Genomic DNA, 259608 nt, shown 5'->3' with positions numbered 1-259608 from the left:
CTCTCACATACATATACTCCCCTGGCCCCACGCAAAACACATGGAATATATTTAATGATATACACTGACAACTCTTGCACAATAACTTGTTTGAGCAACCACACAATTCACTATGTCTTACTATGTCTCTGTTCATGGCAAATCTTTGTATCCTTCTATATACACATAATATTTATCATGTTTTACAGGATCCTACACTTCTGCAGTCCAAACCTGATCCAGAACAGTTCTGCCATGATGGGGGGTTTGGATGTCCCTGCTGCAGTTTCACCACTGAAGAGAAGTTCTCTTTTACACTTCACCTAGAGAACCACATAAGTCATGCAGTGGAGCATGGAGGTATGGTGAGAGCATGTCTTTAGAAATTGATTGGTTTTTGTGTTTTTAAATCATATATGCATGTATATGTATGTTGTATAATCTAAATATGTATGTGAATCTCAAAGAACAACAAGGTGAACTGTAGTTTTTTGGGAACCACTAAAGTGATGAGAATATTGTTGTTATTTATCTATGTGTGTTTTGTAACTTGCTGTGTACACTTTACACTTTTGTTAATTTTTTTTTCTACAATCCTACAGGTTAAGTCATCTTAAAATGAATGGCCCATGGAAGATCATTAAAACCAAGGTACGAGAATGCAATCATCAGTTTTTTTTTTTTCAGTCCTTGTTCTGTAGTATATGTATAAAAAAAAAAATTAATTATACATTTTAAATATTTGATAGAATATTCCAACCCAGAGAGAGGGACTGGATTGTGGTCTGTTCATGCTGATGGTAAGCTGTGAATTACAGATTCTGAGCAGTTATGGTGATGGCAGAAGTTTAGTTTAGTTTACATGCAGTATTTAGATGAATATGGTCGTGTTATCTGTACGTTACAGTAAATTGGTGTCAGTTAATCTCAATATTTGAATTTTCTCAATGGTATTTGTTGTCTGTTTCAGGATGCACTCTATATAGCCCTGGACTGGACATTTGACTTTAGCCAGGTGATGACCTCAAATTTTCTTTTGGAAGGTTTTTATTTTTTATTTTTTCCAGAAGTTTTTTCAAATGCATTCTCAGTTTTTTATTTTGTGTTTTATCTGTTAAGATAACATCCCTCAGCTCCGAAGGTGGTGGTGTAGTGCAAAACATGTCACATCCAAGGTACACACAACTGGTTAATGAAATGAAATTGATTCTTCTGCATTCAAACTACCCAGACACACTAAATGTTTCCTCCTAGAATGTTAAGCAGTATCAAAACTTTGGAGAGGCCACAATGTTGAATGTTTAGAAATGTGTTGAATGCTTTGAGTGGTTGGAAATACTAAAAAGATGCTCTACAAATGGTCACTTACCTAACCTTTGAGTCTGTCTTTAGGTTGTCAGAGTCAACCATCACCAAACAGCCAGCCAGTACGGAAACTGTGATGGGTCAAGATGACAGTGATGAGGTAAAAACTTTTTTTTTTTTTTTTTGTAAAAATAATTATAGTAATTTTAGATTTACCCCACAAACACAGTTTATTTTGTACTTTCAACAGAAGATCAAAGAGGAACTGAAGAGGAAGTTCATAAGGGACATTGGTGTAGCATGGTGCTGGGTTCAGAGCCACTATGAGCTGTTCCATGGAGAGGTGACAGAGCCTTAATTTCTTCAGATGGACGAAGAAAAACGGTCTAATATAATCAAAGACTACCTGAAAAGAGAGACTGAGAAAGCAAGGGATGCCTGTGTGTTTGTCTTTGACAATCGCGAGGATATGGAAACATTCTTATTAAATGTGTTGATGAACAGGGGCTGAAAGTCAATACCATGTTTCTGGGAGTTATTTAATTTATAATAATTTATTTACTCTACATTGTTGAATATTATTGTTTTGTGAAATAAATATAACAATACCCAGTGAAACAAGGGATGTCTTTTTATTGATCTTTATGCATCCGTAGGACTTGGACACATTTTATTATATATTTGTGTTGATGGAAAAAGGCCCAAAAGTCAATGCCATGTTACTTACATAATCTATCAAAGCAACCAATGACTTAAGCCTATGTATGTGTAGCTTAGTCTATATAGAGAACCGTCAATCCTATCATGCAAATGTAGTTGCTCTTTTTTGCGAGGTGATAAAAAAATTTTCCATGCACATAAAAATATTAGTGTGTAGATCATAATTGTTCTTGTATATAAATAAAAGGAAAATAAAAATACTTAAAACCAAATGAAGTATATAAATTTGCCAATTTCATGAACATTTTTTTATTTAAAGTGAAAGAAATATGAAAAATAAACACATGTAAAAAAAAAAAATAAAGAGGGGAGGATTCCAGTTATTGCATAACACCCATATTTATCCTTAAAATAGTGATATGATCACTAACATTCCTACCTTATAAGTGAAACATATTTTAAGAGAATTAGATAAATAAAAATGCCTTAAACCAAATTGTCTACTTAACTTTGATATTGTCTAAGGTATGTTACAATCGATCATAAAATATGTGAATTTGTCATTACATAATCGAACAGCGGAAGGTATAAAAATTTTATTAATTTACCTAAGTATAATCAACCAATGCAGGCGTTTTACCGGCTGTTTGGATGAATTTACTTCCATACATTAGAGATGTGGCCTAGGTTTAATTTGTACTATTTAAATTTATTTAATACAAGTTATTTAACCTGTATTAGTAAAACGAAAGATAACATTATTTAATTTGATCCCCGAAACAATATACTTCCGCCATATTCATTCAATTTTGTTTACGTCTTAAAATTGTACTTTGACAAAATGTTAATAATAAAAAAAAAAAAAAAAAACATACTTCCGCCATTTTTGCACATGCGCACAACACATGGGTGTTCACCTGGCAGCATCACCCGATGACGTATTTATACGAATGGCATAGGCGTGGCGTCTGACGTCACACTTGGATGTGGGCGGGGTTGGATGTCCACCGCAAGCTGCAGCGAGACGCTCCTCCGCGGTTAGACTAAAAATGACACAGCAGCTTCTTTCAGCCTACAGCTACACGGTATACGTTATTTCAATCTGTTTCGAGTGGTAAACCTCACATGCAAATGCAACATTTGAGTCAATGCAGAAAAATTATACTATAACTGTTAATAACTGTTAATAACTCTGCGCAAAGTGGAAAGGCCGCGCTTGTACGGTGCCCCTAAAGAGTCATTGAGGTGGGAAAAAAATCAGAGTGAGTAAAAAAAATTGGGGTGGAAGAAAAAAAATATTTTTTGGATTTTTTGCGTTCTCTCGCAAAGATATTTGCGTTCTCTCGCAAAACTTTTGCGTTCCCTTGCAAAGATATTTGCGTTCCCTCGCAAAGATATTTGCGTTCTCTCGCAAAAATATTTGCGTTCTCTCGCAAAACCAGTTGAGTTTGGACAAACACTTCCTGTTTACGCTTCCAGTGGTTCAGACCGCTCCGTACATTCATAATGGAGCAGTTCATTGAGTTTTATTTTGAACTTGGACTGAAGTATAAAGAAATACGGTCAGTGCTTTGTTCAAGGCACGGTTTTGACGTCAGTGAAAGACACATGAAAAGGATATTACGCGAAAAAGGACTGTTTCGACGGAAACGTTACTCGACTTTAGTGGACCTTGTTGAATTCATCGGCCATCAGCTGCAGTATTCTGGGCAACTTCATGGGTATCGATGGATGTACACGAAATGCAGAGAGAAGGGTCTGCATGTGAGAAAAGAAGATGTGCGCTTGGTGCTGAAGGAATTGGATCCTGAAGGAGTTTCAATGAGGAGACGTCTCAGACGGCGCAACTACTTTGCCAAGGGACCAAACTTTATTTGGCATTTGGACTCGTACGATAAATTTAAACCATATGGCCTTTGTATTAATGGCTGCGTTGATGGCTTTTCGCGTAAGATTATTTGGCTTAATGCATACACAACCAGTAGCGATCCAAAACTAATCGGTGGTTACTATACTGAAGCAGTGCAGCGTTTGGGAGGATGCTCTAGAGTTGTTAGGGGGGATCTTGAAGATTAAATCCTTGACAGCTATTTGGAAGGTCCAAGTACTGCCAACCAAAGGATCGAGTACTGGTGGGGGTTTCTGCGCAAAGAGTGCATGGAATTCTGGATTTCCCTGTTTGCTGACCTCAATGACAATGGATTCTTCGATGGAGGATTCTTGGACAAAAGTTTGATCCAGTTCTGCTGCATGGGACTCATCCAAGTGAGTTTATCTGAAATTATGTTTTGATGCTTCCCTGTGTGTGTGTGTATGTGAAAGAGAGGGAGAGAACGTAGAGGACGGGGATGGGATAGAAGATGGAGGAGGGGGTGAAGAGGAGGAAGAGAATGGAAATGTTGTCATTACCCCATTGTTACAAATGGTTTGTTTTGTGGGTGGGGCACAACAGGAGACATTCAGAGCAGTATCCATCATCCTTTTGTTTTCACAAATGTCTGGATGTTTGAAACAATAAGGCACTTAGAATTTAGTTTTGAGTACTCCACTTCTAAGTTTTGCCCAATTTTATTTTTCTTGTTTTACAGGATGAGCTGGATGACACTGCACAGATTTGCACGAATGCACTTTCCGACGCCCCATACCATGTGATTCAGATGTAAATGAACTATGTAACGTTATAATCTCTGAGTCTCAGCTGAACATTCGAAGAGACCCGTATCAAGCTGTGAACTTATACATGCATTTAAGGAATGTATCAGGGCATTACTCTAAGTAAGAAGGCAAGGTAATTTTTATCTGAAATGTTTAAATAATCGCTAGACAATACTGTTCCCAGGGGAAACCTGCAAAATTGTTGGAAAGTTTTTTTAAAGAATTACAATTTACCAGACTACAGTCTTGACACATAGAAGTCATTAAAAATGAAAACACTTTTGCAAAATTGTTTATTTTGTTTTCAAAGTTCTTTAAAACTTGAAAGAAATGCTATAGAGGAAATGTGCATTTCCAAATTTGAACCTGAATCAACATGTAAACTGTGTTAAAACATGAAATAAAAAAATACAATTTCTGAAAACTTATAATATAAGAATGAATTAACAAAAAAATCATATAATAATTTTGCAATATTAATGGCTGAAGGATATATTTTAAAACAAAACAAACCTGACCACATATTATGTGGTTACATTTTATGTAATTAAAAAAAAAAGTTTGGTTCAGTGCACTTTTCATACTAACAACAAAAGTAATGTTGCATACTATGAAGACTGTTTCAATACTTTGCAGATGCAAAAATATTTCAAAATATATTGAAATTTCCTTTGTGCAACCAAAACACAATAAGAACAAACTTGACTACTTGCTGGAAAACTTTGAATAATAAAATGAATGTTATGACAGTTAAATGTAAATCAAAGTAATAATATAGGGGCTATTTAAATGAATAGTTATCCAAAAAAAAGCTGCTGTTTGTAATGTGCTGTTCTTTTTGAAAAGGTACATAAAAATACCTTCATACAGATTGTTACCAACAAGTTTATAACTACAGACAATCAAGTTCCATAAGTGACTTGGATGACTTTTAACTATTCCTAAGCAGCATCAAATTCACAGGATGTCCATTTCAAAGTAATCACTAGAGAGAATGTTGCCAAACTCTGTGCGGAGGTCTGGGTAAGAACTGTAATTATAAGATAAATCAAGAGTAGCTCCACAGGTATGAGCTACTGGTCTTCTGCTGAGGCCAGATTCTGCATTGAAGCTTACCTTGATTTGATCAACACATATAACAGAAGAACCAGTGCAGAACCGTATAAATTTTTCCGCTTTGCTTTGGTCAGCACTTCTGATATAACGTTGCAGATGATTGAATACCATCTGTTCTTTCTGAGAGCAAATCACCTGTGTTGTTTGAAGTAGCTGTGCCACTTTTTTGCCAGTGGCCTTCTTGGTGTCATACAGAGACACTAGACTTTCCTGGTCTGGTACTTTCAGCAGTGCAAATGGCATGGCTCTGGAGAAACAATCCATTACATATTTGGGCTCTTGAAGAATTGCTCTGTGAGCTACTGTTTGGATAGCAACTTTCATGGTGTTTTTTTGAGGGATGCAATGGGAGCCCATTCTTGTGAAGAGGTCAAGCAAATCATCTTCATCACTTTCCTCCAGTGTGCCTTGGCAAGCCTTTGCAACGGCAGCTCGTTCAGTCAAAGAGAGGTAGTTGTGGAAAGATGACATCAGGAAATCATCATTGACTGAGTCAATTCCATGCATACATGCTAAAATGAAAGCACTGGAAAGCCTTACTGGGAGTACACCAAGGTCAAGTAATCCTTTTACCCAGATCCTTCCTACTGCCTCCCATTCAGCTTCAGAGAAGTCTGGTCTCAGTCTAGGAACCCGCTCATCTTCCCCTTCACACTGTTCAAGGAACTGATCCCAGAATGCAGTGTAAACTTCTCTGGACACTCCAGCATCATCTACAGCGTTCTCATTTACAAATTCCATCCTCAGAGTAGATTGAATTATGCTGCTATCCATGAACACAGCCAAAAGATCTTCTACAACCTTAACTCTGTGTATTAAAGCATGCACAACTTTTGCATTCTCTGAGTTTCCATATGAAGTTATAAGAGAAAGATGGTTTCCTGTATGGGATGGCGAATCTTCTGGTGGTGAAGGCATTTCACTACCCATCTAGAAAAGGCAAGGTAAAAACATTTCATACAATTATTCTGAGATTTCTTTACAATGTGTATTCTTTTTCCTCTAGTCAATTTTTCAAAAATAGTTTTCCCACCCTTATATTGTTCTAAACAGGCTTTTCTTTAGTGTCACTGTAAAACTGCACTGTGCAATTAAGGAAAATCGAAAGCAACAATAATAATAATGTATAATATAATATATATATATATATATATATATATATATATATATATATATATATATATATATATATATATATAATGTAGTTCTGATAAAATTGATTTAAGAAATAATTTACTGAAAAAAATATTTGACAAGCTCGCCATTTGTATTCCACAGAAGAAGAGTGTAATACAGCTTTGGAATGACATGAGCAACAGAATTTTCATGTAGAACTAACGTTATTCCTATAAAACTTGGTACTTCCTACATGGAACTCCAGTCTTGTGTAATGTGAGTGTGATCTTGTTCACTAATATCATAAATGCCTACTTATAGGTATTAGAAGCGGCTTGATTCTCTGATCACTTAATCTTCTCTGATCTTAATCTCTGATTAATTTAGGACCTCAGTGAAGAACTTTTTTAATTATAAATTCATGTTTCAAGTTTCAAAGGTTTGTTCTTATGTATTATGTATATGATCAAAACAGACTTTGTCCCTTCCTTAATCTTCTTTGTATACAAACAAAGCCAAGTCTAGCACAAGATTATTTTAAATTGACTGTGCAGGTAGGACTGATCATCTTTGATCTAAACTCTAAAAGACTTCCACATGCAAAACATATTTTGTCTCTCTTACCAGCAGTGCAGGATTGCTATTAATTGAGGGTGGTGATGGCACCCCATGTTCAGCTTCATTGAACTCTGCATTCTGGAGGATCAATAAATATACAGAAAATTAGAGTGAGTAAGAAGCACAAATGGGACATTGGATGTTTTCTGACCTTTAAAGCCTCCTGAAGATAATTTCTATTGTAATTAGTTAGTAAATTGTAGTTTTAAGGTGATTTTTAATTTCCATTTAATGCTTGTAGTTTGAATATTTATTTTTCAAATCTATACTGTGGCATTCGGTCCATTAGGACCACATTACCTGTATGATGTTCTCATTCCATGTTATTTTAACATCTTGGTCCTCATCTGTTTGTTCAAGTTCTTCGCCTTCATTCCATTCAACTGTGTCTTCTTTATCATCATCATCTCCAAGATTTTGAACTATGCTGTTGGGTACCGGAGGAATCTGATTGGGCAAGTCAATGATTTCATAGCTTATCTGAAAATCAAAGAGCTCATGTGTATGCTGTGGTCTTTTCGATAGCTGTGCACACTGTCTCCCCAATTCATCAGTCTCCTCATCACTTGAGCTGCTTGCAAGTCTTTGGATGGTGTGTGTTCTCTGGATATCTCTGGGTGTTGAAAGAGAGTCGTGAGATGTGCTGGGTGTCTCTAAGGTATAACCACTCTGTGGAACATCCTCCATTCCTGTTGTACTCTGGGCTTCTGTCCTTACTTTTCTCTGAAAAACATTCAATATAACATTAAATGATTAACATTTAATTCCAAATAAATGATGTCAGGGCTGCAACAAACAATTATTTAGACAATCGATTAATCAACAGTTGTTTTACAGATTAATCAGTAGGCTTTGATCGATTATTCAGTTATCCATAATATATACATTTTCATATACATATAGAGCTACTTGATAGCAAAAAATCAAGTTGTAATTCTAACTGAAAGTGGCAGTTTTTTCATGATTAATACTGTAAAGCTGCTTGCTTTAAAGCAATGTATTGCACAAAGTATCATAAAAATAAACAAGACTTATGAACATGGCTTAACTGGATTGCAGAGCTGGTGAAACATAAAAATCGCTATGATCAGTTTGTTTTTGTCATTTTTGTAGTTTATTATTGAAACCAAAGCAATTTGGGAAGTTTGATAACAGTAAACCATAACACAATCATTTATTATGTGGCTAATGGTGACTAATCGTTTTAGCCCTAAATGATAATGAACAACTCTGTGATTGTATTTACAAATGAAGCCCAAAATATATTCAAATAAATTAAAATCCGAGACTTCATGATTCAACTTACCTTCCTCTTGGTGTCTTTGTTATATGAAAGTCTGTCATCCAATAAATGTGTGCTTGTATCATCAAGATCACTTTCATGTCCATGCCAAGACACTTTTGCAGTAGGTCTCTCAGTATCACTGTCTAATCCATCCTGTAGTAATGATTTTTCATTACATTCTTCTTTATCACCATCAGATAAAGATTCTACATCTGAGAGGCACACCTCTTGTTTAGTGCAAATGTAAAATCTCAACAATTTCAGTTTGGTTAGTTCATACAGATCTCCAACAGTGCTGTCCATGGGAATGTGGTTTCTTTTAAAAAATCACAAACATGAAAGGTGAAGTCTGTTTCTGGACCTTTTGGTGACTCTCCATTTGGGAAAAAAAAGGTTCTTTCCCATTTCCATTATTTGTAAAACAGTTGTCTTTTTTTGAACTGTCAAATGCCTAGTGCCACCACCATTATTGGTCCTCACTTGTTGATATCCATTACGGCCGAAGTGAAGCCATTCAATTTCAATTCTCCTGGATGTTCTTTCTGCAGATACATTTTTGTGTCTTGCCATTAAATTATTTTCCTTAGGGAGGAGACATGCTTTTCCATGCAAAGCTTTAGCGGACTTTGATCCCAGTTTCCTTGCTTCAGTTTTAGCTCTCAAATTTTGTGACAGAGATTCTTTATCAGAGCAGGCAGCTGTTTGTTGACAGAAGGAGATGACAGCAAGTCGGTCACCATATGAACTTATATACTTTGCCATTTGCTCATCAGTCATGACAGAGAGCACAGACTTGTCAATCTGAAAATGCAGTGAACATTTAAATTTATAGATTAGTTTTTGAAACAACAAAAATGCACCCATTAATTCATAATACATTAACAGGCTGTATTAATTCAAATGTGGTTTTTTTATTATTATTATTTCTTTGTACCAATTTCATATTTACATAGAACATAGAACAGTGGAAGTCACATCTATTCATTTACATGCCATGCAGGTTTTACAGTGGAGTTCAGTATATGAACTTTGAAAGTATAGATAATCTAACAAGCTTAGTAGCTACTAGTAATTACAGTTGAGTGAAAATGTTGAAGCCCTGATGAAGCTCTTTCACGTAGAATATATTTACATCTATTCCACATGCAGGTTTGATCTGTTGCCTGCTTGATGATGACTAATAACTGTTTGTATGTTCTGTGATAGTTGCACGTCACACCCCTACTTGTGCTTGTCTACGGGTTACCTTCAGCTGCTTGCAAATGCACTTATTTTCAATTTAGAAACCCTCTTGTTCCTTCTCATTTTTAATTATGCGCCGCTATATATAATCATTTATCTGATAATCAAACTTGTAGTTGTGAAATTCAAATATTGATACATCTCTTATGACAATATACTTGAATGTGTCTCATTTTGTAAGTTTTGTAAGTTTTTGTAAGTACATTTACGGAGTCTTCCATACAGTGATTTGAATCCAGCTTTTCACAATTTAATTTAAAGGACTCAAGGACCCAGTGATGCTCACGAAGACAACAAACTTTATTAAACTATAGTAAACCTTTCCTCAGTATATGATCTGTGTAATTTATATTAGATTAAATGTTTTATTCTTTATTTTTACACATCATTCATTACAGTTTACACAGGTCATAACTTGATCAAAAGAATACATAATTGCGGCTCTAGTGTGTTGAATTCTTGATTATCAATGAATGTGTGTATTTTTTGTTTATAGTTTTCTATGAGTCCCTTAAACTGCCCTTAGTGAAAAAGCAGGTTCTCAGGATCATATAGGCAATGTAAGACACAACTAAAATGTGCATAAAATGCAGGGAAACCAAACAATGTGCAGTAGTTCAAGGATTTTGCTCAACAACAGTGAGCACTTTTATGTCTCAGGACAAAGCAGGAACTCATGAACAGCGCACAAAAAATACAGTCAATGATCATCCAGGAAGCCAAGCATTATAAAAACAACCAGGGGAATGCACATTTTGTTCAGTTTTCATTTTTGTTATTGTGAAATAGATGCAAGTATCTTCTGTTAAGTAAAATAGCTATATTATGCTATTTTACATTTCTAAAACTGTTCCATGTAAATGATCTCTTATTTTTGCACACTTATATACTCCTAGCCACTAAAATAAATTGGAGAACTGTCATGTGGTTATATACTGACAGCTACTGATTGCCCTGGCTAGCAATAATTAAAACAGTCTAGGCCTGTGACTCTTTTTTATAGATAGGGTATTAAATGTTAAACGTTATACGGGGTTCTCTTTCATCATCTCGTGTTCGAGATCCACCTGTTTCACTCGATGTTTCAGAGAACCGGGGTTACGACAGTAACCTATTGATGCACGTCAACACCTTTGGTTGAATAATTAAAAGTAGCTATCATTTACATATTAGCTAAATATAGGTCAATTGGCCATTACATTACACAAACATTACACACCTTGTCCCTTTTCATGAAGATGATGTCCTCTTCTGGAACATCTCGTGACCTTAAAAACTCCTGCAGATCGTCCTCCATCGCAGATCTTCAACAATTATTTTTAAAGAAAGGTGGTGAGTGTAATGGAGGTTTGGTTTAGTCTTCTTTATAAATAATAAAAAGCGACTTATATGATAACTTACCGCTAAAGACAGACAACTTTTCCCAAACGCAGCTGCGTACATCCAAGATCACTCAAGTGATGCTGCAGAACCAACAAAAGCGGGAAGCACCACGTAGAGGCCTCTCGCGAGAACACACGTTTACGCGAGAGAACGCAACAGGTTTTGCGAGAGAACTTATCTAATATATCTTTATATATTAGATATCTTTGCGAGGGAACGCAAACGTTTTGCGAGGGAACGCAAATATCTTTGCGAGAGAACGCAAATGTTTTGCGAGGGAACGCAAAGTTTCTCGAGGGAACGCAAAAGTTTTGCCAGAGAACGCAAAATAATAAAAAAAATATTGTTCCTTCCCACCCCAAATTTTTTCACTCACTCTGATTTTTTCCCACCACAATGACACTTAAGGGGCTCCGTTTTATACTTCAGTCCAAGTTCAAAATAAAACTCAATGAACTGCTCCATTATGAATGTACGGAGCGGTCTGAACCACTGGAAGCGTAAACAGGAAGTGTTTGTCCAAACTCAACTGGTTTTGCGAGAGAATGCAAACGTTTTGCGAGAGAACGCAAATATCTTTGCGAGGGAACGCAAAAGTTTTGCGAGAAAACGCAAAAAATCAAAAAAAAATAAATTTTTCCTCCCACCCCAAATTTTTTTACTCACTCTGATTTTTTTCCCACCTCAATGACCCTTTAGGGGCTCCGTACTTATCCAATAGATAAGTGGTCATAATCATATCCAGCTCTCACCGGCACAAATTAAATGTTCTGGCGACCAACCGGTGAATAAAGAAGATGTTTAGTGAATTGATAGTGCCATGGAGAAATATGATAAAAGTCCTGACTCTTGGCAGAGGAGGAGCAGGTGTTGTGATGTAAATGAAACATGTCGATACAAAGAAATGATGTGCGGTCAAGAGAATACACGTGGATAGTTCCCGAAATACAAAGAGCAAAGATGTTGTGTTTCAAGAGGCAGATATTCTCAGGAGCTTGAAGCATCATCATATTATAACATGGATTGGCACTTTCTTTGACACGCCTAATGAGCATATTTACATTGTTATGGATTATTGTGATGGTGGAACGCTGGATGACCACATTAAAGAGCAGAAGAGTGGGAAATACTTTGCAGAATGCAAAATAATGGACTGGTTTGTGCAAGTAGTCATGGCCGTCAGTTATATCCACTCTGAAAAGATCCTTCAGAGATATCAAGCCTTCCAATGTGCTGTTAACCAAGAGAGGTGTGATAAAGCTGGGAGATTTTGGAATATCAAAGATTATAAGTGAGTGAAGTGACATTCAGCCAAGTATGGTGACCCATACTCAGAATTTGTGCTCTGCATTTAACCCATCCGAAATGCACACACACAGAGCAGTGAACACACACACACACACTGTGAGCACACACCCGGAGCAGTGGGCAGCCATTTATGCTGCGGCGCCCGGGGAGCAGTTGGGGGTTCGATGCCTTGCTCAAGGGCACCTAAGTCGTGGTATTGAAGGTGGAGAGAGAACTGTACATGCACTCCCCCCACCCACAATTCCTGCCGGCCCGGGACTCGAACTCACAACCTTTCGATTGGGAGTCCGACTCTCTAACCATTAGGCCACAACTAAACCACACGCTCGATATGGCCTCCACCTGTGTGGGAACCCCCAGATATCTGAGTCCTGAACTTTGCCAGGACGTCCCGTACAGCACCAAATCTGACATGTGGGCTGTTGGCTGCCTGCTGTATAAGCTCTGTGCCCTCAAACCAGCTTTTGAAGCTAAAAATCTCCTGAGTCTGTTTTACAAGACCATAAAAGGAGACTATATTCAGAAGACATCCATACATCAAGAAAATGCTGTCCTTGGTTCCTGAGAATAGACAGAGTGCAAACAGCATACTTAGTCTGACCTATATGCAAGAACGTCTGGGAAACCTTAAAAAGGTGAATGCTGAACCTCAAACAAAAAAAAAGATTTTAATGTAGAAATGGCATCAATGGAAAGCAGAACAGATAGCGACAAGACACTGCAAGCAGAGACATCATGCAGTGTTGAGGAGGAAGTGGCCCTGAAGGAACAGAGTCTGATTATTCAGAGGACTTTGACGAACATGATAGCTATGCCTCCTCAGACGATGTCTCGAGGGAAGACGTGTCCTCCAGCCACGCCAATGTGGCTGAAGAGGCGTTTGAGGAATCTAGTGGTAAGGGTGTGATGTAATCATATTAATATTTTCCATAGTTTTATTATTATTTTGAGTTATATCTCTAAGGCAACAGGCGTAGGCTGAGGGTGATCTAAGAATGATTTAATATGTTTCCTGGCGTTTCCAAGACCTTTGAGAATTCTCTACATGTATTTTTCTTCCCTTTTAACAGTTGTGTCTGAAGATGAAGACATCTCTGACTATCCAGATGACTTTGAAGAAGCTGATGATGATGATGACCTGGCTGAGGTGGTCAGCTACACCAGAGATGCCATGAACTGTGTTTCAGAGAATGATGTGTTTGATGTGGCACTGGAGCTCAAAGAAGCAGGCGGTTTCTCTGTGATGATAAAAGTGTGAAAAGAGAAATCCATGGGTAAACATGCACGTTTTTACATTTTAACTAGATTCTCTTTTCTTCATTCTCTTGATTTTGTTAAGTTTTTTTTTCCCCATCTTGTGTCTTAATTGTATTTCACTTCTATGATAATTTAATGAACAGTCAAATGAGATTTTTATAATTACATCAAGATTGCAGTGGTACATGTAATGAATGATTACTGTTATCTATGTCACATAGACTTTGTCTTGCGTCATATAAATCTAGTACATCTGCAGATATTAGAACAATTCTGGGTATACTGTTTGCCAACACATCTGGTTCTCAGAGTGTCTCTGCATACTCAAGTAAATGCTTTTCTGCTTTCTGGCTTTATAGAAGATGCTGGCACCTCGGTCTATGAGGAAATCAGTGGGCACTTTCTAAATGGCCTCACGCCAGAAGACCTGCAGCCACTATTCCAGCACATGATTGGGACAGACCATGGAGACCTGCTACCTCATTTTCAACCTTGACCAAGAGACCACATGCTGAATCATGTCTATTCAATTAAGAGAATGTCCTTTTCTAGCCTTTTCTAATGAGTCATTCTCTAATCCTAAACCTCAGCAAATGCTGGAATTAGCTTGCGTTTTGTAATATATGTAATCATACATGAATTATAATTAATATTTTGAAATAGTGAGGTCTTGTAGATATTTGACATCAAGAAAATGGGACGTTTGCATTAAGAATTCAGTACTACTTTGAAAGTGTCACCTTGTATAACCAGTAGGTGGCAATGTATAGTAAGGAATTGTATAGTCTTGCTTTAAAACCAATCCAGAAAATAAGCATATATTCTCTCATCTCGACACTATTAGTCACATCACAGTGACTGAAGTATAAAACTGCTGCATTTTAAATTTACTATATAGTGAAAAGAGAAATGCATTATTTTGGTGGCAGCCAGTAGACTACTTTTTCTACTGTGATTTAACCCATTCTTCGGCCCAGGTCTGAGAAATGATTTCTTAACATATTCGTTAAACAAAGCTTTTAAATGTAAAAAGTAGTGGAGAATATCATGTGAACATTTCCTGCTGTGATTTCACTGCACTATTGCAATGTTCAACAGAAGACGTTTACTGAATATGTAAATTTATGGGCCACAGCTGCAGTTGTTTTCCACATAAGGCGTTTCCCTTAAACTTTTCCAGATTATTCCAATAGGGAATTAGTCAGTGTGATCGAGAAACTGCCATGTGTTAGTATGACAGACCCTGTTTTGTATTTCATTTAGGAATGTTCGCAATCTGCCTCTAGAGGAAAGTGTGTTATCAAGCCAGCGTTAGCATGGGAAAGCTGCATCAGGGTTTTTTTTTTTTGCTGGTATAAGATGACATAGATTTCCTCACATTATGAGGTTTTGGCTGTAGATGGTCTTCAGATTTTGTTTTAATATCTTTGTTTTTATATTGTATCAATGGTGTATTTAAATACACTTTCACAAGTATGAAAAAGGCCTTTTGGTAAAGACATGCGAATACTTGTTCATCAAAAATCAAGGCCATGTTGATGTCAAAACGAGTGTGTTTTTTAAGATTGAGTGGAACAGATGTAGAATCCCTCTAGCCACCAACTTACAAACTTAAAAAAAACTTAGGTTAACTGCTGTACAGAAAAACAACTCAGAACATTAAATATGTAAAGTCATTCCCACAAAATACATTTATTTTTCATGTTCTGTCCTGAAAAGAGTAAAACACAGATTGAGGAGTTATCAGGAGAGCTTTAAAATTTTTTCCATAAACCTGATGGATTGCAGTGTGTTGCTTTATTTATCCATCTATGCATTTGTATGAGTGGATGAGAGACCAGAATAGATGCAGACAGGCCTGAGACCGCTTCTGAGAGCAATCACCTCTGTGCCTCGTCACTTTAAAACCTGTCAATATTTCATCCATAGTAAAACTAGGGACTGGAAGAGCTTGTCACTTGTGACTTCAGGGCTTTGTACTAAGTTTGATGCATTATTGATTGATTGAGTGCTCCACCCTTCAGCTCAAATGCTTTCTTCTTGCTTTTTTGTTTGCATGTTATTAAAAAATGAGGCTAGGGTCCTAATTAAGAGTCTTTCTTTGTTTTTGAGTTGGAGTTTGTGACACGCATCATTAGAAAGAAAGTAATGAAAAAAAGTTTTCTGGAAAATGACAAGCTGATCTTTTCTTTATTCATTCGTCGTGTTGTTGTTTTCCTTGGTGTGTCCTAATTATATTTTTACTTGATGAATTTAACAACCTGGCTGAATTCAAATGTAGTGTTGGTAGTCAAATTAGATTAACGTTGCTATCAAGGTTGCAGTGGTCTAAATTAATATTTGGAGAGCATATAAAAACTACAGTTTTTATAGTTTTAAATCATTCAAAATAATTATTAGAATAAAAATGTAAATAGCAATTTATTTTGCTTTTTTTTCTAAATTTTATTAATTAAGTTTGTAGGCTGCACATCCATGATGCGAATCTCCCATTCCACCACATCCCAAAGGTGCTCTTTTAGATTGAGATCTGGTGACTGTGGAGGCCATTTGAGTAAAGTGAACTCATTGTAATGTTCAAGAAACCAGTCTGAGATGATTTGAGCTTTGTGACATGGTGCATTATGCACCCGAGGTGGTCTTCTGCTGCTGTAGCCCATCTGCTTCAGGGTTCGACGTGTTGTGCATTCATAGATGGTATTCTGCATACCTTGGTTGTAATGAGTGGTTATTTGAGTTACTGTTGCCTTTCTATCATCTCTAACCAGTCTGCCCATTCTTCTCTGACATCAACAAGGCATTTTTGTCCACACAACTGCCGCTCACTGGATATTTTCTCTTTTTCTGACCATTCTGTGTAAACCCTAGAGATGAATGTGTGTGAAAATCCCAGTAGATCAGCAGTTTTTGAAATACTCAGACCAGCCTGTCTGGCACCAACAACCATTCAAGTCACTTGAATCTACTTTCTTACCCATTCTGATGCTCAGTATGAACTTCAGCAAGTCCTCTTCACCACATCTATATCCCTAAATGCATTGAGTTGCTGCCATTTGATAGGCTGATTTAGCAATTTGTGTAACCAAGCAATTGAACAGGTATAAATTGGCCAGTGAGTGTAATACCAGTATCAAAATATTATATACACAAAAAATATTTTTAAAAATCATCAATAAGTTTTCAAATGCAATGAGCATTGTCTAGTATTGCTGTTCTACAAAATGTAATTTTTTCTTATAGGCCTTGTTTTTTTTTTTTTTTTTTTTGTCTGGCAAACAGCCACTTTGTAAAACGTTCAGGAAAATCATCTTTAACAGTCATGATATTCCAAAGAGAAAGGAAGCTCCAGAGAGAATGGGAGGAAACTCAACCATGCAAACCTGTTTCCTCTGACCTTTAATAGACAGCACATGTCTGGCCTACATCGGTGTGAGATTTCTCTGCTAGATAGACTAGATTAGCATACTGCTTCTCACACATGTGTTCCATTGAACACTGGATATTTCAATTCCTAATTTTCTTATCAGAAAATATTTGTATGGAAAATATTAGTTCCAGCAGTACTGTAAATCCAACCCACTTGGCTAGATTCATTAAAGACCATGGAAGGAAATAAAGAAAAAGCATGCATGAAAGTGAAGCTCACAGCATAAAAGATTTGTTCCTCTTGCAAGCAGCAGAATACTACAAACAATAATAACCTCCAGGGTGACTGTTTTTGTGAGAGCTTTAAAATATTGATGTGCCATTGTTTCCAGTGACACAGGCTCACTGGAGACCAGTGAGTATTAGAGAAGTGAGGTGGAAGACGGTGACAGTAGCCTGCACTCTAACCTGCTCCAGATGCGACTCTAGGGACGGCACAGATCACAAACCCCATCTCACAGTGAACAGCAGCCCAAGACCAGAGGGACTAAAAGCAGCACCGAAAATTACAGACAACTCATCAACTACGCCTGTGTCTGAAAGCAAATTGCTTTATCCAGTGTTAGAGTAAAAGCCACATGTACAGGAAAGGTTGATGGCACTTTACCTGATCTCACCATCTTGAGCTGACGCTAGGATAAAAATAACTATGACAACAGCTGCCTGAATGGCTTATGTCAGGATTGTACAACATGAATCTAACCATGAACCTGTACAGCAGAGATTTATACTACAGTTTAACTGTTAAATATATAGCGAAGAGGAATGCCTAAAACCCCCTTAGCTGTTATAAATGCACTGTAAACCACGGCTCCATGGGGCTTATTGCTTTTATAAAACGGTTATTCCATACGTATTAAGGTTTCACAGAATAAGACAGATCAAATAAAGTGTAACGCTGTGTCTACACCGGATGCAAGAGTTGTCGCACCACGCCGAACAGCTAAAGTCTGTCTACACTGAACACAACAAAGTGACTGTTAAAAATCATTTGAACTTTGTGTCAGTAAGTCATAAATACAACGCAGCAGTAGTTTACGTGTTTGTTATGTTGTGTCGTGTCGCGCTGCCCGCGTCCGATGTAGACATTGTGTTATGATATAAATAAAAACAGTATTCTTCCACCGAACAATGTAGTTCCTCAGAAACAGCTGTGGTCAAACAAAGTTTGCCGAGCAACACACAGAAGTAAACAAAGGTGTATGTTTGTATTATAAATCGGATAGTTCTGGTCCTTGATTCTGATTGGTTGAGCCCATAGACTGTATAAAAACATGGACATAGTGTCTGTGACGTCACCCGATTGCAGTGGCAATCCACCTGTCACTCAATTCAATTGTCCACAAGGTTTCCCCATAACGCTATTGAATTAAAACAGATTCAAGTGCCTTTAGCATTGTTTGGGCCTCGTCATGTACCGTAGCGTTGATATAGGAGTATTGCGTCATCTTTTCCTCAGTTCATGTTGTCAACGCTATAGGTAAGCCATGTTAATGGTAGTGGGGAAAATCAATGTAAAATATAGTTGTTGTTTTCGCACTAAAGATCAGTTAATTAAGATATTTTGTGTTTTAAACTGTATAAGACCTAAATGCATATTAATAGAGAGTTGAAATGGTTTGTTTTTTTTCCTTTAAAATGTGATTAATGCATGGTGGATAATGTATGATAAAATAAGCAGCACAAGCTTACTGTTGAATTGCATATGCATTGAAATATGTTATACTTTGCTGGTTTAAAACTTAAGTTGAGTTCATGTTGTCAATGTCAATGTCACCTTTATTTATATAGCGCTTTAAACAAAATACATTGCGTCAAAGCAACTGAACAACATTCATTAGGAAAACAGTGTCAATAATGCAAAAAATGAGAGTTAAAGGCAGTTCATCATTGGATTCAGTTATGTCATCTCTGTTCAGTTAAATAGTGTCTGTGCATTTATTTGCAATCAAGTCAACGATATCGCTGTAGATGAAGTGACCCCAACTAAGCAAGCCAGAGGCGACAGCGGCAAGGAACCGAAACTCCATCGGTGACAGAATGGAGAAAAAAACCTTGGGAGAAACCAGGCTCAGTTGGGGGGCCAGTTCTCCTCTGACCAGACGAAACCAGTAGTTCAATTCCAGGCTGCAGCAAAGTCAGATTGTGCAGAAGAATCATCTGTTTCCTGTGGTCTTGTCCTGGTGCTCCTCTGAGACAAGGTCTTTACAGGGGATCTGTATCTGGGGCTCTAGTTGTCCTGGTCTCCGCTGTCTTTCAGGGATGTAGAGGTCCTTTCTAGGTGCTGATCCACCATCTGGTCTGGATACGTACTGGATCCGGGTGACTGCAGTGACCCTCTGATCTGGACACAGACTGGATCTGGGGGCCACGGTGACCTCGGAACAAGAGAGAAACAGACAAATATTAGCGTAGATGCCATTCTTCTAATGATGTAGCAAGTACATAGGTTGTTATGGGAAGTGTTTCCGGTTCCGGTTTACCTAATTAATGCAGCCTAAAAATCCTTAAACGGATTTGGATAATAAAAGCATATTAGTATGTTATGTGTATGCCAGGTTAAAGAGATGGGTCTTTAATCTAGATTTAAACTGCAAGAGTGTGTCTGCCTCCCGAACAATGTTAGGTAGGTTATTCCAGAGTTTGGGCGCCAAATAGGAAAAGGATCTGCCGCCTGCAGTTGATTTTGATATTCTAGGTATTATCAAATTGCCTGAGTTTTGAGAACGTAGCGGACGTAGAGGATTATAATGTAAAAGGAGCTCATTCAAATACTGAGGTGCTAAACCATTCAGGGCTTTATAAGTAATAAGCAATATTTTAAAATCTATGCGATGCTTGATAGGGAGCCAGTGCAGTGTTGAAAGGACCGGGCTAATATGGTCATACTTCCTGGTTCTAGTAAGAACTCTTGCTGCTGCATTTTGGACTAGCTGTAGTTTGTTTACTAAGCGTGCAGAACAACCACCCAATAAAGCATTACAATAATCTAACCTTGAGGTCATAAATGCATGGATTAACATTTCTGCATTTGACATTGAGAGCATAGGCCGTAATTTAGATATATTTTTGAGATGGAAAAATGCAGTTTTACAAATGCTAGAAACGTGGCTTTCTAAGGAAAGATTGCGATCAAGTAGCACACCTAGGTTCCTAACTGATGATGAAGAATTGACAGAGCAACCATCAAGTCTTAGACAGTGTTCTAGGTTATTACAAGCAGAGTTTTTAGGTCCTATAATTAACACCTCTGTTTTTTCAGAATTTAGCAGTAAGAAATTACTCGTCATCCAGTTTTTTATATCGACTATGCAATCCATTAGTTTTTCAAATTGGTGTGTTTCACCGGGCTGCGAAGAAATATAGAGCTGAGTATCATCAGCATAACAGTGAAAGCTAACACCATGTTTCCTGATGATATCTCCCAAGGGTAACATATAAAGCGTATAGAGTAGCGGCCCTAGTACTGAGCCTTGAGGTACTCCATACTGCACTTGTGATCGATAGGATACATCTTCATTCACTGCTACGAACTGATGGCGGTCATATAAGTACGATTTAAACCATGCTAATGCACTTCCACTGATGCCAACAAAGTATTCAAGTCTATGCAAAAGAATGTTGTGGTCAATTGTGTCAAACGCAGCACTAAGATCCAATAAAACTAATAGAGAGATACACCCACGATCAGATGATAAGAGCAGATCATTTGTAACTCTAAGGAGAACAGTCTCAGTACTATGATACGGTCTAAATCCTGACTGGAAATCCTCACATATACCATTTTTCTCTAAGAAGGAATATAATTGTGAGGATACCACCTTTTCTAGTATCTTGGACAGAAAAGGGAGATTCGAGATTGGTCTATAATTAACTAGTTCTTTGGGGTCAAGTTGTGGTTTATTGATGAGAGGCTTAATAACAGCCCGTTTGAAGGTTTTGGGGACATGTCCTAATGACAATGAGGAATTAATAATAGTCAGAAGAGGATCTATGACTTCTGGAAGCACCTCTTTCAGGAGCTTAGATGGTATAGGGTCTTACATACATGTTGTTGGTTTAGATGATTTAACAAGTTTATACAATTCTTCCTCTCCTATGGTAGAGAATGAGTGGAACTGTTCATCAGGGGGTCTATAGTGCACTGTCTGATGTGATATTGTAGCTGACGGCTGAATGGTTGCAATTTTATCTCTAATAGTATCGATTTTAGAAGTAAAGTAGTTCATAAAGTCATTACTGCTGTGGTGTTGGGAAATGTCAACACTTGTTGAGGCTTTATTTTTCGTTAATTTAGCCACTGTATTGAATAAATACCTGGGGTTATGTTTGTTTTCTTCTAAAAGAGAAGAAAAGTAATCGGATCTAGCAGTTTTTAATGCTTTTCTGTAGGATATGTTACTTTCCCGCCAAGCAATACGAAATACCTCTAGTTTTATTTTCCTCCAGCTGCGCTCCATTTTTCGGGCTGCTCTCTTTAGGGTGCGAGTATGCTCATTATACCATGGTGTCAAACTGTTTTCCTTAACCTTCCTTAAGCGTAAAGGAGCAACTTTATTTAAAGTGCTAGAAAAGAGAGAGTCCATAGTTTCTGTTACATCATCAAGTTGTTCTGAGGTTTTGTATATGCTAAGGAATTTGGATACATCAGGAAGATAACTTAAAAAGCAGTCTTTTGTGTTAGAAGTGATGGTTCTTCCATACTTGTAACAAGAAGTAGAATTTACAATTTTGGCTATATGAATTTTGCAAAGAACTAAATAATGATCTGAGATATCATCACTTGGCTGAATAATTTCAACACCATCAACATCAATTCCATGTGACAGTATTAAATCTAGAGTATGATTTCGACAATGAGTAGGTCCTGAAACGTGTTGTCTAACACCAATAGAGTTCAGAATGTCTATAAATGCTGATCCCAATGCATCGTTTTCATTATCAACATGGATATTAAAATCACCAACTATTAAAACTTTATCTGCAGCCAGAACTAACTCGGATGTAAAATCACCAAACTCTTTAATAAAGTCTGTATGGTGCCCTGGTGGCCTGTATACAGTAGCCAGTACAAACATAACAGGGGATTTATCATTAACATTTGTTTCTTTGGATAATGTTATATGAAGTACCATTACTTCAAATGAGTTATACTTGAAGCCTGCCCTCTGAGAAATCCTGAAAACATTGTTATAAATTGAAGCAACACCTCCACCTTTGCCTTTTAGACGTGGCTCATGTTTATAACAGTAATCTTGGGGGGTGGACTCATTTAAAATAATGTAATCATCATGTTTTAGCCAGGTTTCTGTCAAACAGAGTACATCTATATTATGATCAGTGATCATATTATTTACAAAAAGTGTTTTCGTAGAAAGGGATCTGATATTCAATAAGCCAAGCTTTATCATTTGTTTATCCATATTGCTTCTGTTTTTTTATTTGTTGAACCTCAATTAAATTGTTAATCTTAACTTGGTTTGGACGTTTTTTGTATTTTCTAGTTCGGGGAACAGACACAGTCTCTATAGTGTGATATCTAGGTGAAAAAGTCTCTATGTGCTGAGAATTAACTGACCTCTGTGACGGGAGGCAGCTAGCAGACGGTCGGTTTAGCCAGTCTGTCTGCTTCCTGACCTGGGCCCCAGTTAGTCAAGTATAAACACTAAGACTATTTGCCATATTTCTAGAGAGAAGAGTGGCGCCACCCCAGGAGGGATGAAGACCATCTCTTTTAAACAGGTCAGGTCTGCCCCAAAAGCTCGTCCAATTGTCTATGAAACCAATGTTATTCTGTGGGCACCACTTAGACATCCAGCCATTGAGTGATGACAATCTACTATGCATCTCATCACCACGGTAAGCAGGGAGGGGACCAGAGCATATTACAGTGTCTGACATCGTGCTTGCAAGTTCACACACCTCTTTAATGTTATTTTTAGTGATCTCCGACTGGCGAAGTCGAACATCATTAGCGCCGGCATGAATAACAATCTTACTGTATTTACGTTTAGCATTAGCCAGCACTTTTAAATTTGCCAAGATGTCAGGCGCTCTGGCTCCCGGTAAACATTTGACTATGGTGGCTGGTGTCTCTATATTCACGTTCCGTACAATAGAATCACCAATAACTAGAGCACTTTCATCAGGTTTCTCAGTGGGTGCATCACTGAGTGGGGAGAACCTGTTTAATGTTTTGATCGGAACAGAAGAGCGGTGTTTTGACCCACGACTACGCTGCCTCACCGTCACCCAGTTGCCCTGCTGCTGGGGCTCTGTTTCCGGAACCGAACAATGTACAGGACTCCCTGAGCTAGACGCATCCAAAGCCGTATCTAGAGCCCTAACATTTTTACTGTCCTCAATTAAAGTTTGGATGCGTGTCTCTAATTCTGAAATCTTCTCTGTCAGCCTAACTATTTCCCTGCATTTATCACATGTGAATCCCTCATCAGCGACAGAGATAGATAAACTGTACATGTGGCAAGAGGTGCAAGAAACAATGATAGGAGAAGCCATTACTCACCGTGCTTGATGAAAATTCTTACTGCGGTTGTTTGATGAACTTGTGAAAAACTGGAGCGAGGGAGAGGAGAAAAGAAAACAGCGATAGGTTCGAATGAAAACGCTAATGACAAGCTAACGAGTGCTAACGCTTTGCAGGTGTACTGCACTCACGGAAATAAAATAAAAGTGAACGATCAAAGTTAATCTGATAAGATTGATCGATAATATCAGAAATATGGTGTGAATTAAGTTATATTTTACCACTTTAAAAAACAGAGAGTAATAGTAAGATAAAGATTCTAGAGAAAAAAATAAAAACAGCTACACGGAGCTACAATTTGCTACAGAAGGCCAACAGGAAGTAGAGAAAACACTGTCCAAAAGCGACACCCATGTTGTCAACGCTATAGATGCCGTGCTGTGGAATAAACGGTCAAGCAACAATCCTGAACCACTCTGTGTCTGAGTCTCCGCTTTCTACCACCACCCATGAACATATAACACAACGCAGAGCAACGGAGGTGCTAGAGTCCAGTGAGCGTGTGGAGAGAGAGAAAGAGGGTTACATCTTTGGTGCCGTGACCCGGATTGTGGCACTTCTAGACCGAAGAGGAAGAGAATTCTACAGCCAGTGGTTTGAATACTGAACTATATTAACAAACTGAAATTCATAACAGGACTGGTGATTTTGGGGTTACATATCTGCCATCACAGCTATATCCTTTACAGTCTGCTGGGTAACTTAACTGTTATTTAACTGTTTTAAATATTTGCTGTGATGTAAAACTTATTTGATAGTTTTATTGAAAAGTGATTTTTTTTTTTTTTTTCTATTGAGATTTGGGAAACTATTTACTGAAAAAGGTTACTGTGCATCTGCTTAATACTCAGTGAGACTTTAGTTTAAACCATTTAAGTTTAAACTTTTAATTTTAGTTTAGGAGCAGTTAACTTTATTGGATAAGCTGGTTACATTTTCATTGTGCTCACCTCACTGAAATATATAGCTTACTTTAGAACAAATTTATTTATATGGGTTTGCATTATTTTACATAGAATCAACATCTCTTAGAACCTAATTACATTGCATTACATTACATAACCTGCTCGCACATAGTAAACACATTGTGATCTATGCAAACTCCCCACAAGACATACAGTGCTCCTCCACTAGTGCATCTAGTCTCCCGACGCCAGTGGGGCATGTCACCATTGGCCCACCAGCCCCTATGAACGCGCCCTATGCTGACCAGTATGTGACGCCAGCCCATGCACGAAGGTTGACAGGCCCTGGGGCTTCAGGGCAGGTACCGCCACTTTGTTTCGACAACAGCCCAGATGCAAGACCAGGTGGCAAGATAGATATGACGATTGATGCCTCTGTTCGCAAACGCAGTAGACATGGGCCCTCAGAAGCTGCCTTGGCAAGATTCCCTACATCATGTCATTGTTGAGAGGCCAGTTGTGCAGCAGTCGCTCCAACCCTACCCAGTTGCTGTGCCACATCCAGCCCAGCCTATTAGGCCTGGCCCCCAGGTTTACCAAAGTTATTCATATCCCCCATATGTGCCCGCGCAGAGTCTTCCGAGCCCACTAGTGATGAATACTACGGTTAAACACGTAGCTGCTGAGCAGGCCTTTCAAGTGCATTCCCCTGAGGCCACATTTCTCACAACTCCAGTTCCAGGCTATAGTGGAGCCACCCCACTAGCCCCATTTGCAAATGCATGGGCTCCCAACATAACTCAACACAGCCCTCGGGTAGCGTTAGACCAGGCAGCCACTGATGCTACTCCTGAGCTATCTCCTCAACGGACACTGATTCCAGCTTCCCACCTCAACATGCATGTTGACGCTCATTCTCCATACCACCCTTCTCCAGCCCCCCCGTGCCTGCATCTGCCAGCCAGTATGCCCATCCCCACACGTGACACAATTCATGCCTCCTGCTCGAGCAGTCGCCAACCAGTGCCTTCCTATGACAGCCTATGGAGGTTTCATGCAAACTCATCAGGTGAAAAATGTTCAAGTCTTCATAGGAAATCCAGACTGTAAGATACTGGTGGAAGACTGGATTCGCGACATGCAATATCTCTTGGAGGCAATAGAGCTCCCAATGCACCTCCGCTTCTCCACTGTTGTGCGACACCTGGGGGGTGAAGCCCGAAATCTCATCCTTAACTTACCTCCACATGATCAGACCCCTGAAAAAGCGCTGGAGGAACTGCGGGCCGAATACAGTGACACTCGAGGATCCCTAGATCCTCTGGCTGACTTCTACCAGCGGAGCAAGAATTCAGGGGAGTCTGCCTGTTCTTATGCTATAGCACTGGAGGCAAAGTTGAGAACAGTAGAGGAGAAGCAAAGAGGAGGTAAGCCCTTCCTGGATCGAGATAGCAAACTAACACAGCAGTTCATGAGAGGCCTTTCCGACGAGGAGGTGTAAACCAGAATTGCACCAATGGCACCCAGGCTCTTCAGCTTCCGAGAGCTGCAGGCAGAGCTCCGAAGTCTAACTAGAGAAACTAAGAAGTTTCAGATGCGTAGTGCAGCAAAGAAAACATATGCTCAGGTGCATGTAGCATCAGGAGGGGGTGGAAACACCAAGATAGATAGGCCAAAACACACATCTGAATTATCAGAGCTGACAGAAATGGTTAAGAAGTTAGCTCTCATTCAGGTAGAACAAATGGCTAAGCTGTCACAACTAGAGTCGAGAATGACCTCTTCTCCCCTTTCCTCCCCATTATCTGTCCAACCAGCAAAGGGAAAAGTAAGCCAGAGTACAAGTTTTGTCTGTTACCGGTGTGGAGAGCCGGGCCACACAGCCAGAGTGTGTCGAGCAGTGCTTCCAGATCAGAGCCCAGCTGAAGCTCAGCAGCCTAAGGTTCCTGCTGACGGACACATGCACTCTGCTCAACATTTAAACACTTAGTACCCATGGCAGCGGGGGCATCCATGGGTACACAGCAAGGGCCCCACCCACCTGTCAAGAGGATTTGCACTGAAGGAGGGGAAACACCACTAGTGGGACCCAGGAACGAAGGGGAAGTAGAAGTCAATGGAAAGGCATGCAGGGCTCTAATTGACTCTGGCGCACAGATCACCAGTATTACACACAACTACTGGCAGAGCCACCCAGCTCTAAAAATGAAGCAGCTACAGCCTTCTAAAATACAAATAGAGGGTGCAGCAGGTCAGACCGTGCCGTATCAGGGCGTCTTACACATCGACCTTAAAGTGGTGGGGAAAGAGCTCAAGGCTGTACCTACCTTCGTCGTTCCGGAATCCGACTATCGATCGTCAGTCCCTCTGTTGGTGGGAAGCAATGTCATTCGAGCCTCCCGAACCCATCTTCAAGCAGCTTATGGCCCGCAGTTTCTGTACCAGGTCAAAGAGAAGCATCGAGAGTGGTACACAGCCTTACTGAGGGTGGGAAGCGCCGAGCAAAGTGAAATGCATGACGTTGTAGGCCCTGCTGTTTACACTGGCCGTACAATAAACATCCCTGGTGGAAAAGAGATGGATTTAATGTGTAGGATTAAAACTGGTCCCCAAAGGAAGATTTATACAGCCCTGGGTCTGTTTGAGGCCAATAGAATGCCTTTTGGGCTGCAAAACGCACCCTCCCCCTTTCAAAGGCTGATGACATCCTGTTTTGGGGACTTAAATTTCACCCATCTACTTATCTACCTTGACAATATTATAATTTTCTCGAAGTCCTTTAATGAGCATCTAGAGAGGCTCCAGCTGGCGTTTGATAGACTTAGGGAGCATGGTTTAAAATTGAAACCCTCCAAGTGCCAGCTTGTAAGGAAGGAAGTGCAGTACTTGGGTCACTGGGTGTCAGCAGAGGGCATCAAGACAGACCCAGAGAAGATCAGTAAGGTCAAGGAATGGGTGAGGCCTACTAATCGTATGGAAGTGCTCCGGTTTTTGGGGTTTGTGGGGTACTATAGGAGGTATGTTAAGGGATACTCTAACCTGGCTGCTCCATTATACCGCCTTACCTCCGGTGACCCTAGAAAGAAGAAAAGAGGGATCCAGAAAAGCCCAGGTCCTGACCTGCCATTTCTGTGGACTGCCGACTGTGAGGAGGCCTTTCAGTCTTTAAAAGATAAGCTGATAAATGCACCAGTGCTTGGCTATCCAGACTACAGTCAACCCTTTCTGCTGCAGACTGATGCCTCAGGAATGGGGCTTGGTGCTGTGCTAGCGCAGGTACATGATGGAGTGGAAAGGGTCATTGCGTATGCGAACAGAGGCCTAAGCCCACCTCAGACGAGGTATCCAGCACACAAGCTTGAGTTCCTCGCGCTCAAGTGGGCCGTGACAGATAAGTTCCATGACCACCTCTACGGGCGCAAGTTCTCTGTTCTGGCCGACAATAACCCTCTGAAATATGTAATGACCTCGGCCAAGCTCGACGCCACAGGTCAGCGATGGGTTTCTCATCTGTCCATATTTGACTTTGACATCCAGTATCGGAGGGGACAGGACAACTCTAACACTGACGCCCTCTCACGTATGTCCAATCAGGAAGTGGCGGAGACCCTGCAGTCATGCCCGCAACAGGTGAGGGCGGGTGAACAGAGACATGAGGAGGCACAGACCTCCCAGGAGCCTGGGGAGCGCTCAGGAAAGTTCATAGCAGCAGTCACAGAGGAGCCTGAAAGCGGTCAGTCACTGGAGGCCAGTGAGGCGTATGTGGATGTGGGGATGGAGGCTCTACCTGCTATGACCACACAGGAGCTTCGAGTGTGACAGAAGGAAGACACAGTTATCGGTCCCATCCTCCACTTTAAGAGCAAGAACCACAAACCAAGCCACAGCGAGAGGATGAAAGTGGGCACCACTGGGGGCCTCCTCCTAAAAGAGTGGAGGAGGTTAGTGGTAAAAAAGGGATCCTGTACCGCAGCATCAGAGACTGCCATAAAGGGGTGGTGGAGCAACTAATACTGCCAGAGAGGCTGCGTGAAACTGTCAAAACAGCCCTTCACAATGACTCAGGGCATCTGGGATTTGAGAGGACACTACAGATGATAAGGGAAAGATTTTACTGGCCAAGAATGTTTCATGAAATCAAGGCTTGGTGCGACCAGTGTGAGAGATCCTGTCTTAGGAAAACTCCCACGGTCAATGTCAGGGCTCCCCTTGTCAGTATCCATACCAGTGCCCCATGGAACTGGTTTGTGTTGACTTCTTAAAGCTGGAGAAGTCCATGGGTGGTATGGAGAATGTGCTCATTGTTACGGATCACTTTTCTCGTTACGCACAGGCCTACCCCACCAGGGACCAAAAGGCAGTCACAGTGGCCAGGGTCTTGTGGAGGAATTTCTTCTGCCGTTTCGGTTTCCCTGCTAAATCACACACAGATCAAGGCCGTAACTTTGAAAGTGCAATAGTGAAGGAGCTATGCAAGTGTATTGGGACCACTAAAACCCACACCACACCCTACCACCCCCAGGGCAACGGGACCACCGAAAGATTCAACCGTACCCTAATGAACATGCTGGGAACACTGGATCTGCATCTAAAGCCCCGGTGGCATGAGTATGTAGATTCAATGATACATGCATATAACTGCTCGCAACATGACTCCACTGGATATAGCCCATACTACCTTATGTTTGGTAGACACCCCAGGCTCCCAGTGGACCTCATCTTCGGGTGCACCACAACAACCCCGCCATATGAATACAGCGAGTATGTCCAGGCCCTGCATGACACCCTGTCGCAGGCCTATGCCCTGGCTAATCAGACCTCTCTGCTGGCAAAAAGACAGCAGAAAAAGTATTATGACAAAAAGGCCAAGAGTGAAGACTTTAGTTCTGGGGATAGGGTCTTAGTCAAGGTCTGTCATGTGGAGGGGATGCAGAAGCTGGGAGATCGATGGGAGAGACAGCCATATGTTGTGGTAAAGAAGCAACCTGGTTTGCCTGTGTACGTGGTGTGACGAGAGGATGGGGGAGCGGAGAGAGTGGTTCATAGGAACCTTTTGACGCAGTGTATGTTTCTCCCAGTGGAACGAGAGGAAGGAGTGATCATAGAAGGGAGCGAGTCAGATGGTGAGGCCTGTGGGGCAGGCATTGAATCAGAGGGTGAAGAGGAAACAAGGAGTGACGATTCAGAGGAGATGCTGGACAGAGCCCTAATTGGAACCCAAGATAAAGAGGAAAAGCAAATGGGCAAAGAGGAGGCTGACTTGTGGACAGAGGAATCAAGTAATGGAGAAGGAGTGCTTGTGACTGGTAGTGATGCCGCCCCCACTCAAGGGTCCAACCCCCCAAGAAGAATCCCGAGAAGGAACCGGCATCCCCGACTAAACTCTCACTGGAGACCCAAATGGTGAAATTGGAGAGTGACCACCAAAAGATAGAAAGAGGGAGAAAGTTGTGGTTGAAGGCCAGAAGTAAGAAGAGTAGCAGAGAACACGTAGAACCATACTGCACGCACACTGATAACAGTTAGCTACCCACGCCTATCACACACATCAGGTGCTATTCATTCATTCACATGTTTTTTTATTATAGTTGTCATAGATTACACCACACTGGAGTTTTGGTTAATTAGATGGCTGGGACGCCATCAATTAAAGAAAGGGTGGATGTAAGGCGGTATATATATCTGGGTTGTCCACAAGGTGTCCCCATAACGCTATTGAATTAAAACAGATTCAAGTAACTTTAGCGTTGTTTGGGCCTCGTCATGTACCGTATCGTTGATATAGGAGTATTGCGTCATCTTTTCCTCAGTTCAAGTTGTCAACGCTATAGGTAAGCCATGTTAATGGTAGTGGGGAAAATCAATGTAAAATATAGTTGTTGTTTTCGCACTAAAGATCAGTTAATTAAGATACTTTGTGTTTTAAACAAAGTCTCCGCTTTCTACCACCACCCATGAACATATAACACAACGCAGAGCAACGGAGGTGCTAGAGTCCAGTGAGCGTGTGGAGAGAGAGAAAGAGGGTTACAGCTATATATATATATATATATATATATATATATATATATATATATATATATATATATATATATTGTACCAGGCTGTAAACGTTTTTTTTTTCCTGCTGTAAAATTTCTGATGTAAAGGGCATTTTAACTTCTTTTACTGTCTATGATTTTAACATGAGAAGTCTATGGGACTGACTCCCTTTTGGAGCCAGCCTCTGGCGGCCAGTCGATGAACTGCAGTTTAGTCACTTCAGTGCTGGCTTCACCAGAGAGAGCGGGAGGTTGCCGATTGGTTGAGCCGCGTTCAAAGCTGTTGTAAATTACGCTTCAAACATCTACCTTTGTTTAATTCTGCGTGTTGCTCGCCAACCACTTTGCTGAAACAGTTGTTTCTGAGGAGCTAATTTTTTTGGTGTAAGAATACTGTTTTCATTTATATTATTACACTTTATTTGCTCTGGAGTTTTTTTTCTGTAAAACCTTACTACAATTATGGAATAACCGTTTTATAAAAGCAATAAACCCTGTAAAATTTGCAGTATTTATTCTCATAATTGTGATTTTATAACTCACAGATGTGACTTTACATGTCACAATATTAAATTTAATTAAATTTTATAGGTTTTTATCCAAAGCGACTTAGAGTGCATTCAGGCTAACATTTTTTTCCTAACAATAACAGTATTACTTTATATCATAATATATGCCATAATATGACTGTAAATCTAATCTGATATTCATAACTGAGATTTAATACCTGATATTGTGAACTTATATCTATCAATTATGATTTTATCTTAAATCTTGCAGTTGTAATGTTTTTTCCTCATAATTGCAAAACTCACATAGTGACAATCTAATGCAGTATGACTTTATATAACCACAGTGTGACCTGACATCTCACAGCTGCGACAGTTTCTCATATCAGCGCTTTTTTTGAACTCACAATGTAATTTTATATCTCTAGATCTTTGATTTGATCTCAAAGTTTCTTTCTCATAATTGAGTTTTTATAACTCATAATGTGACTTTAAATGTCACAATATGATTTTGTATCTACAGAATGTAACTTAAAATCTTGCAATTGTGACATTGTTTCTTATAACTGAGTTTTTATAACTCATAATGTGACTTTACATGTTGCAATATGATTTAATATCTCCCAGTTGTGACATTATATCTTCACAATGTCTTTAAAAATTTAAGAAATGCGGCATTATGACTCACAGTGTAACTTTATAACTTAACATTTGCTTGCAATGCCATTAGGACTAAATATTGTGACTTTAAATTTCACAACTGTGACGGTTTCTCAAAATTTTGATTTTATAACTAATTTATCTTATTTTACACTTTACCTTATAGTAGGTTAACCTTTGTTTTTCTCTGACACACAAACAGGCTTTCATAGAAAACACCACAACACACATTGTTTCACATTAACAGAGAGACTGTAAAGTAGGAAGTTTACTAAGTACTGTACAGAGTGACTGGAGAATAGCGCTCCCGTTTCCTCTCACCCTGCATGATACGTTAATCACAAATGATGAGACCAGGTCGAAAGCAATTACATGTTAGAAAGCGGTGTCATGGCACATAATTTCACTTTATTACCTGACATGAAGGAGACCTTGAGGTGTGAGTCTCGGTTCGATCTCCTCCCAGTCTTAGGGCTGCGGTGGGGCACTTTAATAAGAGCTACTATAGATGTCCTTGTAAATGATCAGTGTCAGCAGAGTGCACTTTATAGAGTTTGTAGTGTGCTCCTGAGCAGATTATCCAGTGACGAGAGGTGAATGGGGTCTTTACGTCCTTCAGACGCAAGCTAAAACTTGCAGAATGTAATTTCCAACTTTATAAAATTGATTTGAGAGTGCAAAACTCTGACAGTGACACGCTTGCCACACAAGGAATTCTGTGGATATTATCACTGAAATTTGGTATTTTAAGTCATGCATGGACAGATGTTCTCTGGTCTCAAGGATAGTATTTTGTCCTTCAGTGACAGTTATCTCACAAGAGAAAGTCTTTAAAGGCCCCCAAGGTTAGATTACGGGATGCCAGATCAATTTCCCGCCTCAGATCCTTAAATCCAGTTTACTGGAGGTCCAGTAACACCCAGCACAATAATGTGATATTAAAGGGTATTGGTCCCAGTTTGCTATTGTGGTTGCTGGTCCGTAATCTTCCTGTGAAGGTGTCTCACAGGAGCTGGATCCATATCTCACAATAAATGGTACAGAACAATTTGGACCGCTCAAAAGTGTAGTGTTTGATGTACTGGAACAGTAATAGGCCTAAAGCAGTTTTGTTGTCCCTCAGGCGTCTCTTCAACATTAGGATCTCCTTGGCGTTTGTTTTTGATTCACTCGTAATTCACAGTGAAGCTCTCTGACATTTGAAAACTTAGAAGCTTATGCCCGCAGAGGAACATGGTAGCACTTTTCTACTTGAGATGGCATTTGTATGCGATTATGGATGAAAAAAAACTTTGTAAAGCCAGTAGGTGATGGCGATTTTTTTGTCATACTACACACATCCATACAGAACATACATACAGTGAGTGAGTCATTGAGTCATTAACTGAAATGGTTTGTCTAAAAACACCACTATTTTGTATTGCTCGAAGATACAACACTGCTTGAAGCTATGCTCATCAGCAGCACAAAAACCACAGTCAATCAGTATTGTGTCTAAAACGTACATTTCTCAGCAATAACTTCTTGTCTGTTGAACTGTGTAAAAGCAAACATCACTCTTGAATTTGTAAACTCCTCCTAACTTGATTTAGATCCAGCATACGTAAGGCCGTGAGAGCTCACAATCTCTATAAATCAATAAGATTAAGTTGGGAGAATGGAGGAGCTTTCTTTGAACTGAAGCTTAAATCAAAGTGCTTTTTTATTTTAATATTGGACAAAGACAAGCAGATCTGACCTCCGCAGTGACCGAACACAGTTTTCGTCCTTCCAATGGTTATTTCTCTTGTTCTAAAGCATATTCTCCACAGGCCACTTCATATTTCATTTTACAGTGGTACAAAACCCCGCTTTTTTCTCAGTGGGTGGTAGAGTATTTGTAAGGGCTTTGGAAGCCTTCTCACTGAGGGAATCCTGGCCGCGTGGAAACAGCAGAGATTTTGAAGATAAGTCTTGTCTAAATGGAAGATCTGTAGAAGGAACTTTGATAGACAACTGCGCTTTATGTTCCAAGATCTCTATCTAGGAATATGCTGTGCTTTCACCTACCACAGCAATGTGAGCAGTTACTTTGTTTAACATTTATTGACAGTGGGGAAGTCGTGGCCTAATGGTTAGAGTGTTGGTCTTGCAATCTAAGGGTTGTGAGTTTGAGTCTTGTGCTGGCAGGAATTGTAGATGGGGGTGAATGTACAGTGCTCTCTCCACCTTCAATACCACAACTGAAGTGCCCTTGAGCAAGGCACCGAACCCCCAACTGCTCCCCGGGCGCCGCAACATAAATGGCTGCCCCATGCTATGGGTGTGTGTTCAAAGTCTGTGTGTGTTCACTGCTGTGTGTGTGCACTTTGGATGGGTTAAAGGCAGAGCACGAATTCAGAGTATGGGTCACCATACTTGGCTGTATGTAACTTTACTTTTTCACTTTGACTGTGCGCTCTCCTGCCCCCTTGTTGAGAGAAATGTAAAGTGCAAAGGCATTGTGAGCACGGTGTGAATATGACACTTACTGTAGTTCTATACTAAATGTGAACATGCATTTATTTACTCATCTCATTTGCAAAAAAACGATCCCATAAAAACCTTCCACAAAATTAACAAAAACAGTGAAATGCTAATTCCTAGTATCACTCAAACCTGCAATAATTATGTTAACAAAAAAATTCACTAGTGACTTTGTTTTTGAGAAGAAAGTGCTGAAGTTTTCTTCATGCAATCCAGAATGGCAGTACAGTTTAAATGTTTGTTTGAGCTGCGAACCTCTACTGTACAGATGTAAATTTACATTTACTTCAGCCTGAGGCTTATTCATTTCACTTTTGGTGAACAGGCTTTTTTTTATAGCCTATTAACTCAAACAAGCAACCCTAATGCCTGATGTAATGCAAAAGTAATGCAAGAAACGCAAAAGTAATGTAACATTACTTTCCATAAAAAGTAACCAAGCAATTAGTTACTTTTTAGAGAGTAACGCAATATTGTAAAGCATTATTTTTAAAAGTAACTTCCCCCAACACTGCGCATGTCCAACTAAGGGGGTGTTTACGCTTTTAAACTAAAAATGGGTTTTTACTTTGTCCAACTAAAAACAGGATTAAAAGTTCATGGTTTTGAAAAAGATACTGTTATCGTCTCTGTGTAAACTATGAAAACGCAGACTTGTGGAAACAGTGATGTTTCGTGCAGATGTAGTATATTAGTACCGGCATATAAGTGCCAGCATAGTGTTTCTTTACAAAGTGACATCGCCAACTACTGGCCTGGCATGCATAATACAGCATATTTAGTCATTTTTAGTACATTTTCGGGGATCGTTCTGATAATGTTGTCATCTGTACACAAGATTCAAAAACTCGAAGGAAAAAAACTGTTGTGTTTTTAGTATGTTGCTGTCATGTAAATGTTTCAGAGAAATTGGGCCAAGATTAGATAACCGTTCTGAGAATGTTGACTGTTAGTTGGGGTTTATAAGTGCTTATAACATTTCAGTGTAGTAAAAATCCAAATAAATGCCTAAAAGGCAAATAAAGTTCATTACTTCAACTTTAATTTGTCATTATCGAAAATAAGAGAGTGATGATGGCAGACATCTTCAATGTGCCAGAGAGCGAATGCTCATAACCTTTTCAGCCCTCTCTTGCATAATTATGCCCGAGGGGAAAGCATACACTTTTAACAAATAACCTGTCACCCATGCAAGCATCTTTATACTTTTTAATCTCAACATCCTTAATCCAAACTCCTTTAAAAGTAATTTCAGCTGAAGCAAAAGATGCTTCAGATGCTTTCTCAGTATGACTGATATGTCTGTGATTTACCCAGCCTGCAATAGTGTGATGTGATCTGTGGTGCAAATGATCTAATTAGTCAAATATCTTGACTACTCAGAACCGATAAGTCTGCATGTCTTGCTCCTTATGGTGGAAGCTTGTCAATTAGAAAGTTGTTTGCTTCAGCTAATTGTGAATGCGTGAAGGGTTCTTGTCCTTTTCGGGAGAGCAGAGGCCAACAGCAGGAGGCTGGGAAATAAGCTCAGCTGCCCTCTTTTGGTAGAAAGAACAACTCACCTCCAGGGCTTGAGGTCAGGTCAACCTCTTTTTCACCACTCTTTCTCCTTCAAACGCTCTTTTATTTTTTCATTGCTAGAGGAAGGAGATGAATCACAATTGGTGAGGATTTTTCAGATGGGGTTAAGGAAGGATGATGGCTTGGTATAACCACATGCTACTAAAGGAGGCACAATATTGAGAGGAAATATATGGTATGTACATCATGGAATTAATTGATATGAAATTGATTAAACTGATACAAACAAATTGCAATAAATCAGAGATTAGAGCCGATTTAAGATCTATGTGCAGATGATTTAATGAAGATAATCCAGATTGAAAAGCAAGAGACCAGAAACAAACAGCAGGTGTTGAGTAGTTTTCAAAAGGAACATGTAGAAACACGTGCGTATAGTTTTTAATTTATGCATTTTATTCATTCATGTTAATAACAAATAACAATCGTATAATGTATTTTATAAGTCCTGTGGTGCAAAGCTGAATTTTCAGCAGTCATTACTTGATTCTTCAGTGTCACATGATTCTTCAGAAAATTATTTTAAGATGTTGTTTTGGTGCTCAAGACACATTTCTTATCATCAATGTTAAAAACAGTTGTGCTGGATAATAGTTTTGTGGAAACTGTGATATTTTATTAAGGATTCTTCAAAATGTTTTGATATTTTTAGTACATTCTTCCAAAAAAAGAAGAAAAAAGATCTTACTGACCAAACATGATAGTGCATGTTAAAAACAATAAATTAAACTAATAAAAGCATGCACGATCTACATTACCATCTATGGGTTTGAAACATGATGTCCATACTACACATGAACCTAAGGTGCACTGAGAAGAATAAAATGAGTTAAGACATGTGTTACAGTCAATGTATCATATGTGGATTATTCCCAGGTCACTAGGCATTTTTAGTCCCAGCCCGATTTATTTATATTTCATATATATATATATATATATATATATATATATATATATATATATATATATATATATATATATATACACACACATACACACACACACACACACACAAATAACGGCACATTCAACATGACATATTTCTTCAGGAATACTTGAAAAGGAGCCAAAGGAAAACTTCATGAGCTATTTGCCTTAAAAAAAAAAAAAAAAAAAAAAAAAAAAAAAAAAAAAAGATCTTGCATCTATGAAAACTAAAATAAATGCATTTATCACAGGATAAATCAGAAAAATTGTTTCAAGAGTTGCTCGAAATTGGTATCAGTCTCTCAAAGCATCTGAGTCGTAATCTCCTTTATGAGTAGTGGTGTATCTACACAAATCTGATACATTTCAAACCAAAGTATATGAAAGCTCAGCTTGAGTCAGACTCACGTTACATCAGAGAGTTCTGAACCACGCAAACGCCTGAGCCAATTTAGATCTTTGTTTCTGAACTATTCTCTTTGTCTGCGGTCGCCTACATGGTTTTCAATATTTTTCTGAAATGCAACTGAAAATGTAACAATACAGCAGGGGTCTTCAATGGGGGTCCACAGCAGTACTGCAGGGGGCCTAGTAATTATTGTTTGAGCTCAATTTTTTTGAAATCTGTTTTAAGCAAAAATACAATATTAAGTAAACTTTAAATCTCAGATAAGACGACACCAATTAATTAAAATTACACAAGAATAAGGTTCTGCATCAATAATGATTATTTGAATGGATTTTCAATGCGAGTATATAACACAATACACATGACTATATAGAGAGCAAAAACCTTACACACAAAAAAGATAATCGTCAATACCTATTTATGTTTCATCTGGCTCAGGAAAAATGGCCCATCACTCAGTGTAATGTGCCATTCTAAGAGCTGTCAGTCATAAAAACTGCAGAAATAAATGCAATGTAATACTGATCCACAGGACAAGTGCTAGTTATGAAGGGCTGTTAGGTGCAAAATGTTGAGGCATGTACACGACTACATTTATAATGCTAACTGTGTCTGAGGATAGTGTGATGCTGTTTAACTCATGCAACAAATGAGCATGAGGCCAAGTAAGACTGTAAAATATACAGGGAGACAAATAAGTTTAAGCCTTTAACCAATGACTTCAAAGTAGTGCAACATTGTGAAGCAGACTTGACACCCATTAAAAAAAAAAAGGAATGCCCTCGAGGAGCTTGTCTTTTCTCTTAAAAGCAGCATATGTAAAGTGATGCATGTATTAAAAGTAAAGGCTCACCCAAAATAAAAATTTGCTGAAATGTACTCACCCCTAGGCCATCCAAGTTAGTTACTTCATTGGAACCAATTTTGACAACTTGCATCACTCATCAGTGGATCCTCTGCAGTGAATGGGTGCCGTCAGTCCAAACAGTTGCTAAAAACAATAATCAACAAATAATCCACACCACTCCAGTCCATCAATTAATGTCTTGTGGGGTGAAAAACTGAATGTTTGTAAGCAACAATTCCAACAATAAGATGCTTTAACTTTAAACCATTGCTTCTGACCACAAATAGCCTAGAAGCCATAATAATGCTTCCTCCAGTGAAAAAGTCAACCCCTTGTTGCCCCATCAAAATCTACCAACATATTAGTTTAGAACCGTTTTTTGCTTGTAAACTGAGCTTGATCTTTGTGTATTTCTCTCCTGATTCAGATAAGATTACTTTTTCACTGGAGAATGCAGTATTATGGATAGACGACTTGTATTTTAGATGAAGCAGTAAATGGAAAATAAAAATATTTGAATTTTGAATTCTTACAAACACACAGCTTTTCACTTCACAAAATGTTAACTGATGTACTGATGTATTGGACTCTCATTCTGACTGATGTAATGCTTCATTTCTCCAAATTGGTTTTGATGAATAAACAAACTCAACTATATTGCAAAACAGCAGATTTTGAACCATGCCTTCAACAACAAAAAAACTTCAAGATATATACTGATATTGATTATATTGATTACAAATATGATTACACCTCAGTATTTGAGTGAATGCATTTATAAATCTATATAAACTACTTGTTTTGGTCAAAATTTTAAATGATCTCCTCATGAAAGGGTTACGTTTTTAGATGAATCCCACTGAGGCATGTCATGTGCAGTACTTGAGAAGAAATGGCAAGCTCACTGTAGGGCATCAAAATACCACAAATGTTCCCCTATTGAGTCTTTTGTAAACTCTTACCCAGAATGATGTAAAGCTCCTCAGAGACAATGGTCACGGTTGATTCCAGAGAGAGCGATGGCGCAGCACATCGACACAACAGACTGATGCAGAGCCACTGAAGCCTGTGGAAGACAACAACATCCTGCTCATCTGTGTCCTTTGAGGAGAGGACACGTGCACTGGAGTCTCACAGGAAGGACAGCAGCAGCCTCCAGCTGCGTGCAGGCATTAGCACACTCAACATGTACCTAGGCTTGATCAATGACTCAATGTTACACAACTCTTCTATAGTACTCAGGGATAATGTGGCTAGACAAGCACAAGGGGTTGACACAGAGGACAAACACACCTGCCAGAATTCAAAGCTGATTGCTTCCGTAGTAAATTGTGTTTACAGAGCACTCAACAGGAACGCATTTACACATTTAGAAGAAGGCTGTTTACTTTTTGAGCACACAATCAATATTTTGTGCTCTTAATTAGCAAGCACTGCTAATTGCCTTGGGAATAGATTGAATTAGGAAATGTGGGCGTTACATGTGAGAATGGTGCCAGGTGGATGGAGGCAGCTTTATGATATCAGCTGAAAAGAAAGTTGTTTCAGAATTATTAAATTTCATATATCAAAACAAGATCAAGATCAAAACCTTTCATCAAAGTTGTCCTAAAACCTAAAACAAAATGTGTTCTTTGGTTAACTTTTTTGATCCACTTCAAATGTTGACTACTTGACTACAAAAGTTAATCTGAGGGAAAAAAATGTCCATGTAAAAATAATAGTCAGAACATTTTTAAGCTTGGGAGTACAGACGTGGCTAATTATTGCTGTAAAAAAAGTTGTGGTTTATGAAAGTTATTTGAGCATTTTTTCATATAAAATATATGTTATAAAACATGTTGAACTCAAAAAGTTAATTTTTCAACACAAAAGAAAATCAAAGCCATAAGTCTAAACAAGTTGTGCTCCAAATTTGAGGTTGATAACTTAAAAATGAGCTTTTTAGTAAGATTCAGTTTGGGTGCAGTTCCAAACATTTCCCATTAGATTAAATTAAAATTAAATTAAACTTATGCATTTGCTTTTTTTATCCAAAGCAACTTACAGTGTATTCAGGCTATCAATTTTTACATATCATGTGTTCCCGGGGAATCGAACCCCCAACCTTGTGCTTCATAATGCAGTGCTCTACCAATTGAGCTACAGGAACACTTTATTTTGCTTGTATACACAGCGATGAGATTTGTGATTTGCAGTACAGTATAATTTCTCTCTCAAACATTACAGGTGTATGGACCCAAATGGTGAATGTGATTTCCCCAAGTACATGTTCCTGGATCAACGTCCCAATCATCCAATGAGGATTGAGGGATACATTTACAGGAAATGTTGGTTTTAGGCTTACAACAAAGTGTTAGGTGCTTCTGCACCCTTGGTATTCAATTCCATCTGATTTTTTAGATAAATTATGGGTAAGGTCAGTTTAGGGGTAAGGTTAGGCCTATGTTTTTAGACAGTAATGCTGTTCCAGTATCAGCAAAACATGTTAACACGTGTGATTTGGTAAAATCACAGCGACCGTAAAAAATTTTTGGATCCTGAGGTTCTGAGTGTAACTATTTTGTGTACTTAGTGTAAAATAGATTTATTATAGGAAATGAGAGAGAAATATTAAAATTCTGATAAAAATACAAAGATTACATGACAAAGATTATGCTGTTGGAACTAACACAGGCAAAAGTATAAAAAAACGAAACTGAAAAAGATGGAAAAATAAAAATCCATAAGGAGGCACAAGGGTTAAACTTCAAATATGCAGTTTTCAAGCAATGTTGCAATTTTTTAATTAAAACAATTCTCAGAACACCTTTACAACTGCATAGCAAAGACACCTGCATGGCCAACACACACACACACACACACAAAACTAGTTTAATGCAAATTTAATTCGATTTTTTTTCTGTCAGAAGCTTGGGCACATTCAGGATGGTCTTACTTAACCAAAGCTCTTACTCAAATGAAACAGGCACTAATCATCAGTGAACAACTGTAAACACTCATGTCTAAATGGCCTGGAAAATGGGGCATAGTAATAAGCTTCAAGCCTTTCAAGCTGCTTTCTCCAGAATCCTGTGACAGCTTTCAAAGCGGAAGTCTAGAAGCATACGAGTCAAGGTTGTTCATCACGTTTATTATGAGCGCCTGAACTAATTAGGTAAACACTGTGCCCTGAATAAATCTGTAGTTAATCTTTCTTTATCCACATGAAAGACTGATTCGATTAAATATCAAAGGGTTAGACAAAACTAGAGAGGACACAGGAAAATCATTCCCAGATGGACGAAGAGGTATTTTTGGAGAGGTGTTTACGCAGAACATGTGCTACTAGATCAAAGAGCTCAGGTGCTCGATTTCATTTATTAATCGACTGACATTCAAATTACCATCACTCTTTCCCAAGAGATCTCATCTCAAAGGCTAATGCTATCTGCATGTACTTCCTCCCACTGCTTTCAAGAATTGTTTTTTGGATAATTCAGTTAAATAGTGATGTCTGCATTAACATTATAATCATGATAACTGATATTATCACAGAAGGATATAGCAGTCTGCTTTCAGCTTTCTTTCATTTACAATTATTGTTATGTCTGGTTCTGGTATAACTAGATGGCTAGATAGGAAAATAAATAAAAAGAAATACAGTTTGAAACTTAAGACTTGCACTATTTTCCAGTCTAAAAAAATCGAATACTGTAACTTACTTCTGCCATACTGCTTTTCCCATGAGTGATTTTATTTATGCACTGCTGTGCAGCAAATCTCAACTGTCAGTAATTTTGTTTTAAAATCAGTCTGGTGCCAATACAGTGCCATCATTTCAATGTCTAAGCTGAAGAAATGTGAAACAGCCAAATCAACTGACAATACCTCTTTAACAACGATATCCAGGGAATCAAGAGGAAACAGGATCTAAATGCAGCAGTTTAATCAACAAAAACAAAGACTACACACTGGCACAGGAAACAGTAAAATCAAAGACAAGAATTACAACATAAAAGTCCAAGACACAAGACAAATCTGGAAACATGTCACAATCGATATATGTGAAATTTTACTGCATGCCTTAATATACTTTTATTTTTTATTTTTCCTTAATCCTCAAGTTTTGTTCAGTGTCTAAGAATCCCAAAGGCCATTTTCATAAAAAAAAACGAAAAACAAAAAAAACTGCATAACGTTGAAGAATCCAGATAATACTCAAAGTCTTTTCTTTGTCTTAAGAGAAATTAAATATATAAATTTTAACTTGATATCATGTTTCAAATGTTCTCAGTGCGAAATGTTATATTATGTTACAAATGTATTTGTTTTATTTATAAATATATTTTGTTCTACGTTTTTTTTTCTACAATATGTTTTGTTGGGGTCAAAAAATATACTCCAAGCAATATTGTATTAATAACATTTCCAAAAAGTGCATACTTAGTTTATGATATGACAGACAGATGGTTAAAGCTTCAGTAATATCTTACCTGGTTTTAGTTAATTTAGAGGAATATTGTTTATAGAAATTACATAATAGAATTCATTTAATCACATTTTAAAAAATATTATTATTTTTTAAATATACTCTTTAACCAGTTTCAACCAATTTTTTTTATATACTATTATATTATTTATTACTATTTTAAATTAGTTTATATATTTTATATTACTGTTTTGTTAATTTTTCTATTTGTGTTTTAAAAATATTTCCATTTAGCTTTAATTTTTATTTTAGTTTAAGTAATTTTAGTTCTTTGCTTTAACTTATTTTCAGATAGTTGTTTTAGTATTTTTAGTTAGTTTATCTTTTAATAATTTTACTTTTTTAAGTTAAGGTTTTTCAGCTTATATGTTTTATTTTACTTTTATTTAATGGAGTGACAATGTTTTAGTTAGCAATAACACTGAATATATGAGCAATGTGAAAATTGTCTCAACAGTGACTACGTTTACATGCTGTTAAAATTCGGGTTATGGTCGGGTTAAGGTCACATTAATCCATTAATGGATGCATGGACTCCTGTATCCAAAGACAACAACAACAACAGCAGCAGCAGGTGGATAATGAATAGTTTGGGGCAGATAGCGATAGTCTTTGTTTGCGCTTTGGCGCTGGTACTGATCCACCAGCAGCACTTGACACTACTGTGCCTCTATACTGCACGCGGGGTTTTTTTATGCGCCTTCTCTACTCAAAAGACCAAGATTCCTTGCGATTAGAACGTGCGCAGAACACACATTTTGATGGGGATATGGGGATATTACAAGACCAAATATTCGGGTTAGAAAAGGGGTACCCCAGGTATAATATCCCGGTTTTTAAAATCCAGGATATGAGCATATCCGGGTTTTTGCCGGTGTTTACATGGCAGTGCATGACCGGGTTATTGCTAATATCCCGGTTTTGAACGTGTTATTGGCTGCATGTAAATGTAGTCATTGACTCACCCTCATGTCATTTCAAAATTTGTATGACCTGCTTTCTTCTTAAATGGAGGTATTTTTGGGGTATGTTGCAATAAAACTGTTTTGTTTCCCCTGACTTCCAATGTATTTTTGTCTAAACAAGAAATTATATTCCATTATATTATATTCCACAGGAAAAAAGAATGTCATGCAAATTTGATGTCATTATTTAGATTTTTGGGTGGACTATACTATAGGCTCTGTCGCTACACCTTCTTGTGATGGACATCCTGCAGTTAGAAGACAAGACCCCAGAATTACTTCAAACACAGATCACAAAATAACAGAATGCACAGAATCCCCACAGGACTAGAATTTAGAACACGACCGTTACAATCAGTTTTTTGTTTTGAGTGAAAGTCGATGTCTTGGGTCTGAATAACAACACAGGAAGCAACGTTTCTTCTCAGCTGGATCTAACTGATCGATATAAACAGAACATTTCACAGAGGAAAAAGTCACATACTAGTACAGTGGAGGCTTTCAAACTGAATGGTCACCTAGGGTCTCACACAGAGAGAGGACCAGACAAAGCAATCACTCACCCTTAGCTGATATCAACAGTAATCCAATTCCAGCATCAATCAGCTGGAGATCTATGACCACACACTTGAGCTGGTGACCAGTCCCTTGTGCCTGTCAGAGGTACTGTAGCTCCAGAGGTGTGCTGAGATCTTGCAGAAAAGATTTCAGAATTAGAGACACGCATCCAAACTTTAATTGAGGACAGTAAGAATGTTAGGGCTCTAGATACGGCTTTGGATGCGTCTAGCTCAGGGTTTCCCTTTACATTGTTCGGTTCCGGCAACAGAGCCCCTGCAGCAGGGCAACTGGTTGACAGTGAGGCAGCATAGTCGTGGGTCAAAACACCGCTCTTCTGTTCCGATCAAATCATTATCATCGAAATCGAAATCATCAGGTTCTCCCCACTCTGTGATGCACCCACTGAGAAACCTGATGGAAGTGCTCTAGTTATTGGAGATTCTATTGTACGGAACGTGAATATAGAGACACCAGCCACCATAGTCAAATGTTTACCGGGAGCCAGAGCGCCTGACATCTTTGCAAATTTAAAAGTGCTGGCTAATGCTAAACGTAAATACAGTAAGATTGTTATTCATGCCGGCGCTAATGATGTTCGACTTCGCCAGTCGGAGATCACTAAAAATAACATTAAAGAGGTGTGTGAACTTGCAAGCACGATGTCAGACACTGTAATATGCTCTGGTCCCCTCCCTGCTTACCGTGGTGACGAGATGCATAGTAGATTGTCATCACTCAATGGCTGGATGTCTAAGTGGTGCCCACAGAATAACATAGGTTTCATAGACAATTGGACGAGCTTTTGGGGCAGACCTGACCTGTTGAAAAGAGATGGTCTTCATCCCTCCTGGGGTGGCACCACTCTTCTCTCTAGAAATATGGCAAATAGTCTTAGTGTTTATACTTGACTAACTGGGGCCCAGGTCAGGAAGCAGACAGACTGGCTAAACCTACCGTCTGCTAGCTGCACATAGATTCTCAGCACATAGAGACTCTTTCACCTAGATATCACACTATAGAGACTGTGTCTGTTCACCGAACTAGAAAATACAAAACATGTCCAAACCAAGTTAAGATTAACAATTTAATTGAGGTTCAACAAATAAAAAACAGATGCAATATGGATAAACAAATGATAAAGCTTGGCTTATTGAATATCAGATCCCTTTCTACAAAAACACTTTTTGTAAATAATATGATCACTGATCATAATATAGATGTGCTCTGTTTGACAGAAACCTGGCTAAAACCTGATGATTACATTATTTTAAATGAGTCCACCCCCCAATATTACTGTTATAAACATGAGCCGCGTCTAAAAGGCAAAGGGGGAGGTGTTGCTTCAATTTATAACAAAGTTTTTAGGATTTCTCAGAGGACAGGCTTCAAGTATAACTCGTTTGAAGTAATGGTGCTTCATATAACATTATCCAGAGAAACAAATGTTAATGATAAATCCCCTGTTATGTTTGTACTGGCTACTGTATACAGGCCACCAGGGCACCATACAGACTTTATTAAACAGTTTGTTGATTTTACATCCGAGTTAGTTCTGGCTGCAGATAAAGTTTTAATAGTTGGTGATTTTAATATCCATGTTCATAATGAAAAAGATGCATTGGGATCAGCATTTATAGACATTCTGAACCCTATTGGGGTTAGACAACACGTTTCAGGACCTACTCATTGTCGAAATCATACTCTAGATTTAATACTGTCACATGGAATTGATGTTGATAGTGTTGAAATTATGCAGCCAAGTGATGATATCTCAAATCACCATGGTATAATGAGCATACTCGTACCCTAAAGAGAGCAGCCCGAAAAATGGAGCGCAGCTGGAGGAAAACAAAACTAGAGGTATTTCGTATTGCTTGGCGCAAAAGTAATGTATCCTACAGAAAAGCATTAAAAACTGCTAGATCCGATTACTTTTCTTCTCTTTTAGAAGAAAACAAACATAACCCCAGGTATTTATTCAATACAGTGACTAAATTAACGAAAAATAAAGCCTCAACAAGTGTTGACATTTCCCAACATCACAGCAGTAATGACTTTATGAACTACTTTAATTCTAAAATCGATACTATTAGAGATAAAATTGTAACCATTCAGCCGTCAGCTACAGTATCGCATCAGACAGTGCACTATAGACCCCCTGAGGAACACTTCCACTTATTCTCTACTATAGGAGAGGAAGAATTGTATAAACTTGGTAAATCATCTAAACCAACAACATGTATGTTAGACCCTATACCATCTAAGCTCCTAAAAGAGGTGCTTCCAGAAGTCATAGATCCTCTTCTGACTATTATTAATTCCTCATTGTCATTAGGATATGTCCCCAAAACCTTCAAACTGGCTGTTATTAAGCCTCTCATCAAAAAACCACAACTTGACCCCAAAGAACTAGTTAATTATAGACCAATCTCGAATCTCCCTTTTCTGTCCAAGATACTAGAAAAGGTGGTATCCTCACAGTTATATTCCTTCTAAGAGAAAAATGGTATATATGAGGATTTCCAGTCAGGATTTAGACCGTATCATAGTACTGAGACTGCTCTCCTTAGAGTTACAAATGATCTGCTCTTATCATCTGATCGTGGGTGTATCTTTCTATTAGTTTTATTGTATCTTAGTGCTGCGTTTGACACAATTGACCAGAACATTCTTTTGCACAGACTTGAACACTTTGTTGGCATTAATGGAAGTGCATTAGCATGGTTTAAATCATACTTATATGACCGCCATCAGTTCGTAGCAGTGAATGAAGATGTATTATATCGATCACAAGTGCAGTATGGAGTACCTCAAGGCTCAGTACTAGGGCCGCTACTCTTCACGCTTTATATGTTACCTTTGGGAGATATCATCAGGAAACATGGTGTTAGCTTTCACTGTTATGCTGATGATACTCAGCTCTATATTTCTTCGCGGCCCGGTGAAACACACCAATTTGAAAAACTAATGGAATGCATAATTGATATAAAAAAACTGGATGACGATTAATTTCTTACTGCTAAATTCTGAAAAAACAGAGGTGTTAATTATAGGACCTACAAACTCTGCTTGTAATAACCTAGAACACTGTCTAAGACGTGATGGTTGCTCTGTCAATTCTTCGTCATCAGTTAGGAACCTAGGTGTGCTATTTGATCGCAATATTTCCTTAGAAAGCCACGTTTCTAGAATTTGTAAAACTGCATTTTCTATCTCAAAAATATATCTAAATTACGGCCTATGCTCTCAATGTCAAATGCAGAAATGTTAATCCATGCATTTATGACCTCAAGGTTAGATTATTGTAATGCTTTATTGGGTGGTTGTTCTGCACGTTTAGTAAACAAACTACAGCTAGTCCAAAATGCAGCAGCAAGAGTTCTTACTAGAACCAGGAAGTATGACCATATTAGCCCGGTCCTGTCAACACTGCACTGGCTCCCTATCAAACATCGTATAGATTTTAAAATATTGCTTATTACTTATAAAGCCCTGAATGGTTTAGCACCTCAGTATTTGAATGAGCTCCTTTTACATTATAATCCTCTACGTCCGCTACGTTCTCAAAACTCAGGCAATTTGATAATACCTAGAATATCAAAATCAACTGCGGGTGGCAGATCCTTTTCCTATTTGGCGCCCAAACTCTGGAATAACCTACCTAACATTGTTCGGGAGGCAGACACACTCTTGCAGTTTAAATCTAGATTAAAGACCCATCTCTTTAACCTGGCTTACACATAACATACTAATATGCTTTTAATATCCAAATCCGTTAAAGGATTTTTAGGCTGCATTAATTAGGTAAACCGGAACCGGGAACACTTACCATAACACCCTATGTACTTGCTACATCATTAGAAGAATGGCATCTACGCTAATATTTGTCTGTTTCTCTCTTATTCCGAGGTCACCGTAGCCACCAGATCCAGTCTGTATCCAGATCAGAAGGTCACTGCAGTCACCTGGATCCAGTACGTATCCAGACCAGATGGTGGATCAGCACCTAGAAAGGACCTCTACATCCCTGAAAGACAGCGGAGACCAGGACAACTAGAGCCCCAGATACAGATCCCCTGTAAAGACCTTGTCTCAGAGGAGCACCAGGACAAGACCACAGGAAACAGATGATTCTTCTGCACAATCTGACTTTGCTGCAGCCTGGAATTGAACTACTGGTTTCGTCTGGTCAGAGGAGAACTGGCCCCCCAACTGAGCCTGGTTTCTCCCAAGGTTTTTTTCTCCATTCTGTCACCGATGGAGTTTCGGTTCCTTGCCGCTGTCGCCTCTGGCTTGCTTAGTTGGGGTCACTTCATCTACAGCGATATCATTGACTTAATTGCAAATAAATGCACAGACACTATTTAACTGAACCGAGATGACATCACTGAATTCAATGATGAACTGCCTTTAACTATCATTTTGCATTATTGACACACTGTTTTCCTAATAAATGTTGTTCAGTTGCTTTGACGCAATGTATTTTGTTTAAAGCACTATATAAATAAAGGTGACTTGACTTGACTTGACACTGGGCCATCACTCTCTTTCAGACGCTACCATAAAGCCTAGAGGCTCGGGGATACATGGACGGCAGTGTGATTGATGGCTCCTTGTGAGATTAATCTCGATTGAGGCCAGGAAAGTAATGATCTACTGCCTGTTAGATCCTCATTGGGCAGGACTTAGAGCACTGCTTCATCAGTCAGTTGGCTGGATGCCATGCCTCTGGCCCAGTGTGCTATTTCTAAAAGACAGGTGGTACTCCTCCGCTGCTCCTCCTCACCTCCAAGTATGATGCATTTTCTTGTGCAGGCCAATTGAAAAATATAGCATTAACATATTGTGAAGAAGTGTGATCAATAATGAATGAATTTAAAAAATAGGCCATCCGGCAACTGTATTAAATAAGGGAGTCCAATTTTTACATTCACTGCAGTGAAGCTGGAATGTGCAAGCAAGAAATGGCTTTGTCTTGATTTAATGTGAACGGTGAGCCATGCTAATGCTAATGACTATTTAATAGGGTGACCAGTTGTCCCTGTTTTACAGAGATGGTCCACATTTTCAGTGGTCTGTCCCTGGCTGGAGCTGTTCATGGTAATGTCCCTTATGGAAATGTCCCCCTTTTTTTTTTTTACTGTGTATTCAAAACATCCTTCCGTATACTATTGATAAAAAGAACATTATATCATTGCATATGTTGCAGGCCCCGCCTCCGGAGACCTAGCAGACAAATTACTGAAAATACAGGAAAGAAAGAAGAGAGTCGGGAATCGCGTCTGTTCTCTGCCAGCTCCTCTGTATCGTGTCTTTATTGACAACAAATCAATCTTCAACATCCACCAGTTTCTTAAACCACAAAAATAAACTCATATAATCTCTTTTCATTGTTTGTCTTTTTCTCATTTAACCTGTTTGAACATATAACAATACTCTTTCCATACTTTCTCATGGGTCAACAGTCAAATCTAGCAAATTATTACTTTGATTATTCACCTAAGTGCATATTTTAAGTCTGTTTCAACTCTTAAAACATTTGTGACATTTGTTTCACCGTTAGTTTGTCAAAAATCAACATTTCAAAGCATTAACAGCTATTTAGGCTGCCGTTACACACTTCTGCATGAGCTGGTCACGTGACCATCAAGCGCGCCAAGCGCGAGTTCAGAGTGAGCTTTGCACATAACATATAACATAAACAATTAACTTTTACACATAACTCAATGGAACATTTAGATCTGAGACACTGAATAAACATGTTAGACTCAAATATTGCATTACACAGGAGTATTTACAGTAGTTTTACCTCAGTATGAACACTTTTAGAAATCACAGATGTAAGTTATCAAACTCTCACAACCAGCCCTCACTGTACATTGTAATTAAATGGATGTTACCCTATTTAGTCAAGTTTTCCCCGAACATTTGTACTATATACCTGAAAATACAGGAAAGAAAGAAGAGAGTCGGGAATCGCGTCTGTTCTCTGCCAGCTCCTCTGTATCGTGTGAGCGGAAGCTGCAGAGATAGCCCGAAAGCGCGATCCCGTGTCAAAATAAAAGTCTCTGTTTCAAGTGTCCGTGCAAAGTAAAAAAAATAAAGTACTTCATGAATGTCCATATGAAAGGCATAGAAGGAAGATATTATTATTCACACAACCATATTGTGTACTCATTTTTCATGGGTACCACACATACAGTGTGCAATTTCAATCTCATCTTTAATCACATAAACAATCAACTTTACCACCATGCATTCAATGATATAATAAAGTATATACTCAGCAATAGATGGATGGATGGATGGATAGATAGATAGATAGATAGATAGATAGATAGATAGATAGATAGATAGATAGATAGATAGATAGATAGATAGATAGATAGATAGATAGATAGATAGATAGATAGATAGATAGATAGATAGATAGACAAATAGATGGATGAACGGACAGATTTGACCAATTTCGGTTCTACTTTATTGCATTAGATCCATGCAATAGTGATTAATTACATTCATTACAAAAAAATATTAATGCCAGATCATAATGCAAAACCAGTTTAACCATTTCAAACTAGAATTACATTATTTTCTAGATTTTTACTTTGTCTATTAATGATGCCATGAAGGATAATAATGGTGTTGCTGTATGATTCTGCTGTTTTATCTTTCATCATTCTGAAATTAATAAATGATGACAGACATTTCATTCTTAGGTGAATTTCTTTCTTTAAGCCCATTTTTTGCACATCTACAGTACATTTGAATTCTTTCCATAAATTTCTCTCATATTGAGTAGCATCTGGTAATATGGAGGGTGGGGGAGCGGTTATCAGTGGAGCAGATGGGACTAAAGTGGGCTGTTTTGGGAATGTTATGAAGGTGTCAGAGTGTCATCAGGTAGATGCAGCTGCCGCAGGCGCTCAGGAGACATCAGCCCGAGCCTGATGGATTTTTACTGCTCATTACATTCAGTCTGTAAAGTCCACTACACCTCCGAATAATGCTACCAGCATAAAACCTTTATGTAATGAATAATGCTCCTGGATTTCAATAGTACTTAGTGAATTTAGAGATTTTAGAGATTGTGGAACATGCTATCGCTACTGGAGTGCTTTTCTTTATCTGCACCATTTAAATGTCATTTCAGGGTCACCGAGAGACCTTTCAACCCTGTTTGTGTAATTAGAATGCTTCAGTCTGATATTCATTTATCCTGACAAAGTGCCACTGTGACATATATAAGAGCGATGCTAAAACACACTTTCAGGCAGATCTAATTAATTTGTTGTTCTACATCACATTAAGAGACAAGGTGACAAATGATATAACAAGTCGTTCTGGATCCTCTAATTACTTGTGTAATTAAGATGGTAATTAGAGGGTGTTTAACTGCAGACTAGGTGATGAAGCTGAGTGGGAATTAATGTTATATTTAGCTATTGGGCAATCTGGTACATATAGGACTCACTGTGGAGCTTGATTGACAAGACTTGCTGAGACATTGATGTAGGAGCAGCCTCAGAGTTAAAACGCTCATGAAATTCTTATCTGGTTCGAAGTGCTCACTGCAGTTTCCATCAGTTAATGTCTGCGTCTACATGTCGATATACAGAGTCTAAGTAACAGAACATACGCTTAGGGGTGTGAAGCGGCATTTTCAAACTTTTTGATTCAAAAGATACTCAGTTATGCTCCTTTTACAAGGGATACCGTAAAATATAGGAAGATTTATATTTTCATGGATTAAAGGTCCATTTGTACTGTGTGAGAGACATAATAAGAAATTTACTTTTAGAGTTGTTTATACTTTACTAAAGCCAAACCCATTATTTAAATATTCAATTATTATAATATTTGGAAAATTATTAAAATATCTAGAAGTTATCAACATTTTTACTATAATGATGTGTTTGGACAAATGTATAATAAACACTGCAATATTACAACAAAAAAAGTTAAATGAATTTAAATAAATGTGACTAATTTAAGATAAAAAAAAAAGATACATTTTATCATTCATTTTTAATTTTTCTTAAAAGCGAAATAAAATCATAATCTGTACATGTGTTAAATATTTAAAATTATGTTTAATTTATTTTGTAAGCTAATGTCAGGTTACCTGTAACGTGAATTAAACAAACATAATTTCCAAACACTAAAGTGTTTTAATATTGTAAAAATGTACTGGCATATATTCTTACAGCAGTTTAAAAATTCTTTCAAATTGGTAATTTGAAACTCATGATATCCAGCAGAAATTATACTTTTACTCAATTACATTTCCAAGGCAGAAGTTTCTTTTAATTTCATGTACAAAGCATTTTTGCAATTCATCATGACAAATCTTTCTTTATTGTACTTATCAATCAAAATAGCCTCCAAGCTGGACTTTTATAATCAATAGCATCTATTTCCAGAGTAAACTGCATTTGGACACAATGGTCATTTGTCCTTTTGAAGAGATGTCTCATCAGTCAACACAAAAAGCAATGCATTTTATTTATAGCCATTCTGAAGATCATTTCTCAGCCATTTTTACACCTCTGCATACTGTATGCTGCAAGGGTTTGCATTTCTCAGAAAATATAACTTTACTTGCAGACTAAACAGGACATCTCTCAGTGTTCAAGGAAAAAGAATAAAGCGTTCACAAAAAATAATGCCTCACTGAACACAGTGCAAGATTAACCTGAGATCCATTCCTCGATCAATGTGAAGCTAAGCCTGCGCTGCTTACAGCCAGCTTAACAAATCACACATTCAACACAACAATCTGGCACATGCCACAAGCTTTCATTCCCACATTTGAATCTTTTCTGCTGACACACTGACGCACTCACTGTCACTGATACTGAATATTTCAATCTGGAGTCTTTGCAGCCGTAGTGGCAAAGCAATTAAAGGTCTTGTTTTGTGGTGAAGAGCAGGAAGTGGGGTGAGCTCTTCAAGTTGGGCCTGATTTCCATGCTCACACATGGAGTCTGTGATAAGAGTCATTACCGCAGAGAGCCATAATCACTGCCTCCGCTGTGCAGGTCTGAACCGAGAGCAGCGATGAGATATTGAGGCACTGTCACATGAACTCTGTGTTCAGTTACAGACAGAAGCAGCAGCTTTAGTTAAAAGGTAAATTTCACTTACCTTACAATTTCACCAATGTAATCTGTTCTTATTATAAAATCATTCGTATAAACATACTGCCTGATGTTGTTCTGCTTTAATGGCCACATCCTATGACAATATAGTAGCTCCAAAAAGTATTTGTGTATACTGAAGTCACACTTACTGCATGGATTACATTGGATTAGATTACAATGTATCAAAAAGCACAAACAAATTATGCTAGAACGCCTAACTTCAAAATATTTTTTTAGCTTGGTATCTAGCATTATTTTAAGAGATACCCTCCCGGACCGAAGTTGTACAGCCCTGACTATCATGTATTTCCTGTATTTCAGTGGTTTTAAATCCTGGTCCTGGGGTACCACTGCTCTGCACATCTGCACAAGCAGTGGCTTTTTTTTGAACACATGACTTTCTTAACATGTTTAATGATGGGGTACACTTAGCCTCAAATACTGCTCATAAGCAGTAGAGATAGTAGCCTATACACTATTACACTGTAGAAGTCAGTTTTACACTATTTCCTGTTGCACGCACGCACTCTCAAGTCTACAAGACTGAAAACATGTGGGTATTGGGACAGATCCTCATCCTTTGATTTGTAGTCTCACTCTTGCCTTCTGTGGTTAAAACATAAGACTGCAATTTAATTTACTTGCGTAGATAAATCTAATGTTTGGAGGAATTTCCATGGTTATTAGTCACCACCACATCAAAGCGGGTCTGACGGTAGAACGAAAGTCTGGAAGTCAGTAAAAATGCATATATTCGAAAATATATTTTCTGAGCAAGTAGCCAGAACCTTTCCACTCTTTACAGATAAGAATTAAACATGCGATGATGAATGGCAGAAATCTGCAAATTCCTGCCATATCTGTTCCATATCTGTCTCTCTCAAAATAAAACTAAATATTGCAGGCTTATTATTCTCATCCAGAGTAAGGCAAGAACGGTTATATATATATATATATATATATATATATATATATATATATATATATATATATATATATACAATTTAGAAACTTGAAATATGGAATACCTATGAAATACCTATTGCAATGGTATTTAAACAACCTTTCAATTTGACTGCATATGATTAAGGCTTATAACTGTAAAAGCTTGTTACAGTGACCTTTGTGTCAGGCATTGTGAGTGTGCAACCCTCCCTTGTGCCAGATATAGCAGCTGAGCAACATAAGCAATGGCCTCTTACATGACTGTGGGCACTGAGTGCCCTGCCAGTGCAGCAGGGCTCCTCCTATCCACTTTTGCTCATAACCTTATGGGCATATTCATTTGGCACTACTAACCTCCCCCTACAACACATTGTTTTGGAAAACAGAACAATGATGGAAAAAAACACACATTTTTGGGATCAGACTTTTATTTGGACTCACATAAATAACAATAGTTCATATATATATACTTTTTTGTATATTATACAATTTTTATATAATATATATTTCCTCCTATGATTTACATTCTTTTTTTGCTAAGTTATATCTATTGAAACAGGAGCATTATGTTGATGAACACATAGCTGCTTGAGCACATAATAAAGACGGTAATATCAAAGAAGAGGAATTGGTTCTTTCATTTCTTTTGTTCAGAAAAGTAAAAACAATCACTTGAAAACAGAAATTAATGTTATCAGTTCATCAGTCTTAAATTCAAAGAAAAGCACGGCTAACTTGAAACCTGATATGCCATAATATCTCTCCTGGACATTTCTCATAAAAAAGGTTATATAAAACAGCAGAGAATCTCACAGGAAATGCTTCGAGTCAGGCCAGATCGTCATGCAGTGACCGAGTGAATCGCACTTGAACAAACAGATCAAACTAGATCAGAGATTGACTCGTGAGTTCTGCTTTCAAGCTCCTCAACGTTTACCTTTCAGCTTCAGAAAAACCTGCAAATGAGTTTTCACATGAAAAGCGACCTGAAATAATATGGATAATATGGATATCACTAATGATCAATGGAAATGTTGAAGACTTTCTGCAGTACATGTCATCTTGCTCTTTTTAGCATGCAGGGTTGCACTCAAGACTGTCAGAATGTGAGACCAAGACACATGACAGCAGCTGCTGCATTGACAGCAAGAACAGAACTGAATGAACTGAGACGGAGGGACAGCGCAGTAGTGGACATCTCAGAGTTACGTTCATACAGCAAACACACTGACGATGATTTGACGTTGCTGTGTCACACGTCACCCATACTTGAACTTTCAGCAGTGTAGAACTCACTAAATAAGGTCCATCAATCTGAAAAATGTCTCATTATGGCATTCAGATATACATTTACTGCCTGAGACCAGGACAAATTGGACCAATGCTGAAGTGGAAATAGTTTTGAGACTCAAGAACTTCATGCAATTCGACAGAAATCATTATATATGCTCACAAATTAAGTTCATTATTGCTCTACTACACCATTAATGTATCATTCAGTCACAGATTAAACTTTAAAACAACGAGTTCACGTTCATGAAAAAAAGTCTATCATTTAGGGGCTCTTCCATGTGACTTGACACTTGCTTCAAGTATATAGACCAGGGATAGGCAACTCCGGTCCTGGAGGCCCACTGTCCAGCAGAGTTTAGCTTCAGCCCTCATAAAAACTCATCTGCCTGTATCTATGTAGTAATCCCGAAAACACTGATTGCCTTGTTCAGGTGTGTTTAATTAGGGTTGGAGCTAAACTCTGCAGGATAGTGGCCCTCCAGGACCGGAGTTGCCTATTCCTGATATAGACCGATGCTGAGATGAAGGATGCTGGGAAAACTGTATGAAGTGAGGTAAACGCAACCTGATCTCATGAGAAACTATTTTACGAAGTGGTGAGTCTGTAAGACTAAAGGTCCTAACCTACCCACCAACGGGGAGTAAGCAGATTGCAAGAAAACATACACAAGAGATTGTACAAATTCATATGAATTCGCCACCAATTCGCCAAAATGTAAAATAGCTACGAATTGCAACAGGAGTGCGTTGGATAAATGTCATTTCACGTCCTTATCCAATGCAAATAACAATGCTATCAGTGCATCCTTTTTCTATATTTATAAGGATGTTTAGCTCTCAAGATGTAACAGGAGGATTCACATACTTGCTGTGCTTGCAAAGAAGATGTAATGGTAAAATGCTCTGTGCTTTCATTCAGAAAGATATAAAAAGAACCAAAGCAATCACGTACATTCAGCAGAGCAAAGAGGAAACCCACCGACACAAAGCAAAACCTGCAGCAGGACAGTGGCGTCAGCAGTACGAATACTTCCCAATCTGGATATTTACACTGAACTGTTTGGATACAAACCACTTTTTTGGGGAAGTACAGTATCTCAAGCTATTGCAAAGATTAATTGCTACACACTTGATTTTTTTGCCTGCATTAGCACAAGTGATTGTCTTTATCCCAAGACTGGGAATCCTTGTTACAGCCCTGAACGTCACACTGCGGAAGATCATGTAATATTCAGAACAGCCATTAAGAAAATAAATCTACACACATTTGAATGTTAAACTAAATATTTGCTTCCAATCTTTCAAATATTTTCGAATAGATGGATCTGATAAATATGGACTATAGTCTTGAAATTCAGTTCTTGGCGGCGTTTGAATGCGACAATGTCAATGGACAAACACCTCCACAGATGGGATTTTGCGACACATTGTATATCAATTATTAAAGATACATGTTAAAAACACCTGGAGAACTTGTGCCTCATGCTGTTCACAAAAACAAAACCAGAAACTGAGATAGTGAGAACAAATCACAGAGGAAATACATATCATGCCATCATCTTCAGACACATTTTAAACCAAAGCATCATCTTTTCTCCCTGAATATGAAAAGTGTGTTATAGACCCATCAGATAATTAATGTAACCCTTATTAGGAATACCAAATTGTCATCCTAACATAATCCACTATATTCGGTCCAAAAGGAAGTCCAACCCTGTCTCAAGTTAGCAAGACTTTTTTACACGCAGGGGCGACAAATTCAACTCTAAAAAGTGCTTTTAGGAATACATCAAAACTGACAAAAAAAGCAAACCGATGTTTAGTTATAAATAATTTACAATTTCCCCCAGCTGTTTAAATCTGAGAGCTCATAACCCACTTGCTTAACGCTCATTAATGTGAACAGAACAATCAGGAACAACTAAAGATCCAACTTCAACCTAGTTATGAAAACCAGGAAAAGAAGAAGGGTGAGGGAACCTTCTGGAATAACTCCTATGATGCCTCAGTGGCAGCTCTTCACTCCGGACACGTAGGGGGAATCCGGTTGGCGGCAGATGCCTTCTTGCTGCTCACTGCAGTCCACAAAGTCAGGCACGGGCAGCCCTGACATGATCATCAATGACTTGTTCCAGATCATGAAGGTGGGAGCCACTGGAAGCAGGAAGGAAACGTCAAAAGTGTATATGTGCTGTGAGTTCATGGCGTCGTAGAAGGACAGGGCGTTGTTGTCGTAGTCCAGCAGCACCCCGACCCTGCGCAGCTGTAGCGACGCCTCCACGATCGACTCCTTGTTGTTGTGCCGCACCAGGAAGTTGTTGTTGCAGCGTGTGAAAACCCAAGACGATGAGTTTTTGCCGCTCCATTCGTTTTTGGGTGCTGACTTGTAAGCCACTCCAAGAGCGTACCTGAAACGGAAACCGATTTGAAATTTGGCCATTGGAAAGCAGGATTTTAACAGCTGGTTAGTTAATTATAGAAGATATTTTAGTTGAGTAATGTAATTTATATTTAGCATCTAGAGCCTGGGTTCCCAAATCTTGATCTTTATTAAAACATTTTATGCAACATGTGAAAATTTAACCTTAACTGGAATGTGCCAGAGCCTAATACCTTATTCAGAAAGTCATTATTACAAAATAACAGAAAAAACTGTTAGATTTATAATAAAATAATAATAATATTCTAAAAACATAAGGACAAGTAACAACATTTTGTAAATATGATCTATAGATGCTATTAATATGCTATTATAACTTTGTTATATAGTTATAATAGCATAATAAAAAAAATTACCAATAATGTTAATTCAGTACAGTAAATAATGTTTTATGTACTATATATATAGAAGGGAATCTATAAGGCATATATATATATATATATATATATATATATATATATATATATATATATATATATATATATATACACACACACACACACACATATATATATATATATATATATAAATAAACAAATAAATACAAAAATACAAAAAACAGAACGAACATTAAACACTTTCAAACCGTGCCCACTGGTACAACGTTCAGGTTGTACCAGTGGGCACGGTTTGAAAGTGTTTAATGTTCGTTCTGTTTATTTGTTTGTGCTATTTACACAGTGTTTACGTTTTTTCAAGTTTTTAAGTGTCCAGGTACAGAAACCGAATAATTAAATTTAAAATAGCACTGTGAAAATTAAACATACAGTCAAACCAAAATTTATTCAGACACCTTCAACATTTCTCACATTATCAGTTTATTTGCTATAGTTTAGAAAATGGTAATAAAATATGACAAGAACTCAAGAGTTAAACTGTCCGAACAAGTTCATCTTGATCATTTCAGATAACTTTGATTGTAATCCATTACATCCATCTTTCTATCAAACAAAACTTCAGACAACAGTCAATACTTTGTTGGCCAATTACCAAGCAATGACTAATTGTGTTCAGTCTGTGGTGTGAAAAGGTTGCATTAGCAATTCCACAAAGGAGAGCTCAGTTCAGTGTTACTGTGAGACGCAGCTCTCTCTCCGCGTGCGCACCGAGCACAGCGCGCGAGTAACCAGCTGCTCAGTTCAGCTTTTCCGTGTCTTGTGTTTGACTGCTTTAAAGTTTTTTGAATGGTTAAATTGGCAAGTGGCAAGGCTTAATAACACGTGAAAATGATACGCTTTCTGTCAACTGTCCTGAGCGTCTTTTTAGACTGGCCTCAGCCAGACAGTTGAGATCGACTAGTAATGGTGGAAAAAATATTTTTTTTCAATAGGAAAAAAATATTTTTTCCTATTGAAAGCGCAATCTGACATCATAGCTCACTATCAGCAGTTATTTTTTTCTATGTTCGTAACATTTCTTATAGATTATTTCTCGGTATAAGAGATAAAGATCAGATAAAGATAAATTGGCACAAGTACCAGTACGAGTGATTGCGTGTGTGAATTAGTCATACTGTCTCTATATTATTGTGAAGCTGTGGGTTGTAAATTGCCTAGTTTATTCAAAATTAGAAAAATATACTATAATAAGTTTTGAGATTATAAGCTACTTTAGTAATAAATCACAGAACAGCGCCGACAACTAGTTTCTGCGTTCCTCCGTGCCCGCGATCTTCACAGCTAACGTTACTGTTTATATGAGTGTTCATGCCACAATGTAGCTGCACGAACATGGGAGCTCGAAATAATAATACACATCCGATCGTCTAATCGCTTGAATGTCCAAACTATAAGACAAAGTTTAGTGAAGACGCATGGCTCACCGCTCGCGCGCCATCACTATGTGTTGAACCGGCGTTCACGTCCGTGTTTTGCTTTTATGCCACTGACTGGACGGGGCCGAGTCATGTATCTACACACGCGGTAGTATGCTTTTAAGGGGGAAGTATTAACAGGATTAAAAAAACGAAATAACCGACATGGGAAAATTAAGTCGGTTAGAGGTTCTGAATTTCGGTTTCGATTACTTTTCGATTAATCATCCAGCCCTAATTATAATTATAAATTATGGTATGGCATATTTGCTAAATGGACTAGAGTTAATGTACATGCATGCCAAGATGATAACTAAAACTAAAATATTTCATTTCAATTTTACAGTAACAAATTTCAAGCAACATCAGGTAGCAGGTAAAGACATAATTTTCTGTTTTAAGCAAATTATCCATGGTGAGTGTGACTCAATTGCCTATTACACTTATGACAACTTCCTATTAACAAGCCTGTATATCTGAAATCACTTACCATGTGGAGGCGCCCAGTAAAACCTCCCAATAATGGCAGCCACTGTCGATGAAGACGTTGCCAGCGGCACCGTAGGACCCGGTTCCGCTAAAGCGCTCCGGAGTGTGACTCTTCTTCAGGGAGCTTTCATCCTTCTCCATGGTCAGACAGTCATTGGAGAGGCGCAGCTTCTTATGGGCCGTTTTGGGGTCCAGTTTGAAAGGCTGACCTGAGGAGCGGAGGACAGAGATGGGTGAGATACATCTGGGACATGTAATGAGATGAGTTTGGTGACCTGAGAAGAAACTCTCAATGTTCTGCTGGAATCCGTGCAATTTGTTAAATGTCAGATCGAGCTCTTCTGGTTAATTAGGAGATGAGCGGCTGTGATAAAAGGCACAGTGTGTGTCTGAGAGTTAAAGACAGAGAGAACCAAATGCTAAATGAAGTCTGCTACGTATATGATTTGAGCTTTATATTTCTTGAAAAGCAGAGGTGACCCCACAGACCCGACATTTAACTGTGGCGCGTCTAAATCTCCCCATCCCTGGTGTAATGACTGACAATGCAGGAAAACAATCAGCTGCGCTCCATCCCTGCCCACAAATGTTCTCAACCCAGAGTGAGGTTTACTGCACCCAGAATTGAAAGGTTCTGGCAATGTGCTGCTGAAAGCCAATTACATTAACACGCTCTTGTCTTTGAACTGCTTATCGCTGCGAGCGCAGCCATTCCAGTCAAGCCATTTTACAGCAGGAGTGTTTGAGGGCACTGGGAAAAGCGATGCAGATGCATACACACACACAAGGCTACAATCAAGAATCCCATGAAATGCTTATTGCCCCCTACTATAAAACTGATAAACCGTTCAAGACAAAAAGGTGTAAAATGGCATAATTGTGCCATGCAGGTGTCAGAATAAAGGTCTTTATTGTAAATATAATAATGTTGAATATTATGATTGTTTTCTGCAGAATATTTCTGTCAATGAAAGCATGTAGTATGCACAGTAGTTAGAAATATAAAAACATAGCAATTCAAATAATCAGGGTACATCAAAGTTAAAAATGAAAATGATAAGACCTGAAAAATATATAGATCTATTGTGGAGAAATATATACTTTAAATATTGGAGCTGAACGAGCAAAAATGAGCAGTGATGAGTGAGAGAACAACTAGATTTATTACAGCTGCTGTAGACCTGTCACATATATTCAAAGGTTTATTTGTAAAGCACTAAAATGTGCATTTCACAGTGACAAGAACATAATGTGTAGTGCAAGCTGTGACCATAACATCACTTCAGTGTCTTTCAGCAAATAAGATGATTTTCAGTTCAGAAGGGAATATAGTGAAATATAAAATATTATGCAACTTATATGAGAGACTTTTAATTGTTGGTGATTTTAACATTCACGTACTGTATGCTGTGGATGCTCACCACTAGCCAAAATCTTTGTGAATCTTATGGAAGCATGTGACTTTGTTCAATGGGTAAATGAGCCAACTCCTGTACACGGCCATATACTTGATCTGGTTTTATCTCATGGCTTCCATATCTCAGATGTTTAAATTGGTAATCCAAGTTTCTCAGACCACAGACTTGTTGTTTTTAGTTTTGATCTTTTATGTCATATCACTGCACCTGTTAGACCTGTAAAATGGTCATAGGTTTATCCTGTCCGGCCTGTGCTGAAGTCTTTTCTGCTGCATTTTTTGAAGCTTGTTAGATTTTTCCAATTTAACATCTAGCAAATACAGTAGACATTGATAAACTACTAAATGTATTTAATTATCTGTGTACCAACGTGCTTGATACTGTTGCTCCATCTGAGACTTACAACATCAGAAAAATACATTTTAATCATGGCTTATCAATAACACTCGCCATCTAAGACAAGCTTGCAGAAGAGCAGATGGAAAAAGTATACCTACTACAGGTGTCCTATGAAATACTACGGGAGTCTTTTATATCATACCATAAAGCTGTTAAGTCTTGCTATTTCTTTTTTTAGCTATATAATTGCTAAAAATTCAAATAATCCTAGGACCTTGTTTAATATTTAAAATTGTTTTGAACCCCATAGGAAACAATTATCTAACTGAATCTTCCTCTCTGTATGAAAATTTCTGATGTTTTTTTGTTGACAAAATAGTAGTGATTAGAAGGTCTATATTACCCTCATCTGTTGATTCAGCAAGTCCTGTTATAGCCACCAGGTTTTTAAACTCTTTTGAACCAATTACCATTTCTTGTCTAACAGATATAGTCACCAATTTGAAGCCTATTATCTCTTCCCATGACATTGTTCCTACTCGTTTTTTAAACAGATATTCGACAGTGTTGGGGAATGGATCCTGTCAATTATCAACAAAAGCCTTCTCTCAGACTCAGTTCCTTGCTATCTGTAAACATGCCATGGTGAGACCAATATTCAAAAGATCTCATTTGGACACTGATTTATCAAATTTTAGACTGATTTCTAATTGACCATTTATAGCTAAGATTCCTGAGAAAACAGTGCTACTGCAGTTACAGAGCTTCCTTGATGCAAATATTTTCCTTGATATATTTCAGTCCGGTTTTAGGATGAACCACAGTACTGAAACTGCACTATTAAGAGTATTGAATGACATTCTTCTATCTGTTGACTCCGGAGACTCAGTCGTTTTAATGCTCTTAGACTTGAGTGCAGCATTTGATACTGTTGATCATGCTGTTCTATTGGCACGTCTTGAACATTATGTGGGCATCTGTGGAAATGCTTAGTTGAGTATATATATAAAAATATTTTTTTACTGACAGGAACTTTTCAGCTGGCATTGAAGGCTCTGTCTCATCCGTAGCTCATCTTACATGTGGTGCTCCTCAAGGATCCAGTTTGTCCCCAATTCTGTTTTCATTATATATGTTACTTCTAGGTTCGATTCTTAGAAGGAATGGAGTTTCTTTTCACTTTTATGTAGATGACACTTAAAATGTGCCTTTTACGCACACTGACAAAAAGGCCTAGAAATCTTGCTTGCTTGTCTAAATGACATAAGATCCCGGATGTCCTCATATTTTCTACACTTTAATGCGAGTAAAACTGAAGCAATTGTGTTTGGGAAAGAAAAAAAAACATATTGTTAATGTTGGAAATCTGCACTCTTATATCAAACCAACTGTGAAAAGTCTGGGAATTACTCTGGACTCGTCCTTCAAGTTTGATCAACACAAAAACACAGAAGTTAATTCAAGCTTTTTTCATCTGAAACTTCTGTCTAGAGTAAAGCCTTTTCTGTCCCCCAAAGATCTTGAAAGAGTCAAACTTGCTTTCGATTTATCTCGTTTGGACTATTGTAATTCTTTATATGCTGGAGTTTTCCAGTCCTCTATTACATGGCTCCAATAGTTCAAATCAAAAAAGTTAAATAAAAGTTAAAGTCTTATCTTCCGGCCCTAGCATTTAGCAACTCTTAATTATGTTTTATTTTATTACGTCTTATTGCTTTCTTTTTTATTTATCTTGTATCTCGGTTTTATACTCTGTAAAGCACAGTGCTCAACACCTGTTGTGATTATTTGCGCTACATAAATGAAATGAAAATGAATTAATTAAATTATGATACAACTAGCAGAACATACTACTTCAGCTACTACTACTTATATAAACACACAATAATATATTAGATTTTATAATATATATATATATATATATATATATAGATAGATAGATAGATAGATAGATAGATAGATAGATAGATAAATAGATAGATAGTACAAAAAACATTATTTACTGTATTGAATTAATATTATTGGTTATATATGTTTTTTTTGTTAATTATACTATTATAATGTTAATATTAGGGTACGTAAACTTTGAATGGAGTCATTTTTATGAACACACACACACAGGCCAGTCCCCACAATGTCAAAAAAATTCAGGTTTTACCATCCTTGTGGGGACAATTGGCCGCCACAATATAGCATAAACAAGTACACACACACAGATCTAGTCTATGTTTTCCTTTAAGATGATAGTGAGGTGAGGTCACATGGTTGGCTTGGCTCCTGTTCTTGTGTTTTTTGCAGGGGAGGGCCGACCGCTGACAGCTTGAGCGATGTCTTCGCTGTTCAGGATGAGTAAATATTATTTTGAGATCTTTTAACAACAAGTAAACATGGCTGCCCTTGGGGCTGCTTGTCATGTGATATTTCTCATATTGGCTTTATGTACGGTCACAAGCCACGGCAGTGCTGATTAAACAGGAGAGATCTAGGAACACACTGTGACTCTACACACACACACACACACACACACACACACACACACACACACACACACACACACACACACACACACACACACACACACACACACACACACACACACACAGACAAGCTTATTTAGTGCTGCTGTCATACAAAATACAAAAAAAGAGTAAATATGACATTAAGGCTAGTCTCCCAGAAAAAGAAAACTTAAGCTGTCACTTGATATTTCTCATAATGAAGAAAGTAATTATCAAAATGTTATATTTTGCTTAAAATATCCTGCATTTCTCAAAGGTCATATGAAAATGTTTTACTGTCTGTGTTAGTCTTTACTGGATAATACAGAAGAGAAGAACGGATGGATGAATGGAAGAAGGATTTTAGGAGGTCTAGGGAATGACACAGGTGAGACTCAAACTTACATCATATTACTTCAGCTTAAATTTGTTTCATACACATTTAATTCTTAAGTTTATAAGACATCTTGGATCTCTAGAGTGAGCTGAGGTCAGATTTGCAAAATTTTGGTAAAATTTACAGGCAAAAAGTAGTATATTGTCAGTATACTATGAAATCTGTTTGGGGAAATATTTTGCCCTCACACAAAATTACCATTTACATGGATTCCTACTGAAAAGACCAGATTTTTCCAACAAAATTTGCCAAAAAATGGTAAATGTGGCCATATCTTACATCTTTACCTTTTTTAAGGTTTATCTGGACATTTCAACAATACAAATGGAAGAATGGCACTGAATTCCTACATTTACATTTATTTAATTTTGTTCTCTGGTCGTTAAATCGGAGTAACCAGGTGCAGTTCATCACATTAACTGTGAACATGCTGCACTAAGGTTTGACAAACCGGAAAGTCTTCAATTTGAAAACTGAATATATTTATGTTGTAGAATCTAACAAAATGTGCTATGCTGTTCATCTTATTTAAAATAAATTATGAAACTGTATCTGAAGTGTCCAAATACTTTTTTGGCCCACTTTATAATCAATAAACATATTTATTGTGCTAAAGCTGGATGATAACATATCAAAAGACAAACATCATTAAAAATCTTCAAAATGAATTGAAACCAAAGAAGGGACTAGCTCAAATAAAGAACAATCAGTCTGGATTAATGATATATACTATGATGATATATACTATGATTAACCATGCAACCAAAGCAGAAGAGAGAAAACAAGAAGAAAGTGGATCCATTTGAGGAATAAAAGATAGATCAGTGGGAATGATTTGGCAGTGATTTGGTATGTGTATACGGCTGAGTGTCTAGACTTGAGTTTGTGCTCAGACTCCTGCTACTGCCTCTATTATGGATCTCAGCAATGCCTTTTGAACATATTTTCTCATCCAAAATTTCAGCTGGAGAAACCAAACTTTGATTTTAGCACAACCTGCAAAGAGCCATTTGATGTCTTCCCGTTCTTGCTCTGTAAGCCTGGCTGCGCTTCAGGCACACAGTCACGTAAAGCCTGACGATGGACTGGGGGATGGAGAAGCAGGAGCAGGGATGGAAAATAAAGAGGAAGGGTGGCCACGGTGGACAAACTGCACACTAACACATGGTTTGGTTTTCTTTTTGTGAACATCAATACATTTCCAAAATATATAAGGGAATAAAATTATATTTCTAAAAAACTAAAAGATTTGGTAATACTTTATTTTAAGGTTTCCTTGTTGCACACGTTAAATGTACTTGCTGTTATAATAACAATAAATTATGCATTATTACATGCAAGTAACCCTAAGCCAAACCATAACCATATAGTAAGTACATGTAGTTAATTAATATAACTCAGTACTTAAATGTATAAATACACTGTAACAAGGACACCTTAAAATATGGTGTAACCAAAAAATGTATATACTGTGTAGTCCATGATATGTACTGTAACTGTGATATATATTGTATAGTAAATCTTAATTGCATCATTTTTATTTTTATCACAAAAAGTAACTAAATGTGACCCTGGAGCACAAAACTAGTCATAAGTAGCACGGGTCTATTTGTAGCAATAGTCAAGAATACATTGTATGGGTCAAAATTATTGATTTTTCCTTTATTCCAAAAATCATTATGATGTTCAATAAAGATCATGCTCCTTCAATATATTTAGTAAAATTCCTACTATAAATATATAAAAACTTAATTTTTGATTAGTAATATGCATTTCTAGGAACTTCATTTGGACTACTTTAAATGCAATTTTCTCATTATTTAGATTTATTTTGTATGAAGGTATGAAGATATTATAAACATTAACATCATGGTTTTCTGTAAAGGTACTTTGAAGAAATGTGTATTGTCATATAAATTTAACTTGACATTAATATAAAATTAACTTGACTTGCCATACCACATACCACACAGCTCATTTGCTTATTTAATATAAAATTAATGAAATAAAACATTACAAATGTGGCACTGAGGCTAAAGAATCCTGCTTTTTGTCCCCTGTACATTTCACTATTGAGTGGCCCTGTGATACGATCGCTTCTACATCTTCTCTGCCTTTGCAAATTACTGTCAGCAATCAAATGCTGCTGAGAAATGAACTGTAGATTATAAAGCGTGAGCTCTAGGATTCGACTGGGGGTTGAACACGCTCTCACTCTGGATTCCTGAATCAAAAAGGAACTGATTATATAAATGTCTTTAAATAGCATTTCTCTTGAGATGGGGGGAAGTGTCTGGACTTTCATGGTTGAGTAGGCACGGTGAGTATGTGTGTGCTGGAGAAAACATAAATCAGAGAATTGTCCCAAAATCAGTTTCTGTTTTATATGGTCACATGGGCACAAGCCACAGCTGTGGCAAATGACAGTGGATTCTTTGACTATGCAAGGGTTAAAATGTCTTCTCTGCTGAAAACTACATACATAAAGCAGCCTTAAACGTCCTATTTTAAATGCTAATGTTACTGTAGTACAAAGAGAGAAAGTTATCCCTTGAATAATTTCCCAAAAGCACTTTCTCAAGAATAACAGTAGTGCTTCATCTCTACAGCATCTTTTCCAATAGCAGCGTTATCAAAGCAGCACATGCACTACTGTTCAAAAGTTTTTTGGTTGTTTTTTTTTAAAGAAAAAATTACAAGAAATGAATACTTTTATTCAGCAAGGGCACATTAAATTAATCAGAAGTGACATTAAAGACATTTATAATGTCACAAAAGATTTTTGAATAGACATTTCTATTCAAAGAAAACACTGATAATAATAAAAAATGTTTCTTTAGCAGCAAATCAGATATTAGTTGTTTAAATAATCTAACGATCTTATATGCATCATTACAGATAATTAATAGTTCTTCTCTCTGGGCGTCCCAAAAACAAGTCAAAAAAATTTGAAAGGGCTTGCATTTTGAGTCTAAATATCGGCAAACCTCCAGCAACATACTGTATATGCGCTCCCCTACATTTTTGCAGGACAGGCTTTTACAACACAACACAGCTAAAACACTGCAGCTCTGTGTGTGTCTGGGAGAAAATGGCATTTAATGGCACTGCTGTCTAAAAACAGCATTATTACAGTAACAAGGTGGGGGTGAGTGATGGAAAGCGAGAGAGATACTCCTGCCGCATTCTCACCGAAGTTCGAGGAACCATTAGAAAGCACAGGACTGAGAGGTAGAAACACACAATGAAAATGAGTGCTTGCCGTTTCCTCCAGACATTCCTGGGTTTCTCTCTCAAACTCCTCCACAAGGCCGCGGAGAGACTCTGATGCAATAACCCATTTGAATGCTGTCAGCTGGTGCACTTCATCTTGATTGAGTTCGTTGCTGTGAGAAGGCTGGGTAACGTCTGATAGCTGTGGTGAGGGACCCGGGCTTTCCCAGACCTCTCTTTCTCTCTCTCACACACACATATCAAACCAACTGATGGTTCTCATTATTTGCATGCTCGGGTGCCTGTCACAGACTGAAAGCTGATAAAGGTATTGTTTGGTTGAGTATGACAGAGCCGCTGCATTTACACTGATGTACAACCACCATATCTATAGGACTCAGGCTATAAAACCTAAGAAGAGTAGAGTGGTGCGTTTGGCCTGATTTATCATTCAGATTATCTGATGATAATTTGAGATTATTTACATTGGTCCCTAACGAGTGAACTCGTTAAACAAATCATACAGAGTGCTGCTGTCAGAAACAAGTGCTTAAAACTGGAAACAGTTAGCATTTTTGTACTTCCAATTCCATTGTCCTGAAGTCAGTCTATATTTGTTTTAGAAAGGATTTTTCGGTTAAATGCCTGAAATAATGTATTTAAAACAAGCTTAAGTTTTAAAACATGAATATTACCACAATTGTTTTTTTTAGCTTTCACATGTCTTGAAAAACATGCAAGTGACTATATACAGGAAAACTCAATTTGTGTATGTGCATGCAAAATTGTATTATGCTTATGATGATCATGAGTTATTTTGACCCTCAAATTTATGGTCAGTGGCAAATGCAATGATCTAAATATATTTCCATTTACACATTTGGCATTTTAAAAATAATTGCTCCTATGCTGCTTATAATAATGTTCATATTAAAAAAAAAAAACTTGTAATGTGTGAATAGCATTAGGATAAAGGTTTACTATTTTTGATAGTTTTCATATAGTGTGATTTTTGGTAAATTGTATTGAATCAAGAAAGTATCAATTTGAGCTGCAACATACTAGAAGTCTTACCCATTATTCAAATATAATACGAGTTCATTCTGGCAATTTTGATTTTAGGCTTCAAAATTCCTAACAGCTGTGTTCATTTGTGAGGATTAACTTGATGAACAAAATGTGTATGAAAAAAAAATTCAAAGGTTTACTTGAGGGAGCCAGGGTGATGCAAACTTCTGGGCTGAACTACAATATATATCATCCCTGCAGCACTCCGTATTTTTTTTAAGTGAATGTTGATTGAGTAAATATCGTGTAAAATAAATGTTCATTTTGGGAATATACTGCATACTGTTGTCAAGATACTGGCATCCGATTTGGAAAAAGCCATATCGATTGACGACTACCATGAGGTTTACAGATACATAAGACAGCTCATGAGGCCTGGACTTACTGTTGGTTTTGAGTCGAGCAGGTTCGCTGTTTCTGCTGCCTGCCTGGTTGATAGCCTTGACGAAAAAGATGTAACGGGTGCCGCTCTGCAGGCCGTGGACTGTGTAGTGATTCTGCTTGATATTGGGCACAATCATCCAACTATCTACAGAGTTATACAGACCTGCAAAGTAAGGGAGATAGAGCATAACATCAATCACAGATTCTGCATATTTTAGACAATCACTCTTAGTCAGGACTGTGCTAGCACTTATTATTAACATAGAAGAACAGTGCAATAATAACCACTTATCAATACATTTTTGAACAGTGTGATTCTAAAAAGAGAATGGTACATATGAAGTTCATTATTCAAGGCATGCCTATTTCTGTTTGATGTGAAAACACATATAGCACACGTTCGTAGAGAGACTCGGGATGTTTGCCTCAGGCAAACAGATGCCCCTCAATCCAGTTTCTCATGATGAACCAGAATGTCCTCAGGAAACATCAGCAATGCCATTAAAACCACTGGTATTGCCACTGAAGGTTTGTCAAACGTGGGCCATACAAAAGGCAAAAGCATAAGTACTTAAAATGTAATGTAGTAATTTTGAGTGCATTTGATGTATTATCAATTATAATAATATATCAACAACTGGCCATCCTGCTCTCCAGATATATTCAATGCAATTAGAATAGCAAATTCCAAAATATTTGATGTAGTAAAATACTGAATAATGATGATGACGAGGATGTCATCAATAATGCAAAATTGACTAAAAATGAAATTTGAATATTTACATTATTCATATTGTTTATATCAGTTATATTGATATATTAACATTGTCTCACCTACTGGCTATTCTTCAAAACAAAGCAAAGCAAAAAAAAAAAAAAAACATTGTCCAAATTGTTTATTCTTCTATATATGGTTGTAGATATGCTGGAGCTTATAGTAGTAGTAGTAATAATAATAATAATAATAAAAATAATATGTACAAAATGTACAAAAAAGTAATTTGGAGTAAATATGGTTTATGTCAGTTATATTAATACCATCATTATATTAACCACTTGCTATCTTGCTTTCTAGATCAGTATCAGCCATTTCTTGAAAATCCCTCTCATTCAACCACTTACAGTCTGAACAAAATGTCCTTTTCACAAGGACATCTACTGCATCAATCAGCCGAGCAGAAACCACATGTCTAAGGAATAAAGATGCCTTCTTATAAATGTAATTGCATAAACTAAGTATTCAAGTAAATAAAAAAGTATAACATCTGATGACTGGATGAAAAAGAAAGCAAAGCTGATAAAGTATTGACCATTTGCATCCACCAACTGCATGTCTGTAATATTTATTCATGAGCAAAGAAGTCATTTGATCCATGTCCATATCAAAAAGGCATTTGATGTTGTTGTTTGATGAATGGAATTAGCATAGCAGTACAATACAATATGCCGCTTACATTGTAAATTCTCTGCTGTTGCTTGACATTCAGAGAGAGAAAGACTTCAAAGAGGGGCAGATGAAGGTATGTGTCACTGGCTAAAAAGAAGGCAGGGTGAATAGGGATCCTAGACTCTGCATAAGTGTGTGTGTGTGTGTGTGTGTTTGCAGATGAAAGGGAGCTAAAACACAAAAACTGGAATGGGGCTGCTCCCAATACTGTTGACAAATCCAAACTAGCCTTTGATGCTTCTATTGTGTGTGTGTGTGTATTTTTCCATGACTGTGCATGTGTTTAGATGTCATCAGTGCCAATAGGAAATGTACTGTCATAAAAATAATTAATCCTGGTATGTTAAGAGCATGGACAGTATGTGCATGTGTTATGATCCCACATGAACATATTTTCTTAGAGATGTAAAAACATATGGTCACATTCATCACAGAAATAATGTCTCACTTCTGATCAGTAGCCACTGTGGACTGTGTCTTCATTTCACATTCACATTCTTGGGCAGCTCTCCAAAGCCCAGCTTATGAATATCTTAAGATACAAAGACCTTGGCTTTGGCAGAAACCACTAAAAAGGAACAGAAACCTAGCATCATGATGCACCGTCTTACGACCACCAACAGCATCATGCAAAAATAATATGACACTTAATCAATGCCTGGCTGATCATCTGCTCAATGATGGTACTTTGAGATTCACTTCAGATACAGGATGAGAAGCATCCACCATCAAGGCTGAGGAATATTGACACGCAAGCATGTCGCAGATGTATGTGAAAGTGTACATCGACCACTAAGATGTGCTCACCTTTAGGCAACTTATCTAAGCTATATGAAATGAAAGGCTAAGCTAGACTGTATATACAGTACACTGTTGCTCAAAAGTTTAGTGTCTATACGATTTTTTAAATGTTTTTGAAGGAATATCTTTTGCACACCAAGTTGACATTTATTTAATCAACTAACACAGTAATGCTATGAAATATTATTTCAAATTAAATTAACCATTAGATTTTGTAAAGTTTTAAAGCTGAAATTCAGCATCATTACTCCAGTCTTCAGCATCACATGATCCTTCAGAAATCATTCTGATATGCTGATCAAGAAATATATACTCTTATGATAATTTTTTTTTTCTTTTCTAGAATTCTTTTATGAATGGAAACTTGAAAATAGCAGGATTTTTTTTCTCTAGTTGCTAGTATAGGCAATCAATCCATCATTTAGAGAGGATTATTATCAGGGTCAAAATATGTATATTTTTATTAGAGGCCTTTTTAATATGTGTCTGAGCTAACTGCACTTCATCAATTCATATGAGCTTTAAAATCAACATTTTATGTAGCAAAACACACTACAACATTTCTCAGAACTTCTTCTTTTGTGTTCCACAGAGAAAAGAAAACATCAATTCCTGACTTACTGATATTAAATACAATAGCTGACTAACAGCTCTGTCAACACACTCTCACCGTTCTCTGCGTGGGTTTGTCTATATATAAAATTTGTTGGCATTTTCAAGGCTGCACATCACATCAAGCTAGTGTTTTGTGAGGACAAATATTATCAAATGAGCAAGAGTTTTAATGGAAAACAGACGCACAGAGTCAGATGACCATAATAGGATCTTTTGTTAGGTCTGGTCTGACCTCATTCATGTTTGTAGTCAGCTTTACAGTTGTGTTTCCACCACGTGTTTGCTGGCCCTCGTAACATCCACGTCTCTCTCGTTTTCCATAAACTGCCCATGATTCACAATACACGTCCCTGAGCATGAGGTGCGCACGTCAGATTAGGTGATGTGGCCCGGTTCCACTGCAAAGACAGCGGCATTTGCATACTGTTTGCTGCAGGTTAGCATGCCAGTCCGGCGGCTTGTATCACTATCAATCAATGTCACAATGAGAGCGGAGCAAAGAGCATTAGCTCATGTCAGATCAAATCAGGGCTGATGCCAGGCCAGTGCCCTCACTTTCACAGAGCTGACGTTAAAGTCTGCAGACAAACCGGAGCTGCTCTTTCAGCAGAACTTGGAACGACTCTGTCTGCGAACAATGCTTTTCTGCTTTAAAGTCCATTTTACAGCTAATTTATTCTATTAGCTTGAGTTTCGGCTGATGTATATGAATTTTGTTCATGTTTAATTGATCGCAAAAGGTAGATTTTCCAGTCATGGCAGCTCTGCAATTACACGTATTGGACTTGAGTGCACTGCAGGGGGAATGTATAGATTTTTACATAACACATGACACTTATTTTATATGTCTTATGCATGCTATAGGCATGCAAACTGACAGATCACAATAAATGAAAAAGATCCTGCATGTTATCCAGACTGAGCCCTTGAATATTATGCATTTCCTACGAGAGGCTTGCAAAACATAATACACTTTTGCTAAAGGGAACATAAAACAAACCATCAATTTCACCGGCCTGCAAATATGATAAACGATAAAACGCAAGATAAAAAAACAAAAACAATATACAGACATTATTCCATTAAAAATGCCTTGAAACTAAATGTGATTGAACTTCTTCATAGAAGGACATCCATCTACAGCTGATAGATCCTGACTGGGGGCCGGAGTATTTTTTGTAGCCACTTTGCCTGACTTGGCCAACGGCTGAGAAAATGCACCAGCAAAGACTCACATTTCATCTCAAGGGAGTGAAGCATACGCATCTAAGAATTGCAGCGTTTAGGCATCCGCATTCACAGAGCAATGCTGTAAAAAGGTCTGGGAAGAAAGCATTGCTTCCATTTCTGTGTCTGTTTGTTTGTATCCTCTAAGGAGCCTGCGGTAGCTCTGTAGATGTTTCAGGGCTTCTAAACTATCAGCAGTTGAAATGAATATACTGTGTTTGTTACCGAAGCAGGCTGAATGGAAACTGAGAAGCAGGTCTGTGAGTGAGAGAGTGCTCTCTCTGTACTGTCCAAGCCCAAACAAGTTATGTATGTCCTGGCCTTTAAGCAATTAAGCCTTATCAGCTCTTTCACTCCATTTGGTAATGGCTAGACTTAGGGCTTTTATTTGCAGGTGTACCAACAAAACAAAAGGTATAGGGGACAGGTAGGTTTTCAAAAACATTATGAATCCTTTGGAAAATGTTTATGGGTATACAGGAGTAATCAAAATTTTGCTAAATGTAAATAATAAAATGATATACACTACTGTTCAAAAATTTGTGGTCAGTAAAAATTTTCTTTAAATAGAAATTAATACTTTTATGTGGCAAGAACGCATTCAGTTGATCAAAAGTGACCGTAAAGACGATGTAAAAAAATCCATAATTTTTCACAAAAATATTAAGCAGAACAGCTGTTTTCAACAGTGCTAATGGTAATGGCTGCTAAAAATACAGCTATGTCATCACAGGAAAAAATACATTTAAATATGATTTCGTTTTTATTTTAAATAATATTTCACAATATTACTGTTATTCTTTTTCTGATTAAATAAACGCAGCCTTGGTGAACATATAAGTGTTTATATTATACAAAAAGGTTTTATATTATATTATAAAAAAATAAATAAAATAGGAATAATTAAAAATCTATTAAAGTAAATAAAAGATAAATAAATAAATTAATTAATTAATACAAACTGAAATGGATTAAATTGTAATGAATTGAAAAATTACACAGTCACCTCCATGAGTCCTATTTGTTTTATTCCTTTATAAAGCCTATGATGATTTTTTTTTATTTGACAGGCTTGTGCAGACCTTATATATAATACATGTATAATATTAATACTATAATAATTCTTTGTTTAGATTTCTATGGCAACAATTTTGGTACTGTGTAGGGTAACAACTTGTTGTCTAATGGAAATTGTGACCAGAAGCAAAACCAGTTGAGAAGTATTTGTGTATATACATGTATTAGATATAAATGTATGAGTCAGATTGAAAGCTGTGAGAGTGGTGTGTTTAGACTCACTGATGAAGTTGGTCTGGCCAGTGTAGATGGTGTACTGAAGCTCATAGGAGGTGACGCTGAATTCATCTTCAGAGGTCCAGTGCACTGTTATGGTGTCATGCGAGGCCGTGCAGAGCTCCTCACGTATAGATGGAGGGTTGGGCGCTGGAAAAAAGGGCAACCGCCAAGAAGGGATATTGATCGACTTCTGCAGATGTAATTCTGGCCATATCCCGGATACAGCATGTATTCATTAACTTTGCACTACATACACAGAAGGCACTTGTAGAAGGTGGTTTCAGTTTTCTCACTGGCTTTACCTGTCAAATAATCCAGTCCTTCCAGAATTTTCTTTTCTCTGGAGAAATCAAGGGCAAAATTGTCAAAAGCCTGGTTCAGATTGACGTCTGGGATGAGGACCTGGGAGGAGGCGGTGGCCATGGCAACTCTGAGAGGAAAGAGAGGCGCTGGCAATTAATTTATAAATGTTTCTATTTACAACGGTCTATTTACAGGCTATAAGGCTGTATGTGATTTCACCCACAGTGACAGAAATTACAAACAGCATCTGGCAGCGCTCAAACCCAGAGAAATGTGTGTGGCACATGAAATTCAAATAATACACAAGACTGTACAGTCAGGAAGGATGCCATGAGAGCAGAACTACAGCAGTTTCTACCAAAACCACTGAAATTTAACGGTTCTTGAGAACAATTCTGATTCTGTATAAAAGATATTAAAATAATGATATTGTAAAATAATGGTATGTATCCTTTAACTATGTATTGATATATTATTCAATATTATATTTATTAAAATCTAATATATATATATATAATAATTGTTAGTTAATTGAGAAAAGACATTTAAGGCACAAGTCTTTAGTAGACAGTCAGTAGTGAGGAATAAAAAACATTAAGATTATTGAGCAGTTTACTCTTTTTCCTAAAAAATCTAATATATATATTTTAATAACAAAAAACAACAAAAATATTAATTTAACATTAACAGTGAATAGTTTTATTTTTATTAAAAGAAATTAATACATATAATTACTCAGTTTTTGTTTCATTAAGTATCATTGTTTTTGAGTTTTCAAGTAAACTGCCAGTGATAAAGAACAAAAAATACACATTAGGATCAGTGAGTTTCTCATCAAAAGTGTTGTATGATTAATATAACTGCACAATATTATTTAGCCAGCATCATAGACTGCATTTACACAGCTTACTGCACAGATATGATAACACAACACAGACCTCTCCTGTTTCTGTACCTGTTTACATTTCCACAAAACAAACCGTCTGTGTTTACAAAAATTGCTCGTCAAAAACGCATGACAACACAAAGTCTCTCTCCACACCCAAAGCTGCACAAATACTGTTAAATATGAAGGCATATTTTCTATTATTTTGAATACAAGCCACAAGCAGCAGAACTGAAAGGAGGAGGCAGCACCAGGAAATATGCAGAGTAGCTGAAAGTTGTATTCACGCTGGCAGAGGCAGTGTCAGGGTGTGTGTGTGTGTGTGGTCTCACCTCTCTGCCACATTCCTGGCCGTCTGGAGGAAGCGGGCGTGGTCGTTCTCCTTCAGACTGTGCTCAGCCTGTGTGATGAGGGCACTCGAGCGCTCCAGACACTGTCTGCAGTTCGCAATCTGCTGGGCTAGCTTCCTCAACTTCATCACCTAAACCCACACACATGCTTTTTTACTATATATCCACATTCTTATGAGAGATAATGCTTGGAGCTGTTATTACAACTTTCTAAGCTATCAATATGATAAATGTTTACGTTCCTCGAGATGTTATGAAAAATAATGGACCCTAATGGAACATTTTATCAAAAACTCATTATCGCCCCTTGGCTCATCATCACAGCCAAATGAGCCCTTCGTTTTGTTTGCTTTTTGTGTAATTATAGCAGAGAAGCAACAAATTGACGGATTCTGATTTTCAGTAAAAAGAAAAAAAAAAAAAAAAAAAAAAAAAGAAGACTTTTAAGGAATCATATAAATGCTGAATTAGCATGAACTGTTAAAGACTTTGCCTGAATGGAAAAAACAAATGCATATTTCATTCTGTATTAGATGTCTATAAAAAAAAAAGAAAAAAAAAAGATAAAGTGAGCCAAATCAATTACACAGTCTCAGAGACTTTAACAAGAAAAGAGTTTGGCCCAATCCAGACGGCTGAGCTAAGAATCTCATTTAAAGCTGGAATAGCTATAATTGTTTCATATCTCTCTTATTTCTTATGTCTGGCTGGATAGCTTTTCAGATTTCCTCCTTGCATAAAAATCAACTTTCTGCATTCATATAGAATTTAACTGATGTGTGGTCACAGGTGAGCTTCTTTCAGTTACTTTACAACATCTCAAAATATGACTTATCCAGTCAGAATTTACTAGTTTAACTGTGTTGACTAAGTCTTATACGTTTATACTAATGTTCAAAAGTTTGGGGTCAGTAAGATTTTTTTAATGTTTTTCTCTTTTGTTCACCAATTATTCATTTATTTGAAATGGTTTGCTGCTCAAGAAACATTTCTTTTTATTCTCAATGTTGAAAACATAACACTGATGCATTTATTTTTTATTTTTTTAGGATTCTTTGATGAATAGAAAGTTCAAAAGATCAGCATTTATTTGAAATCTATTTTCTATTAACATTCTAGTAATGTTAAATATTAATTAATATTGAAGTAATACTTTCTTGCTAATTAAAATAATATATATATTTTTTTTAAAAAGGCCAACCTTTTTTAATGGCAGTGTATATTTGGTTTGTGTCCATTGGGATTAATCACAAAAATGAATTATTCTAATGAGATGATATACATTTGATTAGCAAAGTATATTATAATTCTATAGATTACACAAAAATAGGCATTACTACATTCCATGCTTAAATATAAAACATACTGATCTGAATTTACATAAAAAATAAAAGAATTTCCAGCAATATCCAGCAATCTTATATATACCGTTACCATAATATAATGCACTCATTGCATGAAATAAGATTTTTTTAAATACCTGACCACAGATTTACTATGAATTGAGCTTTCCTTCAAATAACCCCATGTTTCATGTGCGTATACATTATTTTTCTTTCGTGAGGGAATGAGAGACATTAGCTATGCTTCCTCAATAAGCCAGTAAGTCGGTTAAGCAGGATCTAGCCTATGCCACAGTGTAATTCAATAGAGGAATGGAACGTCTGCCTGGAAGGAATGATTGGAAACATTCAGATAAATCAAGAAACAAGGAGAGAAAAATGTTGCTCGGTGCCGAAGTGGATTGCATTAGATCAAATCCCAATCTGACCCCATTTCTTAAAGACAGCTTCAAATGATTTGCTTTGATCAGACGCTGCACTGCCAAAAAGTTTCAGAATTTCAGGACGGCATTAAAGAAATTGGACTGCATCAGAAAAAACTAGAAAATCATTTAAAAACAATCCAGTAACAAACCAGCCTGAACAGCCTAAGCCTCAGATCAAATCTTGCAGATACTTTGCATCTGGGTTTATGATTCCAAAAGCCTCCTTAATGCTAGAGATACAGGCACTTTGTGCTGGAGCTGCATTACTGATGTTTGCAAAAGGCCAGACATAATCTCATGTTGCAGGCTGTGCATGTCGACTCGGGGCTGCCGTGTGAGAGTACATCACCGAAGACACTTCTGATGGAGATTACTGCATTTGTCCGGATCTCTCACATCACATTACCCAAAAACAGAGAAGCACAGTCCTGTCTCGCGGCTCAAATCCCCACTTGATAAGAGTGTGAGTTCAGGCTGTCAAGTTAAAGTGCCTGTGCACTGCACACTCACTGTCAAACACAAAACACTACACACACTGCACAGATGAGCAGAAAATCCGACTCTTTAGTTCTGGCAATGTTTGAAGAGTGTCAAAATATTAAATATGGAACAATATATGATTGTTCTGCGTAAAATCAGCTCTGATTCTACAGTCTGATCGGATTATCAGTTTTCAAAACTGTTGCAAAAAGCTGCCTTGCTTGGTAGCACTGAAAATGGTTACTTTTATTACTCAATCTTAAAAATTAACCACAATTAATAATTTAAAAAAATTGCTGACATTTGAAAAGTTTTCCTATGCTCACTCAAGTCAGACTACATTGATTTGAATAAAAGTATAGTAATTATTTAATATATTTAAAGTAATCTATTTCTGTGATGCAAAGCTGAATTTTCAACATCATTACTCCAGTCTTTAGATGATTTGCTGCTCAAGAAACATTTATTATCGTACGTTGAAAACAGTAGTGCCGCTTCATATTTTTGTGGAAACTGTAATACAATGTTCAGTATTCTTTGATAAAAATGTAAAGTTTAGATTTAAATAGTTTATAAAATCGTAAATGTCTTCACTGTCACATTAGATCAACTGAATGCTTCCTTGTTGAATACAAATATTTCTTTAAAATGTATTCTTTAAAGGAGCATTGCGTAGGTTCTGAAATTTCGTTACTGACAGCAGTGGCCGTTAGAGGAACTGCAGCCAGTCTCATGCTCGTTCTCAGTGCGCACACTCTTTTTTTAACTTAACGAGGAGTGTCCGTGGGTGTCTGAATTGTGCTGGAGGCTGATTGCTTCTTTCCATCCGCAGAGTCCATTTGAAAACACTATTGCCGCTTCTTACTATAATTGCTGGCGTGCTGTACGGTTGTAAGCCCAAGTAGACGAGAACGTGCATGACGTCACATTTTGTGAATTTTCGCGCCAATTCAGGCCCGACTTCCCCACACACAATTGAGCCTACAGGGTGATAGAGGCAACCGTGGTGGACAGTCGAGGTGTCATTCTTTTTTTACATCATGGTTGGCTCATACATGTACAAATGCTCCACATAGCTCCTTTAATATTTCCTAAAAAAATATGAACCATACTTTTGAACATTAGCATAATAAAAATGATTATTATATATTATATTAAAAAAATTATACAACCCGAATTCCGGAAAGCAAATGTTTAAACTGAGAAATTTTACACTTTTATCCACTTAATTAGCTCATTTAAAATTTAATGCCTGCTACAGGTCTCAAAAAAGTTGGCACGGGGGCAACAAATGGCTAAAAAAGCAAGCAGTTTTGAAAAGATTCAGCTGGGAGAACATCTACTGATTAATTAAGTTAATTGATATCAGGTCTGTAACATGATTAGCTATAAAAGTTTTGTCTTAGAGAAGCAGAGTCTCTCAGAAGTAAAGATGGGCAGAGGCTCTCCAATCTGTGAAAGACTGCGTAAAAAAATTGTGGAAAACTTTAAAAACAATGTTCCTCAACGTCAAATTGCAAAGGCTTTGCAAATCTCATCATCTACAGTGCATAACATCATCAAAAGATTCAGAGAAACTGGAGAAATCTCTGTGCGTAAGGGACAAGGCCGGAGACCTTTATTGGATGCCCGTGGTCTTCGGGCTCTCAGATGACACTGCATCACTCATCGGCATGATTGTGTCAATGACATTACTAAATGGGCCCAGGAATACTTTCAGAAACCACTGTCGGTAAACACAATCCGCCGTGCCATCAGCAGATGCCAACTAAAGCTCTATCATGCAAAAAGGAAGCCATATGTGAACATGGTCCAGAAGCGCCGTCGTGTCCTGTGGGCCAAGGCTCATTTAAAATGGACTATTTCAAAGTGGAATAGTGTTTTATGGTCAGACGAGTCCAAATTTGACATTCTTGTTGGAAATCACGGACGCCGTGTCCTCCGGGCTAAAGAGGAGGGAGACCTTCCAGCATGTTATCAGCGTTCAGTTCAAAAGCCAGCATCTCTGATGGTATGGAGGTGCATAAGTGCATACGGTATGGGCAGCTTGCATGTTTTGGAAGGCTCTGTGAAGGCTGAAAGGTATATAAAGGTTTTAGAGCAACATATGCTTCCCTCCAAACAACGTCTATTTCAGGGAAGGCCTTGTTTATTTCAGCAGGACAATGCAAAACCACATACTGCAGCTATAACAACAGCATGGCTTCGTCGTAGAAGAGTCCGGGTGCTAACCTGGCCTGCCTGCAGTACAGATCTTTCACCTATAGAGAACATTTGGCGCATCATTAAACGAAAAATACGTCAAAGACGACCACGAACTCTTCAGCAGCTGGAAATCTATATAAGGCAAGAATGGGACCAAATTCCAACAGCAAAACTCCAGCAACTCATAGCCTCAATGCCCAGACGTCTTCAAACTGTTTTGAAAAGAAAAGGAGATGCTACATCATGGTAAACATGCCCCGTCCCAACTATTTTGAGACCTGTAGCAGAAATCAAAATTGAAATGAGCTCATTTTGTGCATAAAATTGTAAACTTTCTCAGTTTAAACATTTGCTATGTTATCTATGCTCTATTGTGAATAAAATATTGGCTCATGTGATTTGAAAGTCTTTTAGTTTTCATTTTATTAAAATTTAAAAAACGTCTGAGTACGTCTCTTAAGAGCTTTGAATTTGAGCTAAAATATCCATTATTCACAATAAAATCACTATTACACACTCCTCTGGTTGTTTAGTTTTGCTTTAAATTTCGAGTGCAACACAAAACTAAAAAGCCACCTGGTCTTTATAATGCAAATGAACATTTCAACATTTCCATTTACTTTTATTTTGCACTTTTGTGACTGCCTGTTCTTTATATCCTATCCCAGAGGAGAAGAGTGCTGTTCACTGTGTGCTGCTGAAGATTATCAAGGCCTTGTTACTGTTACACAAGGGAAGCTTGTTAAGTGAAGCCACATGGCCAAGTCTGCATCAACCAGCCAAGCTTCCTGTCATACATTCAACAGTCTTGTTCAAGCAATATCTCTACGCTTCACTGCACCCTCACCCGACGGCCACCACACTTTGGCCTGTGGACTATCTGACAAGATCTTCATAGCCCTATTTGACATGCTCACAGCCACATTATTACTCATATGCACCAACTTAACCTCAGTATTAACACAGGACAGATTAAATAGAGTAGTATTAAATTCACAAAGGCAAAAAAAGCTGTGATTTTCCCAGCTTCTTCTCCATCTTGTCATCAGGCGACACATCACCTATCTCTCCGCACAGCGCAGGGTCCAACAGAGCCTCACATTCTCTCTCTTGCTATAACAGCGGTAGTGACATGATCTGAAAGATGTGTTAGAAATGCCAGCTCCGTATTTGTGCGCTATGTGACACACTGTCAAGAATCATATTCAAAAAGCTTTCTCTAAGTGAGTGAAGGACTGTTGTTTCTCTGCCATATGTGTGTCTTAAAGCAACAGTTCACCAAAAATGAAAGTCATTATTATGTTGTTCCAAACCGGTATAGACTTTGTTCTTCTGTAGAGCACAAAATAAGATGTTTGGAAAATGTTTGTTTTGACTTATTAATTTTATGGACAAAACACGTCACTCACACACACATTTTCTTTGACGACTTGAGGGTGAGTAAATTAAAATTTTTAGGTGAAAATTAAAGAAGCTAAAAAGTTTTAAGGCCCACCTTGATATTATACTGGTAACTTTAAAGAGTTTATACATTTAAAAGCACATTTAAAACCTTCCTAAATGTGTCTCAAGTGCTTGATATGAGTCTGACTTAATAGAGAGAAACTGTACCTTGGACTCTTTGATCTTGACGGCGATGACCTGTTTCCTCTGGCGAATTATCTCCACCAATTCATCACACTCCTCCACCAGCTTGGCTTCATGCATGGCTGTGTTCACCTGCAGATAAAAGCAAAGAGTTTCATAAAGAAAGACAATGGCATTTAATCAGTCTGCTGGGATAACTAAGTTACTCCAGCCTCTCTGCTTCAGTTCATGCAAAAGCCGTGAGAATATATCAACATCACACCCTGTCTGGAGTGATGTGGACCATATCATTACAGAAAGGAGAGATATTTTAGACTCTACTTCAATTCCATCCTCAGATCATCCTTGTAATTAGACAAAGTTGCGATATCCCATCAAAGATTCCCATAATGCCCTCTTAGGATCCTGCTTTAGCACTGTATATCCGATCTGCAGAAAGCTTATTATTCAAGACAGATCCACTTAAACTGTTAATCAAGCACACACACACATGCATTTAAATAAACAGACAATTAATGCTTACCCCGTGTTAATACTGTCAAGGGTTCAATCTCATTAAGAAAGCACAGAATCCAAGGACAGCACAAACCCAACATTGTATTGGATTTCAGCTAGGCAACTTTTGTTGTATCCACTCGCACAGAAGAAACCCACTCAATACCAGACAAACCCTAAGGATTAATCTTTTTTTAGGAATTTCTATAAAATAAACAGTGAATGCAGATGTCTTTAGAATGGTCTTTGAGTGCTTTCAATGCAAAGTCAATGATGGTTTCATACTGACTCTGAAAAAAAAAATAATGTGAGAAATGTATGATAAAAAATTAACAGCTGTGGTTGCCAAAATTTTACTGGAAAAATATGGCCGCAACAATTTAAGTTTTAGAGATTGAACTTTATAGTTCAATATTTCAAATAGTGCAATACTTAAAATACTGTATATAGTAAAAAAACAAACAAACAAACAAATGAAAACATTTCTATTTATTTATTTATTTATTTATTTTAACCTGTATAATATATTGACAACCACTTTAAATGAGTAGGTCATCCAAAAATTATAATTTACTAAAAATGTCTTTATCAGCTTTTAGACTCTCTTTCTGACTGCACCCATTCACTGCAGATGATCCACTGGTAGTGATGTAATACTCCATTTCTCCAAATCTGTTCTGATGAACCAACAAACTATTTGACATCTTGGATGGCCTGAGCCTCAGGTGAGTAAATTTCCGCTAATTTTCATTTTTGGGTGAACTGCTCCTTTAAAAATACATGTAGTAAAGAGAAAGCCACATGATGAATCAAAGTTCATCACAAGTAGCTTTTTGATGAGCTGAGGTAAATATTGACAAATACACAAATACAAGACACCATCATGGTAACACACATAACACACTAGCATAAGATGCAAAATAAGAGAGAGAAAGAGTAAGTTCTTCACCGAAAATGAGAAGATTTATTTTTCTGTTTGACTTCCAGTGAGTATTTTACTGTAAAATAACATGAAATTAGATCTATTTAAGTTTTTCATTCTATGTATAATGAGAACTTATTGTTAACCAATTAATTAAAACTAAAACCATTTTATGGTGTAGGCATCATTATGTTCAGAAAAAAAGATGAAAAGGATCCTTCCACTCAGCTACCCTAGAGAGAAGAATAAAAACGAGCCAGCAGACACATATGGTTAGGCTGAAGCAAAGCAAATTCTCTCTATCCGCCATCATCTCAGATCGCTCTGGCTCAGTGGACGAGTGCAGTGATGGACGACTCCTGCTGTTGATATGTTCCTTATCAGACCTCTTAACACATCGTCCTTCCGTAAATACAATACTCTAAGACCCTACCGGCCTGCCGTAAGTCAGCAAAGACCCTGAAGACTTCCTCGTCTGGCAGATTCATGCCACTGACATCTTTAAAGTGTGCTGCTGCGCACAGACGTTTTGTCTAATTATTTAGACTGTCTTGCATTGGATGAATGTTTATTGGACACTCAGAAAAGATCTACAACAACCCTGCCTCATTGTGGATTGGGATTCTGTACTGAAATAGAAAAAATGAACAGGTCTGCATTCCCTTACAAACACTAATGCTGAATCTTTAAAGGAGTTTAACACAGATTTCATTAAAAACTTGATATCGTGGTAAAAGCTGGTAACTGAAATGTTAAGTAGTTGTTAAGTGGCAAAATGTAAGGTTGCAAATAGTCTCAAAGGAGCAAGTCGGGATATTCAAAACTGCATTTGCAATGCATAAAAGTAAAGCAATGGAGATGCAGTTTCTAGATTGCTCCATGGGGACAATTTTGCAATGTAACTTAGTGCCTTTGCGACATTATGCCCTGTAGGCCACATAAAAAAACTAGACATGCATTTCCTGAAGGAAAACCAGTGCTTGAAATGTAGCAAAAGAATAGAATTGAAGTATTATGATAGTTCAAAAATTAATATATTCAAATATGTGACCCTGGACCACAAAATCAGTCTTAAGTGACAATTTTTCGAAATTGAGATTTATACCTCATCTGAAAGCTGAATAAATAGGCTTTCCATTGATGCATGGTTAGGATAGGACAATATTTGGCCAAGATACAACTATCTGAATATCTGGAATCTGAGGGTGCAGATATTTTTGACTCATACAATATACCTTAGCGACTTAAGACTGGTTTTGTGGTCCAGGGTCACATAAGGATAAAGAAAGATAAAGATGATAAAATGAATTGTAATACAATACACTGAAGGATAAATAGATGTAAGAAAGAAAAACAAAGACAATGGATGGATGAATATTGAACATTCTAACAATGCAATAAGTGTAAAAAAAAGGTACATGTATATATATATATATATATATATATATATATATATATATATATATATATATATATATATATATAAGTGCCATCAAACAATTAATCGCACTTAATCACATCCAAAGTAACATTTTTGTTTACACAATATATGTGTGTACTGTGCATATTTACTATGTATATATAAATATACACACATGCGGGTATATATGTAAGAACAAATATGTTACATTTGTTTATTAAATATATTTATATATAATATAAATTATATAAATACATACATTTAAATACCTGTTAATATTTTCAATAATAAATATATATTCATAAATAATAAAATATAATAATATATATATATATATTCCAGAAGTAAAAATCAACACTACTTTTTGTCTTTTTCCTGTAAAAAAGTCTCAAAATACTAACACCAAGATACATTTACTTAAAAGGAAATCTGTTTTAGACACTAAGAAAACAAGTCAAAATAATGTTGTTTTTGCCATGTCTTATTCCACCAACATAGGCTTTTTTTGCACATTTAATAAAAAAAGACTCAAAAATGTCTGCACACACTTCAGCAATTTATTTTTCGGATTAAGCCCAGATGCTCATGTGCGCTGCATGTAATGACTGCAAGAGACTCATTATTGACAAGGCTCATCAGTTCCTGACCTTTATCTCTTCATACTGCCACATCTTTAATCTGCTAATCCACAGGGCGGGAAAGACACTGGCCACCATAAAAAGGTCGTTAATGAGCTCCAGCGGTTCACTTTGGGTACATAAACAACCTAAGTTCTGTTGAACAGAAGCCACTGAGCAGAGGTCTGTTTTTGTGGCAGCTCTGATTACTGTGTATCTTGCCCGTATGCTGACAGATGGGGCAGGTCTGAGTGCTCTAAGTGCACGGCTGTACAAGACGCTCCTATGGGGCCTGCCTCATTGCTGAAGAGTCCAAGTGGCCCTGTTAAAAATGGATGAGGGAGAGGCATATGCATCACAGCGTGGCGGCCCTCAGCACACTGCTGCACACGTCCACTCGGTGGAACAGCAACACAACAAAGCAGCCCTTTGCACCGCAGGGCTAATAACCCACAGCGGCCCAGAGAGGGAACCTGGAATGTCAAAGAAGGCAGTGATGGAATCCAGGCTTCAAATCACCAAAGGTAAAAATGGAAATTCCCAACTGAAAGTGCAAAGTTCCCCAGACACATTTGGTCCCTGTACAGCATCACTCATGAGTTATTTATACACTGACTCTCTCAGGACATTTCCTTCACTGTTCACTGTTAGCAGTGACACTTTTGTCTAATGGAATCCATCGAAAACCTTGCCATGGACACTATTTTTCACGTAATGCTTACAAAGACCCCTGTAAACATCTATGCAGATGTTCCTCTGATACTGCATGAATGCCGAAGGGTCTATTTGATGTGTGTTTTCATCTGGAAGTCGTCATTTGTTAAGAGTTTGCATCTGCAATACATTGCATTCATTCATTGTTGAATGCTAGAATGATATTGCAGATGTTTAACAACAGAGCATGTGAATCTGATCAGATATTTACAGATGTGAAATAGAAAGTGATGCATTCCAGATGATGCACTCGCTGACCGACATCTTAATAGGTGATACCCATATATAGTATGGATGAAAGAGAATATTGATAAATATGAGTTTATGTTTTACTATTTCAATGTTCTCCATGTGTTTGTGTGACACACTAACAACTGACAACTGTTTATGAAACTGAATATTCCGCTTAACTTGATTGATCCACATCAAAACCAGACTAATCCAGCCTAACTCCTATTTATGGGTTGTCCTGTAAAATGATTGACTAAACTGGGCAAGTTACAGAACATTCATGTTCTAGCGACAACATTGGAGGCATAATGTTAAGTACCATAGAAGATCATTTTGATTCTTCCCCTTTTTTTGGGTCTCAATTTGGCCACAAAAATGCACTTACAATGGAGACACACCATGCCAGCAAAACAGAAACAGGGTTTAAAAAGAGCCATCAACAAAAAAATGTCCTCACTTTGCCTCACCATGGAACAAAAAAGGTACCGATATTTTAAAGAATGTTTCAAATGTTTAATTTTTTCCATTTAGCAATGCAAGGGAGGCAAACCAAGTGTATTTTTATAGAGCACATTTCATACACAATGATAATTCAAAGGAATTAAAATAATAATACAAATAATCACAACAAACAAACAATAAATAAATACATTTAAATATGGCATCACACTGAAGACAGACAGTCATAGAGGTTTGGAGGTCTGGAATAACAGTTAATGTCTGTTTAAACTCCAAATTTTTGGCTCTAATCTCTTAATCAGAAATGTGAAAGGTATATTTTTGTTAAATCACCTGTTTTACAGGGATGGCACATCTGAATTTATTCTGAACCTGCAACCTTCCTTTAAGCACATAAATGCACTTTATCATGATTACAAGTATGAAAAGCAAAATACTGTAATTTAACTGGCTGCTTGAGGATCAAAACTGATGCACATGTCCTGTTCTTGCCAGCTTTATACACACAGTGGAGGACCAAAGTTCACAGCTGAGGGGTTTTTGGGTCAAACATTCAGCATTTCACCTCCAAGACATTTAATTTCCAGTGTCTCTGAAATCTGGCTTACTTATCATTATTACACCTCATTCATTTGGTCCCTTATAATTAACTGTGGCTTTCAAATAAACATGACACAGTTGGCCTGGTTATAAAGAAGTTGTTCTCCTGATAATTAAGGAGAAAACGCCATTGAATGCAGTTAATACTTTATTTATTTCAGTAGGTTTAACCATTTTAAATCACATTGAGGGTGTTCGACTCAATATGATATATGTAGCTGGGGATTTACTGCGGAAAGCTGTTTCTAAATGCTTTAAAATGTATGGCCTCAACACCACTAACTCTCTCAGCTGAGGTGTGAGTTACATTCTTCAAGTGCTCAAAGCAGCCGGGTGGTATGCAGAAGTTTTTTATTTGCGGTTCAGATGAGGTTAGAGACATGCTATGCATGCAATCCCCTCGGGGTTCAACAAGACTGATTCAGCTAATGAAGTAACAATGCCTTGTCACCTGCTTTCTTTTCACAAACTGCAAGGACAACCATCCTGACAGAGTCATTAAAAAGGAGGCTTGCATTTGAATTTCCCTTGTGCCTGATGCTGATCTTGAGTCATATTTGGAGTAACAACAACTCTTTGAGATGATGTTCAAGGTGACATCAAGTAAAGGCCTAAATATATCCCTGGTGCCTTGTTTGTTGTGCCTTTAATAAGCTCTGATTTAAAGATAAAGGGTACTAATTGACTTTCAAGAGGACTGTTTATCATGTGTGCATAAATATGTCACATCACTACCAAGCTACGGCTGCAAATATATGAACATGTAACATCATGGTTGTAACAATAATTGAAAAGCACACCAAGGCTGTATTTTTTTGCCCAATAATATAGTAAATTCAGTAATATTGTCATATATTATTACAATTTAAAATAAGCGTTTTCTAATTTTAATATATTTTCAAATGCAAATGAATTCCTATGTTGGCAAAGCTGAATTTTCAGCATCTTTACTCCAGTCTTCAGCATCACATCTTTCAGAAATTATTATAATATGCTGATTTGCTGCTCAAGAAACATTATTATTTTTAATAATATAGTAATATAATATAATCGTTACATTATTATTAATAATGAAAACAGTCGTGCCGTTTAATTTTTGCGATCAGTGAATATTCACTCGGTTTTTCATTTATTTTTTGATGAATAGAAAGTCACAAAGATATATATATATATATATATATATATATATATATATATATATATATATATATATATATATATATATATATATATATATATATATATATATATATACACATACATACACCTATTTTATATATGTTTTTTATTTTGAATGTTGTAATTTGTTTTTTAAATATTATTTTAAAAAGATTCTATGTATATACTGTTTAGACAGACAGACAGACAGAAAGATAGATAGATAGAAAGATAGATAGATGTAAATGTAAATCTTGTAGGGAAAAGTGTGTGAATGCTATAATTTATCATCTATTTCTGCAAAAATTGGTCCAAAAAGTTCAACAATGGAAAAACACTTTACTTAAATAGCAAATGATGTGTTTTCATGTCATTACTGTGTAAACCATGTAATCTTCCACATAATTACAAAAGCATGCAATTTAATAACAACCCTGAAACTTACTGTATGTTAGTACATTCCAGAGATTTTTAGCTGACACTCTGTGAGTCTTCTTGACATCACTGATCATTCATTGCTGAACTTTCTCCATTTATAGACACTTTCTCTCTCTGTGGACTGATGACTAATGTGTAGAGATATTTCTGCTTTAAGTAAGTCAACAATTCTTAATCCTCAGCATTCAGACATCTCTTTTGTTCAAGGTATGTTTCACATCAGGCAATACGTCTAGTGAATAGCAAACTCAATTTTTATTTTACCTAAATCAGAACTTCCAATCTTGCCTCATTAATTAGATTCTACATAAGCTTTAGCTAAGATATTACCTCAGGGATTCACATACATTTTTCCACTTTTCATGTAAATGTATCATTGTTTGCATAATACCTGCTTAAGCAGATTGTGTGTTTCTGTTGTAAATTTGGTTAAAGTTTAGATCAAATATATACAGGAATCCAGGTAATACTCTTTCCTGCAACTGCATGAATGTTACATTCAATGATAAACCACAGAGTAATATTAATAAATAGTAGAAACCCCCACCCCCACCCCAGAAAATACAACTAAATATTTTTCTGCTTGTACAAGCAACTCTATTAAACTGTTTATTAGGAAGACATTATGATTCAGAAACCTACTATGATGCCTATTTAAGGTTCTTTCTCTTAAACTGATCATGAGTGCATTTTACTGAATGTGTTTATCTGTAGTTCTAGTCTCTTTTATTCACAAGAAAAGCATTTAACAATCTGCATTCATATTGTTACACTCTTGGAGCTTTCCTAGCCTCAGCAGAAAATGAACATTAATGCAGAATTCAAGGTAATATAAGCCATGCAAAAGCTGCCTATACAGACACACTGGACTGTGAATAATAATAATAATAATAAAAAACATTCATACTTGAGTACTTGAGGAAAACAGACACACAATTACATAAAACATTCATACATACATCCATATAATTGCAACAATCATATACAAATTAGAAATCTCATATATACATTATTCTTTACATTTTGTAATCGCATCGCATCCCAGCCGCAGCCTTTAACCTTTCACAAGCATTTGTAGCTCAATAGGGCAAACAACCATTTGTCACTAAAAGTAAAATGCAAACTAATTTATGGAAAATAATATGTGAGGAAGTATGATGATATTAGTGATGTGAAGGATGAAGGATATAATGATACATTTGCCTGGACTCACCTCCACCTGTTGACAAATCTGGATGAGTTTGGCCATCTGGTTCTCCAGCTCACTGTTCCTCTTCACCAGATTGGTTAAGTTATTCTCCAAGGTTTGCTGTTGGAATGGCAGATACATGGCATTTAGACAGAATGAAATGAATCACTCTTTCTGTCTGAAACAGACAAGCTTTTCCTTTTATTCCATCAAGATATGAGATATACCATTAAAAAAATAAAATAATATATATATATATATATAACACAAACTTTTGACTGGTAGTGTACAACTCAATTAGAATATAGGCATTTTCATTTTAAAATTTTTGGATCTCTTTAATATAAATTAACATCCATTTCCAAAATGTACTGCTTAAAAGCAGGTTTCTACCTTTGGAACTGAAAACTGTATCTCATAATACATCTGCTTTCAAGGGATTAAATTTGTGTTTTTCGAGGGCAGCAGATTCTTTTCCCCAATGCTCCCGATCTGTCTTTTTCACGAATTGAGGAACAACACTGTGCGGATGATAATGTTAGTGTAGGTGCGCATGGATAAATGATACAGAGTCCACAGAGATCCTACAAAGACGGATTTGATTCAAAACAAGCAACTAACAGCAAATTAGTTCCACATCACAACCACTAATCGTCACTAACGAGAAACTGTCTGCACTGGGCTGAGACTTTCACACTGGGGGGAGGGTGTCCTAATTCATGAGCTCTAGTGTACACTTTGCACAAACAGGTTTGTAGCCATGTAAGTTTAATAAGAGGTTTGAGGTCAGAACTGGTGAGTTTGGGTCACTGTGAGACCGCTTGCTTTTGTTTAGCTCATGAAAAAGGCAAGATTAGGTACTGTCCCATATCATAGAGTAATGGACTTTAACACTACACACAAAAGATTTAAGAGGGTGTTGAATTTCATTGGTGTTGAATCACAATGGTGAGAGGCGGAGAACTGTGTAATTATTTAAAAGAGTAGATCATGCTTCACTACAACCCAAGTTGGAAAGATAAAGAGGGAAATCACAGCGACAACTCAAAGAGAGCCACCCCACCATGCTACATGAGCAGCTGTACGAAGTGATGACCCGCACAGCGGGAGAAAGGAGAGAAGGACATGAACACGGCGCTGAGATGAACAGCTGATTTTAATGACATGAGAAGTAACAAAATAGAAGACAGAGCGGACTGAAAAGCGGAACGATGGGAACAACAACACTGACGACATCGGCATACAAAAGTGAGAACAGAGCCGTTTTTATTTTCTCTTGTTTTGTGTTGTTGGCTGTTCATGCATTATGTGATGCAGGCTGACCCTGTCCACCTGCATGTCCCGCACCCCCCGTCTATGGCCTGAAATGCTGTCTTGCACACAGTACATCCAGTACATATATTGTAAAAGGCAGCCGGTGACTCACCGCGGCACTTGTCTTTGATGCCTCCATAACCGCTTCAGAAACTCTGGCAGGGCTCACTTGAAAAGCCTATGAACACACACATATACACACACAGAGCCTTACTGGTCTGGCCTGCTGATGGACGGAAGTATTAATACCCCTGCTCTGTCCGGCGACTGGTTTTCAGCCTCTCTCGTGCCTCATCTCTCTTGCTCTGCTGGGTAAATGGGGACCTCGGAGCAGGTGAGGGTGTCTATGTCAGACTCCCTATCCTCTGTGCGCTGATAGCTTGCTTTACTCGGGGGCTTGTTGCGTCAGGCAGTCTCAGAGGCGCTTCTTTGGTGTGTCAGCATTTTAAAATTCAAATTCACCCAGCAAGGACAGATGGGGGTCATTAATTAAAGACTGAAGAGTCGAGGATGATTTATACATCAAAACCAAGTATCACCTCCCAGGAGACAGAAGACAAGCTGCCGGGGGTGAACGAGCTTGGAGCACAGTTGAGAGAGAGAGAGAGAGAGAGAGAGAGAGAGAGAGACTGATAGTGTCTAAAAGAAAGAAACAAAAAAGGGAAGGAAGTAAGAAAAGTCAGAAATAAACTGAATAGTAATGCAGGCAGGCAGGAAGGAAGGAAGGAAGGAAGGAAGGAAGGAAGAAATAAAAGTGAGAAACAAAGGAGAAAAGTAATGAAGAAAGAAAAAAAAGGAAAGAAACAGAGAAAGGAAGGACAGAGGAAACAAGGAAGGAAGGGAAAAAGGAAGGAAGGAAAGAAATATAGAAGTAAATGGAAGAAACAGAAGGAAAAAGGTAAGGAAGGAAAATGGTGAAGGAAAGATAGAAGTAAATGAAAGAAGCAAAGAAGGAAAAAGGGAAGGAAGGAGAGAAGGAAGAAAGACAGAAACAAGGGAAGAATAAAAGAAAGAAACAAGGAAGGAAGCATAGGCATAATTAAAAAAGGAAGCAAGAAAGAAAGGAAAGAATAGTGAAATGATAATCTTAAGTAAGGAAAAAGATAATAGAAAGAAAGAAAGAAAGATAGATAGATAGATAGATAGATAGATAGATAGATAGATAGATAGATAGATAGATAGATAGATAGATAGATAGATAGATAGATAGATAGATAGAAGTAAGCAATGAGAGAATAATATGAGGAAAAATAAGTACTGGCCAAAAAAAAAAAAGAAAGGAAAGGAAGTTAAAAGAAAAAGAAAGGTAGAAAGAAGTAAGGAATGAGTGAATAACAACAGAAAAAAACAAGAATTGGCCAAAAAAAAAGGAAAGGAAAGGAAATGAAAGGAAAGGAAAGGAAATGAAAGGAAAGGAAAGGAAAGGAAAGGAAAGGAAAGGAAAGGAAAGGAAAGGAAAGGAAAGGTGAAAGAGAGAGCGGAGTGGCCTCAGGACAGCAGACCTATATGCTGTTTGAGCTGAACAAGTCTGAAGTACAAACTCATTAAAGCAGACACTAGACTTCAAAGACACAGACACAGCCATGCAAGAGGAAGAGCAGAGAGAGAGAGAGAGAGAGAGAGAGAGAGACAGAAGCACACATGAAAACTCTAATATGTTCTAATATGTAACAAGCGCAGTGCTGCAGTACACAGCTGAAACTGTGACATGACTGACAGGAATAAAGCAATGAGTGAGAGTGAATGATACCATGGACTGACTATGTAGGCTGCGTTGTGGGACAATTTATTGAAGTTGAATTACATCTGCTTATATTAGCAACTGATTCACCAAAAGAATCAAATAACAGCTTGAATGAGTGAAATGATTCAGACTTGGATGGAGAGCTCTAGTCCAAATGATTCAGTTTGACTAGACCTTGTTATCAGATAAGATTACAAAGAGGGAAGGCGAGATGTACAAGATATTTGCTGAGTTGCTGTTTGATTCTCACACTGTAGGCGTTACACGCTTTAACAGGCGTGCGCCGCGTCTATTACGTTCTGGGTCAGAGCGACAACAACAAATCCTGAAATAGAATTACATCCTGAGGCGAGAAAACAGACTTCAAAGTGGGTGTGTTTAATTATTCTGTGATCCTCTCCTCTTGTGTTTTTTTGAGGGAACACAATGTGGAAACACAGAAACCACGGTAGCAACGGGCCGTTGAGTGCGTGCATGTGTCAGCAACCAGAGCCTGCTGGGAAATGTTGCTCGCGCTGAATAATATTCCAAACCAGCACTCTCCAGAGACTTGCAAACTCTAATGAGAAGCCACTGCTGTTGCTTACCAGCCTCCGCTCTTCTAATTAATTAGACAGAGTCATTTAATTCTGTCTACATTACCCTTGTTTGAGGCTTGTCTGGGGAGTGCCATTAAGCATTTAATGCAATAGAATACGCCCCCTTCTCTCCATCAAAAAAAAAAACAAAAAAAATCAATCCCATAATGCCGTGTTTAAAGCTTTGGCCCTGTCAAACCATCTAGCATGCCTATATTATTAATCCAAATGATTTACTTTCGAGGTTGGACAGCGCAGGTGCATTTTTCATGAGTACATCTCTTTCTATGGAAGCTTATTGTTGCACAAAATAGAAATATAAAAAGGTGACTTTTTTGATGTAATTCAGTCAACATCTTGCAATTTGGATGTCTTTCTTCGCAATTATGATTTCTCCCCTTAATACTTAATAGTAAGTTTACACACTTACAAAGAAATGAAGGGACTGTTATTTTTATGGTAGGTTTATTTTAATGGATAGAGACAGAACATCGACCAAACAAATCCAGAAAAGCCCATTGTATAAAGGTTAGAAACTGAACTGCATTTCAGTGGGTGAAATAAGTATTTGATCCACTTTCTACCAGCAAGAATTCTGTCTCCCACAGATTGGTTATGTGCCCATGTTGAACACAGATTAGTCCTGAAGTTATTCCTAATGTCAGCCCATTCACAACCTGTATGTTCCATTCCAACCCCTCCCACCACCATGGGCAAGACCAAAGAACTGTCAAAGAATGTCAGAGTCAAGATTGTAGATCTGCTCAAGGATGGAATGAGATACAAGACCATCAGCAAGAAGCTTGGTAAGAAGGAGACACCGTTGGTGCGATTATTCGGAAATGGAAGAAATACAAAACAACCATAAGTCGGCTTTGGTCTGGAGCTCTGTGCAAGATCTTGCCTCATGAGGTAAGGATGATCATGAGAAAGGTGAGGGATCAGCCCAGAACTACACGGTTGAGCTTGCTAATGATCTTCAGACAGCTGGAACCACAGTCACCAAGCAAAACATTGGTAACAAACTATGCCGCAATAAACTGAAATCCAGCATAGTTCCGTGTTCGATACATCGATACGACGATTCCACACAGAGACTTCTTGGAATTCTGAGTTAACATCTTGCGATTATGATTTTTTTTTCTAGGGATTTTCAGATAACATCTTGCAATCCTGACTGTTTTCTCTTTACTCTGAGTTAAAATCTCACAATTCTCACTTCTTTCCCAGAATTGCATCTTGCAACTGCAAGCTATCATGTCATAATTGTTATAAAGAGTTTACATCTCACAAGTCTGACTTGTTTATATCTTGCAGTTCTACTTTTCTCAGCTGGATATAAACTCAGAACTGTGAGATATTGAAAAAAGTCACAATTACCGTTCTTTCTTTTTTTCTGTGGTGGAAATAAGATTCCATACTTCTCTGACCTCAAATTCTCTAATAAGACAGAGGTTGGTGTCCATCTACGTATTCCACTGGGAACAAATCATCAGCCTGAAGACCACAGACAGGAAGACATCAGACTTCACAGACTAACAGGCTTGAAGGTTAAAGGGACGAGTGTCAGGAGAATTGCTTGCTCTCATGGGGAAGACGAATCCCTTGAGGGAATATGTGCTTCATGCAAAACAACTTCAGAGGAATGTGTTTGAGTTAATTACACCCACTGAGGACATTAAATGGAAAGGAATTGCTCAGTTAGACAATAATTAATTTTAATCAAAAGCAGAGCTTCTTTGAGCAACACAGAGACGCCTCCGCTTGTCAGAGTCTGAGGGAACAGGGATACTTCAGCTTCTACCAACAGACATTAGTGAGGTTAGCTAATCATATTTTTATTCAATATAAACAAAATCAAGGCTGTGCAGAATTAAAAAATATTCATTAAATGTCAAACAAAGCCACAAAAAAATGTAACAATGAGGGCAGTCTTCTTTACTGTGTTTGCTGTATATAGTTCCTATTGACAATTTAGGTGGGAAATACTAAATGTAAAAACCTCCCTGTTAAAAAACAAAATACAGGTATGATGTAATTCCCACCAAAAATTGTCCCAAATAATGTTTTTTTTTTTATTGACTGTACTTATTTTATAATATAATTGTATTTATGTATTTTTGTGTGGTTTGTGTGTAATTATAACATGCTAGATATGAAATTAGTCTTGGAATACAAAAGAGACTACCCAAAATTTTATAAAATTGATCAGAGTGTGAAAGTGTCCTTTAGGATGCAAAACGTGGCCGAGAAAAGTATTATGGAATGGCAGATTTCATCATTTAAATTGCATTGTTCAGGCGCAAAAAGCTGGATAAGGCTGGCATACACTTTACATCTTTTGCTCAGATTTGCAATCTGGATGAGTCTGTGATAACTGCTTAAAGCCAGAGCCAGTCTGCAGATTTTGGGTGGACTGAATTGATAAATTTGAAAGAAAATCATATAGTGTATGACGGCACAGACTATGAATCCATCAGTTAACATCAAACATGTTTGTTATTTTGAACTTATTTTAGAACACACTGTTTTCATTTGTCACAAATTTCTTTGTGTTTGTGTGTGTTGTGTCTTGTAGAGTGTGATCCTCAGTTGCATAGTGCTTGATGTCTAGTTTTTATCCGTAACCATTTAAAAGTCAGCAAATATAAGATGCCTAATGTTTAAAAAAATACTAATTGCATAATGTGTCCCAGCCTTTACTCTAGACGTACATTTTGTGTTTTTTTGTTTTGTTTTTTAGGAGAAGTGCCTTTACTTACAACAGCAGGTTTTTTATACCTAGAACTTGCCAGAAAACTGCCAGAAATAGAGCCTTACAGCTTTTTTAGTCCAGCCATTTTCTCCACTCACTGCGTGCCTGGGAGGCTGATATTGACGTGGAACATGGAGGTCACAGTTAATGGCCGTAGTGGAGCAGGAGCAAACTCTGGGTCATCGCAGTAGAGGCCACAGCGTAAAAAAAAGACATGCAAAGCTGATGAAACTACATGAAAACAATGCACGGCAGAGGCTGTTACACAAAAAGCCTAAGCCCTTGAGAAGCTTGGATGCAAAATGGAGCGTGCAGTCTATTTATAGCTGCAAAACTTCTGAGACTCTTTTGAAAAGATACTGTCTCCTCCATTTGACTTTGAACCCTATCCGAACCCAACCCTGTACGCTCCCTGTAATCATAAGCCGAAGACAACTTTCAGCCTGACATCCGTCTTTGACAGGCAGCGTAACAAACGGTTTATTCAGAACATTAATTTGCAGAAACAAGCCTTGGCTCATCTGCCAATGAGTTAAGTGCGATCAATTTGGACAAGCATGGGAACACTAAAGACTCACGTGGCATGTCTGCTAAATGGCTTTACATTTCATTTGTGTAACACAATTAACTGCTGTAGATTTTCCCGGGATCTGAATGACATGGTGATTCACTTTCTCTGGAACACCATGCTAGCTAGTGACGAATCGAGCGGTTTGACTGGCCTTGAAAGTTCAGGCTTGTCTCGTTCTTCAGTTTGAAATATCAGATGCGGCCTGAAGCCCAAAACATTTGGTTGGGGATTGGTAAATGTACACAAGTGTGCACAGGTGCACGACTTTCATCACCACCCAGGAATGCTGTACGCAGCCTCCAGACTCTCATTAGACTGTGAAAAGTGGTGTTAGGAATTCAAGGTGAACGAGGGTGGGTACAATGCAGAGGAGGAGAGAAAGACAGCACTGTTGTGTATTCAACACCATAAATTATGCCTGTGCTCAGAGAACAACAACAAATCTACAATTGGTGCTATTGTGCGTTTTGTTGTTTTAGTCAATGGCGTACACTCTGGAGATATCCTGCATGCCGTAAATCATTTGACAGAGCCTCAAATGAACAAAATTAATTGTTCTCATTTGAGTTCTCATTGAAACTCACATCAATGCAATTCTGTTCTTTCTTTTCTTTCAGCTAATGTTAGATAACACTTACTGCTATTTTGTCTTTCAGGTCTGAGGTAAAAGGTTTGAGTGCTCCTCAACTCACAGAGAGTGATGTTTTCTGGCATATCAGTCATATATATTCCCTCTTTCCCTCTCTTGAAACAGCAAAGCATTCACTAACTACCAGCAAATCAGTTTAAACGTGCTGATATAGTGCAGTTCCTTGAATATTTCCATTTATTGTTATTCTATGTAGAACAAAAACACACCTCCTTTCTATGTAAATTGTGCTCAGTATAGTTTCACACCATATTCGTACAAAAAACATTGAAATGCAGCCAGTATGTTTCTGAATGATGGCTGTGGGAAGCTTAGAACTTGTTCAGTTCAGGCAAGTATGAGTTTGTCATTTATTACTCATTTGAACATGAACTGGTTGAAGTTAATTTGTATTTTGACACTTCCCATAATCCATCTCCCTTGGAGACCTTCATGTTTGTGAGTTCTGCAGAGTAGGACCTGCCAAAGTGAAAGTCTCAAAACAAACATGTCCTTCTCAATTGGAAATCCATAAATCCATAGATAAGCTAATACCCGGATATATAACTCAAACACAAAGCTTCAGGCAGAGCACATGGGAAGGCATGTGCAGGGACTTGCCATTTCAAACCTTCAATTGTGGATGAAGGGTGAGTCACGCTATCGCCCTGCATCAAGAGACCTTCTGTCCTCATCTTCTATATTTGTCTATCTCTCTTGCTGTCCTGTGACCGCTGAGAAAGAGCTAGGATGCCAACGGCTGAGACTGGGTCAAATGTTGGCAAACTGAACAGCGCCAACAACATTTTTTTTCAGTAGATACAACTGTATTGAAATCCCTTATATTTGTCTGCTCATACTTTTTTTTTTATTAATTTGCATAGCATGAAGGCTCCACTCAAATATTTTAGGTAGTCAAATACAAATCATTTTGGTGTTTATTTATTATTATTTTATTTAAATAAATTGGCTTCTTTCAATCTCTCTAATAAACAGAGATCTCAAATATACATAAACAATAATTAACATTCAATAAAACATTTAAACAATATTTACATTCTGCCATTTATAAGGATGTTTGACACTGAACATCTGCCAGTGATGATGTCACACAATAAATTATGAAAAGATTAATTACGATTCTTTATCACACAACATCTTGCAAGTATTTCACAAAATGCCAATGTAGTCAATTGCATCCTTACCAATTACATTCTTAATATGGAAAAAATTACCACAGTAAATCAAGACAGATCTGTACACGACCATCCATATATCTACACCTGCTTCTGGCAGTCTGTTTGCTGCTGCCTCCCACAAGGAAAAAAAAACACACAATTTCAAAAGGCACAATAGCAGATGAATAAAGCACAACACAAAAAACTACACTGACATCTCTTGATTCATCACAGCAATCCTGACAAAAAGATTTCAGAGGCAGCCGCCTCTAACACACTAAAGCTCTGACCTCAGTAACACTATAATCTAGAGCTGTGGCTTGAAATTCAGCGGGACATTGCTGTTGTGAGCTGTACTCAGTGGCCAGTAGAATACAGAACGACTTCACACACACACAGACAAAACTTCTCTGAAGTGTAAACATGTTTTCAAAGGTGGATAAAAAGGAGTGTTGATGCCAAGAGTGACAAGTGCTACTTTCTTTAAGGGTTCACAGCGAAGACACGGCCTAGTTCTCAAACCGCAGGAGACCGAGATGGGCATTTGAGATACACAACAGGGACGACTGTAGTCTCACAGCAGCAACAGACACAGAAACTACTGTATCACCACTCCAAACTACAGTTCTCAGAGTCTAATTGGCTACATAAGAGTAAAAAAACTCTTTGATGGGCCTTTGAAACACTTTGGATGGTAGTCTCTGAGCCATGCAGCACGTTATGGGATATTCTGTCAGAACTGTGTGATCTAGGTTTTAAAAACGCAAGTGAGCTATAATGACGACAGATGCTGAGTCGTGAAAGCCTCTGCAGAACATCCAAACCAATAGATGTTTGTCTGTAATAAATACTACTGAGAAATGCTTGAGAAAGACGAGGCACTAACTGCAGCAATCTTGTAGGATGACTTCAAGAAAACTATACGGATGTTGTGCCTTCATAACGTTGCATCAATCAAGATGTGAAATGTTGTTGATTATGGGTTATAAAAACTATTTTCACAAGTCTTGAAAGCACTGTTTTTTAAATATTATTCATATACTATTAAGCTTTTTCTGTATATAATCTTTAAACTTTTATTTTTATCTTTACAGTTTCCATAACTTTTTATATGTGCTATCATCATTATTTATTCATCATTTTATAGCTTTAGCGTATTTTTTATTTCAGTTTAGTAATTCAGCTTAAACTTATAGCTAATTTCAAATGCAATATTTCATAATGTGTTTTTTTTTTAATTAAATTTAAAAGGAATCCTTCACCCAAAAATGAAAATTCTGCCATGGTTACTTACTCTCAAGTTGTTTCAAATCTGTATGCATTTATTTCTCCTTCTTCTTTCCTTCTTTATTATTATTATTATTATTATTATTATTATTATTATTATTTACTAAGTCAACCATCATCTGTTTGGTTACCAATATTCTTATGCAGGAGTAAATGATAACAAAATATAAAAATTTTGACTAAACTATCACTGTTTGTTTTGGTGAAGTTTCATCTTTATTTCATAACAAAAACTATTTCTAATAATTTTTAGCTTTGATCAACAATTACAACACTGTTTGAAAGTTCCACTTAATATTATAGGAAATTCTTGGTTAAAATATTTGCTAAAAGAATTATTAAATTATTTCAAATAAAATATTATTTGAATCTGTACCGCACTGGCAGCTCACTGGACTCTTGATACGTTTAGTATGATTAAGCAGAGACCTGCATTGCTTCGGAGAAGAAAATGGCTATTAGTTATAACAACTTAAAATTTGGTGAGATAACAAATATTCAACTTAATTGAACTTAACTGAAGTTAACTAAACAATTTTAAACAGATTCAAGAAATGTTATATATATTTTTTGAAAACCCATTACTTATTCTAATGTTGAAGTTTAAGTTGTGATAACTAATCGCAGCAAAAATTCTTTACAGTGTAGACGAAGTGTTAAGAAACATTATGGTTAAAAATTGCTCAAAGTAAATAATGGGCTGCAATTTGCTAAATGTATGGCAGTGAACATTTAACAAGTAATGGTACAAAACAGAAAAATTAATTCAACATGCAAATGGAACTTCTTACATCTTGTCTACGAGGCAGTGCAGCAAAACTGAATTGCTCTCATTATAATCAATGAAGTTAACTACAGCAAGTGTGAGACGTTGCTCAGATGTAGTCTAACAAGAAAGACAGCAAGAGCAAACATCTATCAGAGCTGTTCTGCTGGAGGAGGAAAAAAGCCATCAAGTATACACAACGGCCCCTCGGAGGGTAGGCCTAACTTACTTAAGTATTTGTTTATGACAACGCTCTGACAAACAAAAGCCTTTTTCAGACCGGATTAGTTTTGTATGGAGAGGTGAGGTGGGGTAATATAATAATTACCAGACTTTCTCCATTATTTTAATCCCATCTGAATTGGGAACGTCCGTAATTTTTCTGACTTTGTAAAGATGGTAAATTCACATGTCTTTTATTTTGAAAAGATGCTGAATTAACAGATTACATTTTATTTATGATAAATAATTTGAAATTAATTTTAAACTGCTTTTTAATGCATATAGAATTTGTTACTTGTGTGGAAAAGCGGAAATGTTTTCAGTTTATTTATAGCCTTTTGCATCTAATTTTACAGGATAGAGCATGAGACATAGTGCAGACTGGACTCAAACCCACATTCCCCTGAGCGCAGCAGCTTTTATGTGTCACGACACACAAGCTTGTAAACTACCCACTGTGCAACGGTTTCAAACTAAGCATGTCATTTTGTGATTGGAGCAAGGAGACAAGGGAAAGTTACAAGTGACTGTACATTGTTCAAAGTCTGTTGTCTGGTTCATTCTTTGAATTTTTTTTTCAAAAGAAAAAAAAGAGAATCGTAGACTAGGACAATGTGCATTGTCCAAATTGTCTGCCTTTTTTATGGGCACTGCAGGATTATATATTTAATAATTCAAGCAAGACTTTACTGAATATTCAATACCAAATGGTTATGCTTCATCTTGAGCATTTTATGCATCCAAAATGAAATAGCTAAATGAGTGAGAACAATGCATGAATGCAGTACACAAACCTATTTCAGTGTTTTCAACATAGATCACTTATCTTGTGCGATCTGATGTTAAACATTACATATGTACAGAAATAATTACTTTATGGACATATGTCCTAAAAACTCACCCTGTCTTTATACGGTTTAAATTTTTTTTTTATTTGGGATTACAATCCAATGACATTTTCATAAAAACAACATACTAATCTTTGTATATCCTGCAAACAGTTGCGTAAGAAATTATTAAATTGTGTGTGTGTGTGTGTGTGTGTGTATATATATATATATATATATATATATATATATATATATATATACATACACAATTGTATATTATTCTTAAGCAACTGTTTGATCTAAATTTATAAACAAGGATTGCTAAAATTATTTTCTCCAATAAGGAAGCGCATTAAATCCCAGCTATGGTGGTTAGCATCTGGTGGGGGGTAAATACAAAATCCCATTTATAATTGACTTGCGCTGAAACTTTCACCATTTATCTTGCTTTTCTGTACTGATAGGCAAGGATTTTTGGATCACATTGTGATGCAGAATGCATAATTATGTAGACAGCGCAACTATTTTTACCTCCTCTGGTCCTAATCTTCTCTAATAATTAGCATGCATGGCACGAGGCGTAACGCTCGAGTCAAGATAAACAGACTGTATGATGGGAAATAACCTCACTGCTGGGATTCTCCTGTGTGTGGCAGCATGGCAGATTTGTTGGACCCCGGGCTTTTTGACTCTTGCACCACGGACAGCTGATTGGTGCCATTTTTAACAGTCTATTAAAGATGGGCCTGGGAATAAAGCATGCATGAGGTGTCTGTTCTTTAAAGTGGGTTGAATAGGCAAAGAAAGATTCTCAGAAAAGCTGAGAATGAAAATTCGGTCTGAGACCCGCAATATAGCTCATTTTCCAGACTCTTTCAAACACATGAAATGAGTAAGACTTGAGAGCCACGCATGCTCCAAGGACCAACTGTGCTAACTTAATATTTCCTCACTGAAGATAGAAAGTCTTATTAAAGTTTGTTCATAGAGGTTCATTGCATAAAGAATGGGATATTTAATCACATATAAAAAATTTAATCACATATAAAAAAGTCCCTTCTGTCCGCTTATATGAAGTGTTTACACAAAGGCAGTGTGGGTTAAAATTAAATATATACATATACATATATATATATATACATATACATACATACATATATATATATATATATATATATATATATATATATATATATATATATATATATATATATATATATATATATATATATATATAAGAATCATCCTTCACACTGATTTTTGCCCTTTAAATAAATAAATACATACATCCATAAATGCTGTTCTTTTTATTCAGTAAAAAACAGTTGAGCTGCTTTTGGTGTGATACCTACAACTGTTATACATATTGTTTTTAACTTTGTTAATAATAGGAACTATTTTTATATACAGCAAGTAAGCATATTAGAATGATTATGGATCGTGATACTGAAGACTGGAGTAAAGAAGATATATATGTATTTAGTTTTAAGGCATTATCTCTTTGATATGCTCCAAAGTACTGTTAAAAAATATAACAGTGACTTTGTGGGGTCATTATTTTTTGTTCCACCTTGCCCAATGTTCACTGTGACCTTCATTGGTCTGTGATAGGATCCAGGCTGTCTGTCCTTATCCCCTTCTCACTGGCAGAAGTAGAGATAAGCTGAAGGGGAAGAATAGGTGGAGAGGGGTCTTGTCATAATCAGTGAGTGTCCCGGGGCGGGAGAAGGAGGTTTGGGATTCCTCAGGGAACGTGAAACGAGGAGAGAGGTCTCAGAAACACTGTAGACGTGCTTGTGGTCTCATACTCTCTGCACTTGCGTTTCCTTTCAGCTGGACAACACGTTTCAATTGCGCAGGATGAGCTGGAACGTCCGTGGCCTGTCCTGATGGAGAAAGGCTGCAGGAAATTCCTACCTTGGACTGTTTTCTGACATTCCGACTCTTGGCGGAAAAGCACCAAGCATCCCTAGCAGAGATAACGGATGACCCAGTCACCTCAGCCTAAAATCGCTGGGATCAGAATAGCTCAGATGGTAGCGGATGCGGAGTGATTAAATGATTTTGGATCTTCGAAAACATGGCCGGAAAAGATGGAAAAGCAAAGCATTTTTGTTCACAATCGACCGTAACCCATGCAGAACACAGTAAAGAAATGCATTAGGAACCACAGATCCTGAGAAATGTTGACTGACAAAGACGGAGGAATGCAGATAAATGTCACCACATCAAAGCCTGAACAAAACCAGTTCTCAGAGAAAACTACAGTAAGGTCTGCGGTACAGGGAGAAAAATATTATAAGGCTTATCCCCACATGAAAATGTTAAACTTGTATGACTTTCTTTCTTCTGCGTAACACTAAAGGAGAACTTCTGAGGAATTCGTTTTTTCATGCAATTAAAATAAATAAGGTTTATGGCTTTGGAGCTGCTAAAAGGATGCAAAAGCACCAAAACATATTATAAACATGGTCCATATGACGCTTGCACTAAAAGTAGGATATGTGTTTTTTATTTTATTTTTTTAAGTGGCCACTTTTAACAATAGCTGTTCCAGTAACAAGCTTGTTATTCAACATGTTGTGTGGCAAAATGCTACTTTTTAAATGAACTGAAAGCTCAAGTTTTACAACCAAACTGTCTGAGGGCATAAGAAAATGTGCTGGCCTGAAATTTTGACCCAATTCATTTAGTGAAACGATTCATTTTGATGGTAAATTTAAGAAAATAAATATAAATCAATCACATAGTGTATTAAAATGTAATTCAAAATTTCAAAATTCTGACAGCTTTGAAAGAGAAATAGATCGAGATTGAATCACTGAACTGTGATTGATTGATTGATTTTTATTTTATTTTATTTTATTCCTTTATTCAAGACACTTGGAATTTACAGGTTGAAGACAGATCAGATTGAAGATTGATTTCTTCAATTGTTTTGTAAAAAACTTTTACATTTTTATTTTACTTTTTTTTTGCACAAGAGTGACCAGCAGAGGCATCAACATGTCTCTTTTTTGGTTACACTGAGGACTGTAAGTCATATGGGTTTAGAAAGACATGAGGATGAGTTCATTTTGGGGTGAACTAATTCTTTAAAGTCGCTTTCCAGAGCTAAGCATCCAGCGCAAATAACTTCACAGGACTTTGGAGTACAGCACTGCAGCAGGCCAAATAAAAGGTAGAACATGAATGAAAGAGACTCTACATGAATTACTAATACACAAATCCCATTTCAAAGAGGGGCAAGACTGAGTGGAATAATCTCCTAAAACCAGAGCCAGTACAGCTTTTAATCCCACTCTCTGAGCATTACTGATATTGTCCATCATGTATGCAGCTGGAAGATGATATATGTGGCGCTTTGCACTTCACACCACAGCACAAAGCAGAGAAACATCACATTAGCCCCCTGCACTCAAGAAACTCCTCAACCTGGGGACCAAAGTGGAGAGAGAAGGAGAAGGTGGTTCGCATTGTAAGGCTGATGACTCCACTTCACTGCTCTTAAAAGCTTTTCAGTTCCTCTCTGCATTAATTGTGTATGGGGAGCACAAGGTTCGAAGCAGTTTAATAACAAGCCTCTATATTCACCTCTGATAACCTGTCACTATATCTCTTCACAGCATGCCCCATGCATTACGCACATGTGGCCATTTTTGCACGCAACCATGTGCCAGGTATGTGCACGCCTGTACAGGAGAGAGAAAAAAGCCCCTAAGAAGGTCTCTGAACGCCTCCGTACAGAAACAACAAGCACTCTTGCTCTTGTTCGCACGCAGCTGCAAAACACTGGCACGCCTCCATACAGATGGGAGAGAAAAAGAAAAGAGACATGTTCCAAAAAGCAATTAAAGCAGCAAAAACCATTAAAAATTTTGTTATAATAGATTATTACCAGAGTTGGGGAATAATGATTAAAAGTAGAAAAGCCACTAATTTTAACCATATTTTTCAGTAGCCTGACTGTAACTCAGGTGCTTTTAAAACAGAATACATTTTCTAGTAACAAATGACTTTTTTTTCAGCATGTAGAGAAGTAGTGTGATAAAACTGAACATCACGTTTTTTTATTTTTATTTTCAGAAGTAATAATTGACACAAATTCATTTTTATATTTAGACTTATATTTTGAAAATATATATGTGACCCTGCAGCACAAAACCAGTCATGAGCAGCACTGGTAAATATGTAGCAATAGCCAAAAGTGCGTTATATGGGGCAAATTTATAGATTTTTCTTTTATGCCAAAAATCAATGAATATTAAGTAAAGATCATGTTCTATGAAGACATTTTGTAAATTTCCTTCTGTAAATATATAAAAACGTAGTAGTTGATTAGAAATATACATTGCTAAAAATTTCATTTGGACAACTTTAAAGGTGATTTTTTTCAGTATTTACTTTTTTTTATTTTTGCACACTCAGATTTTCAAATAGTTGTATCTCGGCCAAATATTGTCATATCTCATAAGTCAAATGCTGCTGTTCATTATTATTGTATAACAGCTTTTTTACATTAGTATTATTTATACCATTTTTTTTTTAATTGGTCCCTATAAATTAATCGGTTACAAATATTAAAAACAATAATATACACACATACACAGCATACATACATATATATTTCATAAAAACAGAATATCTATCTATCTATCCATCGATCCATCAATTCTCCATTAACATATATTACTAGGAATATAACAAGAATACAGAATAATTTTCTAACATTTACAGCTACATTTTTGTAAAATTATATTAAATGCTTCTGATCATCATCAAGTTTTTTTTGTAGTTACTGTAAATTAATTTGTAAACTGTTACAAATATTACATACACAAAATATGAATAAAAAGCTTATTAATTAATTAATTAATTAATTAAAGGCAGCAGGCCAAATAAATATATATATATATATATATATATAAGAATCATCCTTCACACTGATTTTTGCCCTTTAAATAAATAAATACATACATCCATAAATGCTGTTCTTTTTATTCAGTAAAAAACAGTTGAGCTGCTTTTGGTGTGATACCTACAACTGTTATACATATTGTTTTTAACTTTGTTAATAATAGGAACTATTTTTATATACAGCAAGTAAGCATATTAGAATGATTATGGATCGTGATACTGAAGACTGGAGTAAAGAAGATATATATGTATTTAGTTTTAAGGCATTATCTCTTTGATATGCTCCAAAGTACTGTTAAAAAATATAACAGTGACTTTGTGGGGTCATTATTTTTTGTTCCACCTTGCCCAATGTTCACTGTGACCTTCATTGGTCTGTGATAGGATCCAGGCTGTCTGTCCTTATCCCCTTCTCACTGGCAGAAGTAGAGATAAGCTGAAGGGGAAGAATAGGTGGAGAGGGGTCTTGTCATAATCAGTGAGTGTCCCGGGGCGGGAGAAGGAGGTTTGGGATTCCTCAGGGAACGTGAAACGAGGAGAGAGGTCTCAGAAACACTGTAGACGTGCTTGTGGTCTCATACTCTCTGCACTTGCGTTTCCTTTCAGCTGGACAACACGTTTCAATTGCGCAGGATGAGCTGGAACGTCCGTGGCCTGTCCTGATGGAGAAAGGCTGCAGGAAATTCCTACCTTGGACTGTTTTCTGACATTCCGACTCTTGGCGGAAAAGCACCAAGCATCCCTAGCAGAGATAACGGATGACCCAGTCACCTCAGCCTAAAATCGCTGGGATCAGAATAGCTCAGATGGTAGCGGATGCGGAGTGATTAAATGATTTTGGATCTTCGAAAACATGGCCGGAAAAGATGGAAAAGCAAAGCATTTTTGTTCACAATCGACCGTAACCCATGCAGAACACAGTAAAGAAATGCATTAGGAACCACAGATCCTGAGAAATGTTGACTGACAAAGACGGAGGAATGCAGATAAATGTCACCACATCAAAGCCTGAACAAAACCAGTTCTCAGAGAAAACTACAGTAAGGTCTGCGGTACAGGGAGAAAAATATTATAAGGCTTATCCCCACATGAAAATGTTAAACTTGTATGACTTTCTTTCTTCTGCGTAACACTAAAGGAGAACTTCTGAGGAATTCGTTTTTTCATGCAATTAAAATAAATAAGGTTTATGGCTTTGGAGCTGCTAAAAGGATGCAAAAGCACCAAAACATATTATAAACATGGTCCATATGACGCTTGCACTAAAAGTAGGATATGTGTTTTTTATTTTATTTTTTTAAGTGGCCACTTTTAACAATAGCTGTTCCAGTAACAAGCTTGTTATTCAACATGTTGTGTGGCAAAATGCTACTTTTTAAATGAACTGAAAGCTCAAGTTTTACAACCAAACTGTCTGAGGGCATAAGAAAATGTGCTGGCCTGAAATTTTGACCCAATTCATTTAGTGAAACGATTCATTTTGATGGTAAATTTAAGAAAATAAATATAAATCAATCACATAGTGTATTAAAATGTAATTCAAAATTTCAAAATTCTGACAGCTTTGAAAGAGAAATAGATCGAGATTGAATCACTGAACTGTGATTGATTGATTGATTTTTATTTTATTTTATTTTATTCCTTTATTCAAGACACTTGGAATTTACAGGTTGAAGACAGATCAGATTGAAGATTGATTTCTTCAATTGTTTTGTAAAAAACTTTTACATTTTTATTTTACTTTTTTTTTGCACAAGAGTGACCAGCAGAGGCATCAACATGTCTCTTTTTTGGTTACACTGAGGACTGTAAGTCATATGGGTTTAGAAAGACATGAGGATGAGTTCATTTTGGGGTGAACTAATTCTTTAAAGTCGCTTTCCAGAGCTAAGCATCCAGCGCAAATAACTTCACAGGACTTTGGAGTACAGCACTGCAGCAGGCCAAATAAAAGGTAGAACATGAATGAAAGAGACTCTACATGAATTACTAATACACAAATCCCATTTCAAAGAGGGGCAAGACTGAGTGGAATAATCTCCTAAAACCAGAGCCAGTACAGCTTTTAATCCCACTCTCTGAGCATTACTGATATTGTCCATCATGTATGCAGCTGGAAGATGATATATGTGGCGCTTTGCACTTCACACCACAGCACAAAGCAGAGAAACATCACATTAGCCCCCTGCACTCAAGAAACTCCTCAACCTGGGGACCAAAGTGGAGAGAGAAGGAGAAGGTGGTTCGCATTGTAAGGCTGATGACTCCACTTCACTGCTCTTAAAAGCTTTTCAGTTCCTCTCTGCATTAATTGTGTATGGGGAGCACAAGGTTCGAAGCAGTTTAATAACAAGCCTCTATATTCACCTCTGATAACCTGTCACTATATCTCTTCACAGCATGCCCCATGCATTACGCACATGTGGCCATTTTTGCACGCAACCATGTGCCAGGTATGTGCACGCCTGTACAGGAGAGAGAAAAAAGCCCCTAAGAAGGTCTCTGAACGCCTCCGTACAGAAACAACAAGCACTCTTGCTCTTGTTCGCACGCAGCTGCAAAACACTGGCACGCCTCCATACAGATGGGAGAGAAAAAGAAAAGAGACATGTTCCAAAAAGCAATTAAAGCAGCAAAAACCATTAAAAATTTTGTTATAATAGATTATTACCAGAGTTGGGGAATAATGATTAAAAGTAGAAAAGCCACTAATTTTAACCATATTTTTCAGTAGCCTGACTGTAACTCAGGTGCTTTTAAAACAGAATACATTTTCTAGTAACAAATGACTTTTTTTTCAGCATGTAGAGAAGTAGTGTGATAAAACTGAACATCACGTTTTTTTATTTTTATTTTCAGAAGTAATAATTGACACAAATTCATTTTTATATTTAGACTTATATTTTGAAAATATATATGTGACCCTGCAGCACAAAACCAGTCATGAGCAGCACTGGTAAATATGTAGCAATAGCCAAAAGTGCGTTATATGGGGCAAATTTATAGATTTTTCTTTTATGCCAAAAATCAATGAATATTAAGTAAAGATCATGTTCTATGAAGACATTTTGTAAATTTCCTTCTGTAAATATATAAAAACGTAGTAGTTGATTAGAAATATACATTGCTAAAAATTTCATTTGGACAACTTTAAAGGTGATTTTTTTCAGTATTTACTTTTTTTTATTTTTGCACACTCAGATTTTCAAATAGTTGTATCTCGGCCAAATATTGTCATATCTCATAAGTCAAATGCTGCTGTTCATTATTATTGTATAACAGCTTTTTTACATTAGTATTATTTATACCATTTTTTTTTTAATTGGTCCCTATAAATTAATCGGTTACAAATATTAAAAACAATAATATACACACATACACAGCATACATACATATATATTTCATAAAAACAGAATATCTATCTATCTATCCATCGATCCATCAATTCTCCATTAACATATATTACTAGGAATATAACAAGAATACAGAATAATTTTCTAACATTTACAGCTACATTTTTGTAAAATTATATTAAATGCTTCTGATCATCATCAAGTTTTTTTTGTAGTTACTGTAAATTAATTTGTAAACTGTTACAAATATTACATACACAAAATATGAATAAAAAGCTTATTAATTAATTAATTAATTAATTAAAGGCTAATTTTAAATTTTGGTAAAAATGGCAAGTCATAATCTTTAGCTTTGATTCAGTAACTGGCTTTTATGGTAATTAGCTACAGTTTCAAAATATGTTGCCAACACTGAGGGTCATAGTCAGTGTCCTCTGAATAAGGGTGGAAGTCAGCTGTGAGCGTATACTAAATCTGTACCTTTCATTACTCTAAATGAGGAGTATTTCCATAGTGCTTAAATTCATAAGCATGACATATTGCTTCCTGCATTATCTCTTCTGAACACCTTGGGCTAAAGGACCAAACCAGGCCAATGTGGCCGCAGTAGGGAAATCTAGCAGAGGCTGAGGTGCAAGGAAAGCCCAGTTCATATCAATCACCTTTTCAGCTGACTTGCTCTTTTGGCTTTGAAAACTGTCTTTTAGGAGCATTTTGAAAATGACCCCAGCGGCCTACTGATGGCTCTCTGAATGCAGCAGAATTGGGCGAGTTGGTGTCTCCTGAGCTGGGCTCATATATCTGTGAGAAGATAGACGGCTTCCCTAAGGAGCTTAGAGTATGAGGCCCAACCGCCAAACGGGGTGGAACTTTAATCAAAGCTGACTGCTGCGACTTGCAACTTTTTTTGAAATAGAAATTAAGCCTTTAATCGCCACATTTTTTTCATATTTTGTGTTTTGGCCCTGTAAAACCTAATCCCTGAGCATTTGTGAGAGTACTGTCATGGTTTGAAGGCCTCACCGTCCGACGTTACTCATGTAAGTCACGTTCAAACGCAGGAGACGGGGTAGGATCAATAAGCGGGTGGAAGATGTGCGCTGAGTGCAATGGACAGCGAACGCCTAAACATAATATTTGTCTTGGCTCCTTTCTGCAGCTGTTTAGACGTGAAGAGTGCATGAAGAGGTGTTGATGAGGTTTTAAAAGAATGGCAGCTCATTAGCTTCCTGAAGTATAGCACACAAAGACTGAAGTACCTGCTCTTCAATCAATTAGCTGCCTGTAACAAAGCATCTGAGAGCATCAACACTGAAAAGCCAATTTTCTAAAAGATTTTACACACTGCCATTCAAAAGTTGGAGGTCATAAGAATTTTTTGTTTTGAATAGTTTTTGAAAGAAGTCTCCTAGGCTCATCAAGACTAATGTTATATTACTGTATTATTTAATCATATTCTATATTACAATTATTTATAGTATTATTACAATTAATATATTTTGATGGTATATATTAGAGGTCTTCACAGTGCACCCGAGAACCGTCGACCCGGGACCCGACCCGGGACCTGTACGGGTTCGGGTCTATATTTTAAATGATCAGCCGGGTCCGGGTCGGGTTCGAGTCTATTTCCTTGGGTCCCGGGTCTGTTTAACATTGTGTGTAATACCGGTGCGACTGGAGTCATCAGACTCGGAGAACACCCGGCCGTGATCAAACACTGCTTGTGTTTTTTGTAACTTGCAACTTGTAAAATTAGGAAAAGAAAAGAGTGAGCCAAAAAAAAGCTCTCTCTCTCTCTCTGCCTTTAGAATCAGAGTGCGCAGTCTCAGAGTTAATGCAAGTGCACGCATGGTGATAATGCTTGCAGACTTGACACACTAATATTTAATATATTTCAAATCAGCAACACAATCTGAGGTGAACTGTCACATGAATGTTTTCTATGATGCTCAAATTGCGTTAAAGGATATTTTAGGTCGATACAGCTAGCACGCATGTGCAGTCTCGATCGTGTTTCATGTTTCTATGGCAACCAGTGAGGCACACTTTGACCGCCAAACCGCGCTTTACATTTTCTTCCATTTTTATAATAATATAAATGAACCGTTTCCGGATCTACACGGGTCTGGTTCCAGCTTTTGAAATATTAGACGGGTCCGGGTCGGTTCGGTGTAGTACATTACGGGTTCGGGTTCGGGCATGAATTTTTGGACCCGTGAAGACCTCTAGTACAACCCGAATTCCGGAAAAGTTGGGACGTTTTTTAAATTTTAATAAAATGAAAACTAAAAGACTTTTTAAATCACATGAGCCAATATTTTATTCACAATAGAACATAGATAACATAGCAAATGTTTAAACTGAGAAAGTTTACAATTTTATGCACAAAATGAGCTCATTTCAATTTTGATTTCTGCTACAGGTCTCAAAATAGTTGGGACGGGGCATGTTTACCATGGTGTAGCATCTCCTTTTCTTTTCAAAACAGTTTGAAGACGTCTGGGCATTGAGGCTATGAGTTGCTGGAGTTTTGCTGTTGGAATTTGGTCCCATTCTTGCCTTATATAGATTTCCAGCTGCTGAAGAGTTCGTGGTCGTCTTTGACATATTTGTCGTTTAATGATGCGCCAAATGTTCTCTATAGGTGAAAGATCTGTACTGCAGGCAGGCCAGGTTAGCACCTGGACTCTTCTACGACGAAGCCATGCTGTTGTTATAGCTGCAGTATGTGGTTTTGCATTGTCCTGCTGAAATAAACAAGGCCTTCCCTGAAATAGACGTTGTTTGGAGGGAAGCATATGTTGCTCTAAAACCTTTATATACCTTTCAGCATTCACAGAGCCTTCCAAAACATGCGAGCTGCCCATACCGTATGCACTTATGCACCCCCATACCATCAGAGATGCTGGCTTTTGAACTGAACGCTGATAACATGCTGGAAGGTCTCCCTCCTCTTTAGCCCGGAGGACACGGCGTCCGTGATTTCCAACAAGAATGTCAAATTTGGACTCGTCTGACCATAAAACACTATTCCACTTTGAAATAGTCCATTTTAAATGAGCCTTGGCCCACAGGACACGACGGCGCTTCTGGACCATGTTCACATATGGCTTCCTTTTTGCATGATAGAGCTTTAGTTGGCATCTGCTGATGGCACGGCGGATTGTGTTTACTGACAGTGGTTTCTGAAAGTATTCCTGGGCCCATTTAGTAATGTCATTGACACAATCACGCCGATGAGTGATGCAGTGTCGTCTGAGAGCCCGAAGACCACGGGCATCCAATAAAGGTCTCCGGCCTTGTCCCTTACGCACAGAGATTTCTCCAGTTTCTCTGAATCTTTTGATGATGTTATGCACTGTAGATGATGAGATTTGCAAAGCCTTTGCAATTTGACGTTGAGGAACATTGTTTTTAAAGTTTTCCACAATTTTTTTACGCAGTCTTTCACAGTTTGGAGAGCCTCTGCCCATCTTTACTTCTGAGAGACTCTGCTTCTCTAAGACAAAGCTTTTATAGCTAATCATGTTACAGACCTGATATCAATTAACTTAATTAATCACTAGATGTTCTCCCAGCTGAATCTTTTCAAAACTGCTTGCTTTTTTAGCCATTTGTTGCCCCCGTGCCAACTTTTTTGAGACCTGTAGCAGGCATTAAATTTTAAATGAGCTAATTAAGTGGATAAAAGTGTACAATTTCTCAGTTTAAACATTTGCTATGTTATCTATGTTCTATTGTGAATAAAATATTGGCTCATGTGATTTGAAATTCCTTTAGTTTTCATTTTATTAAAATTTAAAAAACGTCCCAACTTTTCCGGAATTCGGGTTGTATATATTCTTTGATGTATTTACAATCATCAGTGTTACAAAATTCCTGAGAAATCATTCTAATATGCTTGATGCTATGATTTGATGCACAGGAAACATCACTTATTATGTATTATTGAATATTATATTGGATGTATTATATTGTATATTACAATTTACAATGTTGTGCAATATTTTTTTTGCAGAGTTCAAAAGAATTGCATTTACTGTACTTAAAATAGATTTTTTTTGTAGCAATTTTATATATAATCTACTATTAACAAACTTTTGAACGATAATGTGGTTAGCATAATTAAATCTACTTTTGCTATGAAGAAAACGAACCAGATGCAAATTGAAGTATAATCTTAAAGTATACTTTACATATGTGAGAAAAAATAAGGTTGTGCTTAGTTGAAAGCAACATAAATCTCCAAGATGTTTTTTAATTCTGTAAAAACTGTTTCATCATAAGCATAGCTGTAAACACAACCATAATCCTTATTAGCTTCTAATGAGAACTACTCACAGTTATCATAAGCCTATATTCTCAGGCCTCCATAATTAAATATTTAATTTATTTAAATAGCCCTAAACTTAATGTGTGTCTCTTCATTTCTTAATAATTACCTGACATGCAGTAAGTTCTGTTCAAAACACACACTTTTTTTCAGGAGATGAGCATGTGAGCATGTGCAAACCTATACAACTTTATTGCAGGAGAGCCTGCGGTTTGGCTTCACAATAACTGTAATATGCAATTCAGCGACTGTTGACTAGGAAACGGCAGAGCTCATCTAAACGCGTGGAACAGTCTGAATCATCATCATCCACAGTGAAGCTTACGTACAAACAAGGTTTTCTCATTTTACTTGAGCCGGAAGAAGATTAAAAGTTTGAAGCCCTGAGCCCTGACGGCGTCTTTGCTTTCTCTCTCTCTCTCTTCAGGTTGTGGATTGGAAGTTCAAAGTTAGACAGGTTCAAAGCTTCGGCAGGGGAACATTCAAATAAGCCTCTGCAATGTAGATACAAACCCCAATCCAGACGTTTTGCATTAAAAATCCATTTTAGACCCGCCATCTTATTGTAGGCCTAGCACAACTTTTTTAAACGGAACGAGTCGAGACTGTTACAGGTTCAATGCGGAATGTGTACAACAAGCATCTACGGAAATAGAGGTAATTATGGATAGAACATTCCAGTGAGTAATTCAAAACCGAGGTAATCCTCACAGTCCGTCGGGAAATTAAATGTCGATCTGGATGCTGTAACCTTTGCATACTGCTAGCCTCTTTTCTGTTTCCCTGCAAGAAGACCTTGGTACAAAAGAGGAACAACTTTCTCAGATATCGACTTTCAGCAACACACAATGAACTTCGTCTAGCACAATTGAGGCAGTTTCAGCAGAGCTGCGTCGTTTCCTTCAAAAACCAGATGGGGCGAGCGTCAGTGATTGGAATTTCTTTTGTGCGAGCTGGTGTGAACAAAGAGGTCAACCGGGATACGAGATCACAGGGAGATCACATGTGCCCTCTATGCATGCTATTATAATGCTGATGCAGATGTCAATGGCGGCCTATTCATGGGAGCCGGATTACGATGGTGTAGAGGCCTCGACGTGGGCTCGTATTTACAAATCCACCCCATGAAAACTTAAGAAGCACATAACGCCAGCGGCCTTAACCCACTCTTCTCTTGTAACTTGACCTTCGCAGGGATAATTAGGGCTGATCTGGAGAAAACTCACTCTGAAGTTATGGTGGCATTGAAAAAACAAGGCACGGATGTAATTCTGGCCTTCTGCAGCTGCGGATGATTAAACTGATGGGCGCGAAGTGTATTCACATGTTGGGAGCTCTGTGTGAGCTTCTGTATTTTAGCCCTGATTCAGCAATCAGGGTCTTTGTAGCAGGTCAGCTTTGCATTTCAGTGCCGAACAGAGAATGGCTTTAGGGACTGCAGACTCATCTAATATTATAATGAGTTGTGTTCAAAGGAACAGCTGGGCAGTTCTGGCTACTACTATGCATGGAGCGTTCCACAATGAAGGCCAACAAATATCGCAAAGAATGAGATAGGTTGATGCTAATGAAATGAAATTAGCTTACTGAAGAGAAAAAAAAACTAGTTACATAAATGATGGTTACAATAGATGATGCAGGACAGCAAACATTTTACCAAAGAGATCACCTTGAACTATTTCACTCAAAACTGGTCATCGTGAACCCTTTCTATTACTCACTTAGAGGCGTCTGCGCTGCTTCTATAATAAAGAGCTAATGATAGTGAAAACAGCTGTGTAATGCAAGACACTGCAGGCAAAAACACTGCTTTTTTTCATGCACTGGTCAATTTTGAGATTATGGGCAATTTGTCTTTTTCTTCAATGGAAAGAAAACATCTAAAATAAATGTTTATCTTGTTGCACTTTATCTATTTGTGTCTGAAAATTTCAATTTAAAAGCTGCTTTCTCCACTTTACTAGCCTTTACAGCTTCATTCCCACTTACTGCACATTTTGAAGGTTTTTACAGAGGGATTTGTTCATACATCATTTTTCATATGGTTCATATGGTCTAATTTTCTGCCTGTTGGCAATATTTTCTGATTTATGGAGTGAAAAAGAAAAGATATCAACAATCCCAGCTGTAAAAATGTTTGACTCTAATGTGTAAACAAAATAAAACTAACTTTGAACCTTTGCTTTATCCAATGTTTCGATTTCTGTTCTAAAAACATCTGCACATTAGTGCATATTTAAATGAAAAGTTCAACCAAAAATTAAAATTTGCTGACAATTTACTGAACCTCAGGCCATTCAATATTTAAATGAGTTTGTTTCTTCATCTGACAGATTTGGAGAAATGTAGCATTACATCATTTTCTCACTAATGGATCCTCTGCAGTGAATGGGTACCATTAGAATGAAAGTCCAAACAGCTGAAAAAAAAATCACAATAATCCACAAGTAATCCACACGTCTCCAGTCCATCAATTAATGTCTTAAAAAGTTGCACGTTTCTAAGAAACAAATAAGAAACAAAGGTGTTTTAACTTTAAATCGTCGCTTCTTGGCCAAAATCCAAAATAACACGTACTCCAGCAAAAAAGACCATCCTCTGTTGTCCTCTCACATCAAAATCCACCAACATATTTGTTTAAAACTGTTTTGGCATGCAAAATGAATATTATGGATAGAGGATTCAAATTTTGCCGTAAGCAATTTTTTTTTTAGGAAAACAAAAAACTTCTTGATGAATTTGTTCCTGACAAACACACTTCATCTTTTCGCTTCACAAAATGTTGATTCATGGACTGGAGTGGTGTGGATTACTTGTGGATTATTGTTTTTATAAACTGTTAGGACTCTCATTTTGACGGCACCCATTCACTGCAGAGGATCCATTGGTGAGCAAGTGATGCAATGCTAAATTTCTCCAAATCTTTTCTGATGAAAAAACATTGTGGATAGCCTGAGGAGGAGTACATTTACACCAAATTTTCATTTTTTGGGGGTGAACTATTCCTTTAATTAGACAATGCCTCATTTGCATATAAAAAAATTACATTACATAAAACTTGTAACACTAAGAAAACTGCAGTTCTTAATGTTATCAATCAACTGGGGAAGCATGGTTATATCTATTAGTTCGTTTTTTTTTTTTGTTACCTGGGATGTCTTGCCTTAAGAATCAAGTTCAGGACTCACCTTGAGCTTGTCGAAGCGATCGCTAAGTGAGGTGACCTGATGCTCACGGTGCCGTCCCACCAGCTTGCAGAGAGCGCAGATCAGCTGGTCGTCCACCACGCAGTACATGCTGACCTTCTCGTTCTCGTGCTCCAGGCAGGCCAGCCCACGCAGCTGAGCGTCCGCCACCGGCTCCACCAGACGATGGCTGGTGAAGGGCTTCTTATTGGGGTGCGTGGCCCGCAGGCAGCGGTCGCAGTACGACACCTCGCACGTCACGCATGTCTTGACGGCCTCTCGCGGGGGCTCCTGATCGCAGAACTGGCAGCCGACACGCTCGAGGGACATGGCGCTACTGGCGGGGCTGCCCCTCGTGCTCCCGCCAAGCAGGGCGCTGTAGGGTCGCGGCCGGCGACACTCGTTGGGGGAGTTGGGCCCACTGACGGAGGCCTTCTGGAAGCGGTCGATGATGTTCTGCAGCGTCACATTGCGCTTTAGGCCCTCCAGGCCGCGCTGGTTGAGCGTGATGACGTAGCGGCAGGTGGGGCACTGGAAGGCGGAGATGGACTCGAGAGGCTTGGTGCTGGAGCAGTGCGAGACCAGGATGCGGTGGGCACAGTTGAAGCACAGGCTGTGGGCACAGGGCAGCAGGAGGGGGTCCTCAAACAATTCCAGGCAGATTGGACACGTCAGCTCGGACTCCAGTGTTTCCATCTTCAGTTGAACCGATCTAAAGGTGACATCAAATCCCACAGAAGCTGGTCAGTCACCTGTGCGGCGAATAGCTACGAGTTAGTGGCAAGCAAAAAGCAGCAGAAAGAGAAATTCCGCTCAAAAACAAAAATCGGTTGAAATAATTAAAATAAGCATTCTGCAAACAACAAAATTAAAATAAGAAAAACTTAAAAAATCTTTCATCATGAAATTATAGCCTATTTTTTTATATCATAATATCATATTGCCATGAAAAAAATATAATAAATCGATAAACTGATTATACTGAAGAAATAAAATTTACAAAATACATTTTTATTATTTATTTGTTTATTTGTTTTTCATTTAAATTCCTATATTATATTAGATTAATACTAATCTTATATTAAAAACTAAATACACTGAAACAGAAAAAGCTGAAACTAGAGAAACTTTTATCATGAAATGTATTTTGGTTTTAGAAAAATATATTATATCATATCATAATATAGCCATAACATTTAATTTAAAAAAATCACTAAAAACTAAATAGAGCAGATTTTTTTTAGATTACATTATATTATATTACTACTATATTTCTTTTTCTTTATTCATCATTGTTTTGGTTGTGTGTTGTACACGTATGTATAAGAATTATGCCAATAAAGTGAACTTGAACACTGAACTAAGCTAAATTTGTGATGACAAAAGCTAAATAAGAAAATAAATCAAACTAAAATAACCCTGATGACAACTGGAAAAAAGAGGAGGAAAATATTGATTTTGAGCGGAAAATCACTAGAGTTGTAAGCAGTTTGGTTAATGACAGCACACACACACACACACATTTAAAGCATTATCTCTGGCTCAATAGTGGCAGCATGTGTAAGCTAATAGTTTTACAAGGAGAACATAAATGTCAAAACATGATCAAGGATTGCCTTCAAGCTGCATTGTCATCGTGACAGATGGGGATTAAAGAAGACTTTACGTTCCATTCACTTTCATTCATACGCATATGCTCTGGGCTAGGTGAACAGTGAACACACACACACACACACACACACACACACACACACACACACACACACACACACACACACACACACACACACACACACACACACACACACACACACACACCAGTTGGGCTTCAGCAAAGCAAATCAATGTCATCAAGCAACATCTCCTCTGCCCATAAACTAAGACCCAATAAGTTGCTTTACTTCACTTAAGACAGTTTAAAGAAAAGCGAAACCTCCTGAAGTAAAACCACTCCTGCGCATTTATTTTAAATCATATATTCATGCCACGCTGCTGCTGTTTTAATGGAGGGGCTTTAGCACATTACAATGTTTCTGCCTTGATGAATATGAATGGGCCTAAATCAGCACAGCACATCAGTGAACACGGGCACCTGTGCCTCCAGTCTGCATGCTAAAATGTGTTTTTCTTTTTAGCTAATGAACTGTACTTCACATGAGATGGTTAACATTCACATAAACAAGGAATTTATTAAAAAAAATGAAATGTATTACTACCTTCGAAGCAGGGATGTGCAAAATTATATATACATAAAACTGATTAGTATATAACTAAAATAGCAATTAAATCACATTAAAGTGGGGGACTTAAAACAACATTTCCTGGAGCAGGTTAATGTGAGACATACAATGGTATTTTATTATTGTTTATTACTATTTTATTGAAAAATTACCATTATTATTATTATTATTAATGAAACAATAAACACATAAAAATAAAAGAACAAAACAAAATCTAGTATTAAATAAATAAACAAATAAAAACTTTTTTTTATTAATAATAGTAATTTATTATTATTATTTTCCTAAATTTCAGACTATTTCACACTCTGAGCTGAGTTCATGAATCCAACCACTTGCTCTTTTGATGCCATTCCCACAAAGTTACTAAAGGATGTTCTGTCCTCTGTGTTGCCAAGTCTACTTTCTATTATCAATAGCTCTTTACAAATGGGTACTGTACCATTTTGACTTGAACAGGCTGTGGTCCATCCTTTACTCAAAAAAAATCTTGATCCTTCTGATTTTAATAACTACAGGCCCATTTTGAAACTTCCATTTTTGCACAAAGTTCTGGAAAAGTGTGTACTAAATCAGCCCCCCCCCCCCATTTAATCTCTAAAAACATTCTGGATCCTTCAGTCTGGCTTCAGAGCTCAACACAGAACTGAATCTGCACTTTTGAGGGTATGACCTCTTACTATCTGCAGACTCTGGTAACTGTCATATTTTTCTATTATTGGACTTAAGTGCGGCTTTTGATACTGTGGATCATTGTATCTTGTTAAAGAGATTGGACCTTGAAGTTGTCATTCGTGATGGTGCACTAGATTGGTTTGCGTCATATCTCACAAACAGGAATTTTTTGTTGGAAATTGGAGAATTTTCATCAAGTTCAGTTCCCTTCACTTGTGGGGTGCCCCAGGGCACAATTCTGGTTCCAATCTAATTTTCCTTATACTTACTCACTCTTCATTTCATTTTTGAGTCCCATAGAGTTTTAAATCACATTTATGCCGATGACACTCAGCTCTATTTTCCATTAAAATCAAGTACTGATTCAGTTTCCTCTCTGCTAGCTTGTTTAGAGGACATTAAGGCTTAGATGAACAATAAGTTCCTTCAATTAAATCAAAAGAAGACAGATGTTATGTTGTTTTGCCCTTCACACCTTTTAAATAATATTAGTTCTACCCTTGGCTCCCTTCAAGACAATATTCGTGATAAAGTAAAAAATCTGGGAGTTACGCTTGATCCTGAGTTAAAATTTGATAAACAAATCAACTCTGTATTTAGAGCTAGTTTTCTGCAGCTTAGGGGACTTCGCAAGTGGGGACTTGAAGACCGTTATTCATGCGTTTATTTCAACCAGGCTGGACTACTATAACGCTCTATATGCTGGAATAAATCAGTCGTCGCTCACGCGATTACAACTGGTACAGAATCCTGCGGCTCGTTTTTTAACAGGGACAAAAAAGACAGAACATATTATACCTGTGTTGTCATCATTTCATTGGCTACTTGTTCGATTCAGAGTTGATTTTAAGGTTTTAGTATTTGTATTTAAATCACTTCATGGTCTTGCCCGTTCATATATTTCAGACCTTCTCCACTCGTATTCTTCAGTGAGAATGCTCAGATAAACCACCCAGATGATATAAAATCTCCCAAAATCTCGACTTAAATCCAAAGGTGACAGAGTCTCAGTTCTTGGTCCTAAGCTCTGGAATTCCCTACATTTGTTTATTAGACTTTCCCCTACTCTTTTTACATTTAAATCTTCTCTTAAAACATATTTTTTTTCTCAGGCATATGTGTACTTTTATATTAATTATTAAATTAATATAAATTTTTTAGTCTTAAATATTGTTTTAAATTGCATGATGTTTCCTGTCTTAATTTGATTACTTTTGTTTTGGTTTCTTTTCATATTTTATTATTAGTGTTTAAACTGTATTGTACGAGGATGTTTTGTTTGGTATGTTGTGAAGCACTTTGGTCAGCATTTATGCAGTTTTAAAGGGCTATATAAATAAACTTGACCTTGACCTAATTGTCATTATTAAATAAAAAATAAATATTAATAAGACAAAAAAAATGTTATTATTATTATTTAAACAAATAATAAATACATAAAATTAAAGAACAAAATAAATAAATAAACATAAATTATATAAAATGTATAATAATATAATTATTATTAGGTCTGAAACGATTCCTCGAGTAACTCGATTACAAAAAATGATCGAGGCAAATTCCTCTGCCTCGAAGCCTCTTTTAATTGATTTTAAATCTCAGTCAGGTTCTTTCGCAATGATTTTTGACACAACGCGTTTACGTCAACCACAAAGCGGAAGGAGACACAAGCTCTGCGTCTGAAATCGCATACAGCAAGGAGTCAGCAGTGTTTTGATTTGAGGGTGCGGGCAAATGTAAAGAGAACGTTGTGTCGTGTGTCCATTGCAAGATAGAGCTGGCATACCACAACTAGAGCCCTATGATTTCCACGATGCAGAAAACGCGGAGGGAATCGCGGAATCCAGTCATAAAAACGGAATTTACAGTTAAATGCGGAATGGCTTGGAATTTGCCAAATTTTGAATGAATTAATCAAAAATAGGTCATTGCAATTACATCAAATCACCATATGGACTAATATCTGTAAATATTAAGCTGAAACAGTCTATTTAAATATGAATCCTGCATGTTCTGTATGTCTCTGTTAATGAATGGAGCAGAAGCGCGTCTTCCTTTATTAACACACACTGAAGCACGCGTGACTCTCCGGTGATTTCAACATCTCCAGAACTGCTTTGACAGTCACTTCATGAGCATTTGACCATTTGATTTGAGTAAAACTAGCATCACATCACATACACAGAACTGTAGGTACGCCAACCCGTCAAAATAAAAGTCTGGTTAAAGACTATTGTTCAGCAGAATATACATAGCCTACTACTAAAAAAAAAATCAAACATTATTTATTTTTTTAGGTTTAATCACACAACATTTCTTTCATGTTTTACTTTTATTATTTTTAACAAATCCCTTTGTTTATTTTTGATGTATGCATTGCATTCTATGCATTTAAAAAATAAAAAATATTTTTTTTCTAAAAAAAGGAAACTTAGTTGTTAATTTTAAGAGACCCAGAAGTCTTATTTTCTCTTGCATAATTAATATTGCACTTTAATTAAGCAAAAACAATTTTATCCGATTACTCGATTAATCAATGGAATTTGTGGTAGAATACTCGATTACTAAAATATTCGATAGCTACAGCCCTAATTATTATTATAATATAATAATAATAATAATTATTATTATTATTATAAAAATAAATACAAATAAAATGTTAATAACAAAAATAATAATTATTATGCTTACATTTTGTATTTCTCACTTTTTTCTCTATTTCTCCTCCTTGGTCCTGTGTGCATCCATGTGACTTCATATCGATTGTGCTAGACTGCTCTGTGGCTTTTAATGATTTCCATCTCTGATGTTACATACAAATCAATGCAGAACTCCAAGCACACGTAAAAGGCTATGATCACATTGCCTTAGTCTGTCACATTTCCCCGCACCTTCTGATCCAACAGCGACACCGTCCATCTCTGTCCTATCATTCCCACATTAGGTTTCAGCTCCATCCTCTTAAATAGCTATTGAGCATGTCAGAATCTTCAAGACACACTGCTCTACTGGAGCAGCAAGTTACTGCCATTTCTGACAAGCAACCTGAAACCCCTGACTGCTGCTTAAAATTATCTGACAGCTCCTGTGAGGAGCCAAAAGCTCTTCAAGTCAGCAGACATCCTGAGATCTTGTATTAAACCTTTAACTCGACAGGCACTTATGACGGCAAGCCAAGAAGAGCATGTGATTAAAGCAGCAGTGGACCAGGTGAAAACTGGATGAAGTCATTATTGGAAAAATGTAATAACATGCAGATAAATGGTAATAAAAGCTTGTGTCCTTGTGCAATATTCGACCGTTCCAGATACATTGATGCATCCCCCATTTTGGAACAGACAACTTGCCGTCACTCACCATAATATCAATGAATATTCAAAGATAAACATGCGTATAACTAATGCTAATGAAGCATTTAGGTATATATTATAGGGCTGGGCAAGTTAACGTGTTATATTTGCATTTGCGTTAACACATTTTTTTTTTTATTATTATGAAAGTCCGTAGCTCACTGGCTCTGAATACACATAGGATACAGACAAACCATGGGTCACAGGAGGCGTGGGATGTTGAGCAGCACTGGCTTGGGATGGGTGTCATCACATGTCTCATCCAATGAGAGCATTTGGGGTGGGCCTAAGACTGCAGCAGCGCTCATGACTTCATAAGTAGGAAAAAGGAAGTGTCTGTTAGCACTTGAAGGCAGCAGAAAAGCACTCTCGCTCTGCACAGCGTCATTTTGTTTACTTTGTGGTTTATAATTTTCAGTCATTTGGGAAGCGGAAACACACACAGCCCTACATTACAATACAATTAAAATACATTGCTTTACAGATCTATCACTTTTGCAGCTCAGAAATGTGTACGCAATCATGCTGCACGCATCGCTCTGACACTACATGCGTACCGTGCTCTGGCCCACCTCTTCCAACAGAGCCAGGGTCGGCTGAACAAACCTCGGCACGGAGCGATCACATGGGTCAGACTTTGGGGCTCAGACACGCTCAGGCATGGTTAAGATTGCCTAGTGTGATACACCCTTATCCCTTACACACGAGTCTCTACTCGCCTGCTCCCGCACTCGCCCATCAATTGTTGTCCTGCGATAGCGCAGGTCTCTACTCGGAAGGCGCCTGTTATAAGGCTCTGGACTCTGAGCATAACTTGTTTTTCTATGACTATAAAATGTTTCCTATATAAATGTTAATGTCCAGACAGTGGCAAATAGCTTTGGTTTTATATTTAATTTGATTACATTAATGTTATAAGTTGAGATTTACGATAAATATTTTCAATGCTACTATGTAAAAGGAATACTGCTATAAAAAGCACCTTATTTGTTTAATGTGTTTGCAAATGAAATGTTATTGAACTTTTGTTCATATAGCAGTACTTTTAAATGAAAAAAGTGCACAATACACTACTTTATAATTAATTATTCAATTTTTGTGCATAACAATGCAATTAATTGCAGAAGATCATGCAAATAATCACAATATTTTTCTGCCGCTGCCCAGCACTAGTATATATATATATATATATATATATATATATATATATATATATATATATATATATATATATATTAGTGCTGTCAACGTTAACGCGTTAACGCATGCGATTAATTTTTGTCTGGTTTAACGTGTCAATATATTTAACGCAATTAACGCAGCATCCGTAGTTTCTGCCATCCGTTGGCTAGCTTTACATTATATGATCACGCTCTTATTCATTTAAATGCTTTTAAACATTTCAAGCGTGGCAAGACAAAAGAGAATGTGCTGTCTGTGAATGCCCTTATGTGACACATACACACGTAGACACACACACACAATGCATAGACAGGGCGCCAGAATCCAGTTCTCTTAAGCGCTTGAACTAACAATAAACATCCCAAAGTGTCAGTTTTGTCGATTATCCTCATAAGAGCAATCTTAAATGATTTATATAAAGTCTAAAATGAACAAAAAGAGTTGTGAGAGAATGAGGTGAGATCCATAGACAGTATATAAACGGTGAGATCCGCGTGTCTGTCTGCTCTTAAAGGGACAGCAGCCAATAAAGCTTCCTGTCAGTAAAGTTAAAGAACAAAGGGAACAGAGAAAATGACTCGCTGCTCTTGACTAAATAACTTTTGTAGCTTTAATAAGGATTAACTATTTAATTTATAGTTTATGCAGTGCAGACTGCATATAACTTTGATAACTTTATTAAATTTCTGTATATTTCCTAACTGTTAAGACAGGAAGGGCAGGAGTAAACATGACATTTATTATTGGTTTATGTTAGCATTGTTTTAAGGTTAAAAGATGCCATTTAAACAAGTATTTAAAATATACTGTCTTTATGTTGTTTCTACATTAATTTGATTAACTGTGAAATTATTACATTAAAAAATATATTAAAAACGTACAAAAACATTTCTTTTTTTATTGCGATTAATTGCGATTAATCACAAAAAAAATGTGTGATTAATCTAGTTAAAGTTTTCAATTGATTGACAGCACTAATATATATATATATGGGTACAACTGCCACTCGAAACTTGAAGATGACAGATGAAAGTGAGACACCCAGAGAAAGTTTTACCAGGTTGGGAGTTTTTGGATTCCGTAAAAAAATACGGGCTCTTTGACACAACAGTACAATTAATCAAAGAGCAAAACAACTCAATTCTTGAAATTCGTTTAGTTGGTATCCAAATAGAAGGATTACATGCTGAGATACTAACAATCTTATTTTATTATTTGAAAGTTCAAAAAAGTGCTCAAAGCATATTAAAATCAACAGATGTTTCGGTCTTTGACACAACACTCAGTGAAAATTGGATATCATGACAGTTTGTGTTTGAAATTTTAATCATTGCTTGGTCCTCATTGGCCAGTTAAAAGCAATGTTCTTTAAAAACATTCCTCTAAAATGAATTGTAGATGTATGTCAATGGTGCGATTTGTGCTCGTAAACAGGTAAACTGCATCAATGCTATTCTGATGGGGACCAGCTGTGAATTGCAAAGCATTTTTAACTGCCAAAAAAGACAAAAGAAAATTGTGGAGACTGTAAAACAGAATTGAGGCAAATGCTCAAACTCGGTCAAATAAAAAACCTAATTTCATAGCAATTGGGCTATATCTAAAAACAGAGTTAGTGAACAGGGGTGCGTTCTCCGAAACTACCTTAACGCTACGTCGTTCTTAAGTTGTACCTTAAGAAGTACCTTATCGTTAATACGTGGTTTCCGAAACCTTCTTAGTTAAGTATACCTTCTGTAAGTCATGCGTTCGTAAGGTTGGTCTGGAGCGCTCTTAGCTATACCTTATCGCTGCTTACGGTTCATACCGCTAGTGGCCACCACTACGCAAAAAGATTTTTTACATCGCAGTTTAATTACACATAGAAAATTTTATATGAACTTTTAATATAAAATCTGATTTAGAATTAAAATTACATTTTTACTTTACTTTAAAATTATACACATAAAATACTTAAGTTGTTATAGCCTACACCCAGTGTATGGAAGTGTTTTCATTAATAAAGTTTCCATACACTAATGGTTGTTAGCTTTTTTAATTACTATCCTAAGGCACATCAGCTGGCGAACCATTTGACAGAAAAGGCTTAGGAGTCTATATAAAGAAAGATGAGTTTACACAAACTTTATAGCTATGGCAGCGAGACAGCGAGTACTTGTTTTAAATCAAAGACGGCGGCGTCCGCGGAGCCAGTTAGTGTATGTCAACTACTTTATAAGAGAACATTTTAGTCCACTGACTACCATGTCAGAAGAGACCATTGTAAAAAAAATTTGCCTGCCACGGGAGCAAATTCTGCAGCTCTTGCATCTTGTTGGCCCAGATTTGTCAAGACAAACTCGACGGAGCTACCCCCTCAGCCCCGAAATTCAGCTGCTGGCGGCTCTTCGTTTTTATGCTGTGGGGAGTTTTCTGGAGGTTGTTGGGGATGGATATGGGCTGAGTAAGACCTCAGTGTGGCTGGGCGATCTCTTTTTGCGGACTTTTTTCCCCGACATAGTGAATGTCGGTATGTCTCTCATGTTTGCGCTTTTATTGAGGAAATCATCCAATTACACAAATGAGCGATTTACGCCAATAATGTGATACGGCTGGTGGATAATCAGCATACGTTGTGGAGAACATTAACACACTTATGGCCGTGAGGGTTTGGGATTGTACACTTGCTAAATTATAAACACATACTCATATTTATTTCTGCATGTACGTATTTCAATAAGCCCCGATAAATGCAGTTTGTACTATTTCTAAAACGCTTCTTTATAAAGAACATTGTTTTCTCAATACTTTACCTATACCGCTGTGAAGGAAAGAGCGCACAATCGATCATCGAGGCGTCGATATCAACCTATTCAGCGCCTCCACCATGGACAGCAACTGCTAAGGTCGAACTTAAGAAGGTTTACCTTAAGCTACATCCTAAGGTATAGTTCGGAGAACACACGTAGCAAAGGTATACCTGTAGTTAAGGTGTACCTTTTGAGTATTCGTAGCGCGCTAAGAGACAACGTTATCGGAGAACGCACCCCAGAACTTTTCTATAACTAATCATCTTGTAAAAGTTTGAATTGTTTCACTTTAAAACACTGCTAGTTCCATTTAAACCATCCAAACACAAGGGACATACTATATTAGAAAAAAGCAAAAGCTTGCCTGGCAATCTGGCAATTGTGCTAAAGTAGAATCCAGTGGTAAGTGGTGACTTTAACCAGGTATGCTATCTTATTTAAGATGACAATAAGAAATCTTGGCAGGTGTTGATTTGAAAGTATGGCTGTTGGTAGGAATAACCATTAGGTAGCATTGCTTTCTCAAGAGACATTCGAATGCTTATACACACACAAACAAGGTTTGAGAACAATAAAAATCTTCAAAAATGTTAACTTTGATTAGTTAATGTGTACCTTGGCTTTAACATACTTTGTCCATGCTAAAAAATATTCTTTCAAAATGTGATTTCGGTAATAGAGACAGTTTTCAGCTTGGGAAAGCAATTCGCAGACAGAATTATTTGCTCATGAAATCACCAACAGACCAAAAAACCAATGAAAACATGCAACAATAATGACGATTCTTAGCAACAGAGCACAGGCTCCAAAGCTCTTGTTATGCATCCATTGCTATGCTATGCAAACCCTCTGTAATTGGCACAGATTAGCAGAAAATTACCATCAGTTGGCAAATAAATAATATGTATGTAACATTTTAAAATGAATGCTTTATGTTATGCTCAATTAAATGAGTCCCTGAACTCATTCTCTCAAATGGCTTGGGTATGCTGAGTATTCGCAGCTTATATCAACTAAACGCCCCTAGTAGAAATGGCGGGGCTTAGTGAAGGTCGTGATGAGGTCAGCAATGGACTCCAGCATCCTCTACAGCTGGTCTGATGTTTTGAATGCAGATTTTAAGACATTTTAAAACATACAGAGAGAGTCAGGAGAGTAAGCCAGAAAGTTTAGCACATTAAATGTTTACTTTAAGTGTGACAGACAGAAGAAGGATGTGATAGACTGGAGAAGTGGTGAAGCAAACGGTTTACTTCTTTCAAAGAAAGACACCACATATAATCTGATTATGATGAAGTGCTCCATCAGAGCAAAGGCTGATCAGAGTCTGCCTTTGCTCACGAACAGCCCCTCTCAAGCACAAACAAGGATGCACACATTCTCAGAGCAGAGTCTGGTTTATTTGATCTGTTCTCGGCTTGATTAAGGCATTATTATCCCCTTTGATGTAGACTCGGAATCAGAAAGAGACAAAAAGCAGTCTCTATAAGAGAATGACTCATATGGTAATGATTTAACAAAGTCGCTTAGTGTTCAATTGCAGACACAAGTGTACATCAGGTGTCTAACTTGTTCGCCTAAACAAAAAACAAGCCGCCTGGATGCTGATATATTTGCTAATAACATCCAAATCTCCATCTCTCTTAAAAAATCTTACGACAGCCCACTCTTGAATACAAATGCAAAGCAAGGCTAGTTAAAAAGATGGCAGTTGCATTTAATAGTCCTATCTCTGGCCTCCTGTGATTCTACTTTTCTGTGCCTGTTAGGACAGAAGGAAAAAGAAAAACCAACCCTTGTGCGTCACTGAGAGGTATGGCATTTCTGGAACAATGACAATTAGCCTTGACTAAACAATAGGGACAGTTCACTTTTAAAAAGGCTCTAAGGACTGCTCTTCCTTGAATTATATGCATACTCTGATAATGAGACAATGATCACTTACAACACACATATAGGGTCACTGAAAATGAAACTTTCTCTGTTATTTTTAGCTGGACTAATCTACTACAAGGGTTTTTTAAATGGATCTTTAAATTTATATTCATAACACATTTACTGTACATACATTTATAGAAACATTTAGTTTAATTCACATTAGTTTATACTAAAATCTGTCTGTCCGTCCATCCGTCAGTCCGTTTAGTATGCCATATTCATTATTGGTAATGTGAACAATACATGAATCGTAAATAATTTCAGATTTAACAAATAAAAACGGACGGATGGATGGATGGACGGACAGACACATAGATCTGTGCCAGAAATTCAGGTAAGTAGGAAATCCAACCTATCACATTACATCCCTTCAAACACTTTTCCATACCAGCAATATTTCACCTAGTATCTGACTGCCATGGATTTTAAAGTGGCTGATAACTAGAGAGCTCAGTGGTCAATAAGACTCCAATCCAATATCCCACATGATATAGAGCTATCCAATTTAACCTGAAATTAAACATTTCCTCAAAATTTGCTAAAATTTTGGATTTCGATACAAAGTAAAACTAGTAGGACACTGTAATCCTTATTATACCTGTCATAACACTGACCTACCATCAAGATGGCATTATATATAGGCCATTCCAGCCAGAACACAAGATAACTCACTGTGCTAGCCTGTCCAGAATAAGGAAGTATGTTGTTTGATGTTTGTAAGTGGATTACTATGGCGCTGGGTGGGCCAGTGGGTCAGACTCCGCCCTGCGGCCCAGACACTCTAATGGAGCCATTTATCTCCTGTCAACCTGCAGCTGGTTACCGGTTCCCCACTGCCTCCTCTGCCACTTGTGTAGCCAGGCAGCTGGAATCACAGGCAGAGAGGAAGTCTAGACCGGACACAGCACCACTGGAGCACTACAGCAGCCCAACACCTCACGGACGGATGAAGACACATCGATTAAAAATGAGCCACTGGACTTTGGGGATTCCCAGAGCTCTGCTGTTAGGACAGGTGCCAGGGAAGCCATTCGCAGTTTATCACCTCTGAATTTGTTACGAATGACCTCCCGACAAGCCGAGCGGCAGCTGATGTGAGCAGGAGGGGTGTTTAAGAAAGACAGGATTCCCAAGGGTGGCAAATTCCACCCGGAGGATTCTTAGAAAGTACCATTTTGTGCTGGATAGAGTTCTTGAGTTGATTTACAGCCATCTGGAGATGAAAACTTTTAGATATTACTCCATAGGTTCTTCAGATCAGTGTATTGTTACATTGATTTATGAGATCTGTAAAGCACCAGTACATAAAGTTCTTTGCAGAAAATAAATAACATTCTCATATGGCATTGAAATACTGCTGTTTGAACTCAAATGAATGTTTATGCTACAGACATGAACATTAAATATTGAGGCTTGTCGAGCAGATGTCTGCTTTTGTGATACTGCGAAATCTTCAAGAATATATGTACACGGTGTATCTTAAAAATGATTACAAATAAAAAAAAAAAGATCCGTAAGTGATCAGCTCACGTTTAAGCTCCATATGGAAATAATCCTAAATCAGGCAGCATCGCACAAACTCTTGAAAGATCTGTCAATGCAGAGTTTTCCCCTCACTGCATTACTACATAGCTGGGATACGTTTATGAAAAGCTCAATCCCAGGAGAGTGCTGGAGTGAATAAGAGCATGCAGGTGTGTTTTAAATGAAGTGTCTGGCACAGAATCCACGACTCTTCACCACTGCGAACATTCATCATTCTCCTATCCACCTTCAACTGCTAAATCTTGCCTCTGTATAAATATGACACACGTTATGGAGAACCCACACTGAGTAATAATCTGCTCACCCACAGCTAACACTTTGAGCTGAACAGGTGAGCCATTGTGCAAGCGCAGGCACTGAACATGTGTCTTCTTCACAGTAAACCGGTCCACGCAATAAGTGACATGCTGATTTTCTGCAGTTATTAGCATTAACAAAAGACGCAAGTGAGACAGCAACGAGCTGCAGGAATTAGTATGCAGTGAGCATTCCTCAAATATCAAATGAGAACAAAAGGTTATGTATGTTAATTACAAATTACAGGATTATCCCACCGACAACTTCATGTGGAACTGAGACATGTCGCTAATTAAATAAGGGTTCTGAAGTACACAGCGGTGCTAGAACAGGGCCCAAAGGGTGAATATGCCTTTAACATGTTGAAGTATTGCTTAAACAGGCGGTTTATTTCATCTCCCGTGGGACAGTGTAATGAGGGTATGTGTTAGGCCTGTTTTTAGCTGCACCCCAGTGAGATTTCAGTTGTGAGTGGATAGCCTGGCTTCAACACAACCAAACCATGTAGCCACACAGGGAGAGTCGACACAAGGCTGCCTAGATCCCAAAAGTAAGTGGTCAGTCTCTCAAAACATAAGTGCTACTTTATTTATTTTTAATGTCAAAGATTGAAGTAGAGGGCAAACTTGGGATAATTGCAGTAGATGTGTTTTTATAAGGATACACAATAGCTGTCTGGTCACCAAGGTCATAGATGGCCATTCACATCATGCGTTTTCTCCAATTCTAAAAGGGCCATAAACAACCATTTATACGTTTTTTGGTCAGAGTAGATTATTTTATAGTTTTGAAATAAGTCTTTTTTATTCATCAAGACTACCATTACACTTTAAAATAACTATGAAATAACTATCAAATAAACGAGACTCAAGTCAGTGTAGTCAGACTGTTTATATGATAACATGTATCTAAAGATTTTATAATTTTTTTATTTTGTCAGTATACCATTAAAAAAACAAACAAACAAACAAAAAAAAAAAAACGTGTTTTTTAAGTATTGATGTCTATTATAATTAAGGGCAATTATTTAATTGCATTTATGTCAGCTTAAAAAACCTTCAAAAACCTTCCAAATCCTTCAAAATCTACGAATAAAGAAACCTTTAGCAAGAACTGTTCAAAATTGAATTTTAATTTTATTGAAATGATCTTACTGGCAATGAAACTTCATTTTTTCCTCCACAAAATATTTATTTCTTACAAGTACTAAAAGAATGGAGCTGTTAATTAACCAGAATCGTTAAGAGGAATCAGAACCAAAGTCGTTAAATTCTTTATGATTTCAGTCACTCTTTCCATCCCATGTAATCCCCAGAGGTGTGCTTTGTTGTATTTTCGGCAGATCATGTTGCACATCAAATGTGTCACATAAAACATAGTGACAGTTTTCCACACTAAGAGTTCAGCTTCTGCTTCACTGGCCTCTGTTCATGTTCTCCACATCCGCTCTGACACTGGACTGGCTTAATCAAACATGTGAATCTATTCATAGAATGTAAACAGTGTCGTGGTGGCTTAGTTTTGTGGGAATCAGAGCAATGACCATTGACTAGAGATTCAACGCTCTGGCATCTGCAAAAACACGGATGAGTAACCTTCATGATCGAAGATCGCAGATCCAGGTCAGAGCACATCTGGTGCCCTAGCACTCGAGAATAACAAGCTTGTGAAATGATGGAAAAGGCTTCCTTTGTCCCAGATATGGAAGTGGCAGGATCTCCATGTGAGAGGGAGGGGAAAACGGCAGTGCAAATGTGTCTGTTTCACAACATTCTGCAGTCACAAAAAGAATTGTAAAAAATTAAGTGTAATTTTTTTCCAAGAAAAGCCATTTGTAGGCCGTCTTCCTGAAACACTGTGATTCTGTGGTGCTTTTGAAAGCAATGTGAAATGTTGATTTCTGGCACACAATTGTGGATGGGACAGAACTGAATTGGCAGTTTAAGTGTTTAGAAACCCTTTTTGGAATTGAATTTCATTTATTTATTTTTTTTGTATTTCTGTTTAGCGCTGCTAGTGGCACAGCTACTACATACTTCAATCTCAACACCTAAAATAAATAACTAAAAATAAGTAAATATATAATAATATATAAATTGTTTTTATATATTATATATATTTATATATTTATATATATATATATATATATATATATATATATATATATATATATATATATATATATTTTTTTTTTTTTTTTTTTTTTTTTTTTCATACAGTTTTACAAAAAATCTTTTAAAAAAAATTCAAGTAAATGATGTTCTTTTAAACTTAAATCAAAGAATCCTTTAAAAATCCTTTTGTCATTTGATTGGTAGTGTATGCACAAATAAATATACAATATAACAATATAATAATCATTAAAATGGATGCACCCCATAGTCTGAGAGTAGTTTGTTCTAGTTAGAGTTTAACAGTTTAAATTACAGCAACCATCAATGTGACATGATAAATTTGACTTTTTTTTTCTCCATAGGAGCTTATGACTGACTTATTTCCCTGAACAATCTTCAACCCAGAATTGAGGTCAAAACCTCAGTTTCACTGAAACAACAGTTTCTGTTTGTAATATTAATTATTCATCACCTGTGGATGGAACTAACACCAAACAGACCAATCACAGCAGCGTTAACACTCTAGATAGACTTGTCATTTTCCTAATGCTGTTAGCTGGAGAGGTGTCTAACACTAACAGAACACCTTCATGCTTGTTTTTCTCTCTGCTACTCCAAAGCACGTCCATTATTGATGTGCATTTGCTCTGGTGAGAACAAAATGGGATAAAAATGCAGCACAAAACCTCATGAAACATTAAACCCAGATTATAGAGAAACAGGCTAAATAAAAAGAGCTGTTGAGAGTTGGTTACATTTATTGCCCTAGTGTTCCTGACAGACGGACTACTGACCCCATGTCTTCACAGAGGTGAGAACTTGAAGGAGTGCTTGTGCCGCTGTGTCTAGTGTTGAATCGAATCTTCACAGGAAGCCACAGAAAAACATAGGTACGAGAACAAACTGTCCCATTGGAGCTAAAAGAAGAGTATCAGAAGGTTTTAAGCTAAGGTTGAGCATCAGAGCACAAAGATTCTTTGATTCCTCAATTTTAAATGTCAAGGAATCGATTCACAAACATTAAAGATAACGGCAAGTTTCTCTGAAGCTTCTAGCCTGATATTTTCTGTCATATTCTTTAATACTTCCTCTATTTCACGGATTTTGGAGAACAAGATGCATTGAATCTCCAAACATTAGTAGGTTTGGTTCAGCATTGCGGTGAATGTCCCCGCTGACATGCATTAAGAATTTGATCAATGGGAGTGTAAACATGCAAAAGCTGCGTCAAATCCTTTTGTTATGCCGCACCGCAAACACACTTGCACTCGCAAAAATTCATTTTCAGTCTCCTTTCATTTCTTGTTTGCTGACATGGGGCGCAGAAGGTGTGACACAAAATGTGCGAAGAACTGATGACCAAACTAATGCCATACCTTTCCTCTAAGATTCCTATAAATATGCTAATTTCCCATAGCCTGAATGAAATGCAGTCTGTGCCGCACATAAATGGCAATCTGATGGGTTGCTGCGTTGAGTCTCAAATGTACTAATCTGCATTCCCATCTGACAATAATGAACAGCAGAATCTGCTACAGTATCATAGCTATCTCTGATCCTTTCCAAATACTTATGATATTCAAAACAGGTGCTTGCATATTTCACCATATCTGGAGCTAATAATGGTTGCTACTATCATGTATTAGTTATTTTTTAGTCTTGTCTTTTATTATTGTATTTTTCTATACAAGACACCCAATGTGCTCTTCATTAATGTATTTTTAGCTATCCATAGAGATTTTATTAGCAGTATGAAAAATGTATTCTGTGTGAAAGTGCAGTTTTTGACTCAGTATTGCATGACCAATCAAATGGACTTATTAGCTGATGGCCTTTCTCTCAGTTTTCTATGAATTTGCGGGCTGAATGCTTATGTAACCTTTCAAACCCACCTAGCATTTCCTCCAGAAACTTATAATAGAGAGGGGCTACTTAAAAAAAAACTGAGTCAATGAACCCCAGCTGGTGAAGTTCCCAATATAAACAATTCTACTGAAAATGTAAATTTCATACGTACTCTTTCCCAGAGTCTAAAATGGATAATCCACTGAGGCCTTTGCTCAGAGTACAGCTGAAGCGATCAAGAGAATCCATTTTTTAAACCCTGGATCATCGCCAAGAAAGACAAGCAATGCGCAGTGTTTAATACAAGAAATATAACTAAAATAAAGGAAAGATTTGGGATCGGTGTCTCCCTCCATCTCATTATTAAACCACAGAAGCCGACGCTGCACATGAACCCACCATACTCAGAAAACTCCTTTTGGGAATGAGGAAATCAGAAAATTAGTAGCATGAATCAACCTGTGGAAGTTTCTTCAACTAAAGGAACTTGTGACTAGGGTTGTAACGATATAGCGGTATGATGGTCTATCACAGTTTGAAAGTGCATGGTTATCATACCGTAAACATTTGCATATCTACGGTTTAAACAAAGATGAATTAAAAAAATAATAATAATCTCACCCACACATTTGCAACTTTTTTCTGCTTTGGCTGCTTTTGCATTTTGGCTTACATGCACGTACAGGTAAAGCCTGTAAAATGCAACATACCACGTAAAGATAATGTTGCATTTATAACTAGTTACTGTATAAGTTAAGGCTGTATGATTTCCATGATGCAGAGGGAATCATGGATACAAATTGCAGCTTGATCTGAAATGTTGCATATTTTAAATATTCTGCTGATATTAAACTTTTTCTTTGGCCTTTACACACATGCTCTATAAAGTACACAATATAGAATATTTTCACTTGAAATACTAAAATGGTTAATGATTATTATTTATTTTTAATTACTTGTTATATATGTATATATATATATATATATATATATATATATATATATATACATATATAACAAGTAATTAAAAAATAAATAATAATCATTAACCATTAGTATTTCAAGTAATATATATATATATATAGTACAGACCAAAAGTTTGGAAACATTACTATTTTTAATGTTTTTGAAAGAAGTTTCTTCTGCTCATCAAGCCTGCATTTATTTGATCAAAAATACAGAAAAAAACATTAATATTGTGAAATATTATTACAACTTAAAATAATAGTTTTCTATTTGAATATACTTAAAAAAAATGTATTCCTGTGATGCAAAGCTGAATTTTCAACATTATTACTCCAGTCTTCAGTGTCACATGTAACATCCAGTCTATCACATGATCATTTAGAAATCATTCTAATATTCTGATTTATTATGAGTGTTGGAAACAGTTCTGCTGTCTAATATATTTGATGAATAAAAGTTTAAAAAGAACTGCATTAATTCAAAATAAACAAAAAAAAATTCTAATAATATATATTCTAATAATATATTTTCTTTACTATCACTTTTTATCAATTTAACTCATCCTTGCTGAATAAAAGTATTGATTTTATTTAAAAAAAGAAAGAAAACAAAAATTACTGACCCCAAATTACTGACCAGTAGTGTATATTGTTATTACAAAATATTTATATTTTAAAAACATAGCTTCTTTTTTTTTTACTTTTTATTCAACAAAGTATACTAAAAAAGTATCACATGTTCTGAAAAAAATATTAAGCAGCAGAACTGTTTCCAACTTCGATAATGAATCATCATATTAGAATGATTTCTAAAGGATCATGTGATAATGATCCTAAAATTTCAGCTTTGCATCACAGAAATAAATGATAATTTAAAGTATAATAAATTTAAAAACAATTATTTTAAATTGTAATAATATATCACAATATTACATTTTTTTCTGTATTTTTGATCAAATAAATGCAGGCTTGATGAGCAGAAGAAACACACACACACACACACACACACACACACACACACACACACACACACACAAACATTAAAAATGTTACTAAAGGTTTGTTTCATAGAAATACTGTTGGTATTTATGTTGTTTTATATATAATAAATGAAAATAAATGCATGTAAGGCATGGAAAAAACTGTTTCCAAGACAGTTTTAATGGGAGCTTAAAAATAGAAAAGGAGAAATTAATTTCTTTTTTAATTATAATCAATCTATAGAACATGTGCTGCAAGTAAAAAAAAAACACACCCATGTATAGAATGCTCTGGTTCTTCTTCTTAACCCATGAAATCACTCGGGTCAGTGTCCTCAAACACTCTTCCATTGAAGCACCCATATAAAAAAAACACTCTCTGCACAAGTGCTGCTGCTGCTTATTAATAATTAAACGTCTGTTTGTGAGGTGTTACAAGGTTGCTAACTCATGCAGAAGGTGGGCAGATAGCAAGGAAAAGAGTGCAAGGGAAGTGCAAGACAGACGTGTCAGAGATGTTGGCGTGTTTCTAAAGACCCCCAGAGATGTAGAACCCCTCCTGCTTTTGGCTGTAGGATATGCTATTTATAAGCTGCTGTAATGCTTGGTATTTCCTCTGAGGATGGGGCAGGGAGAAAGCATTGTTTTCCTTGGCTGACTTTGATTGTTTTGCTGATTCTTTTTGTTGAAATGTCAAAGTCTTGCTGTTCTGTTTATGCATTTCCATGTGTTGAGAAGGCCATTACCCCCCCCCCCCACCCATCACAGTCATACTGTTTACATTTTCTGCCATAGACTATGGCTTTGCAGTGTACAGTTGCACAACGGTCTAAACCATTCCATTTTATGTTCGTTCAACACCCTGTAGGCCTCACATTTAACACTGTGGATGCAGCATTGACTAAACAATGGCGATCCAATGGAGATCAAATGCCAGCGTAAGACCAATTGGTTTTCAAGGATATCAGCTTTATAAATTTACATGAAGTACTACTCCAAGTAACTCAACACTTAAAAGTGCCAAATCAAAGGAAACAATGTTCTTTATTTTTTTTGTTATTATTATTTAAAGCACACTACTAGTCAAAAGTTAAGGGTCGGTAGGAATAATCAAAATTACAGTAAATGCTGTAAAATTTTAAAATATTATTAACATTTTAAATAACTGTTTCGTCATGAGATCAGGCTCGTATCAATATCTATTTAGTATAACTCTGAATACCTATGCCAAGCTTGGCCCATCAAAACAGCATTTACATATTGAATTTTTTATGGCACAACAGCAAATATATCATGTTTAATTCAACAACTATGGTGTTTCTGACATAAGAAACCATGAATAACATTATCATCAGACTTAAATATTTAAATGCTATTAAAGTGTAAAAAATATGGCTTATTTTACACAAAACTTTCTTTATTAGTTGTGATGCGTTCTCCACCACTGTTCAATTTCAGGTTTTTTTCTATACTGAATGAGATCAGCAGCCATCAGACAGACAGTTTGAAAAAATATGGTTTGACAATAAGCTATAGATAGCATTCCATGGCTAGAAACACAAACATATGGCTCGTTTGTATTCATAATTCATGGATTATGCATTGCATAAATTGAAGAGAGCTTTTCAGTCATACTCTATAATCCTGCTCTGCTTTAAATTGGGCTGTTACTGAGCCGACGGAGAGCGTAGGAGTCTCCGTTCTCTGTGTTCACATGATGGTGAAGTTAGTAAGTGTGAGCGAGTTAGCTCTTCATCCCTTCTCTTCCTCCTACCTGCTCTCCGAGCCTCTTCCTGTATTCCTAACAAAGGGCTATAAATCAAAGCTCAGCTTAAACGTGCAGAGCTCCTTCTGCTGAGATTCAGAGTAAACATGCAAGAGTTGAGGAGGAGTTGTGCACGTGGATTTATTTTTGTGGTTTTATATGGTCATAAATGACTCAAGAGCAGATGATGTGCATGCTGAAATATTGACTGCTGATGCTAGTAAGGTCTCCGGAGTGCATGTCACAGCCTGTGCATGGAATTAAAATTCCCTGCATTTACTTAATAAATGTTTCCTAAATGTGTCATGATTCATCGGAATACATCATTTGTTTTTGTTTGTTTTTTTACATAATCCTTATTCACAATTTTGTAACTTTCTATTTTCTTTCTAAATATTTGGATACATTTGAATAATACTTCAAATTATAGATATTAATGCACTGTGAATGGCAGTCAAAGTCATGTCGTATCTTCCTTTTCAAAATTGGAAAGATTATTTAAATGTTTTTAGAAAATACGTCTCTAATGCTAAGCAAGTCTGCATTCATTTGATCAAAACTACACCAAAACAGTTGTATTGTAAAATATTGTTATAATTAATTTTTTTTTTTTTTACTATTTAATATATTTTTATATATTTATAATTCAATGTATTCCTGTAATGGCAAAGCAACCATTTTTCAGTATCAAATAATCCTTCAGAAATAATTTAATATGCTGATTTGCAGCTCAAGAAACATTTCTTATTAAAAAAGCTGTGCTGCTCAATGTTTTCAAGGAAAATGTTTCTATGATCGTTTATATAAACAGCATTTATTGGAAATAGAAATCTTTTATAACATTGTAAATGTTTTTACATTTAATAAATGTAATGCATTATTTTGGAAAAAAATATATAATTTAAACAGATTCAGCAAATACTTAAATGAGAAATAACTTTGTTAGTCTTTTGAATGATTCATTACATATTCCCAACTCAAAAGAACTCTTCATAAAAACTCAAAAGCCGTTAGTTTGTGAATCAGTTTGTTTTTGTATGCAGCCAATGGTGACAACTCAAAGAAAGATATGCAGTCTATTTTTTTATTATCACATTCAGTTCCTCACACTGCAAAAATATCTCTTTGCTGCACTATAGATTCAGTATCGGCAAAGGAAACACCTCATATATTCTTACAGGATCAAAGTAAGTATCTGTGACAATGCTTATATTTATACAGTATAAAAGGTGCACTTGTGTGTCTGCTAGAGTTGAAATGCACATATTGTGTGTCTATAATCATAACCCTAAGCCACGCTCCACCCTGTCTGTGCTTTACCGGCCCTGGAGGACGAGGTTCTGGGGTGAGGCTGGATGACGCCACTGCCTGACCACCATGCCAGGTGAGATCACAGGATGCAGGCAGACACACGCATATGTACGGGTACGGCAGCTGGCTTTTAACAGCCACAGCGGGAGCCTCCCTCAGCTGCCGCAGGAAACTCCTGAACTCATGCCTGGCTCCACCTCCACGGCAGCACAGCCGATTAGTCCCATATGCTCACCTCTGCCTCCACCAGCACAGAGACGGAGCAGATGCGGGTTGTTCAGATGTGCTCACAGCTGTACAGTGTATGCAATATATCAGGGTGTCAAACAACATAGACAGGGTTTATGAAGGTTTGATGAAGGTAAATTTCAAGGAGTAGTTCACTTCCCAAACAAAAATGTACAGATATCACTCCCTTATCCAAGATGTTCATGTCTTTCTTTCTTTCTTTCATGATCAAATTTTTTTAATTTATTTTTTATACATACAACAAACAACATCCCAACATCCATTAGTACCAAAACACAAAAACATGATGGTTTTAAAAATGGCTTAACTCTATAATTCGTCCGTAATAACGAGGATAAAACAAAATAATAAATTTATATATTTATATATGTAAATATATGTCCATAGATTATTAACAGAATAGGACACTCCCCAAACAAAAAAGTATCTGCTGATGCAGTATTACAGAAATGGCAGTTGTAATTTGGTTGTTGCTTCATTTTGAATATTTTGCCAGGAGTTATTATACATGCTATATAAATAACTTTGAAATATATACGAGGATGAACCAAGTTTTTAGAGGTTAAACTGAGGTTAGACCACACTTTCTCTCAAGTTGACAGATAAATTAAGGCCAGATAATTCCAGATCCCAAACAGATTTGACAGAAAAAGGCATTGGAATGCAAACAATAGTTTCACCACACACCACGGAAACTGATGGTTGACCAGAAGATGGTATGTCTTTCTTTCTTTAGTCGTAAATAAATGATGTTTTCTGGGCAAAACATTTCAGGTTTTCTCTCCATATAATGGACTTCTATGGTGCCCCTGAGTTTGTACTTACAAAATGCAGTTTAAATGCAGCTTCAAAGGGCTCTAAAAGATCCCAGCCGATGAAGAAGGGTCTTATCTAATGAAACGATCAGTTGTTTTCTAAAAGAAATTACAATTTATATACTTTTTAACCTCAAATGCTCATCTTGTCATACCTCTGCATGAACTCAATTTTTTCCGCTGATGACAGTTAGGGTAGGTAAAAAAACTCCCATCTCATTTTCTCCTTCAACTTCAAAATCATCCTAAATTGATCTACATTTGATGATTTTGAAGTTGGATGAGAATATGAGATGGGAGTTTTTAGACCTACCCTGTCTTGGAGTTAAAAACAAAAAAACGGAGCTCATGCAGAGCTACACAAGCGTTTGAGGTTAAAAAGTATTTAAATCCAGCTGGGATATTTTAGAGTCCTTTGATGCTACATTTAAATGGCATTTTATAAGTTAAAACTTGGGGGACCATAGAAGTCCATTATATGGAGAGAAATCCTGAAATTTCCTTGAAAAACATAATTTCTTTACGACTGAAGAAAAGAAGACATGAATATCGTGGATGACAGGGTGGTACATTATCTGTAAATTTATGTTCTGGATGTGAACTTCTTCTTTAAGGCCATTTTAAAGGGATAGTTTACCCATCATTTACTCAATCTCATATTGTTCCAAACCTGTATGAGTTTCTTTCTTTTGTTAAACACAAAAGAATGCATTTTGAAGAATGTTGCAACAGAAGAAAGAAACTCATACAGATTTGGAACAACTTGTGAGTAAATGACAACAGTATTTTAGTGCAATCCAGTTATCCAGATGTCTATAGAATAGGTAACTCTTGTTAAATATTAACTAGGACATTTCTCTCAATAAATTCTTAATTTGCTGCTTATTAATAGTTAGTAAGGTAGTTGTTAAGTTTAGGTATTGGGTAAGATTAGGGATGTAGAATAAGGTCAAGTAGAATAAGGCATTAATATGTTCTTAATTAGCACTAATACATGGCTAATATTCTAGTAATATGTATGCTAATAAGCAAATAATAAGTGTTACCTTTTCTAAAGTGTTACCATACAATTTTCTGACAAATTAATAAAACAATATGATTAAACAAAGAACAAATATCTTTCAGTTGGATCTGAAAAAACAAATTCTAATAGAAAGCAAGATATTTGTTCAAATTTTAAGCATGGACTTAAGTTTCTCAGAAAACAAAACTTCATACATGTTAATTTGCATATCATCACATATGCTGATTTAGCTACAGTAGATGTGCATACTGGAAAACAAGATAAAAATATGCAAGCTTAACTTCTTCAATGCAAAAAATATTTCATGCTATGACTATGAATTTAAGAATTTCTGCTCCAATATAAGACCTTTTAATGCCTTAATTTGTCGAAGTGCAAAGACCTGAAGACCTGCTGAAACCTTGACAGAGAACAACATCTGGTCAACTGAAGATCTAATAATGTATGTTCCTGATGCATCAAATTTCACATAATCCGACAACATGATGACTAGTCTCAAAGGACAAGTTTAAATGAAGTTCAGGGTTTTTCCTTAAAATGAGCACCAAAATTGTCTACAAATTCAGTCTGTCACTACTAACTATAACAGCTTTTCAGATGGTCTTAAGCTTCCCAAATGATTTACAATCCCATGATTTGAAATGGATGTGTTAGTGGTTTGGGTCTCTACAGAGACTTGTCTGGCACTGAACAGACCAGAGCCCATTTCCTGCTGAGCTGCAGTTTGCTGGAGGAAGTGGTAAAGCTGCAGTGGAACAGCCTGTACATGAGCACCCACCCCCAGGGTCAGCGGGCCTGTGAGAGTCAACCGCCCATCTCACTTCCAGCATCTCACAGCTCTCTGGGAACAGTAGGATGGAGATCAACATGGGCAGAAAATCCAATTAAGCCTCATTATTTTTTCAGGACACACTCAGGAATGTGACATACACAAGCTGAAAGTTAGAGGCGGTACAGAGAAGTCCCAGGACCAGAGGCAAAGTGAAAGCATCCGGTGCAGCTCAGAGGTGTGCAGCGGTGAGGAAGAGCGATAGCATCGCATTGGCTGTTTTTATGGGAAGATCCAATCTTAGACTTGGTTTAGTTCACAATGTTTCCAATTGGTACCAACGAAAGGAAGTAGTTTAGTTATGCTAATTAGACGAAGAATGCGAAAATATGGTACCGAAACCGTAAGATGTTTTTAAAGTCTCATGTTCGATATAAGACTGCATTTATTGTTTACAAATACAGTAAAATTGTGAACTATTATTACAATTTTAAAACAACCGTTTGCTATTTAAATATATTTTAAAATATAATTTATTCCTGTGACGCCAGGCTGAATTTTCAGCAGCCATTGCTCTGGTATTTCGTGTCAAATGATCCTTCAGAAATCATTCTAATATGTGGATGGTAATAATATTTTTGTGGAAGCTGTAATACATTTTTAATATTAGGATTCTCTGATGTACAGAAAGATCAAAAGGACAACATTTAATTTAAATGTAAATCTTTTGTAACATTATAAATGTGCTATGTGTTAAAGCTGAATAATCTTTTTAATTTATGCTCAGAAAAAAACTGACCCTGAACTTTCGTACAGCAGTGTAAAACTAAGTGTATTTTTGCATTAAATATGATTTTCAATATGTCCATTCAGAACAAAACAGTGTCGAAAACTTGATTTATTTGAACAGGATTTTTTCTGTTTTATATCGTGCAAAACTTCTTTTGAAGCTTCTCAATAACAGCAACCATTTTCAAGTCATTTTAGAGCAAATACATATCACCAGAAGGCACCTATTTTGCCTAGCCCTACTTCTAAAATATGTGACTTGTTTATGAAAGAACAAGAGCTAGTCTGTCTAAAACCTGCTTGTTTGCCACATGCCTGCAAATCAAAATAATCAGCAGATAGTTGTGTTGATACTCATTTATTATATATGACATAAGTCTTAATGCTGACTGTGAATCACACAAACAAACCATGGGTCAACATCAGGACCATCCTGATACTCATGTGTCTCATGAATACACAGTGTAACACTGAGAAATAACCAAGGATTTAAACAGAATCATCTCACCCTGAATAAAAAATGTGACTGGGAGCGTGTGATCAATATTCAACACCTTCATTAGGTACACAATGACCTTACACCACAAAGCACTGAGATTTACCTGTCCCCTCTTGTGAGCAGACACGATCAGTGTGGCGTCTGCTAGGGACTGTGCAAAATGTACCCTTCTCTCAGAGCCAGTCCAATCCAGACGCAGTCCCCAGCCAGCCCCTCTAGATGTTCCTCTCAACAAAGCTCTATGTGAGTTGAATTTGAGGCCATTTGATGTAGCTGTAGTGTTTGCTACTTCTGCTCTGACAATTCCTATGATTTAGTTCATATATTATCAAACGACACTGCTTGCATGTTTGGTTTTGCATGCAGTCGGCGAAGACAATCCAAAAAAAGCCTTGCCCAAGTTTTGTGCAACACATTTTTATCTCCTCTCATTCAATTCAGCCTTCAAGCAAAGCCGGTGAAATATAATTTCTTTTGCAGTGTAGAATCATCAGCGGCTGAATAGCAGCACACTCTGTATAGCTGACCACAATGAATGCAACAGATAATTTCATCATCAGGGACATATAATGGGGTGAGAGATGAAGAAGCATAAACATCTACAATTATGGACAAAAAGGTTGCATGTACAGTAGACTAAAAATAGCACTAACTATTTAAGACAGGAAGGGTGCGAGCTCTAAATGTTGTGAAAAAGATATTGTTTCTGTTTATTGTGGTTCTAACAGAGTTCCTTGTGGAATGCTGACAACAATGCAAACTTATTAAGTACAGCCACACCTGCCTGCTTTCAACGAAGGGAGGTAAAACTGCCACATCCCTGAATTAGGAATTGCAATGCATTTTAAGCAAAGTAATAAGTGTATAGTGCATAGTTACAATGCACATGTCATTTACTCATACTATATGGTAATGAATTGGGTTGGGCGATATGTATAGTCAGAATACTTATATACATCTTTTTTTTTTTTAAAGAAATTTACTTTATTCAGCAAGGATGCATTCAATTGATCAAAAGTGACAGTACATACATGCATTATGATATAGAAGATTTTTTACTTTAAATTCAAAGAAACCCTAAAAAAGTATATCACGGTTTTCTTTTTCAACATTGATAATAAATGTTTCTTATGCAGCAAAACATATTAGAATGATTTTGAGGGACCATGCGACATTGAAGTCTGGAGTGATGATGCTATATAATATAATAATATAAATAAATTACATTTTAAAATCTACTCAAAAAGAAAACGGTTATTTTAAAAGGTAATAGTATTTCAAACTGTATTTATGATTAAATAAATGCAGCCTTAGTGAGACATCTTTCAAAACAACTAAACTTTTAATAATACCTGTATATAGTAAATAAATATTGCTGGTTATAAGTATATTAGTGCACATACATTCCTAAATGCTGTTATTCCTTGTCAAATAAATTTTCACTGCATTTTACCAGCATTTTTAATCAAGTTGACTTTAATGTCTGTTTGGTCGATATATATATATATATATATATATATATATATATATATATATATATATATATATATATATATAAAAATATTTCACATTTTGTTAGGCTTGCATGCTGCTGCTATATAACCACATCAACAATAAATGGGTCAATTAACACAACAGTGCTTACAGCTAAAAAGGCATTCAATTTACTTTTCAGGTTTAGAGTTAAGTATTTTTTCCAGTAGGTGCAATTACAATTATAGAATAAAATGACAAAATGGCATTTCATGGTTGCCCTTTGACCGCGCAACAGTCCATCATACTTGTGTTTTTGTCCCTAGGGCATGAACAATGGCGAGGGCAAAAAAGAAACACGGTTCAGCCCATTTCAGCCTTCTGTTACCCAGCACCTCATATCATATAATTATGCTCTTATTCATGTGTAATTCAGCTGAGAGAACTTGCCATGTCATGAGCCACAGGAGTGTAAAAAAAGAGGTGCCTTCAAAACAAGTGTACACTCAGTTTGTTTTGCTCAGAGAGTCGCAGCTGAATAAAAGTCATGTTTTTTTAAGAGAACTAACCATCCCTACTTTAGCTGGCAGTAATCGAAGCATGTATGAAAGAACATGAAGGGACTGACAGCCATGGTGCACATGCCACTAAAGATCACTTTTATGAATTGTAGTCACAAATGTTAAATGGTTTAGCGTGTAAGTTATGTTAGCCAACAGTAGTGCTCTTTCAACATATCAGATCAATCTGCCACATAATCTTTTAAAACTGACAGCTGCTAAATGACATTTTAATGACCTTCAACTCAGGGTCTGCCTACAGCGTGTTCTGCATGCCAGCGGAACAAACAAACCCCCCAAATACCTGCTTTCTGTTAAGGGACTCTGACAGCCTTTGATGAAAGCTCGACAAAACCCCACACTTACAACAGACTTTATATTGTAAAACGAAGTGTAAACAATCACTTACAAATCAAAACCAGCTGAGGTATGAAAACAATTAAACCGGATTCCTGAGATCAAAACTGATCCGAACCTCTTTTGATGGATTTATGCTCCGATTCGAAAAAGAAGTAAGATGAGTTTCCAACGTTTTCAAACGTTAGTGAGTAATGCTACTAAAAACAACACACTACAACTACTAATGACATTCTTTAGGTGAGCTTTTGATTCCCCATAGAACTATATATATATTTATTTATTTTATTTTATTAAAAAGTATGCACAACAGCTGATTACAATTATGTTATTATATGTTCTTTAAACACACTTCTCACTCTGCTCAGGTAGTTTTTAACCTATTTTTAAAAGAAACATAATGTGTAAATATCATTCAAGAGCAAAAAAAAAAAAAAAGAAAAAGAAAAAATGTTTTACATTCGCTAACAATTTATTTATTTATTGAGAACTAGCTAATGCATGTTAAACTAATCTTTGCAAAATTGTGTTATACATATAGCATTTGTTTTTGTTTTATTATTATCATTATTGCAATATTTATTTTGAAATATTTTACATTTTGTGGCCCCTTGAAAGTTTACTGATGCCCCCTAGTGGGCCCCAGACCCCAAGTTAAGAACCACATATCTACTCTTAAAAATAGTTAGAAAAAGAAATTGAATGAATAAATAAAAATAGAAACTTTCTGCACATGAAAGAAAAAGATTAATTAAAAGCCAGTGTATTATTTTCAGTAATTGTAATGTGAAGTCCATAAATGAAACATTCATTGCTTCAGCAAAATTAAAAAAATTAAAAAAGATTAAAATAAATAGATGCGTGTACTGTCGCTATGGTAGCGATATACTCAAATCCCCTAAATGTTCAGAGTATGAGAGACACTAATCATCCATTTATTTTTGTCTACAGGAGAACATCACTGCTCAAATGATGATACAGTGTTAGTTAGCACCACCGAACACCCGTTCATCCAGACACATCCAATAACAGCGTCGAAACACGGTGTAAAAGAGAACAGGCAGGTTAAGTAGTAAAACACACAGACTCTACAGCGCTGTTTCTCAATATCTATCGAGCCCACTACCTAGACAGCATTTTCAAGCGCTTACGATGCCCCAAAACACTGTCTAGGTAAGCAGCTCAGTATGTTTTGCAGCACAGCCCTGGTTTACGGAATTATTAAAACTTCTCCGCTTTCAGGTTACTTCAGGAAGCATTAAACTACCTTAATGCTCAGTTTAAATCCTGTTCAAAGCGCAACTAACTAAAGCACAGCGTGATACGAGACCAAATACTCACATACCAGCTTTAAATGTCGAACATTCTTTTCTTCTGTCATCTTGAAAGGTACCAAAACGGGAACCAAAAGAAATCTTGATGTCAGAAACAAGTGTGAGTGTCTCGACGCGCAATCCTCCGCCACGCAGTATGTCTCGAGAACGCAACTTTAGAGGAATGCGCGCAGCGCGAGCGCAGACAGACAATCGCAAGAAAGCGGCTCCTCCCACCGGCTACACACGCGCACAGAGTCTCCAGAATGATGGCTGTGAGCGGATATGGTCTGTGAGCTGTTATCAGCAGGGTCATTAATAACCAGACGGCTTTCCCGCGTCTCTATACGGTTTAGAAATTGGAACCATAATAAGGATAATGGATGTTATGGTCGTCTGTGGACCTGCAAGGAACAGCCGTGATCCATTTGTTACACCTCGCATTTAACTGTGTATGAAACCGGGAAGATATGATATAATATAGCTTATTATGAACGAGAATCCCATAGAGATGAATAGTAAACAGAATAATCTATGAGCAGCTATATGAGAGCAAACAATCGTGATAGAGAGGGTCATTTGCGTTTCTCAGTACAACAACTGAGACCAAGGATGTTTATCACGTTTTTTACTCCAGTGAATATTATATAATTATGTTGTTTCTATACAAGCACAGTTACAAAAATCTATTATACAGTGACACACATTTATATTGTTTGGAGTAAGTAGTTACAGAGGTATTAAACTATTACAGGCTTTTCAGCAAAATGTACACAGTAAAAAAAAAAAAACAACAACAACAACAAAAAAACCTTAACAAAGCAAATCATTAAAGATGTAAAAAAAAAGTATCACACAGAAATATCAAACATTCTCTGGCCAACTAAACCTATAAGCAATACATTATAACTTTATATAATTTAAATTTGATTATTTCATATCAGTGATGTAGCTTTAGCTGTACTCTACAACAATTAGTTCTAGTTCTCAAATCTGATTGGTCAAGCTTGTCTCTATAAGACAGACTACTTGATTATATTGTAAAAAGCATTAAATTCCCAAACAAATGACTTGAATGCATCAGAAGAATGTATTAAATAAACAGCCAGCATTTGGAGTTTATTAACAACATCCTGATATTCAGCTAAGCAATGTGAACCTAATTTCCTGTTTTCCTGGAAAAGATCTTGCAAATTGCAGTAGACGCAGAAATGTCACATGGTATTAGCTGTTGCAAGTATGAGCAGACCCCCTGTCGAGTGGATCCCACTGAGATAAGGCCATGCTGTCCTACCATGGGCTCTCAACTCATGTCTGGGGTGTTATGCACGAACACTCAAAACATAAAAAAAAATCAAAACAAACAATTACTAATTGCTTCCTGGGTTGTTAGTCCAGAAATACAGTGTAGTTACAGTGTCACAGCACTGCTGACAAAACAATTTACAGTTGCAACAGAGTTCAGAAATCAAGGGCACTTGCTTTTGACTGCCAAGTATGACTGACCCTGCAGTGGAGCTTCAATGAGAGCCATAGGTACAGCGGATCCACAGTTAACTAAGCAAACAAGAATAGTGAAGTGATTTCTTTTAATGATATTATTTGGAAAAAGCTGTCGCTAAATAGCCATTTCACATTGAATTCCTCTTTGCAGCTGTTTGGAATGCTTTATGCCAGGGTTGCCCAGATCTACCTTTCTGCAAAGCTCAGCTCCTCCCGTAATAAAAAAACACCTGAACCAGCTAATTAAGATCTTCAGGAACACTTGATAATTATAGGCAGGTGTGTTGGAACAGGATTGGAACTGAATACTGCAGAAAGGCAGCTCTCCAAGAACAGGATCGGACAGCTTTAGGCTTTCTGGATCTTTTCTCTTGCACCCAAGAGGTCAAGGTTTGGCTGACTAGCATGCAAGTATCTCTTGGTAGATGCTGTAATTACACCATTCGGCCCCGTCCAGGGGCGGACTGGCCATCTGGAGCACCGGGACTTTTCCCGGTGGGCCGCTAGCCAATGTGGGCCGGCCCACCCGGTACACAAATATATATATATATATATATATATATATATATATATATATATAATATTTTTTTTTTTAATTGACGGAAATCATAATATTACATCTCTTTTCTACGCAAATGGATGAGTGAGTCGATCGCGCAGCCAACAAGCGTGTTTTCGTCTAATTTAGAGAGAGACAGATTCATCTGGTACAGCGAATTTCGCTGAGCAGCAGGCCACTGTATACGTTCACTTAAAACATAACCGACTGTGTTTACGAGAATACTTGCAGAGACAATTATTTTGAAATAATTGTGTGTGTATTTGTTCATTCAGAAGTTACGATACCCAAAAGATGAATTAATTCTTTGTACGCGCATTGTCTGAAATGCTGCTCACAGCGCGTGCTTTGAACGAGTGCGCGCAAGCTTCGAACGCGCGCAAATTGTTTAAAAAAGTTGAATCAGCAAGATTTAGAAACAAGTGAAAACGATCAACTACGATACATTTCACCCCTCCAAGCGAGTGAACAACGCGAATTTTAAATCGCTATTCACGATAGCCCGTCGGGAAGAGCAGTGATACATTTTGGAGCCCGACTGCAAAACACAATAGCCCCTGGACGTCGGGCTAGCGATTTTGCGAGCCCTGCACCTCAGATCTATCCAGTTTGTGAACCACTGGTTTCCACAATGTTTTCGTTAAACAAAATAAATGATTATTTTAAAAGATTTACTCAAGAGAATAATCTGTTCACGAATCGGATCATTAACTTATATTACCGCATATTCATGCATCTGTTAACTGAATGCCAAGTGTGAGTTCTAGGAGAATGTTTGTCTCGTGATGAACATGTATCGCTCACTAGGAGTCGCTAAATGAACAGCTGCAGCACGCAGGTTATCTTTTTTTTTTTTTTTTTTTTTTTTCAATGGAGGATCAGTTGCCCTATTGGTTAAAATCCCCAAACAGTATACTTAAATATCAAATAAATAAATTACATCAAAACAGGGGAGTTTGCGTTTTGATGTGGTGGGCTGCTGTGGGCCAGAAAGTCCAGGGCCACTTTTTGGTCCCAGTCCGCCCCTGGCCCCGTCCGCTGTATACGCATAAATTTTGTATTGTATAGGCGTTTCGTACACATGGATCCGGCGTTTTGGGAGAGTGAATCCGATATTTTTTGAAAACGGGTCCCAGAGTGGATAAATTTGAAAAACGCCGCCTTTGCGTTTTCATGTGGACAGCGAATTCGTATATTTTCTGAAACGATGACGTCATCAGCCCACGTCTCGCCCTTAGTCGGACATCGCTACGTCACGTAACAGCAACAAAAACATGAACACACACGGAACGATTGTCTTTTTATTAACTAACATTAACACAGATTAATAAATGTATTGTTCCATGTTCGTTTCTGTACCACGCGCAAGCTTTATGCGCATAGTCCATGTCTTCTTCATTTTAAGTGTGTCTCTGTGGCAGAATTACAGCGCCACATGCTGGTCTGGCATGTATACTACATTGTTTTGTGGTTTCATGTGGACGCTGATATTTCTTGAGATGAGGAAAAAAAAAAAGATTGGGATAAGATAGGAAAAGCTCTGTCTTCGTGTGGACGTAGCCTGAGAAAGATCGCCATGTATTCTATTTCTTTTTTTTTAATCAACATAATAAATCTATGAAATGAAACATTTAAGTTAAATTATTTTTTTAAAAGAAATGTATACTTTTATTTAATCAAGGACAAATTAAATTGGTCAAAAATTACAGTTAAGACAATGTTTTTTCAATTTTTATTTCAAATACAGTACCTGATAAAAATAAAATATGATACTTGACCAGCAAATCAGCATATTAGAATGATTTTGAAGGATCATGTTTACAATGACGATTGGAATAATGATGCTAGTTTATATATATATATTACTTTATATAATTCATTTATTTTTCACCATACTAGTTTTTTTTTCTTCCTAAAGTTTTTCTCTCAGCTGCTGCATGTATACTGTACATTCCATAAAAACATAACTGATACAGTTTGTACTCGCCACCTAAGATGCATGTTTTCTTAAAGCAGACCCAGCCAATATGCCCTGAATGGTTTAGCACCTCAGTATTTGAATGAGCTCCTTTTACATTATAATCCTCTACGTCCGCTACGTTCTCAAAACTCAGGCAATTTGATAATACCTAGAATATCAAAATCAACTGCGGGCGGCAGATCCTTTTCCTATTTGGCGCCTAAACTCTGGAATAACCTACCTAACATTGTTGGGGGGCAGACACACTCTTGCAGTTTAAATCTAGATTAAAGACCCATCTCTTTAACCTGGCTTACACATAACATACTAATATGCTTTTAATATCCAAATCCGTTAAAGGATTTTTAGGCTGCATTAATTAGATAAACCGGAACCGGGAACACTTCCCATAACACCCTATGTACTTGCTACATCATTAGAAGAATGGCATCTACGCTAATATTTGTCTGTTTCTCTCTTATTCCAAGGTCACCGTAGCCACCAGATCCAGTCTGTATCCAGATCAGAGGGTCACTGTAGTCACCCAGATCCAGTACGTATCCAGACCAGATGGTGGATCAGCACCTAGAAAGGACCTCTACATCCCTGAAAGACAGCGGAGACCAGGACAACTAGAGCCCCATATACAGATCCCCTGTAAAGACCTTGTCTCAGAGGACCACCAGGACAAGACCACAGGAAACAGATGATTCTTCTGCACAATCTGACTTTGCTGCAGCCTGGAATTGAAATACTGGTTTCGTCTGGTCAGAGGAGAACTGGCCCCCCAACTGAGCCTGGTTTCTCCCAAGGTTTTTTTCTCCATTCTGTCACCAATGGAGTTTCGGTTCCTTGCTGCTGTCACCTCTGGCTTGCTTAGTTGGGGTCACTTCATCTACAGCGATATCGTTGACTTGATTGCAAATAAATGCACAGACACTATTTAACTGAACAGAGATGACATAACTGAATCCAATGATGAACTGCCTTTAACTATCATTTTGCATTATTGACACTGTTTTCCTAATGAATGTTGTTCAGTTGCTTTGACGCAATGTATTTTGTTTAAAGCGCTATATAAATAAAGGTGACTTGACTATGCAAACTGACTGTGGTTTAGTAAACTGAGAGGCCTAGTGAGGCCTGATATAAAATGCTTGTGGTCATGTAGATGAAGAAAGACAGCATTGTGTTTCCCGAACGCCTGCTGCCAAATGACACACCCATCACAAAATGAAAACCTGTCAGACTTGTAAAGCTTATTCCACTTTTGAGGGGACATGATGTGTCCGAAGACATTACAGCTACATAAAAAGAAGTGTTTGCGGCCATCTGACAAAACACAAAGACACTTTCTCCAAGAGCTTCCTCGAGAGGTTTTCAAATCCAAACCCTCAGTGGTTTGGATGAGGGAAAAATGATTATAATGTGCAGAACAAATCAATATGTATTTTGCGGTATAGTGTGGTTATTTTTGAGAGGACACGCTATCAAAAAACTGTGGCTTTTTCATTTTATGATGAATTCATTCATTCCACTCAAAGAGTCTAGTGCAGCCTGCATGCCTTGAATGCTTCTGAGACATTCCTGCCGTTCTTTTTTATTTAAGATTTTATTTCAGAGGGTGAAATATTACAAGCCGCTGATCAATGGTTTGAGAAGCCCGGGTGAAAGAATGAGGGTAGAACTCTAGCTGACAGGAAGCACAATGACATGAAGGCAGCTTACATAACAGATCATCATCAACACATCAGCATGCCGTGAGGATCCATGGGAAGCGCATCGCCGCCCCTTTTTTACTCTGTTGACTGTCTGAGGTGGGCGACGCTGCGTGACAAGCCGCCTCCATACGCCCTCACGCGTCGGAAACACAAGAGACGGATCAGATTGCTTTTAAAGTTAGATTTGTTAATGAAACTTTTAAACAATGCAATGGATGGATGCTCCATAATATTTGAAAAAAAAAAGACGAGGCACGGTCGGGTGAAAATGAGCCAATCAAAAGCAAGCCTCTAAGAGAAAACAGCAAAAAGTAAAAACATTTAATTGCAGCAGAAATAGCAAGTGATCCACGGGAAACTGTCGAGGTAAACACAGATGTGCCGCACAGTTTAGAAACCTCCATTGACTTTCATCTGAGACTGGACTGAAGCACAACATGTGGACAAAACCCCTGACAGAACTTTCCCACTGTTCCCAAAGCGCGCCTGTTCCTGTTTTAGAATAGTTTCACCATGTCTCTGATTAGTGCTGTAATGCTATCCACAAGTTGGTTTCTTAAACAACCAGTTGGCGCAGCCATGATCACCCACTATTTCCGTTCACCTGTTTTCTGTGTTTCGTCTCGATAAAAGTCAGTGTAGAAGCCACACATCACTGGAACCATTTACAAGCTCAGAGAGGTTCAGTGTGTAAAATGTATAATGTAATGTTAGTTTACCAATAACAATGCTAAACAAAATTTTGGCTAAGAGCATTGCAAGCTTGCCTTGTAATGGCTTTGTGATATAGGCTGTCCTACCTGCCTGTGAATGTATGTATTTGCAAACCTGTTTGCACCGACATGATATGTCATCAGCACATTCCATTGCGCTATTTCAGACCGTGCAAGAACGGAAGACATTATTATTGTAATATTATACGCTTTGTATTGTAGTAATTTCTTACCATTGAATGAGACATGAGTTAATCTGACAGCCCTGAATTTAACCCTCCACCAATACTGTCTGTCATGGTATCGCTGGTTAGCTGCTAGTCTGCCTGTGTGCATTCATGTGTTTTTGGTGGAGGTGTTGCTTTGGAAAGTGATTTGCAGGGAGGTTGGGATCTTATGCTTCAAACCTAGATTGCTATTGCTACCCTCTTTGAAATCACCTACCCTATCTTTGGAGATACAGTACAGTATGAAATTTCTAAGAAATGCTATTGATATTTGAAATCACAAAACAAATGCATCCCTACCAAAAGTATTACATCCTATTTTGACAAATCCACCCTCGAATTCACCAAAATGCAATGCAACACAGGAATCTCTCCCATCATAAGTCGACAAGCCCCTTACTGGTGATTGGCTACAAGTGTGTTTTGGTACTCATTCCAATCCACTTTCAACAGCATTGTTTAGAAATCACTTACTGCACCTTTAAATTAGAAATTTTAGTAGAAAGACTTAAATAGTACCTTCTTTTAAAACCTACTCCAAAAACCTTTATTTACAACTAATAAAAAGAATTACAGAAAAACAGTACAAACACACACAGACACGTTTGTTTTTGTGAAAAGTGGGGACATCCCATAGGGGGGACAAACCCCACTCATTCTGTATGGTTTATAAGCGTTTTGAAAAATGGGGACATGGGTTATGTTCTCATAAGTCACCCTCTCCTTGTAATACCTGTGTCATACCCATGTCATTATACAGAGTTGTGTCCTGATATGTCACAAAAACACGCGTGCACACACACACACAGTGTGTTTAATTTAGCCATTAAAGCATGTTTTTTGGTATATGTATATATGATTATAGTCTAGGCTTGAAATTGTATATAACAGATGTGGTCATGGCTTCTGATTGGTTCTGAACCCCATTTCACACTGAATCCTGGATAATACACAGGTAATGTGTCTCAGCAATTGTTCCCGGATCATTCGATTTTGGTTCATTCACACTGCCAGTGATTTCCCGGAATCTGTGTGTGTGTGTTCACACACAACCCGTAAAGGTCCCGTAATGACACGTGACATCAGGGATGTGACGTGTAATGTACGAGTCAAAAACGCTAGACACTTTCACTAAAACTAGCGAAGGATCTTGATAGTGAGGAACTACCTGATCTCTGCTTCATTACTGTTTGCACATATTTTTTCATTGATCTGCCTTCAAAACACCTGGTAAAAGAGTTGCACGATAACGTGCATCATCACTACGACACCTTTTACAGCATTGGTTCTGGCTTTTGTACACAGAACTTGTTTCGGGACTGAACCCAGCAATGTTACTAGGTGCCCAACCCTGGATCGATCCTGGGATGTGTTTGCGTTCACACAGAAGGAATTTAGGCAATTTTCCAGGACCAATGTGCAGTGTGAAAGGGCCTTGATTGTGCTAAATCTTTGATCCACATCACAGTAATACATTTTCATGAAACAGCATAAAATTTATAGTAGTATTAATATTTTTTTAAACACAATTTGTTAAGAAAATCAACAAGGCACTCGTAATACAGCACAGAGCTTGTACCCTATTTTATAAAAGTATCAGCACCACAGCTTCAGCAGATTGTATGTAACTCCTACAACAGTAGAGAGTGAACAATAAACTTACTTTATTATTATTATTTAATTTCTAATAGATTTTAAGCAAGAACTTGTCACTTGAGTACAAAATTCTAAAATATAACAAACTTAAGTTATTTATAATCAAAAATAAACAAAAATCAAGAATAAACACAGCTCAAAACAAATTCCATGTACAGCTAGTATCTTATTATATTCTATATTTCTAAAGGCCCGTTCACACCAAGCACGATAAGTATAAAGATAACGATAAAGATATAGTTCTAAAAATCGTTCTCAATATTAAAGAATAGCGGAGTCCACACCACAACTATAACGATAAAGGCACAGAGAAACGATATCGTTGGAATCACTTTCAGAACGATTTTTTTTTTCTGATGAACGATAAAAACATTGCCAACCAATCAGAATCAATCCTGCTGTAATGAGCTCGAGAATTTAAAGCAGCAGACGCGCGTCCGCTTAGAATACACAAACAATATCGTTCGCTGGTGTGGACGCTAATATCGTTATCTTTATAGTTATCTTTATAGTTATAGTTCTTGGTGTGAACGGGCCTTAAGTCTCGGCCAGGCTGCAGAACTAGAGAAGACTATCACTGCTGTATTCATTGTTACTTACAGTCGAACAAAGACATATTGTGTCTGTCAGAAATGTGGAGCTCTAATACATAGACTCCATCACTATCATGCACAGATGCTTTCACACTGACTAACCAAATTAAACCGCCACGAATGTCAGTTCTTCCCTCCCCCCGTCCGCAGGGGAATTCTTCAGCCTGCATAACCTCATTCACATTCTTCTGACTCACACCCTAACTTTGCACTGTATTTATTATATATTCTTATGAAACAAAACTAATTACCAATGAATGAGATGCAACTGTGAGAATTCATTTTTATGAAGATGTTTAAAATCTAGTGAGGCATACTGTAAAACTCTAATAATGTGAAATAATATAACAAGTAACTGTTTTCTATATTAAAATATATATATTATTACTCCAGTCTTCAGTGTCTAATATGCTGATTTGCTGCTCAAGAAACATTTATTTTCATAATCAATGTCATTGTCAAGTTATGCAACAGCTTTTAGGATGACGAATGCAAGTATATATATATATATCTATAAGTATCATAGGAAAGTATGAATACAACAGCTGGCGTTTAATAGCTACAAGTTTATTTTCTGTTTTTCTCTGAAAATACATTTAGCAAATTGCAGTTGACACACAAATGTCACAAGGTGTAAGATGTTCAAGTATGAGCAGGCCCCCTGTTGAGTGGATCCCACTGAGATAAAGGCCATGCTGTCCTACAACTGGACTCTCAACTCATGTCTGGAGTGACACGCTCAAAAAAATGTTTTACTTGTTGCTTCCTACATACACCTGCATAAACACAAACAATAATCTGCTATATTTTGAAATAAATATTTTTATTCAATATTATTCATTTGCATTACTGTAACATTTGATCAATTTAAAGACAAATTTCAAAGAAATGTTTTTCCTTTGAACTCTCTATTCATCAAAGAATACTTGTGTTTGATGATCAAAATTATCATGATTTCCACAGAAAATATTAAACTGCACAACTGATTTCAACATTGATAATGACAAATGATTATTGAGCAGCAAATAAAGATATTAGAATGATTTCTAAAGGATCATGTGACACTGAAGACTGGAGTAATAATGCTGAAAATTCAGCTTTGCATCACCAAAATAAATTAAAATTTGTATTATATAAAAAAAAATGACAATTTAGACATATATATACACACACAATATTACTGTATTTTTTATTTAAAAACAAATGCACCCTTGATAAGCACAAGAGACTGTTAAAAAATATTTAAATATGTTACTGACCATTAACTATTGAATGGTAGTGTATATTAAATAATTTATGTTGTAAATGTTGTTAGAACTGCTGTAAATATAATGTAACGTAAATTCATAAACGCATGGTTATGGTTAGAATCTGCTATTCAGCGATAGAAGACTTCTTTATATAATTTATTCTTCTGAATACAATTTTCAAGAGTAATGTTCAATACATCACAGCAGACAATGGGGCCATGGGATCCTCCTTATTGCCCTGTATAATCTCATATTGTGTTCTCTCAGTAGAATGAGACTGAAGGCACTCAATTTTCTGAATCGGCCAAACCAACAGTAAAAGGACCTTAATTAAAAGTGGGTAACTGCACTATTGCGTTTGCTTTAAAAGTAATTTACAGATAGCAGTAAAACAAATAATCCAGCCAATAAAGCAGCAGGGTGATCTACTAATGATTATCAAATAAAACAATTAGGTATATAAAGCTTTTATGTCTGTCACTAATACAACATTCATTAGTGATTGCTGAGGGGGTGAACTGATCTGAAGACCGGCTAGGCTTTCATTTAATTCAGATGTACACCATTAATTCATTTAAGAAAAAGGAATTACAGCCAAAGACAAACGCAGGGCTACAAAAAGACTGTACCGTTTAGAGCCCAGTGAAACGTTCTGCATGAGCGACTAGCTCCACATGTGGTCTGGAATTAAGTGTCTGTCGTTAGCTGTCAGGAGGAATATGATCACAGATGCATTAAATGGTGCAACAAGTCGTGCTAAGGGCTATCTCAGCGCTGGCTGTTAGAGAGCAGATGACTGCAGAAGGCAGTGGTTTGTTTAATGGGGATGGAAAAGCCTGATTTCACGGCTTGTGGAAAGCAATGGGAAATAAATTGTACTATACTTATTGTAAATTAAGTAATGACCGCTCCACTGATCACACACAGATTCAGGTGATCTCAGAGCTTATAGAAGCTGGTGGACAGTGTGTGTCTCATACCGTGTGTACAGACATAACACCATTGTGTTCATCTTGGCTGCACCCCAAAAGCTGAAAAATGCTGTCTCTGCAGGACATAGAGGTAGGAAGGCAATAAAACACATCCAAAAAAAAGATCGTGTCACATCATGTCTACTGAGATGCCTTCATCTGATGGATTTTTGAATGTATGATATCCCACTAATAAGCTGCCTAAGATTTCGGATGAAGCCAGTGTCAACTCTATTGTGTCATCAGAAAGTTTTCTAAATAATGAACTGCTTATATTGTACACACAAGTATAGATTGCTAAGATTTTTCCCCCCATATGATTCTAAAATAAATTTCTTATGTTCACAAAGGCTGCATTTATTTTATCAAATACAATAAAATAAATAGAAAGTTCAAATGAACAGCATTATGAATGATATGTTTTCTCAATTCAATAAGTTCTTACTGAATAGAAGCATTTATTTCTTTCCAAAATAAATTATAAACTCAAACTAAAATAATCTCAAAACTAAATACATTTGTTTAAAACAAAGGTTTACTGGACAAAATAAATAAATAATGTTTTTTTTTTTTTTTTTTGAATATTGAACAAAATACTGGTTAACAGATTTCAACATTACATAATTTTTTTGTCAATTCTTGTTTTGTTCCTTTTGTTCCTTAAGCCATTTCTGATCCCTGCACCAGGAACAAGCCGGCTTAATAATGGCCACAAGTTATATAACTACAAAAATGTGTAGCAGTCCTCACACATATTGTAAAATATCTGTGGAGAATTATTTTGACTTCAGACAGAAACTCCACAACAGCTAACATGATTCTAATTGTACGACTGCATAATCAACCTTCAGATCAACAATGTGAGACCAGTCTATTTACAATGTGATTTAGAAGGGTTTTGTTTAGTCTGAATCAGTTTTGTAAATCACTAAATAATTATGAGCAAGAAAGCACCTATTTCAATTTTAATCTACACTAGGTTAAATGGTAATGACTGCTTTTAGAGTAACTATTTAAAGCATTAAAAATGCATCATGGTTATGAATAGCACAGCCCTGGTCATTAAGGATTAAATTCTCCTTAAACATGTTAGTGTATCTTATCTTCTTAAAGCCAAATCAATAAAAAGCTAATCTCATGCACCTCTGCTTTCATTGTGAACCGTCAGACCTCACAAAAGTCATTAGGAGGTATAATGCAGTCTCTCCATGCTGTGAATGAAAACAGCCAGTGAAGATTCAGTGGGAATTGCTGCTGGTGAGGCATGTGAGATGAATTCTCACGCGTGAGATTTAAAATGACAGATCATTAACAGAGTAAACCAGAGCGGCTTTAAAGTGATTCGGCGGGCAGCCCCTTGGCCTACTGATGACCTCAACACACAAATCAGCATCCCTTCTCAGGCATGAATTAGCCTGATGCAGTCTGAATGAGTTAGATGCTAATTCAGTTTTTTTTTGTTTAATGGTAAGTGGGGTATTTGAACTTTCTTGCATTTGTTATTCAGTCAAGACAGCAGGGCCTGCTGTGAATCAGAACTGGTAAACATGGTACAGACTAATCTCATCATGTACCTTCCTCCCGTGTTTCAAAGCAGATCACAGATAAGGACAGGATAAGGGTTAAAACTAATTTACCTGTGCAGCGCTAACAACATTATTATATATATATATATATATATATATATATATATATATATATATATATATATGTATACACACACACACACACACACACACATATATATATATATATATACATATACATATATATATATATATATATATATATATATATATATATATATACATATATATATATATATATATATATACATATATACATATATATATATATATATATATATATATATATATATATATACATATATATATATATATATATATATATACCCAGGCTCTGAATGGGTGAGAACGTCCAAGCTAACATAGTCAACTATGACAGAAAGAATGTGTTATGTATATCAAAGTGTAGTACGTTCGTAGGAGGAAAGGAAGAGGACAAGGGGTCGGATTGACTGCTGATAAAACAAAAAGTAATCTTTACAAACACCAACGGTGACTTTTATTATGACACTAGCACGCACACTATCGCCAAACGCTTCCGGGTAACTCCTTCCGGTTCCAGTCAGCAGTCCGTCTCTCTCTCGACTGCTTCTGTCTCTCCTGGTGTTTTATACTCTCTCCACGCCAATTACTGAAACAAGAAACAGGTGTTGATCGTTTCCGCCTAAACCACTCACTTACCGTTTGTCTCCTGATTCTCTCTCCCGCTGCCGACTTCGCTAAACCACGCCCCACCTGCCACCTACCCCCACCGCCCGACTCAGGCCGGGGAGTCATCCAGCCTGCAGCCCCCCCGCCCCCCATTTCTGGAGAGGAAGTCAGCCACAGCCATCTGAACACCTGGCCTGTGGATCACCTTGAACTTAAAAGGCTGTAGAGCCAGATACCAACAAGTGATCCACGCGTTGGTATCCTTCATGCGGTGGAGCCACTGCAGCGGAGCGTGGACCGAACAGAGGGTGAATTCCCATCCCAGGAGATAATAGCGGAGGGTGAGCACGGCCCATCTAATGGCAAGGCACTCTTTCTCTATGGTGCTGTACTTAGCCTCTCTCTTCGAGAGCTTCCGGCTAATGTACAGCACCGGCCGTTCCTCCCCCTCTATCTCCTGCGACAGGACTGCACTCAGCCCCCTGTCCGATGCGTCCGTCTGCAACAGAAAAGGGAGAAAAAAATCAGGAGAGTGTAACAACGGCCCGCCACACAGGGCAGCCTTTACCTGGGTAAAGGCCTGCTTACACGGCTCCTTCCACTGGTTCGTATCTGGCACCTCCTTTTTAGTAAGGTCAGTCAAAGGGCTGGTGAGGTCCGAATAATTAGGAATAAACCGTCTATAATATCCCGCCAGCCCCAAGAACTGCCTTACCTCCTTTTTGGTCTTGGGACGTGGACAGGTCGCAATAGCGGCTGTCTTGTCAATTTGGGGACGCACCTGTCCATGCCCCAAGTGGAAGCCCAGATACCTTACTTCCACACGCCCAATCGCACACTTCTTTGGGTTGGCCGTGAGTCCAGCCCCCCTCAGCGATCTCAGTACAGCCCTCAGATGCTGCATATGCCGCTGCCAATCATTACTAAATATAATGATGCCATCTAGGTAGGCAGCCGCATATGCAGCATGGAGCCGCAGAATCTTATCCATGAGGCGCTGAAAGGTAGCCAGTGCCCAAAACAACCCAAATGGAAGGGTAACAAACTGGTGTAATCAAAATGGCGTCGTGAAAGCGGTCTTTTCTTTGGATAATGGAGACAAGGGGATCTGCCAATAACCCTTCGTTAAGTCCAATGTCGAATAAAAATGAGCCGAGCCTAGCCGATCAAGCAACTCGTCAACCCGTGGCATTGGATACGCGTCGAATTTTGACACAGCATTCACCTTGCGGTAATCCACACAGAACCGGACTGAGCCGTCCGTTTTCGGAACTAAAACTATTGGGCTCGCCCAGTTACTATTGGATTCTTCTATTACCCTCATGTAGTGCATTGCACCTAATTCAGTCTGAACTACTTTTTTCTTGTGCTCAGGTAAGCGATACGGCCGGCTGCGAACTACCACGCCCGGCTCCGTCTCGATATGGTGCTGAATGAGGTTGGTATGGCCCGGTAGGGGCGAGAACACGTCGGCAAATTCCGCCTGTAATTTCGTTAGATCAGTGTGTTGGGACGGCGAGAGGTGATCTCCTCCTGGGGCCAGGGCAAGGGATTGTGGTTTGACATTAGCCTCTGGCCCACATCATCCTCTCCACCAATCACCGTTGCCAACATCACTGATTCCGCCTCATTCCATTTTTTTTAGGAGGTAGATCTGACGTCCCCCATTCCTATCGGACCGTATTACCTCATAATCGAGATCTCCGACTTGTCGTGCGACCTCAACGGTCCCTGCCACTTAGCCAATAACTTAGAGCTCGACGTGGGGAGTAATACAAGTACTTTCTCTCCTGGTGCAAATTTGCGCAATCTAGTTCCCCTGTTATACAGCTGGCTTTGGCGGTCCTGGGCTTGTAACAAATTCTCCATTGATAGCCGCCCCAAAGTGTGGAGTTCTGTTCTCAAGTCCAGCACATACTGAATTTCGTTTTTGCTCTGAGATGGCCCCTCCTCCCAAGTTTCTCTCAGTACATCCAGCACCCCTCGAGGCTGGCATCCGTAGAGAAGCTCGAAGGGGGAAAACCCTGTTGAGGCTAGTGGGACCTCTCGCACAGCGAATAACAAGGGCTCTAGCCACTTATCCCAATTCTTGGCGTCTTCTTGAACAAATTTCCGGATCATGGATTTAAGTGTGCCATAAAATCGTTCGACCAGGCCGTTGGTCTGTGGGTGATAGACGCTAGTTCGAATCAATTTAATGCCCAATAATCCGTACAGTTCGCGTAGCGTACGTGACATAAACGCCGTGCCCTGATCGGTGAGGATCTCTTTCGGAACCCCCACCCGGGAGATTAGAAGAAACAGGGCGTCCGCAACACTTTTAGCGGAAATGTTGCGGAGGGCCACTGCTTCAGGATATCGTGTTGCATAGTCAACTATGACTAATGCAAAGCGATGTCCCCGTGCAGATCGCTCTAATGGCCCGATGAGGTCCATACCAATTCTCTCGAAGGGGACCTGCATTTAGGGAAGGGGGCGCAAAGGCGCTTTTGGGGCGGCCGGTGGATTCACCAACTGACATTCAGGACAAGACGCGCACCACCTGCGCACGTTGTCGTGAATGCCCGGCCAAAAGAAACGGGTCATGAGGCGATTCAGTGTTGCTGCCTGTCCCAAATGGCCTGCCATAGGATTAGAATGAGCCCTCTTTGGAATTAACAACTGGGTTGTATTTACTTTTGTCCGAGCGTCTTGGGTCACTCGATACAAGCGATCTCTTAAAATGGCAAAATATGGATAGGTGAGCGGGTGGGCAGGTTGGAGAGGCTGGCCATTGATGGAGCGGACCTGCTGAAAAGCATGTTTTAATGTCTCGTCCTGAGACTGCTCCAGAGGAAAGTCATCACGCTCCGAGAGAATAAGTCTCCCAATTTCACTCGGTTCCCCTGAAGCAGAACCCAGCGGTCCTGGCTCAGTTTCTCCCACCTGCACTTGCGCGGCCCCCTTCCGTGCCTTATTTCCCCAAGAGGCATCCGCACATAACGACCCCAATAAAACAGTAAACGCGGGCCAATTTGTTCCCAAAATTATCGGATGCCGGAGGTGGGGACTAACCGCTACCTCCACACTATGCTTTTGAACCCTGAACTTAATAATAATCGGGACAACCGGATACTCCACCACATCCCCGTGTACGCACCGCACCTAAACCACACGACTTGTATCCAATGCACCCAGTTGAATCAGGCTTTGATGGATTGAGGTTTGGTTACATCTTGAATCCACCAAGGCCGGATATGTACCCCCCTTGATACTCACAGGTATTTGGTACTCTCCTGTCTGACTGGGGTGGCCTGTGGGACATCCGGGACCCGGATCATCGTTCCCACCTCCATCACTGGACACCTGTCCACAAAATGCTCTGCGTCCCCGCAACGCCAACAGGCCAGCCCAGACCTTCCCGCCGCCCCAATGGCAGGGAGTGGATTGGAGAATTGGTGCGGAGAGAGCGGAGAAACCGAAGCGCTGTCCCCTCCAACAGCCTGTGTGGGGCCCTTGGACTCACGTGATGCCCTTGGTAGAACCCGCCCCGGGACACGAGGAGGGCCGGGTGGACGGGACCTAGGGAGAGAGACAGGTCGAGAGAGAGAAGGAGAGGGGAGAGAGGGAGACTGAGGTTGTGGGTTCGCCGACCCCAGGGCACGCCACCATGTGGTCCTCCTCTAGATGGATGGCCGAGTCTAGTGACGTGGGACGGTGGCACTGGACCCACTCGGCTGTTCTCTTCGGAAGCCGAGCGATGAACTGCTCCAGCACCACGAGGTCGATGATGTGTTCCACGTCACTTCCCTCGGCCAGTAGCCACTTGCGGCAGGAGTCCCGGAGCTGCTGGGCCATTCCGAAGGGCCGACCGGATTCCCCCAGGTCCAGTGAACGGAACCGCTGGCGATGCTGCTCTGGGGTCCGGCCGACCTGCTGAATGATAGCCCTCTTCAGGTCGTTGAAGACCGGGAGGTTCGCCACTGGTAGCTGTTGTGCGGCCACTTGGGACTCGCCTGAGAGCAGGGGGATCAGCCGTACTGGCCATTGGTCGCCAGGCCCGCCGCACGCTTCCGCTGACTTCTCAAAAAGGTCTAGGAACACTTCCGGGTCGTCCTGCGGCCACATTTTGTGGAGGGGTAGGTGAATGGGAACCGCGGGCGGTCCCGTGGCCTCGGCACGAACCTCCCGGTCGATCCAGCTCTGGAACCTCTCGCTGTCCTCCTGCTGGGCTTGTAGGATGGCATGGAACCACTGCTCCTGATCAGTTCTTAAGTCCAGCAGGGCCTGATGTTGCTCTTGGTGCAGGGCCGCGAGGGATGAGATGACATCCGCAAATGGCGTGGAGGACGGGCTCTGCATGGCAGCGGCACTCCTTCTTCCTTTCCCGGGTTTCTGCACCAGAGTAGTACGTTCGTAGGAGGAAGAGGACAAGGGGTCGGATGGACTGCTGACAAGTTTTTAATAATAAAACAAAAAGTAATCTTTACAAACACCAACGGTGACATTTATTATGACACGAGCGCGCACACTATCGCCAAACGCTTCCGGGTAACTCCTTCCGGTTCCAGTCAGCAGTCCGTCTCTCTCTCGACTGCTTCTGTCTCTCCTGGCGTTTTATACTCTCTCCACGCCAATTACTGAAACAAGAAACAGGTATTGATCGTTTCCGCCCAAACCACTCACTTACTGTTTGTCTCCTGATTCTCTCTCCCGTTGCCGACTTCGCTAAACCACGCCCCCCCCCCCCCCACCCTGCCACACAAAGCAATCTAAGTTTTCTTGTTTCTACAGCAACAAAGTTTATGCCAAAGGGTCAGTAAACAATCCACCCATTATGTGTCTCACTCTCAAGGTACAAAATCATCCAACAGGAAAATAACAAACAATTAATGATGGTTAAGAATGAGCAAAACAAGCAGAGGTCAAGTTTGTTCCTTGTGAAACATTTATATTCAACCATTTTAGGGCAGTAAATCACAAAATGAATAAATGAGGTTTCTGAACTCACCTTTCTTCTCCTATTGAAATCACCTCAATCAATACCAAGCAACTGCTTTTACAGGATAGTTATGTGATCATTGCCATAGAAATTAACATGTGCTAGAACTACTGATGCTAGCCTTTGAAGGCCATTTGTCATAAATTATAGCTTAATTTTTATTTACAATGCACGTAGTATGTTATTTTTGCATTAATGTAAAACTCACACATAATTCTGCGTCAGAATTACACCAAGAGCAGTCTCAGACCGCCTACATGCTGGTGGGTTTGCTGACAACTGAATGTATTGACAGTTACTTTATTAAGTAAATTCTTTTTTACACCACTGTAACAGCATGTGAAAACAAAACAAACTGTGGTTACTATGTTTACTATATACACTGTATGCCAGTCCAGCGGTTTCGTCCTGTCTAAGCTTGTGGTAGAATAAGCTGCGATGTGTGGCTGCACCCCGGGATCCTATTGCTTTTTATTTTACTGATTTTGGCCATATATGAATTCAGTAGACTGGAAACTCCAACAGATTTGTGTATATCATAACAATGTATGTCATTTCAAATGAAAACGCTGGCCGGCGGCAAAAAACTGGGTCACACCCGGGCCGCCCATTCCTAAGCTGATGAGATTGGAAATCGCAATGACTTAGTTGTTTATCAATTCTAAAAATGCAACAGACAATTGGAGGCATTTGTTTCTCCGGGGGAAAACAAGAAACTAAAATGGAGTGAGTGGAGCATGAAAGCAGCACATGTACTTGGAATAAACAGCAGAATAAACAGACAGAGGAAAACAATGGAAAGACAAGTCCTCCAAACACTGGAGTCAATCATAAAAGCCTCTGCTGCTGCGGTGACATCATTACTCATGAGGCTGCACTTTAAGGCAATGACATTAACAGACACTACTGAAAACCATTTAACTGTAGCATTAATCAGCCTCATCTGATATTCATAAGGCTGGCTTCTTCTGGATGATACGAGTGCTTCAGACTCCGCTTCAAATCACTTTTACATCTGCCGGTCATACTGTGATTCAGCCTCACCTAAAGTGTCTTTATACTTCAGAATTAAAGGGATAATTCACCTGAAAATGAAAACGATTCATCTGTTCCAAGCATGCAGGTACTTTTTCCATGGAACATAAAATAAGGAATTGAAGAATCCTATGATTATTTCCATACAATTGCACAAAACAATAAAAAAATAAAAGAATAATTTGTTCTGATCATGTCTGATTTCAGTTATTAAATTATTATTTTTTAGATGTTTTCCATACAACAATATTAAAATCAGTTTTAAAAAATTATAATAATAAAAAAATAAGTGATGTATCATTGGTTCTGATTTCAATTATTCAGTTAGGAAAAAAATGAATTACTCCATGTCACTGGTTCTTATTTCAATTCATTCTTCAATTAGAAAAAGGAAACAATGTTTCAAACGTTTTCCATATAATAATGTTTAAATCTAAATAAATAAATAAAGTTCCATGTCACTGGGTCTGATTTCAATTATTAAATTAGGAAAAAAATTAAGATAATAATTAAGTAACAACAAAATAAAATAAAATATTGTTCACTTTCACTGGTTCTGATTTAAATTCATTCTTAAATAAGAAAAATGTAATAATTTTCAGAAAATTGTCTTTTCCATACAATGCCATGAAAACCAATATAATAATAATAATAATAATAATAATAATAATAATAATAATAATAATAATAATAATAGGACATAGTGTCATGCCAGGATTTCAGTTCATTAAAAAAATTCACATTCAATTTTCAATTATTTTTACTTTCCATTTAAAAAATAACCAATTTTGGTGGCAAATCATTCCTTTAAAATGCAAAATTTTTGAATGAATATTCTGTGCTTCATAACGATGCCCCCAGACTATTTACAGAAACCCAGACTGAAACCACCCATTCCTAGCCACAAAGAGCTCTCATATGGAACTCCAGACGACAGATACTGTACTAAGCTTACTTAATGATTAGTCAAATGATGAAATAATACAGCATGGAAGAATGAGCATTGTTCTATAGGGCTAAATTTAATTACAGCCAGTGGTGCTCAGGCTAATGAGTAATGTCCCGCTTTAGCTCCTCTGAAACTGGGTAAAGCAACAGTGGCCAGTGGGCATGTTCTCTGGGGATGAGTCAAGAGATGATTAAGTAAAAGTCAGAGTACACAAAGAGAATCTTTCTTGAGCTTTCACAAGAAAGAATCAAGACTCATTTCATCTGCCTGTTTCTAATGTCAACAGAACCCGGCACAAATCCTAACTTGTTAAATCATTCTCTTACAGCCAAGGGCAAAGAAGTTATCTGTAAAATGTGGAGGGACACATTATAAATATTATCAGTCTGGCTCATGAATATTAAGTCCCTAAATGTAATATTCACCTGGTCATCCTAACTCAATGACTAAAAAAATTACTGGTTAGCCAATAGCCATTCATTAAACTGCTGATGATTTAGCTTAGACTTAAAACCCATTTGTACATGGTTGGCTGTTTTATTTTTATTTTTGCACTGCAGCCAAACAAAACAAAGCTCTTAAAATATAATGAATATTGCTCTAAAAGAAAGGGAGACAAACATAAAATGTCTAAAACAATGGTTGCTACTCCATTGTATAATAAAATGACCGTTTAAACAGTAAAAGACTGTAAAAATGTTGACTAACACCAAGTTATCATTCTCCATACAGTGAAAAACTTGATCTAGTAAAAGATCAAATGGTAAATTTAAGGTAATTTTACAGTAAAAGATGGTTAAATGTACATCATTTTTGGAAGTGAAAAAGAAAAAGGTTATTTAATAATTTACAGTAAAAATAAAAAAATTGAATGGCCACAAAATTGTGGTACAGTTTTATTTTTACATTGATTGAAATAACTATTCCCTTAGTTTCTTCTTCATTTTAAATTTTACATTACATCTTATGTTAAATCTTTCTTATGTTACATATTAATACATCTTATCTATTAATATTCATTGCATTATTTTAGTGTCGTGTATTATCATGGTGGTGTTGTGTGTGTGTGTGTGTGTGTGTGTGTGCATTCTAAATATTTACGGTAGCTTACTTGTGATGAACTTTTAATAATTTAACATTTGGCTTTTTCTTTACCACCTGTGATTTTGGTATGGTTGTTTTATTATAAAGGTAAAAACATATAGTGATCTGGAGTACTAACATTAATATTTCAGTTAATGTAATATATATATATAAATTCATTTTTAAATCTTTAAAACATGTTGCTACCATATTTTTTACAGTAAAGTTTGGCAAATACAGCCACATTGTAAAAAGACACACAAAAAACTGTTTCAGTCCATACAATGAAAGTCAGTCAGTGGGGTCCAAAACAAGATTGGACACCAGTGAATTTAACTGAACCAAAACAATAAAAATGAAACAACCACTGGCGCATTTTTCAAAATATATTTTGTGGCCCAAACGGAATTATATGTATTAGACATAAGATTGTATAACTCAACTCCAACTCCATCATCAAACTTAACTCCATTAAGTGTGCATGTAAACACACAAAAATTGATGCTCGTTTAGTGAGTTGTTGTGCTTCCTTATCTCTCCTCTATGTCCAGAAGACCCAGACATATAAACATGGTCATTGTATACACATACACAAAAATGCACATCACAGAAATTCATGTTACTTCATGTCTGTGAGGCATCTTCTGTTTGCAAGCTGTGAAGTATGAGATATCTTGGCCCTGTTCGTTGGAAAAGATATGATATTGATAGTTTGGAGGAGTGCCATTAGACACACAAAGCCTGTATTTGCGCTGCAAAACCCCAATCCTATTTCAATTCATTTAAGCAATGATGTCTAGCTATTTATTGTGTGTTGGAAAAGAGAACACGCTCTCACAGTCAAGGCATTTTCATTGCCTCATGGTATTATTATTCAGCTAATTAAAACAGCCAAGTCTGAGACATTCTGAAAGAGGAGCAGAAGAACAGATAAAACAGTATTGCTGTGGCTGATCGAAGACACTGAGATGGCACGATTAAACACAGCCACACAACCGCTCCTATTGACGGATAAATATCCAGCAGATTTGCAAAACATGACCACCTCTTGACCACCAATTCACACTCAAAATGATGGCTGCTGACTGCTGAAAATATGCAAGGTTTAACAACATGGGTCGAAAAGGAGCCAATTAGACAGCAAATTATATGGATCAATGTGTCAATTCAGAACTTCTAATTCATTTCTGAAGCTCCAGCATTAAAACGGCAGCTACTATCAGGTTGATTGCAATTGAGCCCTTAGGATGGGCTACAGCAATCCATCATTTTGACATTTTGGGAGCAAAGTATAAAAGTTTAATGATGGTTGGAGTCACTCTTTTGACATCTTGTGTTGGTACAAATGTGAATTTATTGCATCCAGAAGTCCAAACTCAGCAGTGGCGCTATGACTATGACAAAGCATGACAAAATGATAGTTTGGCCCAGTGTCCACTGGGTCAGAAAGTCGTCAAAACCAATTGCGTTGGGTATATTTTTCCCTTCCTTGCAGTTTGTCTAGACGCATGTGTGACAAAACCATCAAAAGTTGGACCGGAAAGAACACACCCCGGGCCATACAAGCTTTTCAGCCCAAGCCCTTTGATGAAATTTAACACAGTGTTCCACTTCTGCAAACTTTCTTTGGAGAAGACGGGACTCCTCTCACCCTTTTAGGGACAGCTTTTCAAAGAGCCCTGAGAGTTCCACATGGAGCCCTTTGAAGGTTGGTTTTCTTGCACCATCTCACTTTCATCTGTCTCAACCCAAGCAAGCGTCAGGTTTCTCACGGCACACATCATAGATAGGAAAGGTACAACTCATACCTGCAGCCTCTTACTCTTCGTACTTCAGCTATCATTTGCAAGTCTCTGTTGAGAAGTATGAGAAGTACGAGTGTGTTTTTAAAAGCTGTGGATCACAATGGAAATATTATTCTAATACTCATTATGAACCCACACCTGAGTCATTTCAGTGAAGTTTCAATATGTTGTGAGTAGAAATCATGATTGAAGTTTGGCTGGTGTCCACCAATCTGTGAGATATACACCACCAATTAGACCAGACTGGTTACTGAAGCACGAAGCCTTCAGATGAACTCAAACAAGCTGCTCGCCAACTGTTTGTCTACAGGGCAAGGACATGTACCACAATATATAACACCAAAACATTCAGAACTCAACAGCAATAATAAACAGCTCTAATGATCTTCATGAGCTTTGTGATCTTTTTAAGACTTTGTGTTCCACTCACTTCTATTGATATGTATGAACAGTACAGGCCTCTAGAGATATTTAATTGTTTATTTTAAAATCAAGATCATCATCTACTGTAGCAGTGAATACTTATCAGTATCAGCTAATTTCAGTTGCAGTACATGTATATTCATATGAATTCTGATCCTGGAGAGACGAAGCACAAGCATATGCATATGCATTTTTAAAGCATATGAAAAATTCTGGTTTAACTCTAAATTGCAAATTTAAATAATATAAAGATGTTAACCAACAGAGGATCTTTTCTGGTTCAGGAAAGTTAAGTAGATTGTAAATGTTAGCATTTTGAATTGATATTATTTGAGCATGCATATTCCCAGCCTAGTATGGCTGCATTAGAAGACTGAGGGCATTGTGAAGTGTTGGTTTGCCATATCCCCCACAGAGAAACCTGAAAGCAGACCGCAGTGTCTGATGAGCCGGGATGAAAAAAAAAGCAGCGTCACTACAATGATCAGCAGAATGCTGAGAGGACAAGACATGCGGTAATCTCTCAACACCTACGAACGTGCACATATTCTTCCCTCACATTCACAATACATCACAAAGAACTTTCTGACAGCACCCCACCATTCACAATTGTGCTGTAGAAAAATGTATCAGCTGGTGCTCTTTTCTTACTCCGAGTACTCTCAGAACATGGGACCAGGAGGAGTGCTTTCCCTGAATCCCTGACAGCTATAGAGGTGTCAGGGAAAAACGCTCCTGCAAAGGCATCATTAGGCAGGAGAGGAAGGTACCTGCATTGTGGGATGACAAATGTCTGTAAGGGGAGAGCAGAAGGAACCATCTGAGACAGCGTTTATCAGCCGAGTCAGCCTGAGAATCCTTAATGCACTTTTAAATCATTGCTTCTTAACTGCAATTTACCACAAAGAGAGAATAATTACTTTCCGATACAAAGCTTACTACAGGATTGGAATACATAGGATGGGTCACGAAAAAGCCACTATTCTCAACCCTTATTTGCTAGAGAAAGGCCTGGGATCGATGGTACGTTATCAAATGTAGCAAACGTGGAGTCTCCTCTGCTCATTGGGATTCAATGGGACTGCACAGGGACTCCCTGAATGATCTATGCTTTGAATGCTAACATTGGTTTTAGCCTGATGCATTTATTGTGACAGTTTGGAATAAACAGCTTAGTAAAACAAATAGCTGTGTCTTAGCAGCATATGCATCAGACACTACATTGTTCAAATGGAAAGCATAGGTTTGAATTTGAACCTTTGTTGGGACAACTGGGTGAAGGAGAAGCTGGAAACAAGTGAGAGTATGAACAAGATTTAATGAAAACCAAAACAAAACAAACCAGAATACAAACAATGCTGGGAAGAGGACAATCCAAGATGGTGAAGGCGGTGAGTAATCCAGATGGTGGTGGAGAGTTGGCAGCAGGAGAGGATGGCACAGGAACTGCGGGGAATCGAGCCGAAGGTAAGTGGTGATGCTTGTGAAGGTGCAATGAGTTGATGAGGTTCCGGGGGAAGACATGGACATCCAAACGCAGAACAACACAGAAGCAAAGAACAGTTACTGACATGAAACAACGCTCTCACAAACACAAGACGCGAGACAAGCCATTATATAGGGAGAGAGTGATGAGTGACAGCTGCTGCTGATGACAATTAACGGAGATGCCCACAAGCTAATCAGTACAGACACCGAAACACACAGACTTCACCACAAAGTGCAAAACCCAGAGATCACGGTTTACCAACCGTGACATTTGTGCACTGATATTTATGCGCTAATGCTCACCTACACTACTGCTCGAAAAAAAAGTGACCATAAAGACACTGAAAGATAAAAACTGGAATTACCGTAGCTTCATATGAATAATCTGAATGTTGAGCGACCACTCAGCTCTGTTAAATTAAAAGTGCAATTGTCTGTCTGTTTACAATCATAGTGACACAAAATTGTTGGCAGAATATTACAAATAAAAAATAAATTTCAAGGAGAAATCACAGCGGGCTTTTCATTTCACTCACACATTAATGTTGTCTACCTACAATTTCCTGATCCTTCTTTACTGTACTACCTCAAAAAAAAGTGGCAAAAAGTCTTTAACCATAATTTTTTTTCTTCTTGTTTTGTTGCTGATGAATCACACCAAATGCCAAATGTTCATTAGTGACTAAGAGGAATGAATGAGCTGTACAAGTCTGAAAAGTAACAGAAAATTCATTGAGGCTCAAACCAAGACTATATACATACCACAGAGAGCCATTCGAATTCAAGATAACTCCATTGATCCCTGAAGAGTGACTCAGGTAAGCTAATACACTGCTTAGAAAAATAACAAACAGCAGCTGTCGTTGCTTAGATCAAATTTATGTTTGCCCTTCATCATAATAAAGAAGGACTTATTTGCTCTAGGATACTGGGCCTAATAGAGCCATCTGCGATATGAAATGTTGTTTTATGCAGCTTGCAAAACATGGATGTACACTTTAGTGATTCATGGGACTTTCAAGCATAATGGGAAAAATAACAGTGGTGTTATAAAGTTGCTACCGTCACAAACACACACACACACACACACACTTGCGCATAGTGATATAAGCGGCTGTCAGGAGCCAGAGGGAAGGCCCCAGCAGTGTTATCTCTCGCTCTCTGGGAGGTCTGACTTCCTGCCAAGGTACAGAGCTAAAGAGACACACTAAGCAGTAATGTGCGCTGCCTGAGACCTGACAAGACCCGTGTGGATAAGAAGCACGAAGTAAGATTCTTATACAGTTGAGGGGCCTGTTTACGCATGTGTGTTGTCCAAATCCACGGCAGTATCAGGATGCTCCAATCTCTTTTCGCTGCTCCCACTGTGAATGAAAGAGCAGGTAAAAATAGCAGAGAGAGCAAGCCTGCACTTGTGGGTCCCAGCCTACTTAGCGCTGATCAGCAGGGCTCTGGGCAGGGGCTGGAGCTCAAGGAAAAGACAGGATGAGAGAGGAAGAGAGCAAGTGAGTGTAATTAGAGTGGAGGCCACGCTGTGTCTCAGCGAGCGAATCAGACCGTAGACGTCGAGCGCTCAGCTGAGTCTCACACCTGTGCTAGAGGACGTTCCAGCATGGCTGCTGCCAGAGCGCTCGCTTAATGAACAGCTAACGTAATCCTCATCAGCTTTGGGAGCCGATCCCATGACCCCACTAATCAGATGGGCCTGAGAAAAGGAAGAAAATAATGCTCATTGCACCATGGTAAAGTGTATAAAACCCATTTCATTAGTATTAAAGCAAAACACTCACAACTACATTATCATTCTGGCTGATAATTACTGTCTTGCTACAGCCGATAACCAATAAACTAAAATTGTAAACTATTTTGCCTAAATCAATCAATCAACAACAACAAACACTACAATCTTAAATTGATTTAAATTTGCTAAATATTCCATTTAATTGTGCTATCAAATTACATTAAGTTATTGGTGTTTTTAACTCTCAGAGTTAAATGATAGCAGTGTAATCTAAACATATCCTAAATCCAGCACAGCATTCATTTCTGAATGAATGAGTGATTTTGAATGAATCAGTTGAGTGAATGATTCAGTGACTCACTCATTAAGCCTGCCATTAGATTTGTTTCTGAATAATTGAATAAATCACACATAAAAAAAACAAAAAAATAAACAAAAGTTAACAGTTTTAGTTAATTACAATAGAATTACAATAACATAAAAAATAAAAATTAGACAAAAAAATTAAAAACTTGAAAAAAGTTAAAAAGAATATAACTAACTGAAATAAGTTTAGGATAAAGTTAGGGGCATGTGGTATTTCAATATTAGATTGTGAACATTTAAAATGTCTTCGCAATCTGCATTTGCAGAGAGAAAGTTAGTGTCATTGTTTTTTAATTATTATTGCTTTAGCATCTCTATTGTTACATGTAGCTTTACTAAGAATCAGTGTATATTTAATTATTGTTAGATGTACATATCATGGCAGTTAAGAAATGAAATGTCCAGTGGGTGGCACTGAAATGTTAATACTCCATTGCATTTGGAATTGAACAAAAACAAAAGTGGGATAAAAACATATTTGCTTAAGCAACCATGCTGTTTCAGCTTCCTTATACAAGGTTTTTAGCACTTCTGTGTAGTTTTGTGACTCATGGGTTAACGAGACTCTTACTTGAGCACTTTGCATCACAAATGCAATAACTATACCAGGTGTGCTACCAACAAGTTTACTAAATCTGAAAAGCAATACATATGGAACCGACTGTGTGATGCAAACTGTAAAATGTATTAGTTGACAAATCATGGTAAAGGTGTTGTAAGGTCATAACATAGCATAAATTAATGGAACCACTTAAAACAAACCTTCATTCATCAACAATCTACCCCGTAATCATAATTGGCGTTAAAAGGCATAAATGTGGTTGATGTTTTACTGCCTCTAATGTTTATTTCACCTGTAAACTGCAATGCAATATATATAGTTTTGCAGAAATGTAGGCACAGTCAAGTATTTCCATTGCATTCCGTTGCAAAGAGCCGTGTTAAGATTGTGGACTGTGGTCCTGTCTGAGAAAAGCATAAAACAAAATCATTAAAAGTATACTAAAATAAAACCGAAAACTGAAACCATAAAGCTAATTCAAAAATAAATGCTCTAGTATATAAATAAAACTAAAATAACACTGTATAATCCTTTCAAATTTATATACTGCAAACAAATTGAAAGGATATTAGATTTATTGTGGATGGTAAAAGTGTACATATAAATACCTACAGAATAATAAGTGCTTCAGACAACACTGGCTACCTAATCAAATATCTTTTATTGGGAACGGGAAACTAAATCATTACAGCAGGATATTCAAATAAAATCTATATATAAAGCACTGGCAGACTAAATAATCTAAATATACACTGACAACACACAGCATTGTTTGCATCGTTAGGCAGGCTGATTTCTGCATGACACATTATAGCCAGTCCCTTTGAGCTGGCTTATTAACAGACAAAATACTAGCTCAGCCGTAACTAACGACAACGAGGTCTGCTTTGCGCATTACATACATTTGCAAATAGCTGACCGTGTGCACAGGACAACAAATTAAGCTTTTATCAGAGGAGAAAAAAAGAGAGCCAGGCACCTTTTTGTCAGAGCAAGAAAAGAATCAAGCCAACAACACACTTACACTGACAGTATTTTATGTCCACACAGGCGATTCTACAAGATCTTTGTGATGTGTAATGAGAAAAGCAGCGAATATTAGCTGACTGTTAGAGAAAGCGGCAATCGGACAACGTTCATAGGGAGAAACGCATGATAGAAATAATCCACTGCGGCTGCAGATGATTCATCATACAGAAAGAGGATCTCAAAGGAAATGATTACACTAGAAACAGGTTCTGCAGAGAGAACAGATGATTTAATTGATGTATCGTTAAACTTTAATTACTTTCCCTTTATTTTGCAATACAGAAACAAATCATTCAGAACAGTGCTACGCATCAAACAAGTAAAAGAATATTGTTTCCAGAAATGATTACGTTTATATTCAGCCCGACTCTTAAATGGCATCTGATAATGAATCTGATTGCACGATTAATACAGACCAGTGTGCTGTTTATTGATGCAGAGCAGAGCTCGGGATGTAGAGCTTATATAATGAAGAACAACAGGACAAGAGATGGCCTCGTCTGTGGTGTCTGAGGCTGTGTGGACACGGATCGTCCAGCCAGCATGCTGAGTGCTCCAGCCTTCATTTATCACTTTGGGTGAGAGGTCAGCTTCGCCCTGGTTTCACAGCCTTTCAATAGGACTTTTATTACCACAGACTGCTCTTGAAGCGTGGCCCGCATAACCAACAGCACATCACCAAACAATCTGCAGATGGAAAGCTGATGGGAATCGCTTGAATTCGGCTGTGTTTACGAGCACGCCTCCCTTTCTAAAGCTCCAGAAGGGAAAAATTTTTCGGGGGAAGATCAATGCCTGAGGAAAACAACAGGCACATTTGGACAATCTGATGTCCGCCCGCTGTTCCAGATTAGTTATCTCTATTTGAATCTGCTCAATCTATCCCTGCATTCGAGATCACACGGAAGACAGATGGAGCAGGTATTCAGTCTGAGCACCTTAATGACTTCACACAGGCAGAAAGATCTGTTCCCTGATGTTTCATATCCCTTCCCCATGTAGAATTAATGAATCGGATTCTCCGTGCAACAGATACTAAAGGCCTACTTTTAAAATGGCTAGGAAATGTAGCAGTAAAAATATTTCTCAAACTATAGAGTGTTCAACCAGTTCTCTTATATTTATTAAAATCAACAGCAACAACCTGGAATGAAAACATTTGGTGTCTTCACACAGTCAAATTGCTTTAATGAGGCTCTGTGCAGGCTTCAAATTATGATTAATGATCGAAGCAAAAATAAAAAGTATTAAAAATAAACTAAAATACAATACAACAAAATAAAAGAAATAAATATTTTGTTTATATAATTTAATAAAACCCTGCTGAAAGCATGAAAACTGGTAACAGGCTGTATTAAAAATGAAAATTAAATGAAAATAAATTGTACTCATGTTTTATTATAAAAAAACTATGTATAAAAGCTGTTTTAGAATAAAATAAAGAAACATTCATGTTTTAATAAAAGACAATATGCATGGATATATGCAGTTTAAAAATAAACCAAAAAATTAATTATTTTTCCATTTTTATTATAGAGACTGCATAAAAGCTGTATATAATATATATATATATATATATATATATATATATATAATTTATTTTTAAAGGATGGAATTTACCGCTGATTAGAGAACCGGCTTTACTGACGAGATGCGCATTAATTATCGGCCGATATTTATTGTGCACCCCTACAGGAATTCTTTGATTTCTCAAGGTGAATGCAATTTTTCATGGGCTGTTCAAATATACCATTACTGGTAAACCGGTTACCGCAAGGTTTTGGCTGTTAAAAAATGTATTATCTGCATTCAAAGGTGGCAAAAATAAAAAGTATTAAAAATAAACTAAAATACAATACAACAAAATAAAAGAAATAAATATTTTGTTTATATAATTTAATAAAACCCTGCTGAAAGCATGAAAACTGGTAACAGGCTGTATTAAAAATGAAAATTAAATGAAAAAAAATTGTACTCATGTTTTATTATAAAAAAACTATGTATAAAAGCTGTTTTAGAATAAAATAAAGAAACATTCATGTTTTAATAAAAGACAATATGCATGGATATATGCAGTTTAAAAATAAACCAAAAAATTAATTATTTTTCCATTTTTATTATAGAGACTGCATAAAAGCTGTATATAATATATATATATATATATATATATATATATATATATATATATATAATTTATTTTTAAAGGATGGAATTTACCGCTGATTAGAGAACCGGCTTTACTGACGAGATGCGCATTAATTATCGGCCGATATTTATTGTGCACCCCTACAGGAATTCTTTGATTTCTCAAGGTGAATGCAATTTTTCATGGGCTGTTCAAATATACCATTACTGGTAAACCGGTTACCGCAAGGTTTTGGCTGTTAAAAAATGTATTATCTGCATTCAAAGGTTTTTTTTTTTTTTTTGGCAAAACAATAAAACTGCATAGAAAAAGCTTTGAAATCACGACCACAAAACATTTTCCACTTCCAGTCATGAATCTCTCATTAGCTTTCAATGACACACTCACACAACAATCACTTCAAAGCATGATGGTTTCCATAATCCAGGTATCAAATGACTCGTCAAAATATCTGTGCCTCTTGTTGCCAGATAAAAAAGACCAAAGAAAGTGTTGCCCTTTTGATGATGAAATCATGGGAAACACCAACAAAGACATATCTGTAAATGGCCACGAATGAAAGGTAAGGCTTGAAGAAAAATTTCTGGTTCAAATAAACACAACACACGCGTCTGTCGATGTACACTCCCGCTTAATCACATTAATGAACCTTCATTCACACGCTGACATACATCTTCATTAGCATTTATGTTTCATGTGATTATGACTATGACGGATGGGTCTGACCTGATTCAACACTCACTCCATCTCAGAGAAAAGAGAAATATCAAGGGAAAACTCCCTGTCATGTGACTAATCTAGTATGGCCGGCCTCTGATGTCCCTACGTTTGAATGGAAACAGGAGGCTATAAATACAGGCAGGTGTGATGAAGTGAAGGGTCATCACTTTATGGACCCCGTGATGCAACAGCTCTCTCCTGATGAGGAAGTGAAGCGTGACGCCGAGAGTGAATCTGTCAGCAGCTCTGAAGTTATAGCCCCCCCACCCACCCCAAATCATCCCACTCGCTCCAAATCACTCTGCAACTGCGTCCTGATAATACCACAAAGAATGAGAGTCATTTCCTGTGATATTTCAGGAGGGAACACCCAATGCCTCCGAGTCTTCATTTTGTTATTTTGTGCATATTTGTGGCAGAACAGAAAGTGTAGATTCTTAAATAAGAGAGATCTAAGTGGATATATTTTTGCTGCAGTATTTGTAACGGCACTGGATTCTGGCTTGTCCAAATTAATATATCTGGTCCTCAAACCTCTCAAATTTCCATGCAAACCCAGCAAGAGCTGCCATATTCCAGTGGTATAATGAAGGCCAAGGGGAATGGAGGTCATAGAGCTGTTCAGGTTGTACAGTAGCTGAATTTGCATTTTGATTCATGAGCACCATCTGAGGATTTTCATGTGGCTTTTTAGATTTTTAGATTTATGAATATAATAAGAGCTGTGGTTAATATCACTCAAAGACGTTGTTCAATTCATCAAGCATTTAAAGTCACATACTTGTAGCAGTAGTTGTTCTTATGCAGCAAACTGTCAGGAACTAAATAATACAACATTTTTGAAACTCTTGAGGGGAACCATGGCAAATTTAACAAAATATGCATCGAGTGTCTGTCTGAGGAAGAAAGTTTCAAAAGTTGGGGGTCAATAAGAATGTTTTATGTTTCTGAAAGACTTTTAGGCCCAAGGCTGCATTCATTTGATTTAAAATACAGTAAACAACTGTAAAATGGTAATTACAATTTTAAACTTCTGTTTTCTCTTTTCATATATTTTAAAATGTAATTTATTCCTGTGATGCAGAGCTGAATTTCAAATCATGACTCTAGTCTTCAGTATCCTTCAAAAATCATTCTAACATGCTGATTTGATGCTTACAATTTTTTATTATCATTACCAATGTTGAAAACAGTGCTGCTTAATATGTTATGGGGAAAATGAAGTACTGTTTTCAGGATTTACTGACTTTACTGCCAGTTTTGATGTGCCCTTACTGAATACAATATATATATTATACATGTACCAGGTATTCAGTAATGCAATATATCACAGTAATGAATATGCATGATATGTTATCGTGGGCATTTCTAAATACTGTAAATACTTATATTACAAATTATTCTGAATTTGGAATCAGGGGCGAGGCTACATAAGGGCCAGGGTGGCACTGGCCCACTCTAACTGATGACTGGCCCACCCAATCAGAACAGACAAAAAAAAAGGGGGAAAAATGTGGGAAAGCGGAAAAAAATATGCATATGTGACATACTGATCACTTAAACACAGTTTCATAAAAAATAAAAAAATACTGTAGAGCGAAAACCTTTTCATACTAACTGCAACAGCCAGTACTGTTTAGCCAATCGCGTATTGTTATATTGGGGGGTGGGTGGGAAGATGAGTTTACGTCTGCTAGCAAAGTAAACTTTTAACACGCATGACACAAGACGAGCATGTCTAAACAGACATATTTAATTAAATATATATATATATATATATATAAACAAGAATAGAACCTGAAACATCAACATCAACCCATCAACATACCAGCTGATTTATCCACACGTGACTTGATGAACCACCCCATTTACGGAGTAATATTGCATTTACGCCAGTTTTCGCGCAAAATAAACGGCAAGTCTAGACATTTTGCTGCTAAGTGGTACACAAAGTTCCCATCTCTAGAGTTATAAAAGACGATGCCGTGTACTGCAAGATTTGTCGTCATTTAAATGGCACTATGTTTGAGGATTTGTACCTTGATTGGAAACACGTCACGCAGGCTTGTGAGCGGCACCAAATGAGTAACATAAGCAGGGGCGTAGATTACGCGGGGGGACGTGTCCCCCACACTTTTAATATTATGGAAATTCGTCCCCCGCACCTTTTCAGTCAAATTTGTTCGCATAGAGGTTTTCAAGAGCTGGTATGCATAAATATAGATTTAAACTTAAAGAGACAGGATAGTCTGCGCATGACCTGATATTTTATTAGGACCCAGAAGGCGATATGAACATCACGGAGCGCTAAACTCTCCTGCAGTGTGTTTCATTCATACTCAAAGCCGGAGCGCGCTCTCGCGCTGGAAGTCATAACAGGAAACTCCTAATATGGACAACAGCGTCCAGCTATCGCTGTATGAAAGCAGTTGTTTTCACAGAAAAACAGACACTTTTGGAAACACGAAGAAATTTAACATACGATTGCAACAATATATGGTTTTTCAACTCATCTCCAGCAGCAGCAGGTGATAAATAAAGTATATGAACAATGCAGTGCTAATTGACATAGAATTTATTACAGTATAGAAACTATTATAACTTATGTGAAAAAAAGTGTTTGTAGTATATAAAAAAAATCATTATTATTTGTTATTGTCAAGTAGTTATAGATTTCTAAGCCAATTAAAAGATAGAAATGAGAGAAAAATTAAAGTTGCATATCCACTATCTGTCAAGTCTCTTCCGTTCACCAAGCCTGTATTTATTTGATCAAAAGTACACCAAAACAGTAAAATTGTGAAATATTTTTAAATAACTGTTTTCTATTTGAATATACTTCAAAATTTATTGAGATTTTAAAGATGATTTTTAGCATCATTACTCCAGTCACATGATCCTTCAGAAATAATTCTGATATTCTGATTTGCTACTCAAAAGAAAAAAATTATAATAATAATAATTATGATAATGTTGAAAACAGCTGAGTAGAATTTTTTTCAGTTTTCTTTGATGAATAGAAAGTTCAGAAGAACAGTATTTATCTGAAATATAATACTTTTGTAAAATTATGTCTTTATCATTACTTTTGGTCAATTTAAAGAATCCTTCCTAAATAAAAGTATTCATTTATAATATAGTATTCTTTTCCAAAAAATATAAATTATGCTGACTCTAAGATTTTGAATGATATACTGTATAATGTTCCAAAGTCTTTTTATTTCACATAAATGCTGATCTTTGGATCCTTCTATTCATCAAAGAAACCTGAAAAAAATGTACTCAGCTGTTTTAAATATTGATAATCAGCATATTAGAATGATTTCTGAAGGATGTGACTCTGAAAACTGGAGTAATGAGGCTGACAATTCACCTTTGATCACAGGAAAAATTTAATTTTAAAATATATTCGAATAGAAAAGTTATTTTAAACAGTAAAAATATTTCACAATATTACCTTTTTTTTAGCTGTACTTTGGAACAAATAAATGCAGGCTTGGTGAGCAGATGAGACTTCTAAAAAACCTTAAAAATCTTACTCTTCAAAAACTGTTGACTGGTAGGCTATATAGATTACAGAAATGTTATATGTTTTATATCATATTGTAATCTTGCTACAGTGGTCTTATAGCAGTACAATATCTATATTTGTCTTCCTTGTAATAGGCATTGTAGCTGCTTGTTATAAATGTATTTTGTTGTATATTCATGAATTTGTTGGCTAACAATCAATCACATTTAACTTATCTGAACTGTATAGTGATTTTATCCCATATTGTAAAATTTGTGTAATTTGAGAGTAGTCATTGAGGTCCACCCTATTCCACCAAGGTCCACTCAGTTTAAAATTTCTGACCTCGCCACTGTTTGGAATGCATTTTAAGAATACTATTCCCATCAATTGGTAAAAATGCACAACACCGCTGTATGCATATCCGCTCTGATTTAAACAAGCACACATGAGAATCACATTGGGGAGACACGCTGAATGAAAGCACAGTCACTCTCTGACAGCAGATGGCGCTAAACTGCAGAAATGCAGGCGTTACCCTTTAAACCACATAAATAAAGCAGGTATAAGTCTCTGCAGGAAAGTATTGGGAGTTACCAGATCAGGGTGTTTTTACACCATGATACCTGATTGGTTGACGTCTTAGTGACGTTAGGTTTAGGGGTGGGGTTGGGTAAGGGGGATCATTTACATTGCATGATAGAAACAACCAGCAGTTTGAAAAACGCCCACTTTTGCACTGCAGAGACCTAAGTCTCAAATAAAGCAGCTGCTCTACTTTCTAAAACATTTAAATAGCAATTAAGATTTGTGGATTTGCTGTGTAGTTCATCACAGTGCCAAATACTTAAATATTTAAAATTAATAGGCTATTTATTTTCAAACTTTTTTTTTTACATTTTAATCTGGATTACAACATACACTAGATATTGTTTGAAAGTGTTTCGATTCTTTATTGTTCATTCAAACTTTACATTAGGGCTTCATTATTTAAAATTAGTTAATTCATTAGTTAACATAAACTGCCAATGACAAATTCTTCTGAACATTCCAATATATAACAGGTTGTTAAAATCGAAAGTTGCAACTGTGTTATTTAATGAGCTAACATGAACTAAGACTTGTATTTTTTAAACAAAGATTAATAACTTCTGCAGCAAATGTAGCTATTGCTCATTGTGAATGTTAATGGTTAAGTAATGAGTTCTGTGATACCTATTGGTCCTTATAGTTCTTTTGCACTTTAATCTGTGTAAAACGATTAACTTTATATATTTTTCTGTATTGCTTTATTGCATAGTTATTTTTGTTATAAGAAAAAAGTTATTAAACCTGTTTTACTGTATTATGACCAGGCGGCTCGTGGGTTTTAAAATAGAAGAGGCACACTAATTGTATTGGTCTGGGGATCCCTGTCGATTGTTATTTTTATTATTTGCTTTACCACTTTAAAATGGCTTTTTGGTGGCTTTTAGTCAGAAAACATAAAGAAAATATATTCAATATTGCTACTTATCATAAATACTTGGTAAATTATCAAATAATCAGCCGAGTCGCTACGGGAGACGTTCAAACTAATAGCATGTAATTTACGCGCTGAAAGTGAATACTCGATGCTGATTGGCTCATTTTTTCTTTAACAATGGAGGCACGAGAGCTCAGCGCTCAACTGGCCCCCCCCTGCCCTTCTCTATCACTTTGTGGTTGTAATTACATCAGCAGTTTCAGCACATTCGTGAGAGAAAGCAGAGCTTTCACGTAATGGTATTAACTAGTATTAATGTCTACTGTGAAATAGAAACAAAAATATATACATTCCAATTCACTGAAATGAATAGTGAATTTTATTAACATTAAATCCTCATTTTCACCTCAAAATTTTGGGAAAGCTGTGCCTCCCCCGACGAGCCACCACTGATACCATATACCGTCATAAAAGCATTAGCAATTAATCGCAAAATGAAAAGTTGATACTGGCATATCCCTAATATATATATAAATATATATAAAGAAGAAGAAAATTCTGACACCAAGAGATGGTGTATATATAGTGAAATCAACATACTGACTCTTCTAAGTTTGATTAATCTGTTAGCTAATGTGCTGAAACGGAAGTATTTACATGACATTACATCAGTCAATCTAAGATGTTTGGGGGGGGGGGATTAGATGACAAAGCGTCTTAAATGAAGCTAAATTGTGGCAGATTCTGCAACACAATGCTCAGGATTACCCCAGGAGGCAGCCAAATGGAAGTTGCACAGAGATAAATTGCAGTTATAAGGTAATGAATTATGAATGTTGCTGACACTGGTTTGCGTGTAGGGGACGTGAAGACACAAGACAGATAAATACCCCCTATATGCGATTAAACTGCCCACTTTGATTTTACTCTCATCAAACTTCCTGCAGGCCAAGCTTTATTTTACAGACACGGAGGAAAGAAATTAAGTGTCACCATATCCCTGTGTCGAATAAATTAAATGTTGCCTTCAATAATATCCAGGGCTTACTTCTGGCAGGCTCATTTTCATGTTTATGACTTTAGTCGAGTGCTCCATTTCATTTGCAACTGCCATGTCAGTGTAAAGTGCTTTAGAAAGTCAAGCACTTTTTTAAAAGTGCTTTAGAAAGTCAAGTCAAATTTTTGAAAAAATTACCTTCATAATAAAGAATGCGAAATATGGCAAAGAACTCTAAACTGTACAAGAAAGTCAACTGAACTATTTTAGGTTTAAGAAGGTCAATCTTAACGTTATCACAATATTTAGTAAGGCTGAGTTTTATAACTATCAGTAATGACCAATACAAAGTGCAAAAATGAAATGCAGTAAATCCAAATCACTTCAAAAAGTACTTTCATCATCTTGCTGACTGTTTATGCAAGCTGACTTAATTTGCATACTGACCCCCCCACCCGCCCCCCAAACCAAACAAGACAGCACTCAAACTAACTGAGAAATGAAAACCAACTATTTCTCCCGAAGAAACTGTTAAAACCTGAAGCAGCCAGTAATAAAGAGCAAATAAATGCATTTTTCTTCAGTTTTCTCTGGCATATTCAGCTGCGGTGTTTTCCCCTGCAGTTCAGTGAAAAAGAAACTGTGGGAAACTGGCAGAAAGGTCCAGTGGGACAGAGTGGAGAGTGTTAATCAGAACTCAGGAATCATCTCACCCCACATTATCTGCCGTTCTCTCCCACTGTATGCCTCTATTACATTGTGGGAACATGACCTCACTGACCACTACAGCAGAGAGTATTCAGCACTGATAGTAGTTTCCTGCAGATGTTTCAAGCCTAACCTTGATTAAGGATGCTTTTAGTAAGTTGCAAAAGGATACAGCTTTTTTTTTATTAAACTAACTAACTTTAAAAACAAACTTTGGGGCATAAGGACAAGGGCAAGTCATTAGACTTCTAGAACGTGTCCTGTCAAGGTGGTCACTACATCTGGGTAATTGTGTGTGAAGGGCAAGATAATTGAACTTTGTGATGCTGGGCTGACAGCATTAAAACCTCAGAGTATTACACCTTAATAAGGTTCAGATAGCTCCATTCTGGGTCCAGTGCACTTTTAATTACGTGCACCTCAGTCGGCGCTACAACACCCAGGAGGAGACACGGTTCCGTTCAGAAAACCTCAGGGCACTTGGAGGAGATGAACAAGCATCCTGATCTGAGCTAGATGCATTACGCAGCTTTTCTTCAAAGTCAGCTTAGCATAAATAGCTTTAAACTCATTTGTTGTACAAGTCATCTAAAGTGCATGCTTAAACTATTTATATACAACACACACACACACACACACATATATATATTGCATATATATTTTAGTATATTATTATATATTTATTACTTGTTAAGACTAAGATATGTAAATGTTGTTGAAGTCTCTTATACTCACAAAGGCTGTATTTACTTGATGGAAATTACAGTAAAACAGCAATATTATAAAATATTTTTACAATTTAAAATAGAATAATTTCTATTTTATATATTTTAATAAAATATATAAATTACATTTTATATATTAAAAACATTTCCTTAATTTCATAGCCTCTTTATTGCATTTACAGTAGTCTGAATAAGAAAATGTTCATCTTCAACAAAACTGCAGGCCTGTTGATGCACTTTGCATGGAATGTAGAGCGATTCTAATCATGGCTGTTGCTACTGAAGATAAAAGCAATGCCCAACTGCAATGTGCTAACGCTATAAAGCTGTACATTATTCATGTGTTTATTATTTGTTGAAAAGATTGAAAACACTGAAACGGCTCTGTTCTTTTTGATATGCTAAAAAGATACTTGTTCGTTTTTTCCATGTCTCCATAAACAGATTTCAGAGAGAAAGCAAAACGCAAAGCAAAGCAGATGCAACCATTCCAAAAACAATGAACAAGGGACGTTGGTTTTTATTCATGAATCTTGTGTTCCTACACATCCAGTACAAGAAGTGCCTCAACTCTACTCTGCCAGTTATGCTCTGTCTGTTGGAGGTCTCTGTTAGCACAAACATTATCAGCGAGAGCTAAGTTATTCAGGACGTGAATATTTCATGATCAGACTGCGCTCTGGGGGGGCCACGGATGTCTTTGATATGTCTATTAAGTAATTCATTAATAAAAAATAAAATGTTAGTATAGACCTCTTCATTGTGACTATCCTCTAACAGCAGGTAAAGACACACTTATCGCCTTTAACTACCTCCCAGGTGGGCCGCCGCATTTAGTCAGAGCCACTGAAGATCATTTATATTAATAATCATAACAATATCTGAGTACATGCCAGCACACATACACACACATGCCAACAAAAATACAGTGCATTTACATTTGACAAGCTTAAGAGCTGCAAAACCTCAAAACATACAAACTTATCATTGGATAGTAAGTATAATAAATACTCTAATACTTAATGTTAAGTTCTTTGTGAAATTGGAACATACATCTGAACTGAATTGAAAATGTATCTGTAAGTTAATAAATCAGAAAATTGTTGTTTGTTGAGTTAATCGTTGCTGGTCATTTTAAGCCATAACAAATGATAAAAATTTTACTTGCCAAAAATGTAGATGTTTTTCAATCTATAGACAATGTGATTATACAATGTTGACTGGCGTAATGTGAGAATTCACAGCTTTAATGCAAACAGTGGCATAAATATGCTTTGAAAACACCTGTTTAACCTGAATTAGGCTTTATTGGTGTCAGGAGAACCACACTTCTTATGAGCAATAAAAATGCAGGCTTTCTTTCTCATATACTGTGCGTTATGTCTAGTTTTGCCAGGTCTCTAATAGAATTTATTCATGTACAAATGAGTCCCTCAGGCTAGAACACACTCCTGAAAAAGACATAATACACTAGAGCAAATCAGACACTCACAGCAGAAAAGTGGACCTAATGAGTGGATTCAAAATAGAGTTGCAGATTCATTTCATCTTATAAATAGGGAGGAATTGGGGAGCACCTATTTTTAAACTTTGTCCTATTTCTTTGAATGTGCTACAGTAACAGCGGTAAGCTACAGCGAGTCTTTCAACGGAGTAAATTTAATAATCAGCATGTGGATTTTACCTGGGTCAAGTCATACCTATTAGTTCATATCATCGTCCTATAGGTCCTAATACAAAATATTAAATCACATTTTATAACATTTAAGTTTTCTTTTATTACAATTATGTGAACATGAGGTTAATTTTGAAGAATTTCACTTGTAAAAATGAAGTCCAAAACTACTCACACCTTGTACAATGTAAAACTAATTTAATCAATGGTATATGCTTTTGTTAAAGCCATCTGCTTTTTTTAAATAATCATGTATGTGGTGGAAAAACCAATTACCCATGATCCTGCAGAGAATCTCCACCAATCAGAAGCTGCGTTCTATTCAACCGTAAGTGGAATGTGAAGTGGACTTCACAGGGCATTCCACCATCTTAAGTTAAATTCCAATCCAAAGGGAGCAAACTTTCTGAAATGTTCGAAGGGCACTGCGAATGGCATAGGCAGTGTTGGGGAGTAACTAGTTACATGTAACGGCGTTACGTAATTTAATTACAAAATTATTGTAACTGTAATTAGTTACAGTTACTAAGAAAAAATGAGTAATTAAATTAGTTACTTATGAAATTTTTAACGATTACAAAGGGGATTACATTTGAATATTTACACACATCCACATACAGATTTAACTGATTTATTTCCCAAATTGCACTGACTATTCTGAGACATACCTTTCTGAGACATACCTCCCTAATAATTTCCGGGATGCGGAAATACAGTCTGGTTTGTAGAATCCAGTCATAAAAACGGAATGCCTAACGCGGACGGAATATGCCACATTTTGCATGACTAAATCAAAAGCAGGTCAGTACACTTGAATCAAAACATGACATGGACTAGTGTCTGTGAATATTAAGCCCCAAAAATGCAATATATGACTTGCACATTCTGCGTGTCTGTGGAAATCAGGCGCGGACTGGACACCGGGAGAACCGGGACAATTCCCGGTGGCCTGGCAGCCGATTTTGCCCCACTATTTAATATCATTATTGTATAATTGCCTGCCGAATGTACTAAAGCGATCATTTGTGAATCCGCCATTTGATAATTAAATCTCTAATAAATCATGAATTGTTAGTCATGACGCGCGCGCTCTCCGCGCCTCCGCCAAACGGTTTGGATCAGACTCAGAGTAATCAATGCGAGAGAGAGAGAGAGAGAGAGAGAGAGAGAGAGAGAGAGAGAGAGAGAGAGAGAGAGAGAGAGAGAGAGAGAGAGAGACTGGAGCAGTGGACTGCTGGAGCAGAGAAGCAGAACTACTGTTCAGGGTTTCAGGTCAGTTTCATCTGTAGAGATGCTTTTTTGTCTTTGTTCTTTTAATCAAGCAGCAGCACGTTGCTCATCAGTCATCACTCAAAATACTATATAAAGGACATCATTATTATCTGTTGTAATGTTACAGTAGTAATTTAGCTGAAAAAAAATCCGATTTTTTTATAGGTTTAGGGGGAGCTACGACAGACAACACAACCCTTACGAAAATTAACATTTTAATATTTAACTATAAATAAATATAAATAAATCCAGAGAAAATGGTTACTATTGTTTAACTGTGGTAACCAAAAATGTAAAATTATTTTACAAATGCATTTATTTAAAAATAAATACAAATCCATTTGCAAAAAAAAAAAAAGAAGTTTTTTTTGCTTTTATATAGGCTAATAAAAGCATGTTTAAAGTTTATAGTTCTGTAAGGGAAAAACATGACTCGTGTACAGTATTAGGATTTTTCTATAAAGATATTGTAGTATTGTAGAGTATTGTTTGTAAAGTATAGTTTTGTTCAATCTTGAGTATTAAAGTCATGAGAGAGATGGATAACAGGGACAAAATAAAGAGACTGAAGAGAAAAATAGAAGTGAAGGTGCAGTTCAGGAGAGAACTTTTAATTATTTTGCATGTCCCCAAACTAAAGATTTAAACCTTTTTTTATGTCAGGTCCAAACAAAAAATAGCTTTGTCCATGAACTGGTTTGTATGAGTTTGAATTTTCCAGTCTGAATTTTTTTCCCAGTCCGCCCCTCCTGCAAAGACATGGTTTCATTTACTACACATGCCTACTGAAGCTCGCAGTGTTTTCAACCTGTGCCGCCTCAATATTCCTCATAATTCCTAAAACTGCTATGTGTCACTTCATGTGCATTTTACTTATTTTGAGAAAACTATCATCATATACAAAGAGACAGCAGTTTAAAAAAAACACCAATATTTCAGGAGTTTATTACACAGAATACGTCACATTCTTATTAGATAACTGTATTTAAGTTGATGTATATGCTTTTATTTATTATTCTTTAATTTTCACAAATTTAGAAAAGTAATCAAAAAGTACTCAAAAGTAATTAGTTACATTACTTTAATAAAGTAATTGAAAAAGTTACACTACTATTACATTTTAAACAAGGTAACTTGTAATCTGTAACCTATTACATTTCCAAAGTAACCTTCCCAACACTGGGCATAGGGAATAAGGGAACAATGATCCATCACTTCACAAGAAGTAGAGAGGGAAAATTCATTGAGAAAAATTCACTGAGATTATTGTCAGTGAAGTTCACTTCAACGGATATCCCGTGCATAGGGAGTAGTGACCACTGCGTAGGGACCCTTTAAAAAAAAGAATGTGCCTAGAGAATCACCATTCACTATGCATCATGGGATTGTAGTTCACAGTTCACAGGCTTGTACTTTTGTCTTTTTGTCCAATTTTCAAATACTTTTTTGCTTCAAATCAAACATTGTAATGTTGTGATTAACCTTGTAGCTGGTTGGTTTGGTTCATGTCTTGTTGTTCTCTTTAAGGAAGACTTAAAAAAAAATACCAACTGAAAAAAAAAAAAAGTGGCCACTGTTGTGCACTATGGCATGAGTTTGGAGGTGTGGCCATCTGTCAGTTTGACCAATGGGAGACAGGGGGAGTGTTTCAAAACATTTTTCAAAACCTGTTTAAAAACAGTTATTATTTTCAATTGGTAACACTAGTGGCTTAGAAATGATATACTTCATCTTTAATAACCTACATTTATCTCTGCCATATTACGGTTACAAACAAGCCCAAAGCAACAAACACACAACAAAGCACATAAGCAAAAAATAATTCAAAATGACAACAGTATATGCAAATCAACTGGATTTACAGACAGCAGCAGTAGTAAAGTGACCGAGGAAACGTGGATTGCATCAGCAGCTTCAGAAATCACTCTCTTTTGTGCTCATGGTGGATGTTCACCGCATGACAACAATCCCACCATTTGAAAAAGTACTCCTTTTTGTCTCTTCCCAAAGCTACAAAAGAGGTATGCTACAATTTTGGGAGCCATATATTAACAATGCCTGTCAAACAGTATCAGTATGTTCCCACACAATACGCCACAAATAGATTTGTATTATGTAATTCTTTGAAGACCTCGGCTCTGTGGCGGATGACCTGTGTTTTGTGGTTCTCCCTATGATTAAACACAGACCACCTGCTCAAATATCAACGCTCTGTGGCTTCAGATGGATTCCCGTCTGCTTCAATGTCTGTGGTCTGTCTTTCAGGTGAAAGACACAATACAGCTGTAAATGGAGATGCGAGACTCCCGATGGCATACGGCTCAAGTTCTGTCACCAAACAGAAGACAAGAGGGTGAACATTTATCAGCTAGCTCCACTGCATTTTTGGGAGCCCTCAAAAGAGCACAAATAATATCTTCTTTGTGCAATATGAAGTCAGAGCATACTGCAAAAATACAGGGTGTTTTTCCACCCCGTCATAGACATGGAGTCATAGAAAACATCTTTGTTGGAGCTTGTGAACAAGCAAAGGACAGTCTGAGCAGAATGAAAGGCTCCCAGTGTGAGACTGTAGCCATCTCACCCTCATTTTGTCCAGGCCTAGCACTAAATAAAACTAAAAACACCTCTTTTCCCTTCTACACCACCTTTATGGCTCCACGAGGAGAGAAAGGTCAGTGAAAATGGAGAGCAGTAAATTCAATTCACATGCAATTGCTTTGGAAAATGCAATTCTGTGAAAGTCTGAATCTCACCGGCTGCAGTGAACCAAATAACAGAAAAATGCAATGTGCTGTGCTATCCAGCCTTCTCATTAATGGCTGAAGTGTCTATACTTTTATGTAATCTAGAGCATTCCACAAAAAAGGCTCCTTTTTGCATTACAAATCCTCCTTATCTACTCAAACAACAGCAAAAATATTCAGATTACAAATGCACGACATAAGACTTTAGTTCCGTTACTCACAAATCAAGATTCAGAATTTCATAATTACATGGTACCTTTATCATTTCATCACCCAATTATATAGTTCTACACAGGATCCTTTTAACTACAGCATAATGTTAGATTTCATCCATAATTAAGAGAATAAAACTAAGTAAAGCCGTGCTGAAAATTCAACCTGGATAAAGCTAAAACTCTGTATTCACGCTTTGGTAGCTGAAAAGACACTGACCCTCGCAGTACATGGCAATTTATGAATACTGAATTGAAAATAAATGACCTATGGCTTAAATGTCATTGAGAGTGTGGCCGGCTGGATTAGATGTGTGAAATAAAATTGGCAACAAGTTAAAGAGCAGCAAGGCAGTGCCATGCAAAGCATGAAAAACCCAGTGTTGAGTTTTACAATGCAATTCTTGGAGACAATTACTTGATAATAAATTAGACAATTTGATGTCTGACTGCTCATTTTCAGTTAAATAAAAGCTGTGAAAAACATAAACACATCCAGAACAAAATGGTTGGTCATATATGTGAGTCACAACCAAGACATAAACAGTGGTCGAGCCAAATATGCCTCACAGGAGCGGTTCCTCTTGATCTTATTAATTGGATCACTCAGAGAGGAGAGAAGAGGGTAAGTGCATCCGTCCTGTGTACACTAATCCCTTCAATAAAGATTAGCTGGAACGTGTAAAAAGCCTGTTTCTGAGGCAGTTTGTCTCAGGCAAAATCTACTTAAAGGGATCAAAAATATCAGCAGAACACAAATGATGAAGCTGCAAAGAGCTGCCACAGAAACACAAACGCATCATGTTCTTAACTAAGACCGTTTCTGTGAGTGTATAGATCATACATTATATGGATTATGTAGCTGAGTTTTCTGAGCATGTTGTTGGACTGCATATATCAATGCTATTGGAACACTGTTTGGCCAATCAAATTGGAGGACCGGCTCTTATTATTGTGTGAAAAACATCTTTCAAGATGCAGCTATTGTATATCATTAATTTCTTGCAATAATGCATGAATTAATTTAGTCTGTGAAGATCTCTTTAATATACAATACAGTGACATATAGCTTGTTTGTGCAGCTTTTTCAGGACAGTGATGTAAGTGTGGGTGCTGGAGTGTGCATCCACACTGCCATCTAGTGCATCTATGTGGCTCACAATGCATGAGGGCATTTAGTGCATACTTGTTTAACTCTGCAGTTACTTGTCATTTAATAAAACACTTTCACATCCAACTTGCAGTATTGTTACTACAGGCCCAGTCCCTTTGGGGCAAGTGTTAAATTAGATACTTTAGCTCCACCCCCTTTCATAACTTCATAGAATATTACTAATGCACTGGAGAATTCTCTGAAAAGATATCTATCTATCTATCTATCTATCTATCTATCTATCTATCTATCTATCTATCTATCTATCTATCTATCTATCTATCTATCTATCTATCTATCTATCTATCTATCTATCTATCTATCTATCTATCTATCTAAACTACGAGTTTAAAGGTATCCAAACACAGATTCAAGAGCAAAAGCTAGTCTGACCAGATGATTGGTTATTAACATTTTTAGGCAGGGTCAACTCAATTGTCTAGTATTTGTATTCCTACTGTTGCTATGGCTTTGCTAAATGGCATTACTCATGCTCGCATTAACAGCCTGTTGCAGTTATGAGTGATTGCAAATGTAGTTTAGAAGTAATATATTTAGTTACATAAGACCATACATCCAAGCTACACTCTGATAAAGACGAAAAACATCATAAAAAATCATAAACACATCTATGGACGCTTTAAGCGTCATTCAAGCTGTGAAATGGCTTCTAAGGCAGCTCATGATGTGAACCATTTCTCCTCCCTACAATTCATAATGAATTATTATTCTCTCCTCATCTAACAGCATTTGCTAAATGGGGATGATTTTCAACAAATTCAGACTAAATACACCTTAACACCTGCATCTGTCTGTACAAGTAATATTAAGCTACCCTAAAGCCTTTATTTTACAAATTACGATGTAAACTTCGCCCCGCAAACATCACTTATCTAGATATCCCTTTTTTCACTCTTAAATGTAGCAAACCATCTTGTGCTGTTCTGAATATACACGATAAAACTGAAGCTATTTAATGAGCACAAAATTGCTTGGAAGACCATTTACCATTAAATAAAAACATAGTTTGGAAGACAAACTGGCACTCGGGTCATTATGGCCCCATTTTCTCAGCAACACTGCTTGCACAGAAAGTGCCTCAGGTGCTATTCTGTATCGCGGTAGAAATTCGATAGCCCCGTCCCGTGAGATTGACTCTGGCGTAGGTTCAGGCTTGGCCACAGGGTGGAAGTGGAAATTGAGCTCTGAGGATCAGTGGGAGGTGAGGTGGAGAGGGGTTACTCAGCACTGCCACTGAACTGTGTGGTTCAACTGAGGGGCAGCCACCTGTCACTAGGCTATCCCCTTACCTCAACCAGTCAGGCACACTTCAGCTTCTTGTTCAGGCTCCCCGTCGGCCCTCTGGCAAACACTCTGTGTGTTCCTTAAGACTCATGTATTGCGTACGCATGTCTGACGCGTATTCTTAACAAAACCGCAAGATGATGGAGTGCCTGAAATCAAGCAGACGGTTAATATATTCAAGTATTCTTATAGTGCATTCATAATGTGATAAACAGGAATTATTGATCCATAATGCATTTGTTAATTGATGTCAAAATGCATTTAATAAAGTAATTGGTTGTTACATTAGAGCTACTAGTCTTGCTTGCTACTAGGCATGAAATACATTACAGATCTCTGACTGTGTTTTTATATTTGAGGTTAGTAAATTTAAGTGCTAAAGCTAGTCATATTCACGGTCTACTGTGATGCCATTGCACTTGTACACAAACAAACCTGAGTAATATTTAAACACGGTCCGCAAGACATCACAAATGCCTTATTTCAACACTCCAAAACAACCAGAAGATTATTTATAGTTCAAGTGCACTTTACAAACACAAAAGCCTTTTTACGAGGTGGGAAAAGGAAAGATAAAAAAAAAAGTGTTGTGCACAGAAAGTGCATTAAAATGCCATTTCAAATTCCACTAAAGGCAATTTAGCCTCACAAAGACCAGATAGAAACCAAGAAGAAATGACAAAAGGGCAATGAGAAGGCAGATGTGACACTAGCGCTAAAATCCAGTGAAAATGCAGTGCAAGGTTATAATGGATGAAAAACTAAAGCAATGTTGTATGTCAGATGGTAGAGGCTGCGCCCACCAGCTGTGGCTGATGACCCGGAGAGAGAAAATAAAGCTGTCATTACTGCTTTCTGAATTCATTATAGCACGAGGAAGTGACACACTGCCACCCTTGATGTTCTTTTCTACCTAAACAAATTCTTAGTGATGGAGAGCAGATCTCAGGCTGCTCATTCAAAGACAATGCTTGACAATTAGAGAGAGTCTCTGTGTGCTCAGCCTCTCTGTTAATTGTAGGTTGTGGGCTTTTCAAAGATGCACAGCCAATGAATCTGTGGATAGGCTGAACTGAAACAAAAAAAAAACACTATATTGTGATCACACAGTACTATATCTTAAGAAAAGCATTATTATTATAATTTTTTTATCACATACAGCACACAGAAAATGAATACATCCCAAAATATTTTTTTTCTTCTTAACAATCACTAATACAGTTCATAGAACGATGGCCAAATTGAAGTGCATTAAACATATTCTTAATAAAAATAGAGAAATATGCATTAATAATTAGTTAGTCAATTTGGCAATTTAAATGATGCGTTGCAGAAGTTGCGAGCGAACTCATTTAACCCTAATACAATATTACTGCTATGCTGCGGTCTCTGAGGATTAAATAACCCAACCGAACAAATCAATTCACTAAAATGAATCAGACTCCCCAGTGCTAATGAACAAAACGTCTACAGTCAGAAATACACAAAAGTCTTTATATTTTAGTCTCAGTTGGTGTTGAAAGCACTGGAAAGCAGCCACCGTGTTTGGAAATACCATTTCCCATACGCAAGAACGGAATGTTGTAGATGGTTCCAAGATCATCACATTTCATTTAAGATGCAGAGGATGGGTACAAACTTTCCCAGCATGCCTGGCTGATTCCTTCAGCGGTATGCCAGTTTGCTTTTGTCAGTGTTGTGGCTAGATTTCCTCTCCCAAGCTCTGGAATCCAGCAGGCTGACTGGGTGGCAACAATGTGAGGCTTTATTTGCTCCTTAAGGCAAAGCAAGACCCGCCTACACATGGAGAGTGCAGTGATCCACACGCCATGGCCTTCAGCCCAAGCAGGACGACTATTAAACCAGACAGGACAAAACTGCTGGGCTCATACAGAGACACTCAGGAGAATCTGACACTTCACGAGTCACAAATAACTGTGACTTTCACAGTCACTTGGCCTAGTTCACGTTGCTGTGACTGTTAGCAAATCACTTCATTTCAAACCAGTAATGCAGTGGGAAGAAAAATATAAGTGAATTTAGGCACCACTGAAGTCAGAGAACTAATGACTTTGTAGGTTTTAATCGCTGCGTTGGCATTGACTAATTACATGCATTTGCATGCTCACAACCTTTCCCACGAACTGAAATGTGGGCACATTTCCTGTTCATGCTCAGGGCAAAAAAGGTGGAAGAGTGAGTCCAAATGAACAAGAGGAGATTTGTGATGATGCAAATCTTTTTTTTTTATTCTGAGTTTGTGAGTGTAGCAATTAGCTTATGGATGTTTTCTTGCGAATGCAAATATCTGAAATGAAAATGGTGACCTGACATCTCCTGAAATGTATTTATGACAAACTGCTCTACCCTCCATCCATGTAATTAATATTTGGACAAGCAGCAGTTTGAACTAAGAACAGCAAAATGCAAATTGCTAGAGTACTTTAGCAGAACGGGATGGTTAAATATGCATGAGCAGAGAGAGTCCCTCGCTTGTTAGATCTCAATATGTCAAAAACCTGTAGGTTTTGCTCTTATAAATAAATAAATACATAGGTCGAACGCTAGCAAAAAATAAGGGTGACACAGCAACCGACATAGCTTAAGAAGCACACATTAGCTTCAAGAAGCACACAAAGTTATCTTTAATAGGAGCAAACAGATAGAAACAAGAAACAAATTGAACTGAGGTAGATTTGTCAACTTTTTGACATTGACATCAATGCAAGGTTCATAGATATTTGTTGCTACTAATTTAGGGCAACTTACTATAGCTAGTTAACATTGGTTGTTGAAATTGTCACTTGTGTAATGACTTGTGTTGGAACCGTCAAACAAATATATGTTTGTATAAATTTCCAACAAAAAATTTCAATTCAGAGATTTCATGAAATTACATATATATAGTAATAGAATATATATTCTATTACACCACCATTCAAAGTTACGGATAAGACATTTTAGTTTTTTTACTTAGGATGCATTGTATTGATCAAAGGTGAACGTAAAAGCATTTTTAATGTTAGTAAAGATTTCTGTTTCAAAGAATGCTATTCTTTTGAACTTTCTATTCATCAAATAATGCTAATGAAAAAGAAATCAAAAACAGTTTTAAATTTTTATTGATAATGAAAAGAAATGTTTATTCAGCTGCATTTTATCAGAATGATTTCTGAAGGATCAAGTGACACTGACAGAAGTAATGATAAAAAAATTCAGCTTTGCATCACAGGAATAAAATTACTTTTTAAAATTCCATAAGTTATTTGAAACTATAATAACTATAATAATTTTTGTTTTACCAGAATTTCAGTAACATTTCATGAAATTCAATTAAAAATGAAATAGAAATGTGCTTTTCTTACACAGAATATGTTGATACAAATAAAACTTGTTTTTAGGGCAAGTAAAAACTGTCCCCACTGTGATTCCAGAAAGAAACCTTGAAAAGAAATGGCCCAATATACTTGAACTCACCCTGTTCAGATAAACACGGAGACATTGTAGGTGGCTGTTTAGAAATAAAGTGACTCAGACCAAACACAATAATGAAAGTCTGGCATCTAATCACACAAGAGAACTCTGCATTAAATGATGTTGGCTGGCCAAGGGATACTTAAGGTTTATCTGCTGTTCCTTTTGGTCCACTATTTTAGTCATTACACAAACACATGACCCCCTTGGAGTCTAGACAACCCCACCCCGCTGATTGGCATTATATGACTCCCAACAAAACAAAACAACTAGAACAATAGCATTGTGTCTAAACTCTCCCATAGCTTCAACATCTGTGCTCCTTCAGTCAGCTGAAGGTAACATGTTTGACCTTGAGTAAAACACTTGAGTAAGATGATCTGTCTTGTTCAAACTGATGCCAAACTTTCTATGAAGTTAAACACTGTCTGTTTGTTTTGTATGGAGGGAGAGGTGTGTTCGTCACGGGATGAAAGACAAACAAATGAAAACCTTCTGAAAGGAGTTGTTTGATTGAACTAAGGAAAGCCAGTGGGTGATTTAAAAAAGTTTACGGCAGAAAAAAAAACTATGATTAGTCCTTGAAGGAATTTGCTGAGGTTGTCTCATGACCCGTCTTGACCTTGTCGTGTAATTTTCTTTTCCCACAGCAACCATCCGGGATTCATGAAGATGTTTTTCGAGTGTGCTGAGGCAGACTGACATTGTTTTGAAACAGGAAGACAAGACAATATTTCTGGCTTGGTGAATGTCTCGACATCTATCTCAGTGACTCTAATGTGCATTGTAGCTAATGATCTTAGAGCGGCGTTAATTATTTCAGCAGGAGAAAAATGACAATTTACGATGTCTTCTAAGTGCCTTGAATAACAGCTCACACTGTGCCACATTCTTTAAAATGAGAGAAACTGCCACCACACTGAAAACTGAACAACTGAAATTTACGGTGATGTCCTGTGTCTCGGAAGGAAAAGGGAAATTGTATGAAGCCACACAGGATGTCATTTTTATTGAAGTATTGATAAATGGCATGAAAATGACACTTTTTCTCTGGCTAATGAAAATGTTTTACTTTTCATTAAATATTTGTAGAAGTACCTTTTAAAATCTAGAAAAACAAGAACATTCCTAAAAAAATTATGGTTCTTTATTGGCATTGATGGTTCCATAAAGAACATTTGACATCCATGGAATTTTCTATTGCACAAAAGGTTCTTGGAATAAGTTCAAAATAATCTAAAGAACCTTTTTTTTTAAATAAATGCTAATGTAAAATTATTCTTAAGAAAAAAAGTTTATTTTAAGAACTGCTCACTGAAAGGTTCTTTGAATAACCCAAAAATAGTTGAGTAACCCCAAAAAAGAAGTTATTATTTTAAGAGTGAATGGCTTGTCAAAGTAGTCCATAAGTAAATAAATCCCTGCATCTATTGAGAGACATAAAAAGAGAAAAAGTGTTTATTTAATTTTATTTTTTGCAAAATCTACAGTAATCAGCAACTTAAAAACCACAAGTTGGCTTTAACCCATCCAAAGTGCACACACACAGAGCAGTGAACACACACACACTGTGAACACACACCCGGAGCAGTGGGCAGCCATTTATGCTGCGGCGCCCAGGGAGCAGTTGGTGGTTCGATGCCTTGCTCAAGGGCACCTCATGGTATTGCCGGCCCGGGATTCGAACCCACAACCCTATGGTTAGGAGTCAAACTCTCTAACCACTAGGCTACGACTTCCCCCAAATAGTCCCTAAAACAGACTATTTAACAGAGACTATGATTTGAATCCACTAAAAATGGAACAAAAGACACATCAGAATGAGATTCTTTTTCATGAGGGGCTTCATTTCTTAAACTCAATATGGAGCTTGGCCAGCACTGGGCATTAAAGCACTATGTCACCACGTCTTGACTATGGCTCAAAACAAAATTATTCATACCCATTTCAACAAGCATGCATTTTTTGAAGGCTCTCCTAGAAAACACTTTGTGCATTATGAGATGGCCTGCAATGCAGTCAGCTCCATTGTGTCATCATTCAGTGAGAGCTCAATATGCAGGGTGAAAACAGGGAGAGTTTAAATCAGCACACTAAGTATAACAGAGAACCACAATACGAACAGTAAATCAGTGTGAGATCACATGCTGGACTGGCTAAAAACTTCAAGCAGCGAAAGATAAGGATACTGCAAAAGATAGAAGGGAAAAGTGGGTGGATGTTAATGGGACTGTAATCACAGCAGGCCTTATTGTCAAATCTCCACAAGCGATTAAGCCTCAGTAACACACAGAAATGCTTAATATAAAACATTTTAAATCAACCTTAAGGCCATATTTACATAAGAGCTTGCATGAACATAGGACTCTCTAATTGAATATTAAACCCCTGACGAGAAGCTAACAACATTAATGGAACCCCCTTCCTAATCTCCATCCATCATGAAATCATATCGAACGCATATCTCAATATTTTCAGTTGATATATCCCCAAGCTCTTCAGCAACCTTTCTCAGGCTGCCTTGCCTGAGATAAGAATAGTTTAGCCTCAAGAAATACAAGTGGCACAGCAGGTCAGCCGTGGAAAATTACCTTCTGTGCTTTTTAATATCGAGAAACTTTTCTTCCCTTTGGAGCTACAGTGGTAGTGAAGTAAAGGAAGCTCTTAGCGCATGTCATCAGAGTTGATCTTCCGTAAATATAAGCAGGCTTTTGAATACTGAAGTCTTTGAACATATGGGCACGGTTTTTCTCATGTGTCACAAAACACAAGGGTGGTCTAAATTGGATGTTTGTTGCTAGTTTAAGAATGCCTTACAATACTGGCAGGAAGTTGAGACTACTCAGCATAAACAGAAGAAAGGCTGAAGCAACACTGAAGGAGCCATTTTCAACTGCTGGGCATCTTTTAACTGCATCTAGAAGAGTGCCAACATGATACCTCCCACTTCCTCATAAACAAACTATCATATGAACATGTCTTATTATTATCATCACAAACAAGTTCTGTTCTTTCTTAACAAGCTCTAAGGACTGGTTCCAATTGGTGCATCTGAAAAGCTGTACTGTAAACCATCATTTCTGAAATGCATCTAACCACATGAATGTCAAATCAGCGCTGACAGCACAGCCGGTGACACAGGTGTCGGTCCCCTGCAGATATACAATAAGCTCAGTGTTACTATGGGGATGGCAGTACTTTTATGAAGAAATACCACTAAAATAACTCTCAGTGCATAACAATGCACTGTAACCTTAAATTACAGTATGTATTGAAATGCAATGTGGGAATCAACTGGCTACAAACAAATGCCCCACATGAACTGCACTGAATGAAAAACAGACATTTTCAACACGGAGGCGTGTAATATCCTTCCTCATCGCTAAGGGCAGGTACACCTCCACAGTTATGATATTTCTGCCATGGGAACAGAGGATGCAAAATTTGTTAAAGATACTGATAAACATGCAAAGCACTGATGCTATACATGATATAAAGAAAAAGTTGACCCCAAAATGAAAATCCTGTCATCCTTTAAATTTACTTTGAAACTCAAATTGCCACAAAATTATCCACACTTTTGCAAGTTAACCATTCAGTGTACTAGCTTTGCAAACTGCTAGTTGATTAAACTGCTACCTCAACTTAATCTCCTATGCAAATGTTACGTTTATTAGTGCTGTAAAACAATTAATTGCGATTAATCGCATCCCAAATAAAAGTTTTTGTTTACATAATGCAAACCATGTATATTTATTATGTATATATAAATACAAACACATAAAAAAATTGTATGTTTATATGTTAAATATATTTATGTATAATATAAAATATAAAAATATAAATATATAGATGTATATACATGTCAATATTTTCTAAATATATAATGTAAGTGTGTGTATTTATATATACTGTAAACAAATATATATACTAACACATATATTGTGAACAAAAACTTTTATTTTGGATGCGATTAATCACGATTAATAATTTCACAGCACTAATTTTTATGCTTTTTGTTTGATCAGGCATTGTAATCACCCCCTATACTCTTACAGATACATGTTTTGAGGGAAGAGCCATTTGCACTCATTCAACCCCAAAATGCATCTCAATAACAAGTACAACTGATGTACACTCAATTACTAACTTCTAGAAAATACCTGATGTCTACAGCAAATCCAGCACGCTCAGTGTCTAAATTCACTCACTTGGCTTTTATTCACTAATTCAGTGAACTTTATTAGTAGTAATGTAGGACAGTGAATTTTCAGATACAGCCCAGTTTTTCATGACAGTTCTTGAGCTGAGCAAACTGATTTGGTGGCAATGCTTAATGACTTACTGTTGGGGAAAATAAGTGAATAATGACTTAAAATTTCCCTCGTTGGAAGATATGGAAGTTGAATAGGCTACTTAGTTTTTTTTGTTTACATTCTTTTTTGCCATTCAAAGCATGATAGCTTTTCTATCCAACCATCACTATCACTGTCTTCAGCACAGAAGAAAGACAAATTGCCATGAAGATAAATAAATAACAGAAGATTTTACATATTGGGTGGGACTATTCATAAAAAAAAATAAAAAAAGGTTTATAATGTAGCCAAGATTTTTATATCTGGATGGTGCCATTAACAAAGCATACTGTAAGAGTGTAATATTGCCTCTTCTTGGTAAATGGCAATTTTGTGCTTTCTGTCTTTCTTTACCTCATCTCTCTCTTTTGTAGACATCCAAAACGTCCAGAGAAACATCAAAACATGAGGTTAACGAAAAACAGAAAATATATGGCACTATTTAGAAGAAAAACTAATCCGAGGAGGCTACAGAGGCAGGAACTGAATCATGTTGCTCTTGCACATTATCCAGAAGCTTTCATTACCGGAGAAGTCACATGTACAGTATTTTCGTTTTCCAGAAAAACACAGGACACTAGTGCAAGTATGTACAATGTCGTCTACAGAAATAACAAATTAAAAATAACTTTCCATAATGTAGCCTAGATACTTACATTCAGAGTGAACGAGATGTTTATCTTCATGATAACTACTAGGCTACTGACAATCTGTTGTTTTAAATGTTCCTTAAACTTATAAATGTAAAAATACATGGAGCCTACTCACCTCGGTTTGCAGTGACAGTCTTTGGTATTTCGCAGGTCTTGTTGCAGTAGTAAACAGTAGCGTTGATATTACAACACTAAGCGCGCCGAGTGTGTTTACTGCGACTGAGATGCGCGCAGAAGTTTATGGAAACCGATCGCCAGATCCTCAGTCCTCATGTGCATTTTCATTCGCTTTGAACAAAGCACCAAACACGCGCGAATACAGTCGGTTCTGTGTTGACAGCTTCCTTACTGTAAGAATCAAGTCTGAACGAGCGCTTGACGCTACACCTCCTATTCCACGGGCTCCACACACAACTACTCCCCACGGACACGTGACCATCCCACGGGAATAGCTCTCATCCCTCCCTCACCGGCGGCTGGTCTCGGTTACACTGACACGTCCTTGAGTTCGGCTTTGACGATTCCGTTGCGTCCTTCTTAATGTCATGTGCACATAACGTATTGGACAATGGAAACAAGTTGACAAGCATCGACAGTCAAATCAGTCTGAGCTGAATGCATATGGATATCGACCTGGTTATATAAACATATCGACTAAATAATATAGGCTACTCTTTAAAAAAAATAATTGTTTAGTATATGAGGTGTATGGAATCTTAAACAGAAGCGGGCATTTCCCTTTCAAACAGTTCAGTAACCAAAAAAAAAAGTTAGATTACAAGTTAGTCAAAGCTGGCATTTTCACTTGATAAATTAAAATAAATAAATAAACAATTAAATTTGTTCGACTGAGGTGGTAACCATGGCAACAGTAGGCTGCTCTAGCATTTTTGTTCGTTTCAGGATGGCACAAAACGGTCATTAAATATATTGCAGTAAAAGAAGAAGAAAAAAAAAACGTTTGGATTGTGTGAAACAAACAGATTGTTTAACAGAAAAAAGGAAAGAAAAAGAAAGAAAGAAAAAGAAAATCCTTCAGAAATTCCACTAATCCACAAGTCACTATTAGCCTTCTGGATAGAAAATGGATCTATTTTACACATTACAACCTAATGGGAATTTACCCAGGTAAATGTATCCATTTACCCATAATTTATTATAGTACCAATAGCCAATAACTTTAGCTTGGTGGAAGCTGTTGTTATCATGGTACATTTTAAAGGGTTTGTATACATTTTATGATCTATCTATCTATCTATCTATCTATCTATCTATCTATCTATCTATCTATCTATCTATCTATCTATCTATCTATCTATCTATCTATCTATCTATCTATCTATCTATCTATCTATCTATCTATCTATCTATCTATCTATTAACACTGATGGACTATTAAATCTCCTTACCTTCTCCATACAGATTGTGAGTTGTTAGGGTTGAGGAAGACAACTCAAGTCACTTTCTGGCACTTCATCACATTGGGCCTACTCCACACGTGGATTTCCGTCTGGAAAATCTTTGCTTGGAACACAGGTTTCTGCCAGAGTTCAGTGAGTATTCAGCATTACATAACAAGGCAGAGAAGAATAATATGCACATGTTAGCTTATAGCGTGAACTGTTATTGTCTGAAGTCAAACAAACAACTACATTGAAATAAACGACTGAGGAGTGAAAAACGTACACTAAAAGTAGATGCAACATTTGTGGAGCCTGAGGTTTGCTCGGTAAATTTTAATGATGACAGAGTGAAAGCAAAACATGGAATTGCAATTACCACCGTATGACTATCCCTTACTAATAGAGGTTAATGCTTTGTAAAATCCTTCATGGCAAGGATGCTTTGATGTTCTACTTCTTTCTGCTAAACATAAATTCTATTCCATATTTCTGAACTTCCATTCACATTTGCTCACATCAGCATGTTTATCTAACTGTTCCTAAAATTTGCACACGTATTAAGTGCCCTGCTGTAAACAGCTGACACGAAAACAAAAATGACGTTGTGACTAAGAAGGGTTTGGACAGCAAACACAATGAGATCCCTCAGGGGAGCCTGCTTTTGAGAAGAAATCTCAATTCATTCACTTGCTCGGGACCCTCATGGAGAGCAGCTGTGGGGAGCGGATGGATCTTTGTAGTGCTGTCATGACTCGCCTCCAAGTTCTCATGGCGTTTTAGTAATGAATTCTTCAGCAGCCATTTTTACCCTGAGCTCAAGGACACATTTGGGAAGTTTAAAGAGTCTGATATTATCCAATGGTTCTCTGCTAAAATATTTATACACAATTTAAATGAGATCCCATTTACTATATTAAGTGAGGGGCTTTTTCTGTTTCATTTCATTTTATGCCTAAGCTCTAATGCAAAACTCTTTTTAAACACCTTATTAAATCTTAAAATTTATTTGTGCTTCCACATTAAGGGATTGAACCTATCCTGCAAAGAGTGTCAAGAGTAGTTCTATGTAATATGGGTAAACAAGAGCTTTGCGGTTGTGTTGTAGTGAAGAAAACGCAAGGCAAAGCCTGTATATTGGATGTAGCATTCTGTTCTGATTGCTTATGTTGAATTTTTATCAGGTATCCCATGAGCCACAGGCACTCAAACACTAGAAAATATAATTGTTTCATGGCAACTGCATCTGCAAATGACTACTGTGGGTGAACTGCTTACTACCTAGCATTATAATGTAGTTTAATGGTGCCTACCATGAAAATAGCCATGGTTGGTATATAATCACCAGTTGGACTCTTATGATAAAGGCTTTTATTCTAGATGAGCCAATGGAGTGGCGTTTTCCCAGGGAACTCATTATCATTGAGCTGTTGACAGTAAAAGCCTGACAAATATCAAGCTTCACGATCATTTCCCTTGCGGACAAGGACAGAAACTTTTTTAGGAGACACTCAGGAGTCTGAAGGAGCTGTGGAGAAAAAACTAATGATCCAGTTATTGGATTATGCACCCTTGTGCTGATGCTTAAATAAATAAAAACACATTTATCATGTCACACATTGTAAACACCTTTAGAGATTGATTGCAAACCTCAGCCTGCAAGTGCATGATGAAATTGATCTAATTTTCCATTTCTTTGCTACCCGTCATCACAAATTGGCCAGCAAAGTGAATTTAGGACAAGTGCACTCCATATATGTTTCATTGAAAGAAAAAAAAGTCCTGTGAAAGCGGATAATAGTAATCTCAGATAAGACTGGGGTTGATGAAATACTCTGTTGAGTTGGCACTCTAGGCCGTACGCCTTGCCGCTTTACCAAAGCAATCCTATAAAGCTTTCTTCCTCCGTGGTCCTAAGCAAATATACAACAGTGTGATCCAAGCTGAACAAAGGCTTGGATTTCAAATCCCACAAAACTCATAGTCAAGGCTTTTTTCCCCCAGGGTTTTTCGACCATATCGCAATCCTAGATTGTAATTTGAACAAGCTTCTTAAGTGCCTCTTAGCTGTAGCATTGGAAAAAGATTATTTCAGCAAACGTATGACTAAATCAGCTCTTTATTCATAATTGTGTTATGTAAGTTGTGTTTTATACCATACTCCTCCTGTTTGGAATTGGATATTACAGATTACAGTTTCGATATCGAAAAGGATATTTTCAGAGTGGAGTGAGATAAGACTGCCCGATCTCACGGCAATTTACATATTTTACAAGGTGGCTAATTCATACGAATTCGTATGACCTCACTCGTACAACCTCACTCGTACAAATTCATACGATTTTTGCTAAATCGTGTGTATTTTACGAGTTGCACAATTCGTCTGAATTTGCACGAATGACCTACACCTAACCCGCCCCTAAACCTACCCGTCACTGGTGTCTAGACAAATCATATAAAATTGCATGAATTAGCCACCTCGTAAAATACGTACGAATTGGTTGTGAGATAGCGTTGGATAAGATCACATAATATCTGATGAATCACATCTCTTATAGTGTAAATCATTAAAGGTTTATAAATAGTTCATGGGATAATGGGGGACTCAGGCAGGTTCTGAGCAATAATTGATGAGACACAGTGCAGATGGTCTATGCTGCTTAATTAAGTTCTGTAACTGATAACCCTGTGCTTTATTAATGGCCCAAAAACTTTTTTTAGAGCACTAGGCAAACTTAAGACCACTTAAACAATAAGAAACTGTGGTCACATTAGAGGACATGATGCATGCAAATGTACTCAAAAATGGATTTTAATTATCTCATCGTTTCTCTACAGTTCACCTTTGTCGAGTCCAACTTCAGCTTTTTCATTTTGCTCACATTTAAGCCTGGCTGGGCCAGGGAAAAAGGCGGAAAATCGGTTTCCACCTGGGATTTGCTTTTTGATTGTAAAGCAATGAAAAATGTTGAAGCGTTTTCTGCCATGCCTCTCTCATCTCATCATCAAAGAGCCCAAAGCTCAGTTTCAACACAACCTCCAGAGAGCACAAGTTGATTATTGCTTTTTGAAATTTTCTAATTAAAAAGTGAGACGGCACATTTTTTTTATAGCTAAAGTAAGCAGATTTTGTATAGCTTCCACAGAGCAGGGTAGGAATATATGGATGATTTTTAGCACTAAGTGAATCTTTGATAAATCCCAGATGAGGCAATTTAATAGATTAATTTAGGCAAATATAGCATCATCATTCTTTTGAAATACTATATTAATCATATTAAGTCCAAGTTAAGCCAGTTAAATGCTTGTAATATATGCTAGGTAGAGGCTGGCAGCTTCATTCTCTTTGAACTCAGAAAGTAGGAAACAGAAGTTCAAAAGCTTTCTTGCTGTATTGCAACTTCGAAGGAAATGCGTCCTTGTTAACTTGACCTTTGGACAATTCCGAGGTTCAAAGTAATTACAAATGCTGAGCTCAGCATCCCTAACCTTTTTCACATACATCTCCAAAAGCTGGTTGTTTTGAACCACATTTGGGGTCTTCTTTCAGCCGTGCATCTGTTCGTATTGGAAATGGCCCCCCTCCAGCTATCATTAGCCATATCCATGTGCAGCACATGACACTGTCAGCCTCTGCGATTCAGATGGGTGCATTTATTGGTTGCCAAGTTTGTGAGATTCATGCAGTTATGAGCCTGCTGCTGAATTGCTTATCACACTGGGAAATCTGTCTTTTGAAATATGAAGCGTGTAAAGTGCTGGATGGGAGCATAATTTCATTACAACAAAATGGAAATGTATGACTCAAACTCTTAATCCTGTGTGATGAGAAACTACACTAAAAGTATCGGTTTAGTTCTTATACTCAGGATAGTGTACATGGACAACATTCAGTCTGACTTGACAGCATAACTAAGCAGCTGCTGTCGGTCTTGGCCAGGAGGCAGAATAGAAATCGCTGGAAAGGTCACTGATTATCTGGCCAGGTCTAGTGTCACATTTTAGAAATCCAACGGGGGTGTGTTCTAACAGCACGAGGTCCTGCAAATAGAGCGATAGAATCAGAAAAGGGCTCTACTGTCAGGAAGGTAGCAGATTTGGGCATAGTTAAAGCAGACAGATGGTGACCAGTCATTTCACTGATTGGCTGCTGGCCCTCAAGGTCACCTTTTGAATGGCTGGAAATTACTCTGAAATTTTCAGGAAAATGTTTTTGCGAGATGATCACTGCTTCCAGTGTCTAGAGTTGGGCTCTTTTGATGTAGGCCATTGCCTTCAAATTGTAAAAATGTTTGTAATTTGTACAGAAAAATAATGGATGAAATGCTATAAAACCTTTAAATTTGAAAACTGGTTTAACATTGCATTTCATGCAGTTTACCGAAAAATACTGTTTTAAATAATGTTTTTCCCTCCAAATCTGCAAATTAAGTAAACATTATTGGAGTATGTTTAACAAAACGTTTTTTCAGTTTCAGTTTTTTTTCTTCTTCAAAAATTCAGATTTAATTGTGTTCTTTGCCATTTCTTTGTAATTGTTTCTGAAATTTACTGTATGCGAAATTTTCTTTCATTGCATATAATTTATTGTATGAAAAAGTCACTATATGTTTGTTTTTAGTAAAGTTTTATGTTACATTTGCTTAATATTTCCATTGTTTTAGTGCTTGTATATTTTGTGGACAGGCCTTTTACAACCTGTCTTGTCATGGTGGTTATCATTACAGTTTAAGTTAAACATTCATATTTTGTTAGTTCAAGTAGCTTAGTATATTCAAATTTAAATATACAGGCACAAATAAACCAGTCTGTAATACCTTGAAACATTCTCATTGTATTTTTTACATTGAATTTCTGGCAACCACAGCATGCTTTTTTTATTGTAAATTTAACATGATATTTCTTAGAGTTTCGAAACCACTCAAAATACCCTAGCAAACATTGCAACACCCTTGCGTTGTGGTGTCGAGTTGCATTTTCTTCAGAATGTGAACAAATCTAGCTCATTTATTTTATTTGTTTGTTTAACAGAAAGCATTATTGTGTTACCTGACAGTTGCTTACAGAAACAGAACTGTTGCTATTAATGATCTTTTTTTTTTTTTTTTTTTTGGTGGTCATCATGACATAGATTAGTGTCTCATCCTGTCCCAGCACCATATGTTCTGGTATGAAGCTCATCATGTCCAGCAGTTACCTATAGAGCTTAAAAAGATTTTATATCCAACATGCCTTAAAGGCACATCCTGTCTAGAAACTTTAAAACCAATCTCATCTTTAAATACACTGAAGCTCAGTCACTGAATAAATGAAGGGAAATTCAGACTGCCGGCAGTTACGAGCAGAGCAGATATCTACAGTATAAGTGGAAGCCATACTTCATTGCCTCATGAATAAGTACTGTCAGAAACTGCACTGTTTTGACAAACCGGCACTGTTAAATATATCTATAAAGCCTAGCACTGACTCTGAGCTGTAGATGTCTGAGTGTGGTGTTGATGGACGAACAATGTGGCACACAGAGGACGATGGTAGGGCAATAAATGTACAGTATTTCTCATAGATTTATGACACATCTGTGAATAGGAAGCAATAGAATGTCAGATGACTTTTATGGTTTAAAATAGGGGAGCAATTATATCAAGCTATCTTTCTGATGTATGAAATTGACAGACTCTTTGTAGAGGAGTCTTGTGGAACTTTTGGAGGTCTTTGATATTATGTGAGTTTGATATGAAAGCCTCTACAAATCTTTTGCAATCTAGAGATGAAAAGAAAGCTGAAAACTGGATTTCTTGAGTCACAACACTAATCAAAAGCCACATTTATACCACAAAATGGTGTTGCACAGACTTTATAATTGCATCATATTTACACATGAATCACAGGAAACAGTGTATCACACACTAAAAAGTAGATTTAAATTCAGATTTTGATTTAGATATTTATTCTCATGAACAACCAAGAGAATACAAGAAAATGCACAGATGTTCATGACAATAGGAACATTTGGAAAAGAGATGCATGAGAATGCTGTACTAATGCATGCATTTTTTTGTTTGTTTGTTTTTAAAGTTAAGACATTAGTTAACAAACATACATATAATAATATTATATATAATAGAAGTGAGGTATGAAAATGTATGTTCATTTTCAGAGATCATGCTAAAGTTTACATTTAACAGTATTATTAAATTATTATTTTTAAAGGCAAATTTTTGTATAAAGGCAGATGTTATCTTAACGCAAAAATAGGGGAAATGGGTATTCACAGTTAAATATCCAGTATTGGCTGATACTGATATATTAAAAGTTTGTACCTGATGCAGTACAGATAATTTGTGTATTCCTAATAATCTGATTCATGTGTAATCTAAAACAATTTGTCTTCATAGGGCCCCCACTGGCACCCCTCAAACTCTCCCAGTGTCTGCAATGCTAAGCTTCTCATGAGGCAAAAAACAAAACAAAAAAAAAAAAACCTTAAGACTATAAATATACGGATGCAGGAAGCGGGGCCAAATATACCCAATTGTTCAGTGTTGTCACTTCTTTCAGCACACCAAAAGAGAGGAATACATTTAGACTAGTCTTCCAGGAAGAAGTAGGGAAAGGCCATTTCTAGCACTGAAAGGCTCATGGCATGATATCTTGAACAGTTGGGCTTTACATTCGTATGAATGCTTTCATATGCAGGTACAAACATGGTGCCATGACCCTCTGTTCTAGTATATGCTATCACTGTGCTGTGATGTTGCTTAGCTGGCCTATGGGCATATCATATCATATCAGGCAAAATAAAACACTCTCCTCACATACTTAGAAGCAAAATTGTATGCAGAGAAACAAGGAGACATTCATATAAATCCAAAGTGCAAAAGCATATCTCACAAAAAAGCCAATAGAACAAAAGATGGGAAATTGTAGACAGAGATGACCCTCAGTCTAAATAAAGGAACACTGATCCTTGAAAACTCCTAAGAGAAACACATCAAAGGCTGCATGACTCACAGAAACGCTGTGCTTCACTTCCAATGACATTAGAGAGCAAACTGGAGAATCCTCCTCAGACCAAAGCAGATGTTTAGGGCCTCTCAGCATCTGAACGCACACTTCAAGCTTCAGTCAGGGAAAATAAATGATCAAAATAAAGCTGAAAGCTGTGATTTATTCTACGCAAAGTTAATTTTTAAGCTTGATCCTTGATCCACACAATCCTTCAGAAATCACTCTTACATGTTAATATAACCAATATATACTAATATACTGTAACTGTCAACCCTATTGGCAAAGGGCATCTCAGGAACTGCACTCCAGTGGTTTGAGTCTCAGATAGGTCCTTCAAAGTATCTTGGATAGGTGAGATGTCCAAGTAGCAACATCTAACTACTGGAGTGCCTCAGTGCTCAGTGACCAATTCTCTTCTCTGTCTACATGGCATCATTAGGTTCTGTCATTCAGAAACATGGCTTTTCATACCTCTGCTCTGCTGATGACACTCTACTCTACCTATCATGCCATCCTGATGATCCAATGATAGCTTTCAACAGGCCCTTTCTTTCAGAACATGCTGCACAACTTCTTGTTCAGGTCTTCCAGCCAGTTCTATCAAACATTTACAAATAATTCAGAAGATACATTTTTAATTAGCCAAATATACTGCACAACACTTCTGTTTATCAATTTGTACTGCATGGCTACCAGTAGATGTTTGGCTACAAAACCACCACTGGCTCTGCACCCCTTTTTTAAATGCAAATGTAAATATAATATGCTTTTGTTATATTATGTTATATTATATTATATAAAGTCAAAAGTTTTTGGTGTTTTTTTTATAATTCCATTAATGATTCAGTGTTTTGCACTGTTTGGCACTATGGATTTAAATAAAAACAGCAGATTGAATTTGGAGTATAATAGTTTGCATTCATACATCTTGTGCAGTGTGCAGTTTAAATTTTTTTAAGAAGCACTAAATGCAAGGAATACTTCTCATAACTGTCATATCTGTCATGCTTTTGACACTCTGCAAATATGAGCTAGCAGCGTGTAAACAATCTTTTCATTTCTATGCAAATAATCTTCCTCCAAATGACAAGCATCTGCTCAGACAGACTATGCAGATTGACAGTCACTAAAAAAATTAGATGCTAAGCCAAAGCAAAAGCGAGTGATGCTAATGAACTTTATTTACAACACTGGGGGTGTGACAACAGTAGGTCACAATGGGTTCACACAGCATTCAGTCGACATACTGTTTTGGGGACACCTTTGCCCTGAAACACTCCAGCCGCACTGGTACACCAACATGATATCTGTTCATGTTGGCCTAGAATGCCATTCACAACATACCAGAGGATTGTAGTCAAAACTAAATCCATCTAGAGTTAGCGGCACCATTAGCAGTTTCACCGCTGACCTAATTTGAGCGTCCTCTCATAATGTGACAGAAGAGCACATGCAGCAGTAGCTGTGACCCCCAGAGCGTCTGTCCCCTCTTCAAATTCTCGTCTCGTGTCTAGAATGTCACCAATGCTAATAAAGGAGCAGACCCTCAGCGGGGAGCTAAGAGGATTGTCTTGAACTGACCTCCGGTCAGATTGGTGGCAGCTATGAACACGAGACCCAGGCTCACAGCTAAAGTTAGCTCTCGGAGGAGACGCGCACCCCTCAGGCCTCAGTGAGGGGCTCTGTGTTTCTCTAGCTCACATTCCTTTGCATAACTCTATTGTGCAAAAAAGAAAATGAGACAAAACAAAGGTGTAGGTTAAGTAAGAATTATGTTTAAAAAGCATTTATAAAATCAAATGAAGTGTGATGCATGTTTGCATGGCTTTGCTTTACTCTTTCCATGTTACATGGATTTGTTCCTCATGGGAAGTCTGCATCGTTTGCGTGGGCTTTGAAATATAGCTAGATATATGTTACTCATGCTAAGCTTTTTAGTAAAACCAAGTGCAGCAGAAGCCCTTAGACCTCTAAGGAAATGTTCATTCGCTTAGAGCAAACAAACAATTACTGTGCTATAAACAGGACAATTTTTATTTGCACAACTGAAGAGATTGAGCATGAAAGAGCTAAAGTGCCATGCATACTGAACAAAGGCAAACATTGTGTTACAAATTAATATAATATCACATCATATCATATCATGTCATGTCATATCATTATATATGTGCCTCTCTCCTGTTTTGGTATTTTCTTATAAAATAGCATAGCATAGCATAGCATAACATAACATAACATAACATAACATAACATAACATAACATATAACATAACATAACATAACATAACATAACAATAATATAATAATATAAAATAAACTGCTTTGCTCAGCAATAATATTATATAGAAAAATATAATAATATACTTGAATAATACAAAAATTGTAATGCCAAAATAATAATAATGACCTCTACTGCCTAGCTGTTTTCATATTTTTATAATATAATATAATATAATATAATATAATATAATATAATATAATATAATATAATATAATATAATATAATATAATATAATATAATATAATATAATATAATATAATATAATATAATATAATATAATATAAAACTAAAAATATTAATTCTGACAGCCCCTACAGCTCTGCTCTTTTTTTTCTTTCCTTTTTTTTTTTATCAATCAACACTCATGAGAGCTATGAGAATGATGAATACCCACCGCTCGAAACAAACTTCCACACATAGTAAAGAACAAACAAAAGAAATGAAGTAAATAAACACAGGGCATTGTGCTGTGCTGTGCTGTGCTAGTGTTAGTTTTGTTATTATTAGCAACCAGCTGTAAACACAAAATCAAGAATCAGTGGATCAGGCCAGAAAGAATTACGGAGACTTTTTCCTTTTCAGTAAGACAAGAGAATTGCAGGATACTCCCTAACAGTCCGGATCCCTGGATGCTCTTTAGAACACATGCAGCTTGAAGAGGAAACACAAACAAAAAATTAATTTAGTGAGAATGACAGTTTGCCTCGTAATGAAAGACATAAACTAAACTTGCATCAAATGACAGTCCATCTCAAATGATTTCTGAAAAACCTCTTTCTAAGCATTACTGATAAATTAAGTGAGTGTACCAATGTACTGACTAGACATTAGAGTAGTGACAGAGACTGACAACAATGCTAATAACATTGCTCTAAACTAGCACATGCTTATGTCTCTGTATTATTTTTGCTTGCATATTATATACATCAGTTGAAAATAGTACAAGTTTTGCTGTGGAATCTGAAACCATTGATTTAGGAAAGAGAAAGTAAACATATAGTGCTCTGGGTAGGAGAAGATGGCCTGAAACCGAATGAGGTGGAAATGCAGTAACAAAAATAGGACAACGGTTCCTCATAGATCTGGGAAAACCCAATGAATGCCAACAGTAACAGCAACTGTTAAACCAAAAACCCGCAATAATAAGCCGATTTTAAATTATAAAAACTTTCCAGATATTAAAAGCATCAAATGCAATAATGAGAATAGTATTTCATTGCTTTTATGTCAGCATTTGTGATTTGATTGCAACATTTTGATCATTTGTACATATGAACAAACGCATCTTATAATTTAGTCAGATGGTAAAATATTCAAGTTCTTGATTTTAAATGTTAATTTAACATTGTATTATACAGTTCTAATAGATTCTATTAGATTTCAACACAAAAGGCAAACACTAACTCACTTATATTATTCTTTTTTTCCAGACTTTATTGTACATTATGAAAATGATTTACAATGCATACATAAAGTGAATGATTTCCATGATGCAATATAACAAAAACTGCACAACCCTGTGCTGCGCTTGCAAGAAAGAGTCTTTATAGGCAGCATTCATCCTTCCCTTGACAACCACACACAAAGGCTAAACAATAAAATGTTTTATACTTCCAGCCATCCTGTTTCATTTAGGGAATGTTCAAATAATGTAACCTAAAGATGCAATTAAAATTCAATCATATAATAAGGTATTCCAGTATAAACAAAGTGGGCTTGAGAATTCAGAATCCTGTCTGTTTGCATAACCACTTTTTGCCACAGAATATAATTTAAACAAAGACTAGGCAATGAGAACCTGGTTAATGAAGAGCATGCATATAAATATCCAGCTCCTAACCGTCATGTGTTTAGGCATAATACACATTCTTTTCTCTCTCAGTATTTCCTTTGAGAAAACATTGGATTTCAAAGTCGATAACAGTACTTTACTGATTTCCTACAAAGGAGTGCTAAGCCTATTTCTTGCAATGAAAGAAAAATACAAAAAAATTCTGTCATGCAGGGAGTCTTGGAGATGTAGAGGTTTGGACAAATCAAACCGCAGCTCTCGTTTGACCACGTGTATCATACAGTAACAAGAGCAGCGTGTTGCTCTGCTTCCCACCATCAGTGTAATGATAGCTGGATTTATAATGAGGCCTATGGGGAAATGATTGAAGATGTCTTCTATTCTGAGCAGAAGAAAAAGTGAACACTTCAAAGCGTGCTGCTGCCAGAAGAATTCTTCATGAACCTTGAATGAGCAGAGCGTAAAACCTAAGAAGTGTGTGGAACAGAGGGACCTCAATTCACCAGCCACCAGCTTAGATCTGGTTTATAAGCAGCAGAGCAGAGTGCCTATGGCCATAATAATAATAATAATAATACAATTTCAGTTGTATTTTAAAATTAAGCTCTGGAAACTCTTGTATCCACAGCACTCATTTAAAGTAGAATCTAAATTGTCTTTAAATTTACTTTTGGTCTTTAAAATGCCCCTATTATGGGTTTTTGAAAATGAGCTCTAAGTGAATAAAAGCATCCTGCAAAGTTTAAATCTGAAAGTGCACAGTGTATAAAGTTATTGTCTCTCAAAATAAAAAGTTAACTCTGAATAATTGAAATAAGTCGTTTTTAAACATTAGCATATTGGCCCCCAACTTGTTGGTCTTTTCGATGGTCTGAATGAAAATGCAAATTCATTCTTTGCCACTAGGTGCCGCTTTTGTAGCGGTAAAAATAGCGGTTTCCCCGGTAACAACTATTCACAAAGCACTGAGCTCACAAACGCTGCTTTATCAGGCATTACAGGCAAGATGAAATGAAAATGAGACCAATTGGACCCATTACTGCAGATTGTTTGGGAGTTGTTGAGCAAGTAAGTTCAAATGTAAAGGTAGTGTTATGCTTACAAAAATAAATGCCCATTACAAGACAATAAAAGTGCTTTTTAACCTTGCATGCATGTCAACCATGCATTGTTGGGGACTCCTAAAACCAAAATATGAACCTTTAATTACCCATAATAGGGGCACTTTAAAAGAACCAAATATGAATGTTTTCCAAAACAACATTGGACCCCATTTACTTTTATTGAATGGGAAGGGGGAAAATAGACGGTAAAATAGATTTTTCGAAGTTGTAAATAAATATTATTGGAGCATGCTTTATAAGAAATGTCTCTCTATTTCAAAATTTCATGAGTTTAATTTGTTTCTGCACTATTTTTTTTAATATCTTATTTTTTGTGAATTTCCTTTTTTGGTGAATTATCCCTTTAACTCTTTGCATGTTGTGTGATGACAGATTGATGTGGATAGGGCTTTATTTTCCAGGGTGTCATTGAGAATCATCACTGTTGGGCCTTAAACCTGTCAAAGAAGATATGGAGTCTGAAGGCTCAGATCACATGGACGCTCAGATCTGACAGGAACTTTGACCTCAGTCAGATGCCTGACAGCGGCTTGACTTTGAGAAGACATAGCAGGTTCCCCTGAAGCATATCCACTGACTGAGCTAAAATCACGTTTCTGTCTTGCTTTTAAGATCTGACTCAAACGCTGAGCTTCAGGTGCGAAAGCCTGAATAATCCTCAAGCTGTGCTCGCCAGGCCTTAAAACAAGAAGCGGGCAAGAGTGAATTCATATACTATGTTCTAATAGGAACATATGGTCTATGAAAGTCATTAGAAAATCTGGATGATGGCATGTGATATCTCTTTGCCACTACAGAGTTTTCGTGAATATTAACCTTCTAAAGCCTACTGTCTCATTCTTGATAGCCTACACACATTTCTAAGGTCTCTAAATTATTAACATGAACAACATCTTTGATGAAAAACCTATTGTACACAATCTGCTACATGCTTTCTGTCATCTGTTTAATTAGCACCTTTTTAGCAATTGTATAAAAATATTCACCTTCAGGTCTCACATTTTATAGTGTAAGTAATGTTTCAAGATGAATTGATGCAACTTCAGATTACTTGATTATCCATACATCACAAAAAAAATGAAAAATGTTAATATTTAGCATGACAGAAACACAGAGAATGTGTGTGTGACAGCTGTGTGTGTGTGGTCTGTGTGCCTTACGTTGCTTATGACTGGGTCTGCAGCTGACTAGAATGGTGATACTTCATGTAATGAAAGGTAACAAACTTTTAATGATTTGTAAAAGTGGGATTCAGAGTAAAATAACCTGAGCAATGTAAAGCAATATCACATAATTAAGTCATTTTAAGGCACCTGATATGAAAGACAAGGAATGAAGCCACATCGATTGGGTCTAGTATCAGCATTGGAAGAATAATGAAGCTTGAATATTATAAAGCGTTTTAATACTGAACAGCTTTAAGAACAAATGATCCAATAAGCACACATATGTTGCCAAAATGTCAATGACGAAGCAAATGATTTGAAAATCACTGTGTGCTATTATAAAGATGATATTTTGGGTAAAGAATTCTTAAAAAGAGTGGATTCACATTACATTCAGAATCACAAACACCATAAAACAGCTGAATGTTTTTGTTTAACATTTTAGCATTTTTAAAATGACATATTTAAGATGAAAACACACAGATGTCTTGGTGATGTGCTATTATTATGAAGGTCAAATCGGACGTTTCAGACATCTTTATAACGACATGATGGAAATGACTGGTGTTATGTCTGTATGGATGGACTACATAAATCTGCAAACTTAACAGATGCTTTATGTCTCTGAGGACTCAATCCACATTTGCTCCTCTACTTGGCTTGGTGTAGAATTAATCACTTGCTTTCAGCCCGAGGCAAATCCATCAGTGCATGGGAATAATATGGTGTGTTTCTTTGTTAGAAGATATTTTTGATTTCCCTGAACAGCCTCATATCTATTTAGACTTAAAGATTTATACATTAAAATATAGGACACCGAAAACTAACCTTGAATCGCGATTTTTCCTCTTTGTTGAAGACCTGCTGTATGGAGAGCAATATCAGAGGAGACAGCGACATCTAGCGTTTAATTTGACAAGTGCACCCAAACTGGAGCAACGTGTTTCTACATTATGATTTACTGCAAACCTTCTTCTAACTGAACACAACTGCTTGAGAAGATCAATTAACTATTTGCTTTTTTTGTCATTTGTTCATGAACGGAAATATTAGTGTTATCACAATGGAAATTTGCAGTCCAAAAAATTATACTAAAAAGAGATATAAAAAAGTCATGCTGTTCATTCTTTACATAAGTCAACTATCTGTTTTTTTTTTTGTATTAGCTATTCAAAATAAAATAACAGAATTTAATTTATTAAGGGGTTAGCACCTTGAGATTATCCATTTAATTTTGAGGGGGTCCAAATAATTTGGATTTTACGTCTCAATTATTTTTATAAACTCAGAATTGTGTGCTATACATGTGCAGTGTGCACAAGAAAAATGTAAGATTTCAATATGTTAACTCATAACTGAACTATAAATTCACAATGAACTTATGAAGTAGTTATAAAATAAGTTTATAATTTTTAGTTCTGTATCTATAACAGAATTTTTCGTTTTCACAGATGTTTTTTTTTCATAATTGTGTTAATATCTCACAATTAGGATTTTTCTTCTCAGAATTGTTTACAGCTTTTATTCCAAAGTGACCTTTTGTTGCATTCAAGATAGACGTTTTATCAGTCTTTGCATTCAAAAGGAATTGAACCCATGACCATGCTGTTGCAAGTGCCATGCTCTACTATTTGAGTTAATAGCAACTGAACAGTTAAAATTGTCATATAAATAGTCACAGTTACCCTTTTTTATCCTTTGGCAAAACAGTCCTTACAATTCAGACTTTTTCTTGCAATTGTGAGTTTACATCTCAAAATTGTCACTTAATAAATAATAATAATTCATATATCTTCATAGAATTGCAAGAGAAAGAAATTGCAATATTTATAAACTCAGAATTGCACCTAAAGTGAAATGCGTGTAAAGACAAAATTGTGGATGTAAAAAAAAAAAAAAAAAAAAAAAAAAAATATATATATATATCTATATATATATCTATATATATATATATATATATATATATATATATATATATATATATATATATATATATATATATATATATATATAGTCCATAGCATTTTTTTTTCTATATCAGAAAGCTGAAACGACATTTCATTTATTAATTCCTTGACCTATTTATTCATTACACCGAGGCTTTGTTTGGCAACAAACCTAGATGAAATGCACCTTGTGATTGATTGCATCTCATCTGAAACTGGCTTACAGCAGGACCTTCCTTTTTATCGAAAATGCAATGTCATCCACTTTTGGCTAATCTCGACTGAAAAAGGGGAGATCAGCAAACCTTGAACCAGAATAGAGATACTGCAGCACAGCTATCCATCACACGCTGCCCAACCAGCATGGGGTCATTTATCTAAGTAGATAGTGTTATGCTTAGAGACACAGATTGAAACACTGATTAGAGGAGCCATTAGCAGAGTTAAACTCCTGTTGTGTTTCCACCAAGCACATCTGTCATCATAATGGAGCAAAGCAAATATGTTTTACTTTCTTCACAGAAATCAAAATATGCAAAGCTGCTATTAGGGTCAAAATACAGCCTTAATATTTAGTATACTTATAAAAGTGTGCTGACATTTCGAGTAAATTTGTCATTTTATTCTCTTCTGTTTATATACAACCTTTACTTCATGTTTTATAATGTAAAATAAAGTGTATTGACATAATTATATCATATAATTATAATGAATTGTTATTTGGCCAAAGAATGCTATGCAAAGCATTTGGCTCTGTTGTAAGAGCTCTGAACTATGAACAGGGAGATCTGGAAGGAGAAGCTGTTTTAGGGACTTTGACTGTTTGTTATGAGTACAGTTTGTACCAGACAGCCTTCCCATGTCTGTCCTGACTCTCTCTATCCATGTCCCACATCAGAAACACACAAAACTATCACATACAAGCGTTAATTATTCCTAAATAAACTTCCATTCCAAAAGGTGGCAGCAAAATTTCAGTTTTCACAGCATGGATTCTAGCTTTAAGCCTGCAGATGTATACATATAATAAATGTATTAATTATTAATGTATTAAATGACTGCCTTCTGACATTTAAGCAATACTGGGTGAGTGATAGTGGTATATAATGAATATTATATATTCAATTATTATTATTATAATATATTATTATTATATATTATTTGTTTTATTGGTAATACAGTAATTTTAATTATGAACCTACTAGAATTTGGATAGATTTTATGGCTTTAAAAAAAATCAATTTACCTATAGGAAAGCAAAATAAACATAGTTCAAGATATATTATCCAAAAATTTCAAGGAACTGCTTTTCGAGGAAATGCATCTTGTTTGAAAAATAACAAGTGTTTCTTTTTCTTTTTCCTGGAAAACATAAAAAAAATCATTTTTTTTTTTTTTTTTTTTTTTTTTGGGATGCCTTATTGTTTTTCAATTACAAAGTTACATATTAAAAATAATTAAAGATTACAATTTTCAATCAAGAATATTTTATTAGTAATGTTAATTAAGTGCCACATTTCTGCTGAAGAATAGAGTCCCAGGTGAGCAGGTGTTTTGTGTATTTTAGGACAGGAACACTGTATTGACCAATCAGCATTCAGGACAGGCACCATATGTTTTATATTGACTAAACAAACAAACAAAAAATTGTATATATATACAATTGGTCAGTAGATAATGAACAAAAATTATATCTCACTTTAGAACTTACAGACCTATCATGTGCCATTCACATGCTGTAAAGCAAATAATTTGGACATTTTAGGCTGAGAAGAGTGCACTATTTTAAACATAAATGTCTAGATATGATAATGTGTAGTTGACTGCTGACCTGTATTATGTGCTTGGATTGATCACTGCAAGATTGTGGTTTTACCTAAACATGTTTACATCTCTGCAAGCTGTTCCAGAGTTTCATTTGATTTAATTCTTATCTAGGCAGTGATAATGACAATAAATCAATACTAACAAGCAAAGGCCTGTTTTCCAAGCAGAACACAGCATGTTAGCCTGGATAACAGCCACTGTTGTCTTTGCATGCATAGAATCAAAGTATCAAGGTAAAGCTTTAGTGTACTGTACACATTAGGTAACATTCAAAGAGAGCATTTTTATCACACATTCTCCAGCCCCAGGCACCTGCTGCATATGCAACCCGTCAGTGTCACATTATTCACCCCAGGTTCAGTGTAACAGTACAGCAGGGAAGGACTGGGACTACTGGGACTGGGAAAAAAGCCCAGGACCTTTTCCGGCCCAGCGCCACCCACAGTGGAAACATTTTCCACCATATGTATTCTGTGTGCACATAAGGCAAGCCATTGCTTGCTGCATTATATCGAGCATCGTGTTAGTTCAGTCAGGCCATGTTAGTTACGCTTGCATCAGCTGACAGTCAGCTGTTCCTGACGTGTACCAATCCAGTCTTGACACCTATCACCTGCGGTCTATTTAAATTCCCATTATTCAGGGTCTCTTCCATCGCATTGCTGCTTGCAATTAACTCCCTCCTCCAACCCCAACTCCACCGACTGAACCTGTAATCCGATCTAACTTGTTCTTTCTTTACAGTGTTTTCACTGGAAGCAGTTTCTATGACATTTTGTTTACAACTCATGTAATTGTGATAATATATGCTTATAATGCTTATATCTGCTCTGTACCCCAGGGGGGTTTGTCTTGCTGCTCTCCCCGCTCTGTCCAAGCATGGCTGCATGGACAGGCGTGTGGAGTGTTGCCCAGAACATTACCATACAACCAACACTAACTGTATGCGATATAATTGTCATAAATATACTTGACGGAAGTGGTCCTGATTGAAATATAGGCAGCACAATAGCACATTTAAACTGCAGAAAAATATAAATATAAAATGACTATATAGTGGAAAATTTGTATATATATATATAATTTTTTTTTCATCATATCTACATACATAATAAAATTAGTTTTGTGTGAAAACCATTTCTTAATGCCTTATTTAATATATGAATTTATATATCTATAGCTATCTATCCATCAATCTAATCAGTCAACCTATTTATTTCATGAAAACTACAAATATTACTATTTAAAGTAACTGTTTTCGGTTTATATGATGCTGAAAATTCTGTTTTCAGTGTCAAATGATCCTTCAGAAATCATTCTAATATGCTGATTTGTTGATTTGATTTTTTTGCCGCTTAATGTTTTGTGAAAACTGTGATAGTAACCCCCACCCACACTATTCTTGAATAGAAAGTTTAAAAGAACAGATTTTATTCTTATTTTTTTATAATCATACTAGAATGATTTGAAGGATAATGTGACACTAAAGACTAGAATAATGATGCTGTAAATTTTAAGTTGGAATAATATTGTATACACATTGTACTGCATTTCTTATGTCACGTCAGTTAATCTGTTTTTGCAGGAGGGCAAACGGTCCAGTGTTCTCTGATGACAGATTGCATTCACCAAGCCTATACAAGAAACTCTTCATGTTTGTCTTCAAAACAATCTCTTGTGTGACGCACTTGATGTTCTTTTGTTCACAGATTGTGTTACACAACCTAAACACTTGGATTCAGAGAGCTTATTCAGCATATAATGGAATCATTTCATATCCCACAGTCTGTTATTCTCTGCACTTCACTGCTTCTGCCAGAAGAGGGCCAAATAAACAACCCATATGACCCCATGCTGGCAAAGTCCTTAAATGCCTCAATGTGTCTCAACCGCTTTACACACTCAATAAAGCAATCATAATTCACCTATTCTCTGCTAAATTAAATTTCTTGGACTTCTATTAAGGGGCTTTCGATGAGTCTTATTACACCATAAATTACATTTCAAGAGATGATCCAGAAAAGCATTTAACACGCTATTAAATAAGCACAATGCATTGAATTGAGGAGTTCTGCACTAGACATACAATGCAATAATTAAAGCATCATATTATATAGAATTATCAGACTGTCATCTTTCAGAGCTGGCTCAGATAGAGCACTTGCTCTACAGTAATAACATTTGCTTTTTAATCTGTCTTTGATTGAATTTCACTGGAAAGTTCAGCTAGAGATGTGATGAAATTCATATTTCAAACATGCTCAGTGGAACATTGGAAGGTGTTCGGAGAATTTATTGACCAGTGAATGATTTTTAAAGCATGCTGTGCTGAGTTAATGTTATGTCAGCATTTTTAGTTTATCTCATGTTAAGCAATATGATAGGAGTCCTATTGATGCAAAGTTCTAAATCTGATTCATATAAATCTCTCCCTGAAATAGGAATTGAATAGACAAAACAGATAGGATTACTGACCTTTAACCATTAACAAATAAACAATTTCTAAAGGACATTAAACACTTTTAATTCATTCGTATGGGTATTTAACTCAACATTTCTCTCTTTGAAAGGCAAGTTATGAAAAAAAACCCTGGTAAAACTGCAAAAAAAAAAAAAGATTTTAGCGATGAATCATTGGACACGGAACACTGCACACAAGCAGTATTTGTAGTAGTAGCACGCAAAGAGCTGAGTCTGAGTTTAATAGCCTTAAAAAATCCAGACCAAACCAGCAAGGAAAAAACTACATTTGTGTTTGATTCAGTGATATAAACAGGGGAAGTATGTGTTTGCTCTCCTTCAGGTTCCACCCCAGGCAGCACTGAAGTGCACATGTTAAAGAGCATGCTTTTACTCCCTTCCTAACTTCGCTCCTCCCTCATTGTGATGTTGAGAGGAAAGTAGGTGTGATCTTTTAGTGAACTGATCGGCATGCTTTGCCAATCAGAGCAATCGCTCCTCCCTCTTTTCCTGCCCTCGCCTCCATCTCTCCACCTCTTCTCTCACTGTCTGCACTGTATGCACGCACAGGGGCAGGGAAAGTGCGGAGCAGGGGACAGCGAAAAGAAAAAAAAATCAACAAAAAAACAGAAGCAGCTTCTGGGTTTTCTTTCAAACGCATTCCGGCTGCATCATTACTAGAGAACAGGAACCCCCAGCCCATAAAAACCTGTGTTGTGTGTGCACATACGCAGTCGAGGAGAATCAACTCATAGAAGCTTCTTCTTCTGTAGCACCTGGCACACTTGGTGGACTTGAGAAGGAGGAAGGTGCGCTTGAAGATCACCTGGGAGCAGGTGGAGGAGAACCTGTCACGGCTACCGTCTGACTCCCACGTGGGGGAGCTTGACCTGATGTCAACCGAAGAGTGCCGTTCGCCCATCGGCCTGGACTGCTGCAGCTGCTGTCTGGATCTGGCCAATGGCTGCGAGTCTGAGCCGGGCCGAGAGGGTCACACCAGCCTGGGGAGCCCTACATCCGTCAACCAATTCAGACAGCTCCGAGACCAGCTTCACTTTCAGAACCTAAACACAGATAAGATCAACAACATCATGAGACAGGACTCGCTGGAGTCGGTGGTCCGGGACCCCTGTTACCTGCTCAACGAGGGCATCTGCAACAGCAACATTGACCAAACCATGCTGTCCATACTGCTGTTCTTCCACAGGTATGTGAAACTACTCATGCATTCACACACTTGCTCTAGCACACTCGTCTAGTTCAGCTCATAAAAACTGTAAAAGTCTTGGCCAGATCTGTGTTTGCCAGTTAATGGCCAACGGATGTTTGAGTTTAATGACAACAACATGCTGTGGTTTAACTTAAGGAATTCTGGCCACCTCCTGGCTGACCGCTTATGGATGACCTTAAGTGGTAACACTACCATTTAGTTTAAACCAAGCTCATTTTAATGGGTTTGGTTAGTTAATTTATCATTTATGAATTGTTAACCACCAGCCGACACCAATAAGTGTTGCACAAACACTGAACACTACTAGTTATTTACATTTCTTGATGATTAACATGATTAAGTGTTATTTAAGAACAGGGTGGCTTGCAGTCTCAGTAGGGTTCCAGGAATGTGTAGGTTGGTATGAAGAGCACGCCTTTGCACAAACTTATAAGAGGATCTTGAGTCAGTCCAGTTCTCACTTCTTAAATACACCCCATTCATTGCAACCCATCAGGTTCATGCAATGGCTTTGTGCAAATATTCTAGTATTGCTTTATTTATTTATTTTTTAAGTGCATGTGGATTTCTCTCCCTAACCAGTGAGATTTGCGAAACACTATGGGCAATTAACATACCATTCTGGCGTAGTCTATCGCCCCATAGCTGAAGTATGCAGCAAAACAAATTCCTTTCCAGGTAATATGCATGTTTATACAATTTAATGGTCACAGGAGTTTCCAAAACAACCATAGATGCATTGAAATCTCATAAACCATTAACACTTGCTTCAATCTCAGTGTGTGTGCAATATATATATATATATATATATATATATATTAGCCATGCTCTCCAAACTGAAAATAAACACATTTGGACATCATAGTTTGATAAAATCCGATAGTGTTTGACATGTTTAGTCTGCGTAAGAATTAGAGATGAGGACAAGTGGAAAAATAGACAGCTAAGGCCAGGTATTAGAAAAAAGATTCAACTATATTCAATTGACATTTGCAGCCAGATGATAAGAATGTATTCTATGTGTTTATGCCATGTAGTGTTATTGTAACACACCACCTTTGGATTTGACTTTGGAAATATTCACTGTCAGCGTAGCAGAAACATGTGTAAAAAGTTTATAGCTAGTCTGTCTTTGATGGTAATAGCTGATTATTTTGCCACTTTTTTTTTTTTTTTTTGCACATCCGCTCAAATTGCTTTCTTAAGTTTTGACAGCAGTAGTAAAAATTAGAACAATAACCATCCAGTTAACAGTCAGAAATTCATTCTTTCTTGGGATTATAAAATTCCTATTTGAAACAGCTATTTTAAATGAAAAGATTTCAATCTGAATTACTAATGAAAGTAACATGGTATGACATACTGCATATGAAAAAAGGAGTTGCCATAGCAACTCTCTAGTAAAACTATCTCATAATATTGCATTTAAAAGAACAAATACGCATATGAAAAGTAGGGATGTCTATCAACCTTTTTTTTAATTATTTTAAAGACATAGACAAGATGATGCATAAATTCAATAAATAATCCAACAGCCCTAATAAATATTTAAAACAAGAATATTTAAAGTTCTATATATGATGCAATAAATATTAATATGATATGCAATATAAATGTATTGTACTGTGGAATCTTATTTATGGCTGTTCTGACTCTTAAAATGCAATAAAGTTGCTCAGCATCTAATCTTGTCTGTTTTGCGCCAAGACAATACACCTCTTAAACTTACTGGGACGCCTCTGAAACAAGATTCCTAGTGTTCCAGTTAATGTTTAATCTTCTTTATCAGGGTGTCCTCAGTTTTATACGTGGCAGTGAAAGGTTACAGTCTACATAATTAGGTTTTCTTTATGAGCCTGATGTCGGGATGCAAACAGAAGCAGTCTGCATGAGACCTCTGGCCCAAAGACTCTTCACAGTCTCAGTTACTAAATACACAGAGTTCAACAGCCCTCTGTTTCTAATATCATCAAATAGCCATTGTTAGTCTGTACACCAACCCATTCTTGTATTCCATGACAGGAAAGGCAGTTCTTTTTCATGTTGGACTGCTCTATGCCATGGGATACTTTCACTGTGATCCATGATTTCAAAAATTAGCACTCTAGTGTCTTATGGATGAGATGATTCCTTTCTCTCATCCTTTACACTGTATAATATTTCATATTTTCACACCTCTTGCAGATTAAATACTGACTTGTTTGTGTTTCAAACAAAGGTCATTGATGTCTTAAGAAAGGAACATAGTGTTACTGATGGAACAATGATCAGAAAGGTGTGTCTGTTTAGTAGTATGTAGGAAACAGAATAACAGAGGTCCTGCCAACAATAAGTCCTGTCCACTAAACCCTCAGATAAATTGCAAAAATGCAAGTCTATTTACTTAATATACAGAAATGTAATCTGCATCTCCAGGCATGCAGAGACATGGATCCAGACATGTTATGCTGAACAGCTTATGATGTGCACTATAGTGTCTGGAAACAGTGTTTTTTGGAAAGGATCCCTGGGGATTTACATAAAAGGTGTGTTTCTGGTGCCTGGTAAATGGAAATAGTTGATTGTGTAACACATTAAAAGTGCACTATATATGTATTTATATGTGTGTGTGTGAGAAATGTTTTTGTTTTAAACATTTATTAGGCCTGTTGGAATATTTATTTATTTTACACATTACTTTTTTTAATTATTGTGATTAATTAATATCATGATAATGCAATAATATCTCCATATCATGTCATTAAATTAATAATAATTATTTATATGCATAATTAGTAGTACTTTAATTTTTCATTGACTAATTTTAATTTAATGCTATTCTCCAAATGTAAATAATAAAAAAAAAATAAAAAAAATTTTTTATTGCATTATTTAAGGAAATATATATTACAGTTTTTCTCGGTCACTTTGGTGACGGAGGACAACACAAGAGTAACAAATTCAGACAATGGATTTTTCTGGACTTGGACTTTTGATCTTTGAGCCCATATTTATTATTATTTATTTAAGTGTTTTTTTTTTTTTTTTGGTCAGACCACTAGTAAAAGTGTAACTGGGAATTATATCCAGTCTCTTTCTATCAATATTCAAAAATATATAATTATAATATAATTGAAAAGGATATATGACATAAGCATATGGCATACTGTTCAATACAGTAACTGTCATCCAAAATGTTGCCATAGTTTACATAAGGTAATACTAACAGAGTAGACTGTTATATTGACACGACTAAATATTTTGAGTCTCTTGTTTGTAAACAATGACACAAGGACTTTTCATTATGATAGCACTGATATGTTCATTGACATCAATTCTTACTTTTAAGAAATGAACTAATAATTTCAAATAAGTTACAGGCTTTTGCAGGTAATCCATTGTGTGGTGCTGTTTGTATGAATTGTTTTGAGAAATGCACATACATTTTTGCAAATATTAAGGATGGTTTGAGAAAAGCACCAAAGCATTTCAAATAAAACCAAAAAACCAAAAGCACCTAAATATAGTGAATATAAATATACACTTTTATACCATATATATTTATTCTTCAGTATATATTTTTTGATTCTTTGGATTCTTAAAATGTGAACTAGTATGATTCATAAATACACAAGATTCTTGGGAGCAATTTTCACACCCCAAATACAAGTCCAAATGCTGAGTAGGCAAAACCTTGCTAAAGGCCGTCTACGCCATCATAAACAGACAACACTGTGCCACCCTTCATGGACGATGCCCATGTGAGTTAACATCTGAACCCTCAGCCTTGCCCAGACTGACCCCAATATCTCTGACCAAAAAGAGATTAACAATCAAAATTCAGAACTGCTCGTTCTCAAGCCTCCGTCCCAAGTGAGAATTTTTGGCTGCTTCTTAAAAAAAAATTATTTTAACAAGAATGCTGAATATGTGCTACAGAGATTAGATATATAGATAGATAAGACAGATAAAACCGAGCCACTACTAATAAAAAGCATCCAGCACATCACATGAGGATAAAGAGCTAATGTTGCCACATCAGAGCTCTAGCTTTTTGTTATTTCTCAAGACGCTGAAGACTTGTTGAAGCAGAGACTTGAGCAATCTCTATCAATATACATAAGTAGTGCTGATATGCCAAAAATACTAACAATGGACCTCTGTATACTGCCAAGTCAACAGCAGAGGACAAAAACGTATCAAAAGATGCAACTATTTTGCAAGAGGTGCTCCTAAAGCCTGAAGGATATTTCCCGGAAGGGAAAAGTGCTGTTACAAAAAATCTCAGGGTCATCTGGGTTTCGGTGGTTTTGGCTTGGTTTGAAAATGTGAGATTGATCCTGCACTAGAAGCGTGAAGAAATCAAAGCTTTGAGAAGCCCCAGGCCTGGAACCTCTGAGCATTATTCCCATCCATCCTTGGCTCTCTGGCCTCACAGGCCTATTTATTTGACATGGTCATCACTATAAAGAAGATCAGCTATACACACATTACACCACAATCTGAAGACATGCTTACCACTCCCAGCTGTGTCAACAGAAGCAGGAATACTTCAATAGGCCTTCTGTTTCAAAAGAATAGCGAAAATCTAAATGCTGATTGGATCAGATTTGGAACAATGCGACGATGTGGAAATAACATTTAGCTGATATACAGACCAACAGCACTGCAGTTTCATTTTTATTGTTTATCACTCGACTTGTGTGTTTGCTATAACATACTCTTACTATTTTTTATGCTATTTTATGCTTACTATTCTGAAATATATTTTGCAGGAGTAGCAAGAGTAATATGCAAGTATACTATTTCAAATTCAGCACCTGTTTGAAACATCACAAATTTGCAATGCGACTTCACCTTGGATAAGAGCATATACTGTAATATGTAACATAATATGAGTACAAGGCAACAAGTGACAGGAATCAATAAACTGATTCATTTAAAATATTTACTTAATTCCTGACATAGAAAGATAAAGAATATAATAAGCAAGTGAACAGAAAATAGTATGTGGTTCCAGCAATTAATTTACTGAGGAATGATGCATAATTCACTTAACCAATGAATTCATTCTGAAACTAAATGGATTCTCTTTATGATTGAATCATTCACTCAGCCATTTTGTTCAAAAACACTGATTGATTCAGGAACGTCTCTAGCTGAATTTTATTTAGTTGGCTGCATACATCATCAAGCATGTCTCATTTTAGAAAAACAGCCATTAGAAAACTTTATATTATAATGGTTATTTCTCTGAAATACCAACGATCTATCATTGACAAATGAGACACAACGTGTGTCTGAGGCTCAGTGGCTTGTTAGTGGAGTAAGAGCAAACGCAAAAGTAACTGGCAGTAGTAGCTAAAACTATGAGTTACTCAATATTAACTTTGTGTTTATTAAACTGTTGTATAAAAGCAATCTAAAAATGCAGAGTAGGTACAGTATGCACATCCAAAGCCAAAACAGAAATAAATAAAAACTATGCATGGTGAAGACCTGACTGGTTGAAAAATTCTGCACTGCTTTATGATTAAACATTCTGGAGTCTTATAGTCTGCAGTCATATCGTTTTTCAATAGAATCAATCAAAATTATGCCATTGGTCTGATTAGCTACGGTTCTTGTGTGACGTTGTTTATGGCACTTGCCCTATTTCAAAAGAAACATTAATGCTGCTTTAAATTTAGACCAGCTTACTAAAGTGACTAGCAGCACACGCATTCCACCCGCCTTAGATCATATGCCAACAATTTCCCCTATCATACACATAAAACCCAAATTAATTGATAATGTCTCCGCTAACTATTTGAGTGAGATGCAGCCTTTTGATTAAACACGTGTGGCATTCAGTCATGCAGCTGGTCTGAAAATTAAACCTCCATTGAGCTCTTGCTGTGAGATCAAGTCATTTGCATTGATGATTCTGATTATGAGTTCACACCCTCAACACAAGCTGCTAATAATAAATGACTTGCAGACAGTAGATGGTGTGTCATAATAAAATGCAACAGGTGCATCAAGTTTCACAGTGGCTGAACAGGTCAATTGTCTTAATGGCAGGTTTGTTCAGTAATTTACTTGTCAAAGTCAGACAAACATGCACAGCGGTGTATCATATCCATTTAATTGGCTGACTGAATAGCAGCATTGTTGTGACTGAGCCGGTGGAGAGTTGAGAGTGAGCCAGGGGCTGGGGGCCAGCCCAGGCTTTGTTGTCTGGTATAAGGTGCTCCTGTTCCCAGAAGCAGGGTTCAGGGTAGTGACAGGCACTGTCTACAAGCCCACCCAGCACTGGCATTCACTGATCCAGAGCGGCCATGCTACTGCATAGCCATAACACAAACATACTTATTGAGGGCACTGGAGTGCCTCAGAGTCCATGACCTGGGACAATGGACTAAATGTTAAGATAGGCTAATAAAAAGACATTGTGCTGTTATGTAATCTAAAAGGGACCGAATAATTTCACTGACAATCATGTGATGTCATTTTAAAATGGAAACAAAGGTGGGTTCATTCAAGCAATGAAAAGTAGGCTTATAAAAGTTGTCTAAAAAAAGATTCCTCTAATAGTAATTGGTGGCAATTGTAAATGGCAGATAAAAAATAAGCAATGCATATTTTATACGCACCACCAAAAGGACATTATTTCTTCTGTCAATCACATAAGTGTCGCTCTTTTCAGTTCAATAATGAAGACTTTTGAGTTTAAAAAAAGAATGCAAAAGTACTAAAAGTATCATAAAAAAGGGCCATGTGACTCATATGCTGTATTCCAAGTCTTCTGAGGCTATATAAGTAAACTTATTATTTTGTCTTTATCTCCAGTGAGTCGATAACTGGGAACTCGCTCAAAAGAATAATTCATGCACAAATCATACACTGTTATTTCTCTCATAAGCACCATGGAGAGCTACAGTAAGATGGATTTTTCAGTGAATAATGACTTTAATTAAATGTATGTATTCATTTATTTGTTTAGTTTAATATGCCTATTTTTATTCAGCAAGAACACAATTCATTTATCAAAAGTGACAGTCGAAAGTTTAGATTGTTTAGAAAACAAAGAATTATATAAAAAGAAAATGGCAATTTTCTATAAAAGCTGTTTTCAACATAATAATTATTCACATACATATTATCGTTTTAGAATGATTTTTGAATGATCATGTGACACTAAAGACTGAAGTAATGATGCTAAAATTCAGAATGAATTTTAAAACATTAAAATTACGGAAGTCCCAAGAGGTCATGGATTATTGTTTTTTTTCTTTCTTGTTTTCTTGCTATCATGACTTAATTTTTTCTCATTTCTATTGTTAAGTCAAGATCAGCAGAAAACTAAGTCATGATCATGACAAAACAAGAAAGAAAAATATATTAATGTATGACATTTTAGGACTTTTGTAAAAAAAAATTAAAAAATTATACACACACACACACACACACACACACACACACACACACACACACACACACACACACACACACACACACACACACTCACAGTTTTTACTGTATTTTTGTTCAATAAGTCAGTATATGAGAGACTTTTACCAAACACAAACTTTGAATGGTAGTGTCAGTGTGCTGTAGTTTGTGTAGCAGGTTTGGGATGACACAAGAGTAGGCAAATGATGACATAACTGTCATGTTTGGGTGAACTGTCCCTTTAAAGCAGGTGTTCAAGGTGTCTTTCTGGGAGGTAACATTATGTTGTTGATTGTGGCAGGCCTTCAACAAAAATCTATGTCCACAGTGTTAGCAGAGAGGTCAGATAATTTGCTTGTGAAACAAAACTGCCCCGGTAGCTTGTGAAACAGCCTCATGGGGTCATGGTTTGTTGACTTGATAAAACACTTTTTTGGATGGCTTCAGCTGTGTTTACCTTGGGGCAAAAGAGAGGTCTGATCGTGCTGAAGTGGCTGCCAAGGCAGACATAATAGTGTTATGATCGCAGACATTCGGGACTGTATCCTTAATTTCCCCCAAGGCCTTTTAAATTGAATGCACTGTACAAAACAGCTTCACTGCAGTCAAAAGTGAAAGGACAGTTATTCTATTGTACAACTTAGTACTGAATGTGAAAAAATGACAATCTTTGGCTGAAAATCAATGATCGCACAAACTCTGAAAAGATCAATACCACGACTTAGGTGCCCTTGAGGAAGGCACCGAACCCCCAACTGCTCCCCGGCAGCATCAATGGATGCCCACTGCTCTCTCTGGGTGTGTGTTCACAGTGTGTGTGTGTGTGTTCACTGCTCTGTGTGTGTGCACTTTGGATGGGTTAAATGCAGAGCACGAATTCTGAGTATGGGTCACCATACTTGGCTGAATGTCACATCACTTTCAAAAGTCTCTGCTGGGAACTGTCTTCAAATGGAATAACTTTCACTACTTCCAGCGCTTTTAACCTGCATAATGTCCTGGAAAGAACAAACGAGCCTCAGTCCTTTTGCTTTTATTTTATAGATACACTCAATATTTTCTCATTCACGAACAAATAAATGAATAGCACTTTTGAAAAGTATGCTTAAAGTCATATATCAAGACTAATATTGGTAGTCCAACCAAAGATATTTTTATTGCACATGGAGCAGGTTGCCGCATGGATCACACTACATATTATATTATATTATATTATATTATATTATATTATATTATATTATATTATATTATATTATATTATATTATATTATATTATATTATATTATATTATATTATATTATATTAAAGGAACTGTACATTTAGGAAAAATATTCATTTATAGATATTTCCCAATGATTTTGTTTGCCTTCTTTGTTTATGAGAATGGAATGATGTGGAAAGCATCTGCGGTTGTTGATTATATGATGATACAGAGGTGAGTCCTGCAAAAAGTGCTTGGCCTTTATTGTCTTATCTGCTCACACCCTGCCAATGACGTCCATTGAGATAATGACAGAATCTGTCAACAGTTGACTGCCCTCTGCAGCGTTTGCCCTTGTTATATCAGCGTCTGGGAGCCCACGTGGGCCGAACCGAATCTGTGCATGACTTAGGCCTGTCTCACACCACACGCAAAACAGCGTGTAATTATTTAAGCACCCATATTAACAGATTATAGTATTCACACTGCCCGCCCTAGCAGTGCTTTATACTGTATCAGAACCACAGCAAAAGGTGCAAATAGAGTTTCGCCGCTGAGTGCACACCATTTTTCTTACACATAGTGAATTGAAAATATGTTGAAATGCTCTATAAACCAGCAACATTATCTATTGCAATATGGGATTTATGAAGGAACATAAAATAATAGGGTAATTTACTCACCCATTGTTGGATCAAAAGGCAAGAAGTTTTTGCACAGAATTGAAATTCAGTTGAATGCACAAGGTGTGCATGCGGTTGTTATGCTTTAGCTTTGATTTCACACTGCTGGAGTGTCTGGTTTGAAGAGGATTTAGCCATTGTATAAAACCTAGCCATATATGATGAGATAAAGGAATTTTGTATCTATTGCATCACACTGGATGGCCCAACCAAAGTGAAATCACTCTGTACATTTGCTATCCATTAACACACACACACACACACACACACACACACACACACACACACACACACACACACACACACACACACACACACACACACAAAAAAAATATGTTATATCATAATAAAAAGTAGCGGTAGTAAAATAAATATATATATTTTTTTATAATTATACAATTATTCTACTTATTAATTAATCTAATTCTTCTTCTACTTATTATTTTATGCATATTTTAAATATGTCAACAACAACAATAAGAATAACAATAGTAATAAAAATAATAAACATTTATTATTGGTGTTATTATTATTTTATTTATAATTTGTATTTTAAATAAGAATAAGAATAATAAGAATAGTAGTACAATTTATTATTATAATTATTTGTATTTTAAATAATTGCAATAATTTATTCTTCTTATTATTATTATGCTCAGACAAATTAGCTTTTGTCATATTTTGGCCCTCCAACCAAAAAAAAGAAAAAAAAGAAAATGAAAATGTACATGAATTTAAACTAAAGATCAATACTTCAACTTGCACTTTTTGTCAGTGTAATTTAATGTAGTCTAGTTTATTCAATCTTAATACATTTGTCTTAAATAAAACAAGTTTTTAGCTGTTACCAGTCACACTTTTAGATTCCTGACAAAACACTTTTTTCACTACGATGTATGACCAAGAACACTGGTACTGGCAGAGCAGGCCTCTATGGAAACCTCTTTGTTTTTCTATTATGCTAGTCTGGAAGATTAATCTTGACATGCCATGGGTCATCATGGTTTTGTCTTGACTGGTCTGGAACACAGTGTCCTCCGAAACACCTATAGAGTGAATGAATCAGCCTGCTATTACAGCTCATCCTGCTCGGCTGCAGCTCTGCGTAAAGCTTCTGCACTGTCGCGTTGCGTAGCATCCAAGCAGGATGTACTTATGGACTTTGTCCAGACTTCACCAGCGACAAGTCGTCTGTGCACTGGCGTGTTAGGCATGTGTACAGCAGGTTGCAGTAAAATATGTGTGCATGTGGCTACGCAGTGAACAATTTCCAGTCCAAAACAACCCTTTCACGTAAACAACTCTCCGTTTTGGTTTCTCAGATTTGGACGGCTAATTAAAGGATCTTGGTTTTTCAAAACACTAGTCTCATGCAACAGAACTAAGACTATATTTTAGGCAGTAAAAGCTGAGATTGTTTTGTGGCACACAGAGTTGCCAAAATTGAATAAAGTTGGCAAAGTATTATGTTGGGAACTCTGAGTCAACTTACAAAACTTGTCAAATGCATATCATGTACAGTGTTAAAAAATAAATAGAACTGAGTTTCTTATATATTGTATATGGTTGCATTAATTTTGACTGATAACATACATAACATTCAATCCCAAAGCATTTCTTTTCATAAGCATGTAATTAATTTTAAATGTCCAGCTTGATGAAGGAAAGGCACTGTGTCTTCACATAAATGCAGAGTGCTTATGTGAAGGGATGTTGACTAATTGTTAGACACTGCTAAAGGTAAACAGATATTACTTACAAGCTTTATTTACATAGGTTTAACGTTTGTTGCCATCACTTCTCAAAGACTAAGAGCAGAAGCATAAAGAGTCACAACACAGATTCATCAGGCTTGCCTTTTCATTTGAATCAACTTGTTTGCATTAATAACCCCAAGTACTGTTCTTAAGAAACCTTCCTCTCCTTTTATCGGAAATGTTTGGGCGTCCTGGAAAGCCCTTGTAAAGCTCTTTTGCCAAGCATCCTTCCGTAACATGCCCATGCCAGTAGACTGCTCTGTCTGTAATTTTTATTGACTCCTACAGTCACTGTGATAAATGATGAGCAGGTTCAGTGTTGAGTTTCTTGAAAACCGGATGAGTTTGCACAATCAAGCAATAGCAAGTATGGGCAATTTTAATTACTCTTCACAATTTATATATATATATATATATATATATATATATATATATTTTTTTTTTTTGCAGTAAATCAGTAACTGGTTGCGTAAAATGATAATAAATTTTCATCATGTGAGTCAAGTCTTAGTTTTGTGTGATATATAGACGGAACATGCAAAACTTTATTAACTGAAAAACATCTATAGCTCTTAAGTAATGTGTTTATTATAAAGTCCAATTCTTCATTTACCTTCTTTAAACACAAGAGTTGCAAAGATATTCTTCATCATTTATTTGACTGGTGATTTTTAATCACATTTATCAACTATTTAATTAAATGTATTTTGATTTTATATCTATTTTTTTTTAGTGTCCTTTTGAAGCTTGCCAGCCCAATTCCTCATTTACCTTCATTAAATGTACAAGAGTTGCAAAGATATTCTTCAAAGAAAATCATAATTTATTTGACTTTTGGGTGACCTATCCCTAGAAGTCACAGAAGTTAAAACATGGCCCCGAATCGAAAACCTGTGAACAAGATGCACTTTATAAGCCATTGTTTAGTATCTGCTATATTAAACGTGCATGGCTGGTGTTAGCGTGCATTTTTTACTTGTTTTTCTTTTCATTTCTGTGTCTTGTGTTGCGCTTATTACCAGTGTCATTTACCCTGTTTGTGGTAGAATTCTTTTCACTGATATGTCATGTAATGGATCATCATGATGGGTTGGTCATGCAAGCAAATGCAAATGAACTCTGGGACAGGCTAAAGTAACTTACCAAGCTCTGCCAAAAAAATCAAAGACACTGGGAACTGGAATGTGAAACACGCTGCTCTTAGCCTTGTCCAAAGGGGCAGTTGGGTTCTTGTTGGACTTAAACTACAGAGATGTGGTCCAAATTTGGACTCTCACAGGGCCTGCAATTCATAATGTGCCATTTTTTTTAAAGAACTGGGCAGCTCTGATGTCAAATAACAGCAAGGAACATTCTAGTCTGTCTTCATAGACTAGAACATACTTATCCAGAGACAGAACAGGAGGAGGAGACAGACCTCTCATACAAAAATGAATGGGGAAATCATAAAACCTCAATTTGGCAGCAGCAGCAATGAAGATCCCACCCTACAGCTCAAGAGCCAATCAGCTTTTCACTTTTTTTTTCTCTAGAACATGCAGCTTGATTTTTTTGTTTTTGCATGATTTAAGCTCAAGAAGTATCAATTATAATAGTTTCAGTTTATATTGATTTGACTCATGCTTTTGAAATGTATTACTTAGGAGAGGGCTACATAGAAAAATACTGTCTTGTGACAGGCACAGAGTGATCTTATGTTCCTTTGACTTATGCAACATAACCCCACGCTCTCTGGTTTGGTGATGTAAGTTCCTCACTGAAGAAATGCACCATCCTCTATATAGCTGTGCAATGTAAAAATATGTTTGAGAAGTTCACCAAGGTCATGAGTTTAACGGGAAAACTCATATAGTGTTTGAATGCACTGTAATGGTATATTCAGATGGGGATAGTTTTCCTTATAGGTTTTTCTTAAGAATTTAAAAACGTATCCAGTTGGAAAAAACGCTTAAGGTGCTTCACAACACATGCCGTAAAAGAAAACATAAGTGTGACATAATTATTTAGCAAAATATACAGAGTCGTTTTCAGTAACTGAGGAAAACAGGTGACATTATATAAGTTAAGTTACATAAAAAAATAGAGTAATTAGTTTTCATTGGGTTATTTGAGACAGATGTTTTACATTGGATTTCCAGAGGTGAATGTACTTAACATCAGTCCAAAGTTCTGGATGGTGTTTGGATTTACAGGACATTTATCTTTTCCTCTAAAACAAATATTTATTTTAAAATAATGCCAGTCCACTGCAGCCCAGACACATGGAAATTATTGTAATACTCGCATAGAAAAAAAAGAGACGGATTTTTAAGGCAAGACACACTGATAGCTGTTAATTTTTCCCTTTGTTGCTTGAAAAACAAGAGTTGTTGCATTATGTAAGCCTGATGGTGCGTACGGAAATTTCTAATGTAGATGAGACACACCTTTCTATTACTTTAACTAGTAACAGTTATGTAACTAGAGCAGTCTGAGAGTAAAAGACCGGATTTGCATGAGAGAAATGTCTTGGCATTTTAAATGGATTGCAACAGTGTTTTGCATATCTGTTCTTAAGTGGAATCCATTACGTAGGCATGTGGGCCTGTTATATTAATTATTTTCTTTAGAGTTATACATTTCTTTAGAGTTACTGGGCAAGTGTCCGTAAGACACATTCGAAGCACATTGAAATTCAAGAAGACGTTATCTTTCAGGTTTTAAGTGTTGCCATGGTCACCTGGAGAATCATGGGTGAGGGTCCATCGGGTGCTTTTGTTCCCCTCAATTAGTATTCTAGAATAAGTTCCTTCCCTTCAACATCCTGGCCAAGTGCAACTCGCAAAGAGTCACTTGTGTAGAACAGATTAAAGAATCATAGCATGCACCATGCGCTGATCTAGATATAAGAAGCACACGTCAGCACTGTCAGCATTTTCAGTCATGTGATGGGAGACGGATTTATAAGAGGATGAAGGTGGAGTTAATACTTGTATATCTAAAGGATATCCACAATAATATGCAGCATGCCTTAAATATTTCAAATATAAATGTAAAAAAAAAAAAAAAGATTAATCGTATAGTTTTGAGAGAAAAATAATATATTGGTGGAAATCCAGAATGATTGTTGCTTTGCATACTTCCACCTTGTCTTTTCATAAAAAGGCGTCAAAGGTAATTGTGTTTTGAATCTTTCACCTAAAGAACTGGGAGTACAGCCAAGTCCACAATCAGAGGAAACACAGCAGAACAACAGCTGTGAAAGCCCTCGCACCCCACCTCTTTCTCTTCCTCATTTTTTTTATTTCCCTGTTTCTGTGTGCACTCTCCGTCTCTCTCACGTTCTGTCTTCCTAACGCTCACAGTCATCCAGATCTGAAAGAGACACAGGACATCCTTCAGATAAATTTGGTGCTAGATTACATCACATGTCCGGTTCAAACATGACAAATGATATAATAGCACGAATCAGAAGAGAACTATATTAGTGCCACCCACACTTCAAAGCATGGAAAACTCTAAAGGATTAATCAAGACATCAGCTCTCAAGGAATAACAGTAACAACAACAATGGCAAAATAAAGAACACTTTGTGCATTTTTACGAGTGTTTCCGAGTGAAACAGGATATTCGGGGAGCAAAACTCCAGAATAAGAACTTTTATATGATAAGATCTTTAAAAATGAGTATTACATATCAGAATTGTGCCATCCCTGAAACTAAAAAGTGCTTTGCTAGTTAGTATCACAGTACATTAATATAATCGTTTTGTATAAAACAAGAGAAACAGAAAAGAAATCTAAATGAAGATTAGTCAGGCTCAAAATGCATTTTTTTTACTTTTTTATAAAACTAAAATAAAATATGAACAAATATGTGACCAATGCCTTTTGAAAAATTAGGAATATAAGAGTAAAACGTACAGGAAAAAAGTTTGGTGCGTGTCTTTTTTTGAGAAAAGATATATTGTATTTAAAAACTTCAGACATCAGTAGATAACATGTAATGAAATAAACATGTGTATGTGTATAAACATGTTTTTATTTTAGATGTCTAAAAGAAGACGCCATGTAAGCAAAATCCCAAAATCTTAAAAGTGGACCAGTGCATGAAAAAAAAAAAAAAAAAAAATATTTTGATATTGTTTAAGAAACATACTTAATAATATTTTCCAAATATATATATATATATATATATATATATATATATATATATATATATATATATATATATATATATATATATATATATATATATATACATACAGTACAGACCAAAAGTTTGGACACACCTTCTCATTCAAAGAGTTTTCTTTATTTTCATGACTATGAAAATTGTAGAGTCACACTGAAGGCATCAAGGGCTATTTGACCAAGAAGGAGAGTGATGGGGTGCTGTGCCAGATGACCTGGCCTCCACAGTCACCGGACCTGAACCCAATCGAGATGGTTTAGGGGTGAGCTGGACCGCAGACAGAAGGCAAAAGGGCCAACAAGTGCTAAGCATCTCTCGGGGAACTCCTTCAAGACTGTTGGAAGACCATTTCAGGTGACTACCTCTTGAAGCTCATCAAGAGAATGCCAAGAGTGTGCAAAGCAGTAATCAAAGCAAAAGGTGGCTACTTTGAAGAACCTAGAATATGACATATTTTCATTTGTTTCACACTTTTTTGTTATGTATATAATTCCATATATAATTCCCAGAGGTGGGTAGAGTACCCAAAAACTGTACTCAAGTAAAAGTAAAAGTACTTCTAGAAATATTTACTCAAGTAAAAGTAAAAGTACTAGTCTTGAATAGTTACTTGAGTAAGAGTAAAAGAGTATCGGATAAAAAATCTACTCAAGTAGTTAGTTACTAGTTACTTTGGGTCATATATACTGAGCCTATTTTTTATTTAGATATATAGATAAAATGTATGTAATGTATGTGTGTGTGTATAAATGTATATATTTCATCAACCTTTACTCCAATTTATGTAATTTATTATAAAACCCTGTCTGTTTACTTAAGTAACAGATATAGGTGTCATGCCATAACATATTTTTAATACGACTGACTTTATATTAAATGTGAATTTAACATTGAAAGTTAATGTGATATAAATATTGCTACTAATCTTTCATTGTTCAGAAAGAGAGCAAATAACATTTACATTATTAAAGATAATTTTCACTGACAGTCTAGATTTCAATCACTCTCAGAAACTCTCATTAAAATCACTGAAACTGTTAACACTGTGAAATCAATATCTTAATTAAAGATTCGTACACACATCTGCACTTTGTTGTTCCTGCGAGAGAATTCGCCTGAAAGAGGTATTCAGTCAGTGAGCGAGTGAAGCAAGCACCGGCATTTTAGCGATGACTCATCTGAACGCCTCTGATTGGCCAATGCTTTAATAAGCTCAAAAGAATCATGTGTGATTTGTTATAATGCGCAGCGCTGTATAAACGCATCTATCTCTGGCTAAGCGCCAGCAAGCAATCACAGATCTGAATTCTGATCTGATCTGGACTCGCTGAACGTACTTGCACCAGTGTGATTGTATTAAAATTAATAAAATCTTAATCGGCTATGTTTTGTCTTTTGGAAGCTGCATTCAACTTGACTCCCCTCTGTTATAAGCCACACACGTACAACAAACTAATGTCACAGTGGTATCGTGTACTGTAATCGAATGTAGCCCAAGTTATTACCTGTTAAACAGTAGACAGCACACGCGGTGTTCATCTAATAAGGATCTCCATCGCTAGCAAATAATAACCTTTTCAGATTTCAATTCAGTGCAGTTCCAGCCACGTTTTCAACGCTCTTTCTGTTCTTAAACGTTACAACTCCGAGTGAACCACTTCAGACGCTCAGCGCGTGCGGCAGGGAACTGAACGACTCATTCTAACTGATTCATGAACCAATTCACTCGTTTACCAATTGGTTTGATCAAGCCTTTGAACAGAATTGACTCAAAAGAATGAATCATTCGCGAATGGGCATCGCTCATTGCCCAGAGAAAAGTAGACGGCGCGTTTGGAATAAACTGAAGCATTATAACATTTATTGCATTAAGATAAAGTAACGAGAGGAGCGTCGCCCACAGTAACGAAGTAAAAGTACAGATTTTTCCCCAAAAATTCACTCAAGTAAGAGTATAAAGTACCCATCTTTAAATATACTCCGAAAAGTATTCGTTACCCCAAAAAATTACTCAAGTAAATGTAACGAAGTAAATGTAACTCGTTACTACCCACCTCTGATAATTCCACATGTGTTAATTCATAGTTTTGATGCCTTCAGTGTGAATCTACAATTTTCATAGTCATGAAAATAAAGAAAACTCTTTGAATGAGAAGGTGTGTCCAAACTTTTGGTCTGTACTGTATCTCTCTCTCTCTGTATCTCTCTCTGTATCTCTCTCTCTCTCTCTCTCTCTCTCTCTCTCTATATATATATATATATATATATACAACAATTTGTAATGACATACAGCAATGAATCTTTCACAACAGGACTAGGGATGAATATTATACAAAGTAAACAGAATTACTTTTAATTACAAGTTGGCTTTGAAAGTGAAAACATGCAGGATAACATCAAATTTGGAGTCCATCAAATTTGTTTTCGAGAGAGCAAAAAGAGTAGTCAGGGTCCGCACGGCAAAAACCACAACTTCCATACCAGAGTCTATCACAACATGTTTAATAATAGGGCCCATGTACACCGGCTTCCTTGTTGTCCTCATTTGAAGGTCATGTAGAGTCTTTTCCTGTGGTCTGTTTACTTGGGCAGAGTTTCTGAGAAGCTGCTGGTGACCATGTTTATGTCACAGAGCAGTTCGAAGTGAGCCTGGCCTTAGAGACTTCCCCACATTCAGAAGAAGAGAGATGAATGTTTTCCAGAGTGTTGTGAGAACAGTGAAGAGAGTTCTGTTTAGCAACAGAGAGCGGCACACCGGTTAAATCAGTTTATAACAAACAACAGGGTAAAAGTATCTAAGTAGAAGTGACTCACCTTGCTATAACCCTGCAGGTATTGTCAGTGTCACACCAAACACCTTAGCTCATGCCAGAAATAGCGCCCGAGCCAGACAACAGGCAAACACTTGCAGACATGCAAAGCACGGAGCAGGGAGGGGCAAAAGCAAAAGCACAGACGGGATGAGCTTAGTATGTAGACAATTGCTGAAGTGTTTAACCTTCACAATTTGCCATAGATTGTGCAAGTCCAAACATAAGGAATGCTTTTAGGGCAACTGAAGGTGTGGGAGCACATTTCTGAAATGACAGCTATATTGCAGTCTGCTGTTTGACTTGAGGTTCTGTCTTTGTTATTTCACAGCTTTAATTCCAGTCCTGGAGCTTTCCAGATGTGTTTTTGTCCCATAGTTGGGCTGTCATTTTGTGCATTGCGAGACGATTACCAAATCATTCCATTAAAATGTTAAAACTGTCACTCACAATATCTTTGAGATTCATGTCCCTCCATTGACAATCTTTGCAACTTACCATGTCAAAGCTTTAAAAAGTTCATAAAGAGATCATAAAACTAATGCATATGAACTGAGTGTTTTAGTCCAAATTTTCTGAAGAGATTCAATTGCTTTATATGATTAACAGATTCACAGCCTTTTATCCACATATAACGTTAATCAGTGCACACATTAGTTATGGCTATTTTAGTCTTTAGTTACGCCTAAATTATCCAATAGCCCACATGGAGTATGACTAAAGGGAAATATTGATGGGCAAAAATGAGAGGGAAGAAAATTATATTTCAGTGCTTTTGCATTGACTTGCAAAACATTGCATTCCTTCAGAAACCTGGCATTCACTCCCTCAATAAAATGATGTGATGATACAATAACAACTGTATTTAAATGCTTTCATGAGCAAGTTTTTCTAGGGAACACAGTACTTAGAGAATAGAGAACCCAAAGGTTTTGCAAGCAGATGCAAAGTTTCTTGGCAAATGCAAGTTTTGTGAGTGAGTGCAAAAACATTTAATTATCATTTAATTTAATTCCATCACTGTGTACCTTTGTGTCCCTGTAACTAAGTGTCATCAGAAGAAAAGGAAAGTTGTCTCAGAGAAGGAGCAGGTTATATAATTTTAATTATTACAAGGACTCTTTTTATGAAGAATACTTTGCATGGATGAATCATTTACAATAAAACTAGAAACATAACATCAATGATTTAAACGTGGTCAAGTATTATTTAATGTTGAGTATTTACTGAAAAAAAAAGTTAATGATAAAACACATTATGTGTTAATAACTTTAAAAAGAACTGGAAACAGAACATATCTAGATGTAGTTGCTATTTTAAAATGGCCTTCTACATTGGTCTGTGTGTGGAAGTTGACTGTTATGTAAAACCATGTCTGTGTGCTTGCATATCTGAAAATAATAAAGAAAGTGGTATTTTAAATATGAATAAAGGCCATGCAGAGATATCCTATTCTGTAAACATGGAAAGCTTTGATAGTATAGTGACATATGAGCAAGACGTCCTTCACTTCTTCTGATCTTTAGCATTGTGCCATGTATTGGAGCTAATGACTCCTATCAAGTCATATTCTTTTAAATAAAATGAAATAATCATAGAGAGTGACTTGGAGAGCTAGAGAAAGTAAAACTGTGCAAATACACTGAACTTGCTTGTACCCTTTCTATTTGCATTGAAAACAGGCTTTCTGTTAACTGCCTTGTTTTTACAGTGACTAAGAACTGCAAACAATGTCTCAAAAGTCATTCTTGACAGCACTGATCCATTTTAATCTCAGTATTTTGAGTTTGCAGAGTAGAGACAATCTGTTGCATGCAGATACATTCTTTCAACATGCACTATTGGCACATTATGGAGCAAATGAAATTTGTGCCACTTTTGCACACTAACAATCTGGGTGTTATTCAATAACTATCTGTAATCAAATTAAGTCAAGCACACTATCTGAATTTTATAGTCTACTGAGTTGCCTGCATCTCATTGAAATACAGTCACAATAAAGTACAGCAGATTACATTAGTCTGCTACGTGAAAGATTGCAGACTGCACCGTATAAAATGCATTAAGAATTGGTGGGAGTATGTGCGAAATTACCTACTTTGCATAATTCATTCCCACCAAAGATCATCTGAGGCCAATAGGCGACCTCATCGAAGTTCAGAACCCTTGTAACATGCTTTTGCATAGCAGGGTATGGCCACCACCTCCCCTGACTGCTCTGAACATCGCGTGTTTCTGCAAAAGTGGCTGCATGCCAGCATATCTCCATTTTTTCGACAACTTTCTCAAGTGTGACTAGGCTTGTAGATTGTTTTGGAGATATGCTGACAGCTAATTGGCTCAAACGCTGCCTACGTGTAAAAAGCCTGCACATCAGAGAAAAACATATCTGCACCGTTTACTTGACCTACGTATTTCTGTCCGGTCGGTTGATTTTGATCAGAGCTTTTACGTCACCACATCTGCTACCTGCACACGTATCATCTTTCAGTTCATACCTTTAAACGATTTAATCCTTTTGTGCGGAGAAGATTAAGAATGCTCAAAGCCTCAAGATAATACATTTTCATTCTGCAGAGGTAATTGCTTGAATGCACATACATAAGCGTAAGTGCGTGCACAAACACCAGTACTCAGGAGCAGGCGGCGGTTATGGCTCAAGGTGAACAAAGTTACCCCGTTTCTGGGAAATTCCTTTCTTAGCTAAGATCCATTCATGATGAAGACAGAGGAATGAGTTTGGGCCAGTGCAGTGAGTTTGAGGCAGCCCAGGTGCAGTAAATCCTTCCTGCCTGGCTGCCAGCTTTATCCAGCCAACACATCGATCTCAGACTGAGAGAGGGAGGATTTTGTGTGGATTTCTCTTGTCTATTTGTGTATATCTTCAAATGTGCTGTGATGACAACATGTGTGCAAGATAACACTATTTCTTGACCTTTGCTCCTGTTCCTTAATTATTTAGACATCAGTGTTTGCCTAAAGGTTTAAGGATCAATGGTGTCAAAGGCATTTTGTCTGTGTTGTCTTTGGAAACCGTCCCACGACAGCATCATATGATTTAGAGGACAAATTCTTTCAGTGCAGATACTACGCTGCAAGAAGGTAAATAAAGAATGATTGTTCTCAGATGATTTATGGTGCCCTTTTATTGCACAGATTAACACAATTATGTTTGAAATTGATTTACTTTTGTTTTCAAGCCTCATTGGATGCAGAAAATACAAACAAGCACTTCCCTAGCCAACAGACACTGAAGCGTACCTGATAAAATAAATTAGTACCGCTCCACACACGCATGTTTTGTTTGCAGTTGAGATGAGATGCACTAATGAATGGATTTAGCAGGAGGCCCTTTGCCAGGCTCTGCACATTGTGTTGATGCCAGCTGATCTACGTTAAAGCGGATGTAATGACATCAGACGCCTTATGCTCCACCCTCCTCCTGGCATGTCCACTTATCTTCTGAGGCTAGAACACTGGAGCTTCGCTTGTATTGCTGCCACTTTGCAGGCAGGGAAGTCTCTGTCTCCGTGGCTCACGTCAGACCACCATCAGACACTTTCTACAGCTCTCGCCTCCTCAAGAGCTTTACTAACAAATGATGCTTAGTTTAGTGAGATTATGATTAAGATGAAGAAGATGACCATTCAAATGTCTTCAAGGGTCTTCAATGTTTTTAAAAGTCACTTATACTCAACAAGGTTGTATCTATTCAAGGAAAAATACAGTAAAAACAGTAATATTGTGAAATATTATTAAAAATATTATTAATATATGGTTATTTTTTTGAAGATTGAGAAACAGCCTCTACTTGAAATATAAATCTTTTGTAACATTATGTGTCTTTACTGTCATTGTTGTTTAATTTATTGCATCCTTTTTGAAGTAAAGTAAAATAAAAAATCAATTTAATATAAAATTAATTTAATTATATACAATTATAAAACATACACAAAATGTGTTTTTCTGTGGGTGTAACTTTAGAATATCAGATGAAACTGAAAACCTAAAACACGTTTGTAGTGTATACAGTACAATTACAATGATGACGCCAATGCTGACTTCAGTATTAGTAATTTTTTTGTAAAACATTAATAGGAAAAGGGTGACTGTACATTTAGAGTGATGATGTCATTGCTGACTTTAATTCTAGTAATTATTTTGTATACGCAGAAAACCACTGACGTTGGAAAAACATTGACGGAACATATACAGAAGACTTATATTAATACTTTTTTTTTTTTTTTTTACTGCTGTAGAAGAACTGTTGCACTGACAATGGCTTCATGACCTGGCTGCAGATTGGTTGCATAAGCTTTCTGGGGCACACAAGGCCCACTTTCTGAGCAAAGGTGCTCTTTCTCATTGTTGAGCCCGTGGGAGGTCATGGCTCAGCAAGAGACATTGATTAGTATGACCCGTGAGCAGCCGTGCAAGAGTAAAGCGCTCTGACGGCTCTCTGCGCAAAACAATGCATTATTAATTAAGAGTGTGTGTAGCAGTACAGCCACATCTGGTGCGATCTCTTTTCATGTATGCACAGCAGGGGCCACTTGAACACGTGGATCATTGGTACATTCCATACAGAGATGAAGACCGATCCATTCACAATTTCAACATATAATATTTGCATGAGAAATTAGAATAATCACTTGGAGACTGCTCGTATTTACACATCACACACATGACTTCAGGCCAGGACTATATGTTTGATGAAAGATGGGAATTTTTTTGGAATTTCATTTGGTGACTTTACCTTTAACACCAGTTTTCTGTCATCAACACTCGCATTTAGAGAAAGACTGACATAAAAGAACCTTTCTCTCCCCTAATTCATGTGAGACTCCTGCATTTCATACTTCAACATACACTTTCCATGCATTAGTCAGACTGATGCAAATGGTTATGCAATTTGAAAATGGAGACATGGAACAGAGTTTTTCATTTTCATAACATTTTGTTAGCGCAGTAATAAGACTGCAACGTGCATTCAAGAGAAATAAAATTATATTTCGTTACATAATATTTAACTGCTCCAATCAACAAATAAATATGAAATTATGTAGCTAAAAACACTACAGTTCAAAATTAGCATATTAGAATGATTTCTGAAGGATCATGTGACTGAAAACTGGAGTAATGATGTTGAAAAATTGGCTTTATCTATGCCAATATTTTAGTAATATACGCAATGAGCCCAGCATTGATGTTTCTTGTGAATCAATAATAGATAAATAAGCCCATAAAACAGGAAGAGGGCAGTAGATTCTCTTTAGTGGGTTAAGACAGATGAGTGCACAGAACTGCTGAGCTGACACAGAACTCAAGCGTGAGTAAATATCCAGCAGGAATAGGGGCATTAAATGTCCGCAAATGCCTCAAGTGGCTGACTCAGTGTATTACAGACTCAGGTTTTCTGTCCTGAAAAAATTTGATCTTTAGTATAGACTGTGCAGAATTTCCATGAAGCCCAATGGAAACAGAGTAACCACAGAGATGCTAGTGAAACCCATAGACACTGCAGTCCACACTGAGTCTTGTCTAGAACGATAACAAAGCAACAATGAGGGTCAGACATGTAACACACCTGGGCCGTAAAGGTACAAAACCTGCTAATACTTGCTGTATGATTACAGCTGGTTTTATAACTGTTCAAATGTGGTCTTATGTAAGCAGCTCATCCACGCACAATGATAATAGAGCCACTGACATTCCGATCGTTCATAATTGCTCAGTCAGCCAATGCACGAAACCTTCAATGTTTTTTTTTTTGTTTTTTTAATGTTGCTTTCAAAAGTCCTACAAATGTTCTGTAACTTTCTGGCCTACATTCCTGTCTTATTGACTGTTCAGGGCAGGACCTAGCAATCATAGTATTAACACTCAAACAGGTCAAGTCAAGAGTTCCTGTGAAAATACAATACATGGGAAGCCATCCTGAAAAGGCAAAAACAAGCAAAACAATACCTCCGTGCACATCATGTTCAAAAGGAATAAACGCCTTATTTGCCCACAGGCTGACCTGAATTATTTCTGTAAGAATTACTTGACTCAGGCAATTAGACATGTATGTATCCAGCGAATTAAAGTAATGGATGTCTAATCTCGTTTTACATAACACATTGCATGCACATCTCCTGTACCAACATGTTTTATGTAGGTAAACAAACACCCAGCCATACACTGCACATACAGCATAACCGCTTTGTTGCAGTCATGCATGAGTCTTTTCAGACACACAAAACAACGAAACGTCTGCTGAGAAATGAGCACGCTGCATACATAAAAGTTAAAACGTGTCTTTTTTTCTTCCAACAAAAGGGAACTTTAAAAAAAACACATACCATAAATGGAAATGGAAAATTCTAAATTGAAATTTAACATCATCTGTAATGAATATTCCAGGAAATTCCAGGATAGCAACAGTGATACTTCATTTGTATAGCATTGTCATTTTGTTGACTTTAATAATTTATCATCCTCTGAATATTCTGCTCTCAGTCCTGTCGCAATGAGAGTCACTAATCAATCTTGCCATGTGCAAAACAGATTTTCTGGGTATTTGTCTAAAGAGAACAGTCAGACAGAGAACGAAGGGGAAAAAAGACACAATATCATTGTATGTCCACCTCCCTCCCATCCAGCTGAGAGATTGGGACATTTTTACTCCATCCACACTGCTGGAGTCGCAAAGTTGCATTTCAGGCTGCGTCTGCAGTTAAGTGACTTTCTCAGAGCAAGGACCATGAGTCTGCCACCTTTCTACTCACCTAGTCTATTTAAGAGAAGGGACAGGCGGTAAGTGTAAGAATGGAGTCGTGTGAGTGTATCATTAATACTGACAGCTGACAGATTAATTGTGAAGGTGTGAACGTGAGTGATGAAAGTAAGTCTTTTTTAACCACCCAAACAGGCAAAAACTGCATGTCTTGCTCTACAAGGTGCAAAAATCGTTACATTTCAGTCAGCGAGGTGCGTGACTGCGTTTGTCATCTGCTGTGGATCATGTTAAAAAGTAATTACAGATGGGTTATGCACATCTTGCATAACTTGTTTTTGCAGGATACAAAGTCAAGAGTTTACACTGTAGATGATGTTATTTACATATTTGACTCATAAGTATGGTGAAGGTCTCTCTCTAGCTGTCCTCCTAAGTAAACTAGATTTAATTTTTGACTTAATAAGCAGCAACTATTCACGGAATGCAAACTTGACGGACTGAAAATCTGTCATTCCACACATTCCTTAGTTGTAATTTTTGGTGTGTCCCTGCGTATGCAAATGCTAACCAAGTTTACCAAGTATAGCTAGGTGTGCTTTGTGGGTTTTTAGTAAATTAAGTTTAACTTGTTGCATTAGGGGTTCGAGTATAAATAATTAGCGCTTCTGACTGGTCTTAAAGTTTCCAAACTGTGTAGTAGCAGTGTAAAGGATTTGTTTATTAGAGCGAGTCTGGGACCTCTCCACCTTGGCCATGGTGACAGACGGAGACATACTGTACCATGGCACATCTGTGTTTACTGTGATGTGCAGGGTTTTTTTTTAGGAGAGGAGGCTGAATGAAGCATCTGTTTGCTCATCTCGCTGCATCACAACAATACGTTATTCCATTATTATTAATGCATTATTTTTCCAATTCCAAATTAGTTTTAAGTACCTCTTAGTTCCACTCGAATGTAATATATGCAGTTTTTTCTTTGTTGAAAAGGCTGGTTGCCCTCGTTTTGTCATATCAAGCCACTAAAATTAATACTATTACCTTACACTAAGTCTGCAGAACATGAAGGTTCTGTTGACACTTAATTATTTGCAGACCCTCAGCAAGATACATATTTCTTTAAATTAAGAGGACACTTCATGGTTTTCCCCCTTCATCTAAGGTATGATTATCATTTCATACAGTACAAACTGTACAAGTGCTTGCCAATTACCGTGACTACAGCTCAGCAGGAGTTCAGCATCTGTCAAACAGGAAGACGTTAACTTCCTTCTGGGGTGTCCCTGTGAAATCTAATCCGGCAGCATTACCAACTCTGCATGAAATGGAAAGTGAAAGCACTATGGTCACTAATTTGTGCTTTTCTGTGAAATCTCATTAGGTGGATAAACTTTGAGCCGTCACCTTTTCAAAGGGCTTCACTGGGATCTAGACGAATTCTTACTCCACTCAGAAAAGACGATAGATTTAAAGAGTGATAATGTGAAGTGAAAGAGTTGATAATGTGCATAGGATGTAATTGTGTGATGATGCATTTTCATAACTACACTTTGTGTAACGTTTCTAGCACATGCCATCCCTAAAAGTATTAACGAATACATTTAAAGAAAATTGAGTAAAAGAGGGATAGAGAAATTTGAGATTCTAGTTGTGCTTTTTATCATAATAATTATGAATTTAAATAATGTCATTACTTTAAGTAATAATCTATATATTTTAATGCCACCTTACCTAATACATAACATACGCATGCATACAGTTTGTCAGACTTTTTAAAAGTAGAAATAATTTGTAGTGAGGTAGAAGTGCATTAATTTTGCCTTGTGCACCCATTCAAAAATATTTCTTTCTGTGAACAAAGCTGAAATTGAGTGATTTAAAAAGTATGTCTGTATGCTGTGGATGTCAATTATCAATTGGACAGAAGTTTCGTTTTTTTTTTTAATTGTATTTACATTTTGAGTCTACAGCAGGTATTAGAATAATTTTTATTTTATTGTTTATTTTTATGGTGTGGTTTCTATGTCTTAAAACATTGTTATACCACTGGAACACTAAAAAAAATACCTGCTAAAATTGAATTATTGCTTTTGGTTTGAGCTTTAATGTTAAAAACTAAACTAATGGACAGTTTAACACTTAGTTTGTTTACAATCTGAGCGAGCAAAATGTACAAACACCAGCTTATTGACTAATATCCAAGTGTTGAAGCATCAGGGACTTAGATCCCACTACTTCAGGTTGAGCACATCGGTCATACACAGTTTGCCCAGTAGAGGCACTAAAGGCTACACTTAAACTGTGGAAAAAGTACTATGTGAAAATTCTATTAACTCATTCCCCATCCAGTTCCCAAACTGTCTTGTGTACTGTACCTACAAAACTGTAATCTTATGAAGACCTAGAGATTTTATAGAATTTTAGCTACTCTAATTAACTGATTATTGATTTTCACCATGTAACAAATTACTGAGGGTTATAGGAACATGATGTTGTTCCTCAGTGACAATGTTACTTGGGCAAAACAAATGCATTCTTGCGCACTATCTATTTTCATGAGGCTTACCATAACTCGGCAAAACGTATCACTAATCAAAACGTGATGCAACAGGTAACGGCCACTTGTTAATGTGTTTCGAGGGTTTAACCCGCGGCTGCTGCATGCTGTGTGTTCTTTGAGCGAGTTCAGTGAGAGGGCAGAAAGAAAATCTATGCCACAAGCCTCATTTGAATAATTCATGCAGGCGTCATGTGACGCCACCGCTGACTATAAAAGCCCCGCTGCGGCAGAAATAGTATCACTAGCCGACAGTGTTTCTCCGAAACTGCTACTAGTTCTCTCATAGCGCCCGGTTCTCTGTTCTCGTCGCAACAGAGCAACGAAGCAAAACAACCAGGATTTTAAACTCGTATCCAAACAAGTCGCAAACGTGGCGAGAAGTATTATTCAGACGGGTCTTGTCCTCAACATGAGCACGGAGATGTTCAAAACTCCAATGGAGGTCGCAGTCTATCAGCTGCACAATTTCTCCATCTCCTTCTTCTCGTCCTTACTAGGAGGAGATGTAGTATCAGTCAAATTAGACAACAGGTATGTCGATTATAGGATTTATTTATGTACAGTCGATAGGAATTACAACTCGGTTCACTGCGCTTCGACTAAAAGAGCTTGTTTACTACTGCAGTGCCTGAGCTGTGTTCTGATACCTTGTTTCTTTGTCTTTTGCAGTGCCTCTGGCGCAAGCGTTGTGGCAATTGACAACAAGATCGAGCAGGCAATGGTAAGTTGTCTTAACATCACCATCAGATCCCTACTAGAATGAGTTTACGACTGTAGAAGTGCAGTGGAAAGTATCTAGTTTCTGTGTAGGTTGTAACCAGAGCTGTGGCACGCTCTAAAGCTGCTGCATTTACCTTCATTGCCTGGGCTTTGTTGACCCACCTGCAGTAAAAGTCAAAGGTCACCATACAACAATACATGCACCCTTTTGTTTAAAACATGTCTTTGTTTTACCCCGTTTCACCCCTCTAGTGACGTCTGCAACCAAATTTTACCAATAGGTTTTAATGTATTGTTCATTAAAATACGTAATAAATATTACTATATAGGTTTTAAAATCAATACAAATAATCTTTAAACCGTCACTAAGCATTCACTATGCATTAAGATTGCTCTCTTACACTATATAAATCATGGTCACAATAGATGTAAACATTGGTTAATCCAGAGCCACATTTGAATAACTTGACTGTAGATTAGGATGTTGGAAGATGTTACTAAAATAAAGAGAAGCATTCTTTTTTTTTTTTCTTTAGATCATGATTTTCTTTTTAGTAAAAGTATTTGTTTTAATTTTTCTAGTAACCTCTGTAACCATTTAGTACCAATTAATACTACCAACTATTTTCATTATTGATATTTAACTGTTTATTTAAAGTGCATATCCAAAACTACCATATCTTGTACAAATCATCTAAAGGTTTACTGTATTAAGATTTCACACCTACCATATATAAATCATGCTCAATAGATTTAAAAAGTTGGTAATCCAGAGCCTATTTGCATAATTAACATGATTTAAAAAAAAAAAAAAAAAAAAAAAAAAAACTGTTGGTCAGTATTGTAAAACAGACACTAATGGTGAGATCAGGACCCCTAAAAAAATAGCATGGAGTTTATTTCATTGGATTATTCAAGGAGTAAAATTGATTTGTGTTTCGCCTCATTCTACTTCATTCATTCATTACAATGTAAACGGATCAGATCCATTGTACTTAAGTCAGATGTTTTGGTGTGACCATGAAAACTCAACTTTCATTTTTTTTTATATTCTCATAGGATCTTGTGAAGAATCACCTAATGTATGCAGTCAGGGAGGAAGTTGAGATCTTGAAAGAGCAGATTAAGGAACTGGCAGAGAAGAACAACCAGTTGGAGCGTGAGAACAGCCTGCTGAAGAACCTGGCGAGCCCAGAGCAGCTGGAAAAGTTTCAGTCACGTCTGCCTTCAGACTCCAGCCTCCCCCTGGAGCTGGGGTCCCCCGAGGACGGCGAGCACCAGTACAACAGCACGGGATCTGCTGTATAAGTGGCTCTGCCATGGGGCGGGCAGAGCCACAGCTCTCACCTGAAATGGACCTCCAAATATGCAACTTCAAGATGAAGCTGGCTGTACAGATGAAAACCTGACCTGAAATGAAAGCATTGCGACAAGTGGCCTAGTTCAGTAATATCTGACAATCTCTTCGGACTAACACTGAAAAGAGAGAGTGATGTAGACGTCTGAGGTTACTGTACAACGGGACTGAAGCGCCCCTTGCTATGAAGGTGGTCCAGCCTTGCTTTCCTTTGGTCCCTCTCACGAAGAGACGGAGAGTGGTTTGCCTGATGGTGCTGGCCGAGAGCGCATCTTTGGCCTATCCAAGTCAAGCCAAGGAAATGTATACGTCCCTGCGAGACAGCCCCGTCTGACGCAAGTTATATGGGACTCACTTCATGCCCTCTATGTCATTGATCCCTAGTGCTGTGGACAGCTCTTAGCTCCCATGGTTAAGGACGTTCGAGAAGGAAATGTATGCAGCGCTGCTCCTCTCGTCCACAGCAGTGACTCCTGCAATATGATTTGTATAGCATCGCTTGTGTCTCTGCAGATGGGGCCTGCTTCTTATGGGGATTATTGCTTGTATGTGTTTTGAAACGGAACAAAATCAAGTTGTTTATATGGGCTATGTGTAAAAAGTGGTGTTTTTTTCTCCTCTTATTGTGGGAATGAATCTGTATACATTTGCATAGTTCTGTAAATTAGTGACTGATGTAAAGAGAAGTGTTCTGAAAGAGAGGCTGCGAATGTTCTGCTGACATGTCGAACATCTGTTCTGTTGACCTATGGCAACCAACTAACAGGCACGACGGTGTCTGAAGAGGGCCACATGTTTTCGAATGAACTACCAAAGACTTCCCTAATACTCACAAGCCAACAGGACCATGTGGAACTTTTCACAGGGAGAAGATTTTTGACCGTAGTCTTTTTGAAACATGGGTATTGTTGCTTCATTGTGTCCATGGCATTTTTTTGTAACAATTTATGGATGCAAAATGCACATTGCAATAAACCTTATGTTTACACTAAATATTGCGCTCCGAGCTTTTGTCTTTCTTCATGTACTGTAGGACAAGGACATTTCTCCAGTTATAGATTGAAATGGTAGTTCACATGAATACATTTGACCTCTAACATGTTCTTAATTTCTAAAAATTCCAGCTTTAAATGTTAATTATACAATTGGCACAATCTTGACTGGCCTTAATATAGGTTTGAGATCAAGTGTTTGATACCAAGAGTAAATTTCATGCATTTGAATATAGTAAAAATAAGGTACAGTTAGTAAAATAGGCCCAGATGATGAGAACAGGACCTCTAATAAATGGCATGCAGTAGCTATTGAAGGAGTAAAATACAAGTGCTTGATTAGCTGGGTCAAAATGGATTTAATGCCTTTCTCAGCCTCATTCTACTGGATTCACACATTACAGTGCATGCATTTTTATATTATAAATTTAAGTAGAACACAATTTACACTTAGCCAGGCAAAATAGGCCCCAATGGCGAGAACTGTTTATTTATACAGTTCTGACCCTCATTCCATTGAATTCATGCATTATAGTGCAAACACACGAGTTTGCTCTGGTAGTTCACTTGAATGCTCATGACGTCTGTAACATTTTAGATAAATTGCTATCAGATTATTAATATCCATAAAAATTCCAACATCGATGTAAAATTGGCACAATCTTCATTGGCCTTAATATGGGTTTGAGATAAAGTGTTTGATACCAGGAGTAAAGTAATACTATATTTTCCCAATATTTTCCCCTTAGCATGCATGGAAGTTTATGATTGACATTTACTATTCGAATATGCAGTGGCATCTCTCACTGCTCAGATTTTATTACATGCAATGAAATCTGTTTATGGGAATTATCAAATTCTTTCAGGTAATTACATATAAATACAGATACAGCAAATGTCATTGACTTCAGTGAGCTCTGCATCATGTGCATAATTAAAAACTATACATAGTTTGAGCTTTCCACTGAATTGTAAAACTATACGTGGACTAAAGAGAGGGTTTAATAGATCTAGGTAAGTTCATAATGGCTACTGTGCTGTAGTAATCAAGAAGGCTTTGAGGCAAAGCATGAGAAAACAGAGCTGGCGTGTGAAACCCTCATCTTTCTCTCTTTAGGAAAACCACGTTTAAGTGTAACTCAAGCCTCTGAGAGGTCCCTAGGGTAAGACTTCTACGTAAGCCCCAGATTTGAGTATTTCTGTAGAAGTTCCGATAAGGTAAATGGTATTAAAGTAGATTCAAAGGATATGCAGATCTAGCGAGTTGTGTCCATTGGGTCCTAATGCAAATGGGTGGAGGCTTAAAAGGAAATGACTTCTGGAAATATCAGAATCCAAACACACTCAGATCTGAGGTTTCATTAATGTTTTATTGCCACTAATAAAAGCAAGATATACTCGCCATCAAACTAAAATCCATTGAATTGTACTGAACATCTATATGGTAAAAAGGCAGATAATTTGATTCCAAAGTGAATAGACAAACCATGCATTAAATATAAATTAATAACTATTTTGTGAAAATGAAGATTCATACTTTAAGAAAGTGAATTCATTGGGTAATGATGCATAACTAAACCAATTA

The 259608-nt window shown here is 37.0% G+C and overlaps 2 protein-coding genes and 1 pseudogene across 8 annotated transcripts; 2 read left to right on the top strand and 1 right to left on the bottom strand.

Annotated features, from left to right (window-relative positions):
- Positions 1-12179: 12179 nt before the first annotated feature.
- Positions 12180-14439, top strand: LOC132110073 (serine/threonine-protein kinase nekl-2-like; annotated as a pseudogene).
- A 41729-nt stretch (positions 14440-56168) lies between these two features.
- Positions 56169-205928, bottom strand: LOC132109448 (probable E3 ubiquitin-protein ligase MID2). 6 transcript variants are annotated; one of them, XM_059515523.1, is made up of 11 exons: positions 205520-205928; positions 118594-119302; positions 92353-92418; positions 90951-91046; positions 82708-82815; positions 76626-76774; positions 75407-75534; positions 75108-75251; positions 69720-69881; positions 60403-60610; positions 56169-58067 (listed from the first exon to the last, which is right to left on the bottom strand). In XM_059515523.1, the coding sequence occupies exons 2-11, from the start codon at positions 119284-119286 to the stop codon at positions 57665-57667; spliced, it is 2157 nt and encodes a 718-aa protein (XP_059371506.1). In that variant the 5' UTR covers positions 119287-119302; positions 205520-205928; the 3' UTR covers positions 56169-57664. The 6 variants fall into 6 exon arrangements, with proteins under 6 accessions (XP_059371506.1, XP_059371505.1, XP_059371504.1 ...); XM_059515522.1 differs by having other exon boundaries at positions 118594-119342; positions 205520-205927; XM_059515521.1 differs by lacking the exon at positions 205520-205928 and adding an exon at positions 149467-149641 and having other exon boundaries at positions 118594-119342.
- Positions 205929-226958: 21030 nt separating this feature from the next.
- Positions 226959-258024, top strand: LOC132109447 (TSC22 domain family protein 3-like). 2 transcript variants are annotated; one of them, XM_059515518.1, is made up of 3 exons: positions 226959-227615; positions 255624-255675; positions 256734-258024. In XM_059515518.1, exons 1-3 carry the CDS (start codon positions 227302-227304, stop codon positions 256980-256982), a joined length of 615 nt encoding a protein of 204 aa, XP_059371501.1. In that variant the 5' UTR covers positions 226959-227301; the 3' UTR covers positions 256983-258024. The 2 variants fall into 2 exon arrangements, with proteins under 2 accessions (XP_059371501.1, XP_059371502.1); XM_059515519.1 differs by lacking the exon at positions 226959-227615 and adding an exon at positions 254889-255485.
- Positions 258025-259608: the final 1584 nt, after the last annotated feature.

Source organism: Carassius carassius, chromosome 29, assembly GCF_963082965.1.
Source record: "Carassius carassius chromosome 29, fCarCar2.1, whole genome shotgun sequence".
NCBI lineage: Eukaryota > Metazoa > Chordata > Actinopteri > Cypriniformes > Cyprinidae > Carassius > Carassius carassius.
Note: the sequence above shows the minus strand (reverse complement) of the source record. Positions and strands in the feature narration are given on the sequence as shown.

Bases quoted from the DNA above. Each gene is read 5' to 3' on its own strand.
- LOC132109447 (XM_059515518.1), top strand. From the start codon at position 227,302: ATGTCAACCGAAGAGTGCCGTTCGCCCATCGGCCTGGACTGCTGCAGC. The intron at 227,616-255,623 runs GTATGTGAAACT...TGTCTTTTGCAG, and splicing joins ATACTGCTGTTCTTCCACAG to TGCCTCTGGCGCAAGCGTTG. The intron at 255,676-256,733 runs GTAAGTTGTCTT...ATATTCTCATAG, and splicing joins ACAAGATCGAGCAGGCAATG to GATCTTGTGAAGAATCACCT.
- LOC132109448 (XM_059515523.1), bottom strand. From the start codon at position 119,286: ATGGAAACACTGGAGTCCGAGCTGACGTGTCCAATCTGCCTGGAATTG. The intron at 60,611-69,719 runs GTAAGTCCAGGC...TCCGCTCCTCAG, and splicing joins TGCTCGACTCAAAACCAACA to GTCAGCCTTTCAAACTGGAC. The intron at 58,068-60,402 runs GTAAGTGATTTC...TTTCCGTTTCAG, and splicing joins TTACTGGGCGCCTCCACATG to GTACGCTCTTGGAGTGGCTT.